We start from the raw sequence: 288358 nt of genomic DNA, 5'->3' as shown, positions 1-288358 counted from the left end.
CACTGGGAATCATCAATCTACAGAGGCTTCAAAGGGCCGTCGAGGTGGTTGCTGCGCCACGAGTGCAGGTGGTGGCGTCTACAAGGGTCCTTCCCCCCCCCCCCTCCTGCTGTTTACGGGGTGAAACGGCCCTCCGCTGTCTGAGAACGGCTTTGGTGAACCTGTCTTTTGTTCTCAACGCCGGACCCACCCGGGACATGTTTCTCCCGGAGGGGACGACGGGGGAGCCGGCGAGCGGCGGGACTGCAAATGAGCCGTGGCAAATGCGGCCGGGTTTGACTAAGCCAACGTCGCCGGAATCCTCGTGCTTCGAAAACAACTTCATCTTAGACTGTGCTTTTCCTTATACGTGGAACCTTCTGCAAACTGCAGTGGCAACATTTCGGTCCCACGCTCCACGTGAAAGCTTCTGCAAACTGCGGTGGAAACCTTTCGTTCCCACGCTACCGCTGTGAAGTGCAGGTGACTGACCTTCGACGCTGCCATGGGACCCCCTTCGGGCTATTCATCACTGAAGCCTGGACAGCGCGGACCATAATCTGCCAGAAGTGGCAAGAGTGTGTGGCTGGGGGCGTCCTGGAAGGCGGACCCGGAAGACTGGACATGTGATCTACATCACAGTGATTCGACGCATTTTTAAAGAACTAGATTCCCCAACTAGGGACCTGGGGACAGCGGACCCTATTTAAGCACCGATCTGGCGTGTGATCAACCAGCTCCCGATTCACTCTTTCGAACTTTGTAAAAATGTAAATAAACCCTTTCAGTCTCTTCTTCACCTCGAAGCCCCTCTCATCTCTTCGTCACCCCCACAACAGCAGTCTCCCGATCCGGAACCCGGGGGCATCGACCTTGGCGAGAGACGGCACAGGCGAACCAGGGGCCCGGATCTAACAAGGGCTACTTGAACTGTCCTCCCCCCCGCCTCCTTAGAGCGTTAACATTCATAATTGGATGCCTCCTCTTCTTTGAATACGTTTACGACACGTGCATGGGCGAACCAGACACTGATTGCCTCCGAAGACTCAGGCATGTGTAGAGAGAGGATTAGTTCTAGGTGTATTATTGATGAGTTTCAGTACTTTACATGTGAGCGCAAATGTCAAGGCTGCAAAAATTAGATGTTCATCGCGCATAGGACAGTTTTCTTCCCGACTTATTCTAATGGGTTTTCACAGGAAATGGCACATTCTTGGATTCTTTTATCCGTCTTCCCTCCCTCTTCCCCCCCCCCCCCCATCCTTTTTTTATACTTGGCATACACCAACTCGCATACATAGAGCCAGTGTCCAGGCGGACGCACCACTCACATCAAAGTAAAAATTAAAGGAATAATCCTGACATACTGATACATTCACAATCTCTTTCCCATAAACGATTCGCGAATACAACCGGGTAGCGGCCAGCATTGTGGAGTGCCCAACTACAAGTACATTTACTAAAGCTCTTAAGCTGTGTAACCTTGGTTGTAATCACTTGTAATCGTGGATTATTGAAGCGCTGCAATGTACAGTTCATTTGCTGATAGATATAAATTTTTCGCAGCTGTATAGTTACCCGTCAGTGCATTATCATCAGTTGCTCAAGTCGATTTGTGAAAGCACGCACTTGTGACTTGATTATATTTTGTGCATGTAATAACTGTTTTTCATAGCTCCTCTACTATGCTTACAGCCTCATATGAAGATATAAATAAATAAATAAATAAAAAAAATAAATAAATAAAAAAAATTAAATAAATAATAAATAAACGAAATCACGGATAAAACATTTGTCAGTTTACTGCATTGCGGAACAACCATCAAAATATGCACGCAGATTCCATCGTATTCCTCCGATAAAAAAACATTTATTTTTATGCAATGATCTTTGCCAGCTACCTAATAATAATAATAATAATAATAATAATAATAATAATAATAATAATAATAATAATAATAATAATAATAATAATAATAATAATAATAATAATAATAATATTAATAATAATAATAATAATAATGTTTATTTCAACTATTTTATTGAAATCCGCTCTTGCCGAAGCCACGGAAGGCTTGAGTGGCAGCGCCTTCAAGCGCCCTCAAAGAAGAAAAACTAAAGAAAAAAGAGAGAGAAAAGAAAGCATGGCACTAACGAGTTATTAGTAATTAACAACACAATTTGTCCAGAAACGATTTAAGTGCTTTACTAGTGTTAAACGAAAAGATTTCTTTAGATATTTGGTTAAGGACTTGCGGCAAATAGTACTTCCGAAGGTGTTTGCCAAATCTGGTCCATGCTTTAGGTAGTACAAAGTGACCCGGACTACGAAGATCGCGAACAAGAACATAAGGTATATAAAACTTTTTCGTCCAGATATAATTAGACAAAACTGTTTCAAGAAACAGATGGTTTTAGTCGCTTCAGTAAAACTTAAAAGCCCTGCAATATTAATATCGTGTCATTCAACACTTTACAGACGTAAGTGCAGATTTTAGTATGCAGTTCACCTTCTTTCCCCAAAAGGCTGAGCAAAATTGGAAGCAGCATACCTGTATGCCGTAACGCAGCACACTGTAGGCCAAGGCGTACATACTTTGCTTACGAATATAGAAAGGACAAAGGGTTTTAATATAATACAACAAGCAAGCGATATTCTGGGGTTCAGAACACAGAAAAGTCATGTGGCTATTCCAGGATACATCTGAGTACATTTACAATGTACACAGACCTGCCAGTGAAGAAAAATTGCTAACTTGTGAGAACTTGGCTTTAAATGAATATGAAAGCGTAAAAATTGCGTCTTTTGATTGTTCGCTGTGACTAAATTATTGCTGAACCACTCCTTGACTTTGCCGCAGTCGTGTTGAACGCATATTAATGCAATCGGATGGTCCTTGTGTGTAGCAACTAGAAGTGTGTTGTCGCCATACTGGAGTACGCGGCAATGTTTATGGGCATTGCTTAAGTCGTGGACATACAAGTTAAGCAATATAGGCGCTAAAATAGATCATTGCGGAACACCAGATCTTGGTTGTCGTAAGTCACTTTTATATCTTCCTAGTGCAACGAATTGTGAGCGGATTCGAATGGCGGTCTGCGAATGGACTCTGCGAATGGCTTCTTTCTTGAGAGTTAGTGTTAGCAGAAAATATATTTAATACGGTGTTTACGTTTGGGGTAAGTGCAGCCACATGTTTTCCAGTTATTGTGAAGTGCGGTCTTTACACGAAAGTGCAAGTTTTAACTCAGACATTATTTCTTAGTAATTACAATTTCTCAGTTGTAGTCCAAGGAAAGTATTTTATTTTGTCATGGAGTGCGACACTATATCTGGTGCGCCGTTCTCACTACACTTAAGATTACTCATCGCTACCGCCACTGCTCGGGCTCGCCTACTCGCCACACTCTGAAATGACGTCATTTCTGTTGCATCTACTGCAACTGTTATTACTGCAACTTCTTTATAACAACGTGTGGAAAGAACCCATGTAACGAATTCAAAATCCACTAACATGGGAGTGTTCCGATGCCCTACAAGCCGTCCTGTCTGCGTTATTTCGTGGTCCAGACCACCGTTGTGATCCGCACCCAGTGCAGAGCACGCGTCTGAATACCGCTCAAATGACACACAGCTGCACAGCGCGACATGCGTGAAGATTGTAAAAACGGCAACACCAGGCAGTTGCTGGAATGTCGCAGCCAGCCGAGGAACGCGCAGCGCAAAGGTATTTAAACACACGCGAAATGCTGTTCATGTTGCCTGATTTTTTTTTTTTCAAAATTTTTCAATCCCAAGTTCACAGGGACGGCCCTTCAACCAGTGGATACAAAATGGTGTCTCTAGATGATTCCTACAGTACACTCGAAGACACTGCAATATAATTACTTCAATTATTTTCAACTCCCAAAACATCCATTGTATTAGGGGCCGGCAACCACCTTGGTTTGTGCTGCTGCATGGCACATAATATGAAAGCATATATCTTCATACCACACAGGTAAAAATGTAACCGATAGAAAAAAGGCGCCCCTGTATACATGTATGAGTGAGGGTCGTTGTATTGAGAAGCGCAAAATGTATGTATGAAAATGCATGAAGAATATATCACACAAAAGCAGGCCCACGCTTTGGCTGCAGCTCGACATCTGTTGTGCGTGTGAGTATTCTAGAAGGCGCGGATCAGAAACCGTAAAATCAGAACAGTCTTCTGAAGCCATCAGTGAAAAAGCAAAGCCCTAACACGTGCTAGTTTGAGAGTCTCTTTGCTCTGGCAGATTAAACCTAGATTAAGTGCTTCCGAATTGCTTTTCGAGTTGATGCGTACTCCGGCCAGGATAACTCGTGACACGCTCCAGGGCGTGGAATTCAGAGATGATTTTCGCTTTTACTTACATACCTCGTCCATGGAACCTTGCGCAATGGGAACATCCACCCAACGCAGTGAAACTTCCTTCAACCCACGTGCGTCTCTGTAGCGTTTGAGCTATAATCATATGACATCCGCTCACAACCTTCGGTTGTAACGCAGCCATATTAAATTCCATCTAATATGAATCATTTCAGTGCTAAAGAATGCTAATGTTTTCTCCCTGGGGAAGGGCAATGGCGGCTGGCAGCAATTAACCACCAGCAGAGGCTCTCTTTGGTCATCGCTAACTGTCACAAGGCACGTGGCTGCCTTCAGGCTATTCCAAAGAGAATAAATCAGGTCGAGCGCTCGCGCTGCGCTTCTCTTTGCATCTGAACTCACATAAGCGCAGAAAACGTGCTCCGATTAGGGAAGGACGATCGTCTCTTCAAGCACCTTTTACAGCGACTTGCGAGAACACCTTATGCACCGATGGCATAGTCTGTTGGATGTCAATATCCGTATTGCAAATCTCAGCCATTTTGCTGTTGGCAAACGGAACTTTTCTGTCCCCCGCATGGACCACTTCTTCCAAGAGAGATCTATTTTTCCCCTTCTAGAAAACCTATCCTAATTATGATACGCGGCATTCCTTTCTGCAGAGACACTGTGTCTGGGCATACGTAACGGGAGTGCTGAAATTCAATTCCGCCGAGAGTAAAGTGTAACCGGTACAGCTGGCTTCTGCCAACAGTATAATCCACCATACCTACAAACCCGGTTGCAAAACTGCCAGACGCTTCGAGCACCTCGCGGCGTCCTTTCTTTCGAACCGTGTTAAATTAGCTTTCCTTTAGCAAGATCACTTTTGAACCTCAAGTCTATCTGCAGTTCCGGGCAGCAACTATTTAACTTTCAGCTTTCAGGACAAGCTTCCTCGGTAGCACAAGGCAGCACCCCTTCATCGTCACCTGTTCTCCCTCACGCTTTTCGTGGTGATAAAGGCTTGCTAGCTTTTTTCGCAGCACATGGAGCCTTTCTATACTCCGGCTTGAGACGGGTCTGGCCTGCTTTAGCTTAGGTGTTCCCTCGGCGCTCATGTGGGCAAAACTTTCCAATGCGTTCGTGACTTTGGGAAGGGAAGCAAGCGATTTCCTCCAAATCTCTCATGTCGTGCCTGAACCTTTGTGGCGGTCTCAAGTTTCCACCAGTTTCCAACGAATGGGCATTCGTTAGTCCGCGCTTCATCCTTGCGTTCCACCTTCTGCGCTAGCAACTGTTCTAAGCGGTTCAAAAGAGCAACGTTGGGGTTTGTCTCGGCTCTTTCGATGACGCAGACTCTCTCTGTGTTCACCCTTAACGCCTCATTTTGCACCTCACCCAATGCGGCCTCTACAGCTCGGTTATAATCGATCGGCTTGCGCGAGAGCACGAACCGGCTCACGGGGTCTCGCAAACCGGCAGCAAACAAGGCGGTCAGTTCCACTTTCAGTAGATCGTCCGCGCATTTCTTTTTTAACGGCTCTCCTTCCTCCTCCCTCCTTAGCGTGTCGTGTGTTAGGCGCTTAAGTCACGACGCGAACGTTCACAAGTCCTCCCCCGCCGTCTGTCCGTCCTCGTGGAACTTCTGCAAACACACATCACGCGATTCAGTATCGAAGTACTCAAACCTAAGCTTTTTCAATTTCGAAAATAATTTTGTGGAATTGTCTTTTCCTATTGCCATGCAAGAACATGAGCAGCTCGTGCCATCTTGCACCTTGCCTTTCGCAGAAGCTGCGCTTCGGACCATCCTCTCATTTTCCCAATTTTTTTAGCATGGAAAAGAAATCGCTTATGGCAACCCCCATCTTGTCACCCAACAATGCGATAATGAAAGATTACTCAGATTCAGGCATTCTGCCCGTTCAAGCCTTTCAGTGTCCCGAGCTTATGAAAAGGAGGTTAAAGTCGCACAATCCGTCCTATGACGCTCCTTGGATAAAAAATTTGAAGTAATGACTAAGCAACACTCTGAGGACGTTTGTTTTTGAGACCCATCTTCTGACGCCACCTGTGACGACGCTACATGCGGCTTGGGTCCGCACGAGACAGAGAGGCAAAGAGACAACTTTAGACGCAGATGGAAGAAAACGAATACATTCAAGAACTACATGTTAACGAGTACATGACGCAGCGGCTGTGGTTCCCAAGCTTACATGCCGCTCTGTTGGCGCCGGAGTCTGACAGAAGAAACGGAGGGACTCCGGAGTTGGCTTTGTTCATTCGCTGCCTCTGAAGTCTTCAGCGCTTCCGGCTCCGCAGGAGCGACACCCAGCGGTACCGTTTAGGGACCTACTCGCCATCCCTCTAACTGGTTTTTTCTGCTTTCTTTTCTCATAAATTCGGGCGATCCTTCTTTCTGGCTCGCCACACTCTCAACGCAGGCGACTGCGGGTGGTACACGGCGGCAGTGATCCACGAGTCCAAAACGGTGAACGGGCTCACCTTCAAAGCCCGAAGCGTCACTCAAGCAGAGGAAGTCGCCATCGCATTAGCGGCAACACACTCCGATTCCAAGACAATCATAACCGACTCGCGAGGGGCGTGTCGGAACGTCCAACAGGGCTGGGTCCCGTACCTGGCCTACCGGCTACTGCAAAACAGCTCGTACGTAGGAGGTCCATCGCACCGCTTCATAGTCTGGGCTCCGGCCCACTCGGGGCTAGGAGGAAACGAGGCAGCAGATGCAGCCGCCCGCGCGCTCTCTAACCGGCCAACCTCGTCCCCCGCCTCCTCTGAAGAAGTAGCGGAAGCCACGCCGACCTACACTTACAAGGAAATAACGCAATTATACAAAGATAGACATAAACTGTACCCCCACCCGTGTAAAGGATTAACGAGAGCGGAGGAACGCCTGTTCCTCCGCCTTGTCACGAACACCATGATGTGCCCGGCCTCGCTAAAGCACTTTGACCCTGCCTTCTCCGGGGAGTGCCCGCACTGTGGGGAGAGGTCCTCGGACCTCTACCACATGGTGTGGGCGTACCCCTCCAACCCTGCTTTTACTCCAATCCCAAACCCCACCCGGGAGGACTGGGAGGCGACCCTACTCGCCTGTTGCGACCTGAAAGCCCAAAAGGCGATGGTCGAACGAGCTATGGCGGCAGCGGAAGGCACTGGGGTCCCGTACTAGGGACTCCACCTAGTGATTGTGAGGGGAAGGGCACTAAGCCTGACTCCAGAGCACCCTCCATGTAACTCCCTCTTTTCAGAGGAAATAAACGTTTTACCACCACCTCACGCCGGCGCCACTGTCACTCTTGAGTGGGTGTGCTTGACCAGTTGAAATGAAGATTACGTCCAGGCTGTCACCCTTCAGACCCACAATGAGCCTTGACCCCCGAAACGCGACAATTCCTGGCGCCAGACAGGCGGCTCAAGCCCCTCCGGGTTCCACAATGTGAAGACGTCGAAGGAGATAGCACGTCTCCAGAGACACGCTGCGCACGGTCACAGTACTTCGAGCTATGTAGTGGTAATGAGAGAGAGAGAGATGTGCACTGCGTGAGTTCGTAGAAACACGGCATTGGAGCAAAAGGCTTTGAGAACAATGTCGCTGAAGCGCGGGAATTGATCGATGACTGGCCAGCGTTCTTTCGGTAAACTTGGCTTTTCCGATGCCAAGGTTGAACACAGAATTGATTTAGCGATGACAAGTAACATGGATGAGGTCTTAAAATGAGCGTGACAAGCCCGAGGCAACTCAACCTGCTGGCGGTAGTGTCCAGACGGAGAAACCTGGTGTTGCAAAATATTTAGTGATTAGCAGTGCTAAACCACAATGAGTTTTTTTCTGTGGCTGTATGTATGTTGGTATACATTTGTAGGGCATGCCATAAAAATGTCCCTAACAAAATTAAGCGTTGAGTTTCTCGTGTCATGTTCAGTCATTCCTTGAGACACACTGTAGATTCACCACGAAGTCAGGTGTTCATGTCTTTCAACAGAAGGTAGGTGAGTCCGATAGAAGGGAGGACTCCCCGCTGCACTAATGTACCGTGGGTACAAAACGTATGGTGGGGCAGCCAGAAAAAGAATGTAAACCAATAGGCCCCTGCCTGTTCCACTAAGTATAACAGGCTTAACCCAATCGTAATATAAATGAAAAGGCCCCGGAGGCAATGTTGTGCTTTTGCCACACGTAGGTGGGAAAATAAACAAAATGAGGGGGTAATGCTACTAAGCGACCCACAGCTGTGGGAGCGGGCCCGGGGAGACTCCCCTGATCTCCCCTGGGACGTAGCGGAGGGGGTGGGAAGTAGGTTGTGGGAATAGGACTGAGGGAAGGGTTATGGGTAATGGGATGGGACTGGGGACAGCGAGACATTGACCCTCATTTTATCATTGCTCGACTCCTGTCTGGCCAGGACAGGGAGGGCGTCGACGTTGACCAATGGTGCGGCTCCACTCACGGGATGCCCGACCATCCAACGACGCAATAGCTCCGACTCGGAGACAGGAAATCCTAACCCGGGGCAGCTGCCTCGGGCTCCTCCACGACATTAGGGGTCCGGTTCGGACTTGCGAATCGCTGCCCAGCTACTAACCGTCAAGTGCTTTTCGCGGTTTTTCAGACTCCGGAAGTATGTGTGGTGGATCCAACCAATAGAATTAGCCTCCCGGGGGCCCACCTGTGCTTCCAACCAACCAGCCTTGCACTTATTTCCTCCCCTAGCTTGCTCCACACCTACTGAGGAGGGAGTGTTCAGGGCCGGGCTGACCGGGCCACAAGCCAAGAACCTGGCCGAGGGCGAGATAACACAGGCCTACTCCACCGCTAATCCACAACATCGAAGGTTTTCGCATCGGTCGTACTAAGGTACCCCGCACCTCGGCGTCCCGCGCTCTGACCTCACGGCCCCGCGGTCAGCCATCCCTGGCTGCTTTCCCGAGGACATCGCTCCCGAGAAGCCCTTCTGCTGAAAACCCCCGCGCGGACCTGGCCTCTCCGTGACCAGAAACCGATGCGCCAGCCGGTAGCCACGCACGCCCCCGCGTGCAGCGGCCTTTTGATTTTCGAGCGCTGTTCGAGCCAAATTCCGTGAGTCCAACCTGATTATGAAGCCAGGCCTGCCTCCGCAAAGGCATCGGACCTCACGTGCGCGACTGGCCCACACAGTCGCTTGGGAGTCGCTGCCATTCCCATGGGGTTTTGCATCCCCAGAGGACGGGCCCGGCAAAACCCATCCCCACCGCTGGCGTTGCACCGGAACAAAGCCTAGTAGCCGAAACTACACCGGCCCGTATCCGGTGGCAGGAGGGGCCACGAGCAGGCCGCACAGTTCGATCCCCCCCCCCCCCCCCCACCGCTTGTACAGTAAAAACTAAGCACAGACTCTTTTGCAGTGATAGGAACGGTTTACTTAAGTCATTTGTGATCAGCCATTCAATTGACTTTTCTCGCTGATAACCACCATGCAGAAATGTACCACAAAAGTTTCAGATGCGACCTTACAGGAATTTCTCTCATGACATTACACATCAAGAACTCTTATGTTATTTTCACAGATTACTTTGTGTGTACCACAAAGGAATGCATGAAATAAACGGAGCGAGCACTGACTCCATTGAAGGGTGGGGGGGGGGGGGGGGAGGGGAGGCTATATCCTAAGAGAGAAGGGGCATTAGCCAGTGAACGGTTTCTTGAAAACAAAAAGTTTTGTTTGTGAACAACATTTTAGTACATTAAGGGAAACTTCGACTCTGTTATTTATTTTTGAGATGAGCGGTTATTACCTCTGATGGTTATCCGGTGCGGCGAAGGTAGCGCGCAGTGGCGTATAAGTGACTAAAAACGTGCTACCAGCAAGAGTCAAAGTAAGAACTCGGGTTTTTGTCTTTAAAGAGCAAAATAAAGGCTCGAAGACACTAAAGAAACAGCAATGAACAACGAAATATGAAAGTCTTTCTTAATAGCCGGCTCTATATAGAGCATCAAGCTGCGAGTGTAAGCGCGTGCTGTCTGGTGGTGGGGGTAGTGGTTTTATTAGAAATAATAGTAAAAAGGAAGGAAAAGATTTTTGCTAGCCCCGGCATCTGCCATCGGTATTGAAGCACCTGAGCCGGGGCAGCGGAAATAAAGGACAGCAGGCAGAATGGAGAAATGAAATGAGAGGTGAGGGGACAGGAATAGAGGATAGGGGGAGAAGTAATATGTACAAACTATTTACACAATAAGAAATGTGTCCAGGTTGTGCGCGTGATTAGTTCATTTTAGAGGAATTAAATCACACACGCGCACAGCACTGTGTTGGTTACAACTGGAGTGGGACGTCCAGTTATTAATCGTTCAAGGTAGAACTCGCGGAGCGTTCGGTCACTGCGTGTAAATACCTGACGGAGAACAGACGGGACGTCAAGCCCGTGTGTTCAAGGAATGCACAGAGGCTCACCAAAGTTCGCTCACGAGTACGCGCACTGCCCTGCGGCCACAAAAGCGTCTTGATGGAGTCTGGTAGTATGCCCTGCGCCCTATAGGCCGCGAGCATATCGCGACGAGCATCGGCGAACGCGGAACAGCGAAGGAGCAGGTGTTCTAGTGTTTCCATTGCACCGCATCCGTCACACACATCACTCGTCGCGATTCCGTGACGCGCCCGTCGTTCCCCGGGCTACACGCAGCCAATGCGCGCGCGGAGGATCATTGCACGTTGTGACCGTGTAAGTGCGCGACAGCCGGTGACACTGTCGATGCGCTCACCTCCCGCGATGCGTGGGTCGGGGTGCTGCTTTCGGAGATGGTCGTGGATGGCCGCACGCACGTCCTCCAGCGCAAGGGGCAGATCGCTGGCAGGTAGTTGGTGTGCAGCGGTCGCGAGGTCGTCAGCTTCTTCGTTGCCGGCGATGCCGCAGTGACCGGGCACCCACTGTGCACGCACGGTACAACCTCTCTGCGCGAGGCGCTCGATGCGCGAGCGAATTTCCCGCACTAGTGGGGTACCGCAGCCGTTAGATTGCAGGGGGCTGAGGGCGGCGCGGGAGTCGCACAAAAGAGCACTCCTGAGCGGCGGAGGGCCGAGGGTGAGCAGCAGGTCCAGCCCGAACCGGATCCCCATCAACTCCGCCGTGGTGGAGGAGCCCAGGAAGGCTGCGTGTTGCTGGCTGTGCAGTCGCGGGGCGGGGATGGTGGCCGCCGCAGCAAGCGAGCAGCTGTCGCGGGCCACTGAGCCGTCGGTGTACACGAGGAGATGGTCCTGGAGCTCCTCGTGTATGACGGCTCTGGCCAGCTGCTGCACAGCACAGAGGGGTGTGCTCCGCTTTCCCGCAATGCCGACGATCTCTCGCTATACCTCCGAGGCAGCAGGCCAGGGCGCGCGGGAGTCGTAGGGGGGTGGGCCTTGGGTCAATTGCTCATACTCGAGCAGCGCCGCGCCCATTCGTGAGCGCGGGTGCGAGCGCATACGCTGCAGCAGCGAGCCGCCGTCCGGTGCGCGATGAAGCCGGTCGATGTGATTCAATGCCCTGCGCGCTGCTGTCTCTTTTCAAGCACTTTCTGTAACTCTGAACAAGAGTGAAAAAAGGAACACAAAAAGAAACGGAAGTGACAAACATGCGGTGTACCAATGTGCAAGACAAAAAAGGAAAGAAGACATCGCCTATTCATAATTACTTATCGTTTTTCTTTCAATTCGCAGTCTCTCTATTTTCGGTCACCTGATAGGTGGGTTAACATTTTTTGAATGTTTAGCTGTATGCGAAAGAAGTGTATCGCTGCCGTACTCGCAGGTTGTGAAGATATCTAGCGCATTATTCCAGTAATTTATGCCCTAGACCGCAGGCTGCACCGCGGTGTAAGAGTAAGCCGTGGTGTGTACCAGGGATTAGGATCGCTAAGAAAGTAAAACGGACAGCCAGTGTTCTGAGACTTGAAATTTTCAAAGAGCTTTGATACTGCCGATGCGCAGCACGTCAAAACTCGAAATTTGTTTGCATACCCAACAAGGATTAAAGGGCTTTCTGAAAAACGTTGTTTGGCCGTGTGAACATGCAGCTGCTGCTGCAACATTTACATGCAGTGGAATGAACAGAAAATAACTGAAGTCATACATACTACTCTGAAAATTTGACAAGCTAGGAACTGGTGACGAGGTTTTTTTTTCGAAAGCATGAATCGTTCCCGCCGTTTTAGCTGTGTTTAACAGGAGATTAAGTCCTGATTAACATATTCTGTTTGCGCCAACTTGTCATACGATTGACAGGCCTTTTTGGGGTTTACTTAAAGCAGTCGCAGACACATTCCATTTCCCCACTGCACGGTCTCATGTTGAATTCCGATACAGCATATCCAGAAGACAGATTACAAAAGTTATGATTGAGACGTAGTTCCCTATATAGATGTATTGGCAGCTTTACCTCTCCTATCTTGATAACAGGATACTAAAGCGGGTGCAACGGATGTGTGTGAGATCGGCGGCAAAGGCTTCTGTTTTTTTTAAATTCACATGTACACTTTACATGTCAAAACGTGGCTTAGTGAAAAAAGAACTTTTGTGCCATGGTCAGTGAACTGTCGGTAGTGTCAGCAGCCAGAAACTATTGATCATTACCCTGATGAATGTCGTTATGTCGTGATTTTTTCAACATTTTTCAATGAAGACTCAAAAAGGACACTGAGGTTAAGCCCTACACTATAAGGTTTTTGTCTACAATAGAAGATTATAAGGTTACATGCGATGTTTCAGTTCTCATCGGCCTGTTTAGCCTGTGGAAGAGGCGCGTGACAGATCGCCACGCAGTGCCACCACGCTCGTCGAAGTCTCCGTTCAGACAGCAGCATGCTCTAGTGCGGAGGGTATAGGCTTCGCAGGATACTCCTCGTGCCTGGCTGCTTCTACTCGGTCGATGTGTGTGCTTTCCGGAATTTTTATGTGTGAGCAAAGTAAGAGCACGATGCTGGAGTGATTGTGTATGGCGGGTTGCGTGATGCGACCTGGTTAAGACGGCCTTGAAGCCTGTGAGGGTGGCTATACTTCCAAGGAATAATGAAAAAAAAAAGTGGCGGCCTGGTGTAGTGTTTGCAAATATGAGCGGTGTAGTTGTGAGCGCCGTGAGATGGGGATTTGAAGCTGGGCGGTTAGAATCCATAAGTATGGCCACATTTTTTTATTTTTGGATTTTATTCATTTAGAATTTGCTTTACCTTTTTCCTTTGCCTGTCAGTTTGTGCACTGATCCCAATCATTGGAACCAAACATTACAAAAGCATTAATTAAGAACACACTAGAACCGCACAAACCAATTCATTTTAGAAAGCCATTAGGAACTCATCGAGAAAAGGAACCACCAGAAAGTCATGACTAAAGCATAAGATGCTCGAGTTAGCAGCACTAGAGTTTCTAAAAAGAGTCATTAGATGTTATCTTAAGGACATGAGGGTATGCTTGTCTGGTGAATTGTTATCCGGGGAGAGCAAAGGGCGGTACAGTGTTTTTAATTATAATGTACTTTTATTATGATTATATTTAACTCAGTTGTGGAGCATGCCTACGGTGTCGCTGGAATCAGCCACACGTGCAGACGGTAAGAATCCAATAGAATAAGACGAAAAGAAATGCAACATGGAGACATTTCATTGATCAGACCCCGCAAGGGCGTCTGCGACATGCAGATGTTTATCAGTGAGATAGCCGAGCACCAGCGCTTGACGCTTACACAAAGCGGCACTTCGTATTGAGGACGACGCCGGCGTAATGCAAGCAACCTGGCACACGAGCTAAGTGGTTGTTTGGCTAGTCGAACGTTTTACCAAAAATGACAGCGTCATCAAGTTAGCATAGAGAAATGTCCCATTTCATGTCGCTCAATACCGTGTCCATAAACCTCTAAATGTCGCGGGTGCATTGCAAAGCCCAAACGGCCTCACATTAAATTCAGAGAGGCGTTCCAGCATTACAAACGCTGTTTTTTCTTTGTGTGCCGGATGTAGTGGAATCTGCCAGTAACCTGATCGCACATCTACGCAGGAAAAGTAAGAAGTGCCAGAGAGGCAGTATATGTCGCTACCAATGCGAGGTAAATGATGAACACCCTTTTTGGTGACGGTATTTAAATGGCGGTGGTCCACACAAAATCGCCACGAGCCGTCTTTCTAGCGGACAATAATTACGGGAGCAGCCCAAGGGCTCGACGACTTCTGAATGACCTCATTCTCAAGCATCTCTCTGACTTGGTCATGAATTACTTTGCGCTCCGACGTCGACACACAATAAGGCTTTTGCCGGATCGAGTGAGACGAACTGGTGTCGATATTGTGACGGATGCGACACGTGGTAATTGAGGAAGGCCCACTGCGCTGGGAGTAGTCGAAGACAGCCCAGTAGTGCAACACAACGTCTACTAGCAAGCGGCGTTGAGTCGTGCTAAGCGTGTCGTTGACCTTCGCAAGAATTGCGTGTTTAGCACTCGGCTCTTGGACAGGGCAGGGGCAGGGGCAGCTGCGGCCGACGTCATAGCTGGAGGCGCATTGGGTTCACACAAAACGTGTTTTAAGCCACTCATCAAAACGACGGCCTGAGAAAAATTAATTTTCCACAATCACGCGCTGCCATTAACAACGGATATAAGACAGTGCGGTAATATATGATTGCATTTTAAGCAGGTCGAATGTACTGCTTCTACTAGAGCTTTAAAGATTTCACAGTTCTCAAGTGCAGCGTACAGCGGGACGCACACTGCAGTCCGCGATGGCACGACGGTATCTTGAGACACACAAAACACCGTTGCTGAGTCACATAAAATGCACAATCATGGGCTCCAAATAAACCTCGCCACTTCCACAGTCTACTGTTGCTCGCCACAGCTTCAGAAAGTCCATTTCTAAATTGATGCAATGGGTAGAGGTAGGAATAATGAAGAACTCCGCTTAAAAAACGGCTACACCTAATTCAAGATTAAAACATAGAAACAGTTGCGTCTGTATCAACGACACCTAATGTAGACACGTCATTACCGGCTACACATTGTTCTTAAGCATTGAAACAAGAGGAGCGATTTCAGAACAGAGCGGACGTCCAGCGGCCTCACATCCATGGCTCGCGCCGGTTAGCTTCCACGACGAGATGACGGAGACCACCGCGTGCGGACCGCGAGAGGAGGTGTCACACTCTGATCCGACGCCGTAGAAGTCGTGGTAGGTGCATTCTGGTAGGCCGGTCGCGCTGTGAAGGTTGATGGCCCGTATCGAGGTCGACGGCGGTGGTAAAACCTTGAATTGTATGCAGAATTCCCGCAGCGAGAACATACCGTAGGCGGGCATTCAAAGGTTCGCACCTGGCAGTATTCATCGGTGACGGGATCCATTGAGAAGGCATCACACCGCGCGTTCTCGTCATGGATGGCCGGTGGCCGCTTGCAGTATATGTTTGCCCTGGTGCGACTTCGGAACGTTGCACGGTCGAAAATACTGAGGCGCTGGGTGTGAGCCAACTACTTTGCGTTGACTGAAAAAGGCTCCGCCTGCCGCTGCAGAGAAGTGAACGTATGCTCACAAGGGGTTGCCTAGCAGCGAACTGTTTTGCGGATAGTGGAGGCGAGATCACTCGCAAAAGCAGTGTAAATTGCAGCGGCTGTTGTCACTGCGTCCAAGAGACCAAACTTCAGTGTTATTCGCCGCATCTTAAGTTCTCAAATGTTCGGCACTGCGAATTCAGGCTGTCCTCGCTAATAAGAAATGTACAGATGTCTTCCGCGAAGCGCTTAAGCAAATGGCCCACTTAGTCCTCATCGGACATACGAGGCGAGGTTACTTTACCGAGCTTGAGTACTGCCTCAGTATTGTTACCAGCAATTCGAAGGAGAACCTCCGGAGAAGACACGTAAAACTGCGGCGGTCCCTAAGTGTCCCGAGCGCGCGAGCGAGAGAGAACCATATTCTTTTTCTACCAGCGCAGGCGCTTCTACTTCTTCTACAGTGGAATGTATCACTGCCCCCCCCCCCCCCAACCCTTCTGCAGCATCGCCACGATGCGGCCAGGAGGGAAATGTCCACGAAAATACAGCTGCAGTGAACCGCTGTTCAGTCAAGTAGTCTGTCGTGGTAAGGCTTCATGAGAACAATGTGCACGACTTCAGTACGGTGCGACCGGCGCGATGAGCAAGCCGCTTGGACGGGTGTAACTGCATACGTCACATCACAGATGCGGCGCACTACTTCATACCAGATACCGCTGCCATTTGGGAAGGTCTATGTGGGCCAAACAGGGCGGTGCATCAATGAAATGGCAGGTGAGCACGCGCGCTCACTGAAAGACCTAAGTGTTGCACATCTTCCTCAGCACTGCGCTGAGTGTTTTGAGTGCCCTCGAGTGGCAGAACATTTGCCGCAGGCTAGATGCCAGTCCTGCAAAAAGTGTCAACGACGGTTTCATGAGATAAAGATTTTAGGTAAAAGCAAAGATACTAGTGCAAGGCAACTACTGGAGGCCTTTCATATAAAGAAGGGAGGTGTATATTGTGTTAGCGACACGTCTTTGAATCAATACAAATCGGATTTGGCATATCATGAACGGTACTGTCGATAGTGGTGGGTGTGAACTGGTATCTGTACGTGCTCTGCTTTTTCTTATATTCGCTGCGCTGCCAGTGATTAAAGTTAGCGATAGTCATGTGTGTCTCTTTCTTGTGTTCGTCTTGGTTGTGCTACAGTTCTTTTGTTACAGCATGCACCATTATGCCCCACAAAAATGTTGTTCTAAAAATACTTCGTAAGGGCCGAAATATCTGCGCAGCAACTTTTCAGAAAGGCCGCGGTGACGAACACGTGTTCAAACCCACACCAAGTCGCCAGGCGCGTAACTGACGAAGCGGCGTCCGAGGTTGTACCTAGTGGCGTCAGTCTCCTGTTGACGGTTAATTCGCAGGCGTGCCAATTTCCGCGCTTCCTCAGCACGCTAAACGAAGCTGGGTGTCTGCGTCGAGGTCAGCGTCAGAGTCGCAGGACGGGGTCAACGGGCAACATAGCATCCAACGAAGTGGTCCCTTGCCGACCGAAGACAAGCTCAAAAGGGAGTCAGTCGGGTTGTCTCCTGCAGGGCGATGTTGCACGCAAACGTTACGTACAGTAGAATGGTGTTCGAAGTTCGATGCTCGACGTCAACATACGTAGAAAGCATGTCGGCTAGTGTGCGGTTGAGTCGCTCTACCAACCCGTTTGTCTGTGGGTGATAGGCCGTGGCACGTCGATGGCTGGTGTGCGTCAGATTCATCACGGACTCCGTTAAGCGGGGACTGAAAGCAGTTCCCCGGTCAGTAACAATAACGGCGGGGGCTCCATGACGCAGGACAATGTTGTGGGCGAAGAACTGTGCTACTTCGGCAGCAGTGCCTTTGACAAGAGACGTGGTCTCAGCGTACCGTGTCAGGTAGTCTGTGGCAAGGCCAATCCAACGCTTTCCAGGCGAAGACTTCGGAAAAAGGCTAAGGGGGTTCATGCCCACTTTGTGAAAAAAGGTCTTCGGTGGATCGACGGTGCGAAGAAATTCGGCTGGTTTCAACGGAGGAGACTTCCGACGTTGGCGGTCACGGCATGTTTTTATGTAGGTCCGCGCCGATGGGAGTAACCTGGGCCAATAATTTGACCTTTGTTTAATCCGCGCGAGTGTACGACTTACTTCGAGATGGCCGGCGAAGGGTGCATCATGACGGGAACTTAAAATCTCTGGCCGCAACTGCGATGGTACGACAAGCAGGAACGCTCTTTTGTTGCTGGCAAAATTGCGCTTGTAGAGTACACCAGATAGTAAAGTGAAGGTGTGGAGCCCACGATAAAAAAAAAAACGCGGGATGTGAGCGTCGACGCCTTCGAGATAATTGATGAGCGGCGCGAGTTCACCCGCTGAAGCTGCACTATTTGGGTGGTACTAACAGCGCACAGGAAAGGAAAGTCATCGGCGGATTCTTCGGGACCGATTGTGATAGGCGCGCGCGACAAACAGTCCGCAACCTGATGCTTACGGCTGGACTTGTAGACGACTTTTAAGTCGCATTCTTGTCAGCGTAAGCTCCATCAAGCCAAGCGTCCTGAGGGGTCTTTGAGGCTCGCCAGTCAGCATAAGGAGTGGTGGTCGCTTACCACACGGAAGGGTCGCCCGTAGAAGTACGGTTGGAACTTGCTGATGGCCCTTATCAGAGCAAGGCACTCTTTCTCTGTCGTAGAAGAATTGGTCTCGGAGCGCGTAAGTGTTCGGCTGGCATAACTAATGACTCGTTCGGCACCGTCTTGCCACTGGATCAGTACAGCACCAAGGCCAACATTGCTGGCATCAGCGTGGATGTCCGTGGCAGCGTGTTCATTAAAATGGGCGAGTATCGGAGTACGTTGTAGACGGTTGCGAAGCTCGTCAAATGCAGCCTCTTGGTCGCTTCCCATCACGAAAGGCGTGTCGTCGCGAATCAGTGAGTTTAACGGTTCGACGATTCGCGAGAAATTTTCAACAAAGCGCCGATAATACGAGCACAGACCCAACAAGCGGCGAACGGCCTTCTTTTCAGTTGGGAGTGGAAAACCTGAGACGGCAATGGTCTTGTCAGGGTCCGGGCAAACACATTGTGTGCTGACTACGTGACCAAGAAAGCGATGTTCCTTAAAGTCAAAATTGCATTTCTCGGCTTTGATTGAGAGTTGTGCGGATTTGAGTGCTTATAGCAGAATGCGCAACCGCTCCAACTGCTAGTCAAACGTGGTCGAAAATATAACGACATCGTCCAGGTACACCAGGCAGGTCTGCCACTTCAAGCCGGAGAGAACGGTGTCAGTTATGCGTTGGAACGTGGCTGGTGCTGCGCACAGACAAAATGGGAGCACCTTAAACTCATAGAGGCCATCGAGCGTCACGAAAGCCGCCCTCTCCCGGTCTATCTCGTCCACTTCGGTTTTCAAGTACCCGTTTTTAAGATCTAATGACAAGAAGTATCGGGCGTCCCGCAATCGGTCGAGCGGGTCGTCTATACCGGGCAGTGGGTAAACGTCCTTTTAGGTGACGTTATAAAGTTTTCTATAGTCAACACAGAAACGCAGAGTATTGTCCTCTGTTTTGGCAAAAACCACAGGCGATGCCCATGGGCTAGTGGACGGCTCAATGACATCGTCCGCAAGCATGTCGGCAACCTGATTCTGAATGGCTTCTCGCTCCGTCGGGGAAACACGGTAGGGGCGCTGCCAGACGGGTCGCGTAGACTCATCAGTAATGATACGGTTCTTGGCGAGTGGAGTGCGGCCGATCTTTGAGCACGTAGTGATACAGTCCGCAAAGTCTGCCAAGATGTCCGACAGAAGATCCTTCTGAACCGATGGCAGTGCCGGATTTATTTTGATTGAGTGAAGAACATGGTGTTGGCCAGCATTGTCTGCAGTGGGTCCTCCCACGGTGCACAATCCTGGGACCTCAGCAACGTCTTGGAGGAAGGCAATAGCCGTGCCTGTGTCGAGATGCTGATATTCGTTGGAAAAGTTGGTCAGGAGGACGTGTGTACGGCCGTCACGTAGTCGGACGAAGCCTGTGGCAACGACAAGGCCCCCATAAGCATCAATGGAGTATGGCGGTCCACCAGGCCTTCGTAGTCGTAAAATGGGTAGTTCCGCATGAGCACCAGGACACTGCACCGCGACGGCACCGTGACGTCATTCTCGACAATCCGCAGAGAATTGCTGCAAGGATCTCGGGAACCAAAGCGGGCCACGGCCTGTTTGGTCGTAAGCGTGACACGTGCGTCCTTAAATTCAATCACAGTGCCGTTCGCCTGCAGGAAGTCGATCCCCAGAATCAAGTCTCTGGAACACTCGGAGAGCACGACAAATTCCCCAACGTACGTGAAATCACGAATTCTAACTCTAGCCGCGCACTTGCCAACAAGGGAAATTCGGTGGCCATTAGCGGTGCGCATGTAGATCCCCGTCCACGGTGTCAGAACCTTTTTAAGGTCTCCAGCAAAAGTACGGCTCATAACAGAATAATCAGCACCTGTATCGAGCAGCGCGGTAATCTCTGTGCCATCAATTGTCACCCGCAAATCGGTTGCAGCGTATAAGGTACTGTCGCTGCCGCTCTCTGTACAGGTATCGTCCGCTCGATGGATTCGCGATGCAGGTTCTTGACACGTCTCGACGTCAGCAGCCTTGCCTGCAGAGGTCGCTGGTGTTAGTTTTCTCGACGCGGACTGGGCGACCGACGGCTAGGAGAGCTACTCTGGCGGCCTAGGCTGGAAGCACGATAGCGGAGAGGCGAAGGTGAACGGGACTCGCGCCTTCCAGAGTAAACACGGTTCTTGAGCGCCCAGAGATGCTCCGCAATCTCTTGCGGTCGTTCACCGTTCTGAGGACAAGGTGCGTCGGGACGGAAACCGCGAACACCCAATTGACGGTACGGACAGGCTCGGTAGAAATGACGGGGCTACACACAGTGGTAGCACAGAGGCCTACGGTCCGGTGTACGCCACAATTCCGACTTCCGAGGACGTGGTTCAGCTGTAGCAGGTGCAGTTGCATAATATGGGGCGGTGACACTGACGGGAGACGTCTAGGTGATACCGTAGCCAGGTGCGGTTGCGTGACAAGTGCCGATGCTGCTCATGGCAGGCGTCGGAGTAGCGGGACCGTAGCTAGCCGTGCGACGTACAACGGATGCGTATGTGGGTCTGGCATCCAACTGGGGCGGCGCTTCGGCAACAGGAGGTTCCTGCGCAACCTGTCGCACTTCGTCCCTGACGACGTCTGTCCGCGCTGCCAGCGGCGCAGGCGCAACTTGGGGCAGACGCAACCTTTGGAGCTCCTCTCTTACAACTGACCGAATAAGTTCGCGCGAGGTGCCTGCACTGCCACCGAGGCACGACGAAAAGGTTTCGGGCACAATGCTGTTGATGTCCATATTGTACTGGCGGGCCCGTTGTTGGAGCGTCGTCTTCATGGTGGTCGCCTCGGTGAGAAATTTCGTTACAGTGTTGGAAGGGTTGCGTACGAGGCTCCGAGGAGCTCCTGCTTAACCCTTCGCATGAGATGGCGAAGCTTCTTCTCGGTAGTGTTGGGTTCGGCACGCTTGAATAGACAAGCCATGTCCTCGATGTACATGCGCACACTTTCGTTCGTGCGCTGATATTGGAAGTGCAGCGCAGCTTCATCTTTCTCTCGGTGGTCGGCGTTGGGGAATGTAGCCAGGAGACTCCGGCAAAAAAGTCTCCCAGGTGGGAAGGGTAGTCTCGTGGTTTTCAAATCACGTCCGGGGAGATTCTTCCAGAGAAAAATATACATTGTGGAGCTTGCGCTCGTCGCTACAGTCGTTGTAACGGGCGACCCGCTCGAAGGTCTCCAGCCAATCCTCATCGTCTTCGAACACGTCACCGTGAAAAGATGGCGGTGTTCGCGGTGGGTGGCAAAGGTTCGGCGCCAGGGGCCGGGTGTCAGTGGCCATGATAGTTGGACTCAACGGGAAGGCTGGGTCGGAGTCCGGGGACCTGGTGTCAGCGGCCATGTCGGCTGGAATAGGTGGCCGTAGCTGCGTCGTTCTGGTGGGTGGGAAAAGGGGCCGAAATTCAGGCGACTCTCCGCGGATATGGCGGCTGGGTCGCCGGTGGACAGATGTGAGGTCCGTGGTGATGCTGTGCGGAGTGCGATGATCTGGAAGCGTTCCCTGCACCTCCACCAAATGTTACGAGCAATTCGTATGAGAACCTCCGGAGAAGACACGTAAAAGTGGGGCGGTCCCCCAGTGGCCGGAGCGCGCCAGTGAGAGAGAAACACCTTTTTTCTACCAATGCAGGCTCTTCTACTTCTTCTACAGTGGCACGTATCAATATACAATCTGCATTTCTAACCGGGAAGCTGGGCACGATGAGCCAGTGTCTGCTTATTCCTCCTCTTCTTTGCGGTGGAGTCAGCAAATCACTTAGTAAGTTCATCCACGGAGCGTGATCAGGACCGTCAAGGTGTCTTAATTGTTTTCTTTCCATGTAACGGCAGCGTCAGTGAGCGAGCAGACGGTGCTCGTTAACTCGTCGTTTGTTTCCCGCTTCTTTCAGCAGCTGACTCGTTGGTAATGCGTGAGTCACTCGTCCACGTCATCACCAACTGCGCTCGCGAAGGTGTGCGGTTCACATAACGTGGCCAGGAGCTGCTAAGTGCTGGCCTGGATGTCTGGGGGTGGCTTCTTCATCTAACGATATTTTGGGCACGAGAGGGGGTATAGGCCGGCAAGACGTCGACTCCGGCGAAGCTCAGGCGGATGCTCGGTTGCTGGTTAAGGCGTGCCCAGCAAGCTTTCCCTAAGTTGCTGGGGCCTCAAACCTTTTTTTTAAGGTCAGTTCACATCATGCGTACCTGGCGTACCAAGTAAGCTACTAATAAGGGAGTAATTACTCATTGGCATCCACCCAAGCGCAGTCATACTGCTACACATGAATGATGTACAGCTTCGCAGAAGCCTTGCAGTTAAAAAAAATTCTTCCTGGTCCGGGGTTCGAAACCAGGACCACCGCTTCACCGGAGCAGACGTCGCTCTACCAACTCAGCTAACCGGGACGGCAGGCTAATGGTAGGCCGAGAGGGAATTGATCAGTAGCTCGAAGTGGGAACAGTGGGAAGTGGGGACAGTCGTATGGCTGCACTTGGGTGAATGTCAATGAGTAATTACTCCCCTATTACAAAGTTACTGGAGCTTTGGGGCCTCCCCTAAACATTTGACCAAGACAGCTCCTATTAGCGTTGTTGTTGCCTCTGAAGCGATAGCACATACCCATGGTAGAGAGTTGCCGAGCGTATGGTGCAGATTCAAACAGGAGAAAAAACTTCCAGCCGACCCTCCGTCCTACCATGCTGCGCTCGTCTGTTCCATTATATTTACGGCAGAAAAAGTCCCTAAGGCTCGTTAGGAATACTCTAGGGAAAACCGACGTGGTGAACGAACACTCTACTTCAAGTTTATGCCTGGGATCAGCCTTCGTCTTAAGGGCCGATGCGGTAGGCAGTCTATTAAATTTATCTGCTTATGTGTTCACTATCTGCGCCAATGAAGATGAATATGTAAGATCAAGTATACACGAGCGATTATGTAAGTACATGAAACAAACAACATTCTTCACTATAATGCGTTACCTCCGATATGGACGGATTCAATAAAATGATTGATAAGAACCGGAGAGGCAATCATTCACAGTGGCATGCAATCACAATACAGATGTCATGACTATCCTACGCATAACGCATTGTATAAACGGATTAAAAGATATCAGCCTAGTGGCGTTGTTGTCAAGAAGTTGGTCACAAAAAATGGGACGATTAAGATAAGCAAACTAACTTACGCACGTTTTGACTTACACCCGACGATACGGCTTTAAACTTGTGAATTAAAATTGATTCTCTGATTTCTAGGTCCTAGTGTGATCGTAACGCAGATTCCAGCGTGGTGGACACAGCTTTTCAAATGCCTGACCCGAAGGATTTAAATGCTTTGATGAGAGCAGGCTGGCTAGAGTTCTTTGTGAGCCTCATGGCTGTTGAATCGCAACCATAAAGACGGCGCAGGTTCCCCTACATATTGCAACTGAAGGCGTTCTTTTCTACTTGGTAAATTACATTTTCACAGTCCCAGTTGAATTTTCGTTAAAACCTTACCTTGTAGGGGGAACCAGCCGAAAAAGAGAGCACCCAAGCTCCTCTTTCATGGACGGCAGATTTCCGCAACGCACCGGAAAAATAAAAGCTGTGGTGCATGTCTTGAGGCGTGCACGTCTTCACCAAATGCAAGCCTGTGCGTCCGGCCACCTCCTTCGTAGTGTTGTAAACGAACGTTGCAGAGCATTCTGTGCCAGTCTCCCGTACAAATGTAATAAAGTCGCCTTCCAAGAGCTTCAAGCAAAACCCATCGAAAAAAACAATAATTCATCTTGGCAATAGGGCTTCGGTTGTGACTGCTACGAGCACTTTATTACGTTAAGCGGCTTTGAAGAGGACTTTATACACATTTTTTTGTTAGGCAGCATTCGCTCTCAAACAATTGTTTTATTGATATGGTACCGGAACAGGCAGTCCGACCTTCAAACACATTCCACAGCCCAAGATGTTCCATGGGATCTGGCAATAACAGCCTATTGGACAGCCGATTCCAAGTCCAGGGTAGCACTGTTTGGAAGAAAAGAAGAAATGCAAGCTTATTTGTACTTTTTTCACTTATGGCAGCAGCCGTACTAAGAGGGAATGGTATTGAACAGGAAAATTTGTTTCGCCGCACAACCAGAAAATTAAGGAGAAAATTACATGATTGCACTTGTCTGCTTAAGAGCGGAAATGCGGAAGCCTTCCCCTTTTCTCTCTTTCTTCCTGGATTTTTAATTTTTTGTTACTTATTATTCGAAATTATTATTTTTTATTTTTTTTTAAATATTTAAATTTACTTATTACTTTTCTATTTTTTTGTGATTTTCATTAATTTTTTTACATATTAAGCTTTCTCGCGCATTTACATCGTGTTTTAGAGAACTATATCAGAGAAAACTTTTTGAAACACAACATTTATTTTCATCAACCAGTCTCTTCCCATTTCAAAATCTAATCACGCACTACCTCACAGAATCAAACTTTTGCACATTTATCGCCGCAGAACAACATAATCGCGGGGAAAAATATGCGGACTCTTTATTGCAGACGCGACATAACCATATATTGCTTTCCCATTATTAAAAAAATACGAACGCACCTAACAGAAAGCAGCGCACGCATTTTATTTTGTGCCTATGAAGAAAAGAACGATTAAATCAACGTCCATGCTAGATGAGTTTTTGGGTACTGCTATTTAGCAGGCTTTGAATTTCACCCTATGGCTGAAAGCACAATTCACGCCCGGACAAGAGTTCTATTTTAAATGCCCAGGTGGGCTGTCCTGAGAGAATGTTATTACTAAAGTTAGTTGCGTTCACAGCAAGACAAAAACTTCTGCCCGTTATCTTAAATTAAGCGGCCCGGTGCATCTGTCAGCCATATTCCTCAGACGTTATGCCTAATCTTCGATACGAACCCTGTGCCGTCGGGCCGCCGCGGTGGCTGAGTGGTTATGGCGCTCGGCTGCTGGCCCGAAAGACACGGGCTCGATCCCGGCCGTGGCGGTCGAATTTCGATGAAGGCGAAATTCTTAGAGGCCCCTGTACTGTGTGATGTCAGTGCACGTTAAAGAACCCCAGGTGGTCGAAATTTCCGGAGCCCTTCACTAGAGCGTCCCTCATAGCCTGAGTCGCTTTGGGACGTTAAACCCTCATAAACTAACCCTGTGCCGTCTGCAGCTACGTTTGTCTGCTCTCTGAATACACTTTGCCACACTGACGGACCATCATCAACCGCGATTTTTCGCCATACCTAATCTGCCCCGTTGGCGCAGTGGATTTAAGCGCTCAAATGGCCACGCCGGAGTACCAGGATAAAATTGAGGCCGCGGTGGCGAAGCCTCGATAGAGACAGTCACAAAATAGGTCATGTGGAGTACAATCCCAACGGGCGTAGCAGATCAGAAGTCGTGGAAATTCGCTGGCCACTGCACGAGAGCGTCATGCTATCGCCGACGCCGATCGCGCCTCGAGTTAAACTGCCACAGTCTTGCGCTGTGCATTGCAAGCCGTCGTCTTCATCAACTTACATCTGTGCGCTATTTCATTGAGTGTCAGGGCATGAAGGATTAACCGGAAGCGAGGAGGAAAATAGGCTAGCTTGAGCTTACACCAACAGTGCGACAGCTACGTTACCCTCAACACCGGAAGTGTTATCTTACGCTGATCGCCTAAAACATTATCGTGCCTTTAGGTGCTGCTGTGCTCTTCCACACAAGAAGCTAAATGAAAAGCAATCCCATGTAGGACGAAAAATACAAATAGGGGTTTATCCAAACCTCCTATTAAATAGCCGCATGTATCCGACTAAGCATATGGAAGATTGTCCCTGGGGTCAAGACACGCATCCCTCGCTAGACTAGATTACGCGCGAGTGTTACGGCGAGTCAGATCTAAGATAACACATATGGACTTTTCGAGAGCATTTGGAGTCCCTTATGGCCAGTTCTGATCTCAACGAATAGCTTATCTGAAGGACGCGCTCGAGAAGGTTGCAATTAACAGTAGAGTCCTGGACTAAGAACCCAATTTTGATGTCCCATGAATATTTTTTGTGATTTCTGAACAATGTTTTTCAATCAACTTCAGTTCTGTGCGCAAAAGTCAAGAAAAGAAAACAAGCGAGCATAACTAGCTCCCTGGGTCAATTGACAGCCCAATATTGTTTTGAGATACGCGGTGGTGGTGACAAAGAGATGTGCGCTGCTTGCGTTTGCGTTGGAAACGTTCTGGCAGAAACAGTTCACCGCAACGATAGGCTTCCGGCGTTCATCAGTTTCATTGGCGTTGGCGTTGACAAAGTTGTAGACTCCGTTCATTTTAAGGGAATGAAAGACGCACAACTTGCTGTATCGGTTAGTGGACACTCAATCACGCTTGCAGGCACGTGGCAGTGGTGTCGACCTGCACAAACGTGCTTTCCAAGAACATCTCTTGCTTAGAATGCTAAACCGCCGTCAATATTTTTGATTTCTAGCAGCTGATAAGGTTTTGGCGGTAAAGACTTCCAGTTCGTGCTTTGGCTAAACACTGATGTTACATATTTAGAGTATCGTGAAAAGAAGACAAGCCGCATGTTGTTTGTCGTGTCATGTTCGCGTCTTCAAGCGCTGGGAATAGTGTCTACGTGTTGACACCAAATGTAAAAGTGAAAATATCAACCGGTCATTGTTGTTCGTGGAAGCTGAAATGAATTGACGTGTGTGCATAGAAAAGGCCGCCTAAGGTACTAGGTATTCAAAACCAAACTTTCAGATTTTTAACTTTAGGGCGGACGTTTGGAGCAAAAGCTGTGCGCGTTGTCACACTAATTAATGATTGGTCGAGAAGGTTGTGACATCACATGTTGAGCTGTGAAATGAAAACTATAGAAACACGAGGTAATTTGTGTCTATGAGGTCGTAGCTTGAAAATGTCATTATGACTTATAAGGATGCAAGCTTTTACGCTGAAAAGAAAACTCTGTTAAGTCGTAGCAAATCGAACTCATAAGCCCTGCGTTGCTAGTCAGACACGCTATTACGACGACACTGAAGCAGGTTTGTTCGGTGAGGTTAAAAAGAGACTGTGTCTTGGGGTGTAACACGTTGCCTTGTATGACTACTAATGTGCGGCATCAGTGGTGTTTACTTTGAATGATGTGGCAAGTAAGAAAGAAAATAGCCATTAAAAGTTTCATGCCATTCTCTTACTGTGGAGCTTTTGTGTCCCCCAAGATTTTAACCCCACGATGAGCAGTAGAAGAATGGCCTTTGCTCATGCAGGTTCTCATGCAGAGTGAAAGAATAAGTTTCGTCGTCTTACTCCTGATTAAAGAAACTGGTAACAACCAGACTATCTGCCGCAGCTGGCGTGCATGTTTGTTTAAAAAAAAATATCTTGATCTCATTCCTGGACTACGCTATTTGTAAAATTCTGACAGACTCTTCTTCTGAGAAGTTTGTCTTCATAGTTTCAACGCTGTCTGCATGAATGCTGATTACCGGCCAGTGATGATTAGGTCACAACTAATACAGGTGTGACGAAGTTGTTCGAAAGGCGCTTCGGCTGTCAGCTGATAAAGCCGCATGTCAGGCTGATGAATGTTTACTCGTGACTTTCGGGTTTTGAAAAAAAAAATCTACGCAAGAGCTCCGTCACGTTATGAGTTTTAAAGCGGCAGCCTTACAGTCTACGTCTTGAAGGTCGCGTTGTGCGGTACAGAAAAACAGAGCGCGCTGGGAGATGGAAACAGCAGCGCCGGAGGAAGGTTCCGAGAAAGGGCGACGGAGCGCAGTCAGAGAGTTGAGGGAAATGTCAGCGCTGCAGCCCTGGCACTGGAGGGCGCTGAGGGAAAGGACAACAGCAGCGCTGAGAAAACGGGAGGAAATATCAGTCAGCGCCCGAAACAAGGTTCTGGAAACGCCGGCTGCGCTGTCGCAGCGCGTTTACCAGCCTTGTATATGTTGCCGAGTTGGCTCGGAGCTTCATTGCACATCGGTAAGGCTGCCGACGCACCAAGCCGTAGTCTCCGGCGAGGAAGTCCGAAAAAGTACGCCGCGGGAAGAAGAGGCTAGAGTAGCTCGAAATGCACGTCACTCGTCGTAACATCCGTCGAGAGGAAGCGGCTATGGATGAACCTGCAGCTGCTACCCGACGAGAGCAACATACGGTCATAATTCGGCGTAGGCGTTCTGGGAATTTAGGGTTGGTGGATAGAGATGCCACACAGCACATCAGCAGTAAGCAACACACAAAGTTCAGCTGCAAATAAACAGAACGCATACAGCTAAGCTTTGGTCTTCACATTCATAGAAAGTTGTCAGCTTCCCCCATAATTTTTCTGCGCCTAATGGTACCGCCACGGATAAATAATTACGCGTATTGAGCAAAGAAAAACATTGGAGGCGAATATCTAGGATTACACATCTGTTACATCCCTAGGTAAATATTCGTGTTTGAATGCGACCACTTCAAATTTATCGATAGAAGCACGGATGTTCGCACCAGTGGCTGAAACCGTTAATAACTGACTTCGGTTATTAAGGATATTTAAGATGAGAAATATTAAGTATCACTTTGTGTCCGGTTGATCGCACAACTCACAATAGCTTATCTGCATTGCTCATCAACATTTTGCGCAGCTCGTATAGTTTGATTTTGGACCATTTGGGAAATTTGATCATGAATGTTTCTTTACAGCACAAATTATTTTCTGATGCACAATGCCGGATGAAAGTCCCTTTTAGCACGCAATATAGCCCAAGGAGGGAGCGCCAGACGAGAGGAATGGCTGACTCTACTGGAAACAGCTTGGCACTCGGCGACACGGGGAAGGAGCACAACACCTCCCCACACGAAGCGGAAGCTCAAAAGCCACTTGGCCATTACCGCGCTCCCCCTGTAAAACTTGAGAGAGGGTGAATAGTTACGCTTTCTGAAGAACTCAGGAGGTGCACTGCAAATCACGATCATTGAGTCAGACAGGCAGAGCAGAATGGTGTCTCTAAAATTAACATGCAGAAAACCAAAGTAATGTTCAACAGCCTAGCAAGGAAACAGCAGTTGACAATTGGTAGCGAGGTGCTGGAAATGGTAAAGAACTTAGGACAGGCAGTAACAGCTGATCCGGATCATGAGAGAGATATAATTAAAAGGATATGAATGATGTGAAGCGCATACGGTTGGTTCTCTCATATTATGAATGCCAGTTTGCCAATATACCTCAAGAGAAAAGTGTACAACAGCTGCATCTTACCGGTACTCAAATTCGGGGCAGAAACGTGGAGGCTAACGAAAAGGGTTCAGCTTAAGTTAAGGACAACGCAGCGAGCCATGGAAAGAAAAAATGATAGGTGTAACGTTAAGAGACTGGAAGCGAGTAGAGTAGATGAGGGAACAAACACATGTTAATAACATCCTAGTCGAAATCAAGAGAAAGAAATGGGCTTGGGCAAGGCATGTACTGCGAAGGCAAGATAATCGCTGGTGCTTAAAGGGAAACATAGTTGATTCCAAGAGAAGGCAAGCGTAGCAGGGGGCGGCAGCACGTTGGGTAAGCGGATGAGATTAAGAAGTTTGCAGGCATAGGGTGGGCGTAGCTGGCAAAGGACAGGGTTAATTGTAGAGGCATGAAAGAGGCCTTCGTCCTGCAGTGGGCGTAGTCAGGTTTATGATGATGATGATGATGAATAGTCACGACAGCTGTATATCGGACTGATATTTCCTGACTGGAGGAAATACCCTGTCCGGAGCATGTCACCGCAGTAGACCTCCACCCAATTCACAGAATGAGGAGGGGCCAGTGAGTGATCTTTCCTGCATTGCGTCTGGAATGAAAGAGCAACACCAAGAATTGTTTGTTTCCTTCATCAAATGGTACGGCGCCGTAGTGCAGATTGCAGCTGTTCCTTGGGTGACCGCATCAGGATAAATCATGTCAGAAAAGTCAGGCATGCGGGGAAGGCGTTTGACGAGTCGTTTCATCATGTGACCGCCGCATTCTTTGTTCTCACCTTCACTCTCTTTTCAATAGACTGGGTGCAAGAAATAAGTAGCGGTCAAACACTTATTAATTCGACAACTGAATAAATAGAGCTGAACGATTTGAAACTATACCTTTTTGTAAACCTAATTCAAGCTCCTTCGATTGCCAGGTTATAATCATTTAATTCCATCGGAGTTATACGCTACTACTGCATCCATCCATGACACTCGCTTTAAGCAATGAGGACGAATCGGCAAATTTAGTTTCTCCGTTTTCGTGCCCTTCAGAAATTTTCGGGAAAATTAGTACTGCCTAATAAGAATCATTTTGGCGGAAAAAAGGTATTGCAAGGGACAGCGAATTTAAATGTGTGTTGGCAATGCGATAGCATTAGAAAAAGTTCACACCTTTACCAGAAGTTACGTCACCCTACCGGAAGTTACTTTGCTTTCATGCAGTCGATTAAAAATATTAAAAATATTATCGTCTCTCATAGCCGGAGTCGCTTTGGGACTTTAAACCCCATAAACCAAACCAAAAATATTATGACAGATGATATATTTGTTTCCCAATTAGGTTTTTTTTATGCTAACGCAGTTATACTGACAACGTTCACTCTTGCTGCTTTAAGCACGAAACGGCTGTGGCTGTAAGGCTGCCCCCGCTAGTGCAGTTTATGTTGTACGAGACGTTAACTACAACACACATGGCGCCTTTCCGCCTCTCCTTCTGCTTGCATATCCGCCGCGGTGGCTGCTTGGTTATGGCGCTCGGCTGCTGACCCCAAAGACGCGGGCTCGATCATGGCAGTGGCGCTCGAATTTCGATAAAGGCGTAATTCTAGAGGCCTGGTACTGTGCGATGGCACTGCATGTCAAAGTTCCCCAGGTGGAGAAATTTCCAGAGCCCGTCACTGCGGCGTCCCACACAGCCTGAGTCGCTTTGGGACGTTAAACCCCATACACCTTCTGCTTGCACTGTACTGCCATCTTGTGCAGCTTTTCCACAATATCTCTATGCCTCGTAGGCCCTCTGCACACAGACCAACCCCAGCGATCTCGATGGAAATGGAGAGGAAGAGCGGCCAGCGATTCGGCCTGTATTATGTCGTCTCACGTAAGAGAATGTACGCGTACGTCACGCCATCACGCTATTTACCCATTTTTCGTTCAGGAGTTATGAGGGTTATACTTGAGCAGCGCAAGCCTGCCGGTATTGGAAGGAGAAAATTACGTCTTTGCGGCTTAGCCTATCTCGTTTCTCGGCCAGCTACGTCGCACAAACGCGACATTAGCGCGCCCGTTATGGCGATCGTTCGCCATATAACGCTTCCGGTTTTCATCTGTGCGGACAATGGACAAGTTTTCCGTCGAACGTGGGACTTACAACTAACAGCTATCAACGGAAGAAAACAGTTCGTCTACATTTCTTGACACTGCCTCGGAATGCCTGACAGCAGGAATGAATGCTTCCGGCGCCTATAGTTTTAACACGAGAGCTGTAAGGAGCCCGTGTCGTAGAAAATCTGGCGTCGCCGTCAGCGGTGTTGACCGTGAACAAAAAATCCACGAAAAATCCCCAGAGAAGCAACCCAGCAGGCAGGTGGGCACATACGTCACGTAATCTTCTGGAGTCATCAAAACCTGCCCACTGGACTGTGAGCAAACTGCGCACCATGACAGGTTGCATCTAAAATAACTTTTAGGAGCTAGAGGTTGCTCCCCGAGAGCACTCTGGGTTGCGCAAGCTTCACTGGTGGCAGCAACTGCCATGACAGGGCAGTGGCGCATCGCTTATCCTGCTGCACCACGGCGCCAGATGTATTAGCACTCAGATGAATCTATAAATTTTGAGTAGACAACGACGAATTCTGCATTTAGGGGCATTAACCCGTTAAGCTTTGGCGTCATACCCTTAAGCTGGAGTAATTGTGTCCCCTCCTATTTTTGGTTGTATGGAAGCACACGGAGCATTTCCACTGAAAATTTCATTGACTCGTTTCATAGCGTCTTTCAGTGCGTCACCCATGAGAGCGGCGAAGTGATCAACGTCCACGTCAAGCAAAAACCTCGTCCACTGGTCGGCTTCCTCCACGGCGGAGGGTTGCATGACGCCGTGAAGGCTCAGCTGGATTAAGTGCTTGTTGCACACCACTGTGTGACCTGTTCGTTGCTTCTCGTTTCTCTGCTCAAGGCAAGTGCTTGCCACGGCGCTCTTATCCAGGTTACGTGACCTTGTGGCGTCAGGAGAACCTGCCCGCTGGATTGTGAGCAAACTGACTGCCGTGGCAACTGGTGGTTAAATAAATGATTAATGCCCATAGCTGACAGCACCTCCCATCGCAGTGCAGTGAACATCGCATAACCGTTGCACCACTGCGCCAGGAGTGGAATGAGAACTCCCAGGGATCTATGATAGTAAAGTCGAGAATAACCAATTCAGCATATGTGGGTATTAACCCGTTAACTCTATCGCGTCATAGGCTCAAGACGGAGCATGTTCTCCCCTTTAGTTATTCAAACTTGTGTGGACGGATAGCGGTTATGACCAAAATATGTGGGCTTGAAGCATTATAACATGTAAGTATACTATATTGCGTGAAGAATAAGCAGCTGTTCAGATCTTCATAAACATTTCATTGCTGATGAATGCCCCCAATACAAGAGGAAACAGCTCAGGCTCGGGGCCCCTTGCAATAAATATTGTTTTCCAGGCAGAGCTGAAAAGGATATTGAGCAGCTTTGAAATACACTAATATTAGCTTATAGACTGCTTGTAGCAATGATGAAGTTGTTTATTGTAGTTTACTATACCACAGCAGTTTCAGAAGGCCCTTTAAGACGCGTACTTTCAAACATTCTCATGTGGTACGCAATCATTATACTCACCCTTTGAAGGCAGTTGATGTGCTCTCTCGGAAACCTCCATCCACGGCCGGCACTGTGCAAAGACGTCAATTTATTTTCGTTATTGCGCAAGGAGATAATTGCGCTCATTAAAAAAGATTTGGTGCAACGATCTAGTGGTTTTATGTTCTCATATATTTTTCATGGAATAGAATTTTGTGGGAGTGTGCTTTTTTTGCACACAAAAAGAACTTTTCTGTCGGTTCTGCATTGCTAAGCGCGAAATATTGTGTGAAAGCAGTTTTTCTCGGGTGGAAACAACCACCACATTCCTGAAAGCGAGATTCAGGTTTTCAATCACCCAGGGAGCCACTTACGTTTGTCTTCAACGTTTTCATCGTCAATGCCAATTTACCTAATGCACGGCGGCGGCCTGTGCACCAGTTATAAATGAAGTGGGTGCAGAACTTGCACGAGGACTGAGAAGAAACATACGACGACTGAGAAGCGTTCGTCAGTAGCGCTTCTCAGTCGTCGTATGTGTTTCTTCTCGGCCCTTTTCCAAGTTTTGCGCCCACTTCATTTATACCATGCAAAGCCAACTTGCCCGCTAACACGTTCTTCTGAGCACCAGTGTTGCGTTTCGGCAGCTGTGCTGTCCACGGTAACGCTTATTACTCTAGTGCCGTGTTTCTATCACAACGTTGTTCACGCCAACTCAGCGTACACCTCTTTATCCCTACCGCCACATAGATCAAAGCGCGAATATTAGCTCTATAGCAGTATTAGTGAAGGAATAACACAATGTCCAATGCACAGCGCAAGAGTGTGCTGGAGATTAACACGAGGCTTTTTCGTCGGCGCCGTGCGTTAGTGCTGTCGCACAGCGGCCAGCGATGCTGAGCTGCTCGCGTCGCCGCGGATCTGTCTCCCAGTCGTAGATATATTTAATTTATTTTTCTTTATTACTTTCAATTCGAAAAAAACAAAAACACTGCAAGCATACAAATATTAAAAGATCTTGCGCGCGATTGACCCGTTTGGATACTGCTTCCGCGCCAGTAAATTGAGTCTTCTGCTGGCAGCAGCCGTGGAGCCTTGAGCGTACCAGTGCGGGTCCACATGTTCAGTAGGCAGCCACTTGTGCGCTGCCGTATGTTCGATGGCACAACCACGACACCGTGGTCCATGGCCATGAGTGGAGAGCGTTAGAATCCCATCGTACAGCGGTCGCTAGGAGACACCGTGAGCACGCGATGCTGACGACGCAGGGGAATCGGAATCAGTATGTGGCAAGAGCAGGATTTGAGTGATGTATCTCAATTGAGCGCATTTAAAACAAATGTTGAATATAATAGCAGCTTCGACGCACCTTTTCGCGCTTCACTCAGCCATCTCATCAGGCTACTGGCAATGTGTCTTCCTGTGATGAGAAAATTGCGGGTTTGTGTCAGTATTTCTCATCGTAGCTTAGCTCATGCTGCGGACGGCCGAGCGACGTCTATGCACCTTATCACGCCGTACTTTCAGGAAAGACACGGTCACGTGAACGGATGTCAGTAAAATGACTGCGGACAGCTAGGACGGCATTCACAATCATGAACACATAATCTCAGCAGTTACTTGAACTGAAGCTTAGAGCGTATAAATCAAAACCAGAAAGCAAAACCTCATGCTGTGGCGTCTCACAAACCTACCCATGAGATTCGCAGCATTTATCTGGTACGCGTGCGCGCGCGCGTGCGGCTTTTCTGCAAAGGTTTCCTCTACGAAGATTCGGGGACAAATGTCCCTAGGGCACGCCAACGGCAATCTTAGAGCACAGCTTTCGTATCGGCCGGCGGTTTCAGACCGTACTTGTGGGCGTGAAAGTTGTACTTCAGGTACTTCATGTGTGCTAGAGCAATCAGGCGACAGTTGCTGCACATCGTTCTTGTAGTACAAAATTTCCACACCATTGTCCTAACGATGTTTCTCTCTGGCTTTACAACAGTGTGCGCCGTTCGCCGTTCATAAAATATGCAGATCTCTTGAGTTCGCACCATTGATGTGCATGCTGCCAGTCCTGTAAAAGCCTAGCCACCATCGTCGGCGACACACTGTAGGAAGTGCACCTCCGAATTCTGTGACGACTAGAAGGACACGGGAAACGCAGGACGCACAAAATCGACGGCACCGTGCGACCGTTTAGCACATTCTGCACAGGCCCACACGGTCGCCCTCACTTCACTCGCATCGGCCCATAAGCTGCGTCCAAATAAAGGCAACAAATTTTTTTCTAGGAGGTTTTTGTTTTGGGTCAAAAAAATGCCAGTAATGGCTTCTGAGGAAAGACTCATGTAGAATTATTGCCCGTTGCCGATACGATGGCAACAAAAAGCCGACACAGACAATTCTGATTTCTGAACGTAAAGATATTAGAAGCCGTAATTCCTAAGGATTTTTTGTTAAGGGTTGTACGGTTTCATTTCGCCGAGCCGGAAGTTTGGACGAAAGCAATAGGAAGTGCTGTAGGCAACGGCCAATAACAGACATGACCGGTTGTGACAAAATTCGGCGCACATTCACAAGACTGGCGCGGTGCGAGACTAATATCGCCGGTGCTCGCCATACTGAATTCCAGAACAGCGAAGAAAAGAGCCCTGGAGAACGCCGAAAATTTTGTGTGTTGCTGCCCTCTCCACTTTGCTCGACGGCGCGATACGAACGGACACGAGCGCGCGCAGTCGAACAACATAAAAGTTTAGAGCAAATGCTTCTCATTGACGACAGAGAGGGCCTTGCCTTGACAGTGCAAAGTGACGCCCTCTCGACATCACTCACGCCCCGGCGGCGCCGGGTCAAAAGAAATAACTCGAATTTTCTGGAAAAGCGGCCTCCACGCCTGACCAATGGGGACGCGCACCCGGCGCGAGATTGAGAGTGAAAATGTAAAGTTAATTATCTGTGTATGTGGCTGCCTGCTTTGGCGAGAACAGACGCGGCGCACGCCTATATATGAAGGAAATTGAGAGTTGTCAGTCAGCCCGTGTTGCCGTTTAAGCTGCGGAGAAGCACGCCCCTACGACTCCCGTGTTAACTCTACTCAGCCAGCCAAGCGACAGCGAGGCAGCCAGCTCCAGCCTTCGGGAGCGAGACGTAGTGTTCCTCCGGTCGTCGGACTGTCGCAGTGCCTCGTAAACAGATCGTGTTTTTTTTTTGTTTCTCTCTCCGGTATTGGTGCAGTTTTATCTTGTGTTGCAGTCTCTCTTGTGTTACATTGCATGTGTTGCATTGCGTTGTAAATCTATTTGTATGTGCTCGTACGAGTGATTGAAAATTCCCCGGCATCGTTCCTTTGCTGTATAAACTTAGTTTTTTTGCGAACCTTAGGCACCGGCCTATTCTGTGGCTTGCGACTGAGATCCATTCTGAACTTGAGAGCATACGAGAGGCTATGGGTTTCATAAATGAAAGTTTTGAAGCGTTTAAGAAGGATGTCGACGAGTTCAGGCGTGAGGTGGCGGAAGTGAAGTTCCAGAATACTGAACGCCAGTAGGAAATACAGCAGATGCAGAAAGAGCTCGTGGAGGCTAGGAGGGAGATTATTGAGCTAAAACAATACGACAGGAGTCAGAACATCGAGATTAAAGGCATTCCAGTAGTTGAAGAAGATTTGTGCGCAGCCCTTGGGAAAATAGCTGCCTCTGTGGGAGTCGATGTCTCAGACAATGCCATAGACCTTGTACAGCGTGTCCGTTCGAAGGACAATCATGCGCGAAATGTTGTGGTGCGATTTTCCTCTCGTGCTGTGCGGGATAAGTTCTCTGCGGCCAAAAGGACAAGGCTTGACACTGCTATTCTTGGCTTTGAAAAGGGCGAGCCGCTTTACATCAATGAGCATCCCTGCGTCGAGAAGATATTGCTGAGCAAAGCGCGCAAACTGCGTCTGGAGAAAGAATGGAAATTTGTCTAGGTGTCGCAGAGAAAGATTCTGATGAGAAAGACAGAAACCTCTACAGTGTTAAGAATCGAGAGCGAGAATGACCTGGCTGGTGTCGAGTAGTGTTAGTCATTGTTCATTCTTTCTTTTTGTGCTTGTGTTTCTTCATGGTTTTCAGGCTGAACGAAATAGATCAGTTAGCGAAACAACAACATGTGTTATCGGTATTCCACTGCAATGTGCGCAGTATCACATAAAATCTAAACTTGATGATTGCTTATCTCTCCCGGCACACTTTTTGATAATACATTATCGAAATTAGTAAAACGTGGCTTAAGGAGAAAGAATTACCTTTTGTACCTGGCTACAAACTTTCCTCTCTACCGCGGGTTTCACGTGCACGTGGGGGTGGTGTTGCCTTCTTTGTAAAAGATAATATATCTTTCGAAGCCCTGCCCCTTCTTACTATCAGAGGCGATACAATTAAAACGATGTTTATAAAAATTGAGTGTGGTATAATTGTTGGATTGGTCTACCGCCCTCCTGGTTCTGCTATTTCAGTTTTTCTTGAAAAACTTGAATCGGTTCTAGAAATTTTGACCTCTAAGAAAAGTAACCGCATTGTAATTGCGAGGGACTTTAAACATAGATATTTCGGGAGACTCATCAACTACACCTCACTTTTAAGAGCACATAACATGTCCAATCTTATAACAGAACCCACACTTGTAACTGGCAATTCTAGTACGATAATAGATAATGCACATACCAATATTACTAATGACAAATGGGCCGGAACTTATATCTATGCAATAGCTGACCACATACCAACATTTATTACAGTTAATATCCAAGAAAACATTAATCCTAAAATGACTGGTGGTGGGCCACAAAAAAAGGTTGACTATCGATTATTTCGTGAGATCCTGCAGCAAACGAACTTCTCCTCTGGCTATGTTAGTGACATAAATAAGGAATGTAGAAATTTGTATGCAACTGTTCAGGCTGCCATTTCACAGAGTTCTACAATAATTAAAACGGATAAATATAATGCCCCTATATACCCCTCGATGACTAACGACATCCTAGACATACCGAAAAAGAAAAAAAAATGGCATCACAAATGGAAACAAGCTAAAACTAATCATTATTTTTTAAGCAAGTTTAAGAGCTTTCGGAACCTCTCAGTATCTACGCTACGCAAAAAAAAACGTGAATATTACTCATATCGCATTTTAAATGCTAATGACAACATGAAGAAATCTGGAACATTGTAACAGGTGCAATAGGGCTTCGTTCAGACCAGCGTATATTACCTGATTTAATTGATCAAGAAACTGCTGATGAGTTTATTGACTATTTTATAAATATTGGACCACACCTAGAAACTCAGCTACGTCCAGTTACTGATCCTGTGCCCTCAATCAAACCAGTTGTGAATAGTTTTGTAATATATGATGTAAAGATAGAGGAAATAATAACGGTAGTTAAAGAGTTGAGAACAAAGAAGGCAGCAGGCTTTATCAATTTTTTATTAAAATAATTAAGGATAATATTGATATATTAGGCGATCGTCTTCTTTGTCAATTTAATTACTCCCTTGAAAGTGAAATATATCCTGCTGAATTAAAAATAGCAAAGGTTGTTCCAGTATTTAACGACGGAGATCGCTCTCATCCATCAAGCTATAGACCAATATCAATTACCAGCGTTATCAATACAGTTTTCGAAAAGATACTCAGTACACGTATAAACAAATTTATATCCGAATACAATGTGTTTAGCCCGCACCAGCACGGTTTCAGACCTCATAAATCTACTTCATCTGCGGTTCTCAACCTAACAAAAATGCTATATACATCTCTCAATGAGAATAGAATGGCTATCGTTGCATATATTGATATAAAAAAGGCCGCTGGCACAATCAACCACAAGATTTTACTCAACAAAGTTAGCAATTATGGATTCAGGGGTAAGTTCCTGAACTTACTCAAAAGCTATCTTAGCGACCGCAAGCAGCATACAGTAATTGAAAAATATACATCTACTTCACAAACCGATTAACTGGCGTGCCACAAGGATTGGTTCTTGGGCTCATGCTATTCTCACTATACATAAATGATCTTCCTGCTATCCTTAAGTATTTCCAACCTTTAATGTATGCTGACGATACCGCTCTTGTATTTATGGGAGAGAATTTGGATGAAATACAGGAAAAAATAAATACAGAGCTAGACAATGTTTTCATGTGGTTCAGGTCCAATAAATTAACCCTTAATCTCAGAAAGACTAAGTATACAGTTTTTCATTCCAGAAAAAAGGAAAAAAATACCGAGAAAAAGGAAATAAATACACATATCATTGCGCGGCCAAAAAATAGATCAGGTTGGCTTGTACAAATATTTAGGTATTTTATTTGAATCACACATGCTCTTGAAATCACATATTAAACACCTTTGTTCGAAGCACGCTTGCGCTTGCTATGTTTTACTTAAAGATCGTGAATGTTTTGCATACCCGATTATACGCATTCTTTACTTTTCTTTCTTTCATAGTCATCTCTCTTACTGCATTGAGTCTTGTTGTGCCACTTTCACAACTTACCTCGAACCTGTAATCCGTCTGCAAAAACGTGCATTACGAATTATTACATTTTCAAGTCGTGGTCAATCCAGTAGATCTTTGTATAATTTTGTCCATGTGCTGCTATTCATTGCATTTTACGAATTAAAAATTGCACAAACTATACATACAATCTTAGAGACTAATGATCCTATCACCATAACTTTGTTTAAACTCCCATTACGAAATACAAGAGCTGCAACTAATCATAACTTTAACCTGCCCCATCTAATAATGTGCACGGGAAAAAGCTCATAGAATTTAACGGGGCCTTGATCTGGAATTCTTTGCCAGTACACATCAAGCAAGCCGATAACTTCAGAACTGTTCTAAATAAATAGCTTTCTGAAACCTATTGTAATGTTTAAATCAAATTGTGACTCAATATTATTGCATTTTCTATGATGTGTGGGTCAAGAATATATTTTGTATTTGTTATTTAAATTACTCCTCTGCTGTGTTAGTATTTGTATCGTATTACATCACTGGACCCTTTTACTAGCCAGTGGCTATGGGTCCAGCAACTGTCTTGTATTTTGAAAGAAACATAAATAAAATCCTTGAATTACCACTACCAGTACCGCAGACAGCTGTCTGGGAGTGCAGGGACAAGTGCGCAAATGTGACGCCGCTCTAGACGTGGCGCCAATGTTATCTATTCTCCAGCCGCATCTGTTCCAGCTTGGACCCACAAATCATGCAACACAAACTTCTCGTAAAAACCTGCGCCCAGTTTCCTGGCCTAGGCAGGATTAGCAGCAACAACCCTCGTCTGCTTGCAAAATGAGTCGCCATTGCCCGTCATTTATCGTTTCCGGGGCCGTCCCTAAACGCAGCGCTCAGGCCGGTACGCGCTTATGCAAATGGCGTCACGGATATAGTTCTGCGATGACCAACCTAACGTCTTCAACCGAGGCCTACGTTATATCGAGGAGTGACAAATTGTAGGGAGCTGAATTATTTCAAAATGAAGCGATATTGACAAACTACGGCCTCGGGTGTCACAGTTAAGGCTGGTTTCTGTCAGAATAACTGCTTGGAGCCTTTTAAACAGCTCTCCTCAGAGACTTCAATAGATCCAGCTTATTTAGAAGCGCAGTGAGATACAGTATGGTATTGAGTCCATCTGCTTATATTATATGTTACCTTCGCAACATAATTAGAAGCACGAAATTAATGCTGTCGATGCGACGTTCTGCAACACATCCTAAATAATAAATATTCCTTGTGCCTTCACGACCTACACTTGAACAGGATGTCCTGCTTTGGTCAACATAGTATGTAAAAGCGGTAAGGTGAGATGTAAAAGAGACGGCAGAAATAGTCGGGTACGAAGCTATTGAGAGTTAGAAACCACCGCTGGCTGCAGAAATTCTGAAACAACCTTACGATGAATTCCAGTGGCGGATCCGGATCAAGTTTTTCACTACTGTTTGGAAGAATCGTATTCCAATGACAAAATGGGAGCGCGAGTTGTATGTTCCATCAGGAGATCGCTTCCAGGTGGCGATCCTGGATCACTGCATCGAGAAGCGATATTAGCCGCGCTGAAATCTGCAGAGTTGACCGAAACTCTACATCTGCTTCCTGTCACAGCAGGCTGCGGCTGCTTCCTTCCTGTCGTTTCCACACCCCTTGTGTTCAACCGCGCAACAGACAAGGAATGTTTTTAACTTTTTTCTTGGATTGTTAGCCACGTGCAGCGCAATCTCAGCCAAAACGCTCAATGGTAACGCTCCCAAATGCAGTTATTAGTCGTTTCATTCGCGTTCGCTTAAATAAAAACTTACTGCATAATAAAAACTGTGTTAACAGACTGTGCAATTTATTGTCACCGCTTTTTAGATCAAAATCTTTAACCTGTTTGAACCTCCCATGCTTTCTGGTGCCAGACGACGCTTACGCCCTAAGCCAATCAGCTCTGTAAGTACGGAAGTAATCTAGAACTTTGGCGCGTTTTAGCGCTAAAATTTTTGGTTGCAGCCACCATCTGACAATTCGAAAGCTTCGTGTGCCTTTCGTAAGCCCTGAATGGGAGGAACAGTGCGACGACAAGGACGAATCTCCAGTGAAGCGAGAGGTGGTGCTTCGACGGGCACCGCCATGCTGGCCCAACGGACACCTTTTCTTGCACCATATGCCTCCGGGAGAGCGCACGCATTCCATTATCAGAATTGCAGGAGGCGATCTCCGCCGGAACTACGCGCTACGTTTGTGATCCGGTGGAGCGCTCGCGATCTTCCATTGAAAATCAACATTAATAAAATGCCTCAACGGCCGCATTGCTTGATCTGAATTGAATGATACGGCACCGACGCCTTCTTGAGGCCTAAAATCTTTCGAATAGAGAGGGCAACACTTATTCTCCATTAAGAGGAATTCCTCCAGGGATGCCATAGTTTCTCTCCAGGACAACTGGAAAAGAAACCATTGGCATTAACATTATCGACCAAGACTGCTGAGTTCTCCACGCTTTTGCACACAGTGCGCAAAATACCTCCAGGCAGCACACAGGCGTCATCTACGAGAGACCTGGGGCTCGATACAACACCCTGCTATCCGAGTACTTCCTCTGGAGTGTGGCTCACACTTACTACCTCGAGATACTGGAGATCTTTAAAGCAACTGTCAACGTCGTTCACGCGCTTAGAGTGCGCCGTGCGAGCATTTTCGGCATATATATAGGAGGGCTTCAACTAGTGCCACACTTAGGATAATTATTTTTCAATAGCAGAGACACGCGGGAGTCGTGATTAATTGTTGCGCTCTAGCGTTACGGCGTTCTTGTAAAGAAAAACTTGTGGATGTTTCGATTCCTTTCAGCGACGGATCCATGTCCAGCATTCATTGGCACAAAGTTTTAAAATTGTAAAATAATAAGGTATTGTTACAGGAATAATAAAGGTAATGGTCTATTATTCTTATATGTAGCAAAATCTTTCTTTTCAAGTGGTTACACCGATCGAATCGAACAGTTAAGGCTGGCATAGAAAACCAATTAGGAATGCTTTTGACGATGGCAAAAACGTGAATAGAAAAACAACATATAAGACTGCCTTGGGAGATCTGCGGATATATTGAATGTTATAGTGAAATCTTACTTTATATGAAAATACTGCGCTCAAGAACGTTTCCCGCTCAAAAATGCTTTTGTCCAAAATTTTTGGGAGTGACGTGAAGGAAAAATGTTGGCACTTTCGTGAGCGGGGACTTCTGTACAGCCTAAACAGGTACATTGTCGCAAATATTCACTATCACCCACAGCAAAGCCTTTATTGTAGTAGTGCTACATTGTCACGTTAGATAACCGGTGTTAGTAACATCTTCAACACACACCACAGAAGAAAACACATGGTAGTATACTAGAGGTTTCAGGAAAGCCCGCCATAAAATTTGAAAGGAGTGTGATTCAGGTAAAGAGAAGTTTTTTTCGGCGTACTAATTGTTGGCCATCTTGAATAACAGGCAGGCTAACCATGTTACCGAGTAAGGTGATGAAATTCTAAAAGTTTCCTTTTAACTGTTACCGATGAATAGCCAACAATTCTGGGCAAAACCATTTTTAAACGGTCGCCATGTTTTTCCTATAGAATAAGATTTCACTGACCCAATCTATATATCCACCGATCTCCCGTCTGCAGGCTCGGACATTTTTTTCTGTTAATGTTTTTGCTATTGTCAAAAGCGTTCCCTATTGGCTTTCCATGGCTGTCTTAACTACTTGATGCGAGCGATGCAAACACTATAAAGCAAAGGTTTTGCTGAAAATCGGAAGAAGTGTTCATTACCATCAATATTTCTATACCAATGCCTTACCTTTTCCCAATATTCAAAATTTTTGTCCTAGGAGGTCGCACATGACGCGCCAGGTTCGAATTAGAAAGACTTAGCAGGCCGCTATTAATATCATCATTTTAGCACTTTAAAAACGTGATTTCAGTAGCCGCTCTAGCTCAACTTATTTGAGGCAATTCAAAATCCCTTCGAAAACAGCGCGCCTGCGGCAGGACGCTATAGGCGACGTCAATCAAGTCGCGTCACAGATTGACGGGATTTGAATGACGTCACATGACTCAAGAATTCCCAGAAACTGTCCCGCTCACCCTGGTCGCTGCCGCCGCCGCTGGTCCGACCATTTATCTTCACACTATGACCAAGCGCGATTCGAGCGGTTAGCTGGCGTGGCCGCCTTTGTGGGTTACTTCAACTCCTCGCCTCCCCGATGCAGAGCTCTCACACAATAGGTGGAAAGCCCGAGCTCACGCTACGACAAACATTGTCTTGTTCGTCGTTATAACTGTGAATGCCACTATGGGGGGTCTGTCATTGGTGGCAGTGCAATTGCCAACAATGGCCGCCTCTCTCCACAGGGAATTCGTTGTAAAGATAGGCTAACAGCTCTAACTCGGTTTGATAGATATCCAGGACTATCTATAGGATACACGAACGCGACGATCATGGAAAAGAAGAGTAGAAAAGAGCTACTTTCGCAACACACAAAGAACTCGAATCGGGAATGCATACCAGACTATCCGGGCCCGCTTGTAAACGAGCTCTGCGCAATCAGCGATGCTATGAGAGCCATAACAGCATACGATCTCTAACTGAAGCCGAAGTTTACAAAGCCCTCTTAGCAACCATAAGACCACTGAAAATAGCGACATACACATTATGTGTAACTCAGGAGGCACATAATCTCAAAAAACAAAATAAGGAACGCATCAATGTAAATTGACACCAGATGATGCTCAGAATGCTTACCAGAAGAAAGGAGAAGCCCTCGAACACCAAGTAACGGTCTTCTGCAATCTTCACTTGTTTAAGCAAAATTACCTGTGCGCTCATTCCCACACGAACTTTCCTTCTCCTTCATATTTAACGAGATTGTACGAGGTGTTCCTTAGAAGCGTTTGACTAGAGCCTGCCCTTACGTCGTCGGTGATGTGGCGATGGGAAAAAGAGAAGACGCCAGACTCAACGCATGCCAGAAGTGGCCGCTGCGGTAAATGCTCGAAACCTGCGGCGGGCTTGTCCAAGGAAAAAATATTCACGAATACGATGTGGGATACACAGGTATCCCCTCCTCGTCCCCCGCGCCAGCGGCGACCGTGACCTACACGGGCGCGCTGGCCACCAGGAATGTGGAGAGAAGGCACCCCCGCGACTCTGCTCATTTCCGCCCCAGCACTGACGTGACGTCACGGCAGCGCGTCGCCTTCTGCGGAGAGGGTAGCACGCCTAAGCTTGACGGTAACGATTTGCTGCGAGGGAGGCAATGACCGAGGGGATAAAAGGCGTGATCGCGCGGCGGGAAGGTCTCTCTCGCCGCCGGACCTGACCTAACTACCCCACGGACCCCTTCCGCTGCCCGCCGGCCCCCGAACACCAACGCCGGTCGACGTCAACGACTTGGTGAGCTACTGAACATATATTTTACGGATAGAACATTCTTCCGCAGTGTGCTTTACCTCGCGTTAGGATAATAAACTATTTCCTAGCGTGCCCTGCCGTTGCCTATTTCGTCCGGACCTGCCGTGGCTGCGACTCTGCGCCACGGGTTGGGGAAACGTGTTGCGTGCTTAAATAACGCCTGCGTGTAGCTTGCACGGAAGCTCGCCTTCCCGGCCGGCTGGACGCAGAGTGACCCCATATCTTGGCGCCCGAACGTGGGGCGAACTAGGCAATCGAGCAGTGACCTTTGTTGGAGCGAACGACTACCGTCGCCCTAACAAAGGATGGCAGCCGACAGGAGTGACTTGCAGTCTTTGTTTATGCTGTCAGAGCCAGCGGCACATAACCAGGGCTCCCTACTTGACGCGCCGTTGGAAGGGTTTGAATTTGTTAATATTGGGCGTTCCACGCGGAATAGCCGAGTAACATCCCCTGACGCGTTGGTAGGACTTAGGCCTGGCATGGGGGGCTCCACATCGGGCGCCTCGCCGCTCCGCGGCGCGAACAATGAGGCGGCTAGGCCTCATCATTCGACGCCATCAGCGGCTGCGCCCAACTCCGGGGGTGTTAGTCCGCAATCATCCGAGGTGCTCTTGCAGAACGCAATGCAGGTTATGCAGAGTCTAGCGGGTATTTTGCAAAACAATTTGCAAGCCCCGGCCCAGTCACCACGTGTTAGGATAGACTTGCCTACCTACACGGGGTACCACGACATTGCGGGAGCAAATGAGTACCTCGACCGTCTGCTGCATTATCAGCAAGTGACAGGAATCGCAGACGCCGAAATGCTCGCGCGTGTTGTGCCTGTTTCTTTGACGGAGCAAGCGGCCCGCTGGTACCGACTAGCCGGCAACCGAGCGAGGACAATGGAGGAGTTTTGCGCAAGCTTCCGCGACGAATTCCTTCCCGCAAACTATGAGTGGCGTTTGAGGAGAGAGCTGGAGCTCCGAACCCAGCACCCCGACGAGTCTCTGTTAGAGTACGTCCGAGCGATGGACGAACTTTATCGCCTCGCTGACCCTCGCGCCACGAACACGGAGAAAGTTGAGCGTGTCACGAGACAAGCGCACCCGACTTTCACGGCTTACCTGAGAGGAGTCAGGTTCAGAGATTTGGATGAGCTGGCAGCTGAGGCGAAGCGCATTCAGGGAGACATCCTCTCTGCGCGAGCGTATCGGCCGCCCCCACCCGCATCGCTGTCACTTGAGCCGCGCTGCGCGTGGAATGGCAGCTCAGCGCGCAGTCCATCTAGAACTGAAGCGTCAGCACAGTTTGCTGACGAGCGTGTCCCAAGGGGTTGGGAGTTGACCGACCGCGCTTTGGACCCATTCAGCTTCGCGTTGCGAACAGCACACGCTGCCGCAGAGCGGAATGAACCGAGGCGAGATCGCGAGGCCGACACGCGGCCCCCACCATCCGCGCCGCGAGTTCGAGATGACCGACCGGAACGGGGCGACCAGCGCCTAGCCCGTCGGGGCCCGGGCAACCGTTGCTACCGGTGCGACCAGCCGGGACACTTCGCCCGCGAGTGTGGCCGCCCTCCCGCCCGTGACCAAACACGGTCGGGAAACGGCCAAAGCCGCCGGTGATCGACCTTCGATTCCGCGCGGCGTGCACAGAAAACCCCGGTTTGCTAGCGCCTTTGGCATGTCGCGTAGGAAATTCTGTTGACCTGTCAGCGCCGTTCATTGAGCTAACAATAGCTCGAAAGAAATTCACCGCGTTACTAGATACAGGAGCAAGCGCTTCTTTGTTCGGTGACGAGGTGTTAAACCATCTCCGCGAGAACAAAATCCGGCTGAGAGAGTGCGATACCACTTTTCGCCTCGCGAGCGGCACAGCGCAATCAAGCGGTGCAGCTAGGATAGTGGTTCGCTGGGAAAGACGCGTGCGGCGACAACGCCTCGTTCATCTTCCCTGTTTATCCGTTCCTGTAATTCTTGGACGAGACTTCCTAGCCAAGACAGGTATTGTGATAGACATCAGCAGCGGAGGCTACAGGGAGCGCACATCAGGCGCCTTGAAGCCTTTCGCGAAAGCGCCCGCGGTGTCGCAGACCATTCAGACTCCGAACGCGGCGCGAGCGGGGGGAGACCGTGACAAATCCACCGCGCCAGCCCGAGATCCAGGAGGCGAGCGGACCATCGCCGCTGAGGGAGAGGGCAGAGAGAAGGTTGCCGCGGTAGAAATCTGCTCTGCCGCGCAGGGAAGGTCAGCGCACCCCTTGTTGTCGGAAGTGAACAGCGTGACGGAGAGGGAGAAGGCACGTTTGTCATCGCTCCTCTACGAGTACAACGCGACATTCACTGACCGCCCGGGCCTCACTACCCTAGTCAGGCACCGAATAGACACGGGTGACGCACTGCCTTGGAAGTGCAATCCTAGACCAATTAGCTTGGCCAAGAGAAAAGCACTGGACAGCGCCTTAGACGAACTTATCGACACTGGCGTTGTTGAGAGGTCTAACAGCCCTTGGGGCTTCCCGGTAGTCTTGGTTCCAAAGAAAGACGATATATATCGACTTTGCGTGGACTACCGCCAGCTGAATGAGGTTACGAGGAAAGACGCCTACCCTCTACCCACCATTTCTTCCCTAGTGTCCAACCTAGGTGGGGCGAAGTACTTCACAACGCTCGATGCTAGCCGCGGATACTTTCAGGTTGAAATGAATGAGCGGGACAAGGAGAAAACTGCTTTCACTTGTCACAGAGGCCTTTTCCAGTTCAAGAGAATGTCTTTTGGTTTGGTAGGAGCACCCGCTACTTATCAGCGCCTAATGGACCGTGTTCTGGGAGATGCGAAGTGGCAACATGCGCTCGCGTACCTGGACGACATCGTGGTGTACTCGAAAACGTTCGAGGAACACCTGCGCCACTTGAGGGACGTCCTAGAGAGGCTGAGGTCCGCGGGAATCACTTTGAACCCGAAGAAGGCACAGATCGCCGCGACCCGAATAACACTGTTGGGGTTCACGATCGACAGAGGCCGCATTCTGCCGTGCGACGATAAGCTTGAGGCTTTGCTTAAGTTTCCGTCGCCCACAGATATAGCCGGACTCAGGCGCTTCCTGGGAATGGCGAACTTTTATCGCCAGTTCATCCCAGAGTGCGCAGCGCTGCAGGCGCCTTTGACAAAGCTTTTGAAGAAAGGCGAGCGCTGGAGTTGGGGTCACGAGCAAGAGGATGCACTGCGCAACCTCACCAAAGTGCTCGCTGACACGGCTGAGTTGCAGCTACCCGACCTAAACAGGGAGTTTGTGATTCAAACCGACGCAAGCGACCTGGGCTTAGGAGCAGTGTTGCTTCAGGAGCATGAAGGCGTTCTCCGTCCGGTAGCTTTCGCGAGCCGTTCGTTGACGCCGGCAGAGAGAAACTACTCGGTGACAGAGAAGGAATGTCTCGCGATAGTTTTCGCTCTGCGTAAGTTCGACTACTACGTCGATGGGGTGACATTTGTGATCGAGACGGATCACATGGCGCTCACCTGGCTGAGACGACTCAGCGAGCCGAGCGGCCGCCTAGCGCGTTGGTCCCTGTTGCTGCAGCGTTACGACTTCACCGTGCGCTACCGCAAAGGGAAAAACAACGCTGTGGCTGACGCACTCTCGCGAGCGCCTGTCCAGTGCGAGGAAGGTCACGCGACCGACCGCCCGACAGCCGGGGAGAGCGAGGGACTGACCCGAGCCGTAGCCCATGTAAGGAACGCGGACCAACCGTTGATCCAGGGCGAGAGCGTGAACCACGTGGACTACGCGAGTTCCGTGGGGGTCGTGTTCAGCAGAAAGGAGCTGCTCGAAGCTCAGCAGAAGGATCCGTTTTGTCGAAAGGTGTTCGACGGGCTCCGGGAGCCGGGCGGCAGGGCCGCCGCGCACAAGGAGACAGCTGGTTTTGCTGTCGGTGCGGAGCGCTGGGAAACAGCTGGTAGTGCTGTGAGCGCGATGGATTCGTATCTGCTGGATTCCGACGGCGTCCTGCTGAGGTATATCACCTCCGAGAACGACACAAACGAGTCGTTCAAGGTGGTGATACCGCGAGTATTGAGAGCAGCACTGTTACGCTACTTTCACGACTCGTGCATCGCTGGGCATGCAAGCGGCCCCAAGACTTACACTAAGTTGTGTCGCTTTGCTACCTGGCTTGGCATGAAAAGGGACGTAATACGCTACGCCCGCTCGTGCCACGTGTGCCAAAGTGTGAAGCCCCGAGGCGGACGACCACCCGGCCTCATGCACCCGATTAGCAGCCAGACTCCCTGGCAAATCGCGGCGTGCGACATCATGGGACCGTATCCTATGACACCGAGTAGGAACAAGTTCTTGCTGGTGGCCACGGATCACTTCAGCAAGTGGGTTGAACTTTTCCCCCTTAGAAAGCTGACGGCACGAGTGATCATGGAGAAGCTGATGGACGTATTCACCAGGTTCGGTTTCCCAGAGCAGCTGATAACGGACAACGCGTCCTACTTCACTGCGAAGGTGTTCGTTTATTCGTGCGCTGCACTCGGCATTAAGCACAAGAAAACGACCACCTATCATGCTCAGTCGAACCCCACGGAACGAGTCAATCGCAACGTTAAGCACTTGCTTGTCGCGTACTCTGAGAGGCACAAAGATTGGGACTCCTATCTGCCGGAGATCGCGTTTGCTTTGCGTTCGACCGTTAACCGCTCGACTGGGTATGCGCCGTGTTCTCTCAATCTGGGTAGAGAGCTGCTAAATCCGATGGACCGGATTCTATCGGACAGCAGGAAGACGCCAGTCGCTTCGTCAGCACGAGCTGAGTACGCGACGCAGCTGCGCGCTAAGATGACGGAGGCCTTACGCAAGGCTCGACGCAACCTGAGCACCGCTAGGGCGCAGCAGAAAGCACAGTACGACCGCTCGCACCGGGATGTTCACTACGAAGTGGGCGATCTGGTGCTTCGACGCCAGCACGTTCTCAGCGACGCTAGCAAACAGTTTGCGGCCTCGTTGGCGCCGAAATGGATCGGGCCGTTCCGCGTGCGAGAGAAACTTTCCTCGCTCGTTTACAGGCTCGAGGACTTGCGGTCGAAACCGACAGGCGGACCGGTGCACGTATGCGACCTGAAACGTTACGTGCAGCGAGATGAGTGGGTAGAGGACACAGCCCGACCCGCGCCGCAGTCGGATAACGAGATCTGCGATCAGCCGGCGAACCCCGCGTCCCGCTATAACTTGCGCCCTAGGCAGAAACAGAATCTGCCTGCGCAGCCTAGAGCGAGGGCGCGAGCCGGCAGGCAGTCTCGTTAGATGCATGAACGTACGGGCCGCTCATGCCGATCAGTGTCACGCAAGACTGACTTGCATTAACCCTCATGACTCTCGTGAGGGTCGAACAGCCACGCAGCACGCGCTGCGGGAGCTGGCTACATCTGTGTTGACCTTTTACAGCGCAGATGGAAAAGAAGCAGGGCACATTGGAACGACACCGTTCCACTACCAGCCACCATCCAGCTTCGGCAACGCGCCGCGCCCAAGGCTCGACGCTACTCCCCGCCCGCGACCTGCAGTTGCCACCCTGGCCACCCCGGCTACCTGCCACAACGCATCGGAGCTGCCCACCCGTCGACTGTGCGCCACCGCCTGCGGGGCCCCATTACCACCGCAACCCTGGGTCCTCGCCTGCTGACCAGGTATGCCAGGGCAGCCCAACCGCGGCCTCAACCATAAAGCGCCGCAGCCCTGGCCCCTGAAGCCACCTGACCCAGTACCTCAGGGGCGCAGCCATGGACCTGGCCTCCAAGCCATCCCAGCCGGCGCCAAGGAGGCGGTCGACCGAATTCGCCGGAACGGCGCAGCCGCGCGCACTCGGAAGACCGTGAGAGGGAGCAAGAATCCAAGCGTCATCGTGCGGGAGGCCAAGCCCTCGGAGCGAAGCAGCTGATCGGCGGGGGCGTGGCGCGGCCGTCAACCGATGCACCGGCGGGAGCTGAAGAACTTCGATCCCAGGATGGCGGAGATCAAGTAATGTTGCCCCTGTTTCTGTGTTCGGGAGGCTTCTTAAGGAGGGGAGGATGTGGGATACACAGGTATCCCCTCCTCGTCCCCCGCGCCAGCGGCGACCGTGACCTACACGGGCGCGCTGGCCACCAGGAATGTGGAGAGAAGGCACCCCCGCGACTCTGCTCATTTCCGCCCCAGCACTGACGTGACGTCACGGCAGCGCGTCGCCTTCTGCGGAGAGGGTAGCACGCCTAAGCTTGACGGTAACGATTTGCTGCGAGGGAGGCAATGACCGAGGGGATAAAAGGCGTGATCGCGCGGCGGGAAGGTCTCTCGCCGCCGGACCTGACCTAACTACCCCACGGACCCCTTCCGCTGCCCGCCGGCCCCCGAACACCAACGCCGGTCGACGTCAACGACTTGGTGAGCTACTGAACATCTATTTTACGGATAGAACATTCTTCCGCAGTGTGCTTTACCTCGCGTTAGGATAATAAACTATTTCCTAGCGTGCCCTGCCGTTGCCTATTTCGTCCGGACCTGCCGTGGCTGCGACTCTGCGCCACGGGTTGGGGAAACGTGTTGCGTGCTTAAATAACGCCTGCGTGTAGCTTGCACGGAAGCTCGCCTTCCCGGCCGGCTGGACGCAGAGTGACCCCATAACGAATACAAGTGTCACTCACGACAATATGAGCGGGTACTCCTTCAAGTGGCTTTCAGACACTCTTAAGAAGATGAGCCTGGTCAGGTTCCTTCATGAAAATGGCCAACATGACTTTATGTGATATACTGCCACTCTTAATCGTAAAGCGACAGCGCTAAGTCCACCGTTCAGCGGAGAACCCTGTATCGTAGTTATTGTCGCCGTGACGAGAACGTTTGCATTGGTCGGGAGGGTCGCGAAGTCACACATGGTGCGGCGGAATTTAAAAGTAATTAAAACGTTAATAAATCGTTATTATAAGGTGGCTAAATGACTGCAACGTTATTATGATGCCAAAACTAAAATCTAATCCCACTGTCACTGAAAACAAGCTTTGAGTAATTTAATGAGAATCGAATCTGTGACCCTTTGGTACCGAGTTAGGCACGCAACGCCTAGGCCATAGACGCATTTTTTTTTCTTTGTTGCCTACTTAGCACGTCATTCAAAAACCAAGCCACGCGAAGAACACAACACAGATGCTAAAACCACATCACCCGCACATGCGGTTACTTGAACACATTAAAATTCGCGCACGTATAACCAAGCTTTCATCCTCGGAAGCAACTCGGGCACTGGGTCTTGTATCTTGTGGCCTTCAATAACTCCTCCAACCGATTCCCGAAAATACTCTTATAGGTCTCGCGTCAATGTCTGCAAGTCTGACTGCCATCGTGGATCGGAAAATACTGTGCATGCCCAATATCATCATGTCGAAAAATAACCCGACATCATTGTCAACCGGCAAAAATCTGATTACGAAAGCATCCACCGGTAAGTCTTCTTTAATCGTGCGTTGTGGAATGTCCCGAAACAAAATGCTTCCCAACAATACAAAAAAAACGTGTTCAATAGTTTCTGACTTTCGGCATAAAAAACGATGATTTCCCCAAGGTTAAAAAAAACCCCTTCTCTTCTAGATAGGTCTTGACTTCAGATAGTGTTCGTGTTCGTATGGAGCTTAAAAAAGAAACTTTTAACTCCTTGAGTAGATGAAGCGCACACAAACACAGCACACAGGAAAGCATGCGCCTGTCACGTGTCTTCCTTTCCTGTGTGCTGTGTTTGTGTGCGCTTCATCTACTCAAGCTATGAACCAACTTGCCCAAGAACGTGTTCTACTGAAATACCACCTGGTACAGCCATGTTTTTCACTCGTTTTAGAACTTTCTGCCACGAACCTTCACAGTACAATGACCTGCACAATGAGATGGAAGGAAAGACATCACACAGGTCCTTATAAAGTTTCTTTCGCGACAGAGCTGACAAATATTCCGTCGAAAATTGAGCTTGCAAGACGCGACATGCCATTTAAACCTCCCTAAAGAAGCCGCAAATGCCCCCTTGCATAGTCGTCGAACTAACATCTAAATTTGGCAAGACCATACCCAACGTAACCTGACACACAGTTCGCCGAAATGGCTCATTCACGTCCCGAAAGAACAAAAATCGATTCACCAACTAGCGCAAATACAAATGCGCCAAACCTACTCCTCCAGAGCGGACACGACGAAACAGATTGCTTCGCGGTGTCCGCTCCCAAGTGCTTCCCCATACAAAACCCAGTGCATCTTCTGCACATTAAGTCGAGAACAATGAATTGCTTGCTTAATATACCAAAGCTTGGTTACAGAAAATATGCTACATATTGTGGCATTCGCGAAAATAGACAAACTGAAGCCTTTTAGCCTATCGGCCATCTCACGCACTTCAGCAACTTCGCGTTTTCAATACGGCACATTGTCGCGATAATTCTCCAGCGGCTCGCCATAATATTTTACTAGGGTTACTGTCCAAGTCATGCTCGCGAAAAGTTTTGGGGACGTGGGCCAGTCGCCGTGCCAGTACCCCAAACATTTAGCTCAGTCACTGCACTCCCTCTCACATAACAAAAGTCTTTCAAAGTTTCAAACAGGACACGAATGCTTTCGTATTCAGCACAAAATAAGGCAATGTCATCTGCATACGCGAGAATGCTGATCTCCGCCGCATGCAGACGAAAACATTGAACCCTGCTGCTTCAAATTATGCTCGAACAAAAGGGTTCAATATAAAAACAAAATATCAATGGTGACAGGGGGCAAACTTGACGCTCAGAGTGTTGCGCTCGTATGCGCGCACCCACCCCCTTAATTCACTATCAACCGCGACGTGCATCCCCTGTACACCATGGTTACGCCCTGGTAAATAGCTGACTCGACATTCATGTGCTCTAACAGAGAGAACAAGAGGTCATGTGGCACCCACTCAAAGGCTTCCTCTAGATAAAGCTGGAGCATTGCAATGCTTTCATGCATGGTGTCGCAACACTCGAGCAGACACCGGGCTGTGTTGATGTTGGTATATATGGTGCGGCCTTTAATACCACAGGCCTGATGTGGGCCTACTAATTCTTCAATCACAGATTTTCATGATCTTATAACCTACATTCATTAGTGATATTAGTCCGCAAGCGGTAACATGTCGCAGTCTAGTTTCATCGTCACTTTTCGGTATTAAAATTATGTTGGCTGTTAGAATTGACAGGGAAACATATCCTTGTTATAAGCCTCTTTAACAGCGTAGCCAAAACTTGCGCAAAACCATTCTCGAATGCCTTACAGAACGATTCTACTAGCCTGTCTGGTCCTGGAGACTTTCCAGCGTTGAGGTCTTTTATGGCTTTACGCACTTCTTTGGCTGAAATAGGCACTTCTAACCGTTCTTTCCTTTCATCACTAAGGTTTGGCATCGAAGTCAGGAAATGGGTTCTAAAGTATTCGGTTCCTACTTTCGCGTAACCAAAAATCTCGCTACAGTATTCATAAAAGACCCTCCCTATACTTGCTTTATTCGAGAAAATTTCACATTTCCACTATATTTTCAGCATTTTATTCTTGTACGCGTGCCTCTTTTCCAAGCCGAGAGCACGTTTTGTGGGCATTTCACAAGCTATCAGGCTCTGTGCCCTCGCCCTCACGATCGCTCCTTGATACCGCTCCGTATCTATTGCCTCTAGTAGACAGTTACAGCAAAGCGTATTTGCGCTTCCGCTCCGCTCAGCCCGCAAGCGGGAGCGCTACAGCGCATGCGCCGAACGCTCAGACGTGAGCGCGCGAGCGGACCGGCACTCCCGTTCCGCTCGTACGCTGCGCCAGCGGAGCACGGAACGGTGCGACGAGCGCGGCTCACGCAAAGCCTTCTAGTCCCGTGCTCACTTGCTCGTTCAACACAGTGGCCGATTCAGCAGATGCTGGCGCATTTGCCGCAACCTCCGCAGAACCCGCAGGCGTCTCTAACCGCAAACATCGAAAGAGCTTTCGCGTAGATGAAGATTTGTCCCATTTGGGCGAGGTGGTTAAGGCAAACCCCTTCAAAACCTCCGCGTTTTGGAGGAAGTGTGCAGAAAAGTGGCTTACCCTGTTCAAAAACAACGTATGCGTTTCGCTTCACGTCTTACAAAATGTTTACGCGGAAAAATATTTCTTCGCAGTGCGCCGGAAAAATACAGCTGCGTTTTTTTATTGTATGGTTGCACTTTTTGTCACCAGGGAGCTATTCATGCAGTTCGCCTGTCCGCCTCCGCTTAGCTCAAAAGCAATTATGTAGCCAACGCTCCGGTAAGACTGAGCGCCTACTGTGAGCGGAGCGGAGGCACAAATACGCTCTGCTGAAACTAATTTCCGCTCAACGAAGCGAATTTCCAGGATGCACGCTCTTGGCTTGGCTGCTTGACCCTTTGCGCTGTCAAAGACGTCAAGTCGTCTCCAAGCAGATTTTCCTTCACTCTTTATTTTTCTTTATATCGCACGATCGTTCAATTGCTGTCATTTCCACTGCCTGCTTAAATCTTGCCCTCTTCACTCCAAGAAGCTGATTGTCCTCGATTTGCAGTTCGCGTATCGCCGACGCTACACGTTTCGTAAAGATTTCATCTTTCGGAAGCTTTTCATTCAGTTTCCTGTTTTTCCACATGAATTTGCTTTTCGTTCCTTTTCTTTTCCCTACATGGAAGGCAACAAAACAACGGTCAATAAACGGCACTGGTTGTACGAGGCATTCGCCGCTGAATGGTATCAGTTCAACGGATACGTACGCCCGATCCAAACGCGCGTGACTCGTTCCCTGTAAATGGGTAAAATGAACGCCAGAAGCACATCCGAGACAATCACCCACATCCTTGAGATGGCAGCGATCAGATACGTCACGTAAACAGGCAATACTCGCATCTCTATAGGGAGTCCAACTGGTCTCGTCGCGTGCCATGCTTACATGCTTACGCACTTGAAATCGCCAAGTAAGACCACCAGACGGTCTGTGTCAGAATATTCCAACTGTCTCAAAAAGTTTTAGCCTTTCTTCCACGTTTGTGTTCGCGTGAATACAGATGATGCGGCATTCCAAACCCGCAAATATCATGCCAGAAGAATCAATCTTCTGAAAATGAAAATCTGAACTCTTCCCACAATAGCTCCCAGAGGCTGACGCATCAAAAGCATGCACCCTGCCGAAGTACCCACCGCATCAGAGACGCAAACATAGTATCGGCTGCTGAGTGGACCCACCATACTGCCGGTATGGTCTTGATTATCTATTTTGGTCTCTTGTACTGCTACAATATCCAATTCCTGCTCAGTCACGAGTACTAACAGGTGACTTTGCCTCCTCCTGGATGAAATACCTATGACATTGAGCGTGGCTACGACGAGCTGTCTTTCAAAAACCGCCATCGCTTAGCAAGACCAGGCCGTCAGGACGGCGCTTACGTTTGTACGCACAATGTCATGCCGTGTAATGCCGTCCCGCCAATATTAGGACTTTGAGTTGTCGTCGCGAGGTAGCGACGACGATCGTTGCCCGCTGGTGACACGCTGCTTTTTCACCTCACCGGCGTCCCGTTGGCTTTGTAGAAGACGTTGCCTTTGCTCCGAGCTCATTGCAGAGACGTCGTCGCAGCGCCGGTTAGGAGCAGCAGGGTCGAACTCCATGGCTTTCCCGTTTCCTCTTTATCCACGCCTAAGTTATAACCGCGCTGCTATCGCTAGTAGGTACAATCATTGTCAAAAGTATACAGCCTGAGGGGTCTGCTTCTGAGCCCTGCAGCGCGGCTCCTCTTGCACACTCAGGGACTCTAATCTCTCGAAGGCGGGAGGAACTTAAGTCCCAAACCCTCCGAAGCATAGGAGGGTAAAATGCACTTTAGAGCCCCGCTACACGGCTTGTGAGCAAGCCACTTGGGATGTATATTTTTTCACAAAGACTGTACATTTGTGAGCACGGCTCAGGAGCAGAAATTCGTGCTATATTGCTGAAATGTCCTCTATTCTATCAGTGCACACAAAACCGAGGATTCCTTGCAACAGCGCGACGTCGGTGAGAAAAGCCTCTTCATGTGGGTCATGTGGTGAATTACCATTAGACATTTTCAAAATTAGCCTTGTGGTTTCCAGGTTTTATGGATTAAGGTCTGGCGAGGTGTGTTTTTGTGTTGATATAGCTGCTCATGCATGGTGGCTAATACATATGCTTCGAGCTACGTTTCTGGAATTTTCTTTAACTCGTGGAGAAACCCACCAACGATAGAGTGTTGCCCTTATGATGCAGCCTGTTTGGACGCTATCAAAAGTTAACTTTCGCAGTTATTCAGAATGCGCATGATCGTGTTAGCTAGCGGCCTCGCTTTTTTCTTCTTTTTTTTTGCTTTCCGTAATTCGACCAATGTCACGAATCATTTGAGCGTGTGTACTCAGTCTGATGCGGTGAACTAGTGCATGTTCCAGTGTACAACTCAGGGATTTGCATCCCTGTGCATTAAATTTTGTAGCGAAAGCTGCACTAGCCACGAACTTGGCGGTGCTCGGAGGAGGCACAGAGACAGACATTGAGCAGTTGCCTAGTAACCGCCGCGGCTGGGTGGACGCCGCGAGCTCGCCGCACCATCTCGCATGACGTCACATCGCGCTCCACACCGCGGAGCCGCCCTTACCCTACCCTTACCCGCCCTTACGCGCTTAACCGCTAACCAACGTATTCCGTGGCGGCATCTACGGGAGCCACTGAATCCCCCCCACACTCACTGAATAAAAAAAAAAGCTTGTGTTGATGAATGGAATCGAACCACAGCCCTTGGCGTTTCGGGCGGAGACGCTTCCACTCCGGCACAACGGCTTCTTTTGTCTTTATTGCCTGTGTCGCCAGATTACAACAGATCACAAGCATGTTCTCCGCTACATTCTCAAATATCAAGAGCGGACATGTATTTCACTCACGTGAGAAAATTAAAACTGTTTCAAAGAACACAACTCTCCCATCAACTCGATAACTTCATCCCCAAAACATGGCTCCTTGTACTACGCTTCACGCAGCCTAAATATGTTTTCTTTGAAGTAATCTCGGACCGACCGCGCATCCTCATCGCAGTGTCGTACAGTCATGCTCCTTCTCCAAATGCTGTGCAGACCAAGGAGGAAACTTACCTCGTATTTATAAAGAGCCGGCTCAACGTCCAGGAATCGTATCAAAAACAGCGTCAAGGGTAATTATTTCTTTTTTGTACGCTGGAGCACGTCGCAAAAGAGCAGCGCATCTCAGCAATCAATAAAGACGTGTTCTATTGGCTCTGGTTTGTGACATAACAGGCAGTCAGCACCCTACGGTAAAAACAATCGCTTCTCCTCCATCCATTTTCTAACCGGCAGCGTACCAGGGTGCAACTTGAAGGAAAAACGTCTTCACACCCGGTGGCGCCACCTTTCCTCTTACTCTTTTTAAAACATTTCCTCGGCCTCCACTACACAGAGAGCGATGCATTGGCTCAAGGAAGACTAAGTCAAGCAAATCTTTTAACAATTTCTTACGTGTGACATTTGAAAGGTATTCCAAACAAAACCGACCACGTAGAAACCGGAAAGCAAAGACGACTTCTTTCAACAATATACTTGCACTGTATCGCATCCCGTCTACAGTGGAAATAACATAGTTTGGCAAAGCCGAAGAAAGCCTCACTTGAATGAAAGTCCGCAGGAAGGGTCGCGTTGATCTCGAAGAAACATAAATCTTGACACCACCTGCCTCAGGTACAGTGTGGCAAAGAAGGACCCCCTTTTCTCAAACGCAGAAATAAACTATCACGTTTAGTTCTCTCCCATGAGGACTGGCAAACAAAAACGGCGAAGAGACGATGAAACTTTTGAATGCTAAGTCGAGAGCACGAAAAGACCTGCAACAAATAGCACAGTTTTGAAACCAGGTACACACTACATTTGTTTGCCCGCGCGAACATAGACAGCACCTTTCACGACCATTTCTGTGTACGCGTTGGCAGTCCTTGACTCTTCTCCTTCCATAAGTCATCGTTATCTCGACACTTGTCAAGAGGAACACCTAGGTACTTGGAAGGGACATGTGACCATTTTACACTTGCATGAAACGAAGGCACTGATGTCCTGTTCCCATGCCAAAGGCCCGCACATTTGTCCAGATTAACAACGCTATTGGTTACATCACAAAACCTGCGAGCAACCGACATCGCATGTTCTACCCTTAGAGAAAACTTATATGTTTGGAATATACTTCGAGATATTTATAATAATATTTTAAAAATATTTTGTCTTCTTAAATGCACTAAAAGTATGCCGGAAATACGTTCCTGATATTTTATGTTAGGTATTCAAAATATAATCCTACAATTTTCCAAAGAGACGTCACTTAAAGCATGCTTCGAGCAGATTTAAAGTGCGTGAAAAAATAGGACTGCGGTTTTAGCATCTTGTCAATATATTAAAAGTGTACTTTCGTAAATATGAAATTAATGCATTCGAAGTATTACACAATTATCACATGTTTCGATCACGTTACAAATACGTGAAAAAATATGAATGCGGTTTTAGCATCTTTACTGTATATTAACAGTGTACTTCTGTAAATATTAAATAATGCATTCGAAGTTTAAACCAATTAAAGCATGTTTCGGTCACGTTTCAAATACGTGAAAAAATATGAATGCGGTTTTAGCATCTTTAAAATACATTAAATGTGTACTTCCGTAAATATGAAATTAATGCATTCGAGGTATACACGACTTAAACATGTTTCGAGCACGCTTCAAATACGTGAAAAAACATGCGGTTTCAGCATCTTGCCAATATATTAAAAGCGTAGTTTCGTAAATATGAAATTAATGCATTCGAGGCATACACCACTGAAAGCATGTTTCGAGCGTGTTTCAAATCCCTGAAAAAAATATAAATGCAGTTTTGCCATCTTTACATTATTCTAAAAGTCTACTTCCGCAATTATGAAATTAATGCATTCGGAGTATACGTCAATTAAAGCGTGTTTCGAGCGCGTATAAAATTCGTGAAAAAATATGAATGTCGTTTTAGCATCTTGGCAATATATTAACAGTGTGTTTTTGTAAATATGAAATTAATGCATTTGAACTATACGCCAGTCAAAACATGTTTCGAGCGCATTTCAAACACGTGAAAAAACAAGTATGCGGTTTTAGCATCATGTCAGTATATTAAAAGAGTACTTACGGAAATATGAAATTAATTGGTCTCAACTATATTTCAATTGTAACAAACGGGCAATCCTTTTAAACTTATTTGAAGCACGCTTTTAGCGCAGTAGAACGATCTAGTCGCGTTTCGGAAAATGGTCTTTGCATGCTTGCAATGCATTGAAAGTGTGCTTTCGCAAATACGACATTAATTCGTACAAAGCATACTTCAATTTTAACGAATGAGCTGTCCGCGTAAACGTATTTGCAGAACACTTGAAGCTGCCGTTGGGCAGTTAGTGCTCGAAATCGCGTTTCGGGAAATGACATGCTGGCAATGCATTTAAAGCGTACTTTCGTAAATACGAAATTAATTCGTGCGGAGTGTATTTAAACTCTAACAAGTGGACAGTCCGCGTAGGCATATTTGGAAAACACTTCAAGCCGCCGTGGAACAACCTAGTGCTGGAAATCACGTTTCCGGGAACAGTGAAAACTCTCCCCTTTCGTCAATTCGTTTATGTTAACTTCTAGCAGAAAAGCAAAAACCACTCATTAAAATTTGGAAATTTAGTGTGGACAGCGTGATAGTATTATACCGGCAGGGGCGCCATGCGCACCTCCTGGCCCGAGGATGTCTGCGAGAAGAACCCCGACTGCAAGGGCCGACCGGCTCCAATAGACACTCATGTATTTGTTGGTTCACAGTTCGACTCCTGACCAACGCTTGACGCAAGTTACGACTAGCACTTCGGTTCTAGATAGACCAGATTCCAACGCGACCACTCCAACGGTTGTGCGACAGTTTGGGGGACCACAGTCTTAGCGCAAAAAGCGCCTCACCTGGCAAGATAACGCGTCCCCTCTCAAGAGGTATATATAAGCCAAGCCAAGAATTAGGCTTGTCGGAGGAGTTCTGTTTGCTGATGTCACTTTCAGTTGGCGTTTCCTGCGTGGCGATATCTTACACGTTCATGTCCCGGCACGTGGCCTTGCATTTGCATAGACTTCCTGATGACAACGCGTTTTATCTGGATTTGTCTCGTTATGCTTATAACAAGCCATTACTTCTGCTGTTGACAACATTGATCAGTATTATCCGGTGAATCCGACTAACCTACCTTTTTTAAGCAGAGCCGAAGGGAATATATTTAGAATGCATTAATTGTGCATTTTTTTAATGCAGTTTAATGTGTTTAATGTATATTTTTTGTATACTTTTAATGTATTAGTTGTATATTTTTAATATATTTTAATCTATTTAATGTGCATTTTTAGTATATATTGAATGCATTTGATGTGTATTTTAAGTGTATTTTAAATATACAATAAATATATTAAGCGGGCAGAACTTGCATTTTTGATGCATTTGTAAGAATGTTCAGAATAGTACTTCTAGCATACTTAGAAAGCATTCGTGTTGCAATTTAAGCATAGGGACAAAAAATGCAAAATTAATATGAAACTAATAAATGTGTTCGAAATGCATATTTAGTACAGCCTTTTTTCGCTAAGGGTATGCTGCTATGATCGATACAAAAAAGTGCCACATCATCGGCATAAGCCAAGACTTTAATTTCACATGCTTGTAGTTCAAAACAATGAACAGAGCTATTATTTATAACATTCCAGCAAGGTGGTTCTAGGTATCGAGTGATAAGTAGCAGTGACAATGGGCAGCCTTGCCGCACGGATGCCCTCACGGCAATTATTTGTGTGAGCTCTCGGTTAACAACCTGATTCGTCGTACAGTTACTATAAGCTATTTTAACACCTTTTAAAATTACTTCCCCCGCACATACATGCTCGAGGATTTTAAAACGAATGTCATGACATACACGGTCAAAGGCCTTCTGTAAATCAACCTGCAACATTGCGACTCGCCTAAAGTCGGTGTCACAGCATTCCAGTATACTTCGAGTCACATGAACATTTGTGGAGATGGTCCGCCCTTGAATTCCACACGTCTAGGGGGGGGGGGGGGGGGGGGGGGGAGGTCAACCAAGATGTCCATAACTGACTGAAAACGTTTGGCTAATACTTTCATAAAAATTTTATAATCAACATTACTAAGCGTTACCGGCCGATAACCAGTAACTTGCTTAATCTTAGCAGGATTGTCAGTTTTCGGTATAAGTACTGTATGCGCACGAGAAAACGACGGTGGTAAAAAACCCATTCTAAATGACTCTTCATAACCGCGTTGTAAAGTGAGAGCAGTTTCGCGTTTGAACACCTTATAAAATTCCGCTGTTATCCCATCAGGACCTAACGATTTCCCCAAGTGAACCTCATAAATAGCGTATTTCAATTCCGCTGTTGATAATTCGGCAGACAGGATGTCAGTGTAATAGTTTTAAAAATTCAGCCTGAAAGGCCTGTACATCCACCGATTTGCAAGCGAACAAATCACAGTAATGCTGACTTAAAGCCTCCCTTATCACCTTCGGATCGTCCGTCAGGGTACCTTTGTTTTCAATTTCTGCGATATCTTGCCTTCTAGCGTATCTTTTCTGTCGTCAAATTCGGCCTACTGGGCATATCATCTGCAAGCAAGGGATCCGTTCGTGCCCGGATTGCAGCTCCCTGAAATCTGGTCACATCAATAGCCTCACGCTTGGCTTTAACTTCGCTGATAAGATGAGTGTATAGTCCCAGAGCTCTGTTTTCTTCTAAAATTAATTCCTTCAGCTTGTGTTTTAGGTTTGTTTGTTCAACTTTTTCACCATGTTTGATTTCTACAGACCTTTCGATAGCCCTGTATCACATGTGGCGTGTAAGAGACTATAGAACATGTTTTAGTTGTGTGTCCAGCATATACACGTGAAAGACTTATGCTGGCATCTGTTTTGAGGTCTATGGACACAAGGCCCCTCTCGGAGGATTTGATCCTCTGCGCTTGGCCAGATAGTTTGAGAACTGTACAGGCAACGCGACCGCTCTCACGCTTTTTAAGCGACACGGAGCTTGCCTCGCGTTTATGATGTTAGAAAGTGTGCCTTTTTTATTTTTATGTATTTTCTCATCTGCCTCCTCCCATCATCATCACCCTCCATCGTGACCCTCTTTTTACTCCTCTTCCCGTTCTCCAGTGCAGAGTAGCAGGCCAGAGATTTTTCAGGCCAACCTCACCGCCTTTCAAGTCAATAAACCCCCCTCTCTCTCTCTATCTATAGCCCTCATTTTGACATCACCTTTAAATTCCTCCCACTTTTTGCCCAAATTTCTCCTAATTCAACGAAACTTTTTCTTACACGCTCTTTGTTTATAAAAGAAACGTATCGTCCTTCAATAATTTTTCATTGAATTTCAACAAGTCCCAGTTGAATTTCGGTTGAGGTGGCAGGTTCTTTCCCATGGTGAATATGACACAACAGTGATCGCTAAATGTAACCGGTTCGACGATGTAGTTATCGCCTATCGCGGCTATCTCAAGTGAAACGTAAGCTCTATCTGGCCTAGAATGACTACGCCCTTGGAAATCTGTATAATGACGTCTCATTCCTCCCTTTGCAAACTGGGCTACGTCTTGAAGTGAATACTTTTCAATGTTTTCTTTCAAGCAAACAGCACTTTCGCTTTCGGTAACCGCTGAGCCTTATCGGCCATCTACACTAAGAAAACAATTGAAAATCCCCCAAAAGAATGACAAGTATATTTCATTCGATGAACGCACACAGTTCCTGGAAAAACAAAAGACCTTTACGCGGTTCTGTAGGAGCATACACACCGATAAATCTCAAATTTTCCTCCCTGTACAACAGATCAAAGAGCACGAACCTTCCCTTCGTGGAACGCACCACTGCTTGTTCCTCGATTCCAAGACAGTTCTTAATTAACAGAACACAGCCCGCTGATGTCCCCACTGCATGACTAGTACGCACGTTATAACGCGACATGAACTCCGCAACCATAGCGTCTGTCGCGCTTTCACTCTCTATCTTTCTTGTACTGCAAGAATGTCAAGGTCTTTCTCATACAACAGACGCCTTAGCGGTCATTGGCTCCTCCACGACGGCTGGAGGTCTAATCATGAATAAAGGCGCATCAAGTGAATGCACGGGTCTCATATATTAACTCTTGCGATCCAGAAGTCGCCGCACTTTCGCTGTTCGCTACCTATATCCTGGCCTAACAGAGCTAGGCCATCAGCAATTTTTTTCCGCTTTGAGTCCATGCTAACCAATCATCTTTACACAATGCCGTTTTTATAACAATTGCCGCTTAAACCTATGCATGTCTCCAAAGTCTTAAAGATGCACTAACGTGGAAGTCACCATGATTTGCAGTGACTAACGCATATCTATTTCCAGCAGTGGTTATAAAGACGAAAGCCTTTAATGGATCATGCTCGCGTCCGTCCGTCCGTCCGTCCGTCCTTCCCTCCGTCCGTTACACTCTTCAACTCGATAAGATAGAAAATCTTTGTGTACGATGGGTCCCGAACCACCATTCTCCAGTTCCGCAGCCTTGCATGCTAAAGACTGCGCCACTTCCTGCCAACGCATATGTAGTTCTCCTTGTCTTGGACGCTGGAGAGTGTTAGCGGGAAGGCGTCGAATCAGACGGATGCCTCCCAAACGCCCTCCAGGGTCTCCAGCATTTAAGATTCACAAACAATTGTGTACTTTATCAACATCTTAACCACATATCGGTGACACAAGCAGCAACACCGCGCTAAGGCTTTCGCCTCAGCGCACTTTAGGTGAACAAAGTGCCCCCCTGAATTTTTTTCGCATCCTTTCACCTACAGATAAATTTTTCTGTTCCTAGAAAGCCGGTGGATCACACGGCCGAAAGTGACGCAGCATACAAGCTGGCCTGGCGTGAATCTAGACAGGTATATGAAACGTCAAAATATCTTTTCTTCAGCACTGTCATTACTCAGACCTATGCCCGTAGGACGGACCTGGAACTGCGCAGGCGATTTATCGAAACGCGAAAAGGGTATTTACTGCCATCAAAGGAGCGAAATAAAAAGTATTGTTTCTTTCAAGGATTAACCAACAATAAATTTTCTTTTCTGCTGTGCCGCCGCCGTGGTGGCTCAGTGGTTATGGTGCTCGGCTGCTGACCCGAATCGCGCGGGTTCGACCTCGGCCGCGGCGTTCGAATTTCGATTGAGCGATTACTTCAGCTCGGGATCCATAGCACTAGTGAGGAACAAATAAAGACCCACCATGTCAAGCAAATTGTCAGGCTCTCATCATCTATGCCTGGCAGAAAAATATTACAGAAGCTTAGAATCCGTCCACCGCGGCAACTCGCCGACAAGATCGACATGCCAGTGCGGATGAGATCACACATCACGACTCACCCCATACCAAAGCGCTTGGATGAGGAACACAACAGAGGACGCAGAGTAGCGAGAGCTAGACACCTCTCTGAGCGCTGGGATGGAAGCAAGGACACGATCTACGCGATGCGGCTGGACCCGTTAACGGGGTCGCTGCAAGTGCCGTAGTTCTACCCCGGGTGGATATAATCGCAAGCAGCGTTATCCAAGTGGTGGATATCACATCGGCTGAAGAAGCGGCTATCGCCCTAGCGATATCAAAGAACAGCGAGGAAATGGTCATGTCCGAATCACAAGCAGCGGTACGCAATTACTTCAGAGGTAGCGTTGGTGCTCCGTGTTGGGAAATATTGAAGCGTCTAATATCTTTCGAACGTCCAGATCTTCTAGACGCCAGGGCACCTCTAAACGACGGGCAATGAGGCGGCCAACACAGCTGCTCGAGTTCTCCTCCTCCTAGCATCTGGCACGCAGCCTCTCTCTGACGCAGTTAACAACCCCCCACCCTTACTAAGCTACGCAGAAATTACAGAGTACCATAAGATCATTAGAAGGAAATATCTTCTTCCTCACAAAACCCTTAGCAAATTTGAAGTGCACATAATCAGGCGACTACAAACTAATACTCTGGCCAATCCCTATTTAGTGAGTAAATCGTATCTAGACACCTACGATTCGTCCTGCCCCTTCATCGAAATGTGCTAATTTTAATCTGTAACTTTAGCTTTGTTATCATACTGATCACCGCATTGAACGCTGCATTGTTTAATCGCGAATATAGCTTACATTGTGTTGAATGCCGGTCTTTTAGAGTGGATTTGGGCCATAATCATTACAGTATAATGGACGCAATGTCCCCAGGTATGATACAAAGAACAAATATTTATTCATATCGGTAAATGAGTTTTTAGAAAGCCCTGAATAATACTTCCTTATTTTGTATCTGCTGAGCCGCACGTACTCTCTCGTGCCAGGAGCTGTTGTGCATCTAAATAAACAAAGTTTTCTGCAGCTGGTCGCCTCTTGAAGCCAAAACAAAAAAACGGTAATGCTAGGGCAGTGTCCCCATTGGCTCGGCGGCTACAGTGCCACCAAGGAAACTCTGCTTTCCGCCCCGACACATGCCGGGGAATGTTGGAAACGCTGGGTGCCACAAACAGTAAAAGAAGAAGGGTACAATAAATCATTCAAATTTTCGCACCTGCAAATAAGAATGAACTTTACTGTTTAACCTGCGAATAGCCCAAAACTGACAGCAAGGACGAGATTTACAGTAGTACCTAAAAATAATTCATAGTTGACGGCATAGTTGACGGTAAAAAGCATATGGTATAAACGGGCTATTAAAAATGACGACATACCGATTTTGAAAAAGGCGCCTCTAGGAGCGGTTACCAGGGTTAGAGTGTAGTGCGAGCATGGGTGAGTGCAAGCCAGCTTTACGCTGCACTTTGTTTTCATGGATATCTAGATAATGAACGAAGAAGTAATGTTTAAAAGGAGCTGTGGGAAAATTATAGAGAAAATTTTTAGTTCAACGATAACAATGTCAATTTTATTGGGAGTTTTTTTCTAGTCTTGGCAGGCAATCTTTGCAAGACGAATTTTTAACTTTTGTTTGATGCCGCGTAGCGCCGCAGGTAGCGGCTGCCGACCTCTAAACTAACTGCCGATCATACCTGGTCACTTATGACTCACCGGTAAGAGAAATGGCCTCTCCAGACTCACACACGCGTCAAACACCCACACACAACATATGCACACGAACGCACCCATTAGCACCCACACGCACACACACAACCTATTTTGAAAAAGAGTACTCTGTTTTTCACAATAACTTGAAAGAGGGGTTGGTTATACTATTTTTCAAGCGAGCAGCTCTCAACGTAAGCGTACATCGCTGAGCGAAAGGGAGTGCTGTAATAGGGAGCTGTGGCTCAGCTCATTTGAGGTGACCTAGCTTAACGCCTATGCATTGTCAACTTCTATCATCACAGTGATTGAGCGTAGCTGCCATGCTGCTTAGCAAAAAAAAAATTGGGACAGACTCATACCCTAAGGGTATGAGAGTATGGCGTCAAACCATTAAGGGTATGATGTCACAGCATAGTGGGGTAATTACTATAAATGCAGTGGGTCATTCTCTACTTGGCAATAACAGATACCTGAGAGTCCTTATACCCCTCTTGACGCAGTGCTGCAGCGGTTAAGCAATGCGCCACTGCCCTGCAATGGCATGTGCTCGAAGCGGTGGGCCTTGAGTAGCCCAGGTTGCTCGTGACGAGCGACCAATCATTAATATTCTGCCACCTGCCACGTTGGGAGTTTTCTCACTATCCGATGGGCAGGTTGTGATGACAGCGCAAGGCCACGTGACTTAGGTGGCCAGAGCCACTTGCCAGAGGTAAATCGTGATTTTTACTGCACAACATCGACGCCAAAACACCGACGCCGTATTTTCTGCGTGATGGGGACTTTAACGCTGTCGCATTAAAATGTCTGCGCTGTAGCATTTGCAATACTGCCTAATCAACCGCCTTCTCCAAGCGCCCTGCCACTGGATGCATCCAAACCCCACTCAGCCACCTTACTACCTAATGCGCAATATGTAACATCGCCAACCTCACACATTAGTCTCTTTGCCCGAGTGACATGAACGCAGCTCAGTCTTAGCGCTGTAGTCGCAACCCTGCACGTTTTGGGTAGGCATAAGCCAAAAACATGCGGAACGTCAAACTGCGGAAGAACAGTCTAGGAACGCGGACCGGAAAGACGTTGCTGACATGCTTCTAGTACGTAGTAAAAATATACGCCGTCGTGTTACCTCTCAACGGAAACAGAATTTAACATATTTAGGCTTGGCAGGATCATTAAAAGCTACTTAAACAATTTCAAAAATTTCGCGTGAACAAACTGGGGTTAATTAGCCTCTTGTAATAAGTGTAATGTTCCTTTTTTAATTGCCATATAACACCTAAGTACGTTGCCAAGAAAATAATACAAACGCTGACTGCTCGAGGACGCTTTGACTTACTCTGTATACACGGTCGCGGACACCAAAAACACCACAAAAAGAAATGTGATTTTCATGTTGATTAACGCCAGCTGCGAACTCTGATGCTCTTCTACCGCCGGATGATGTGGCTGTTATCTGGCTATCCCAGGATTTATACCATTCCATAAAATGTTTCACATTGAAATGTGCGCAGATGTGACACTAAAAAAATAGATGTAGAAATAAATTATTCACGAAGGATGCCCGAAGTCATGTGTTTAGGTCATGAATATTTAAACAGGTGATATCGGGAAGAGAACTGCGGATTATGCTGAAGGTTTTTATGGTTGGGCAAGGTGATTGAGTGGCTGTATGCCCGTGTCACATTGAAAACATTCGTTTCTGATCAGCGTGCCACTTTGGAGCGCGCTAGTAAGTGTTACGTTTGTTCTATCCTCCATTGCGATAAGGACGGTCACTTCAGGGCTTGCTGGCGAATTATCAACCTTCCAAAAATTGCAATAATTGTGGCGTGAATATAACTTACCATGAGTTAAAAGGTTAATGTTGGAGCCAAAAAAGTGCCTTTCTTGGGGGTTACTTCATTACAAAGCTTCAAGAATTCGTATGCAGAGTGAAGAAATCCAAAAACATAAGCTTTATTTTACTGTTCACCGCCAATACTAGTGCTAATTATAACATTTTAGAGCACAAATAAGACACACTTAAATTTTTTAATGAAATGGCGGTCACAGTTAACAGGAGACGTTGCACGTTACAGCGTACATTACCAACTAAAACAAAGATCACAATATATAATGCTTTATTTGATTCTTATATTAACTGCACTGATTAGGTGTGGGGAACCACAACGTCTACTTGCAAAAATAAACTTGTGATATTGCTGAAAGCTGCGATGAGGGCCGTAGTGATTGTATCTTTTATGTCACACGCTAGCTTCCATTTTTCAACATACCACATCATAGAAATAAAAAAAAAATATATGAATTTCGCACGCTTAGGTTCTATGGAGTTCAGGCTAAACACAACGATATGTTATTTAGCCACATCGTTATATTACATAAAAATCCCACAAAGTACACAACACGATGCCCCGAACACTGGCATGTTCCTCATCCGCGCACAAAGTATGGCTTTCAAACACTTAATTATGCTTTGCCATACACATTAAATAAATTTAAAGTTACACAACAAAATACTACCAGCTCTTCTTGATATTGATTGCAAGAGAACATTGATTGCAACAGTACCATTTTATAGTGAACGTAAATAATGTATTGTATTAAAGTATTTGCACAATTTTTGCTGTACTGTACTGCTTGTAGCTGATTTTTGTTATCTGTTATCTTTTTAGTGTAATCTGTGTTTACTGTCCAGCACAGCCGGGCATAGAACGGGCATGGGAGCTTTTTAAAACTGCTCTTGAGCGGCTTTTACTCCCATACACCTCTAACATGTATGTAAACATGCTTGTTTGAAATAAATTCTAACTGAAATTCAAACTCAGAATCCAGGAAGTTTCTTTCGTGCCAATATGATTTTGAATCAGGAGTTGGAATTTGAGCTTCACTGAGAGTGGAAAACGTCATAATAGCGGGCGAACAACACACGTAGGTGCACCCTCAAGCACATGTTATTAGGCGACCAGCGCGTTACACCCTATCAAGAAAAATTAGAAGGAGGCTTGAGATTCGCCTTTAGAGTAGACGCGACCGCGCCTCCTCCTTCTGTTTCGCGTTCTTATTCTTTTTATTTCTCATTTCTTGCCAATTGCCAATCCCCAAACATATTTTTCAATTTCCACTCACCAATCGCGGTGAACGATTTCCTTTCACAAATTCTATCCAGGTTACACTTTATCTATATGTTAGCCTGCACAACATACTATGCCATCATATGTTCATACACACACACAACTTCCGTACAGTGAACCATCATAACACAGCACCCAATTTCTGACGTCTCATTAGCATATTTATTTTTGCTTTTGCTTAGTTAATATAAGAGCACGCACTCCAAACACACGTTACAAAGTCATACACATCACTACGCGTTCACTAGGTGCCCTTCTAACACACTCGAACCAACGTCCCTTTTGGCCTGTGCGTTGCGTGTCCGGCCACCACAGAGAGGGCCTGGGCTGGAAACTCAAACCCGGGTATTTTCCTTTTCTGTATTCTCATTTCAGGAACTCGTGAATTTCTTCCGACTGACTCCGGGCTACAGACGGTGCTCGGGTTTCTGCAGAACAAGCTTGTTACGCTATCGCGTAAATTGGCGGCTGCATTTCCGCGGCTTAAGTGACTTCCTTACAGTACAAAGAAGTGACGTTGTAATAATTGCCTGGAATAATTATGTTTTCGCACTCAAAAGCCACATTTACATTTTTTTCTCGCTCTAAAGTTCTTCCTTGCTTATAGATGGCCTAAGTGAAATTGTTTCGTAGAGCAGTAACTAGCCTTCAAAAAATGCCCTGTTGCCTGATTCGTAGGGGGAATTACGGATAGGCACACTTTTTTTCCTCATAACTACTCCATTTATAGTATTACAAACACCACATGAATCGTAAATTTTAGGAGAAGTGTAAAATATTTGTGCATGAGTGTATTCTGTATTACAGAGACGTGCATTATTTGTTTGCGTTCAACGTAATAAATACCAGCCAATAGATCATGTGATGTGGACATGACTGTATGATAAAATGCATGACACACGTTTAATTTTTTGAGCTGCCAGGGATTCCTCGTGAACTCTGTATTGACTATTAGGAGTTCGCACAAAGTTGTTACTGCTCATTTTTATTATGAGTAGTACTATCATACCCAGCGAATCTGGAGAAAAACATTTTTGAGTGAAAAATCGTTTGTGAACGCAATTTTTTCATATAGTGCGATATTTCGCTATAACATTCAATATATCTCAGATCACCCGACGACTACCTTTTGTTTTTTTCCATTCACCTTTTTGCTATCGTCAAAAGTGTTCCCCATTGGTTTTTATGCCAGTATTAACTTTTCGATGCGATCGCTGCGAGACACTTTAAAAGAAAGATTTTCCTACATATCAGAATTCAATTCAATATTCCATGATATAATTCGATATTTCTATAGCGGTGTCTTCCGATTTTTCAATTTTTAAAATTTTTGCCCGAAAAATCTTGGACTTGCGTGTGTTCAGACATGCGCAAATTATGCCGCAACTTGTCCGAATCCTAAAGTAAGCGGAAAATTGAAGCCTCACAGCGCGCTCATCTTCCTTATTTCAATCTTCACGCCAAACTGATTGTGAGGGTTCATACTCAGAGGGTTGAGGGACCTTTTTTCCTGATAGAGAACATTTTAGTAGCTCCGACTAATCGGCATCAGAGTGCGTATGGCATTTGCATGAATAAATGCAAGCATTCCCAGAATGTGGGTGAAACAGTATGGAATCGTCACGCCACACACTTAATATCGGCCCTGAGGGTGATATTCTCTGCACGTCTTGACCATCTATATAACGGTATAGCTACCTTCTGTGCGGTCACTGACCACCTTTAGATACCAAGGACGGAACGTGGCGAGGAGCCTCTTGATAAAGTAAAAAAAGAAACTTGCAATAATTTATTTCACGTCGCTATAATTCTTAGAGATGGTACAAAAGATAGCAAGGGACAACGGAATTGTAAGCATATTGATGTAGTGGATGTAGAGCTATTCACACTGCTACAGGATGCAATACGCCCGTCGAGGACAGGAAGCTGAAGAGCTACTTCAAAGATATTGAAATGATGGCTGCGATTCGCTACTTATAACTTTATACGCCCAACGAAAGCTTGAGTTCATATTTGTTCACAACAATTGCCTATCATCACATTAACATAAAGCGTTCGTAATGCTCAACTATGTAAACAAAAATGCACTTCTAAATTTATCAGCTATGGCAGGCGTTTTTGTCAACAGTGAATTGAACACCATACCATCGGCCGAAAATAATACGTTGTTATTGCTATAGAGCTTAGAGGCTGCTGTGGACACAATGCAACATTTTAACTGTATGAAAATCATTTGGAGGGGCCATCGCTGATATCGGACTGTTCGCCTAAGCTGGATGGAAAGTTTAATTATGTAATTCTAACTTCTCCCGCATCAGCCCTGCCTCCATGATCATAGTCAATCTTACTTTGTCCACTAATATATGTGGAGGATAAGATGCCAGGGCAAAGCTACGAAGTAGCAGAGGCGATCCCGCCAAGAGCACAGCACAGCACGGCTACCACCTATAAATGTCAGCGAGTCTAGTCACCAAGGTTGTTTTTAAACTGCAAGATTGTGTGAAAAAGTTCCTGCCTGGGAGGCGTCGAAACCTTGAAAGTAGCCTGAAGGTAAAGCATGATGCAATATTTTCTTTGTGACACGCAGTACAACTTCAAAAAAAAATTGCCATATTTCCTATACATGTCGTATAACAGGTGTATGCGAGCTTTTATTGGGTGACAGTACTCGGCGAAACATCTCTGTATATTAGAGAAGAAAAGTGCGCTCTACGTTTTAAACGTCTAATCTCTAGGGTAAGCATCATTATATATTAGTGAGAAATAAATCTTCGACATCGAAGCATTTGGCAAAAATGATTATAGAGACGGCATTCTTTGAATATAAAAGTGGTCCAAGTTATATTGGAATATATACAACATAAGCTACACTAAGAATATTCGGACGATAATTCGTTAAATTCAGAAGTAGGAACAATTACGGAACGGATATAAATAGTTACGAAATTACAATTCATAACATCCGAAAATTACCTGTTTTATTGCCTAATTATTGCCTGATTATAATGCAGAGGTGTTCCTAGTTGCATGCGTTTCATAAACACGGAATGATGCACTTTCTATGCCCAGTTTTAATGGCTTATTTTCGTGGTGTATGAAATTTTGCTCTATTTGTTTCTTGAATATATCCGCTACATAGTATTCTTTTTTCGCCACAAGTTAACACTCTTACAATGTGTAGACATTGCGAGGATGTGCGTTTGCATTGTAGTGGGACTTTCATTTTAGTACGATACATTTTTGTTGTGTTAAAATCCTAGCTTCCACTTCGCATGTTTTCCTTTCTTTTTCTTTTAGGCAAACCGTTCTTGCGTTGACTGTCATTCACTTCAGTGGTGCCTAGAAAGCCGCGAAGTAGCCTTCTGTACCGCCTTTTCCTTTATACAAAAACACTTGCGAGATTTTGAATACACAGGTAAATAAGTGAAAATTCTTTGTAAGCAGTAAACACGAAGTAAAAACATTGGAATTCAGAGTAAAGCGAAAATGGCAGCTGTGCTTTCAAAAGAGCTTAATATGATATGACAACAAATTATATTGAGGTTTATGAAGAAATGAAGAGAAATGTCATTTGAAAACTGATCTGGTAGGTGATAAAGAGCAGCAGCACATCCAGCTATTTAAAAAGGATCACACAGGTTTAAAAGATACACGTTACGGCTGTTTAAGAAATCAATGGCAACACTAGGGCAACATCGCTCGAAGAGAGTTTTGTTTTTGAGCGACATCTACCTTAGAGGAACAATGAAAGGCAGCTAATCAGGCAGTCAGCTGGTGAATCCATGTCAAGTAACCTTTACACCTTTATAACCCCAGAGAACGCAGGAGCGCAGCAAAAAAGCCGACAGAAGGCTTGACGAAGGGTCTACGCCCCTGTACAAAACTTGGCGACCCTTGAGCAAAAAAGCAAAAAAAAAAAACAATTCACTAACACATCAACAACCAAAGACGACATTTTCACATAAACTAGATATCAACAGCAAAAAAAGCACACTAGCGGTATAGAACTAACAAACATACATGAAGTGTAAAACAACTGCTTTTACAGAGATACGCTCATTTGGGCAGAGCACCATAGAAAATGCACTTTAAATGCTATTAATGCACTGGTGTGTTCAAAAATACTAGTAAATTCTAGTCAACGGGAGACTCCAGCTCTGTTGTTTGCGAAATGTGCGCGCGTTTCTTATTTAGGGGACTTGCGCCTCCAGCCTGAGTATTTCCATGAAAAACATGGCTGCGTTACCAACGGTTTCCCTGTGGAAGAGGATGAGGAAGAGGAAAGGCAGGGAGGTTATCTGGATGAAAAACTGATTTGCTACCTTGCACGGGAGGACAGGGCGGATGGGATAGAAAGATGAGAACAGAGAGTAGCAGGAAAATGTTGTCATTATACTGTTAAGTCTTAATCAACTTTTGGCGAAAATAACATGCTTATAATATACGGCGCGGTATTTATATTGTATTGTAAACATATTTTGTACTCATCAATGTTCTAAAAATAAGCAGGAAATAAGTTGATAAAATTTTATTCTGGGTATTCAAATTATATTCTTAAGCTTTGTAAAAAAATACCTATTCTAAAGCATGCTTCGAGCACTTTTCAAATGGACGAAAATTTGTGTATGCTGTTTAAGCATTTTGTCAGTGAATTAAAAGTGTATTTTCATAAATATGGAATTTATTCCTTCAAAGCGTACTTTAAAAGCGGGCTGTCCCCTAAACATTTTTAAAGCACACTTGTAACTGCCGTAGAACACTCTAGTGTTTGCAACCGCGTTTCGGGGAATCGCAACTGTAGTGTGCTTTCGTAAATTAGAATTTTATTCGTCCAAAGTATACTTGTGTCTAAATGATTGGCGCGTTTCGTGAACACATTGGCAGCACACTTCAAGATGCCGTTCAACAATCTAGTGTTAGAAATCAGATTTAGGAAGTCGCATTTACATATTGAAATTGTAATAAAAGTGTGCTTTCTTAAACATGAAACTAATTCACACATAGTATAGAAATGGGTAACCCTCTAAAGATATTTTCAGCGTACTTCAGGCTGCCGTGGAACAACCTATTGCTCGAAATAACGTTTCGGGGAACAGTCAAAACTTTTCATTTCCTGTCATCCTCTCGTTTCTTGTATGTTCTAACAGAAAACTAACCTCTGCTAACTTCATTACATGTGAACAACCTGATCGTAATAGACCGGCAAGAATGTCTTGGACACTTCCGAACATTAACATGACTACGAAAAGGACCTTGACTTGCAAGGCCGACCGGTTTCATAGACTCCTATGCATTTGTTGGTTGACATTCCGACTCCTGACCGATGCCTGGCGCAAGTTACGACTAGTAGTTCTGTTCTAGATCGCCCCCAGATTCGAACGCGACCAGTCCCGGACAGGTGCGACAATTTGGGGACCACAGTGTTCGCGCTAGAAGCCACTGTGTCCGTACCTTTACAGTTTGCTGTCGTCTCTTTCTGACCGCACTGGCAATGTCGCGACATCTTTCCAGTCGAAGTAGGGTCACGTGACCTTCACGACATGGAGCCCTTCATTGATGGCAACGCCATGTTTTCTCAGGGATGGGGTTCCTCTTGCTTACGCATTAAAAGGGCCATCGACCAAATGGTTCGGTCAGCGGATCACTCATCAATTCTATGTTAGCTGCTTTAATCAGTCTCGCCCGGTAAATCTGACTAGTCGTCCTTTCTTAAGCCTAACTTCGTCTATTTCGATTGTGACGTAATGTATTTATTGCACATTTTTGACGCATTTTTAATGTAAAATATATATACTAAGCGGGAGAAAATTGGATTTTTCACGCAATTGCAAGAATGTTCAAAATATTCCGCCAAGTATACTTAGAAAGCATTCATTGCAGTATTTAAGTAGAGGACAAAAAATACAATACCGATAAGAAATAATACACGACATTGGCAATAAAATTTTATCGCAGCATGTCTTCGCTTCTAGTACCCAGAAGAAAAGCTGTGAAATTTTTCACACGGGTCTAACACTGAAGTCTCACTTGCGTTAACTCTATTGAAGAAGTTAAAAAAGCAGGGGACCTAGAGTGTGCCATGGTGAATGTCAAGGTCTCTCTCCCATTCGCTAAGGCTGGCGCGATGCTACCCGGAATTTACCTGAACTTTCTCCCATTAGCTGCAGATAACTCGATTCTCCTCCGACCTAATCCCACCTTACCCGAGTTACTAGGAGGATTCCCTCTAGATCTTTGGTCGGAGGCGTGTTAAGTAGTGAATTCGCTCTAAAACGCTACATTGAAATAGCTTGACTTACGCACATAGGAGAACTTGGCAGAGGAGTTACCAACTCCGAGGTAGAATTCACATTTTCAGCCTGACGCTAGGCAAGCGCAACACAAAACCTTGTCTTCCCAGCATTCCCGCGGTGCATTATGTGTTCTTTGAGAAACTCCCATTAGGGGTGGCACCAGCTTTCCCTCTAGGTAATATTTAGGAACTATCTCTAACAAAAATTTCTTCAGACAGTCTATAGACTGTTCATAGACTTCTTTCTATAATGTCTATATACTCCTTATAGATGAAACCTAGAGAACAGTCCAGAGGCAATACAAATCCCAAGGACAGTCTATTAACAATCTATAGATTTATGGCCATACACTTTTAGTAGACTATTGTCTATAGACAGTCTATAGACTATGTATAGACAAAATGGGATATCTATAGTAAGACTATAGTGTCTATAAAAAGTATATAGGCAGTCTATAGACCATTTTTATACGGGATATGACAACAAACGCATTACACCGTGCGCTTTCCAGTAGCGCGCGCGTTTTTAATTTTCGCTTCTCTAGCGCAATGAACATTCCATAGAACACATTGGGCGCTAATTGCGCTTACCAAGTGCCACAGTTGGTGCAGTCATGGTTAAAAGAGTTTTCGTCTGTTGCAGATAATAATACATGGCGTGTACCTAGTTCTGCATAAGCAGGGTTAGGTGCAACATTTTCGCATCTATGTATAACCCCGATGCGCCTTTAAGCACCGATTGGCTCCTAGAGGTCCGGGTGTTTTTATTTTTTCTTTCTTCGTGTATTTATGACAATGTGCAAGTGATCTGACTTTGGATCATGCCATGCTTCAGTTGCTCGTGCATGGAATTGCAACATATATCCGCCTCTGATGCGTTTTGGTTCATAAAATATCACTTAAGCAGTGACGATGGTGACATGGCGGAATGGTCAAGCATGAAGAAATAGAAATCATGAACAAATAGAAAAAAACTGCGGGAGTTCGGAGAAACAGAACGTGGCCTTTAGATTCTCCACATTGTGTGCTGAATTAGACATTACACATACAGCTGCACCAAATAACCACTTGCGGTACTGTGCGGTACACGACGCTGTGTGGGAAAACCAGATCACGCGGGAAGATGAACTGACTACAGTAGAAGCAGAGGCAATCTTATAATGCAGCAAAGCGAAAGGACAAAAGATATTAAAAAGCTAGAGAACAGTTATTGTGGGGAATACGTCGAGTGATCGTATGGTCTTCCATTCGGCATTCTTTCTTGCAACTCTAAAGATGCTAACTTGTTTGCGTATGAAGGCTGACTGAAGGCATGCTCTCATTTTTTAGATAAAGTTAGGGATTTCTGCTGACAGGCAGAGGATTGTAGTCAAGATGCACTGCAGCTCGTTTGCATCCTTTTTATGGATTTCCGGTTATGTTCTGAACCACAACGGGTAGTGCAAATATCTTCAAACGTGCTAAAAATGCGCTTTTCAGTATGAAGGCTATGTATCCTGCTGCCTGTGAGCTTGCCTCGCATGCCATGAGCCAACTACATGAAAATGTTTTTGGTATCGTCAGAATGAACCCTGTGGCTGACACGAACAATTGACCTCGCAGTAAACATTTAAGAAATGTAAACACACATATTAAGTCGTGAACGATGGACCGCTGGGTGCTGTAAGTGCAGGGAGAATTGTTTTAAATAAACATGATATAAAGCTAAACATCCACTTGTATAAAAAAAACACTGCATTATTTTTCATCGCTAGGATTACGTTTTATGTTGCGTTTTCACAGTAGTTAGAATATGGGAGGCGAACAAGAATGTCATGCTTTTCCTGCCTGCTTCAAACACTAAAAATGTATATAAAGCACACCATATTTTGCCGCACATCACTTCAGTTCTTGATAGACTATTTTATAATTTGGAGAGTAAAGCCCCGTTTCTCGTTCACGCTAAGTAGTGACTGCCTGGGCTATATGCTCGGAAATCAATTTACATGAGAGACACCCCTATTCTGACCCGCCGTCGACGACATTGAACTCAAATTTGCACCCCTCAGAGCTCTACAGAACATATATATATATATATATATGAAGCAGCTTCTAAGGTATAGAGTGATGGTTCAATAATTATGGTTCTTTCTTTAACACAAATTTATTTTGAACTTTTATTAGCTGATCCTTTCTGCACTTCTGGTATTTACCCAAGATAACACTGGGACAAGAGCGCCAGCAGTTTAGTAATGTTTTCCAGTTATACCGACGACTTTCCCCGTTTGCAAAACCAAGCGTGGCCCAGCATGGCCCAGGATAAAGACACTGCACTAAGCACTAACACGATCCCAATGAACACCAGTTTGCTCTCTAAAAGCAAGCATGAAGCGCACAGTTCTTTTGTGCTCGAAAAAGGGGAGAAGATTCATGTTTCCGCAATACATGATGCGTCGTAGAAAGCATGGTTAACACTGACTACATTGCACTACAGCTACTGTCTACGCACAGCAGCTTCAGTGCAGCACGTGCCGTTGCATATGCAAAGGCGTGAGAAAGCATGCACGATGTGTCGAAGCGAAAATATGAACGCTCAATCCATCCCTTCGGACCCAGTCCTGTATTGCGACGCGCTATAAAAACAATCAACCGTTCTTTATATTATACGATGGAGGGGAATTACTTCTTCGATTCCGCCGTGTTCTCGCTCTTGACCTCCAGCCTGCAAACTGACGCCGCACTGGTGCAAGAAAGAGTATTGAGGACGTTAGACATGTTGCCAGCAACTAAGCTTAAAATAGGATCTGGTCACAGGGGTCTACAAACATCTATTCATTAATAACGCGGTCTTCATTCTTTTGAAGCGCTGCTTAACATGAAACAAACAGTGCTGTTCACAGTCATTGTCGTAAAGAATCGGCAACGAACTGATACCTTCGTTTTGTATGTAACGCCTATACCGATGCACACGAATCTAAAAGTGGCGCATTACGCTTACAGACAGAAGTACAGCGGACGCCTTCGACTGAGGGGCAGAGTTCGATTGAAATGTTTCTATCAGGCGATCTCAGCGGGCCTTATACCAGAAGCCAATGAGGGAAGTGGCCAGGTGTGTGTATGCAGAGCTTGCAAAATCCCTCCCATAGCATCGTTGGGGTTCTCGGTGGACTCTCCTACGTCCTAGAATACAAGCATAGTGAAATTGACAGCGCGAGAGATTTTTCACCCCTGCTACGAGCAAACATTTGGATTCTTGCGATAAAAGATCCTTCTGTCTACATATGTTAACTAAAAAAATATTAAGAAAATAATGTTTTATTCTATATTTTAAGATACCTTTGACCTCAAGTAACTAAATCGGGTAGGGCGGAAGAAATATCGGTTTAAAGTTGCCCATTCACTTACTCTGTGAAAATAGGTGAGGCTGCCTAAAACATAAAGAGGAATGTAAGTGCCATTCAGAGAAATACTCATTATAGACACACTTTTTCTCTGGGGCACAATGATGCAGTGGATATTCATGCACTCGAGATTGTAACCTAGCTGAGGAAGTATTTGACATTTAAAATAATCGCACAAAATATAAATTGAAAAATTTGAAATGATGATGTCGATACAAAACCATCTATCAGTAAGAAATTATTCGCTTGTCAAAACCATGAGCCAATTAGATTGATTCCCAGAAGTGCGGAAAAAAATGTATACTTCAGAGGGCAGTATATTTTATGACATACGCGATATGTGAACTGTCCATTGGCCCACTTGCTTAAATAAAAGATCGTCGAGTTCAAATCTAAGTACTTTTCTTTCTTTTTAAAACGTATTTCCTGACCTTTTCAGGCTAATTTGAAGTCTGGAGGAAAACGGAGAAATAAGGCAATAATTTTAGTTGCTCTCGATAAACACGCCAGAACCCAATACTGACATTGACTGCGTGATCACCGATGTAAGCGAATGTCAGTGCCGTATAGCTTCAAATATGCGCAAAAAAGTCACGCCAGTTTCCTTGAGGAAATAGCCAAGAGTTGCCGTGCATGCAATTCATTTTTTCTGGGTTATTTTTGTACGCTATAAATTTTTTTTTCCAGGTGAAAACAGAGTGTATTTCAAGACATGGAACCCTATCCATGCAGGCCAGTTAAAATTGTTTCTCATAATTCCTTTTATTATACAGACTACACAGAAGCACTTTCACAACACACAAGCATGTGCCACTGCAGAGAACCTTGCCCAGAAGTGCAGACACTTGTCAGGATTCGTTCATATGCTAATAAATTCATAGAAAGAAATACAGCTGATTGTTTGCTTACTGTTATTATATTTTCTGTAAAGAGTAGATACGGGAAACACAATAACCATTTTGTTTAAAACTTTTCATTTCTTTGTTTACCTAATTCTAGACCTCCGGATATTCGCCTGGTCTCGAGACAAAAAATATAGCCAAATGTGCGGGAGAAATTTAGAAGATGCCATTTTTCTTATTTTCGGCCGCTGATAATTCTCAGCGAATAGCCTTTGCGATGCTCGTAGCGTACTGCGGGTTCAGCGGCTTTCCGACGACGGAACACCGTCACATTAGCGTGACAATGAAAATCAGAGATCAAAGTGTTAGTTCCTATGCCGCGTCTGCTTGTTCAAAAAAGAAATCACAGGAGGCGATATAAGTAAACTGAAGTATTAATTAATACCCATTTTCACTGCTCTCACTATTTCTGGGAGTGCTATCACTCAGCCATTCGTTATTCTGTGGCATGTGAAAGTTGGATGATAAGGTTTGTTACAAATGAGTCATGAGACGTTAAAGAGTGCGACGAAAATACCGATTTTTGTGCATGCCTACAATAGCTTTTGAAAGTTATTTCTGTAACAAAATTTCTTTGTGTAAGCACTAATGCCATAGGCACCAGCCCCATGCAAAATCATCAGTTCTTAGTTCCGTTGATTCCGGTTTTAGTTCCGTTGACAGATGGCCTAACGCGAGCATTTCGCGCCGCGGTACTTCCCGCTCATCGTCTCTTATACGTAGCTGAAATCTGTTTTCGCACTGATTCATTTGTTGCAAACATTATCCGTAGTTTATTCATGTAAATATGGGTACTTGAGACTCAACTTTATTTCCCTGAGTACTGGGAATGTCAAGAAAAGAAGTAATCTTATTTCACCGAAAAGGGCTGACATAAAAAAAAAACTTCGGCCCTTCTTATTACTCCCCTTACACCTCGTGGACGACTGTCGGAAGCTATTATATTTGCTCAGCAACCTAAACAGTTACCCGAAAATGAAATAAAGAGTGGAAATTTTCATCAACGGCTAGAAATATGTACGAAATTAGGTTGCACTTTCTGCATAAATACCGACAGTAGCTATAATTGTGCGGTCTCTCAACACATTTGCGTTTCACGGAACAGTGAATAATTCGAACCTTACGCTATGTACGCGCCTGTTGTACAGCGCATTACATCGGTTACTTTATAACGAAATAAAAACAAGACATAAAAACACATCTGTAAACAAATGACTGAGAACAGTTCAGCTACAATAAATCAGCGGTCTTAAAAATTCAACGCTCTCGCCGTCAAGCAGACTCTCCGGATACTGAGAAGAAAGGCGCACCAAATACTTGCTTCACTTGACATAGAGCGATTTTCTGCTATTAAAATGTAACCTTGCATAAAAAACGTCTGCCAATGCGTACTGCGTTATAAGGCTACGCTCTGAAGTCCTATTTCTACGATATATTCGTTTAAAATTTCCTTTTTGCGTACATTTATAGATTATAGATATTTCCTTTGTAAGTGATCAAGGAACGTAATCATCGCTCAGAAAATGCGGTCGGTGAAGTAAGCATTTGTTAGTATAAAACCCCGAAGAAGATGCGATGTCGCTGGGATATGAACGCTTTTCTTGAAATTTTGCGTTCGGCGCAAAGTACGGTGCTTTCCTGTGATATTCTGAAAAGAAGGATCTTTCTTTGCGGCACAGAAAAATTCTTAATCACAGGGAGCACTTTCTCTTTGTTTGGAATGTAAGTTTCACCAAGTTCAGCTTTAAAACAAGAATTATGATCGATATATTCTTATATATTTAAAACTCCAATGAAAAAATTCATGCAATGAGCAATCGAGACTCGTAGTCTCGACACAAAACAAAGACTTCCGTCTGTTAGCTAAAAAGCGAATTATAAAAAAATTGGCGGTGGTTTTGCTCTGGTTAAACCTGGAGTGACGCGATATCCACAGCTGGCCGAGTGGAACTTGCTCAGTTGAATTGCAAAGTCAGTCTTTCGACGCTCTGTTTCGCTGGGCGTTCCTTCTTTTTTTGATAGCGTTGTTTATTGCCTCCGGGCATAACGGGAGTTCGGAAGAAAAGAAAAAGGAAAGAAAAGAGTGTGTGAGTGTTAAATAAAGCAGGAAAGGTGGGCCGATCTAATGAAGGCGAGGAGGGAGTCGTGATGTGGCCCCTGCGTCCAATCAATATATGAGGACGGGTTGTCTTGGTGGAGACCCGCTGCTGCCAGGTGGCGAATTCTAGTTGGCTTCAGTGCCGGAGAAACTCACAACGAGTGGTGAAAGTCACCCTCAGTGTCTTGCGAGTTGCAGATTGGATATCCTAGGCGGGGATATAAGTGCCGAAATTGAAGTCACGTCCGAGTTACGGCAGGAGTGAGGGCAACCCCGACCCGGATCCTGCGGAGCACAACCTCCTCGGCACGGGTAAGACTGCGGGGGAGGGCTATTGCACACGGATGGACGAGAGCACGTGTGCGGCGCCGGATATGTTCCTTTTTTGTGAAAAAGAGAGTAGCATCATCCATACTGTGGAATTAAGGCATTGATGTGGGTAGGGTTGGCAGGCGGGTTGCAGAATCTGCAGGTTTTTGTGAATTGAAAAGGTCACACGGGCCCACTCAATTCGAATGGCTTGCGGGATGCGAGTCGCCAGGCGATGCACATTCTGGCGCATTTCTGGTCTGCGGCTGACGCGCCGGAGTAGACGAGTTGCTTGAAGGTCATCAGTATGGTTGATAATGTGGGCCGTAGGGAGCAAGGTAACTGCGACTACAGGGCGTAGCGCATCTTGTATAGCAAGCAGCTCAACACAGAAGGAAGTAGGAGTTCCGCGAATGGAAACCTGGCCGTCTTGTCAAGTGCAGGCTGGTAGGGACAGTAAAATGTAGTCGTCGTTACACAGCCCTGGACACTGGCATCAACATATATAATAATTGAGCCACGAGGCAGGTGACTATCTTGTTCCGCGATTCGCTCGCGAAGGGACGATGCCGCATAAGGTGAGGTTGGGCGACGTATATCGGTAGGTTTGTTGTCGCTCAGCTGCACAAAGTCCCATGAAGGAAGAACAGATGGTGGCGGAGACCGTATAGTTTGTGATGAAGCAAAGGTCCAGAGTGCTCGCAGTGAATGCAAAAGGGTGGCCTTAACGCTACGAGCATCACGGCGCTGCTGCACAAGCTCGTCAAGGGTATTTAACTGAGCATTTTCTTTAAGTTCGACGATCGGTGTGATGCGTGAAAGGCAAGAGATACTAGCTCTCAATGCCTCTCGATTGACGGCTTCCAGACGATATCACTAGGCTCTGGTTAAGTGTTGGAACTGTGCTTGGTAAATGAGGCATGGTCGCAAAACCGTTTTCACCAAATATCATGCGACATGGGAGTGAGCGCCGCCGGTTTTGGGAGCAATACGTCTGATTAGGCCCAAAGTCTGCAACGCCTGCTTTTTTAGCCTGAGAAAGCCAGGCAGTACCTGTTCCGGACTGATGTATCGACAAACCCAGAATGTTCAATGTCGAAGATTCTTGAACTGGGGTTCCGGATAGTTGGAGACGGGTTGGCGTGGCAGCGAGTTTAAGGCGTCCCCAGCGGTTGGCCACGGACGTCAACGTAGTTTTGCTCACGGAAAGCTGTAGGCAGACAGACATAGCGTAATTGGCAGTAATATCTAAGGCTGATTGTAGGCCCGGCGCTTGAGTCAGCAGGTCATGGTGAGTTCTCCATACCGTGATATCATCGGCGTACAGTAAGAAGTTAATGTCAGAGACATAATTTAAGCGCCATTCAAGAGGAATGAAGGCAATATTGAACGGTGTTGGTGACAGTACCGAGTCTTGGGGTACACCGCGAACAGATTCAAAAGATCATATGAAGTCACCACTCAGGTGTATGGCAAATCGTCTGCCTTCAAGGTAGGATTTTATAAAATTGCATACTAGAAGAGGGAAATACAGCATGTCGATAGAATTCAAAATGGCGGCATGAATTATATTATCGTAAGCCTTTCCGATATCCATGGCGAGAACGGTACGTACACTCTGGCGGCGAGTTGACAGTACTTGCGACGCCAAGACAGTCAAACCATCTGCAGTGCCGATGAATGGACTTAAGCCGATTTGGGCGGGGTGGTAGAAACCGTGGTGGTCCAGCCTCCACAACAGTCGTGTGGCTAACATTTTCTCTGTCAGCTTGCACAGTGTTGATGTTAGAGACATAGGCCTGAAGTTGCGAAGATCCGTCGGTGGCATCCCTGCTTTTGGAATTGGGATCACAGTGGCCAATTTCCAAGTCTCAGGCACAGAGCCGTTTAGCCATACTGTCTTAATGGTGTAGAGAAGTTGAGGGAGGACCGCACAACTAATGTTCTTGTACACCTCATATGGAATGGCATCCGGACCGGGAGATGTCTTTCGTTTAGCCTCATCTATTGCTGCAAGCAACTCAGGCATGGTAAAAGGAGACGCAAAACCGTCGGCATCTGGTGCTGACGGCAGTTTACGTCAGCTGAAATGCCTGCCAAGATGGGCAGGGTAGCTGAGGATGGCAACTCATCATATTTTGGAAAGACTTTCCGTGCAGCTTCTCTGGCGAAATCATCCAGAGACAAGTTAGCTGCGAATCATGCGGTGCTAGCTACGTCGGGGCGACGGTGACTGTGTTTTATTGCACAGAAAGTTCGCAAGAGAGATGGATTCGACGACTTCGCAAAAACCTGCTCGCACCACGCATGCCACTGCCTCCGTAATAGATCGTGTTCGTATTTGCGAGCCTTAGCACATTCTATGCGGTCAACAAGCGATGGCGACTCTGCAGCGAGATCGTGGAGAATAGTACGGAAATATTCCCAGTTTACCACGTGCACTTGCGGCGTAACCGGAGAGCACGTGATGGATGGACACCGATGATGTTAGGGTGATGGCAACTCCCCCAACCGTCAGGCTCAAGGTGCCGCGAGGGCGTGCCGAGGCCTGACCACCACGTCAGATCAGGAGCATAGGTGGTACTGTTACTGTGACGCATAGCCCGCGTTGCTGAACTGAGGTGATTTAGAAGAATAAACAACGCATCCGCGAAGGCATCCCTCACACGCCTGCCGCGGGGGCTCGAAGTAGGGTACCCCCAGTCTGGGTGTGGGGCGTTGAAGTCACCTCCGACTAAAATCGGACACCCGGGGTATTTCCTTCGCACTGTGAATAACCAGCCCAGGTTAATGCAGGAAGGAGCGCCACCCGCTGGTCTTACGTAGAAGGATACCACCACAACAGTTGCCTTCGGTTTTTTTTACAGCAACTGCAACTACCTCCTGATACGAGGTGCACCAAGTTTCCAGAGAGAGGCATACGTGAGGGAAACGTGTGTTAACGTACACCGCCAACTTTCCCGGTGGGGAGCAGAGTGCACACGATGGTCGTTCGTCGAACGCGACGCGGAACCACTAAAACCCGGAATTGCTGGCAAGGCATTGGTCTCCTGCAGTAACATGGCCCACACCTGGAGCTTGTGCAAGCCAAGACGGGTTTTGAGCTCTCCCACTTAAGTGGAAAGGCCTATAGAGTTCTACAGGAGCACACCGGAAAAGCCGGAACGCGCCATCTTCGTTTAGTAGTCCAAGCGCTGCAAAAGAACAGATGTAAAGTTGGATAACTGGGTAACTATGAAGCGGAGCAGGGATGTTGTAGTGTTATCTGGCAATGTAGCAGGTACTCTGGGAGGAGCGGTGAAAGAAGCTGGTTGGCGGGACATGCTCGGTGCTAATCCATCATTTCTAGTGGCGGTGCCAGATCCCGCTGCATGTCTACGGCGGGCAAGCAGTTCACGGTGTTGTCCGAGCCTTGAGACCTCTGCCAAAAGGCGTGAAATTTGATCATCAACTGCTACCATTTCATCGTTGAGAGGTTCCGGGATGCTACGCTCTTTTGTAGCCTGCTGATGTCGGCAGTCCATACGCACTTTTTCGCTATAAGTTTGCTGGGTAGCAGTGTCATGCGTGTGCAGCATGGGAAGTTCGGGTCACTCGTCTTCGTCCCACTTGATACGGCGCATGCGCACAGCTGTTGCAGCTCTGTTTCGCTGGCGCGCCGCGCCGCGCCGCCGGCAGCAGCAGCTGCTCCGCAGCACCTTACCAGTCACGTTGCTGGTCACGTGACCAACCGCGTGAGGAACCACTTGACTAGACACGGCGCCGCGCTGCCGGCAGCTGCTCCGCACCACGTGTCCAACCACGTGACCATCCACATGACTGTCGCCGCGCGGCCAAGCTGAAGGCTCCAAATGCTACCTAAATGTAGCTATCGCTACAAAAAAAACTTTATCAATAATGGCTTTGAGGCACTGCCTGGAGCCAGAAATTGCACACGTTATATTGCAGGAAATTATTATGCACTACGCACATTGTTTTACCACGAGTATGCCTGCTGTAACGTTCCCCATTTCAGGTCACGCAGCATCTGCTGCGCAGACAGTACACCAAACCCACCCATCCAGCCAAACTCACCAGTTTGTATTGATTATTGTGTTGTTTTCGACATTCAATTGAGGCAATATGTGAAAGACCTCCTGAAAGGACAAATCTAGGAGACACCGTCACTCCGAAGGAGGTCTATGGAGGCGAAACGCTACAGCCCCCGTGTGCTGGGCGATGTCAGTGCACGTTAAAGATTGGTTGGTTGGTTTTTGGGGAAATGAAATGGCGCAGTATGTCTCACATATCGGCGGACACCTGAACCGCGCAGTATGGGAAGGGATAAAGGATGGTCTGAGAGAAGAAAGGAGGATAGGGATGCCGTATTGGAGGGCACCGGTATAGCTTAGACCACCTGTGGATCTTTAACGTGCACTTACATTGCACAGCACACACGTGCCTTTGCGTTTCGCCTACATCGAAGCGCGGAAATTGGTTTTTGAGGAAAGGAAATGACGCAGTAACCTCGCAGATATCTAGGAGGACACCCGAACCGCGCCGTAAGGGAAGGGGTAAAGCAGGGAGTGAAAGAAGAAAAGAAGGAAGGGGTGCATTAAAGGAGGTCTGTGGAATTATTTAGACCACCTGGAGATGTTTAACGCGCACTTAAATCGCACAGCGCACCGGCGTCTTCGTTTTGCCTGCATCGAAATGCGGCCGCCGCGGTCGGGTTCAAAGTCGCGTACTACATCTCAGTAGGCGAAACGCCATAAATGGGTTGGGACATCAAACCTTGAGGCTATAATAAGCTTGTTATGGCCTTCCTCTGTATGCAAGGTCACCGACGGCGAAGTATTCGAATTGACAAGCTCTTAAAATATATAATAATTGAGCTCCAAAGAGTCCCTAAGTGCTCTTTCTCACGATGAAGGCCCATCGCAAGCGCTATAGGTGGTGACATAGACCCCTGGAAACGATATCAGTGAATAGCAGTGACATCACAGCAAAGTAACGATGTACAATGAACGGCGACGCAGGACATCGGCGAGGCGCTGCTTTGGCGACTCAGCGGTCCGTGTGTTGATCGGCGTATATGCCATTGCTGACTTACCAGCCGACACCTTATATCGGCGGCCGAGTGAACTCTTCACGTCTATGAGACGATGACTCTCCTGTTTGCACCTTGTCCTTAATACGAGTAAGCGAAACGAGCGACTACATTTCATATGTTCATCCTTCGGCTTACCTGCAATACGAATATGCCTAGCGAGTCCGTCGGGTTCGAATGTGCTATGTCGGCGATTGTGGAGAGCGAGTTCACAAGTTTTAGCGGATACATATGGTCATCGAGTGTAGTTTTGACAACAGTGACCTTAAATCGAGGATTGTGTACATCTCAGGACGCAAATACATCAAGCGGAAAGCGCCGCTGCTAGGTGGTGTAACCCAATCTGTCGACCTATGCTGTAGGCGCCCGCGGCGGCAGCTAACAATCGTCGGCGTCGCTTCAGGGCAACAAATTAAGCCATTTTATTCATCGCAAATGGGCGCCGAACATAACTCTAGAAAATTCAATTTAAATTAAAGTATTGCACTCATCATAAAAAGCAAGAAAGCAGTTACAAAGAGTCAGAAACACCGGTCATACGCATTCCCCAGGCTGGCGCTCGCACTCTTCGGCGATTCTTGCAAAGTTATCGCACTGCGCAAACAAGTAAACCCGCAACCGGTGCAAAAAAGATGAGCTTGTTTAGCCTAAGTAGATCGCAGCTTGCAATTCGTGCCGAACTAACGCTCAATTGCTGCCTGCATACAGATGCAGATATGTAAAGAAAAGTAGCGCCGAGATGCAGTCGTCGTCCTGGGCGCATTCCTGGGGGAGTCACGTACCGGTGCGGTAAACGCTGAATCCAGCACAATTGTCTGGAAGCATTCATTTAGAGAATACATGGACTGCCTGCTAAACAAGCAGAAGGTATCGTGATCAGCAGCCACGGGACCCTGAGCAGTTTCGCAGCGCGGCTGCGCGGGCGGCGCGAAGCGAAGTCAGAGACGGGTATTGGTCGGTAGGAAAAGTGAGGCATCATGTCGTTGTAATGAGGCCAGGTTCAGCTACAGGCCACCGACACAGACGTCCGCCGAGCATCGGCGTCGACGTGGCAAAGCGAAATAGAACGCCGAAACCGCGTTGGCATACGCGGTATGGCGATTGAGATCGGCCGAAGCGAGCCGCTTGGTTTCAGGACTCAGTGTCGCTCCTCGCTCGCTTGGCTTTTCTCAGCACATCATCGCAGTACCGACCAAGTTTGCCGGCACATGACTTCGAAAGGCCCTGCTATGCACAGCATGTATACGAGAGCAGACGACGCAGCAATACGCGCGTCACAACTTTGGGGCCCATGTGACCAGGGTTGCTGCTCTTCCCTGATCGCGACGTCGCAGCACACCCCGACGCTCCGAAACCGAAACAGAAATCGCTCAGTATAAATAATGCAAGAACAAATTATTTACTGCACTCATATGAATTGTGCAGCGTGTATCACGCGTGCGTGGGCAATACGCAACTTTTGAAACAAAGAAGACGCCAAGCAAAAGTTTGGTGTCTCCACCCGTTTAACCACTGAGCCACTGAGGCGGTTCCACTGTCGCTTTACCTTCCAGTGCTGCGTGGGCGTCTGACGGGTGGGGCTATTGGACGATGAGGGATGGTGGCCGTTGACCAGCCCATTACCCACAGAATTTATGGCACACCACTGATGAATAACACAAGATTTTCATGTAAGAATCGATCGGAGCAGTACATTATCGCAGATGGATAAGCGTTTTCTTGCCCCAAAGCCATTGCGTTTTTTAAGAGAGTGCGCTAAAAATGGCTGGCGTATTAGCCTTGCTAGGAACGAAGCATTGTGAGAAATAATTTTTGGCAGATCGATACAACCACCACGTACATGAAAGCACGACAAAGAGGTCCAATGAGCAAGAGGGCCAGTTATGCGCATTTCGTTTCCTCAAAAATTACAGGATTGCATTTAATTCTGCTTAAGAGCGGACTTGGTCGGAAGAGACGCAGGGTCGTTACGGGTGCGGATCCATGATAAATCGGCTCTGAAAAACCGAGCCACTACGCAGCTAATACGTACAGTGACAGGTAAAGCTCACAGACTAAGCGAAGCGGATACTCTGCGAGTGGTACAAGACAATACTATGAGTAGAGTACTGTATTGTACCCCTCACCTCAAACTCAGTGTAATCCAAACCCAAATAATAAGCTCACTAATGAGACAAGCCACTAAGGCAGCGCTCTGACTGCCCAAAACCACCAACAACGAACGCCTGGCAGAGTTAGGTGTACATAACAGCATACAAGAACTAACCGAAGCGCATTTACAAGCCCGAAATCTGCGCCTAGCCAGCACCCCTGCCTGTAGACATATACTCTCTAAACTCCTGATTCGCAACCCCGCTGAACATAATTCCCTGACAGTTCTCCAAAAAGAAATTCGTCAAAGGCTACGCGTTCGACCACTCCCTCGTACCATGCACCCCAACAGAGATCGCGAGAGACCCATCTCCTCCTGGTTTGTCCGGCTTCGCCTCCACCCTGTGGGCCACTCCAAGCATGGGAGGACTGGGAGACTCCAATACGCTCCATGGATGCGGCAAGACAGAAGATCTTCGCCAGCGGATCTGCCAGCATCAGGGACCTTTTAGGCATAAATGTTTGAGTGTGGTGGAGACATGAGGAGACCCAGGGGCCTTGGAGCCCCGCTTTCCTCTGTAGAATGAAATTTTTTCTCTCTCCTAAGAATGGAAATGCAAAAGCCTGTCACTTTGCTCTCTTTGTCCCTTCATATTTCATTTTTTACTTGTAATTTTTATATTTAGATTTTGGTTGTTTTTACGTTCATTTATTTTCATCTATTTTATTTTTTATTCGTGTTCTTTTTCTATGACTTTTAGTTTTTCGTTTTCTTTTCTTTTATTTTTATACTGAGTAAGCCATCTTTCGCATTTACACAGTATTTCTTTCAATTAGTCACAGAGAACCTGCTCTAAACTCAGCTTTTATTTTCAATATTTCAATTTATTTAATATCTACAATTTATCAACAAAACTTTTCCGTTTTCAAGATGCACTCACGCACTACCTGACACAATCAAATTTTTGCGCATTTATCTACACAGAACTTCTTAGTCGCGAGGACAAAATTTACGTACACATTTTTGCTGACGCGACATAAACATGTAATGCTTTCGCATTAATAATGGCGGACATTCACCCCTCGGCACCAGGCGCGGTCCAGCCACCTCCTGCTCGCGGCACCACGGCTGCCGTATCACTAAAAAAGACCTGACTTAAACATGTACAAGAGCACACTGTGGCATGGTGGACCGCCCTGGCATGAGACTCGCTCTTTGGCAATGGTCTGGCCCTTGCCTACTCCGTGTACCTCCGTGGGAAGCATTGCGGATAACCGAAAACCTCTTTGCTTTGTTACATTACTTCCGTTCTGTTGTTGTTGTTGCTGGTTTTTGCTGGAGTGGCACATACTTACAGAGAGGGATTCGTCAGGGTGCTTTGTAGTCAAACAATTGAGAAGCATTGAATCATTTAAGGTATTCGAGGTTGAATTTGGTGCTAAAAATTGTACATCATATAACTAACAAAGGACTCTTCCTGTTGCAATGATGACATTATGCACATAATGCAAACTGGTTTTAGGACATATCCCCTGGCACTTGCCCCGAAAAAGCGAAAAACCGGAATAGAAAGAGGAAGGCTTAATCAAGCGAGGGGAATCTGCAGATAAGTTTTTCGCAGAGAAGCAAGTCGCCGACAGGAGTGGAGAAATTGATCATGTCTTTCTATTTCACCACATGTTACACAAAAATTCGTCAGAGAGGACTCCGATCGGAGCCAAATATGGATTCATTCGGGGAATTCTTCACTGGAAGAGGATCAGAGACACCTTGCATTGCCATGGATTACTTAAGTGCACACTTTAAAGGAAAGCCAAATGTTGACAATCCAATGCAGCAACTAGAGGCTCATGAGTCAAGGATTGCAGTTGCAGGAAACCATATTTTAATCTAACTGTTGTCATTTGCACAGTGATTAGAGTAAATGGTACCACAGGTCCGCAAAGCGCAGACTTTGCTAAAAAATGAGCCATCACGTTAGCGTTAATCCCGCACTGTGCGGGTATCCAGTGAAAGAGCACTTCTTTAACATATGGTGGAGTGAAAAAATCCTAGGGAACGGCCCAGAACAGCGTCCCTACCGCCTTCGACTGCATTCAGGACAGAAAGATTGTCGGCAAGTGCAATGACCGAAGTAATGTTGCAAGGGACATTATGTAAGGCCAACTAAATCGCTTGAAATTCAGTAGCAAATATAGGCGTATAATCAGGGGCCCGAAAAGAATAACTCCAATGAAGAGCCCAGCAATAAACGCCAATACAGCCTTTTTCTTTGGCTGAGAAGCATCTGTGAAAATTGCAATATATGTTGGAAAACTGCCACGGTACTCTTATACAAGCCATTTAAACATTTGCTGGCAAATCCTTTCCATTTCTTGGAAGGGCGTTGCCAAAGTGACAACGAGCATCGGTCCGCAGGTTGTGAACCTTTTACTACAGAACTAATTGTGATTAAAAATTTTCATGCTTCAGAATTATTAGCACAGTCTGAGGGAGTTTGTACCTAGGCCAATTAATACCGGAGAACATATTCGGCGATGTTGTAAATATGGAGCTAGCCAATTCTGGAATAGGCTCTAAAGCTCTAAGGAAAGTTCCCACAGTGAGAAGCTGAAACTGTGAATTTAAACCAAGTAATCGCGCCGCCAAAAGCAGCACAGCATTGGCAGCAAATTTTGGTAGTCCATGTCAAAGATGGAGTGCACATCTCTCCAAAAGAATCAGAGGTTGAAGCTTGTACGTTGGCCAACCTCATAAAACCCCTGACCAAGGAGCATTTGAGGACTAAATAAATAAATAAATAAATAAATAAATAAATAGACCAGAAAAATAACGCAGCCAAATTCAAGTAGTGGCCTTACATAAGATTTATGAAGAGCAAAGCGTACGACGGCATATGCCTTATTTTTCGTTGCTGATTCTCACCAACCTACCATGGGAGCGCTCACCTTTAAGCACATATCTGAATTTGTTGCCAGCAGCCTAACTGTGGAGCGTAGGTAATAGCAAAATATTTGGCATCAACTTCTGGGATTGGGGTAATGAGATGCAGGAAGGAGATGTAAAGAGGGTATGCCGGCGGAAAAACAAGGAGGGCACTGTTAACTCTTAAAACTAACATTGGCTGTCCAGCCAGGCTTCCAGAACATTGAGGTACGCATCATTCTAAACAGCGCGAACAGGTCCCGGACGAAGAAGGAAACGTACAACACAAGCGCTGCTTCCTCGTTCCTGTGCTCTTGCGGTGTTTTAGAATGAGTACCTACAAACTTCTACCAGGCTTCTACTTTGGCCTTCTTTCCCCTCCTTACCTTGCCCGCAGAATATACCTTGGCGACATGGACTATGTTTTTCTTTTTTTTCTTCCCTGCGTTTTCCTTCAAGTTGTTTTTTTTTAGCGTTTAGCTTCTTTACATTTAACCTGCAGTGGCTTAAAGCCTGGCAAAAAGTTGCTGGTCTGGTCACCCTCTATTTGTTTTATTGCTAAAGCACTACTTCACGAGTTCAGTGAGGGTCAGTGAGTCTGTGTGAAGCTTTAAGTTGAGGGTGACCTTGGCGAAACCATAAATAAATTTATAAACTAAATAATGCCGCGACTAGAATTCGAACCCGAGGTCCCGCCAACAGATAGGTTTTGCTGGCCACTGCACGAAAGCGCTATGCTATCAGCGCATTTTTTCTTTACATTATGTCAATAGAGCCGGAAAGAAAAATTTAAGCATGCTTACGCCACAAAACACCAGATCAGCATATCCCTGGACGACCTCACCTTCCAAAATATCAAAAGTTTGAGAGGCTCACACATGCATCGAGATATGGAGCCAGCCAGGCGGCTTTTCAAGGGCAGCATATACTCCCCGCACCAAAGTGTATTGCAAGCGAAACAAAAGATTTCGACGACCGTGGTGATTCGGCGTGGCGATACATCATGAGGCTGTTCAGAGACAACATAGTCTCACCAACATAAATAGATCAAATGGCACTACACAGTTTTCTAGCGATAGCTACTATACGGTAGCATTTCGAGCCTTCAGCGTGGCCGAGCAGCCACTGTCACGTGGCTGGTCACCTGGTTGGACTCGGAGTGCGGAGCAGCTGCCGGCGGCGTGGCGCCGTGCCTGGTCACATGGTTCGTCACGCGGTTGATCACGTGAGCAGCCACGTGGTTGGTCGCGTGGTGCGGAGCAGCTGCTGCTGCCAGCGGCACGGCGCGCCAGCGAAACTGAGCTGCAACAGCTGTGCGCATGCGCTGTGTCAAATGGGACGAAGATGCGGCGAAAGACTGATTTTGCGATTCAACTGACCAAGTGCCACTCGGCCAGCTGTAGCAATCGCGTCACTCCAGGTTTGACCAGAGATATATCACCGCCAATTTCTTCTACACAGGCAACTAAACGGATACTGTAGGGTGTGATGTCAACGTCCTTCTTAATTGTTCGTTGTAATATGTCCCAGAAGAAAATAGCATCAATGCACAAAATAAAACAATGGTCAATTGTCCCTGGAGTACTGCACAGGCGCCAATTCGCCGTCCATGGCGCAAGCATCTCCTTAGCATGAAGCCATGCCTTCACAGACAGCGTGGATGTGTGGAGTTTAAAGAAGAATGGTTTTGCAGCAGATGATATGCGCTCGGCTACTGATCCGGAGTTCACAGGATCGAACCCGACCGCGGCGGCTGCGTTTTCATGGATGCAAAACGCTTAGCGTTTTTCCTCCGACCGCGGAGGCTGCGTCTTTACGGAGGAAAAACGCTAAGGCGCCCGTGTGCTGTGCGATGTCAGTGCACGTTAGAGAACCCCAGGTGGTCGACATTATTCCGGAGCCCTCCACTGCGGCACCTCTTTCTTCAATTCTTCTTTCACTCCCTCCTTTATCCCTTCCCTTACGGCGCGGTTCAGGTGTCCTACGATATATGAGACGGATACTGCGCCATTTCCTTCCTACCCAAAAAAAACAATTATTGTTATTAGATGAAATGCACAATCGTTTAGCACGTTTTAGAACACCAGTCACAAGGAAGTAAAGAAAAATTAATGTGGATTAGCTCAGCTAATCCAAGATATACAAAGCAAAAGATGTCGGCGTTCACTGTTTTTATTGGCGTTGGTGTTAAGAATGTTCTAGACGGCAATGGGTTTGAGGAAAGAAAGAGCGCATAACTCTCTCCCTGGATATGTGGATGCGTCATTCGTGGTTTGATACATGTGGCGGTGGTGAGAGAGAGATGTGAACTGAATGCATGAGCGCTGACAGCGCTGCTGCTGACATGCGGCACTGCAGCAATAGCTAGGCCGCAGCGTTCATTTGGTGATCAATCGCTCGCTATAAACCATTAACTGCGCTTGTTCTGTGTACGAGTGGTCTATGGCAGGAGAAAACGACAGTGTGATCTCACCAATAACAGTGCATTTATTCGAGATCATGTCCTATGTGTCAAGTGGTAAGCCTAGAGGCAAAACATTTACTGTGTTTCGTTCACCACAAATAACGCACTACTTTTTGGTCGCGGATGCAGGCAGCGCAAACATAAGCGCCAGCTTTGAAAGCGTTGCACATGATGTTTGAAACGGAGTATAATACCACTGGCATGAATAAGGTTACCATGAGCCGAAGCCGACGATGACGAAGCTCTTGAGGCGGCCGGCTGACGCTTGTGCTGGGTAACTGCTCCTTGTCATCGTGCTCTCGCCCCGCTGCTTTATCGATTACTTGCGGAAGAGTCTTTGTCACCGGCGCTTCCCACGTCATAGTGAACCACCCTTCACTATTATCGAAGAAATATCGTCCGCATACGCGCCGACTATCCAGAAAAGCAAAAGCATTAGCCAATCAGTCTAAACACATGCTTTTGCACGTTTACTCACTTTAACTGTGTTGATACCCTACCACATTTTGTAGCGATAGCTACACTGCGCTAGCACTTCGAGCCTCCAGCGTGGCACCCCTTGAGCTCCGTGGCGGCGCCGTTGCTGGTCACGTGGTTTGTCACGTGGTGCGTAGCAGCTGCCGGCGGCGCAGCGCGCCGGCGAAACCGAGTGAGGCGGGGCGGGTTGTAAAGAGGGCGAGAGGGGGGAGAGGGAGTGAATCCACTTCGAGGGACGAAGATGAAGGAACGCCCAGCGAAACGGAGCCGCGACAGACTAAATTTGCAATTGAACTGAGCGAGTTCCACTCGGATAGATGTAGCTATCGCGTCACTCCAGGTATAACCAGATTTAAACCACGGCCATTTTTTTTAAATATATTTGTGAGAAGACGAAAAGGCAGTTCTGTTGCGAAGCAACTGGGATACCACGGGCAAGGACACAGACAAAATTGTCAGATGTTAAATCGACAAAATGCCACATATTTTACAAGGTAGGCCCAGTGAACCACGAAGCATTGTAATCTAATTGGTGATCACTCGATTTTAAAGCAGCGAACCCGAAGCAATGAAACATCCCCCATTTACTGTGCGTGCCTTCCTAGCTGCCAGAGTCCGAACAAGGGCCTTCCCTTCGTAATTTTCGTGATTTTCGTTCGAAGCCTGCTGCTTGATGCAATTGAACAATGTGTTTATAAGTGAGAACCGCTTCTGATACTTGAGGCGGCCCAGCGAAAAAGGGAACCAAAAGCGAGGAGCTTTGGCTCCCTCACTTATAAACAACACTGTACTATGCCCGGCAGTGCTGCAATATCGTAATCCACCTTTTAATGGGGAGTCCCCACACTGCGTACGTTCTCGGACGTGCACGACATTGTGTGGGCATTCCCCTCTAACGCCGCTTAACCCCTTCCCCTCACCTACCCGAGAGAGCTGGGAGGCAGCCCCGCTCGACTGCTCAACATTAGAGAGCCAACGAGCTCTCGTGGCTAGGGCCCGAGCTGCCGTGGAAGCCACATCAGTCCTCGATTAGGGACGCCTCCTAGAATTTGTAAGGGGCTGGCCCGTAAGGCTAGTCCGCATCTTCTTGCGAATAGCCTGGAATAAACGAAGTTCTCGTTTAATTACAGCAAAAAACTATTGCCTTAAGAAAGCCAGCCGAAAATGTTGAACAAGAGGGCATGGCAACCTCCCTGATGGTTGGACGCGTTGAGGAGTTGCCGCGCGCTTTCCGCTTTCTCTGGATGCGGTAGCCAGGCATTCGAGAATGAACAGTAGGCTCCGTTTTGCCGCCGGTTGTAGAGGAGGCAAGCACCACAGTGCGGTTTCCTTGGCCGCGGTGTAGGGCGGATCCCAGGTGGACAAAGGAAGACGCCAGAAATCCGGGCAGTGCTTCCTCGATTCGAGCTTGTGGCGAGGATTTTGTGGCGGAATCTCGACAGTCACCAAGAGCCAGCCCGATGCACTGAGAAAAGCACAGGCGTCCGAATCTCCTTCCGCTAGCTTGAGTCCCCTTTGACGTCCGCCTCCTGGACAGGTACCAGCCGGGCGGCGTCGATGCAGGCCCGCCGCAGTCGAGTCTCCGCCGGCGGCCAACGACTCCGAGCCGTGTGACAGCACGGCCTCGGTGCGTGTTGGCAGTCCTACGTATTGTTCATTGGAGCGGAGAGGACCATCTTGGGCGGTCGCAGCCGGGTTCCGGCGCAAGGGAAGCTTGATGTATTCGACGAAACCTCGAACCTTTCCACGGAACTGACAAGAATCTAATCGGGTGAGGCCGCGTCTTCACCGACCAGCTTCTGAGCTTCCTTCTGAGGTGTCCGTGCTCGGCAGTTCGTGAAAGCTCGAGGAGCGCGGACACGAAAGAGGCAGTACCATCTTCTTCCTCCTCCTGCTTCTTACTCGTGAACAAAATTTGTTGTTGGGGAAAGAAATTGGCACAGTATTTCACATCTAGGTGGGCACCCGAACCACGCTGTAAGAGAAGGCGGATGTGATGGAGGAAAGAGAGAAAGAAGTGCCGTAGTGGAGGGCTCTGGAATAATTTCGACCACCTGTTGTCATTAGCGTGCACTAACATCGCACAGCACGTGGGCGCCTTTTGCGTTTGAAAATGAATGAAAATTGGTTTAGCAGAGAGGATGTTTTTCATGGATGTTTTTCATCCATGATGTTGCGGAAGGTATAGATAGGGGTGTTCAAATAGACGCAGTTTTTCTTGATTTCCGCAAGGCTTTTGACGTGGTTTCGCATTCTCTACTCTTAACAAAGTTATCGTATTTAGGTATACCTTCTAGACTTCTTGGATGGATTCAAGATTATTTGTATGCACGGCGACAACGGGTACTTATTAACGGTGTCACTTCGCAGTCTGTTCAGGTTTTATCGGGTGTGCCGCAAGGCTCAGTACTTGGGCCTTTGTTGTTTCTTGTTTTTGTAAATGATTTGCCGAGTGAACTGTGCTCCCGTGTTAGGCTGTACGCTGATGACTGTGTTCTTTACCGTTCTGTCACGTGCGCAAATGATACCATTCTGTTGCAGTCTGACCTTGACAAGGTATGTGCGTGGTGTGACAAATGGAAGATGACTCTCAACACCAGTAAATGTTACCTCATGCAGTTCACAAACAAAAAAAGAAGATATGGGGCAACTATAATCTAAATCAATCTGTTCTACAGACAAAGGACAGAGTAAAGTATCTCGGTATCACATTTACAGCGAAGTTGGATTGGACCGCACACGTCGACGCGATAACTGCCAGGGCTTCCTGCGTTCTCAACCTTTTTAAAAGAAACTTTAAACATACGACTCCACGCCTAAAAGAAACATTGTACTTTACGAATGTCAGGCCAATTCTCGAATATGGATGCGTATGTTGGGACCCGTTCACAAATATTTTAAAGGACAAGCTAGAACGAGTTCAGAAGCGGGCAGCAAGGTTCGTAACTGGGAATTACAACTTTAAGGTTAGAGGTTCTGAACTTCGGGAAGCTCTTGGTTGGAAGTTATTATCCCACCGAAGAAAAGTTTTTAGAATAAAGTTTTTGTACGACATTTACAATAATAAAACAGGAATTAATAAAAGCCTCTATTTAAGGCAACCTCACTACGTTTCGAGTAGAAGGGACAATACCATGAAAATTAGAGGGTATAACTGCCGGATCAATACATTTAAATATTCATTTTTTCCCAACACAATAAGTGACTGGAATCTGCTGCCTAATGAAGTGTTTGAGAGCGAGAATTTCCAGGCAGCAATTGACCTTGCAATATTCTGATTATGCTGCTGTCAGTGTTGGTTCTGTGTCTCGGGTGCAATCAGAATGCTTTTATCTTTTTGGAAGTTCTTATCATTTTTCTGTAACTTTTATTTCTGTTTTGTTCTCTTGTGCTGTATTGAATTTTACTTTTAATGTACTTACCCCCCCCCCTACAATAATGCCTCTCAAGGCGCTGTAGGTACCTTGAATAAATAAATAAATAAATTAGCTGTCTGACATATATCAGTGGTTAAGCCGCTTGTCGACTGAGCCGGAGTACCCGGGTTTGATCTCGACCGCGGCAGCCGCGTTTCGATGGAGCGAAACTCAAGAAGGCGACCGTTTGTTGTGAGATGTCAGTGCACGCTAAAGATCCCCATGTGAAATGAGCATAAAAATTGTTTTTTTGTGTGCAATGGAAATGGCGCAGTATCTGCCTCACATATCAGCTGACACCAGAACCGCTCCGTAAGGGAAGAGACAAAGGAGGGAGTGAAAGAGGAAAGGAAGAAAGGTGCCGCAATGGAGAGCTCCAGAATAATTTCGACCACCTGGGGTGCTTAAACGTGCACTGACATCACACAGCACACGAGCGCCTTAGCGGTTCTCCTCCATCGAAATGCAGCCGCCGCTGCCGGGTTCGAACCCGGGAACTCCGGATCAGTAGCCGAGCGCCCTAACCTCTGAGCCACCGCGGTAGGTTCCCCATGTGGTCAAAAAGTTGGCCAAAAATATTTTGGAGCCCTCCACTATCCCTCTCAGTTCTTTCACTCTTTCTTCCTTCACTCCTGCCTTCCTCCCTTTCCTTATAGCACGGTTCGGGTGTCAACCGAGGTGTGAGACAATTACTTCGCTGTTTCCTTTCCTCACAAAGCACTGTATACAAGTTGCCGTGCACCATGACAGACGCTACGCATCGTGGGACACACACTATATCAAGAGCATGTCATCACCTGGGTCCAAATTCTCCCGGGGTGGGAAATATATCGATAGTACAGAAGCCTGGCAGACCCTGCTAAGAAGCCCAGACCGTAACCTCCAGCGCACCACCTGGCGGAAGAGGCCGCTACCAGTCAAGGACTGCCAGCCAGCCTCTAACCGCGGACGCGCAACTCCCAGTCTTCCAGGCCTGCGAGACGCGGGCGTGGAGAACCGCACTTTTAGATAGAAGTAAAAGTTGTTTAATAAATCAATCAAACCTGGCCACGAGTGCCTTGATATAAACGTCAGGGCGGACACCTTCGGTCGAGAATATACTCATCGAGCGACGGGGACATCCCCTTTTGCCCTATACCCCCTATCGTACCACTTCGCCACCCGGCTCGAAGCTCAACGCCATAATAGGCGCCTCTAGCCTCTCCCAATCTCTCCCTCTTCTCTGAAGGCTCCTGCTTCCTAGAATGTCTTCAAACAAAAACCTATCCCAACCTGCACTATTTGCATCGTCTACACCCAACACTTTATGAAGACAAACGTGCACGGTGTGGCGACACCACAACAGTAACACATATCACATGGACACGTCCCCAAAACCTCCACCACGTAAATCCGCTTAATGAGACCCTAGAGCTCTGGCAGGTGATGCAGACCAGCGCACGGCTCAACGAGAACAGAGCGCTCCTTCTCTTTGCCAGAAGTTGACAGAAGCCTCCGGGGAGCTGGTTTGAGGGCCCACGCACATGCGCTGCAGCCACCATCCTCTTCAATAAACGTTTGCTCACTCCCTAACTCAATCACTTCGTCATGAATATTTATTTTAATTTTGCATGTTTCCGAGTGGTATCAAGGGCCAAAAGTCGAGGCTTCAGAGGCCCATTAGCTTATTCAGGATTGCTAGGGAATTAGTGTTTCGAAGCTCAGGACATTTCAATGTCACTGCAGCGTACGTGTGTTTGATATGAAGAGAAGGGCAGGCGAATGTGTACTTTTAAGACACATTGACTGGATACAACGGAAAAAAAAACTCCATTTCATGGAGTTGCACGCGACATAGTCACAACTGTAAAGTTTGGAAGGAATTTAACCGTTTTATTTATTCATTTCTTTATTGTATAATAAACCCGAATCCTACTGGTATGATCTAGTTTGGTATGTGACCACCGACAAAATCGGCTGCAGCTGCAGTATGCGACCACTGAGAACAATCCTGGCTGAGAGCATCACTACCAGATCAAAATCCCAACCTTCATACGTAACACGACCGATGAAACCTCGGCTGTAGCCCGGAACGACGCGGCTTGACTCCATCCGCGGCGGCAGCATTTGATGGTTGCGAAATGTTAGTGGTACATGTACTGTGCGATGTCAGTGCACATGAAAGAACCTTCGGTGGTCGAAATTTCCGGAGCCCTACACTACGGCGTCCCTCAGAACCTTAGCCCCTTTGGGACGTTATACCCCCTTAAAACTAAACCAAACAGCAAATGAAAGAACTCGGCTTAGAAAATGGAGAAGTTACTGCGCAATATGCCGAGTGTTTCAGGGCGGCCCTGTGATACTGGCTTTTGTGGCATAGAAATATCATCAGAAAATGGTCATCAAATCAAAGCAAACAGGAATGCTTGTTTTTTTTTAAAATAATTTCTGAGTTTCAATAAAAAAGAAATATTGCCTGGCCGTGGCATGCAGTTTTTTCTCTGCTTCGCAGCACGCAGAGTGGGCTCGGCAGCACGCCAGCGATGGCCCGTGCTAACGTTCTACGCTTCTTGGTGCAGTTCCTCGGACTCTCGAGTTCGCAGCTGCTGGAGTGTTCGAGCCCCCGGGTCCCGTACCTAGCATCCGTCGTCAACTCCAGTCCAGACGCAACACTCCTGCTTTCCGGACTTCACACGGTTGAGCCTTTCTCGGCTACGAATGGCCAGCCCATCGACAACGCATCCCGGTCCGCGCAATTTCTACACGGCCACGGACCATATCTTCAAGCATCATGGCTTTCCCTGAGCCGCCTGAACGCCGGAACCGCCCATGTACATCCTGCGCATGCGTGGACTTGTGCTAAAAAGGCAGCTCGGAGCGGCGCGCCCTTCAGTGGGCTCGGCAGCACGCCAGCGATGGCCCGTGCTAACGTTCTACGCTTCTTGGTGCAGGTAATGAAACCTTATTGCCTTTACGCTAAGCCAAGTAGCTACCGTGCACTCTTGGTGCTGCCGAGCCCACGGCGTTTCCGGTCCATCATGTATGACTGTGCGCATATGTTGTTAAAACTTCTTATGGTAGCTGGTGATATAGAATCTAACCCCGGCCCTAACAAAGAGATTCTTGATGTTTTGAAGGAAATTCAAACTGGGTAGACAGCAATGCTAGCGGAGCTAAAGTCGATTGAAATGAAACTAGTTGATCATGATAAAACGTTTTGCGAGATTAAGGCGTGACTAGATAAAATTGAGACAGCATGTGTTGGTATTGATGACATGCAGACTGAATTGAAAGAACTGCATGGAATCAGCACTGAGAACACGGCGCAGATAAATGCTCTGTCTGCCCGGGTAAATGATGCATAAAATCGGTCCAGACGAAACAACCTTGTTTTCTACAGCCTTGAAGATAAAGATAAAGAAACATGGTCAGATTCTGAAAATATCATCATTGCACACATTAATCAGTATTTAGACATCCAGTTAGAGCCACGCGACATTGAGCGTGCACATCGCCTTGGGACTTTCCAAACTGGTAGGTGCAGACCTATAATTGTGAGATTTGCTCACTTTAAAGACAAAGAGCAAGTCCTGTCTTCCGCTCGGAAATTCAAAGACACAGGATATGCGGTTGCTCAAGATCTTTCTCCCAGCACGCGCCTTGCCCAGAAACACCTCATCGAATTTGGAAAGGCTCGAAAACTGAAATACAAGTTGCGAAATGAAAAGCTTGTCACAAGTGAAAAAACGTACCATTTCGACCATGTTTCTAACCATGTCGTTGAGGACAGCTTATAGCCACCATTAAAACCAAATTGTGAACCCCGTTCGCCGAATCGTCACCCTTTATCATTTCTGCTTGCTAACATTCGAAGTGTTGTTCCCAAGCGCGATTCATTGTGCAGTTTAATAGGTTCATCTTCATGCGATATCTTACTACTAACTGAAACATGGCTGAACGCATCAGTTCACGATTCTGAGATTCTTCCATTTCTCCCAGATTTTGAGGTATTCCGGAAGGATAGACCCGATAATTCGCGCGGTGGGGGTGTATTTCTCGCCACTAAACGGGATCTGCATTGTTCATTGGTAACCTCCCTTCACAACTGGAAATTATTTGGCTTCAATGCACTACTACACATCCGCCCATCCTCATTGGTATTTGTTACCGCCCTCCTAGTGCTGACAGTTCTTTCACCCCCTTATTTCATGATGCCTTAAATGTGTTAACTAAAACATATCCACTTAGCCCTATCCTTCTCTTCGGTGATTTTAATTATCCCACAATAGATTGGTCTAATCCCGCCCCTTTTGGCTTAACTCAACTCGTCACTGATCCCACACGCGTTACTGACCACTCGTCCAACGTTCTAGATCTCGTATTAACAACGCATCCTGATAATTTTACTCCTATCACCTTGTTGCGCGGTCTCAGCGATCATTTGACGATACATACTTCTTTTTATTGCAACGTACTAAAGAAACAAAAAAAATAAAAAAACACTTACGCTTTATGATAAAGGAGACTATGCCAGCATGAACCGTGAATTATCAGATTACTTCGACACCTTCGCTGCTAACTTTCCACTACATTGTCTCGAGTCAAACTGGTTACTTTTCAAAACAGAGATGCATCGGCTTATAAGTCTTTACATTCCAACCATTACTATAGCAGAAAGAATAACATCACCATGGTTTAATATATCACTCAAACGACTCAATAATAAGAAAAAACGCCTGTTCCGGTCGGCCAAGCTGTCTAACTCTTCTTCCACATGGCAGAAGTACCATGCTGTCGCAAAAGAATACAAGTTAACCGCTCAAACTAAACGGAAGTTTTTTTCTACTACTTTACAATCTATGCTTCAGACTAACCCAAAACGATTTTGGAAAACCATTAGCCCTAATCAATGTAATGAGATTTCACTTAACAGTAGCTCTGGATCTCGTATTCCCGACACTGAGGTTGCAGATGTTCTTAACACAGTATTCAGTTCGGTCTTTACTAATGAACCCCTTGACAATCTTCCAGATCCACCATATTTTACGCACCCGCTCATGCAAAATATCACATTTCATCCCGTCGGCATAGTCAAGGTAATTGAGTCACTGAAGAACTCGTCATCTACTGGAGTGGACGGTGTCAACACCAAAGTGCTAAAAAATACTAAACATACGTGTAGCCTGTTCTTATCGCTCATATTCCAGGAATCCCTGAACACCGGTTCGATTCCACGTGACTGGCAGGTGGGCAAGGTCATCCCAGTCTTCAAGAAAGGAAGCCGATCACCACCGAGTAACTACCGCCCGATTTCCATAACAAGCGTTTCTTGTAAAATAATAGAGCATGTTTTATACTTGCATATTGCTACCTTCCTATCGTCCGTTCATTTTTTTTTTCACTCAAGCCAGCATGGTTTTCGCAAGAATCATTCCTGTGACACCCAACTGGCACTCTTCCTGCACGACTTACATTTAAACCTTGATCGTAATATCCTGACTGATGCAGTGTTTTTAGAGTTCGAAAAAGCGTTCGATAAGGTTCCCCATGGTCGTCTCTTACTAAAGTTATCGCGCTTTAATATTCATCCATGTGTTCTGAACTGGATTCGAGGGTTTTTATCTAACCGTCAGCAGTTCGTATATGCCAATTCACACTCTTCATCCTTAACACCTGTGCTCTCAGGGGTACCTCAAGGAACGGTACTCGGGCCCCTCCTTTTCTTGATATATATTAATGACCTACCGTGTAACATTTCTTCTCATATCCGACTCTTTGCCGATGACTGTGTCGTTTACCGAAGCATTACTAACTCCACCGCCCATCTCGCATTACAAACTGACCTTATTCGCATACAGGACTGGTGTAAAACATGGCTCATGTCATTGAATATTTCTAAAACCGTGTTAATGTCCATTCACCGTCGTCGTAATTACGTAGCGCCTAATTATAATATTAATAACCTGCAGATTGGAACATCCGAATCATTCAAATATCTCGGTGCGCATATCTCGCGTGACCTAACTTGGACCTGTCATATTAATCACGTAATAAATTCTGCTAATTGTGCTCTAGGTTATTTACGCCGTAACCTTTCACTCGCTCCTCCCCCTATTAAACAGCTTGCCTTTCAAACCTTTGTGCGTCCCAAGCTTGAGTATGCTAACGCTATTTTTGATCCGCACCACGTTAATCTTACTAACGTCCTCGAATTGGTTCAGAACCGCGCAACACGATTCATTCTATCAAATTATTCCTACCACTCAAGCATCTCAGCACTAAAAGCTCGAATCAACTTGCCCCCCCCCCCCCCCCCCCCTAGCCTCGCGCCGTAAGATAGCACGTCCTAACCTTTTTCATAAATTTTTCCATTCTTTGCCTCTTGATAACCCCTACATAAAAAGAGCCCACCGCATCGCCCGGTTCAGCCACAGTAACGCAGTGTATCCCCTACAAGCCCATACTGTGACATTTCAGCAGTCATTTTTTCAGCGTACTGCACGAGACCGGAATGACCTGCCCACCGAAGTTGCCATTATCATCAACCCACTAGAATTTAAGCGGAGCGTCGCCAACCTTTCATCTTAACATTTTTTACCATTGTTTACCAGATACCGTCCACTCCCTCATGTAATGTCTCAACCGAGACCTTTGAGTAAATAAATAAATAAATAAATAAATAAATAAATAAATAAATAAATTGCCTTTCAGCAATAATATATTTGGACTGTTCAGTTTTCGTGGATTAAAATGCCATAAATTATATTGCCATACAGAGGCTTAGGTATACACGATCCAATCTTCCTGGAGGTTTCATCAGTTGCTTTCTAGCAGATGTTTTATCTTTTCTTTGGAAAGAAAAGTTGATGTAACGCATCTGGCGCAGCGGGGTCTGGCGTCTGCGGCACATGTGACGCCGCCGAAATCTGTATCAGGCATGTAACGTGGTGGTGGGAGAACATGCACTCTCCCCCCTTAACTGTGTATATATATATATATATATATATATATATATATATATATATATATATATATATATATATATATATATATATATATATATATATATATATATATATATATATATATATATATATATATATATATATATATTGAACCTCCGGAGACGACACGTAAAACTGTGGCGGTCCCTAAGAAGTCCGAATGCGCGAGCGGGAGAGCAACATCTTTCTCCACGGATGCAGGCGCTTTTTCTTCTTCTTCCACAGTGGCACGTATCACTGCCCCTCTTCTGCAGCTTCGCCACGATGCTGCTAGGAAGGAAATATCAGAAAATTACCGCTGCAGTGAACCGCTGTTCAGTCAGGGAGTCTGTCGTGGTAAGGCTTCATGAGAACAATGTGCACGACTTCAGTACGGTGCGACCGGCGCGATGAGCAAGCCGCTTGGACGGGAGTAACTGCATACATCACATCACTAATGCGGCGCACTACGTTGTAAGGACCGAAGTATCTGCGCAGCAACTTTTCAGAAAGGCCGCGGCGACGAACAAGTGTCCGCACCCGCACCAAGTCGCCAGGCGCGTAACTGACGAAGCGGCGTCTGAAGTTGTTCAGAGCGGCGTCAGTCTCCTGCTGGTGGTTAATTCGCAGGCGTGCCAATTGCCGCGCTTCCTCAGCACACTGAACGAAGGTGTCTGCGTCGAGGTCACGTCAGAGTCGCGGTAGGGGTAAACGGGCAACATAGCATCCAACGGAGTGGTCACTTGCTGACCGAACACAAGCTGAAAGGGGGTCAGTCGAGTTGTCTCCTGCAGGGCGGTGTTGTAGGCAAACGTTACATACCGAAGAATGGTACCCCAAGTTCGATACTCGGCGTCAACATACATGGAAGGCATGCCGGCTAGAGTGCGGTTGAGTCGCTCTACCAATTCGTTTGTCTGTGGGTTATAGGCCGTAGCACGTCGATGGCTGGTGTGCGTCAGAGACATCACGGACTCGGTTAAGCGGGCAGTGAAAGCAGTTCCCCGGTCAGTGATAACAGTGGCGGCGGCTCCATGACGCAGGACAATGTTGTGTACGAAGAACTGCGCCACTTCAGCAGCAGTGCCTTTGACAAGAGACGTGGTCTCAGCGTACCGTGTCAGGTAGTCGGTGGCAACGACGATACAACGCTTTCCAGATGAAGACTTCGGAAAAGGGCCAAGGAGGTCCATGCCCACTTAGTGAAAAGGATTCTTCGGTGGTTCGACGGGGTGAAGAAATCCGGCTGGTTTCAACGGAGGAGACTTTAGACGTTGGCAGTCACGGCATGTTTTTACGTAGGCCGGGAGTAACCTGAGCCAATAATACTTCTGCTTAATGCGCGCGAGTGTACGACTTACTCCCAGATGGCCGGCGAAAGGTGCATCATGACAGGCACTCAATCTCTGGCCGCAGCTCTAATGGTACGACAAGCAGGAATGCTTCTCTGTTGCTGGAAAAGTTGCGCTTGTAGAAAACACCAGATTGTAGAGTGAAGGTGTGGAGCCCGCGACGAAAAACATGCGGGATGCGAGCGTCGACGCCTTCGAGGTAATCGATGAGCGCTGCGAACTCCGAGTCCGTCCGCTGAAGCTGTGCCATTTGGGTTTTACTAATAGCGCCCAGGAAAGAAAATCATCGGCGGGTACCTCGGGACCGATTGTGATAGGCGCACGCGACAAACAATCCGCATCCTAATGCTTACGACCCGATTTTTAGACGACTGTTAAGTCGTATTCTTGCAAGCGTAAGCTCCATCTAGCGAAGCGTCCTGAGGAGTCTTTGAGGCTCGCCAGCCAGCATAAGGAGTGGTGGTCGCTTACCGCATAGAAGGGTCGCCCGTAGAGGTACGGCCGGAACTTGCTCATCGTCCTTATCACTGGAAGGCACTCTTTCTCCGTCGTAGAATAATTGGTCTCGGCACGCGTAAGCGTTCGGCTGGCATAACTGATGACCCGTTCTGCACCGTCTTGCCACTGGATCAGTACCGCACCAAGGCCGACATTGCTGGCATCAGTGTGGATGTCCGTGGCAGCGTGTTATCGAAATGGGCGAGTATCGGAGTACGTTGTATACAGTTGCGAAGTTCGACAAATGCAGCCTCTTGGTCGCTTCCCCACACGAAGGGAATGTCGTCTCGAGTCAGTGAGTGTAACAATTCGGCGATTCGCGAGAAATCTTGAACAAAGCGCCGAAAATATGAGCACATACCCAAAAACCGGCGAACGGCCTTCTTGTCACTTGGGCGTGGAAAACCTGAGACGGCAGCGGTCTTGTCAGGGACCGGGCGAACACCTTGTGCGCTGACAACGTGACCAAGAAAGCGAAGTTCTTCAAAGCCAAAATTGCATTTCTCGGCTTTGATGGTGAGTTGTGCGGATTTGAGTGCTTGTAGCAGGCAGGACTGCCACTTCAAACCGGAGAGAACGGTGTCCTCATGCATTGGAACGTGGCCGGTGCTGACCACAGACAAAATGGGAGCGCCTTAAACTCATAGAGGCCGTCGGGCGTCACGAAAGCTGTCTTCTCTCGGTCTCTTTCGTCCACTTCGATCTGCCAGTACCCACTTTTACGATCTAAGTACGAGAAGTATCGGACGTCCCGCAATCGGTCGAGCGCGTCGTCTATCCTGGGCATTGGGTAAACGTCCTTTTTGGTCACGTTATTAAGTTTTCGATAGTCAACACAGAAACGCAGTGTTGTCCATTTTTGACAAGAACCAAAGGCGATGCCCATGGGCTGGTGGACAGCTGAATGACATCGTCCGCAAGCATTCCGTCAACTTGGTTTTGAATGGCTTCTCACTCCATCGGCGAAACGCGGTAGGGGCGCCGGCAGACGGGTCACGCAGTCGCATCAGTGATGATACGGTGCTTCGCGAGTGGAGTGCGGCCGACCTCCGAACACATAGCGAAACAGTCCGCAGAGTATGCCAAGAGGTCCGACAGAAGATCCTTCTGAACAATGGCAAGACCGGATTTATTTGACTGACTGAAGAGCGTGGTGTGGGACAGCATTCCCTGGAGTGGTCTTCCCACGGTGAACAAACATGGGACCTCAGCAACGTCGTGAATGAAGGCAATAGCCATGCCTCTGACGAGGTGCTGATATTCGTTGGAAAAGTTGGTCAGGAGGCGTTTGGTACGGTTGTAACGTAGTTGGACGAGACCTCGGGAAACAACAAGGCCCCGCTCAAGCAGCAGTTAAGTATGGCCATCTGCCAGGCCCTCGTGGTCGTGAAATAGGTCGTTCCGCACGAGCACCAGCACAGTGCACCACGGCGGCACCGTGACGTCATTCTGGACAATGCGCAGAGCGTTGCTGCAAGGATCTCGGGAGTCAAAGCGGGCCACGGCCTGTTTGGTCGAGAACGTGAGACGTACGTCGGTAAAGTCAATCACAGCACCGTTGGCCTGCAGAAAGTCAATCCCCAGAATCAAGTCTCTGGAACACTCAGAGAGCACGACAAATTCACCAACGTACGTGTAACCACAAATTCCAACCATAGCCCTGCACATGCCAACAGGGGAAATTAAGTGGCTACCAGCGGTGCGCATGGGGGTCCCCGTCCACGGTGTCAGAACATTTTTAAGGTCTCCAGGAAAGGCACGGCTCATAACGGATTAATCAGCACCGGTATCGAGCAGCGCGGTAAATTCAGTGCCATCAATTGTCACCCGCAAATCGGATGCAGCGTATCGGGTACTGTCGCTGCCTCTCTCTGTCCAGGTATCGTCGGCTCGATGGTTCCGCGATGCAGGAACTTGACGCATCTCGACGTCAGCGGCCTTGCCTGCAGAGTTCGCTGGTGTTAGTTTTCCCGACGAGGACTGGGCGAGCGACGGCCAGCAGAACTACTCTGGCGGCCGGGGCTGGACGCACGATAGCGGAGAGGCGAAGGCGAACGGGACTCACGCCTTCCAGAGTACACATGGTTCTGGCGCGCCCAGAGATGCTCAGCAATCTCAGGCGGTCGTTCACCATTCTGTGGACAAGGTGCGTCAGGACGGAAACCGCGAAGACACACTTGGCGGTACGGACAGGCTCGGTAGAGATGACCGGGCTCCCCACAGCGGTAGCACAGAGGCCTAGGGTCCGGTGTACGACACAAATCGGACTTCCGAGGACGTGGCTCAGCTGTAGCAGGTGTAGTTGCATAATATGGGGTGGTGCTACTGACAGCAGACGTCGAAGGAACAGCGAAGCCAGGTGCGGTTGCGTGACATGTGCCAATGCTGCTCATGGCAGGTGTCGAAGTAGCGGGACCGTAGCCAGCCGAGCGACGTACAATGGATGCATATGTGGGTCGGGCATCGAACTGGGGCGGCGCTTCGGGAACAAGAGGCGCCTGCGCAACCTGCCGCAGTTCGTCCCTGACGACTTCTGTCAGCGCTGCCAGGGGCCCAGGCGCAACCTGGGGCAGACGGAACAGTTGGAGTTCCTCCCGGACAACTGACCGAATCAGTTCGCGCAATGTGTCTGTACTGCCGCCTAGGCACGACGAAAAGGTTTCGGGCACAATGCTGTTGATGTCCCGATTGTACTGGCGGGCCCGTTGTTAAGCGTCGTCTCCATGGTGGTCGCCTCGGGGAGAAATTCTGGTACAGTGCGGAGTGGGATGCGTACGAGGCCTGCGAAGAGCTCCTGCTTAACCCCTCGCATGGGATGGCGAACCTTCTTCTCTTCGGTCATGTTGGGATCGGGACGCTTTAATATACGGGCCATGTCCTCGATGTATATGCGCACACGTTCATCCGTGCACTGGTTTCGTGAGTGCAGAGCAGCTTCAGCCTTCTCCCGGCGGTCGGCGTTGGGGAATGTAGCCTGGAGACTCTGGCAAAACGTCTCCCAAGTGGGAAGGGTAGTCTCGCGGTTTTCAAACCACGTCCGGGCAGACTCTTCCAGAGCAAAATATACGTTGTGGAGCTTGCACTCGCCGCTCCAGCCGTTTTAGCGGGCGACCCGCTCGAAGGTCTCCAGCCAATGCTCAGTGTCTTCGAACACGTCACCGTGAAAAGATGGCGGTGTTCGCGCTGGGTGGCAAAGGATCGGCGCAAGGAGACGGGGGTCAGTGGCCATGGCAGTTGGACTCACCGGGCTAGGCTGGGTCGGCGCCGGGGACCCGGTGTCAGTGGCCATGTCACCTAGACTCGGTGGCCGAGGCTGCGTCGTTTTTTTAGGCGGTGGAAGGGGCCCAAATTCAGACGACTCTCCGCGGATACGGCGGCTGACTCGCTGGTGGACAGGTGTGAGGTCCGTGGTGATGCTGTGCGGAGTGCGGTCGACGGGAAGCGTCACCGAGCACCTCCACCAAATGTTACGAACAATTCGAAGGAGAACCTCCGGATACAACACGTAAAACTGTGGCGGTCCCTAAGAGATCCGAACGCGCGAGCGGGAGAGCAACATCTTCTTTCTCCACGGATGCAGGCGTTTTTTTTTTTTCTTCTTCCACAGTGGCACGTATCAATATATATATATACATATATGTACAAGGCTATCCAGTAATCCCGTTGGTCTTCTGCTCCTTATGATCGGATGCTCCGGTCATGTTTCTTCTCCAACACACAACGAAACTTGGAGCAACTGTGACTTTGAGGCTTTCTGCCCTAGCCAGAACTAAATAGCCTTTTTCGGCGGCACGTTGCCCCGGATCGTTTTAAAGACGGGTGTACATCAATACGGAAACTGCGGAAGAGCAAACTAGGCAGTACTAGTCGCTCGAAATGTTTGCTGCTGCAGTGATTTAAAAACAAGCAGAACAGACCATTGTCTGATCCCCATATCAACTGTCAGCGCAGGAGTGTCGCCAAAGAGAGCATTTACAAAATCTGCTCACTCGTATGCTTACAAAGACTCTGTCAGTAGGAGAATTAGAGCTGCACCTCGGAAAACTTCACTAGTGCTTACAGTTGCATTTTCCCTCTAAAAATCTACATGCAGCGGCGCCGAAGAGAGCAGTTTGCCATGAAACGACGAGACGTTTGAAAGGATGTGCGCCGATCGGACACGAGGCAGAACGAAAGTTTTGCACACAAGGAACCCAACAAACCAATGAGCTACGCATCTTTCAGGCCCATAGCTCTACGAAGCAGAACATCTAAACTAATGGATGCGAGGTCTACAAAAGACGAAATTAGTACCTTGAAAGTCGAAATGCGCGTCCCGAAGAAATGCGTTAGTCTTGGAAAAAAGTTCGGCAGTTGAAGTCATTGCCCTTGTCTAGTGACTTGTAAAGCTTCAATGAAAACACAGCGGGTTTTCTTCAACATCTAATCCGCGTTCAGTTCTGTTTTTTATCACGCAGTACTTGGAGCTTTGAAGAAAGCTGCACTCGATGGAAAACGTACCACACAGCTTGCGAAGTGTGTAAAGGATCAGCAAATTTTTATGAATACTCTAAATGACGCAACATCGTGTTATATTTTAGGACAAGCGCAGCACAGAGGCAGGACTCCCATACTAAGAATATTGATACGAAGGACGACGAAGTGTCCTCAGACTGCGGAAATATGGCGGGGGACAAAGCCCTCAGCACCGCCCACACTCCCACTCCGCGGATGCAGCGTTCCCGCTCGCTAACTGCGGAGGGGTTCGTGCTCGAGGGACAAAGGAAGGGACGACAAAGCGTTAACACTCATATGCTATTTATTACACTTGCAATTAATACACAGAGCGGGCTAGCTAGCTACAAAACATCAACGAGGCATTCATCGGAAATAGAAGGTTACGTAAGAAGGACTTCCGACTTAGCGGCTGGGGCAGGGAGCGACTTCGGAGGTATCGGCGGCCAACGTTTATATGCGCCGGTAATGGCGGCCGGGTTTTCCCGTGCGCGCCGCATTCTTGAGGCAAAGCCATTCCCTACCATTTGCTGTTGAAGGCGACCAGAGCGCGCGTTTGCTGCACTCGCTTCGCTGCCTGGAACCAGAAGTCCAGCGGCAAGGCACAACGGATACCCGTGCGCCTGCCACGGAAGGTGACGCGAGCGTGCCGCTGCAAGCGGTCACGGCGCTGGCCGGCTCCCGAAGAGACTCTCTCCGGTCCAACAGAATTCCGTGTAAGCTACGAGGTGGCGCTCCCGTCGCCGTTCCCTTTCCTCCATGAGGGAGACTTCCCTCCTCGCCCAGCCGGTGCTGTGTGACCGCCGACGAAGATGGGCCGCGTCGAAATGGAGGGGGAAAACAGGTTTCCACATACCTCCCTCCTTAAATGTTGGTCCCCGGTTGAACTCATCCATGGAGGCCAACGACGAAGGGGCCGCGAGCGTGGCGGTGATGACTGCAAGGCAACTCGTACAGGTGGGGTGCCGGGGTCACCCGATGAACAGCAAGGTTACCGGGCACCCGTCCTTGTCCCACGGCAGGCATCCAAAATTAGCGAGTCGGGAGGGTGTTCGCGCCGACGCGCCTTTGTTGGAAGGTAGGGGGGTTGGCCCCCCGCTATCATAGCCGCTGCAAACTGCTCGTCGGAGACTCCGCAGCTTGATGACTCACGGCCGCAAGGCAGTAGGCAGGGACCCATACAATGGACAGCAGGCCGGGGCAGCTTCTCTTAAACTCATTTGGTAAAATGCGGAGCAATGCAAGTGCGCAAGTGCCAAACAATCCTATCTGGCACCGCCCAATCGCTCGGTTCATTTGAACGTCATGCGCCGACAATGGCGGCCGGGTTTTCCCGTGCGCGCCGCATTCTTGAGGCAAAGCCATTCCCTACCATTTGCTGGGGAAGGCGACCAGAGCGCGCGTTTGCTGCACTCGCTTCGCTGCCTGGAAACAAAGTCTAGCGGCAAGGCACAACGGATCCCCGTGCGCCTGCCGCGGAAGGTGACGCGAGCGTGCCGCTGCAAGCGGTCACGGCGCTGGCCGGCTCCCGAAGAGACTCTCTCCGGTCCCGCAGAATTCCGCATAACCTGCGAGGTGGCGCTCCCGTCGCCGTTCCCTTTCCTCCAAGAGGGAGACTTCCCTCCTCGCCCAGCCGGTGTTGTGTGACGGCCGACGAAGATGGGCCATGTCGAAATGAAAGGGGAAAACAAGTTTCCACAAGTCTTAATCGCACATATCAAAGCGCGGGATTGGCACTAGATGTCTCTTTTTCCTTCGCACACTTTATATACAGCCGCTGCTAAAAGTCGTTAAACCCTGTCATTTACTCTCGTGTACTTGTGTAATATGAATAAAAATTGCTGTACTTCCATCTCTCAGATTTTTATAAACGTAAATTTCTTTTACTTTGATGCTGTTCAAGCGGAAAAACATTTGCCCTCAATAATGTTTTTGCTCTTACTGCAAGAATGCATGACCAGCCTTTGGGAAGGATCGAGACAGTTATGCCCATATATTCTACAAAACAATTGCATATTAAGCATTTAAAAATATATATAGTGAGGTTTAAACTGTGTTTAGCCCCATACGTAATAGCATCAGGCTAATTAGCATAAAATAAAATTGTGGCAAGCAAACATAAATCTATACGGGCGCCACAACTATAGCTGCAGCTCGTCCCATTCATTCTATACTACTTAATATCGTTTTCAGACAGCATTATGTAGCTACAGAAACCACGGCGTGCGCGTCATTTTTCCTTGATACGCCTTATCGTTAAAATCCACATTTTGTTCAAGTAGCTCTTATGTGTTCCTCATATGTGTCCAGCACAGTGTGCATGCGGTAAGTAAAGCGCATAAATTCAGAAATAAACAGCTGTACTTGTGTAATCATTGTTTTTTTTTTGCTCATGCTTGCATCCGTAGTCTTTGGAAGCGAAAGGCTGAAGTAAAGCGCCGCTTATTTGAAAACAATGCCCTCAATCATCAGCACAAAACATTTTGCAGCTCGAAGAGCTGGCAAGCTTTCTTGAGAGAAATTTCTCAGTAAAATTACGACCTCAGCTGTGGTATTAAGCGTCTTACGGAGTTTTACGGCCAGAATACTTGGGAAAACCAGAGTGTACAAACTAAGGACGAAAGAGCAGCGGACGCAAAAAGAGCTCCAAGCCGTGGGCTGCGTTTTGTAGGTGAGCAGATATGCCATGCTTAACTGAACAATCAATGGTTCCTAACGAACAACCATTGTCTTTGGTGTGTCATTTGTATTTTTTGTGCCACACAATTTACAGCCTATAATTCTCCACTTCTACGTGTTATGGGTAGCCTACGTGCAAAATGGGTGTGAAAATACGAGCATGAAAGATATATGCGGCGCACAAAAAGAGTGGCGTGGACGGGGTGCAGCAAACAGAATATTAGTGTCACACTTCCATAAACATATCATTTTATTACGCGTCAGGCGTCCTCCGGAAAGTGTGAGCGAACGAGCGCTATAAAATGCCATGACATCTGATAGCACTGATGCAAACACAGAACAAGTATGGCGCGGGTGACGACTGAAGGTTGGAATCCTTTTTGGCGTCAAGGCGATGCTCCGGTGGGAAATTAGCTGAAGGATTCAGATAAATCGAAGTAATGCATGATCTGCTAAGTGCAGATATTGTTGGTCTAGATGATGTATTTAAGGCATTTAAACGGTATAAAACAAGATTGCATAAGCGTCGGCTTCTTCGAAAATATAAACTTTTCGGGCTAATCTTAGTGTCTGGGAGCCATTTCTGACACACTTATTTGTAATGAATAACACTTTCGAACACGCTGCTTCTATTTCCCGAGCTTTAGGACCAGGTGCTGGTGTGCCAACTGAAGTCACAAGAAAGCTATTTACCAAAAGTAACTCCCGAACTTGAAAGCAAAACGAACAAACATTCACACTTGTTTTCTTTTGAGCATAAATACTGTTTTCAGCCTAGCATGAATGAAAAGTTATTGGAGAAAGGAAATTGACTAAGGCGGCCATAGTGAATGTCAGCGCAATGAGCAATATTTGCCAGGGTGTCATCCAATGGCATCCGATATATGAAGGTGATAGTACCCAGAAATTCTGGACAAAAAGCATTTATAACGGGACATGAATTATGAAATACATTTTTATGCACCGTGTGATTTAACTACCACGTTCAATAAATCCCCAAATCTCCCGTCGGCAGACTTGAATTAACAATAACATTAACAATTTAATATTAACATCAACATTTTTGCTATCGTCGGAAATGTTTCGCATTGATTTTTTTACGACAGACTTATTTACTCCATGCGAGCGACCGAAAACTTCCATGCAATATTTTACTAGGAATCTGGAGAATTTACATAACCTTATTATTCTCGTAACACCTGAAAATATCCAGTATTCAAAATTTTTCTCCACGAATACTGGATTTGTCAAGCATATTCAGAGTAATTATTATGACGCCACTATCCTCGGCTGAGTGCCGTACATTTGGTCGGCATGGCATAGCAGTGGCCACATTGCTTTTTTACCCATGGGGGCCAAGAGGTCCAAGCAAGCATCTTGCAGCGCGTCACGCAGTCACTCAAGCGCACATGAAAAATGTCGAAATCGAAGATCCAGCTCAAGGTTCGTAATGACGAGCTTCATTTGAGAGCGAATAACTATTGTTGCGAAAGAAACAACGAGGAGCCCGCACACGATGTTTGAACGAAACAAAATTGCGAGCTTGGTGCTTTCATCCCTACGACGCCCGCTGTCGCGGAGAGCGAAGAAATGGCGCTTTTCGTGACGTGGCTAAGCAAACGGAATGTACTTCATGACAGCACTTTATGAGACATCCGGATTGGGCCCCAAACATTACAACGTGTGATTTTTATTTCTACTCCCTCGAAGCAAATGAGCCATCCGTAGCTTGTATGCAAGGTCAAATAGGAAACAGTGAAACTTACTGTAAAACTTGTAGGAACAAGTGGAAATCACTTTAAGAGTTCATTTCAGAAAAAAAGGCAGCTCAAATGCTTAGAGATGAAAGCCGTGAAAAAATTTAATTGCGATTTGTTAAATTTTAAGCCGTCAGGTGAAACAGTCTATCATGTTCTGTAGCAGCAGTTGACTCCCTATCATACGCAGTGAGAACTTAAGCATCACGACTCCAGTTTCAGCTAGTTCGTGAATAGACATCGTAAAAGGAATGCAATGGCGCAAGAAAACGGGTACAGGAAAACGCAATACACAAGACAGGCGCCAACTACCAAGTAACTTAATTAAGCGGTTTTCTAGATAATAAAATCAGTTGGTAGTTGACGGCTCTCCTGTGTTTTGCGTGTTGCCGTCCCCGTCTTCTTGCGCCGCTGAACTCTAGTATATTTTGCCAGGAAATGATTACTTTAACCAATGCAATAATTGTCGGTAGCTACTCGCGCTTGAACTCTCCGCAAAGCATGTGTGATACGGCGATCTGGATGGCTTTGAACCCCATCCATTGCATGAACGCATCACGAGCCGTCGGTCTCCGTTCAAAGGTGGCAAATTTGCGCACATGGTGCCGAGTCACTACAAAATACCACTAGTTCGAACGATGGGAATCCATATCTATCAGCACTATACAGCAGTAAATGAGAAAATGAAAGCCAATAGATGTGCGAATACCGCAACTGAATGGGCGCGCCGAACTCCGTCGGCAAATGAGTTTAATGCTGTGTCTGGTGAAAATAAATGCTCCTCACGGCTTATTTGGTCACTTGTTAGAGATTTTCGCTTTGCGATGTTCCATGTAGGTCATTTTATCAAGAGCACGGCCATCTCGAAAAGGTGGTGCCATCTACTATCTAGGCCAGTCTCTAATACCGTGCTGGTCAGCGTGATCGCCAGTGATATATATATATATATATTGACACGAGGATTGGAAGTAGAAGAAGAAAGAGATCGCAGCCTCTGGAAGTAGACGACGCTGAAGTGTAGGTCCGTTTCTCTGGTGCCCTCGTTCAGCCGCTGCAGTTCCTTTTTCAGTGTAACAACTGTTACACATGTGGTGGAGGTGCTGCGTACGCTTCCCGACCTGCGTACGCCTACGAGGTAAAGACGGCACACACACCGGTCCATCAGCGCCCAAGCCGCCGCCTCCGCGGTGAGACACCTGAGTTCGGGCCTCTTGACAACCCGACGAGGAAGACGCAGCCTCGACCGACGGTCCCACCGGAAATGGCCACAGACAGTAGGTTCCCGGCGCCCATCCTCTACCACACGCCGCGAACACCGCCATCTTTTCACGGCGACGTGTACGAAGATGCTGAAGACTGGCTGGACACCTTCGAGCGGGTCGCCCGCTACAACGGTTGGAGCGACGACCGTAAGCTCCATAATGTGCATTTTGCGCTCGAGGACTCCGCTAGGACATGGTACAAGAACCACGAGAGCAACCTGTCCACCTGGGAGACATTTCGCTAAAATCTCATAGCTACATTCCCCAACGCAGACCGCCGGGAGAAAGCTGAAGCTACGCTTCGCTCCCGTAATCAGCGGACTAACGAAAGCGTCCGCATGTATGTAGAGGACATGACGCGCCTCTTCAAGCGTGCTGACCAATCAATGGCGGAGGAGACGAAGCTTCGCCACCTCATGCGCGGGGTCAAGCAGGAACTTTTCGCCGGTCGTGTGCGCAGTCCACCGCGTACTGTTGCCGAATTCCTCACGGAAGCGACTACCATGGAGACGACGCTCCTGCAACGAGCCCGGCAATACAATCGGGATGTAAGCACGCTTGGGCCCGCTGTTTCTTCGATGCCGCTAGGGAGTGATGCGGCCGTTTTACGGGACCTAATCAGGTCGATCGTCAGGGAGGAATTACAAGCCCTCCAGCTGCCTCCCAGCGCGCCGTCTGTTACATCGCTGTCTGAAGTCGTCCGGGACGAGGTGCGCTTAGCAGCACAGCAGCAACAACTGCCTCAGATCCCAAGACAGACTGAGGGCAGACCAACCTATGCATCTGTCCTCTGCCGGGCCCCAACGCCAGGCTACGACGTGAATACCGCGACTCACGCAGCGCAGCAGTCTGGTCTTTTCCGTGTGCCTGCTCGACCAGCTTATCAGCGGCCACGGAAGTGTGAAGTGTGGCGTGCACCGGACCGGCGGCCCCTTTGCTACCACTGTGGTGAGGCGGGACATCTTTACAGGGCCTGCCCGTACCGCCGAGTGGGTCTGCGAGGTTTCGCGCCCGACGACCCTTGCCCCCGGAATGGCGAACGACCATTCGAAATTGAAGCTCATCTGTCGGCCCGTCAGAGGCCTGGGACATACGGTCGCTACGATCCTAGGTCGTCATCTGCGCTGCGTTACCGTTCCCCAAGCCCTCGCCGAGACGCCGGCTACCCTGAGCGGCGTTCTCCCAGTACACGCCGGGAAACCTAATTCCAGCGGACTCCGGAGGCGAGGCCGCTGCTGTCGGGAAAACTAAAGATCCTCCGCCGCCGATATACCGATACGCTGATTCCTCACCGGGGCAGGGTAGCGACAGCATCCGACGCGCTACTTCTGATTTGCGTGTGACGATTGACGAAACTGACACCATCGCTTTACTTGATACTGGGGCTGACTATTCCGTGATGAGCCACACCTTCGCGCAGGAATTGAGCAAAGTTTTGACACCATGGTTGGGCCCTAGCATTCGCACGGCTGGAGGTCACCTCATTAGCCCGGCCGGAAGGTGCTCAGCCCGAGTCGGCATCCGCGGTTTCGTCTACTTGGGTGAATTCGTCGTGTTGAGCGAGTGTTCGAGAGATTTGATTCTGGGCCTCGACTTTCTACAGGCAAACGGTGCTGTGATCGACCTACACGAGGCGCGAGTCACATTTTCGACGAAGCAAGCCGTGGCGCACAGTAACACAGAAGGCTCAGGAGTCAACGCTCTGCGTATAGTCGAAGACGACGTAATGCTGCCACCACGATCCAGTGTGCTGGTATTAGGAAAGACTCGTTTCACGACTACGAAGGTATTGCGGACAGTCACCCTTCGCTGTTGCTCGAGAAGGGTGTGGCTATCGCGCGCGGTCTTGTGGAACTGAATGACGGCTGTGCGACAGTTTTTCTGACGAATTTCACGAACGAAATTCAGCACCTCGCCAAGGGAACGGCCGTCGCCTTCCTCGACGACGTGGATAGGTTGCCGAATCTGTGCCCCGTACAGGTGAATCTTCACGACGATGCCGCACCAAGTAACGCCCTTCAGAAGGTTAAAATCAACCCGGAGTTGTCACTTCATCAGAAGAACCTTCTGTCGTCGCTGCTACTTGATTTTAAAGATTGCTTCGCGGCGAGCTCCAAGGTCGGACGTACGCAGGTAGCCAAGCATCGCATTGTCACCGATTCGGCCACGCCACCAGTTTGTCAGCGTCCATACCGCGTTTCGCCTGAAGAGGGCGAAGCTATTAGAACGCAAGTTGATGAAATGCTTGCAGACGACGTTATACAGCCGTCAACACGTCCGTGGGCGTCGCCGGTGGTCCTGGTGAAAAATAAAGACAACAAGTTGCGATTCTGTGTTGATTACAGGAAACTGAATAATGTTACCAAAAAGGACGTATACCCACTCCCGAGGATCGATGATGCCCTTGACCGACTCCGGGACGCCAGGTTCTTCTCTTCCTTAGATCTGAAAAGCCGATATTGGCAGATCGAGGTGAACGAGCGAGACCGCGAGAAAACGGCTTTCGTGACACCCGACGGTCTGTACGAATTTAAGGTGCTCCCGTTTGGACTTTGCTCCGCTTCGGCCACATTTCAACGCATGATGGACACTGTTTTAGCTGGTTTGAAGTGGCAGACATGCCTTGTGTACCTGGACGACGTGGTCATCTTTTCGTCTAGCTTAGAACAACACTTGCAGCGATTGCACATTGTCCTTCAAGCTCTTCAGTCTGCACAACTAACGATCAAGCCAGAGAATTGCCATTTCGCCTTCGAGGAGCTCCGTTTCTTAGGACATGTTGTCAGCGCACAAGGTGTTCTTCCAGACCCCGACAAGACTTCCGCCGTCTCCAGTTTCCCACGCCCAACCGACAAGAAGGCCCTCCGACGTTTTTTGGGCCTCTGCTCGTATTACCGCGGCTTTGTTAGATTTTTCTCGCCTAGCTGAGCCATTGACTGCCTTGACTCGAGATGACACACCCTTCGTATGGGGAAGTGCCCCAGACGCAGCCTTCGAGGAACTCCGCTGCCGCCTTCAAAGTCCACCAATACTAGCTCATTTTGACGAGAATGCAGAGACTGATGTCCACACTGACGCCAGCAATGTCGGCCTCGGAGCGATCCTCGTACAGTGGCAGGACGGCGCAGAGCGAGTAATCGCCTACGCGAGCCGCACACTTTCTAGATCAGAACGGAACTATTCGACGACCGAAAAAGAGTGCCTTGCCGTAATCTGGGCTCTGAGTAAGTTTCGACCTTACATCTACGGCCGACCGTTTCGTGTTCTCAGCGATCATCACTCGCTATGCTGGCTGGCCAGCATTCAAGACCCTTCTGGCCGGTTGGCCAGATGGAGCCTCCGTTTACAGGAGTACGACGTTACGGTCGTCTATAAATAGGGTCGGCAGCACCAGGACGCGGACTGTTTATCACGAGTGCCCGTGGAACCGGCTACGCAAGACATCCCCGAAGATTGCCGTGTTCTTTGGGCCATTAGCATCTCCCGTATGGCGCAGCTTCAACGAGCAGGTTCTAAGTTGGCGCCACTCGTTAAGTATCTGGAGGGTTTGAATTCTCATGTACCTCGTGTGTTTAGCCGTGGACTACAGACCTTCATTCTGCGGCGTGGAGTCCTCTACAAGCGCAACTTTGAGAGCAACAAAGAGACGTTTCTGATTGTTGTGCCATCCCAGTTACGCTCCGAAATCTTAAGCGCTTCTCATGATGAACCATCCGCCGGCCACTTGGGGGTTAGTCGCACACTGGCAAAGATTCGGCTTAAGTATTACTGGCCCAATTTACTCCCATCCGTGCGTAAATACGTAACAACATGCCGGTATTGCCTACGGCGCAAATCTCCTCCTCTGAAGCCAGCCGGTTTTCTGCAGCCCATAGCACCACCAAAGACCCCTTTTCAGCAAATTGGCATAGACCTCCTCGGCCCTTTTCCGAAGTCGACCAGAGGAAACCGCTGGATTGCGGTCGCGACAGATATTTTGACCCGATACGCTGAGACCACGTCACTTGCAAACGGTACTACTGCTGAAGTCGCCGACTTCTTCGTCCACAACATCGTCCTGCGTCATGGCGCTCCTGCAGCTATCATTACTCACCGTGGAGCTGCATTTACGGCCCGCTTCACTCAGGCTGTACTCAAGCTCACGCACACCAGCCATAGACGTACAACAGCCTACCACCCGCAGACAAATGGCTTGGTAGAACACCTCAACAGGACCTTGACCGACATGCTTTCCATGTATATTGATATCGAGCACAAGACATGGGACGAAATTCTCCCATACGCAACATTCGCGTATAATACCGCGCAGCAACAGACGACGCAGTTCACTCCGTTCGAATTAGTCTTTGGTCGATGCTATGCTACCCGTGGACCCCCCTGACAGTGAGAGTGAACTTGTTGTCGACGTCGCCACCTATGCTCAGCGCGCGGAAGAAGCACGGCAACTGGCCAGACACCGCATTCACCGTCAGCAGCAGAACGATGCTGACCGCTACAACCTTGGACGCCGCTACGTTACCTACCACCCAGGCGACTATGTGTGGGTTTTGACGCCCGTTCGTCGTCGCGGGCTGTCCGAAAAGTTACTGCGCCGCTACTTCGGCCCTTACCTTGTTGTCCGCCGCCTCAGCGACGTAACGTACGAAGTTGCACCAGCCTCGCCAGCTCGTTCATCGCACAACGGCAAGCGCAGCGACGTTGTGCATGTGGTGCGAATGAAGCCGTACTACGAGCGACCCCCCGAGTGACTTTCCGGCTGCATGTAGTCATATTCCGTGATGTCAGACTCGTGGTGTACCTCTTGAACACTTTTCTCCCCGCTATTCGGTCTGATGGTAACACCGCATCGGGGCGATGCTCCTGAAGAGGGGGCTGTGACACGAGGATTGGAAGTAGAAGAAGAAAGAGATCGCAGCCTCTAGAAGTAGACGACGTTGAAGTGTAGGTCCGTTTCTCTGGTGCCCTCGTTCAGCCGCTGCAGTTCCTTTTTCTGTGTAACAACTGTTACAATATATATATATATATATATATATATATATATATATATATATAGCGAGCCCTTGGTGAAAGGAAAGATTAGTAGAAGTCCTCGCTATACCAGCTGCATGAGAGAAAAAATGTGCTGGAAGTGCTCTGCTCTCGCAAGGACTACCAGGAGTCTTTGGCCGGTAGCGCAGAATATAACGTGTGTGTGTGACGTTGGGCGTAGATGTGTCGTCTGCTTCGTCCTCTGCTGCGCATGCGCAAACGCGCTGAGACGGCGGCCAATCTCATGAAATGGACATAAGGGCTTCCCACAATTCTTTTCTTCCAGCATGACCCAACATGATATATTCAAGTGGCACAAATCGGCACTTCGGAGCTCCTGCACTCATTCTGTTGTGTTCTAAAATCTCTTACTGACGGGAAAAAGCCTTTCAAGCAACAGCGACGTCATTTTTCCAAGCATTGGCCGGGGTTTCCGCGGATGATAGGGCTGCGTAGTGGCTTCCACCGTCGGGCCGACAATTAACGTATGTTAGTAAAATTGACAGCGTGCAATGCGTTGACAGTATACCTCTGGCCGCGACGGCGGTCAACGTAGCGATGCAGGGTATCTTTCGAGGTAGTTTTCTTAATAGACTAATGTAACGAGTTAGGACTGTTCGAAACTAGGCATGTCTTTATTTTTTTAAGTACTACGCAAGTATCACGTCATTTATCGGAATGGCGCAGCGCGCGTGCTCCCTGTCTAGTGTTCTAATAGTTACGTAGGAGAGTTCTTTTCCTGAATGCGACGCGATTATGTGACAAGCGAAGTTTCGCACCTGGCATCACTCTTCAAACGAATATTATGGCGCACTCGAAACAAACTGTCACGCCATATGACGGAAATTCTTCTACAAGACGCAAACAAAAACGCTCTGCAGCGTGTGCGTTGCCAGCGTCCCAGTTATGCTACGGTGAGGAGATGCATGTGGCGCATTTGTTTTCGCAGTTTAATCGGCCAGAGGAACGTGTGCAGTACTTAAATAAACTTCCTTGCTTTTGTCGGCACGAAGTCATTTATCACACTTTGTCTCCTGCCAATTTTGATCTGAGCGAAAATTTCCTTCATGGAGGCACGATCATTAATGTGTTAGTAGGCTTTGTGCAAACGCAAGTGGTTAGCGTTGCATGTCTGAAGCCAGTGACAGGCCGCCCATAAGCCGCGGTGGGCGGGTGAGAGCCTAGGTGGCACAAATAAGGCTACGAACAAACTTGGTATACCACTTATACGAACTTTCGAACCAATGATTTAACGAACTTTCGTGTCGAAACCTCTTATATAACGAACTTACGTGTCCGTACCTCGGATGTAACGAAGTTAGTGTCTTGATCTCAGAGATAATGAGCATAAATGTACCACCTTAGATATAACAAAACTTTATTGTGCTAACCCCAGCTACAAAATGATTTGGCTGCTAACGTTTTCAAACAATCCACGAAGCGTCGTCTAACACTCTTTTTCCTAGCGCATTTGAACAATGTGGTTAAATTCTTGTGTGCAAAAGAATGGCACTGTTTCCATACCTACATTCGCACTTAGCTGCGTCGGAAGAAAATGTTTACGGAATGGGACTTCCCCGCAAAGAAATTATATCGCTGGGTCGAGAACTAGTCGCCTGATATTGTTACCGGCGGTAGGAGCGTGCATTCCTCTCTTACTGTGATAAACACAAATGGCTGGCTCACCTGACTGACTGCCCCGAAATAATTTTTTTTCTGTACATACTAGCCCGTCGGAAAACACCTCTACACTTGCCCCACATGTTTTGTGGCCATGGCATCCTCCATCCACCCACACATCTTCTATATGTAGCCGTGTTTCAATCGCATTGGCGATACTGCCATCTAGTAATGGGAAACGGCACCTTGAAGACAATGTATGACCTTTTAATATTACAAAAATGTTCTACAAGTACTTTCAAAACAACCTCGTGATGCCCACACATCTCCATTTTTCACTAAACTCAACATCGTGAAATTACAGAAGTTGTATGACTTTAAGCCACTTACTTCCTACACTTAAATCTGAAATACGTAAATGCACACATATTTTGACAGCATTGGCAAATCTAAAAAAAACACATGTTTACTCTAAATGAGGCGCACAGAACTCTGGCATGTTCCATGATCTCGCACAAATGACAGATTTCAGATGGTTCAGTCTTGCATTCCACAGGTTTTATGTAAATACAGCTTCACGATAGAGAAATTGCGCGCGCTTTCTTAACTTGACTTGCATTGGCTTTTTTGTACAATGCTTTCTAATATTTCGCTGTTCATTCCGGTTTGCGATGTAATGGGACTGTTTGCATTTTATGTCTGTTGTTTACAAACTAGCATCGCAGTCGTGATATTTGTTTTTTGGATCCGTGCTACTCACCTCTTTCAAAGCGTACGCTCTCAGTAATTGCGAGGTATGGCTAGTCAGTGTAGCTACTTATATGTGGCTTTTTGCCCACGCTCCCTACCACATCTCATGTATCATTTTGCTTTGTGGTATAAACTTCAAACTTCAAATATCTCAAGCATCGCTATTGGTTGTATGACCCTTCGTTTTATCCAAGAAAGTGCTCATAGCGCACACCAGACGCAGCCGGCAGATTGGACAAAACGTTTTCATTTGATGCTTGCAATCCAAGGACGATCGAAAGCGATGAAAAGGAAACCGCTAGAAACCACACACATGTCACTGATGTGAATCCGGTTCGCCAATCCCTGCAACAATTTTTTCCCACTTCCAGTAGTAGTTACTTCAGCCGACAGCAACGCAGTAATCGGCTGACGGCCTTAATTGGCTCTGGATACATGGCGACGTTCAAACGCAAAACGCTTGGTAGCTATTTCATCGCGCAAAAGACTGCGTAGCACAAGCCAGTTCTGGGGCCGAATCCAGGAAAAGTTCGCTTTGGAACGCGTTCGCTTTCTCTCTCGCCACCTGGCCCCATTGGCCTTGTGTCGTCACCGCTGGCGGTGACATCACTTCACGGAGGCGGGACCACGGATTTTGTTTACGTCACGATACATGTCAATCAAGTGAAAGCGAACGCGTTCGGTCGCTGTGTGCGGAACTCTTATAAAGTGGCGTTCGCTTCGGCGCGAGAAGAAACATGCCGGTACCTCCCGTCGCCCCGCTGTTGTTAGCGGTGCTCAGCGGCTGTCATTGGCGGCATCGGCGGTCGCGCGGGCATGACAATCCTTTCGACATGCGTGACGATGCCTTCCGAAGGCATTTCAGGCTGTCGAAGGGACTTGTACGCAGGCTATGCGAAGCGCTAAAACCCCCACCTTGGACCAACGAGAAAAAGTGCGCTCACAACAGAGCGCAAAATACTCTGCGCGTTACGGTTGCTCGCTACCGGGGACTTCCAGGCGACAGTCGGCAGCGAGGCAACTGTACGGCTCCCGCAGTTGTCTGTGAGCCGGACGATTTTGCCCGTTGCTCAGGCAATCGTGCGTGTCGGCACGAGAGGTTAAAAACGCGCCGAAGTTAGCATATAGTCCCTTAAACATGCAAGCAGCCGAGATGGTACCGCCCAACAAAGCCAGTTGGTTGTTGCCTGCCCCCTCGTCCTTCCACAGTGTTCGTCCCATCCTTCTCCCCACGATGCCTACGTCAAATTGACGTCACGGCAAAGCGAACGCGTTCCAAAGCGAACCCTTTTGTGGATTCGGCCCCTGCGTACCATGGCCTTGGCGCCACCGCCGAATCCGCATACCCGAGTGGAAGAGCAGACTGCGTGACGAGTTCGAGGCTATTACCTCGCCGCAAAAACGATGTAAACTGCAAAAACCACGCGAAGTTTGAACAGACACGCAGTTTACGACACCACATGCCAGTAAGCGTAGTTTTGCCTTCGGCAGCGCAGGTACGTAACAGTGTCGAGTTCACTGCTTTTTGTTGTTTTCGCTCTCGCTTGAACTGTAATTGTTTTAATTCTTTCATTTAGTCCCGACGTACTTTCCGCGTGGCAATACCGCCACTGAAAACAACACCTGTCGAAGAATGCACGTCTTCACAGTTTCCGCCATGTGGGTAATTGGGTTCTATGTAAATTTTTTTCTGCCCTACCTCCATAGACGCTGCGGTGAGTTTTCGTACTTTTCTTACCAATGGCATCTCTAAAGCACTTATTCACCAAGCCAGGTTTCATTATTGCCTTGAAGAATTTGACGTAAATTGCATGCGACAGATTCATGTGGGGCTCTCGATCTTTCTCGACGAACAGTAATGACAACTGCATCGATTTATCGTTTCCAGTGAATTTCATTTTCTGGCCCTTTCCTCGTATCTCAACATTTGTCCGGCAGCAAACTACGCAATATTGGCTGTGAAAATTGAATTTATATTTATTCCCACCTGCAAATCAAACTCTGACGCGTACACCCCGTGAGAGTGCTTTCGGTCTTGTAGCGCAGCCTCTGGGGTGTGCGCATTTGACTTGTCGCACCACTGTTTCAGTAATACGGCGACCGCTGGTCAAGGCCTATTTGCTGAGTTAAGCGCCGTCGACTTACTACTAGCAGTAGCAGAAATAGTAGTGGTGGTGGTTGTCGCAGTAGTAGTAGCTGTTGTAGTAGTGGTGCAGTAATAATGTTTCGTGTAACCGGAGGGCGACTACCACGGGAACCCCCTGACGAGGAAGGAGCAGGAGAAGGGTTACCGTGGAATGAGGAGGATATTGCGAGAACAGAGAAAGACGCAACCAGAGGTTAATTACCGTAGAATAAGGCGGGAAAGCGCGCCCATAGGCAAGGAATGTGGCAGTTTCCGTCTCTAGCTGCGGATGCTTTGAAAAGCGCCGCCCGAAGAGAGGCTCAGCTGTGGTCGTGCCGAGAGCCTGGAGCGAAGCACAGGAGGCAACTTTAAGGAAACAATCCCCTTAAATTGGTCAGCGAATTATGGTATCACCCGGCAAATACCACAACACCACAAGCAGCACCACAACACCACAAGCAGGCAACACCACAAGCAGCAGAAACAGCAACGTTTAATACGGGGTAACAAAACAATAGTATAATTGATGACAAATATATGCTCCTGGACCTCATCCCTAGCAGAATACATGACTAGCTCAATCGCACGACGTTGTCAACATGAAGGCTGACTCCGCGACGCCGCAATGGAGGAACCATCGCGGCAGTTTGGCAGTACAGTTCAACGCCAACAAACTCGTGCTACAATGGCAATAATTACGTGGTGGTTCTGCCAAGGTAACAGCGGTAGCCCACATAGACAAAACAACGGCGCCGTACGGTGCCAGGGACCACGCTAAGGTCTCCGCAGCCATTGAGGCTTGATACTGTGACCACGCCCGTCTTTTTTCGTTTTCTTTTGCGAAACTATCGCCCATCGTCAGTATCCCCTCCAGTATTTGAGCCAAAGCCACATCCGGAAAACCAGCGCCCCTTAGCCTCTGAACTTACTCCTGGAAGCTGGTCTGCACACAATGGGAGCACAATTTCCGCAATGAAGCCTTGAGACATGAAGTCACAATTCCTGCCTTGACTAACTTAGAGTGCTCTGAATTGTAACTGAGGACCGACTTGGCTGTTATTGGGGAATATTCCCCCACACGTTCCTGTCTCATGACAAATGACTTTCAAGTCAATGAACTGAATAGAACACGATTCTGGTAATTCAAACGTGAAACCCACACCCTGGCACCTTTCATTTAAAATCTAAATGTCATCGGTAACACTCCTGGGGGACCCTTGGTTTAGAAAAACTAAAGAAATCATCAAAATGGTGAAACATTTTCTAAGCTAAGTCCTTAATGTCGTAATCCAAACCCATATCCATCGCCATAAAATACGAGACCGTTTGAATTAAACTTTTTCACCCCATCCAACGAAGGTCGAACGTAAGTAAGAAAACAGAATTTCAAGAAAGCGCTCCATGAAAATGCCACAAGTTGCTATGAAACCAAGTTCATTGTTATCCTTAACAATTGTTATCTTTATCATAGTTATCCTTGATATTGACGTCTAGTGATATCTAGGGATAAAGTTTGGTTAAAAATGGTGTGGACGTAGGCATGTGCAATTAAACTTGTAGGATTTCACCATCTTTTTTGCCTTCCTGGTCGCAGTGGTTTTGGGAGCTGCGGTACAGAAAGTTCGGCCATTATACACAAGTGTTTTGCCCTCTGTGCCTCTGTTGCATATGCCTAGCGTCCGCTAAAGACTGCAATAATGATTGTGACACTGATCGTCGCTCAGTTCGGGTTCCCATAGAATACATGACTCGGGGGACATCGACCAGTGGAACTTTCAGTTTCCTCAGGTTTCCCAGGAGTGTCTCGCGTTAGGCACAAAAACGTGGTCACGCCAAGGAAATGAGTTTCTTAACCCGCAACATCACAGTATACGAACATAGATGAAGATGGTGCGCTGAACGCTGTGCAACCGTACTTACGCACGAAATCAGCTAAACGCAGGTCCGCCCAGCGCTGATCTAGCTTCAGACGCCGTTACCATTATTGCGTTGTTGAAGCAAAAAATCTCAGTACTCCTTTGCGAAAAAATCACGCGACTTCCAGAACCATTTCTGCAGCGCAGCACGGACAGCTTCCCGACTGTCGCCTGTTTTCTTCCTTCCTTCATGTCTTCCTTTCAATCGCCCAAAGATCCCCCGTTTTCCTTGATTTGGTGGCACCACGCGCGTCATGAAGTTATGCAAAATCACCCGTGTTTCGGGGAATTCTAAATGAACGTGGAACACTGGGATTAACTTCGCGACATTTTTTGATACGTGGTAATTTTTTTTAGTGTGCATTTCGTGTGCATGGAAAATGGACTCAGCAGGTTAACTGGCCCGTCACGGTGGGCCAGTGGTTATTGCGCTCGGCTAATGATCCGGAGTTCCCGCGTTCAAACCCGACCGCGGCCGCTGCGTTTTTATGGAGGCAAAACGCTATGGCGCCCGTGTGCTGTGCGATGCCAGTGCACGTAAAGATCCCCAGGTCATCGAAATTATTCCGGAGCCCTCCACTACGGCACCTCTTTCTTCCTTTGTTTCACTCCCTCCTTTATCCCTTCCATTACTGCGCGGTTCAGGTGTCCAACGATATACGAAACAGATACTGTGCCATTTTCTTTCCACAAAAACCAATTAATATTATTATTATGGTCATGTTTTCATGCAAGCAGAAACACTGGTCGCATTTCTTTGTGATAAGCCGCGCGTATCGTGTAGATGCTTTCGACCTTCTAATGGGCAAATTGCCCTGTTTTGGACCAGTGAGAGGTTATATTTGGGCGCCATGGCTAGCTTCGCAGCTGCTATTATCAAATCAACTACTATAGTAAACTGCGCTTATCACCCTATACCAACATGAAAGTGTCGGAGTATACTTATTTCACCGGGCTCACAAGATATAATCCGTGCAAGTTTTGTTCAGCGCTGAGAGTCCAAACAAGGCCTAAGCCTCAGAATTCTCTATCCTAAAATCAGGAATGCTTTTTTAGAACGGACTAGATGCGTGTTTAATCCAGACATGACCTGTAGAGATATAGTTGGTCATGAGCACGACACCAGCGCTTAATTTGCTTTAGAGAGGACCGCCGCGGTGGCTGAGTGGTTACGGCGCTCGGCTGCTGGCCCGAAAGACGCGGGTTCGATTCCGGCCGCGAGAGTCGAATTTCGATTTAGGCGAAATTCTAGAGGCCCGTGTAATGCGCCATCTCAGTGCACGTTAAAGAACCCCAGGTGGTCGAAATTTCCGGAGCCCTTCACTACGGCGTGTCTCATAACCTGAGTCGCTTTGGGACGTTAAACCCCCATAAACCATGCACCAATTATTTGCTATAGAGAAATTTCCGAACAACAGGTGTCGAGTTCGCTGTGGTGCATGTCAGATTTTAACATTTGCCACCCTGTTTGTCTCCTCAGACGTTTCCCTTAGTAACACCGCTGTTATTCTCTGCAACATTTTTTACCTGCCAATATGAAGCCTACGGCTGTGGAAACCTGTACCAACACGTGAGTCTGCATGAACATGTTGTCTATTTCATGCATATTATCTGTGGCGTGCTCCGGGAAATTCCTTTATTTCTTATAAATTCTTAAGGAATAAAACACTTCTTTCGAAGCGAGCCTGAGGCCCTGTAGCGACGAAGTCCTTGCCAAAGCCTAGACGCTTTACTTGTTACCAGCCGAGAGAGGAACATTAGCTATCGCACGCATCGCGATGGTCTCCTGGCCAAGGCGCGCCGCTCCGTAGCACGGGGTCGCGCGTGCGATCCTGGCGGTGCCTTCCGCTTTTCCGATTGCTGCGACATGCGAAAGCTCTTGCAACGGCATTTCAGTGCATTTTTAAATGTTCAGGAGGGCAGAATCAGTGCGCACTCCTTGCCAACTGATTGTATTTTACTTTGCCTTTATGCTGCCGCAGAAATATCTGCTGGGCAAATCGGTGAAAATCGCTCATTCTCAAAGTTTGAGCGAAAGTACGAGGACAGAAAGACGAGAAAGGTCGAACTCAAAGCTCAGTTCATGGATGGCTGCTTACTGTACGCATGAGCCAGCCCACGCCGTCATCGGCAGCACTGTCCTGTTTCGGTGCTCCTTTGCCAATTCTAGAGCGACTGGAGAGTGGCTTAAAACGACAATCTGGCGCCCTTTTCCGGGACGCTCTTTTTGCACACTGAGTGTGTCCTTTCTTGTCTCTCTTTCCTGGTATTTGAGGCTGCTTTTGAACATTCTCTGTGTGGTTCGACTCAGACAATTTAGAGCTAGAACGCCCGAATTCTTAAGGAATCGAAGTAAAACATAACCCACATAATATGCTAGCTAATATACCCACATTTAAAAGGCAGTGAAACCTTTGTAAGCGTTCCTAGAATTGGAGACATCGACAAACTGTCAATTAAAAACAATTATCATTTTATTCATTTTATGGAGCTCTTGAGACCTCTGTGAAAGCACACACAGAAGGCCAACTCGAAGGCCCAGGGAGAGTAAATCTTTTTTTATGTGGAAATGTCCGTAATCTTTGCACAAAAAATTACTGATTGCACTTAAGACTACTTACGTGCTTTGAAAGCGAAAGTATCATTTTCATTCATTAATTTGTTTTATTTTTTTATAATTTTCTTTTATTTTTATTTTTTCTCCTCGTTTTGAATGCCACAACTAATCATTAGCACACAGTCGTAACGCAATTCAAATACTAGGTACACCTTTGTTTGCCCAGAAGCTGCAGCATTTTGTGGCGTATCGTTAGGTGTTGGCCTCGCAACCTGATATTCCTGGGTTCAGTTCCCCGCGCCTTCGGAAGAAATTTTTCTCTCCTTTGATAGTACGGCAACGTTACATTGGATTTTGTGTGACCACTTTTCAACGGCGCCGGGTTTCGTGACCAATGAGCCGAATAATGCTTTCGAATTAATATGCCACAAAATAAGATACATGGTAAGAAGGATGCTGGTTAGAAGACCACAGTCACGCTTCCTTTTCCATATCGCAATTTGCTAAGATTGACGACACACACTTTCATTGTAATGCGCTGGCTGCTGAGAACATGTTAACATCAAAATCTGTATCAAGTCTCAATTTTCTAATCAGTTCATGGCTTGCAAAAGGTATGTCGGAAATTAACGACTCGAAGATACCTGTTATGTACCGCCACGGTGGCTCAGTGTATATGGCGCTCGGCTGCTGGCCCGAAAGATGCTGGTTTGATCCTCCGGCTGTGGCGGACGAATTTCGATGAAGGCGAAATTCTAGAGGTCCCTGTACTGAGCGATGTCAGTGCACGTTAAAGAACCCAAGGTGGTATAAATTTCCGGAGCCCTTCACTACGGCATCCCTCATAGCCTGAGTCGCTTTGCGACGTTAAACACTCACAAACCTAAACCTGTCTATTTATCCATCTCCATTTTCCTCCACAGTGGCCTCGTGCCTCCCTTTCAAAATAAGGAACTTTCAATCAATCAATATCTCCTAACACTCGATATAATATTATTACTGATCCTCGGTAATATTACTGATACGGCCTGGTTTAAATAATCAAATCAAAGTAACCGTGGCAGACAAGAAGAAGGAACGAGGAGCTCCTTCGGGGATAAAGGACAGATTATGTTTTTTTTTCTTGTCTGTACATCGGTTAGCGGCATTCGGCTCGCCTCGGCGTTTCTGCATGGTTTTCTGTGTAGATTTTAAAATTTGCGACAAAAATAATATCAGCTGTACACAGTGAGTAAGAGGGTCTAAAAACAGGCAGAGCCGTGTAGTACCAGTTGCAGGAGCACCAACCAGTACAATAAGGATCTACGTCATACACCGTTTGATTCCGACTCCGAAGCTGCAGGCCCTGAAACCCTTATTTGCTGTTGCTGTCTGCCTACCGCCATTTTGGGAGAGCAACCGAGCGCTACGGTTTCACTAGGTGGAGCCACCTTACACTTAGCCGCCATCATCACTCAGGCCACAATTTATTTACATGTTTTGACCTCCCTGCGTACAACTTTTCGCGTGCACTGCTGCGTCGGAGCGAACGCGTATTCAACAACTTCTCACCGCCGAGGAGCTAGGAGTCCGTCGCCGCGGTCAAATTCTCCTCACATCCCATGCAGAACAAAGTGGTCTGTAAAGTGAAGCTCCCGGTTAGTCCAATGTGGGTAGCGCATGTGAGCCCCAGTGAAACCAATGTCTGTTCCGCACCGCGAGCCTTCCTCGGCTCCCAGTGGGGTGCCCCCAAACGCCGCAGTCGGTATAATTTTTTCCAATTGAGCCCACAGTTTATATGGGGCTGCCGACATTCGAACTGCGTTGTCAGACTTCTTGCAGCCATAAGTAGAACTCCCAGTAATCGTTGTCTTCTTTAAACATAAATTCCTGAGCATGTCCAGAACAGGTGGCGAAGATCCACATCAGCGGCCAGCGCGTAACATTGGGACATGTGCTGAAGACTGCACGTTCTTGAGAGTCCGTTGGGGGTATTTCTACGGGGTAAGCGCTGCCTCAGCCCTTATTAAAAGTGACACCGCCTCCAGTCTCACTAAGTCGGCGTTTATTATCTCTTAAACATTATAAAGAACTGCGACCATGCAGTCGTATGCTCCTGGCTATACTATGGGTCGCATTTGGAAAGTTTTGGTTGTGCAGTGAAGGTACTAGAAGACAGCGCCGGCGGCACGATCAAGCACTGTCAGCGCTACTGAGCTTGCGTATATGTGTATACTCGCTATAATTCTAAAACAGCGTTGACCCATTAAGAAAAGCCAAACGTTGGGCGAGTGGGATGAAGTTCATTACGAAATATTAAAATTAAAACTTTTTTGTGCGAGGTGGTTCATCTCTGGCAAAGTACGTACTTGCACTAAAAAAAAATACAGAAATGAGGAAACGCACACTACATATACGGTGCACAACATTCAACTGGTTTTATTTCAAGAAGGCAGCTACGTGTACACCAGTGAGGGCAATCTCAAAGATGAAAAAATTCAAACACGTGCGCACTTCGTGTCATTAATCCGGCACCAAGAGTGGTCTTAGTCCGTGTCCTGTCCGAACACTTCTAGAATGAGTACCTACGAACTCGCCCGGGCTACTGCTTTGGCTGTAATGCTTCAAACATTCCTGCACCACGGAAAGAATGTTGAAATGAGTGATAGCTAATTGTGTGTAAATTATACATTGTGAATATGTTTCAGTGAAGACCTCAATAACATTTCATAGCAATAAAGTGATTATTCTTCTTGTACCTACCACGAAAGCGGTGGTTCTGATGCTGTGCTCCAATAATCTATGTAAAGAGCGTGATAATCTCGAGATGAGATGTGCAACCTAATGTCTGTGAGCTGCGCACGGGTTATGAAATACACTGTAGTAAAGAGCTGCGGAAGCATTTTCTCCGCCTGGGGTAATTTAATGGCTTTTCATGTCGCACAGCACACTAGCGTTCTGCCTCTCCCCTGCGTCCAAATACGGCTGCAGCGGCACAGGTCCTCTCCCCGTGGCCTCGTGTACAGCATCCGAATTTTAGAGGCACCAAGTCAACATGGCGAGTGCTTGCAATAATTTGTTTCAAGTTGTATGTTTATTACTGTTTGCAGTGGTACATGATTGGCTAAGTATAGGTACAATAGGTGGCTAGCACATTTGATGAATATCTTTGTGCAATTAAAAAAAATTCAGTCCGAAGCAAAACATCAATTAAAGACCCCTGGAATGCAGTGGACTGTTTTTTTCCCTGTATTTAACTGCACTCTTGCTTAAACGACTTGAGTGATTTTCCTTTTTTGATATGGCGTGTACAAAGAGAACGTATTCATTGAGCACCGGAGATGCTAGCCCAGCTAAGAGTTTCCCTTGCTATTTCAGTATGATGTTGATGACGCGAAAGCACGAGATTTTTTGTGAAGTGTTTAGGGAGAATTATCAATGCAAGTCTCTCGAGAGCGTTTAAGGTGTTCAGTTGCGTGCGATACTTCAAATGATACACGCTCTAGAAATTGATTAGAAGTACGATTTACAGAAATACTGCGCGTTCTAAACATACCAAAATGCTAAACTCTGCACTTAGCGGAATGTCTGGAGATGCTGAATATACTGTAGTGTGCTTCTAGAGTTGGTGATTTTTTTTTTGTCACCATCTATTTTATGGTCATACTAAGGCCGAGATTTTGTCGACATCGTGCAGCCAACTGATTTTGTAACTCTTTAGTGACACTCACTGGCGTTTTGATGATTCCCCCCTGCCAAAAAACATGCACCCGGAGTATAACAAACACAGGAGGCAAAAACGAGCTGAGGCATTATAAATTAGATTCGTCAAAATTTCGGAACATGAGGTGGCCTATGTAGAAACGGCGGGAGGTGGGGGTGGTTTTACGGTGGCAACAGTTGTCAGTGGTCGGCGCATTCCCGTGACAGCTGCCACTTTGCTTGGACGGAGCATAGGAATTGCCGAGGAGATTGCGATCGCGCTAGCTTGCGTTGGAACGGAAGCGAAGTTTGTCATCAGTGACAGCAAAAGTGCCATACAAAATTTTATCAAGGGAAGGATCTCGCCCTTAGCGGCCAGAATCGTAGGCTAGAGAAAGTTGGATAGGAAAATTGAAATAATCTTGACTCCGGCGCACGACACCGTCCCCGGCAACGAGGCGGCCCACGAGCTGGCTCGAGATCTCTACCGCCGAGCCGCGACAGGACCCCTCGTTGATCGAGGAAGCGGAGAGCGCATGATAAAATATTGGGAGATCACGCAGCATTATAGATTGGAGCGTAGACTGGTACCCTCACCAGATCCGAAGTTAGACAACAGACAAGCAGTCGCGTGGCGGCGGCTGTAAACTTACACGTATCCGACTCCCGCTTATGCCGATCAACATGTTCTCCGAAGCCAAGAGCGATAAATGTAACCTTCGTGGCGCAAAAGGGACCCTCAACCACATAATATGGGAATGCCCGTAATCTCCCAGGGCATGCAAAATATAGACAGTAGAGACACCTAGGAGACCCTGCTGCGCAGCTCGGACCCTGAGTTCCAGCTCGTGCTCGTCCAACTGGCTGAAGAGGCTGCTGGAACCCAAGACTTCCCAGCCTGCATCTGAGGCGGCGGCACCCGCCCCCTGACCTGCGTGTCGGGGGGTGGGTAGAGCACCTTATTCGTTGGATATCAAAGTTTATTCCATCCGTCTATCTGTAGGAGCAGCGCAAACAACGTTCAGCGCTGGCAGCACGTGCGGCAACCAAACTCAGGAGAGAGGCATGGCGTTGTACGTAAAAGCTTGATCCGCCTGACCGTAAAGGTAAAATAAGTCACAGACGATCAATCTCATTCAAGCGGAAGAGTATCCATCAGCATCAGTGTACGCCTCACCACCTAGCCGCTTTCCCCGCACCCCTCGACTATATGTGGTGGTTTTCCTCTCTGTCTCCTCCCACCAACTCACCCTCTCTCTTTTCACTTCCCTTTCATTCCCTCTCCCTCTCACCCTTTACTTCTCTCCACTTCTCGTTCGCTCTCCGAGCCTTCAAACTATGCCTGTAACACCGGACACTATTTGCATTAATGATGCTACAAATGCGAACGCATGAAAACTAGTGCGTGACATCCGGAGCCGCCACAAAGGCAGATGGCATAAAAAATAGCGCCGACCAGAAAAGAAAACACTAGCAAAGTGTTTCGATAGTCGGCGTTTTCCGGGAAAGGGTTCCGGGAGCCAGTCGTCGCTCAGGGAAGCGCCTATTAGGAAAGCGTGCGAACAGAAGTACGGGTGCTAGCCTGGAGGCGGGGAATTTCAAGGAATGTCGCTGCTTCTAAAACGAAAGGATGAATTATCAGAGGATTCTAGAGCTCTGCCTGAATGCATCACTGCGTGGATAATCGATCAAAGAGGAGTCTGCGCTGCAACTATTTAAACGCGGATAACTTTACGGCAGCGATCTGCACCGCGTTCTGGGCACGACACTCCAAACATGAATTACACTATATTAAAGAAAAAGAGACTAGGCTCTCCTCTTGTGCACTAATCTAGGCCACTCTGCCAAAGCTCTGGAGTGGATTTCCATCGCCAAGAATACGGAATACCTAACGTTTGCACCAAAACCAACTTCCCTCCTAAAGACATTCCAAGTTCTAGAAGTTACGAATATTTCACCGTACTTTCAATCTCCTCCATTTTGTAACCTGAGGACCTCCGATAGCGCTTCAGAACGTTTCTCCCTCTTGCTGACTCAATAAAGATCTTATGCTTTGCAATGGGAATATCTCCGTTGCTAAGAGTAAGCATTCCGCATATTTAGTAATCGAAAACTACCCCCGGACCTGGACACCTACCATAGCCTGCCCCTGAAAGGGAGCGTGCTGGAGGACATCGCAATCCATTTTTGTTTCCACGTAGGCAAATTCTTGTTTAGGTGTTTAGAGTGTATAACAAACCCCGTGCGGCTATGCATCCTGTGTGACGAAATGTGGGCGCCCACCGGAGCGGGCTAAGTGGCCGACGAAAGTGGCGTACTCACTGCTTCAATTGTTTAAAAGTGAATGATCTGTCAGGCATTAATAATAGAGGATGTGGTGCATGAGTTGAGTCATTTTTTTTGCAAGCGAATAAACCCTTCGTGGTATTAGCTTACTCTTTTGTTCCTATCTGCCAGGAAAAAAAATGAAAAAAATGGTTTTTGTGGCAAGGAAACCAATTATTATTGGGGCAAGGAAATGGCGCAGTAACTGTCTCGCATCTCGGCGAACACCTGAACCGCACCATAGGGGAAAAAAGATGATGAGAGTGAAAGAGGAAAGAGAGAAAGAGGGGCCGTAGTGGAGGTCTCCTCAACAATTTCGAACGCCTGAGGATCTTTAACCTCCACTGAAATCGCACAGCACATGAGCGCATTTTGCGTTTCGCCTCCATGGAAACGGGGCCGCCGAGGTCGTGTTCGAGCCCGGGTACTCCGGATCAGTAGACGAGCGCCTTAACCAATGAGCCACCACGGCGGGTGCTCTACCTTTCGGCCCCGATCCCTTTCCGGGGTGGAACAGAAAAGCCTCTTAGTGGAACCCACTTGCGACAAGGCTGCTTCCTTTCAGCTTGCGTCTGTGGGCATTCAAAATAGGGAACGTCGCATAACGCAGACTGAGACTATTATAAAGGCTGCATAAGAAAACCTGCTGGAAATTAACGCGCAAACTTTTCTTCAGAGTGTACAAGTGAATGCGTCAAGTTATTTTTGCTTGCTTTCCTTTCAGTGTGGAAGCTCTATGGACTGCTGCTTGCCGTATTCCTGCCTTCATGGCGTGTGTGCTTTCATGTAGCGCGCATACTTTAGTAAGTGCGGCCGCAGGTACTGAGTGAATGATGATAATAAATTTCTTCGGAACCTTTTTTTGCCTGATTAACGGCAAGTGCAGCCCCTGTGCCTTTTAATGTACCACCAGAAGTATGCTGAGTCTTTAATAAACAGAAATCTAAAGTGTACGTGTATACATTCGCTACACTTTAGCACAAATTAGGCACATAGGAGTTCAAAGGAAATAGTTTGTCGACGAGCGCACTCTCTTTCAGGTGGTGGTAGTGATGAAAACTTTTTATTCAGTGAAGAGAGCTCGCAGGCCAAAATGGTCTTTTGCATGAGCGGAGTCCTTAGACCGGGACCACACTGGACGAGGCCGCTACACGCGCCCGTTGGACTAAAGCATTTTGAAGCTCCAGGCCTAGGCAGTTGAGCAGGGCTCCCTCCCATACCTCTCGGGAAGGGGAAGGGTTTGGAGGATGGGAAGGATTCTTCTGGCATGCCCAAACCATGTGGAAGTTATCGGACACTTCCTCACAGTGAGGGCAGCGCCCATTATATGAGGTCTAAAATGTTTTGCTATTACAGGACGCAACAGTGTTGGTCTTCAGGCCCCTGAGAGTTTGCTCATCCGCTTTACGGGCAGAGTATGCTGCCCAAGCCATGGAGTAGGCTTAAATAACTTATAATGCGCAATACTTACGGGTGGCGCCGAAAACAAATTCCCTCTTCAAAAAACATGCAAAGCTCTAGCACAACTGTTACGAAGATTTTGACCGAAGTTTTATTCTCCTCTATTCCCTGAGAGCGACGCCTCCAGTGCACGTGGTTAAAAAAATTACTTGCGGTTTAACTGCACCTGAACCTGGTTAGAGAGCGAAAGCTGTCGAGTATAGGGCAACTAGATGCGGCTTGGCGTCTGTAACGCTCTGTGCGTTCCACACACAAGATAGGTAGCGCGCCCAACCTGCCACCCTGGCAGGTGGAAATTTAATGGTTGACCGCGAGAGGTTATTCGCCCAAAGAAAGCTGCGTCCTATAGCTGAAGTCCCGTGTGCGCGCCACAACGTTGCCAGCGCAAATCGATGCTGCCCTCATCGCTTTCTCACCACTGCCACGCACCTGAAAAGGTGATTGAGGCCTCCGCTGATCCAGGGAGCCAGTTATGTGCCCTTCCTTTCGCCAAAATCATCGGAGCCTAGAACGTTGTTAACGACAACGCCATTGAGCGCCATGAACGCGGACGGCCTATGGCAACAGAGGCGAGAGTTCTGTTAAGGGTGCGGCTGAGTTACGTGATAGCTGTCACGTGGTTCAAGGTCCACTCAAGGTGAAACGCGCGCACACGGTGAAGAAACTACGTAAGGGAGTAGTAAAGCTTTCGCTTTAAAAACTAGAAAGGTGAAACGGACATAGGGGCTACGCTTGCAGTTATTTTGGAACAACGGTGACCACAGTTTTTGCTTGGCTTGTGGAGTTAAACGTCCCAAAGCGACTCAAGGTCAGAGGGTCGCCGTAGTGAATGACTCCGGAAATTTCGATCCCCTGGGGTTCTTTAACGTGCATTAACATCGCGCAGTGCACGGGTGTCCAAAATTCCGCCTGCATCAAAATTTAGCCGCCTCGGCAGGCATCGAACCGCCGTATTTCGAGTCAGCAGCCGAACGCCATTGTCAATGATCCACTGCGGCGGGTCGGTGATCACATTTTTATGGGGTTTTAATCTTGCGCGTAACCAAATTAAGCAAGCGAAAAAATGTAGAACCTCATTAATCATCAAATCCTTGAAACAACGATAAGGAACTGAAAACAACCAGCTTGAAGCAAGCTAACTATCCTGAAGGCAAGAGAAGAAGCAACTGAATGACGCCATAGGTGGTATCAAAGGAAATTGGACTACGAAGGCGAAAGTTGAATGGCATACAAAACATAACGCTGTAATACAGACCTTAAAATAAACAGAAACAAAGTCGAATGACATATAGCCGACATGGACTGCTAGGAATAAACGCAACAAAAATGGGTACAAAGGGGACGGAAGACTATAGAATACAGCATGTTTAAGATGGCTGAAGATGAGCACTACAATATAAAAGCCACAAACGTGCGCTATAACTTATAATGAAATGAGGATGAAGGGTATGTTTAAATCCAATAACGAACTTGGGACCAGAGTACTAGCAGTGTGAGGTAAAAATATAGGGCGCAAAATTTCGTAAAAGATTAGACTTAAAAAAAACTGAATTGCCGTGCCATTTTCAACAGAAACTTAAGAATAATTTTAAAAATTAAAACGGAACAAAAAGTTAGGACACAGGTGAGACAGAGCTGATTCAACAAGAATAAGAATGAAACAATCTCAAGTATGTGCGCGCAAGTGAGCCCAATAAACCGTTTTCTTTGAGAAGATCTTTTGTCCGTCTTCATCGCTCCTTCGACTGCCGTCACCACTACGTGACAATATAGCACAAAGAATAAATTATGTTAGCATATTAAACTACCGTGTAATCGATGTCTTTTACCCAATATTCTCATTTACCACATGGACACGCACTTGATATCTGTTCTTGGTAAATATTTCATAGTCCGAACATCGCTTTAGGCAGTGAATGTATTGTTGAATTGCAAGCTCTCTCTCTCTCTCTCTCTCTCTATATATATATATATATATATATATATATATATATATATATATATATATATATATATATATATATATATATATATATATATATATATATATGTAAACGTCCTCAAAGATTTTGCTAAAGCAAGATCATTGCATTCTTTCACTATTTTCACGTTCTCCTCTTGCATACTTCTCTTTAGAGAAATCTCTACTTAGCCGCCACAGGTCGGAACTTTTTAAACTGTATTTCAGGCGACGGGACTGTTTCAAATGTTCAAAGCAGATTGTCTAGTCGTAACGTAAAAAATAAAACTGGGACCGAAAATAAACACGTGTAAGTTACAGTATCTTTGTGCAGCACAAGCTGCATTAGATTTAAGGGGAGACTCTTCACGGCAGAACATAAGTAAATATAAATTTTTGATGGTCACCTGATGCCCACTTAAAGCCGGATATTTCTGAGGAAAGACGGCAGATATAGTCACAGAAAACCAAATTCGTAGATGATTGAAGAGTCCACTTTTAAAAAAGCGAAAGGCAGGACGCCAATATACTGCAATTAGGCCAAATTCATTCAGACGTGGTGGTGTAATCCGACTTTGGAGTTCCTTAAGCGTGGGCTACCAGCCAAGTAATGGAGTCCTCTTGGATAGTATATCACTTTTATCCCGATGCCGCTGTTGAAGAGAAGTCTTTATAAACGACTATAGCCCGTATTGCTGGGTTGTGCTTGCCGCTGTCCATTCATGAGGTCAAACTGGCTCACAGAGTTGTGCGAAGCTTGAGCTTGGCGAAACCATAAATAAGTAAATACTGCCGCGACTGGGATTAAATCACGCGGTGGAGCGAACAGATCACCTCTGTTGGTCACTGCACGACAGCACTGTGGTATTGTAGCAGATGATCAGGCGTTGTGTTGAACTGCAACGCACTGTCGCGTTGGGCATTGTTCATCTTCGTCTTCAACTGATGCTTTTATGGAACTAATATACACACACTGGCGTTTTACACTCCTCATCACCGTCAACAACTAACACTACTAGAATGATGAAGATAATCATGCGCCGGTGAGGAAGCTCTTGGGGCGGCCGGCTGACGGTCGTGCTAGAAGACTGCTACCTGTCACACCGCCTCTCGCCCGGAGCCTCATTATTACTTGAGCAAGCGTTTTCGTCGCTGGCGCTTAACACCCTTCACTTCTATCGAACTAGTATCGTCGCCAGACGCGGCAACGACCCTGAAAAGCAAACCAATGAGCCAAACAGGCTAAACTTTTACTTTCGCGCGCCTGCTCGGTTTAACTATGTTAAAACCAGACCGTTTTTTAAGGAAAGATTGGCTAAACACACTAGTTAACAGGTATCAACCATTCCAAGACAAGTTCTTTACAATAATCCTGGCTTATTACCTTTTATGCTTCCATATCCTTCGGCTTCTCTTGAGAGTTTAACCATACAAAGGGTTCTTATGTCCGCCAATAACAACTACTGATACTTGAAGATTGCAGTGATCGAAGCGCCCAAACGCAAGCATTGTCAATAGATTTTATTGGCCGTGTTATATGTGGTGGCAGTCATTAAAAATGGTACCACCGGTGACCTTCCTACAGCGTTTGCTGATGGAACGCTTTTGCGGCCGGTAAGCGATCATGCAGCGTTGGTGGCCCGGACCTGCAACCGAATCCGGGCCTCGACCCATGACGCAGCTTAGTGCGCAGTGCATGACGAAGAAGAGCTGCTTGCTAGAAAGGTCTACTTCCGGCAGGCTTCCTTTGAAGCCGGTCGAGGTAGTGTTCTGTAGGTTAGCCCTCAGGAATGCTAAGTAGGCTATCTTAGAGCCCAGGACGTCAGCACGGCGGGCCTTGTCGGCGAGCTTAGCCTCGTCGAGCTTCTTTTGTCGCCAGCTGTCGTGCTGCGCAGCGTAGGGAGACGAGACAAAGACAAAAACAATTAAAAAAACCATCGAACATGCAATTATGGCTGAGGCTGACCTTCAAAACGGCAAAATTATCAGTGAAGCTCTGCTGGCGTGCAACAAAACTGTTCCGCCGAATGACGCGGTCACGAACAAAACTCGTATCTGCTATATTTCAGCTGCGTTGAACTGTAAATCAATTTGTAGGCGCTCGTACGAATGATCAGAAAATTCCTTTATCGTCACTTTCCTGTGTAAACTTTGTTTTGCATGTGAACCTTTAGCTCCCACCCATTATCTTGCTTGAGACCGGCGAAGGCATGGCACCAAACAAACCAGCCCCCGTGTCAGTTTGTAGCTGGTCTCCGGCTCAGCTTGCCAGGCTGAATCGGGGACATCTCCTCTGAGACCCAGACCGCTACCCTCACACGCTCTAAGGCTGTCTGGGAGTGCACAGACAAGTGCGCGAAGGTGACACTCATTTTTATCAGGCATGGACAAAAAACAGTGCCGACTTTCAATTAATTCCCAACAAATCATGCAAGTGAATGACCTAAACATGTATAAAACAATCTTTTCCGCCAAATTCCACCTCTGTGGGAAAGTTTAGGGAGAACAAGCGAGCGGATTTTCCGCGAAAAGTTTTTTCGGTAGTCTCTAAGCGACGCAGCAGTCGGTATGGCGCCAATTAAATATTGATAATTCAGGCTCCGCGCGTAAATATCTCAGTTAAGAAGGAAAGCCTACCTTAGCAATGCCGGCGTGCAAGCAATAGACGGCGTTGCCGTCGACGGTGTCTGCTCGTTCCCAGAATTCCCGCCAGTGGGTGGCGATGGCCGGATCGTTGTGCTGCCGCTGCGCCAGCTCGTGCGCCATAGCTTTGCTGATGACCTGTTTCGGACAAGGGTTATATACTAATTAGAATAACAATAGTGCGACTGTTTCTGTGCTGATGTGAGTGAAAAGAGGGAAAGAGAGATAGCGGTTGGGTGGCTTTTAATGTCCTCAGTCATTTAATGGTAAGGCGGAGGCCGACGCTTCGAGGATTCAACAGCATGACCTTGGGGTGAGCTGCGAAATGCCACAGCCACTTATTCAAACGGCCAATAAACCATCTTCTTCGGCAAGCGATACCATGCCGCTAACACGCGCTAATAGTAGGCAGAGGGTCTGTACGTTGGGCGGAGCAAACAACGCAGTGGAAGTCAGCGACCTGAAAGGATCGAACCGTCAAGAAAGAAGCATAACTCTCATCTCAGTTAGCGGCGTTAGAAATAATGGAAATAATGCTCAGAAGGAGAACCTGTTGTGATGCATGTAGAGATAGGGGTGCCGCCGTTTATTACGTTCTGACCACTGGTAATCCAACAGAGAGAGTTTGCAGGCAACTGGGCTCTCTCTAACAGCTGTTCATTCCTCCCATAAAACCTACAGCGTGAAACTCTTCCTCAGCAAACGCTTTAACTACCAGGGCTCTCTCCCTGCAGCCATTAGGAGTTGCAGGATGTTTGTTTTCTTTGACTGTGGAATGCGGTGGACATGTTTGTCGCCTCTGACTCACATTTCATGTAAACTGCATCGATTGCTAATTCCTGTCAAGATAAAAAAAGAGAGCAGCTTTTCAGCACCAAGAAAAAACTGGTATGCCTTATCAGAAGTCCTCAACAAGCACCACGCAGCGAAGACATGTTTTCTTTACATGAATTTGGGGAGAGACTTTCTCGTAATTATCGCAATTTCTTATGAACAATTATAGCTTTATTCCTAACAGAGAAAATTTCACGGCCTTCTGGAATGCCATTCGCTATTTCGTATAGCTTTTTACAGGCAGCTACTTCCCGAAGAAAAATGCTTCGTAGAAACGAACGACACTTCGGTTGAAAGAAAAAAATATGCTGCCATCGTCTGGAATGTGTTGAAGTAATGACTGTTAGCTGTTTGGTAGCGCCATCCATCGTCCTTGCGAAGTATTGCGACGTGTTTAGGCTACTTTTCTATACCTCACGGCAAGCAGGTGCCTACCGCCTTGAGCGCGCATATTTTTGAACAATTTGGGACGAAAAAGTTTTCCGACTTTTTGGAGGGCCATTTCTCCTTACCTCACGGCGGTAGGTGCCCGGTTGTCATGAGGCATGAAATTGTGAGCTGCTGAGTGCTAACCACGGTGGTGTTGCCGTCACGGCCACCATGTTAAGCCCAAACATAACTAAATATTAAACTAAGTAAGCGATATTGGTATCTAACATGTTCTACTCATAGAGCTCGTTAATAATATGCCATTAGATAGATCCTGAGGTTATCGGTTAATTATAGGCAATTAAACATAAACCTAAATATAAATTAATAACGTATAATAACCAATAATTTATAAGCCGAACCAGTTAATTCTGGTGTATAACGTGTTCTACTCATTTAGAGGATTCCAACTACCTAATTAGTTTTATGACGAACTAAGTATTTGCTGAGGTATATGCGATTAAATACAGTCACAGGACTAATTATGACGTAACAAAACCGGTAACGTCACAAATCAATCAACAATTCGATATACTAAATACGTCACCAATCAATCACCAGTTGAGTTGCAATATTGAATTACTATGGGTGCTGCCATCTTGAATTCCTCGGACAGGAAATCTCACGACGAAGACAGGTAGCAGCAGACTCCAAGAAATCGTGAAACGTGATATTAGTTTTGTCAAATTCCCGTAAACCTTCGCGCTTCGTAGCGGAACATCAGCATATCCACTCATCCAGGCTGGGTGCGCTGCACTCTGGCTAGGAGGACACGGCCTGTCTGGACAAATAAATGAATATGGCACAAACGTATACTCCAGTCAGAAGGCATTCCCAGCACTCCTTCATTTCTAAGAGTGAAGAGCGCTCAAGATGGCCTTCAACGGCCAGTGTCTGCACAGGTCGTTTTTTATGCGCCGAACAACTAGTTATTTAGTCTTCGCACTAATCTTTCCGAAAATAACACTGATAATTGGTTTAAAGCGGCTGTCCGTGGAAAAGCTTGTTTTAAATCCACATCTTTACAAGTTGTCCTTTCAACATGCCCATTGTTCGCCTGATGTTTCAGGAGTTCCGAAGTAAGCATTTATTGCGAATATTTCGCAAGAACAACTTCGACAACACAGTCTTTGATGCAACGGAAAGTGCATTGAAAACTCTGCTTAGCCTATAGAGAAGCAAAAAGGAGTAAACTTTCTCTATAGCGAAAGTGTATTGAAAACGCTGTTTAGCCTATATAGGAGCAAAATGAGTAAACTTTCCTTATAGCTCACACCGGACAGGCCGCCATTGGAATCTGAACCTGGCAACGTTTAACGCTAGAACATTAGCTAGTGAGGCTAGCCTAGCAGTGCTGTTCGAGGAACTAGTGGGAATTAAATGGGATGTGATAGGGCTTAGCGAAGTTAGGAGGACAGGTGAGGCGTATACAGTACTAAAGGACGGACATATACTGTGCTATCGCGGGTTAGAGGGTAGACGAGAACTAGGTGTGGGTTTCCTCATTAATAAGGATATAGCTGGCAATGTAGAGGAGTTCTACAGTATTAACGAGAGGGTAGCAGCTATAGTAATTAGGCTGAATAGGAGGTACAAGCTGAAAGTGGTCCAGGCCTACGCACCCACATCCAGCCATGATGACCAGACCGTTGAAAGCTTCTATGAGGACGTAGAATCAGCAATGAATAGAGTAAAATCGCAGTACACTGTACTGATGGGCGACTTCAATGCGAAGGTGGGCAAGAAGCAGGCTGACGACCACGCGGTAGGTGACTATGGGATAGGCTCTAGAAATAGCAGGGGAGAGTTATTAGTCGAATTCGCGGATAGAAATAATTTACGGATCATGAATACCTTCTTCCGCAAACGAGAAAACAGGAAGTAGACCTGGAAGAGCCCCAATAGTGAGATTAAAAATGAAATAGACTTCATACTATGCGCTAAACCTGGCATCATTCAGGATGTGGCCGTCCTCGGAAGGGTGCGTTGCAGCGACCATAGAATGGTAAGGTCTAGAATTAGCCTAGACTTGAAGAGGGAACGGAAGAAGCTAGCGGAAAAGAAGACCATTAACGAGTTAGCCGTAAGAGGGAAAGCACAGGAGTTTAGGATAGCGCTGCAAAACAGATACTCGGCTTTAACTGAGGAAGATGATCTTGATGTTCATTCAATGCACGATAACCTGACATCAATAATTACGGAGTGCGCAGTAGAAGTAGGCGGTAGGACAGTTCGAAAAGATACCGGGAAGCTATCTCAGGTGACGAAAGATCTGATTAAGAAGCGCCAAAACATGAAGGAATCTAACACTACCGATAGAATAGAACTAACGGAGCTATCAAAGTTAATAAATAAGCGCAAGGTAGCCGACATAAGGAAGTTTAATATGGAGAGAATCGAGCATGCTCTAAAGAATGGAGGTAGCCTAAAAACAGTGAAGAGGAAACTAGGCATAGGTAAAAACCAGATGTATGCATTAAGAGACAAGCAGGGCAATGTCATTAGCAATATGGATAAGATAGTTAACGTAGCCGAAGAGTTCTACACAGACCTGTACAGTAGCCAATGTAATCAGAACGCTAATGAGAAAGACAGCAGTGCACAGCAATGCGTCATCCCGCCAGTAACGAAAGATGAAGTAAAGAAAGCCTTAGAAGCAATGAAAAGGTTAAAAACAGCTGGGGAGGATCAGGTAACAGCAGATCTGTTGAAGGATGGAGGGGACATCGTGCTAGAAAAACTAGCCACCCTGTATACGCAATGCCTTATGACCTCGACTGTACCAGAAGCTTGGAAGAATGCAAACATTATCTTAATTCATAAGAAGGGAGACGCCAAGGACTTGAAAAATTACAGGCCGATCAGCTTACTATCCGTTGCCTACAAAGTATTCACTAAGGTAATCGCTAATAGAGTCAGGGCAACGTTAGACTTTAATCAACCAAATGATCAGGCAGGCTTTCGTAAAGGATATTCTACAATAGATCATATTCACACCATCAATCAGGTGATAGAGAAATGCGCAGAATATAACCAACCTCTATATATAGCTTTCATTGATTACGAGAAAGCATTCGACTCAGTGGAAACCTCAGCAGTCATACAGGCATTGCGTAATCAGGGGGTAGAAGAGCCTTATGTCAAAATACTGGAAGATATATATAGCAACTGCACAGCTACTAAAGTCCTCCATAAAGTCAGCAATAAAATTCCAATAAGGAAGGGCGTCAGGCAAGGAGACACGATCTCGCCAATGCTGTTCACCGCATGTTTGCAGGAGGTATTTCGAGGCCTGAATTGGGAACAGTTGGGAATAAGAATAAATGGAGAATACCTAAATAATCTGAGATTTGCTGATGACATTGCCTTGCTGAGTCACTCAGGAGGTGAACTGCAAATCATGATCAACGAGTTAGACAGGCAGAGCAGATCGATGGGTCTAAAAATTAACATGTAGAAAACCAAGGTAATGTTCAACAGCCTAGCAAGGGAACAACAGTTCACAATTGGCAGCGAGAGCCTAGAAATTGTGCCGGAATACGTCTACTTAGGGCAGGTAGTGACAGCTGATCCGGATCATGAGAGGGAGATAACTAGAAGGATAAGAATGGGGTGGAGTGCATATGGCAAATTCTCGCAGATCATGAGTGGCAGTTTACCAATTTCCCTCAAGAGGAAAGTGTACAACAGCATAATCTTACCGGTACTCACCTATGGGGCAGAAACGTGGAGGCTAACGAAAAGAGTTCAGCTTAAGTTAAGGATAACGCAGCGAGCCATGGAAAGAAAAATGATAGGTGTAACGTTAAGAGATCGGAAGCGGGCAGAGTGGGTGAGAGAACAAACACGGGTTAATGACATCCTAGTCGAAATCAAGAGAAAGAAATGGGCTTGGGCAGGGCATGTAATGCGAAGGCAAGATAACCGCTGGTCTTTAAGGGTAACGGAGTGGGTTCCAAGAGAAAGTAAGCGTAGCAGGGGGCGGCAGAAGGTTAGATGGGCGGATGAGATTAAGAAGTTTGCAGGCAAAGGGTGGATGCAGCTGGCAAAGGATAGGGTTAATTGGAGAGACATGGGAGAGGCCTCTTTGCCCTGCAGTGGGTGTAGTAGGGCTGATGATGATGATGATGATGATGATGATGATAGCTCACACCGTTTTAGGGTTCGGGTATGTTGCTCCTCTACCAGGGCCGATTTAGATTCCTAAATATACGCAATGCTTACTGCAAGCAAGTATAGGCATATTCTCACCGAGAAGCTTAGTAACTTGATGCAGTTATCAATGGGAGGAGTCGTTTAAACGCCGCCACGGATGCCTTGAGGTTAGTAATTTTTCTTAATTGAAACCTTGGTTCATATCCTTGTAACTTGTAAAACTTAGCATGTTTTGAAGAGAGAAATTGTTTCCGCTGGCAATCTTGACTATTACGTACATTTATTGATTAAAATCTACCCCAGGATTTGGGCAGAATACCCCACCCCTCTAAGGAAGTGCGCTAGAAGGCTGCTTAACGCCTTTTTACTTCTATATGGGCTAAATCGTGTTTAGAGTATACTACATCAGCATACATTGCATAAGAAATACTGGCCAGCTCTCGGCATGCATGCCGGGACTTCAGGTTCGGCGCTAGGTGAAGTGAAATAATAAATTTAGTGGAGACTTCGAAAATACAATCCTGTTAGGTAACGGAACCTTCAAGTCGTGGCTTCGTAGCAAGGACCTCTTATACTCGCACCTGGCCCAATGTGGCGAACTTGTACTCGGATGGAGCCGTGGCGTCGTAGAAAGGAGGCCGGAAGAATGCGCCGGGCTTCTCCACGTGGGCCACGGAAGCCATTCGCGGAAGCAGTGCTTGCACTAGCGGTGGCAAGGCGTTCCAGGCGCGAAGGTGCCGAAGCCAGCGGAAGGCAAAGCTGCGCTTCGAGACCTCTGGGTCTTCCCAGATGCTCTGCGTGTAACGGCCGTGATAGATCATTCATTGTAAGGTCCCTGCAATGTGATTATATTGAGCGCGGAAACTAAGTTCACCGTTCATAGTCTCGCACTGCACAAATTACCAGAAAGAACGAGGTATTCAATGGTGTCAGTTTTTCCAACCCCGCGTTTGCAACTAAAGAACGTTAATTGCATAAACGCCCTCCGCTCTACCACATAATCTCTGAATCCCCGATTTCCCCGGGAGAATCGCCTGTCTTCCCTTCCACCCCCGAGTCAAGGGAAGCCGGGCTGCCTGACTACACGCTGAACGGGCAGCAGAAGCTTTTTGTTGAGGTCTCGCAATGGAACGTGCCGCTAGTGCCCTGGACGAAGGACTCGCTGAAGCCATCGATGCCTAACCAAATGGACTTTCAATAAAGTCTCTTATTCTTTCCTTCCTGCAGCTTATCTGCTTCTAACTTCTCCCCATCCTTCCCGAACGCGTGCGAAACTTGCGGCTAATTGTCAACTTTAACATAAAAGAACTTGAAGATATCGCCATTCTTTACTGCTTCTTTTCAATTCTCTTAGTGTGCTTTAGGGATAGACATAAATTTCGATGCTTTTAATTGACCTTAGCCCTTTAGAAATTAAGAGCAGGAAAAAAAGCAATCCCATGCAAGCCGCCCATGAACATTGGAAAGCGCTGCTTATGAGGCCCAGTTTTAGGTGGCAGCAATAACCATAGGCTTCTAGCAGCCAATATATAATCGCTTTGCTGCTTTTGGAGAAGAATATTTACCATGTTTTTTGTAGCCTAATAATTGTAACTCCGGATCGCATACATGCCTTCTCTTAAAGGCAATGCTGTGTGGTGCCAACGAAAAACAAAGAAAAAAGAAGGGAGAAAGAAAATAGAATACACCACCTCATTTCCGCCATCCAAAGCCGCGAACACACTGACGGAGTTGGCGTCGCGTCCAGCAGTGCTGGGGAACAGTGCCACTTGAGACACGCTGGAGACTGCTCCTCCGGGAGCCACGGCATTGTCACGCTTAGAGAGGTCGATCTTTTCTCCCACAAGGCTTCTGAACACGAAGGCTATGGCGTCCTGGAAATCTCCCATGAACCGTGTGACGTCCACGATGGCCGCGGTGGGCACAGCGTCACTACCTGGGCGTTCATGCATGCTTTACGAAAATCGCGCACGTCCGGTGACCCCTACCACCCGCTGCCATCTTCGTAACAAGCAAATTTTTGTGCCCCTCGGAAGGTTACTTGTCTGTCTGCCTCTCAAAACGAACTAAAAGGGCGTTGGCGTCATTTGTCTATGGCTACACTTTCCGGACTTCCGTGTGGTTAGTATACATTGATAAATAGATGAAGATGCCGAGTAGACTGCTAGAAAGAGCACACTGCTCTGCAGCAGTGCTCACATAAAGTAACTTGAGTGCAACCTGCTGTGCGCATCTACCTTTCCTAGTCATAACAGAAACATTTCCCTATATAGAGCCAATGCCTAGTTTGTAGGATTGAAAGAGGTAACCTTATAGACCGCATTGATGAACATGGGCTTCGACGAATCGGCTTATCATTAAGCGTCCTTAACTGCCAGGCACAAATTTGGTGGCTACCTCCCTCAAGTCTGGTACAGACATTTTGGAGTACAAGTGCTTCGCACTTACGTCACAAAAGATGCTATAGTTCTTAGTTCTACCCTCTGCGTACAGAGTTACATAAGCATCTATGATTAGGCAAATGCCCCAGGGCACATGAAATAGCTACCGCGATAGAAATTTTCAAGAACATTTGTTCTCAGATAAAAAACATTTACTGTAGCCCTGCCTGACTACTCAATTGGTCGTGCGCGATTGTTATAAACTGATGAAATATGCACATCCCCTCGTACCTTGACATTTATGGAGATTTAATGTCGTCACTACTTCGCAGAAAAAATTTTTCCTGTATACTCGCGTTCTATGAACTTCTCGTCATAGGGCTATGCGGATCAATATTATAAAGTATTTGAGCCGCAACATAATGACGCGCTTTCAGTTGGCGTCAATAGCCTATTGGGCGCGGTAAACTTGTAAAACTAAAAAGGTGCTGCACCATTTATTCACATGTCTAGTGTGCGACCTGTCAAAGCCTGACCGTTGCTCCAGCTAATTTTTAACTGGCATGTAAGCAACGATGGCCCTTGATATTTTACGTGGCATCCAGCCGAAGAATAAGGCACGATGAAAGATGGACAAGAGATGATGTAATGGCTGCTGTCCTAGCGCAAGCGCTTGCGCCTCGCGCCACTGCCAGCTTCCTCTTCTTCGTCACACTACCCGGAGCCACCGAGCTATCGTCCCGTCGCGAATGACACTGACGAAGATGCGCGCGAAAGGAGCTTCACAGGACCATGGACTAGAGATGGCAAGGTGGTGCAGTGCTGGCTGCCATGATGAAAGAGATGAGAAAATGAGTCCTGACTCATGTAGCTTAATTCTGAGCCGCTGGTCGCCAGCAGCCGGTGGCCTAGGCACCTTGGGGCACCGAACGGCATGATCAGGGGTACAGTGTCTTCATATGTGAGCGGCGTCTTGCGTCGGTGGTGTCGGTAGGTCCGCTCATAGCATCGGTTCCCGTTCGTCGTGTCGGGTGGTCGGGGCGGAGGAGCAACAGCGAGGTTGGTTCAGGTCTGGCAGGCTGGGGCACAGCCGGACGAAACAGCCTGAACCCGCAGCCGACGGAAGGGCGGAGACAGAGGGCTCCGAAGAGCAATGACCACGAGGATGAGAGCTGGGAGGTACACCGCAAGCTCCACCAAATGCTACGTGACGGCCAGCCGAAGAATGAAGCACGATGAACGATGGACAAGAGGACTTAATGACCGCTGGCCTAGCGCGACGTAGAAGAAAGCATAGTTTACGCATTACCTTTTAGAGCAGATCGGAGAGAGCTCTACGACATCAGGGAACTGCGCCCACCACAACAAAGCATGTACTTCCGTTCGCCATCACACTCGACACTAAAAAAATGCATTGAATTCAGAAAAATATGTACACATGTCAACAATAAACTTGGAACAGGAATTACAAAATGTCAAAAAGAGCGGAGTTCTATATTTTGAGAGACCTCTTCGTGCAGATAATTCTTGAAACCAGCTGCTTTAGTAGTAAGACTGCGAAGGTTCAGAAGCCGCCATAAAAACATTGCCCGTGGCGTAGCGTACGTGCACTGTATTGTCAGTTTATCTTCGTCCTACAGGTATCCATAATCACAACCATTATAACTGGCGCTTGTGGTAACCTGCTCCAAACTGATATCATAAAGCGGTTGTAGCCTTCCTGTAAACAAAATGAACAGTGAAGAGAACTGTGGCCAAAAATCGCCAATGTTTAACGTACCTTTCCACATTGACAGAGCCGCATAGTGTACACCATTCAGTCTGGCCAGCATGGCGGCGCACTTTGTCTTTGGATGTCTGGGCTGGAAAGGAGTCAGTGAACGCTACATTACCGTAGGTGTCCAAATCAACCTGCTCTTGTCCCATGTCAAACACCCGTGCAAGGAGTCTCAAGAGAATAAACCGAATTATTGCGTCCGAAGTTTACCAGCTTATAAGTGTATTATAAATACACGAAGTGTCGTTCTAACGGCTGCTGCAGCTCTAGCGCATGGGTATCCCGACATATTGCATTCATTTTATACGGCACATGCCTACTTTTTGTGTTCACGGGTTCCAGCCAGAAGCCACTCCCACGGCAAGGTATGATGGCCTGTAAACACTCGGGCCGGAGGTCGTAAAAAAATGGTTTTTAAAATAGGAACTATCTCGCAAATACCACCTTGGCGGTGCGTAACAATATTCACGTAATAGTTGTCTCTAAAAAATGTTTACATAGCGAGGTGTTAAGCGAGAGGGAGAGAGAGTACTCTATTTAAGCCCAATATTAACGTCAAGGATGTCATGAGCTAGGGTCAGCACAGGCGACCCGTCCTTCAACTCGTCCGAAACTAGCAAAGCCAGCCAAGTAGGGGGAGAAGGGCATAGAACATGATGGCACTGAATGAAAAAACAGGCCTTTGCCCTACAGTGGGCTTAGTCAGGATGATATGGTGATGATGATGGACAACGGCAATGGGGCAGGAGAAAAGGAAGTGTTAAGAATTAGCATAGAGTTCCAAATAACTGGGGCATGCGGGGGAGTGTTGGATAATAAAGAGAAAAGAACGGGCAGGAGTAAGAAGTGTGTGCGTGCGCCGAAGACTGCGTGGCAGCGTAGAGAGATTGTATTGAACCTCTATTTTATTGAGCCTGTATTGAATCGGTGCATATGGCATATTCTGAGGTGTTGTGCGTGCTATGGAGAGGTCCTGAATACAGATGGCTATCGAAAAGGTCTCTAGGGTCTCTCTAGGCGACGCTCAGTGTAAGGATCAAGGGCTTTTCTATACCTGACTGTCACTTGCAACTGAATAAGCAAGCGCTCAGACATGACTTCGTGGTGCCTCTGTGAAGACCCTAGTCGAGCCAACAGGATGAACGTGATTGATAACGCGAGCAGAACGTCTGCCTAAGTTGTTGTCGGCTGCAATTTTTGTAGCGATAGCTACATTACGGTAGCATTTCGAGCCTTCAGCTTGGCGGCGCCGTGGCCGTGGCGGCGCCGCCACCCTGTGGCTGCACCGCCACGCTGTCACGTGGCTGGTCACGTGGTGCGGAGCAGCCGCTGGCGGCGCGGCGCGGTGGCTGATCATGTGGTTCGTCTCGTGGTTGGCCATATGACCAAGTTCCACTCGGCCAGCTGCCTACCCATCGTGGCAGGCGGGAAAAAACTAACAACTGTAAGGAAGACGACCAGCATACGGCTAGCCGCATGGTCATCGCCTGGTGCACGCTCCTGGCTAGACTAGTTGACCTCGGACTGCTGTTGGCCCTGCTTCCGCTAAGAAGCTTCTCCGAATAAACCCCATCTTATACAACGAGTAGGGGGAGGTAGCATGACCTGGTGACGTCATCACTACCCACCCACAGAAGAAAAGAAAATAGAGGCAAGAAACAATGCGCGAAAAATTCCTTCAGAACCATTTCTTGGCTTCGGCTAGCGAAGAACTCCCATCTTTTTTCCTCTTGCGAACAATCCTTGACTTTTCCACAACTTTCTGTCAGAGAAAAGCTAAGCTACTAATATGAATTAATATATGTAAGCCAAGATTAACGTTTGAAAAACTTGATGGGAAAATTTGGTTATAACCAGTTCTTGGCTTCGGATAGCAAAGAATGCCGTTTGCCTGACTGAGCATGTTCGGTCTCAGAAACATCAAAGCAGCAACAATGTGGAGCTCTAATTCTATTGCATTCCACTTCTAAAGTTCGTGAAGAGTCCCTAGTTTTCTTTTTTTTTCAAAAGAGACGGAGGTGGGAGAAAGAAAAGGGTGATGTGCTTTTGTGGAACGCATCACATTGCAAAGGTGTAGGTGCAATAAACGTGAGCGTACATCTTCATCATCTTCATTACTGTAATCATGTGCGCTGCTGGACAAACGCCTCTCCCATATTTTTTAAACTGAACTTGTCCAGAGTTATCGACACCACCTTATCCACGCAAACGTCTTAATCGCATCGGCCCAACTAACTTTCTGCCTTTCTTTGCTACGCTTGCCTTCTCTTGGTATCCATTCTTTTACCCTTAACAACCATCGGCTGTCTTCCCTTCGCCTCACATGCCCTGCACAAGCCCATTTCTTCTTGGTTTAGAGTAGGAGGCCATGAATCCTTTTTTGTTCTCTGACCAACTCTGTCCTCTTCCTGTTTATTATTATTACACCTATCATTTTGCTTTCCCTGGCTCGCTACATTGTGCTCAATTTAAATTCAACCCTTTAGGCTAGCTTCTATGGTTTTCACATAGGTGAGTACCGACAAGATACAACCGTTATATACTTTTCTCATGAGGATATTGGTAAACTGCCATTCATGATTTCAGAGTACCAGGCAGAAGCGCTCCACCTTATCCTTATTCTTCTAGCTATTTCGCTGCCATGGTCAGGATCTGCGGTAAATTACCTGCCCAAGTAGACGTATTTCCTTACCACTGCCAGCACCTCGCTACGAATCCTAAACTGCTGCTCACTTCCGATAGTGCTGAGCATATCCTTGGTTTCCTGCACATTAATATTGATGCTATCGTTCTGCTTTGCACTCCATCCCCTGAGTGTCTTAGCAAGTCAAGGTCATCGGCGAGTCGCAGGTTACTAAGGTTTTCTCTATTAATTGCTATCTCCAACTGTTCCCAATCGAGGTGTCTGAGTCTTCCCATAAATAAGCGTTGAGTAGCATTTGAGGGTCATGTCTTCCTGCCATACGCACTTCCCGAGGATTGCTTCAGACTAGGCTAGTAGAACAGGTTCATATGCAATACGTGTGCTGCTTAGGCTGAGAAATTTTTTAGTCGTGTTGTCGTTTCTAAATCTGTCTTTGTCAATCTAAGCAGCGCACGTTTGCATAGGACACCTTCCTAATTAAGAATTTTGGGACGGCCCTAATGGAAGGCTATGGTGGCTGGGCATGTGTTAGAAATAACTTCCATTAATTTTTTAATGTCAGGCTCTTATATAGTTTGAGTTCTTGATGTAAACAAGATGTTTGATATTTTCACAGAGTCAATTGCTTTCTCGTTATCTATGAACGCTAAACATAAGATCTGCTTATATACTGAGCGTTCTCTGTAGTCTACAGCATGCATGCATTTACCAAAAAATTTGCGCGGTGCATAATACAAGGCCTTCGTGTCCCGAAAGGTGCAGATAAAGCCGTATTGCTTCTTTTTTCTAGCCATCATTATCGGGTAATTAGAAGTGTCTACTACTGCACTTCTGTAAGTCAGTGTGATAAATCTTCCCTCTTTATTTAGTGTGAGATTTTAAGCCACACGTCTCCCCTGATTGATTTTAACGTTCACTTGCATCGCACAGTTCACGGGCCTCTAGAATTTTGTTTCTTTTGAAATTCGACCGCCACAATCGTCTTCATGTTCCGCATGACATTACGCCGACATAAAGGAAAGTCATACAAACAGTGTAAATTTCAGCGCTTTGCTGTGTTTTTTCGGCGCCGTACAGCTGAACTCACACTGTCTGACTGCAGTTAGTGTCTGAGGTGTTCATGGACCGTATAACTCGTTTTGATGTTTATCCCTGAGCGGCATTATTATAAGCCGTTTACTTTAACCAACGCGAATATCATAAGAACCACCCTGCTGGCGGGACCGCCGATCATAGCACATGTGTTAAGTCCTTTCAGTGGGTCGCGGTTATCGTCCAGCCTGGAGAAGTATCATGTCCATCTGGGTGTCCCCTATTTGCATGCTCTGTGCAGGGGCTTGCGAAATCCACTGCTAAAATCTATCGGGGAGAGCGAAACTCAGTGACCTCATTTTTGACAAATAGAGAAGCACAAAAGTGATTTCACGGTGATGTCAGGTTAAAGATGCAGAGTGTATTTTATTTTAGGAGGAGAGGGGTGCAACTGGCCTTGTTATTTAACCGCTCTCTTCCACTCTGAAATAAATTGTTCTGGAGCAAGGTGGCAAGACCTCACGCTGGACTAGACACGCAGGATGTCCGCGAAAGAGCGGATGAGTTTACTGCAATAAAAGGCGTCCTGAATTTAGGTTGGCAGACTGAACGCTTGTGTACCAGCCGAGAGTGTCCTCGGGGCGGGGAGCGAGCTCGGTGCGAGATGGTGCCTATATGTTGTAGTTTTTTCCTGTGCATAAATCTTTTGCCAGCTGATTTTCTGTCTAGCCTCTGTGAAGCCGGAAGTCGGAAGAGATGGCACGAACAGCGACCGAAAGGGAAGAACCCATTACTAACACTGTCATTGTTCGCATGACAAAATAAACAACTGATATATGTCCATCACCTAATCGTCTTCACAGTTGACGCTGAACACGAACGCGATCCGCGAATGCCAAATGTTTTTTTTGCGTGGTGCGCGTAAAACATAAGTCAGGTTAAGCAATTCATAAGACTGCGCTCATTAGGTGTGTTCTGGCTACACGAAAGCTAGCCCTCTTGCAGCACTTGCCTGAAATACGCTGTAGCTACTGACACGCTGCACATCTGACGCCCGGTTGGCTGCCATCAGGACGTCCGCACTGGGTGCGGCCATGTACCGCAGCACATGCCAAGCCAGCAGGCGCCTCATTGCCAATCTCTTCAGGGGCCGCGACAAGTACGCCACGAATGTCAGCGCCTGCTCGCTCGCGATCACTTCCTTGTACACGGCTGCACTGGAACGGCTGACCGAGGCCAGCAGCTGTTTCCACTGACCTGCGCCACGAGGTCACCGTGTGTATGGACGTTAGCGGTAAAGCACGTCTTGCGTTGTGATAAGAATATTTACAGCCTTTGAAGGCACGTCTCGCCATCCAGGACGTTCGCAAATGGTTCAAAGTTAAATATCGCACTACAGTGATCAAGAATAAATCACCAGGGACATTGAGAAGACGAAGAACAATCGGAAGCAGCGCGGTATTCATCCTCGCTTACCAGATGGTACAAACTATTAAGACCATAAACGACAGAAGTCTCTGGAAGCTGTAAAAATTAGCAGTCTTTTTGGTGACAAAAACACACTAAGGGAAGAAAGCACAAATATTGTCTCTTTTCTCTGTAACTAGAATGTTCAGATCATGGTAATCTCAGGTTGTGCGATTATTAGGAAATGCGTGCACACGTTCCGTCTTCTTGTCGTTACCAGCATGTTGGACGTAAAAAAAGCACAAATTAAGACCCCATTGGTCGTTACCAAAGGGTTAGACATTCAAACGCACAAATTAAGAGGCCATTAGTTCAAACATTCTCTGTCATCATGTGTTCTTTTAAAACAGTAGAGTTGAAGGCGCCTTTTTCCAGATAATCTGGCGTAGGTGTTGTTGGCGTTGTAAGAGGAAAATAGGGCGGCGTAGGGTGGCCCAGGTGTCCACCGGCCGTAGAAGCAACCTAGGTGGCCACCTAGGTCACGCGACCTTGTTGTCTCAACACAATCCACCCACCGGAGCGAGAGCACCGTTGCACGCGGCTGTTAAATTAATCATTGATCGCGATAGGTTTCTCGGTGAGAGAATCTTGGGTCGCACAAGCCCCACTAGGGCCAACGTCTGGCATTTAATGGCAGTGGCGGGTCCCTTAACCGCTGCACCATTGCGGAAGGAGTGCTGTGGGGACTCCCAATGACCGATGCATGTAAACTTGAGAATGACCAATTCCGCATATATGGGCATTAACATCTCTATCGCGTATTACCCTTAATTCTGGGCTAAAGTGTCCCCACCGATTTTTAATACAAGGCACAGCCTTTTGTTCTTTGTCATCTTCAACAAACTGGTAAATCAAGGGCACTTGACCGCTTCGCGAATTGGTGGATAGCGGAATTTAAAACCTTGCAACATGCTGATGGCGACGTACACGTAAAGGTTTGAACAGATTGAGCTTTAAGGCATATTTCTTTACGTCTACCACTGTGGAAACATGAGCATCAAAAGCACGACAGCCTACCTACAACGAACTAAAAATTCAAACTGTTTTTGCAGTTCAGATTAGCTGCTTCTAGCTCACCTTCTGCAACTCCTGTTGCCTCGGCTAGTTTTGAGATGGTAGTTCTCGACGACTGACTCGAGGCTGCTGTCTGGTTCAGGAAGTCTGAAACTAAGTGCCAGTAGAAAACGGTTATGTACGCAGCATAACGCGTGCAGATGTTTCGCGTGTACCGTTAAAATGACCGAAGAACGGCCTGAGGGGCGAGTTGGTGCGTGATGAAATGAACGGCGGCGCAACAAAGATAATAACAAGTATCCTTGTTGAGCCGCCATTCATTTCTTCGTTAAAATGACCACTATCATTATAAACATCATAAAACCTATTTGGTGCACTGCAGGACGAATTCCCCTCTCCCAGATATCCAATTATTGATGTTCTACAAGAAGCGACAGTGCTGAATCCCAGCGGCTATCTCAAAATCTCAGCTTATCACCTAGGACTCAGTAGCCTCCTACTATGCTTTCCCCCTTTCGGAAGCCACCTCTACAGAATTGCTTTATTAGGGAAATCCCTCAAAGCTTTGTTCACAGAAGTTTAGCTCAAAATTGTTGCCAACGGAAAAGGTGAACATTTGTTTTTGAGAATTACATGAATCGGCCGGAAAAGCAGCAAATTCCGTCGCCACCTCAGCCAACCATTACCTATGTGTTTTCATGATGTTCGTCTTCAATTTGTTTTTCCTTTCTTTTATTGCGTGAACGCTAGGCTGCTGCAAGGAACTAATGGGCTTTCAAATGGCGATTCGTGAGGCTCAGTTAGGACAAGCACTTAAAGATTGCCAATAACCAAAGTCAAACAACTTCGCCAAAATTATTGACAGCGGAATTTTTAAAGAACATTCCGAATTCACACCTTGCCTCACCTTGTAAAACAATAGTATGCCGAGAATGCTCCAGTGCATTGCCCTAAAGACGTGAACTGGTTCAGGGTGTTCGTAAAAACACACCTGCTACTGTTTAACTAGGCTAAATGAGTATAACAGCAGTAAATATCGATGTCTATAGATGCGTAGACTCACGTTCGTCGTCGGCATTGACAAGCTGCTCAGCTATCAAATTGTCGTTCAGAAGAGCAAGGACCTTGAGGCAGTTCTGGTAAAATGTTAGGATATCTTCTTCTTCCAATGACCGAAATCCGTTGAAGAAGTAGTTTACTTCTGGATGCAGAGTGATCTAGGAAATATGAGCCAAAATCACTTGTAGCAGTTGTATAGCACAGCCTAATAGCTGCATAAAACGTTTCATTACGCACGCTTTCAACACAGCCAGAACTGATGAGATCCATTTAAGCCTACAGAATCCGCTGCACCCACAAATAAAAGTCCATTAATTCGACAGCAGGAAAAAGTCGGACCAATACCAACGCGAATATTGCACAGATTCTATAAACGTAGGTCAGATCACAATGGTTATCGGCCCTACCGCACGTGCTTATGCGCTCTGGTAAATGCGTGATCCTGTTAGTGATATGGTTTGAGGTGAACACACATTTTCGACCTGGCACCTAACTGAGCAATCTTAGGCTTCTTTTAAGGTGCTTTCGTCTGACAGCGTCTAGAATAGGAAGGGCTGATTGATATTTGCGGATGATATATTTTAATTTCAATACTCTATGGCCCAAATGACAGTCTTTCACAGACGTGGGGCCTCAACAAATCACGCGGAAGGTGTAGTTCAGGTAGCCGAGCTGTGGCAGCGGTCCTTGTCTTTGCTAATGCATGCTTTTTCATAGGAAGTCTGCAAAACTAATTTAAGCTTATACGGCTGCCACGGCGTTTCTCGTGGTGCTGATCATCCTAAAATCCGGGGGAAATTGAAATATTGGTAGGTCCCATTGATTGAGTTTGGAAAACAGCTTGAAACAAGAGTAAGTCATCACTAATGACATCATATCGTGTCAGTTTTATTTTGTATAAATCAGAAACGAAAATATCCTACTTCAGTTAGGCGGTGCTCGCTTTTTGCGACCGGCAAATGGCACAGGTTGGTGATGTCTAGCAAATCTGGGTATGTACCACGTCTCACAAAGTATATAAAAAATAATTACACAAGGCTATCAAGCAGAAGTTAATCACCATGCATTCCAGGAATAGGCGAACACCGTTTTACTGAAAGCCAAATCGGACGCTGTTCAAGCACATAAATTTCCAAGATCAAAGAAATTGAGTGCATGTACATGTTCACACAAAATGGAGAAAGGACTAGGAAACGGAATAGCAAATTGTTCTAAAAAGCATGCCACGTGAACAAGATAAAAACCATGCAGCAGATTTGATTTACACAAATTACTTAATAAAGTTTCGTTCTTTACTTTATTGTAGTGCAAACGCGAGAGCGCAGGCGACATTCTCTTACAGAGGTCTTAAACTTCGCCGAAACTAAATAGACTCCTGTTTTATAGTCAGCAGTCCTCCTTTTATTTTTCTCTTTCACCTGTATTTGCCTCATGTTTACATGAAAGTCACGATGGAACCCTAAAATGCACCATCATGAAGACGATAGTTATTTCATATAATGCCATAAGGACCACTTCGCTAAAGAGCGCCATGTTTAATGTCTTATCTGCATGAGGAAATCATAAGCAGCTGGTTTTTATACAAATGCGGTTCACACGTGCAGCTTTAAACAGCAAAGAATCAAAAATAAAAATATTATATGAAGAGACCACGTATATAAAACTGCTCACATAGAAACCCGGTTGTGCCCCCTTTAAGAAAGCAATCTAATCAAGCACATACTCATCATCATCAGCCGAACTACGTCCAGTGCAGGAGAAAGGCGTATTCCAAATTTCTCCAATTCACCCTGTCCTGTGCCAGGCGCGGCAACCTTATCGCAGCAAATATTCCAATCGCATCTGGCCACCTATCTCTTCTGCCGCCTCTGCTACACTTGCCTTTTCTTGGTGCCCAGTGCGTTACCACTAACGACCACCGCTTATCTTCGCATTACATGCCCCGACGAAAACCATTTTTGCACCTCATTAACCCGTGTTCCCTAATCCACTTTGCCTTCTGCCTGTTTCTTAGCGTTACACCTATCATTTTCCTTTTCATAATTTCCTGGGTTTCCCTCAACTCATGTTAAGCGCTTTTCGTTAGCCTAAGGTTTCTGGGCCATTGGTGAGTACAGTGAGTACCGGAAAGACGCAGCTCTTATATACTTTTCATATTGAGAAATATTGGTAAGTTGCCATTATTGATCTCAAATCATGCCAAATGCGCTCCACCCCATTGTTATTCTATTTATTTTGCTCTTGTGATTGCGATCTGCGGTCACCATCTGCCCTAAGTACTGAATCTTTTACTGCTTATTATAAACTATTAATTGCTGTTCTGTACAGTCTGTTGAACATTATTTTCCAGCACAATTTTTAAACCCACTGTTTTATATTTCCTGTCTAAGTCATTGATGAAGCTCTGTGGTTCATCCGCAGATTAACTTAGCAAGGCAATATCATCAGCGAATTGCAGATTACTGAGATATTCTCCACTTTTCTTCATTTCAACTGTTTTCCAATGCCAGTCTCTGATTACCTCCGGTAAATAGGTGGTGTAGCATTAGTGAGACCTTATCTCCGTGCCTGTCACCCTTCCATATTGCAACTTTATTGCTGACTTTATACCGCAGGATAATGGTGGCTGCGTGGCGGTCATAGATATCTTCCAGTATTTTTACATAAGACTTATGTGCAGGCTGATTCTGTATTGCCTGCTTGACTGTTGAGGTTTTGATTGAGTGAAATGCGTTGAAGGCTATATATAGGTGTTCATTATATTCTGCGCTTTCGCTGTTACCTGATTGACAGTTTGAATATGGTCTATTGTCGAGTAACATTTACGAAAGCTTCTTTCCTGATCATTTGGTTGATTATAGTCTCAGGTTTTCTCGAATCTGATAGCCATTACTTTTGTAAATACCTTCCGGGCAAATGACAGTAAGCTAATCGGTTTAGAAATTTGTATGTCCTTGACTTCCCATTTTTTATGGATTAAGATTAAGTTAGCGTTCTTCCAAGACTTCGGTACGCTGGAGGTCATAAAGAAATTTCTACACGGAGTGGCTAGCTTTTCTAGAACAATTTCTGCGCCGTCCTTCAACAGATAAGCTTTTATATGATCCAAGCGAGCTCTTTTTCCCTGTGTATTGAGCCAGAGTACTTTTTACTTCTTTTGTTAGTGGTGGGATGTCCTATTGAAGTGCATTACCCCGTCTACAATTTACGTCCTGGCTACATTGGCTACTGTGTAGTTTTCTGTAGATCTTTTCGTCTGCTTTAACTATCTTATCCAAAATTCTACCGCGCACTCCGTATCGATAGCTGTGAGATTATCGTTCATTGCTAGAACGTTAAGGACGTCGTCCCCAATAAGATACGATTCTCTGTTTCTGCAGCGACATGCTGAATTCCACTAATTGCCCTCTCGCCGCCAACTCGTTGCTTAGCCTCTTCTTCACTAGTTTCCTCCGTTGCCTTCACTCTAGGCTAATTTAACATCTTAGCATTCTGTGTGCTCTACCACTCACAGTTCCAAAGGCCTCCACATCCTGCGCGATTCCAGGTTCAGCGCACAGCATGAAGTCGACTTTATATTCAACCTCATAATCGAGGCTCTTCTAAGTCCACTTCCCATTCTCCCATTTGCAGAAGGTATTTCTTGGTGTATAAATCAGTTCTATGTGCAATCTCTACAAAACCTCCCCCTCTGCTATTCCTAGATCTTATGCCGTAGTCGCCCACTGTCTGGTGTCTAGCCTTCTTACCTGCGTTTTGCATTGAAGTCGTCCATCAGTAGAGTGCGCTGTATATCAACTTTGCGCATAGCTGATTTCACGGCTTCATAAAATCTTTCCACAATCTCGTCATCATGGCAAGATGGAAGCGCATAGTCATGTATAAGCTTTAGTTTGCGTCTCTTATTAAGATAAACTACGATAACTACAACCGCCTCGTTGAAACCATAGTGTTCCTCTATGTTGCCATCTATACCATGATTCATCAAGAATCCCACACCTAGTTCTCGTTTCCCTGCTAATCCACGATAGCATAGCATGGGTCAGCCTTTTTTGGCACTGTATCCGCCTCACTTGTCCTCCTAATTTTACTAAGCCATTATGCATGCGATTTAACGCCCGCTAGTTTCTCGAACAGCACCGCTGGCCTGCCTTCACTGAATATGGTTCTAGCCTTAACATTGCCTGATTCATTTTTCAGTGGGAGGCTGTCTGGAGTCAGAGATTCTTAGCACCCTCCGCTGTGCCACAGGTATAGCCGTGCCTTGTCCTGTTGCTCCGCTGCCGCTGGGGACTAAATGCTGGGGGTTAATTGGCGTATTAATATAAGAGGTAGTCGCCTAATACTACACCAGGGTGGCGAAATCGTGTTCTGATGTGGCAGTGTGTTGTTGGTTTCGTCACCAAGGTCCAGCAGCACTCCATGCCTGCATGGTTATACAATTCCGTATCAACACGCATATTTTTCCTTATCTGGTGGGAAAAATTCAGTATCAACACGCAGATATTGTACACCAGTGGAAAATTTCGCTGCACCGAGATTGAAATCTTGGTCTTCTTACAACCGAGACGCATAATCTAACTCTACGATTTCGTTTTATGCTTGAAACCTTTTATGTTGGAGGAAAATGATTCATTCTATGTACGTGTGTCTTTACACATTTCATAAGAGACTGCTTCCACTCAACAAACCAGTTAAGTATCGCGAAGGTCAGAACGTCTCGCGATGAAGCCGTGGTGGCCTCAAAAACAGATCGTAGAGTGCCCGAGGCCTAAAGCCATTCAGTACGAATTCCCACCGTACAAAAATATAATTCTCCTTCACAGAATGGAGCCCACCTTGACTACGTATGGCGCCGAGGCCTTTGCAGTGACGTCGTACTGACGGAAGAAAGACACAGGAGCTTCCACACCGTAGTCGAGAGACAGCTCCATCATGCGGGCGAGCGGATCCTCTGCCGGATTGTCCACCATGCGGCGCAGGTCGAGGTTCAGATGCGACAAGAACAGTAGGACGTCATCGACACTGGCGTTCGGCCAGCGAGAATACTCAAGGCATGATTCGAGGAGATCCGCGCTCTGTCTTTGGTTAGAGCCGTCATGCTCTCTCATGGCTTTGCCCTTGGTTCTGCCTGCCCTAGAAGTTGCCGTGCCCTGCGCCTGCGATGAAACAAAATGTTTTTTGTGTGCAATGCGAAAGCACTGGCGGATTCAAAACATAAGTAATGGTCACCTTGTAAAAATGTGGCAGTGACCACAGCAAACGCCTAACTGAAGCTTGCGCTCCACAACTCTCTCGCTAGCGCAAACATGGTCAAGGATTTCATACAAGTCTAATTTTAATGCGAATTATTTTATATGTGAAGAGGATTATGGGCAGCGGCGGCAGCGGCGGCAGCCAGGTTGAAGAGAGGTCGCTAAACGCCGTCAAGAAGTTACAGCTGAAGTGCCACCTCCTCACGCACAGTCTTTCATCTGGTCAAGCAGCAAGTTGTTAGAGGTGGGCGCAGCGAGGCTAGAAAGCAAGTCAGGCTGCACAGAAGGTGATGGAAACAAAGTGCGCTGCTTGCGGAGCTCATCTTAGCTCTGACATAGAGCGAATACGTCAGCAACGATGGTGGGGACCCGGACGGTAAGCATCTGAAATGCTACAGCTTCGATTCCTCTTAGGACGCGATTTGTCCGGTTCACATCAGGTACGGACGAGTCCACCCTTGTACAGATATTGAAGACACCCTCGATGTAGCTGGTGAAGTATTCACCCTGAAGTTGGCCTCTTACTCGCAGGCTTTGCTCGGCGCGCAGCTTGCGTATGGCAGGGCACGTAAACATACCAGAAAAGGCCGACCAAGTGGTGAAATCGGCTTCGTGGTTTCTGTACCATAGGCTGGCCACTCCGGCAGGTAAAACACCACGTTGTTTGGCTTCATGCCGTCGTCCCGGCTGTGGCAGCTTACCCGCTCGTAAGAGGCAACGCAATCCTCCACTTCACTTTCATGGGACCCGCTAAAGATGGCTGGGCCCCGCTGTCGGAGAGCGCCAGAGCAAACGTTTGGAGTAGGCGAAGGGACAGATGACTGGCTTGCGTCGGTGGATATAGTTGACTTGATGGTTCTGCTGCGAAGCTCAAGAACGTAGGCCAAAGGCTGTACCCAGCACAACTCCGCCAAATTTTAACACGATTTACAGGGAAAACAGCCTAAGAGCAGCTATCCAAAACGGCGGTCAGAGCTCCGATCATCAACGCAACGACCTCGTGCCGTGCGCTGGCAGTGCCCTGCCGCCGCTGCCCGTTTTCCTCTTTACATGATAATCACTTTTTCCATCGCATAAGTTCGCGCCAAAAAAATATCCCTACATCCGCCCCCGAAACTCTTCTAGACTTTCGTAATTATTCCAAATACAACCCAGAGTGGCTTCATACCACTTTAAGCACTCGGTGCTGGCGCTGAACACAACTTTAAAGGAAGATTTTGTTGCGCATAGGAAGATTTCACTGTTGCCACAGTGTGTTGATAACAGTACCTTACAATATTTAACAGTTGCCTCACAATAAAACGTCATACCTAAGCAAAGTGGGACTTGAGTACAAGACAGAGAAGAGGCGTGGGTGGACGAGGCAGAAAATTATGTAAAAGAACGATCTTATGCAGCATTCATGAGTAAAAGTGACAAATATTGAGGAGCGGAAGGAACTAGCTGTACAAAGAGAGCTCCATGGTGCCTGGCAATGCGTCTCTGAATAAAGCGGGCCCTTTTCGCCCCAAAGGTCCGAAGGTGGCGCCGTGCTATATCTTATTCCAGCGAGCCATGGAACGAAACTGCTTGGTGTAACGTTATGAGGCCTGAAGCGGGAAGAGTGGGTGAGGGAAGAAAAGCGGGCTAATGATATCCGAGTGAAAATCAAGAGGAAGAACAGGACTTGGGCAGGGCATTCAATGCGAAGGCAAGATAGCTGCTGGTCCTTAAGGGTAACGCACTGAATTCCAAGATAGGCAAGCATTGCAGGGGGCGAGACAAAGTTAGGTGGGTGTAAGAGATTAGGAAGTTTCCAGGCATAGGGTGGGTGCTGCTGCCAAAGTAAAGAGCTAATTGGACAGACATGAGAGAGGCCTTTGCGCTGCAGTGCGTGTAGGCAAGCTGGTGATGATCATGATCATGATATCTTATCCTGTAGAGTACGCAGGAATGAACTTTCGCAATTTGAGGTCATTTTGAACAGGCCCATTGAGAGAGCACCAGCGTGCGCCAGTTTGTGTTGAACCACTCCATGTCATCACCACTTCTTTGTGACTGACGATAAAGAGTCTGAAAGACTTCTTTTCCGAGACGGAGTCGCATCAATCGCACTTATGTGACAGAGTATGCGTTAGCATCAGTTTTCTTGCCGCAGAGTGCAGCCCCTGCTAGGTTCAGACCGAGCTAGCGGCTGAGAATGTCCAGTTCTACAATAACCATGTTACGCGTCGTAACCCCGCTCCATTCTCCCACGCCCGCCACTCTGCCCCTCCCAATCCGTATACGCACTTTCTCTTTCTTCCCCTCTCCTGTGAAAGTGGAAAGGAAATTTGTCTCTTCCACTTTACCACCTGCTGCCAGTCAGAGAGACGGAAATATTTTCCCAATATCAGGGTTTCAATGCCACCGCATTGAAAGATAGCTCTGTTGCTATATAAACAGCACTGAGCGCCTGTTTATCACTTACCTTGGCCAGTGACGACTTGAATCCAGGGAATGACACTGTCGGGTCGCACACGAACGTGTTGTGTTCTTTACAGGGGTTCGCCTGCCTTCCGACCGTCTTCTGGAACCACTTCTCGAGGCTTCGGCACAAAGGAGTGCTACACTTCCTCCCCTTGTAGCCTCTCGGCCCCAAGCGTGGGGCCCGAAGTTTCTCGCCTTCATATTCTGTTTCCTCGGTATCCTCCCTCTCTTCGCCTGGCTGCGCCTCTGGTTTGCCGTTTGGTTCGAAGGTTTCTGCGCCTGCTTCGACAGTGGACATTTCAGCGTCCTCCGCAGTCTGCGACGCCGGTTTGTGGCAGAAATCATTCATATAAGCCTACCTTCCGAGTGAGTTTAATATGTCATCGTCATCAGCAGGGGCGACACCAGTCGCCAGTCTACACATATAGCAATGATGGCACTGGTGTTCCCTTTTGTATTGAGTTACATTTGTCTTGCACCAACCGCGGTTACACCATTCCATAAAATTCTCAAATTTCAGCCCGACTCTCTTCCACCTTATCATGTTTATTCATCCAATTTCATTGTTTTACCTGAATTGCACCTTTTGTATCCCACACAATCTATACTCCTACCGAGGAACTCCCCTCGTGTCGCTTTCAGTCTGATAATAAATGCTAACATACATGATAGCAATAGTGATTACACAGTTAGGCACGGCAATTTTTCTTTTCCTTTTTTTCCAAGACACCGGTGTGGTTTAAAAACATTACTAATTCTAACGAAACTTGTACTCTATATTGTCGTCGTGCCTATAATGATTCTTGCAAATTTCTCAACACACCAATGGATCGAGATTATGCAAATCCATCATCCATCCGCCATACTCGTAGGCCATGCTAAAGAAGTATTTTGCTATGTCATGGGCATTACCGGCCTTCACATCCCGGTCCGGATTGCTGATGAATAAAAAAGAACATTAGTCTTTCTTTCAATCACTGCATCTCTAATCAACTGCATATTCAATAAGTCGGTAGTTAGCCGCAAAACATGCGCAGGCAAGTGTTACCGTTTACATACGTCATACAAGGCAACATAGTGAGCAGTCAGAGTAGTTCTCAATTTTTTTTGTTATTCTTTTATTAAATTGAGAGACATTTTTTAGTAAAAAAACGCCGTTTATTTTCACAAAAAATAGGAGCTTGAAGAAACTAAACGCAGCTTTCAGATCAAGATGTCCAACACACTACCTACTGTTACTCATGAATCTTCATTTAAGATCATAAATCTTCCAAATACAGAAAAGCGAAAGCAGATTTTGAGAGAAACTGGGAACCATTGCTTAAAAAGCCTCCTGGAAAGCCTTACGCGTTACCCACGTTTTTAAAAGGAAGATGGTGAGCGTCTTAACTGTGTGAAGGTGCCGCACTATACGTTACTGATGACCGCCAGCGACTTCCCCTGTAGAACAAGGCACAAGTGGTTACCAAGATCACAATATTTTGAGCTATTAGAAGTGCTTCCAATCGACTTTAAGGTTAGCCTCTTATAGCTTGCACACAACACCCAGCCATTCTACTTCCTGTTTAATTAGACGCACTGCAAAAGATGTTTCTTATGACAGCGATAATTCCTTCAGCCTTACATTTACCTTTCCAATGATCTGAAATAAGAATCCCTTGTCATTACACGTCTGCGGTGTGGAGTTCGCTGACCTTTCCGCGAACTCGTTGATCTTGTGTTCACAAGAAAAGCCGCTCCAGTAGGGTCGGAAGTCCCCAACAAAGGAGCTCGTCCCGTCCCTGCTTCCCCTTTGTGCGGCCGACGTCCTCGTTTACGCCGCGCCGTCACTGGCATAGCCCGTCTTAAGAGGCCTGAAGCCGACGAGGTTTCGGGGGCGCACGAGATATTAGCCGAGTGACCGGAAGCCCACTATTCCTGTAACGACTGTCTACTTCCTTTAACGACTGTGTTCTCTTTGTTGCTGTCAACAACCTGAGTCATCGCCTCGTCGGCACATGTTTCTAGCGTCCGTGGTGCCGTGGGTGGCGTGGGAACGGAAGTCGCATTTGTGTTGTTTGTGTAGTTATTTGAAACCTCCTTCCCAAATGTTTATACAGTACTTTTTCCCCAATCTCTGATCAGTGGGCGGACCTTGTTTTCCTTTCCCTAACCACTGATTGGCGAGTTGGGTCGTTTGTTATCTTATTGGTTGCTGTCCCCGCTAAGGGCGGAGACAGAGGGTTTAAAACCAAGCGCTCTGGGTTGAGCGGGGGCTGAATTCGTCTGATCCACGATTTAGTCATGTAAATAGTTTTCTCCTTGCTTCGTTTCTTCTCGTTTCTTTACCTATGTTGTAAATAAATAGTTAACCTTCTCCTTTCCTTGAGTAATGTGAATGTTTGCGAGTAGAACCACCGGGTCATCAAGAAACCCCGATTTCATCTTCAAGTAGTTTCCTCTCATCGCCACCTTGAAGGCGGAAATTCAACTGGCGCAGTCGAAACAGGATCTCAATTGGCGTAGTCGCCACAGGAAGGGGGAAACTCAACTTGCGGTAAGAATAATCAGTATTCTACATGATCGGCGTATACACTGCGTGGAGACCGTAAGAGCGTAATATCGTTACTCACACGCAAACGAAACTCCGACCCCACGCAGGTACAGCCGCTCGCTTCAGCTCAGCTCCCGTTCGCTGCAACTTCAACGCCCGTCCACTCTACCCTTACCTGGCTCTCATTCGGAAAATTAATCAATGTAGCTCCCTGAGGTGACGCTGCATTAAAGGCCCGGCCCGAAAATCCTCTCCTGACTCCTGCTCCTCGCCGCCCTCTTCAAGATATCTGCGTGGTCTGTGCACCAGTTAAGGCTCTGATTGACATTGGCGCTCAACTTTCTGTCCTGAGCTCCTCCTTTCGCCGTCGTCTGAAGAAGGTTGTGACACCCGCCGTTTTCTCAGCCATTCGTTTCGCCGACGCCAGTGCTGCTGCCGTCACTGCTCGTGTTGGCATTGCCGGTCGTGCTACAGCCGTCCTGTTCACTGTGCTCGACCACTGCCCCCATGATGTGATCCTCGGCATCGACTTTTTAACAACCCACGCAGCGCTAATTGATTTCTCCACTGGCCTTCTTCGTTTGGACCTGCCGCTCTGCTCTGAAAGCGCCGATTCCAAGCCGTCTCGCTTACGTGCCGCTGAATTTACTCGCCTTCCGCGCGATGCTGCAGTCTATGTTCCAATGTCGCTGGTTCCCCCCTTTTCTGATGGAGCCTACGTCGCTTACCCAATCAAGGAAGTTGTCCTTCAGCGAAACGCCATCCTTCCACACACCGCCCTAACCGTCATCGGTAACCGCACCTACCTTCCGGTTCTAGAATTCAGGGTCTCTACTCAAGTTTTACCCTGTGGAATCGCACTCGCTGAACTATTTCCTTTGGCCGAATGCGCAGTTTCTGCTCTCGCAGCTGAGCCTCAGTCTGGTCTCCCAAGTGCCCGCTAGGCCGCTTCAGGTCTGGAACTAATCTCTGCATTTATCGCGGCGGATTTGCCACCTGAACACGCAAGCGCGCTCTCCACTGTGTTAGTTTCTACAGGGACGTCTTCGATTTTGGGAATCGTCCTCTCGCCCAAAGTACTGTCGTGACCCATCACATAAATACGGGCGATGCAAGCGCCATACACAGAAGGCCCTATCATGTCTCCCTTTCTGAGCGCCATGTCATCCTGACGGATGTGGACAAGATGCTGGCGAACAACATTATTGAGCCTTCTAGCAGTCCGTGGGCGTCCCCTGTGGTGTTGCTCAAAAAGAAATATGGCAGTTGGCGCATGTGTGTCGACTATCGCCATCTTAATCACATGACAAAGAAAGACGTCTATCCTGTTCCGAGAATTGATGACGCCCTCGACTGCCTACATGTCAGCTATTTTTCTTCTATTGATCTCGGTTGAGGCCACTGGCAAATTGCTGCTGATGAACGGAATCGTGAGAAGACAACATTTGTCACCCGCGATGGCCTGTACTAATTCAAAGTGACGCCTTCCGGCCTCTGCAACGCTTCTCCGTGGCTTCGAATGGACGACGTGCTTGTGCTACCCAGATGACGTTGTCATTTTCTCCCCAACTTTCGAAAGCCACCTACACAGTCTTTCTGCTATCTTTGCCGTCTTCCCCCGCGCCGGCCTCCAACTCAACTCAATGAAGGGGAGCTTCGGCCAACGCCAAATTCAGGTCCTCGTACACTTGGTAGATGCTTTTGGTGTCAAGCCCGACCCTGACAAAGTTCGCGTTGTTTGCGAGTTCTCCACCCCGCGTTGCTCAAGCGATGTGCGCAGTTTCCTAGGGCTCTGCTCGTATTTCCGCTGGTTTATTCCAAACTTCGCCGACACGGCCCTTCCCCTTACTTCCCTCCTGAAGAAAGATCTGCCTTTTTCCTGGGGCCTTGACCAAGCTCGCGCCATGACCGCACTTAATGCGGCCCTCACTTCTCCACCTGTGCTGGCCCATTTCAACCCATCAGCGCATACGGAACTTCGCACCGACGCCAGTGGCCATGGTATTGGGGCCATCCTTGCGCAGCGCCAGCACGACCACTATCGTTTCATTTCCTACGCCAGCCGCCTGCTATCTCTCTCTGAACGTAACTATTCCATCACTGCGCGGGAGTGCCTTGCCCTTGTTTGGGCGTTCACAAAATTCCGCCCTTGTTTATCTGGGCTGCCCTTCTGCGTAGTTACGGGCCACCGTGCTTTGTGTTGGCTCTCCTGTCTTAAAGACCACACAGGTCGACTGGGTCACTGGGTCTTGCGCTTGCAGGAATACACAAATACTGTTGTCGACAAGTCCAGCAAGTTGCACCAAAAAGATAACTGTTTGTCGCGCCATCCTGTCGATCCTCCTGATTCCCACAACCATGATACCGACGATTGTGTTTTGTCCATCTCAGACTTCCTACACATGGGCGACGAGCCGCACCGTGGTTCATTTCTGCGCCGTATAATCGACCGCCTCCGTGCGTACCTTCAGATCCTGCTCTGAGCCTGTTTCTGCAGCATCACGATATTCTGTACCGTCGCAATATGCACCCTGATGGCGCCGACCTCTTGCTCGTTGTCCCGACGCATCTCCGCTGCACAGTCCTTGCCCAGCTTCATGGCGCTCCTACTGCATGGCACCTCGGCGTGCCCCGCACGTACGACAGCATGCGCTGGCGGTTCTTCTGGCATGGCCTTTACCGCTCTGTCCGTGGTTACGTTGCTCGCTACGATCAATGTCAGCGCCGGAAAACTCACCCGCTCCCGCCGAGTGGCCCGCTTCAGCCCACCGACATTTCCGACTGATCAATTTTTCCGTGTTGGTCTCGATCTGCTCGGGCCTGTTCCCATATCAACTTCTGGAACAGGTGGATTGCCTTTGCGACCGATTACACCACCCGGTACGTTATCACGCGCGCTATTCCGACCAGCTCTGCCTACGATGTCGCCGACTTTCTCCTCCATGACGTCGTCCTGCTTCATGGCGCTCCTCGTCCTCTCCTTACAGATCGAGGCCCCTGCTTTCTTTCTAGAGGGGTCCACGACCTCCTTCTCCGCTCCTGCTCCACCCGTCGCAAGTTCACGACGGCCTACCGTCCCCAAACAAACGGCCTTACTGAGCGCCTTAACCGCAGCCTGACGGACATGCTGTCCATGTATGTCTCCGACCACCATCGTGACTGGGACGTCAGTTTACCCTTCGTAACGTTCACCTACAATTCCTCACGCCATGAAACCACCGGATACTCACCCTTCTGCCTGCTCTTTGGCCGCGACTTGTTGCTACCTTTTGAGAGATTACTGCCTTCTGACCCTTCAAATAGCAGTTATGCTTGTGACGCCTTTGCCCGTGCTGACGGCGCCCACCAAATCACTAGGTATCGTCTCCACGCTTCTCAGACCACTAAAAAACGTCGTTACTACCTTCATCATCGTGACGTCCACTACCCTACCGGCTCCCTGGTACTCCCCTGGCTCCCTGCACGCCGTGTGGGACTATGTGAGAATCTCCTCCCTCGTTACGTTAATCCTTGCCGCGTCTGAAGCAACTGGGCGATGTGACCGACGAACTCATGCCGCTGCATCCCCACTCTACTTCCGTGGTCCCCTGCACACAGCTTGTGCACGTCGCCCGTCTTAAAGCCTACCACTCGCACCCACCCCCATAGGCCGCCCCGGGACTTTGCCTTCTCCCCGAAGGGGGGGGGGGGGTAGTGTTACGGTACACAGGCGCGAAGAGAAGAGGACGTTGTTCTGTCGCTGGGCAGTCGACAACAATAAGGATGCTGCAGCTAGTGCTTGAGTGACCTGGTGTTCTGGTGTGTCTTCTGTGTACGGCCTATCGTTCCTGCTGCTGAGCTAACCCCGTAGTAATGTTTCCAGAATAACTTAAAATCTACCATCCGATGCGTGCTAAAAAGGCCCGCAAGTAATATGCCTCTCCATTCTACAATTGCACTAGTTCACATTATATCAATAAACCGCACCTCATTTGGGACGGAGTTGGCGGGGAAAAACTAACTTCTGTGCGATCTGACTTCCTGAGCGAGTGACTCTCAATGTACTTCGTTTACAAGCAGACCTTGCATGCAGAATTTTGTCACCAACAAAGTTCAAAGTTGATCTCCTGACTATAATAGATATGGCGATGATCTAATGTTCGCAGCCGTATCGAATGTCCAATGTCAGGTAAGGCTTCCGAGCTGACATTCCGATTCCGAGCTGTCTGACAAAAGAGACAGCTCGGAATCGGGTTTTTGCATGTTTCACGAGCTATGAACAAATACTCACCTCAACCCCATTTTCAACGCGCTCAATCGTCGTTGTCTCAGGAAGTCCGAATGGGCTTCTTTGTCGGCTGCCTTTGTACGGTTTTCCTCCGGAGGTCTAGACGAAAAAAAAACGTCATTTTTGCAGAATAAGCTCGAAGCACACTTGGAGAATACTAATTTTCAAACTCCAACCGGTCACAATTGATAATACAATAACACAGGTTGCCACCTGCATAAATTATGTAAAATGCCAGCATGAGTGCGAGTGGAGGTATCGTTCTTGTCAAGTCAACAACATTAGTGGACTTGCAAAAGAAAAAAATAATAATTCTTTGTGAGAATTCGCCTTCTAGTCTAAAAGAAAAAGTATTATTGCCAGCCCTCTTGCCCTAAAGAAGAGCCCGTATGTCCACTTGTCATAATCGTGTACATGTTTCATCAGCGCGCATTTCATGCAGCCTGCCCCCTGCCCACCTCCCTCTAAAAAAGTAGAAGCTTCGTTAAACCTGGTGTCAATTCGTGCGGAATTTTGGCAGGAACACTACAGAAGTTAAAACCACGTTGCGTTTTAAAGAGGCTGCTAGAGAGTGTCTCTCCGCAGGCATGCCGGAAATCAATAGGACTGCCGTGCGGGCACCAGTTTGCCGTACCAGCTTCAAGTGGAATCCAATGATGAAAACGATCACCGTGACGAAACTGGTAATGAGGACGAAAGACGCGAAGATCTCTTTCCAGTGACGCCGAGTTCTCCTGTTGTAGTTGAGCTGAACCCGTTGCCCAGAGATTTTACTCAGAGTGCTGTATGGGAGAAACAACCAGCGCGGAGCACTATCGTTAGCCTACTACAGCATCGCGGGGTCGATAAGATAGGTAGAAGCACGTACGCTTTATAATTTCCCCCTAAGATGAGAAAGTTAAAGTATAGTCCTCCTAAAGGGGATAACTTGGGTCGTATTCTATGAGCTGTCCATTTCGCGTCCATTCGATTTTATGCCAGTGGTCAGCCAGATGTACCCGCGGCTTTCAAGCGTATGTAGCAAGCGACCCCGCCATTAAGTGGTTGGCTACCGGACATCACCATAGGCTGAAATTAGATGCATTATGCACCCAATGGAGAGGTTAGATTACCGACCAGCCAATGATCCTGTTACATGCGGCAGACGCTTGAAAGCCGCGGGTACATCTGAGTGACCACAGACAGTGGGTCGAATAGACGCAAACTGGACCGCTTATACCAGGCGTTTCAGGAAAGACTTCAAGTAATTCTCAAAAATAAATTTTTAGTTAAAAATGTGGCTTTTTCAGCATAGTGCTTTTCAGCAGAAAAGCAGTGTATCTTATTAGCTGGGAAGCTGGTTAACTACTCTTTAATAATTAACTTCTTAACAATTTGAGTTAAGCACCCAGTGGCAATTAGAGATTTGTAGCCAGTTGTTAGTGATAGCCTTGACAATTTTCAGAAAGGAGAAAAGGCGGTTAACATTGGCGCTGTGGCTCGACAAAATTTTGTTTTCGTGTGGTTACGTGAATTGGAAAGGTTGATTTGCCTGCATAACATTCGAAATTGCAACTATTTTGGCACCATGTAGCCAAATTTTGTGGAGCCACAGCGCAGAGAATAATCGCGTTTTAGGAATTCTACAAAGTGGTTTGGCTATTATTAAGTACCGGCTAAAAACCTCTAATTGCAACCGGTTGCATTGCTGTGATAGTTAAAAAGCTATTTTCCACAAAGTACTTCACTACCTTACTAATTTAGAGAACTCAACGCTTTTCCGGTGTCCGCAAACGCTGGAAAGAATACGCCGCAAATGCCATATTTTACCCTAAAAAGCCTATTTTTGAAAATTACTCACCCTTCCGTGAAACAGCTTAAAAGCCTATTTTTGAAAATTACAAAGTGTTTCCTGAAACACCTGGTAGAATACGGTTCATGGAAGGTCTGGTACATATTCACTTGTGAAAAGCAACAAAGGGACAAAGCTGCCACAAGCGTTTGCAAAGTTACTGCAATGCCTCTGCAAGTAAAAGCTCTATGTGCGCATGCCACTTTTAAGAGAGGCAACTGTGTGTGGCAATCTGGGGAGCAACATCATGAAGACATACCTTATCAATAATGCTTCTGACACGTAAAACTCCACCTCTGCTGCTGCAATGCGAGCAACTTGCTTTCATGGAGTACAAGTGACTTGTGTGTCTTTTATTTGCATGTGGTGTGGTATATTTTCAATTGCATTCATTCATTAAAAGTTAAGGTACGAGAAGGCGCCCATTTCCAGTCCCTGCCTCCCTCGCTTTAATTCCGTTTAGCATTTTTAACTCATAACTTCGTGACGGCCTCATGCGTTTCGGGCGCTCAGAATGTCAGCGGCTGATATTCCGCTTGTTGGATGAATTAAGATTATTCGAAATTAGGGATAAAACGTGTGTATTGGCGCACTCCGCATGTGCTGCATGTGTGCTAACTATTCCAAAACCCAGTGTGAAACCAAGCCCATCGTAATACGCCGCTCTAGGCCATGCATAAAATTCCGTGGAAGCGTTGACTCAAACCTGTTTTCAAGGTCCTCTTCATTACGGTCCTATTTAAAGTTTTAAAAAATCTACGGAGTGACTAGAACAGACTCAGCATAGCAGTGTTGAAAAAAATTATCATTTTATGCCTTCTAAAACAACAGTTCGCACACAGTTATTTCTTCCATGTGGCTATCCTCTGACCTTACCGTACACTGTATATATGCAGACATAGAAATGCGGGATAGCTGCGCTAGATTACAAAGTGGACCTTCAACTACGAAATGCTGGAGTACAACAGGTCGATATTTCTTCCTCCAGTCTGGGCCTGAAAGAGCTGAGAGCTACTGTATACTGTATTGCTGCCAGTTCATTTCACGACAAGGGGACAGGCGTCCATGTACAGCTGCAAACTGCCTTTGCGCACGGAACCTTGTTCTTATTTTCCGTAATGGTAGGCACCAGCTGTAAACTAATCAAACAAAGCACCCTCAATCCATGTATATAACGTGAAGACTTCCTCTTTCAATTCATGCCGCAAATCACAAAGGCGCATAAATAACAGGGCTAATAAGGAAAAAGCACTCAGCCCATCAAATAAAACCCCATCAGCTAAATAACACTACTTCCAAGTAAGCGCTACGAATCCGCACCTTGGCAAGTTTGCGGCTTACGACACAAAGAGACATATAGTACTAGCATAAAATGATAACGGACATTAGCGTAGCAAACATCACGATCAGAGGACTTAGATTCCTGGTGCCTACTCTTGCTTCTGCTCTAGTCTCTTCGCGCCTGCACTTGGTTTCCTTGAGTCAAAATGGGCGAGCGCGTCTAAAAATGATATGAAGCTGAACTTGTTGATTTGTCGGTCTAGCGAATTCTGACTTTACAAGGTCGGTTAGAGCAGCAGTTCGATCTTTTAATGTAAATAATTTTTATGATCCTTCTGCGGATGCGGCACACAGGTGGCTGGTTCTTCGATTCACCATGCTGCTACAAGACATGACGCCTTTTAAGAACTGCGCCAGTCGTCCGACGATGGCGGTACGACAGGTCGGCCGCTAACTCCTTTCGAAATACCGTCCGTTCCCTTACCTGAGCGTTGACGGGGAGCATGAACGAGAGAGCCAGAAAAAACGAGGCATGCTTCCGGTGGCATATGCTCTTGAACACGCACAAATAAAACGGAAGCCAAGACGTCGTTCAGAGATGGCAGCCTTTGAACGCAGTCTGAGAGATTCAGAGCGGTTTCCCTTGGCGCGCGCTGTTGTTCCGATTTTCTTCTTCGCTTGTTCAGGATAGCAGATTTATAAGCCTTAAAATTTCTTATTTTTTAGAACGTTTTATCGATAAAAAAGAGACCACTAGCAACGAATGCATGAACATAACTGTCCATTATATCTCCAATGATGCCATAACGTCCAGGCCACAAGCGGAAATTCTGCAGTGATTCCAGCATTAAGAACAAGTGTTTGTGATACGAGTATGTGTTTGGATACGTGTGAATCTGAAGTTGACGCCATGCCGCAGCTTCGGCATGGGCCAGTGTTGGCCTACCGACCTACATTCTACCTTTCCGTTTGTGCCTGCACAGCACCACCCAGCGGCGTCCTCCCCACCTGTTCCTCTAACCCATCCTCCCCACCTGTTCGTCTTGGGAAGATGTCCTGTTAAGCGCGGAGCCAATCCACCAGCGCACGCTCATCGAGCGTGCCGAGAAGGGAGCGGTGGCTAACGGGGTCATCGGCTGAGAGCCCTTTTCTTCGGGACTGACTTGGTCGACACGAAGCTGCAAGACCAGCGACAGCTGATCAGGCGGGCCTGCAGCATGGCGAAGGCTCATGGAGCCCTGGACTGAGGACTCCACTCAAGAAGACAAGCGAAGCAGAGTTTTATAATAACATTTTTCCTCCTCCGACTCCCACTTTACTAGCCTCTTTGAATTCGCATTTCATTTCTTAGTTCTATACTTTGGTGTCGTCTTTTTCTAATCAGTTGCGGTTAGAGTATTTAGATTCCCGCCCTAATTCCTAATAATAGCGATCCCTAATTTTAAGTGTTGAGCATCCTAACAATCTCTATTTCTTCATGGTCATGAAATGCGAGGAAGACGACGAAAAAAAAAGCACCGTCGTGTAGTGAACTTCTTCCTCGTTATCTTTTGGCACTTCTTTACACTGTATATATATCGTGCATACGGACCAAATTTGCAAATTTTGCAAACTATGCATTCCTTTATTCATTCGCTCCTGGTGCAGCAACCAATCCAGTACGCCTTAAACTGCTCTTCTTATACATATTCATGAAACCTATGTTAACACCTAATCGAAAACTCTGAAGTATAGTAGAAAACTACCTTTTACGGGATCGAGAAAGATGGCCTGACTCACACAAAAAGCAAACACAACTCTGTCTTTTAGTTTGACGAAATTGGCTGTGTTGCTCATTTCCGAAAAATTCAACTGGTGCAGAGTTCTCCGGATACTTATAATGCTTAAAGGCGTCCAATAATTCGGCGCTGCTATGCTAAGGTAGCGTTTCCTGCACTTACCCGGCTTATTGGAACGCTAGTCCTCTAGGCGCATCCTTGGTCCGCAGTCACTGCTGACAATCTTTCTTGCAATAATTAAGAGTTCCTTGGCTTAGTGCCACATATTTTTTTAAATACTAGCTAACTGGAATGAGCAGTATGCTCTTCCGTGCCTAAAACTCAAAGCGTAAGTTTGTTGCACACTGATAAAAAAATATATTTCCTAGGCGCTCCGATCGCTAAGTGTCTACACTTAGCTTTCAGGAAGGAAATCGGAAGGAAGCAACACGTCAACCATGCTTATGTCCTCAGTAGGAACCTTTACGACCGCCACATATATTGTTAGCCGCTTGTCATTCTGACATCCGTGTTTAAGGATTTCATCTCATGGCTAAATAAGAGGCAGTTCTGCTAAACGCCCGCGTAAATGTATATGCGACGCTACATGACATCGATAGGCGATATTCCGCCGCAAGTGTTTTCATTTCCAGTTCATTTATTTTATTTCTTTACCTCAAAGGCACCTTTCGTGGTATTACATAAGGGGTGGGGTAATCAAAAGCTTTGTTACATTTAGCCACGGTGATACAAGAATTTCGATGTTGGCGTTGAAGGATGATGGGCAGGTGATAGAAGCAACGTAGTGGGAGAGACAGTTACAGTCTGACGCGGCTTGTTGAAAGAAGCAGGTGAAAAAGGTTACAGTACGGGCGCGTGGGCGAGTAACTTGAAGAGGGTGACCACTGCGATGGGATATGGGCGGCGGAGCTGCGCAAGTGTATGGTTGCCACTTTGGTATCAAGAGGAAGTCTGTTGTCGAAGCTGAAGACCGAGCTTAAAATTTCGTGCAATTACGTGAAATACTTGTGTCTCCTAAACGATGAGGACGGCCGTCTGCGATTTCCACTAGGACGCAGGCGCCCTAAGAACTATGATTAACGCAGCCTGGGAGGATGCTTGAGCGCGTTTGTGCAGGTTTCACCCGAATAGTTTTTTTGTCGAGCCCTGTATTGAGAAAAATCATACCAGAAAATTGTCTTTTCTGAAATAAGGCATCTCCTTAGCAATGAAGGCTCTGTCAAGCGTGGCGCACTCCTGCAGTATTTTAAATTATTAGTGGACCTTATTTGCAAGAACATACAAAACTTCATGTTGAGAGTAACTGCTTTTCATTCGTTAATTGGCAAGAAAATTTCCGCCCCCGTGCTTAACACACGCGATGAGAACTACAGCCTTGTGACCACTTTTCTTCCACATAAAGTAAAATTGTTGATCAGGAGCGAGCGTAATAAAAGATGACAGAACTCTCCAACACTGATATCAGCAGTTTGAAAAACTACATACGTTACCACGTATACGAAAGCAAAGGCATCCAAGACAAGCATGGTGAACACAAAGCGCACAGAGTCGTATAGGCGAGTGGGTAACCAGAAGCTGCTTTTTATTTCGATATGCTTGTTATCCGGGATTAAGTAACACACAGCATCTGTTCGGTCCGTCAAGTCAGAGCGAACCTCAGTCACACTATGGAGGTTGTGGTGCCAGGAGTGCTGAAGGTTTGATTTGTCTGCACCAAAATAACTGCGTACATTATCACTGTTGCAGCAATCTGAAAGGATAAAAGAGTTCCAGATAGATTGCCCATCGGTAATGAAATTGCAATAACCAGACTAGGTTAAATGCAACGTGTGTAAAACCAGGTGCTGGTGGCGAATAGAATTCAAAGAAAAATTACTTTCCAACCAACCTTTCCGCGCCAGACTTTTTTTATTCTCTCACTGCCCTTTACGCAGTTGCGAGTCCTCTCATAAAGGAAATAAGAAACCGAGTCAGGTCCAAGTCCATGAACGTTCTCTTAGAGCGGAAGGTGGGTTACCAAACCATACAGATAGTTCTTTTAGCTATAATAACCGTAGCTGTCACACACTGTAGGGTGCAATAGCTAAGTTAAATTATTTTCAAGTACTCTTGCGAACTCTTTAAGTACTATAGTGATGGGCCGCTTGTCGTCTAACCAACAAACCAGCTTGCATTCTTTGAACTGCAGCCGCTGTCTCTTGCATAGTTGAAGTTAATATTAGGTCAAATAAAGAGGGATTGAAGATAATACGTTCACAACTAATAAGATGTAGATCCGTTGAGAACAGGTAATCAGAGGCTGATATCAGAAAATATATATGTAATTTGCCACCGAAGAAAATGGACACTCAAAAAATTACGCGAGGTGTTAGATCGACAAATTTGAGCGCTCACCCTTGGCACGACAACTAAATCTAAAGTTCCTTAATCAGAGGGACACACTGACGTTCTCATTTAGACCAACTCCTCAAAAACACTCGTACGAAGCATGAAAGCGGGTACGTGAGACACTTCTAGTGTTATGCATGAATCTGTGAAAATGTTTTGTAGCATTTATTCAGCCCTCGCCTTTGGTTGTACTGCTAAGTTGTTCTTGCTGGTGCGTGCTTTTATGTTTGCGTGCTCAATATTGAGAATAAAACCTTAATGTCACTGCTATAAAATGAGGCAGTGCTGAGTGTATCATATCAGGTTTTATCAACAGCCCGTCGAGTGCAACGTGCTCCCTTCCTCTCTCCCTTGTTATCTTCTACCTTCTCTCCCCACGGCTCTATAAATGTACGGACAGCAAAAGACCAGATTTGTTTCCTGAATTCTTGCCGTTAGTCGTCTCGATACATGGTGTCAGAAGTAGATTGGGCACTCTTGTCCGTGATCCGCAGGGCGGTCGCAAATTCAACGCTAGAATGGACAGCATCAGGCCACCGGAGCAACTGCGCATCAACGGAGACGTAGGTTAGAGCTGGAGCATCTTCAAAAAAAAGTTCGAAATTTTTTGACAAGAAACTTTGTGCCCCGAAGATCCAATATCCAGCGCAGCGAAAACAGCACAGCTTCTCAGCTTGCGGGTGAAGACACCTTAGAAGTCTTCAATAATTTCACTTTTTCTGCCGTAGAAAGCAAAGAAGACTAGGACACGGTGGTTGCCAAGTTCGAGTCGTACTACGTCGACCAGCAAAACGACGTGCATGAAAGATACATCTTCCGCACTCGCCTTCAAGCAGAACGGTAATCCTTCGAGCAGTTTCTCGGGACCTGAAGAAACAAGCCAGGTACTGCAACTTCAACAACGTGGTCGACGACATGGTGCCTGACCAAATCGTTTTTGGCACGAATTCCCGCTAGCTTCGGGAGAAGCAGCTAAGGGACAAAAGGCTGACGCAGGAAAAAGCTGTCACGCTATGCAAAACTGCAGAGACTGCAGCCCGTCAAAGCGAAGTTTGAAACACACTAAAGGATGAGACTGAAATGGATGCGATTAGTTCGAGCAGGCAAACGCCGAAAGTGCCGAAGCGTCCTCAACGGGATAACATATGTACTCGGGCTGCCAGGCTTGGGTCGGTGCTAAAAGAAGCATTAGTGGTGCGGCGGACTGACTGTAAGCGTACGTTCTGCAGATTCCACATTTCTGGTTCCATGCTGCTATGCCAGAATTTATCTCCGGCCAGTAAACGAGTTGCCTAGCTCTTAGCAATACCAAGATGTCCTGCATGAATCCGCTTTAATGTCTCAGCACGCATGCTTGTGGCAATTATCAGTTTAGTGCCTTTCATGAGTATGCCGTTTACCACTGACAGCTCCGATGCAACAGACTTTAGGCATCCTTCTATGGGCGTTCCTGTCGAAATGCGTTCTATAACACCCTGCAGATAAGGATCCGCCGAAGTCTCCCGCAGAAGGCGCGTCATTGTCCTTTAACTCAGGGTCGCCGACAGTATCTTGATGGTGTGCACTTCAACGTCATCCGTGTCCACCGTGGAGGCGTCCTGAGGGATCGGCGACCTTGACAGCATATCGGCGAGGTCCATCTGTTTGCCAAGAACATGTGATAGTGTGTAGTTGTACTTTAGTAGTCGAAAAAAGAAACACTGAGCTCTGAGCGGCATATCCCCAATTTCTTTTTTCGCGATACCCATTAGCGGCCGGTGGTCACTTTCCAAGAAAACCGGACAGCCGTACACGAAGTGGTGAAATTTCTCGCATCCATAGACAAGAGCTAGTGCTTCTTTCTCGATTTGCGAATATCGCTGTTCGGTTTCTGTCCTCAACGGGATACCAGATGTACTCGCTGCGGCCGAGTACACGCCCCACGCCGTTGCCCAGCTTATGAAAAAACATGCAACACATATCAGGCGCTCAACCACTTCGCAACTTGTTGCAGATCAAGAGGCGTAAACGAGATTCAGCATGAAGACAACTTCAAAGTGCTAAACGTCGCGGTTGGAACCATCGACAACAACCGCGACTGGCGGGTCAAGGCGATTATTGGCGGCCGAGAAGTTGTGTTCAAAGTAAACACCGGCTCACAAGCAAACATCACACCCTTTTCAGTGTACCGCAAGCTGCGTATTGCTGCACTGACGCCGACTGGCGTTTCACTCCGATTGTATAACGGTGGGCTCATCAAACACTGCGGCCTGGTTGCAACAAAAGTGCTAGTGGGAGACTGTGATGTAAAGGTTGATTTTTTCGTGGTAAAAAATAACCACCAAGAGATACTGGGACTCGAGATAAGCGAGCGATTGGGCCTGATCCAACAAGCGGTAGAGGCAGTCCACGCGACCCACAAGGTCATCCATGCGGTTAGCCTACAACATGAACTTTCAACAAATTAACAATGGCCAATAACGAATATTAAAAGGGGGAGGGATGCATCAAATGAGGTGTTATCAATAGCCCGTCGAGTGCAACGTGCTCTCTTCCCCTCTTCCTTGTTATCTCCTACCTTCTCTCCCAACGGCCCTATAAATGTACGGACTGCAATAAACCAGACTTGTTTCCTGAATTCGTACCGTTCGTCGTCTCGATACACTGAGGAGAGCATGTCCTCCAGATTCGTCCTGTAACGTAACTTACGTACTTACTGGTCTCAATAAATTACCCTGAAAATTTTCTTCTTACCGAACACAATAGAGACATATTCAGGTCAAACAAGTCACCTCCTTTTAATAGCATATCTTCCGGATCGGTCCAAGATGGAGGAGTTCTATTTGTTAAGAGCACAAAACATTGCTTGAGGTCATGGCTATTCCAGAGCTTTTCTTCCAGCGTAAAGTTTATATGAAGCAAAATTATTCCGTACAAAAACACATGGATACTACAAAAGCAGGGGCCAGGTCGGCATCAAAGGTGTCTCTTTGTAACCGATAGCCAGTGCGCCAAACGCGATTAATCACTGCACTCGCTCAAATTCGGCTTGCGACGTTGGGCCGGGAGCAAGCTTGCTAATTCTAGAACTGCTCAGGAGCTACGGCTCTTTTCTCCTAATATTATTTGGCATGTCATTAAACATGTCCCGTTTCAATAGCGAGACAATGCTTGGGGGTATGACACAGAACAAATACTTCCGTTTTTGTCCGCTATAACCTCACTTCGTGCACACGTATACTTTTCCACTAATGCATTCCATTTCACGATAGCCGCTGCAGATGATAATTTGGTCGCTCATCGCTTGGAGCGGTTCTGCTCACCTGGTGTCGATAAGAGGCGTCCTGAATGCCTTGGGTTACTTTGCAAGCCTCTCTTATCTTCTTGACCTGAAAATAACGCTAAACATTTGCATTTATGTGTGCACGACTTCATGTTTACAGACGAGTTCTTTAAACCTTCAAAGTTTTCCACCATCTTTTCCAGCTACCAAGAACTCTAAACATTATCCGGTTACCATTTTTTCGGGACTACGCTTTTGTTCATTCTACCTTTTTCAGGTTTAGACACACAGCAATACATTTTGAAGCCAGAAAAATTAGGAAAAGTCTGACTAAAAAGTGATCTCTGTAACCTATTCGGCACAAACGCGAGCCCTGTTTCCAGTCACCCGCCATTGCCTTAGTTATCTATGCAAGAGAACAAGAGATCTTTGAGTAGTTTAAATTAATGCGATTTTATTTAGGTTGTCGTCGCGCACAAAATTTCCGGCTTCTCTCTAACAAAATTTTCCAATTGGTCGAGAGAGGTCATGTGATCTTGGGACATCATCACCCACCAACCGTTGCAAATGGCAACCAGCCCTCAAGATCGTGAGGAAACTGCCACCTGTTGCTATATTCAAAGTAGCTTCCACTTGCCCACCATGGCTCTTCGCATGATATTTAAGGTACGTCAGGGAGAGCAGCCTGTGTCTCACAAGCCCCACTGATGGCTACGTTTCAGACAGCCACCTTACGGCGCAGTGGCGCAATCTTTTAATGGCTGCACCACAGCGCCGGTATTAGTATCAGGAATCCCGGCGATCTGTGAATGCGATTGCAAGTGTGGTGACGTCAACAACATCACATAACTACAAATGTACCAATCAGAGGGCATCAGCAAATTTGAAAATTTTGGATTCCCGAAGTTTCGGAAGTAGACATACAGCAGAAAGTGAATTTTGGCTGGTTACTGGGGAATTTAAGGTGAAATATTTATATTTAGAAGGTCGAATTATTATAATCTCTATTTTTACAAGTTGATTATCCATGCATTTTATCTAAGGTCAATAAAACCTGTTCTAGGAGGTGTTCTGGCTGGTACATCGCAAGGGGAGCGTCAGAAACTGATTGTAGACACCATAGCAGGCAACCTATGGTTAAGAAGGCCCCCCAGTTAGCGGGAAGCCACAAAAAAATGAGGGCAGTGGTTAGTGGTTGTTGTGTAACGCATGCTCTCGCGCCGGAGCAGTTACACGCATGTTATCGTAGTGTCTGGCAGATATGATACCTTGGTAGGATGTTCAGTTTGACTTGCATTATAGCACACTGTGTTGACTCGTAATCGTGTTATCGTGAGCTCGGGCATCTAAGTAGTGCTTTGAGTTCCAACGAGGTCGGTGGAAGTAGTGCGTTATGCTGTGGCGTGGAAACGCCTCAACAAAAAACATTTCAAGAATGTAGCTAGCACTATACTGCAGAGCAATTCATGCTTACATCTATTCTCGACGACGAAGGAGACTAATTTGTTTATCCTGTCCCTAAGATGTACCGATACGTTGAAAGCTTTGCTATTATACATACGTAGCATTGTGCGTTTTTTAGCCGCCTGCGACGCTCAAGCTAGAGGTCTAGTTTCTAGATTATGTACAACTTTTTTTCTTTCATATGAATATCACTCGAAATAAATGCGTTCACCGTGGTGACGACAGAGTTCCGGTAATAAACAGCAACAATCGAAAGACACTCCCGGCTTTACAAAGATCGTAGTTGGTAGGTGAGCGTCTCTTGTGATAATCCGAGACAAATGCTGCATACTCCAATTAGAAGCATCTTAAGACCTGTAGCAAAGCAATTTTAAGGAGTTAGAAAAAAGTTAAAAACCGCCACTTATATGGCCTCCTATGCAATTGGCATCACTAGTTACATAATCTGCATGCGCCTTCCAAAAGTGCATAAAGAATATCAATACATCTAAGTAATAATGAGATGACACATATTCAAGGTTACACATATTAAGATATTGGCGGAGTGCCGTAACACCTCAAGGGTAACTCAAGCATTTTCGTTCGTTAATGTTTTGTTTTATTTCCCCAAATTTCCTTCAGTAAAGAACGTGACTAATAATATTCTGAAATATAGCGACATCAATGCCAGTGTTATTTTCAAGGCATATCAAGCAGTCAAATTGTAAATTATTAAGCCATCAAAATAATCTATCTCTTAACCAGCTAAGATTGAGCAGACAAAACAGGGATCCATCAATGTGTCTTACGAGGAGTTATGTCTGGTTCAAAGCACGCCTGGTGATACGAGTACAAAACGATTAGCAAAAAATAAAATCAGACAAACTCAGGAGCCTTGCTCGATCAGTATAATTGCGAACAATTTCGCGCTGTTTTCCAGTGCTTCGTTAACACTCACTGCGTTCAGCACAGACTGGCTTGAAGAAGACAGTGTCCAAAATTCGTACGCTAAGCAACCTGCCAAGATGGACAAGCTTAGCGTCTCTTTCCACTCGGCCGCTTAGGTACAGACCTGGTATAAGTAGATGCAGAGAAGCAGCAGTACGAAAATGCTCGATAGGAGAAGGGGCCACTGCCAAACAGCGTTTAAGTCATCTTTCAGTTCACATATGATAGACAGATTGAGTCGCACGCTTTCGACGCTTCGGGACACGTCGAAGGTGTCGGCAGATGTGGAACTTCTGACATCCATGCAGTGTTTTAAAACGCTCAGCTGGCTTTCAACGTATGCTTTCAACACTTGAGACGATATATTTAGGGCGACGAAGTAGATGCTATCGTAGACGAAGCTCTCTAACACGACGAGTAACTTCTTGGACCAGAAGTACATCTGCAGCGATTGTTTCCTCCCGTCGTGAGCTGCTGGCTTGTGCGCGTCATACATCGGTGACGACGCTACCATAGCAGCGCTGTAGACAACGCAAAAGCTGACTCGCAATAGGTCTGACTGAAGAAATCGCTTGGGGGCGCAGCACTCGCAAGACGGCAGGCCTACACACCTCTCGAACGCCGCCGATCGGTTGTAGAAATCAATGATCTTGGAGGAGCCCATTGATATGCAGAAGCTCAGCAGTGATATGCAATATGATATATGTAAAGAAAACTACAGCTGTGTTTTATTTTCGACAAGGCATTGGTTTTTTCTCAACATACAAAGGCTGGTATAGACAACACATCATACTCATCTTAATTCTATATATTGTTACGTTTCGCCTACGACGCGTGGTATAGCCGGCGCGGATGAAACGGACGCCGGGGCTTCGTTCAAAGTGGCGGTCATTTTGGGCCCGTTCAGTGCTGCCGTAACGCCTCCCGCCAAGCGCGTCCAGGCAGGTTTCAATGGCACGTGTCGTCGTGTGTGCGTGTGTGTGTGTGCATGTTGGTGCCCAGGCTTGTCAAAGCGCGGCAGCCGGGGAGAGGAGCTCCCCAACTGGGAGGAGAGGAGGTCTGACCGGCGCCAGCCCGGCGGACGCGCACGTCACGTCTGAACATGTCCGAGCGTCGCCGTATCGGGCGCCTCATCCCGTGCCGTTCTTTCTTGCCCTCGAATCCGAGGGTATAAAAGGCAGCTGCCCCGGACGCCAAAGAGAGACTTCGATTTCTTCCGTCGAGTAACGTGGTCGCCCTGACCGGCTGCTCTTTTGCGAAGCCAGAATAAACAAGTTGTTCTGTTGCCAGTCGACTCATCCTTTGCCGGGACCTTCGGATGTTTCCAGCTGTGCCACAGGCCGCCAGGCCAACGCTACCCTTGGGGCTTGCAACCCATTTGCAACAACTGGTTGCCAGCGGTGAGATCCCGACAACGGAGGCCAGCAGCGAAGATATGGGGTCAACTGTATGCTGAGCAGCACAACGACCATCCGGGAGCAGTGCAACGAGCCCTGTGTGATGACTGGTTGCCTGCAGCGGAAGGACTGCGCTGAATTCTTGGCTGCGAGGTTTGGTGAGTGCGGGACTTTCTTCTTCTGAGTTTTGCCAGGATTTTGTTAGTGTCAGAAACAGAGCTGGTAATTGTGGTTGTCGTTGCTGCTGGGTTAGTTTGCGGCAAGACAATAGTAGGCAGTAGAGAAAGCAGCATTCGGAGCAACCATGGATTTGAAGTCGTTGCGCAAACCGAAATTGCTGGAGCTTGCAAGAGAGCTGGGTCTGGATGTCTCAGACAAACTCAGAAAACCAGAACTGCTAAGGGCTATTCTTGAGTTGGAGGCTGAGGATGACGAGCTGTCGGAATGCCTTGAGACCATTGAGGAGAGGGAGCAAAAAGAGGAGCGCGAACGTAAAGAGCAAAAAGAGAAAGACGAGCGCGAACGTAAAGAACAAAAAGATAAAGAGAAAGAAGAGCGCGCTTTGGAAATGAAGCGTCTCGAGGTAGAGATGGAACGCGCTCGTAATGGAAGTCAGGCACACGGTGCAGGAGAACGAGTATCGTTCAAAATGACTGACCTGATGCGGCCGTTTAAGCTTGGAGAGGACATTGGTTTTTTCCTGGTTAACTTTGAGCGAACGTGTGAGAAGCAGGGGTTCTCTCAGGAAACGTGGCCACAGCGCTTGCTCACTTTGTTACCCGGCGAGGCGGCCGACGTAGTCGCTCGCTTAAAAAGAGAGGAGGCAGAGGATTTCGACCAAGTGAAATCGAGTCTGCTAAAAAAGTACAGGCTGTCAGCGGAGGCGTTCCGTCGGAAGTTTCGGGAAAATGAAAAAGGCAGAAGTGAGTCATATACAGAGTTTGCCTACAGGCTTATGTCAAACATGCAGGAGTGGCTAAAAGATGAGAAAGCGTTTGGTGACCACGAGAAAATTCTGCAGTGTTTCGGGCTGGAACAGTTTTATAGTCGGTTACCTGAGAACGTGCGGTACTGGGTCCTGGATAGGCCAGACGTTAGTACAGTGGCTAAAGCCGCCGAGCTAGCCGAGGAGTTTGTGACGCGTCGGGCTCGCGGAGCTAAGGACGGTCAAAAGGGTGAATTTGGCTCCAAGTCTGCGAGGCCCAAGTTCACACCCATGAGAGCAACGGGGGACACACGTAGTGCGGATGCGAGTGAAAGCAGTCCGACCGAACGTAAGGAGACGGCGGCAGCCGAAGCCGAACGCAGAAAGCGGTTCGAGACGAGGCAAGCGCGCGTGTGTTATACGTGCCAGAAGCCGGGTCACTTTTCGCCGCAGTGTCCAGAAACAAAAAGAAAAGTCGTGTGTTTGTCATTATGTAGCACTGACGAGAACATGAAGCTTCTCGAGCCTTACATGCGAGACTTCCTCGTGAACGGGAAAGAGTGCCGAGTGCTTCGTGATTCCGCAGCTACAATAGATGTAGTTCACCCCTCTTACGCAGAACCCGATATGTTCACGGGCGAGTGCGCATGGATCAAGCAAGCCGTGGAAGCTCATAGCGTGTGTCTGCCCGTAGCAAAAGTGCTTATTGAAGGACCTTTCGGAGCACTTGAGACGGAGGCAGTAGTGTCATCTATGCTGCCCCCCCCCCCCCCCCCCCCAGTACCCGTACCTATTTTCGAACAGGTCCGATCACCTCCTGCGCGAGAAGGGGCTTTTGTTTGGTGAGGCTAGCGTTCAGGCCTTAACCAGATCGAGAGTTCGGGAGCTCGCTGCAAAGGCGGTAGTTGCGGGGCCGACGTTGTCGAACAATGAGAAAGGGTCGGAGGCGCAGCAAGCTGATATTCAGAGCACGTCCGAACTGAATAAAATTGAGCCTGTAGCGTTGAAGGCACCAGGTACTGGAGAGGAAATGCCCGACACAGGAAAGTTAGAAGAGCTTCCGGTCGAGCTTCCGGGACTAAATTTAGTGACGAACAGGGAAGACACCGATCAGGTCATTAGTGACTTACTCAGTAAAGCACCGCTGTCGCCTGAGCAGAAAACCGAACTACACCAACTCTTACAAGAGTTTCAAGGTCAGTTCTCTGAGAGGCCTGGTAGGACTTCTGTCCTTACTCATGAAATCGAACTTACCTCCCCAGAGCCAGTACGATCCAAGGCGTACCGGGTGTCACCCCGTCAGCGCGATATTATGGAGGCTGAGGTAAAGAAAATGCTACAGCTCGGTGTTATTGAGGCGGGTGAGAGTGATTATACCTCCCCTTTGATTTTAGTTGAGGTACCGGGCAAGGAACCTCGTCCTTGCGTCGACTACCGCAGGCTTAATTCCATCACTAAGGATCAAATTTATCCGATCCCTAACATCGAGGAGCGCCTTGAGAAAGTTAGTAGAGCTCAGTTTATTTCCACCCTAGATCTTGTCAGGGGCTATTGGCAGGTTCCACTTACAGAAGAGGCTAGTAGGTATGTGGCGTTCATTTCACCAATGGGAACATTCCGTCCTAAAGTTTTGAGTTTTGGTTTGAAGATCGCGCCACGCTGCTTTTCAAGCCTCATGGACAAAGTGTTGTGGGGACAGGAAGAATTCGCTTTACCGTATTTAGACGACGTAGCGATAGTCTCCGCATCCTGGTCTGAGCATATGGCACACTTGCGGGCAGTGCTAACCCGCCTGCGCGAAGCGGGCTTGACAGTCAAGGCTCCCAAGTGCCAGTTAGCACAGGCCGAGGTTGTCTACCTCGGTCACGTGATTGGACAGGGTCGTCGCCGCCCCTCTGAAATAAAAGTGGCCGCTGTGCGAGACTTCCCGCAACCGCGCACGAAGACCGATATTCGGTCGTTCTTAGGTGTCGCCGGCTACTATCAGAGGTACATCCCCAGGTACTCCGATATCGCGGCTCCCCTGACGGATGCTCTAAGAAAAGCAGAGCCCCAAACAGTCGTCTGGAGCGAGACAAAGGAAAGAGCTTTTAGCGCCCTAAAGAGCGCCCTAACAAGCCAGCCTGTGCTACGATCGCCAGACTACACAAAAGGGTTCGTTGTTCAGTGCGATGCTAGTGAGCGAGGCATGGGCGTTGTACTGTGCCAACGGGAAAATGGAGAAGTGGAACACCCCGTCCTTTATGCTAGTCGTAAGCTGACCTGTCGTGAGCAGGCGTACAGCGCCACCGAGAAAGAGTGCGCGTGTCTCGTGTGGGCCGTTCAGAAATTGTCATGCTACCTAGCCGGCTCGAGGTTTAACATTGAGACGGATCACTGCCCTCTCCAATGGCTGCAGACCATCTCTCCCAAAATTGGCCGCCTCCTGCGCTGGCGCCTCGCTTTGCAACAATATTCCTTTGAGGTGCGTTACAAAATGGGGAGTCTCAACGGTAACGCCGATGGCTTAAGTCGAAGCCCCTAACTTAGGAATCCGCCTCAAAGTTGTTTGTTACTGATGTTTTCTTCCTGAGGCAGGATTTTTAACATATTGCTTTTGTTAGTGTTTCAAAGTGATGATGTGCTTTCTAGTGCAATTTTCCAATTTGTGGACGCGTTGTGAGTGCTGCTTGACTACTGTAAGGAACTAGACAGTAGTATAAAAAGGGAAAGAGCCTGGCAGAGCTTAGTGAGGGTTGTCTCGTGCTTGCTGACTGAGCGGTTGCGTTTCGGCGTAGTTCTAACGCTTGCTGGGAACGAGCACAAAAATGGCAACTCTCCCGAAGTCACTTTGCAGTGTCCTGTGTGATCCTGAACCTGAGAACGAGGCCTTCTCTGTGCGCTGCGCTCAAGAAACGTCGAGGGACGACCGGTTTCGATTACGAGCATCATCGAGCGACATCCCTCCGGACAGCGGATGCAGTCCCCTGACCATCGGGATCTCCTTCTCCCGGCGGGGCGGTCTGTTACGTTTCGCCTACGATGCGCGGTATAGCCGGCGCGGATGCAACGGACGCCGGGGCTTCGTTCAAAGTGGCGGTCATTTTGGGCCCGTTCAGCGCTGCCGTAACGCCTCCCGCCAAGCGCGTCCAGGCAGGTTTCAATGCCACGTGTCGTCGTGTGTGCGTGTGCGTGTGTGTGCATGTTGGTGCCCACGCTTGTCAAAGCGCGGCAGCCGGGGAGAGGAGCTCCCCAACTGGGAGGCGAGGAGGTCTGACCGGCGCCGGCCCGGCGGACGCGCACGTCACGTCTGAACATGTCCGAGCGTCGCCGTATCGGGCGCCTCATCCCGTGCCGTTCCTTCTTGCCCTCGACTCCAGGGGTATAAAAGGCAGCTGCCCCGGACGCCAAAGAGAGACTTCGATTTCTTCCGTCGAGTAACGTGGTCGCCCTGACCGGCTGCTCTTTTGCGATGCCAGAATAAACAAGTTGTTCTGTTGCCAGTCGACTCATCCTTTGCCGGGACCTTCGGACGTTTCCAGCTGTGCCCCAGGCCGCCAGGCCAATGCTACCCTTGGGGCTTGCAACCCATTTGCAACAATATATATATATATATATATATATATATATATATATATATATATATATATATATATATATATATATATATATATATATATATATATATATATATATATATATATATAATCCAGATGAATCTAATCAAGGTAAAAGTAGCATCAGTCAAATTTTTTTTGGTACTGAAGATGTACTCTTGATATACAGTTAGGGCACACCTCATCCACCATCCCAGGAGCGTCTCCTTACTACCGAGATACCCGGCGCGTTTACACACCGCCGGCTCCCTCCCTAACCTTAACCCAGGCCTCCCAGTGGCTCCGACTCCAGACCCGAACTGCTCCCTACCCTATTCTCCTTCATGCCCGCTACCCCGATCAATTCCTTTCTTGTAAGCTCTGCAGGAAACCGGGAGACTTCCTTCACGTCCTCATCACATGTCCTACCTTTCCACACCCTCAATCCTCAACAACGGCGGAGTCATACTGGGAGACTATCCTAGGCAGCTCCGCTGCTGCTGACCTGCGCCGGATAATTACCGACGCCCTGAAGCGGATGGCTCTCCAAGAGCTGTCCTTTGCCTTGTAAGGGCAGCCCCCTAAGGGTTGTCTCGTGCCATGTTAGGGGGTTTGCCCCCATCTGTATTTGGCTATAAATATTTCCACCACCACAACAGACAGTGGGTAGCACCTTTACCAGAGAAGACTAGGTTGAATTTTATTTCACTGAAGCAGCTAGATTCTGTCTTCAAGTAAGCCTGCAGTGATCGGAAAACTGTCCTGTTCCAGAGGGAACAGTATGTGCTCATAAGAGACAGCTGGTCAGCACGCTATCAGCAGCGCTACTGTGGAACCTCGCCTATTCTTTATATTCCCTTTTTTCTTCTCGTTCTATCATACGAGTTTTAGCGCCCGTACAATAATTACCACAAATTATGTTCGCAGGTTATATTTATTTTGCATTCGAAAAAAAGAAACCGTGTTCCACTCTCTGGTCGTTACGGTACGATAAGTTAATTTTGCGCGTTTTCTTTTCCGATATATATAACGAATAGTGCTAGAAAATTCGCCACGATTGAATGGAAAAGCAGTAGATAAGGTGCAGTGAATCTAAAAGAAGCTTTCCCATTGGGACCGCATCACAAGTAAGGCATTATAAAATTTTGAGTACTTGATTACGCCTTCGGTTCTTTTTACGTAACTTTTTATATACACGATCTCTTTCCTTGTAAAAAAACAGGCATAAAAGCTACTATGCGTGTCTACTGACTATTTTATTCCCCTATATCTTTATATGAAACACACGTATTAAACCTTAAATGGGCCCCGAAACACATTTTCAGTGTATAGTTTTGCCTGTTGGTTGCATAAAATGAGTTATAGTGATGCTATTAGCATTGGTCTTACCGCGTATACTGCGGTTTTTATATTTTAATTAGCTCGCAAATACAAATTCGTGGCGCTGATGATGTCACCATACAGTGGCGGTTTTTGCAGCGGATATGACCTCACTTAGTGGGAGCTTGATGATTGGACAAAGAGTAAATATACTGCAAATTGTGTTAATAACTAGCGATACGTTTTGTCAAGTTTTTGTGTTTTTTATTACATTAACAAACCCACACCTTGTTTGCCTGAGATAAATGCACCGTAAAGCAAGTAAAACAGAAATACACCGCCAGAGGCTCTGGCTACTTTGTGCATCGAAGAACTTTGCGCCTCTCTGTAAACATCCTACGACCTAGCACTCAACACTTAAGGCTACTCTTTATATATCTGAGAGCGGCTTTGCGGAATCGATTCGATCGAGCCATTGCGCTCTATAAGCGTTCGTTTCGGTTTCAAGGAAAGATGCGTTCGTTTCACATTTAGCAGGCAGTGCGCATCGTGAGCTTGTGGAAGATCACTGAGCGGCGGCGCCAGATGGCGCCACGTTCTCGTCAACAGCGCGCGCTCCTTGCTCGCCGTGACCAACCAGCGCGCTAGGAGCGACGGGTGCTGTTAGGCGGTAAGCAGTAGCGGTACGCGCTATGCTAAATGTGTCTGATATCTCGCGCAGGCTGTCACACCTTCGCGGTATCTCGTGCTCGAGTTCGGATCCATAAGTAAGGGAACGCCACTGATCAGTGTTCCCTTCTGCGCCGGCGACGTGACGATGAAGCATCGCTGGGTCAGCTGGGCGTTCACATGGTTGTTGTAACGATGCAAACGGCGCTGCCAACCTTGGCATGAACGAGTTAGAGAACAGGCAACCATGGAGTACAAACTTCCGCCACGTGCTCAGATAGGCTCTTTTGATTGGTCGCTCTAAGAATCGTCATTGCGAGAGTGAAATGGGAATGGGAGACTGCGCGAAAATCGAGTTGAGGGCAGCATTTTGTTTGCTTGTATTTTCAAATTTCTTCATTGAATAACTCCCGTTCCAATGCATCGATTCCCGTAATTTTCTTTGAGTCAGTATCTGTGTGATATAGCGAATCCATTTGAAGTGTAACCGACATCCGTTCAAGCAGTGTTTCGCAGCACCGTTAAGATGTGCGAATCCCTCGCCGGATTTTAGGCACCCAACTTTTCTCCAAACACCCCTCAGAAAGATGTCAGCCGTTGAGTTGAATTAATAAGAAATATAGATGTGTAAATGCATTTCAAAACAAGTGCGACGTAACCTGGCTTAAATCTGCAATATTAACAATGATAATAAATCTTTCTTTTTGATGCTCAGGAACAACTATAATGACCTGTGATGGCACACTATACATACAAAAAGTCCGTTCATTTCCCCAAAGAAGAAATTAATAAACTTAAATAACGCAGAAGTCAAAGCGGGGGAAAAAAATATGTATGAACTAGGCTTCTGCTTCGCGACAGCAAAGAGAAAGCATAAAAAAGAAGCGAGAACGTGACAACAGTGAGAATAGCGCGAAATGTAAAAAGGTAAAACAGGCAAGAGACATAAATAAGAATAAAACACAGGCAATGAAAAGAAAGAACGACCTTTGACTATAAAGGCCTTATACATAGAGCAAAATACAATAAAGAACAAACCAATGCAAATATTCACGAATATGAAGTCCTAACATAAAAGATAGAAATTACTCAGCGTCACCTCCGGGAGCTGAGTAATTTAGTTTCGAAATGGGAGCGGCTGTTGGTCACGAAGGGATCAGAAGGAGTGGTTCGTGACTCGCCGGGTGGAGCCATGATGGTAGCAGGCCCGACCTGACCACCGCTTCGGACCTGTGTGGTGAGGAGATCGTCTACCCCGTACCTACACCAAAGATGTTACGTGGCCCGAAGTCTAGGCAGGCACAAGGACGACCGGAGCACAGGGCACAGGGCACAAGGAACACCGAGCGGAGAGCGCACACACACCGGACACTTCGTCCACGTTGTCTTTACGGAGATTATCAGTTGCAATAATAATGAAAACTAGTAGGTGTGACGAAAGAATTAATGAAAAAAACAAAAATTAAACAGGCGCGAACGCACCGTTGAAGTAAGAGCAATATGCTTGAAAGGGGACGTTATATATGAAAACAGGACTGCTGAAAATGGTATGCTACAGACATGAAATTTAAGCGAGAACATAGAGGTTTCGAATACATCAAGGTGAGGACAAAGAGAATTAAGCAACTTTTGCATTTTGTGCAGAGGAAAGAAAGAGTAGAACGGAGAAACTTGCAACGGTCTGAATTCCTTAAAGCTGTTTCTCGATACATGCAAAAGGAAACGTGCTAGGAACTGAGGGCATAGGATGCGACCATGAAGAAATTTATACAACAAAATTATATCTGCCGTCACACGACGGCAGAAAATAGAATGGAGCTGCGGAGAGCTACTGAGTCTGGAATGAGAGCTGGAAGTAGTGCAAGAAAACGGAGATTGAAATATCCGCAAGAGCTTTAGCTAAGCTTTGTCGATCTTGTGAGAAATCGACTTGCAAAGTGCCATTTCAAACAACAGACGCATACGCCAAAAGTGGCAAGCATGCGGACAAGTGCCGCTTTAGGAAAGAAAGTGAGGACCGAAACTCTCTCATAATCCTGCAGATGGAAGAGGTTATGCGCGTAGGCCGTAGAGCAATGCGCTTAGTATGAGTGCAGAAACTTAGGCTACAGTAGAAAAGTACACCGAGGTCATGAATTTCATCAACACCGGACAATGGCACACAATTCACAGCATATCAGTAGAGTAGGCCGTGCGTTTTGTGTGTAAAAGAGGCAACCTTGGATTTGGAAGAATTGAGACTAATCCCATTCTTAGTTCACCAATAAAGAAGGCAGATTTGTAATAGTACTACAGATAATAATAATATTATTAATAACGATGATGATTTAAGTGAGCGTTCACACCTCTTCATGCTATCAGCCACATAATACACACCTCAGGAGCAACACCACATAGGCGAAGGCCCAGAGACCACCATCGAAGTAGTTGTGCCTGAGATCGCCTCGAGCGGCTCGGTCGACAGCCTCTTGAAGGTGCATCCACAGCAGGAAAGCGAGGCAGCAGCAGCTTTAGAGCGTGTACGGGATCTTCCATACAACTCTCGCTGGTAGCATAGTGTTGCTGCCATAGAGACCACGGATGAAAAAAACATCCACACAGGAGACAAAGTCGGGAATGCAACCTGAAACTTCGCGCCATAAGGGAGCCACACTTTGAGGACCTGTGTTGATAAACACGGAAGTTGTGGTTCCCAGTCTTGCGATTCCGCAGTCATGAAAACATTTTATTCATCTTTCCAATCCTCGATTCCTTGTTCTTCTTCTGACGTGCTTCTGGGGACTTTCACTAGGGAAAATTGCGCGCACGGACAATTAGAGGTGCAGTTCATTCCAGTCTTAATGGCTATGCTAGCTTTATATCTTGGTTCTCCCGAGTTTTCTACAACAACGGCAGCTGGTGTACGATGCGCACTGGTGCAGCTTCAAGTTAACGCAGCTTGTATACATTGCTGATTTTAAATTAGTCCTCTATATAAGGGAGAATTTCCTCGGCTATAACCAACGAGCAAGTACCCTATCGGCTCGATACCATACATAGTTCTCGCAGACTTTCGGAAAGCTGTGAAAATAACCCAGTACAAACCGTCTCAGAGTGTCTTGATGCCGCGGTCAAATAGAGTGCACTGAGGTTTCTTCCACAAACTGCACGATTCGAAAATCGATCATGTATTCGCACTTACCGTGGTACGTGTAAAAGAACCTCAGCCTGCAAACGTCTGGCACATGGAATTGTGGTGGACGTGACAGTTTCCATTTTGGGTATTACCGCGGGTGTTAACGAGGCAAGGAGTGGTTTGAAGAAAGGCACGGACGACCTAAGAGGCAAAATCATTTTTTAAAGTCGTGTGAGAAGGCAACGTAACCACGCCCTTTGTACCCAGCATTTTATGCACCCAAGGGCCGCAGTGCAGACACAAATGCCGCCCAATGCCGCAGACCGTCGCATATTGAAAAATCAATACACTTTGCTAACCACTGGTTCCAAGGAAGCCTTCAGAGTTTTAATATTAGAGCTTGTTTCGAGGGTACCTTCAGTCTTTTTTTAGGTTATAAACCTACCCGAATAAGTTGAGTAGTGACTACGTTCATAGGTTCAGCGAGCGTGTATGCCAACCATGTTTTACAAACCACCAAGCAAAGTTTTGTGCCCTTAGGCGCTTCCAGGCAAGCAGGTAAACTACCCAAAGCCTTAACCGAAATACGACGCCCTCTTAGTGTGGTAACGTAGCTGTAGGACTTTCCAAGACAGGTGAATATTTCATTGTTTCGTTTCGTTTTTGTGTGGCTCATTGTTACCAGACAGCTACGGTTGCGTGTCCTTCAGAAGTCCTCTCGAATCGACGAGACGTGTGTCGTGACTTGGGTTGTCTATGAAGTTGAGAGAACCGATGGAAGTGGCTGACGCTACCAATTTCAGTGGCTGTTTAAAAGCAGAGTGCACACTGCGGACTTCTTGTGTTCAGTGCCCAGTGCCTAGACAATATCGACATCACGGGAAAACTCCAGAATCGCTGTGGAAGCCATCGCATCAAAGAAATAGGCCTGCAGGTGCTGAAGCTCTTTTCGCTGCCGAGTCTCAGAACTCTTTTCAGCTGATGGCCATTTGTCATGTTAAGGCTTCAATGGACGTCTTTAATGAACGCTTGTGGGATCTTTTCGGACTCTTTTTGTTACGCAGAAAACTAATGCCTTTCAATGCTACGTTGATGAGACTTCTTTAGCCAGCACTTATACTGACTATGGTAACAGGGTAATGGTGTTCCGCAAGACAAAACTAGAGCTTTCTAAAGTTCTCAGATAAAATACGGTGCTTGAAATCTACCGATGCAATAAAAAGTAAAACATGCCATTACGTGACTGTTCACTGCGAATAAAACCTAAATTTAAAGGAAACGCACAACGGGAAAGCAACGTATACATGACCTAAGCTTTTCGCACTGCTTTCAACAGCCGTTATGTAGTATTTGATCATGTCACACTGCACGTGCTGTGTTCACAATAATTTGACTTTAAGGGCAACAGTCTTTAATATTCTTTATATTCGTTGGTCAATTGGTATTCTCTGTAGTAGTACCACAGGCCCAACTGAGGATGCAGTTGATGATCGGGAACGGCGCGAGTGGGGAGGCGGAACGGCGCTTTTTACTTTTAAGATAACACCTGGCGCAAGCAATTGACGCGTCTGGAAAGAGGCTGTCAGACAAGAATTGTGTCTGCCAGGAGAAGCGAGCACTGAAGACCTTACTTATGTAACGAAAGATAAAGTTTTAATTCCCCGCGGAACAGTCAAGTCGCGCAACTGCGTTTGTGCCAGTATACAAGCAGGCGAAATACCATTGCGCCAATGTGCGCGCGGGATAAAACTAAAGGGAACAAGCTAGCATATGACGCCTACTTTAAAAAGCAGGACGGCAGTACACACTGGTATTTATTTGTTTGCCGCGAATGGTGCTTATTCAAATTTGGAGGCGCTACTGTCCCAGTTCTTAGATATCTTGTTAGTGTTAAAGGCACAGCCCACCCCACTGCTCCACGGTACGTCTTTTCATTACAGCAAACAGCGCAAAAAACACAACTACGAAGCGAAGGACACACGACGTGCGCTTACTCTAAACTAACTTTATTCGCGATCGAAAACAGTTATTATGCGCATGACCGGCTGAAATAACATAAAAAACGAAGACAAATGCTTTAGAAACGTGCAAAAAAACTCACTGTGCACAGTAAAAACAACTTTTCTGGAGGGATGCAACTTCAATATGTGTCAGAAATATGGCAGGTTTCCTGGTGCATGCTGTCCGGTTACGTTAGCACTATGCTGTCACTTCCAATTTCCATCTGCGGTGTGAACAAATCAGAACAACTAAACCTCGATCAGAGCCTAACCTAAGTCTAATATCGTCGCCAGAAATGCTCACGACCTACCAAAGCAAAACCATGAGCCAGCCAGGCTAAATACATGATTTCGACCGTCTACTCGGCGTTAAAGCCTTGCCATTTCTTTTCCTCCTGTCTCTTTCATATGCACCTACGCGAAATATGCACACCAGATAAAGATTTTTACAAGCGCAGATGATGTAATTTACTTTCGCTGTCGACTTTCCAAGCACCGTTGGATACGCCGTTTTCTGTAGCCGCAGATGGCTCGAGCATGTACAGTCGTCCACAGACCTGTCTACAGCGCTCGAAGTCCATGGCGTCAGCGCTCCGCAGCGCGCAGAGTTACGTCTAGAGGCAGCGTCTGGCTCGAGGTTGCGCATCTTTGAATCTCGTCTCAGCATTGGACATGCGATCGCGAAGCAGGCACTGCCGCTAGACGTCGCTCTGCGCGCTGTGGAGCGCAGACGGCATGGAGTTCGAGCGCTCTATACAGGTCTGTGAGCGACTGTACGTTGAAATTTTAAACTATTCGTCACTGCTTGAGTAATTCCCCAAGTCGAGTTCTCAATCCAATTGAATCAGCGCGCAACGCAGCTACACCGTCGGTGCCGGCTGGAGATCCCGCGGAAGAAGCCACGGCGGTTCCAGCCACTCACCAGGAACCCCGGCGTTCACTCGGTGGCCTGAGGCGCTTGTGCACGCTTTCTTGCGATATACAGCCATTTGCACTTGTTTCCGCACTTTTAACTCGAAAGCGTTAAGAAGCTCGTGTCGCAGAAAAGCCGGCGTAGCGTTGCTCGCCGTTGGCGTAGTAGCACGCGAATCTCGAAACAAAAATTTGATGGAAATAGGGGAACTGAGCCCAGGCCCTTAGATTGCGAGGCGAGCACGCGCACAATAGGCTACGAAGGCTTGTTGGTTCGAATTGAATAAAAAGTCGCTCTACTGAATGCGATGTGATCTTTTGACTTTGTGAAATGTCTTTGTGTACTGATGTGTAAATAGCGTAATTATCAGTATGCGAATTTGGAAGGGGGGCACGACAAAAATGGCGTTCCAGTCTATACAGCATTTGAAGTTACTGCCATGAGTTGTGGCAAAGCCGCGCTATCTATATATTAGAGATGAAAGTAAATCCAATTAGCGTGCGTTGATGTACGATAGATAGCGTTATGACCATGTTAGGTTTGAGTTTGGGTTTATGGAGCTCTACGTTCCCAAGCAACTCAGGCTATGAGGGACGCCGTAGTGGAGGGCTTCGGTTATTTTGGCGGTATATCGCACAGGGGTTCTAGAGTTGAATTCGGAGGAGGAGCAGACGGAAGCTTTGAAAACGTCAACCGGACGGAATGGGGAGCTTGATAATAACTAGAGGTTTCGCCCCTGCCGACGGCAGCGTGGTGGAACCCTTCTTGACCTCTACGGGCTTCAGACAGGCAGACAGCTGTGACCGTGCCTGTGTGCGTCATGTTTTGTGCGGGTGTCAATCATTGCGATGTCATGGAACCCGCACCACCAAAGCACCTCTGATGTACGCGCCAGTGTGCTGTTGTGGTCAACGAATTCGACGCCAGCGGAGACGCAGACCTCCATTACGGCCTCTCTATGTTTTCTCTTTCACTTCAAACTTCTTCCCTTCCCTCACGGCGGGGTTGTGGTGCTGTCCAGCGATATGTGACCCAGTTACTGCACCCTTCCTTTCCTCTAAAATCGCAGTCACAACGGAGGTGCACAACGGCCATCTTCAGCGAGTAGCTTCACTGCTGCCCGTTCGTGTTCTCTTCGGGCCGCAAATTGGCTGTTTTGAACGGCGTCCTAGAGACTCCGAGCTATTTGTCCAACGCGCAATGCATCGCGCCGAACGGGCGATGGTGTTCCGTGGGCTCCCTGGCAGCGCTGCAACACGCTGCCCCGTTCCACTCTTAAAGGTGAAGCTTAAGCCTCCACTAATTTTTTTAAAAACTAAAAGTTACAAAATGCCGCAGAGAAGTCAGTTCTTTCAAAATACTTTTTTCTACTTTCCTTTAAGTCTTCTTTTAAGTGAGGGTTCAGCGTCTCTTTGTATTTATGAGTGGACCCTGTCAGGACATCACCTGCCTCAGTCATGAACTCTCTATGTTGGGTTTCTTCTAATGGCATTCTTCCAATGCTGTGAAAGCTGTATTAAGAAGTGCAAGGGTTAACACTCTGCCTTGCGGCACTCCAATGCTGTTGGTGTACTGATTGATTTCTCGATTGAGCCGGTTAGAGAATATATTGTTCTTAAACAGGTTCTGTTTCTGCAATGAAATGTACAGATCTTCCATGTTCTCACGAATGTTCTCGCGTGACATGTTATGATATGCTTTTGCCACGTCCCTAGCTACCACTATGCGTACAAGGTGGCTATGAGACGGCATATGTATCGCGCTTCAGCGAGTGTGGCCGATCCCGTTTGCGTGCCGAGATTTTACCTTAACCGATTTCATTATGGGTGATATGTTTGCTTATTTTCATGCTGCCATATTATGCGCGTAGCAAAAATATTGTCATAAATTTTGCGAATTAATGAGCAGGCTTTCTCCGTTATCGCGAACGCGCGGAAATAGGCTTAGCAGCAAAGATAAGTGCTGTGGAAAACACTTAAACGAATACCAAGATAAGAAAGGCTAAGAAAAATGTTTAAAAGCTCCTGTGGTGTGTTTGTACTAATCATATTCTTCGTTTCGTTTTTTTTTCTGCCAATCACGGGTTGCAATCCAATGATTTATGTTGTCTTCACGCATTCTCGAAGAGCTTCTGTTGCATTTTTAACAGTAGGCTTGAAAAGGCCGGAACTGCGACAACAAACAGCTATATGTGTTTCTTTCACTGTATTCTGCGAAGATAACGACGTTTTGAGGTACCGCCGGTGACACGTCTCTCTGAACCGCCACGGGAGCTAGAGAAGGAGAGGAGGAAAACTTTTATTTTATTTTCTAAAGTTGATAATGGCCGACGCATAGGAGAAGCGTGTAATTCATGGCGACTGCAGGGGCTGCCGCCAAAAAAAGAAAAAAACTAACCTCCAGTATATCTTTCGCATTTGGTTATGAATATTCAATAAACAAAACCGAAAACTGTGCTTTTTGGATCAAAACAACATTTCAACCCATCATAGCTCTTCAGAAAACAATGCGCTCTGTCGGTCGCCACCGGTTTCTTTTTCGTTTTGCTAACTGAAGTTTTCTTTTCTCTCTCCCATCTTTCAATTAATGCGTGCTGTGACTAAGTCGAAAACAAGGTTAAAGTAGATCACACTGCAGCCCTCTAACTTTCGGTCAGAAAAAGAATTCTCCGGCCTCAATAGTGTCGTCTCTTCACGAGACTAAGCAAAACCTGGAACGTATCGCTCAGGTGGTAGGTTTACGCTAGCAGACGCAGAGAACGGAACGTTTATTCACACTCATCCCCAGCTCGGACTACGCTGCGGTCGACATGTCAGAGCTGCTGTCAATTATTTCCTTAATGCAGTCTGCTGCTCCAGCATATGATGGAGTCACAGTTGGCATCCTAAAGATTTTAGCGCAAGACTTCAGAAATCGCCTTCAACGTAATGTAAATGCTTCGTTAGAAACAACATGGGTTCCACATGACTCGAAGAGCGTGAAAATAATATTGCTTTATGACAGTGCAGAGAATGAATTACAAGTGGACAATTTAGGGCCAAGTAATTTAACCTTAAATTTAGTGAAGTTGATAGAAAGAGTCGTCCACAGCCGCCTCACACAGCTTGGCTTGTACATGAGATTAATGGCCTCAGCTCCGCACAGGTTGGCTTTAGTCGAGGTTTTTCCATATGGTCCACGCATGTCAAGCTAGAGAACCGAATCCGACTCTCAACGCGCAAGAGGGAAGTTTCTGCCTTGGTGACACTTGATTTTGCTATGACCTAAGACAGCCTTGAGCAAACTGTCTTTCTTAACAAGCTTGCTGAGCTACACCCACCCCACTGCATTTATGCCTAGATTTCAAATTTTTTTTAATGAGCGATTTTTATTCTGCACAAGCAGAACCCTATGTTCTAATACATATGCTCAATTATGTGGTTCGCCGGGATCCCTTCTCTGAGCGCTGTGTTTGAACATATTAGTTCAGCACACACCCTCATCCTGACATTACTGTCTTTTTATACGCGGACGATATACCTTTTTTTCGCCTCAGAACGGGATATTCATGCTGTTCACAAGTATTTGCACGCATATTTGAATGTCCTCGAAAACTGGTTGGACTAGATTCATTTATCCCTTAATAAAAGCAAATGTGGCGTGCCTGTATTTTCGCCGGAGACCCTAACTGTACATCTCGCTAGATGACTGTGCCGACCCAATAACACCGATGAAGGCGGTAAGATCGCTAAGCGATACTTATACGAGGTGGCTGATTTATTGGCAAGGCCGGTTATCACTGTTTCTTTAATATATCTTGTCCCTTACTTAAATCTGTTGGAGATTTTTTGTTTCTAGCGCTTAGAAGTGATTTCAGCCAGCCTCCGTGAACACTTGCTCAATACCGCTCATCTTCAGCAGTTAAATGTCCGGTCATATAAATCAATGCAGTGTGAGGTGTCAGTGACGCTTTTGCTATGCAGACGCCTCCCCCTAAACTTGTGACACATTCAGGCAAGTTGAGTCAATAGGATATTTCTCCTGTCGTGCCGGTTGTTCCCACTTCAGAGAAAGACTTATCTGGAGGACCTACTTTCGAGGTTAGGGCTCCAAGTGCACGCCTAGTTCTTCTCTCGTTCTTTGTGAGCGCGAAGAGATTCGCGTAAAGAAGAATTTACGGATACCTTCACGGTTACAGTATTTCGACCGGGAGGTTACCTTCCAATAGTATTCAAAATCTTCCGCATGCCTAAAATTATGTATTTTCTTCTATACCTGCCGCTTCAAAGTTGGTATATATATTTTTATCTTTCTAGCTTAAGTCAATTTATTTTCTAGCTTCTCGCCTCATGCCTAATTTTCCCTTACCATCACCTATGTGATTTTCCTTGGCATTCATCACGAACTCTTGGCCTACCGCCCCGCGTGGGAATGTTCGACGTTTACGGGGGATAACAACAGTAACGCCTGTTAGGTACTTTGCTGTTTAATTAACCGTGGCCTACTTGCTCAACACCGATGAGGCCGCTCTACGAGAGGGGATAGGCCAAGTCTTAGAATAATTCTGTACAAAATCTCTGTGGCTCTCGTACCAATCGGTAAGGGTGTGATAAAAATGAAAAGCCCAAAAGCAGTTCAGCAGGTATTAAGGACTTTGCCATCGCACAATGTCTAGATCCTTGCAGTGCGTCTGTTCAGCTGTACAGGTATTGTCTGCAGGTCCTCTGACATTGCATATGTGACATACTTGCTTTAGTGCAAAAGTCCCACAACACCGCCGCTAGAAGACTTCATCCCAGAGAAGCTGTTATGCACCAAATGTAGTGCACGTGATGTAGGCCCTGCATCTGCCCCACAGGAAATATCGGAAGAATTTCAGGGTGCAGGTAGTGGGAGTGTTGCAGTCTATGGATTCAGTAAAGAGTTCAATGATTTGCGTGTCGAGGTTGAGTAAGACACATTTGCCGGCTCCTCTTGTCGGGCCGAACTAATACCTTGGCCGACCCTGTACCGTGTAGTCCAGGCCAATTTGAGGCGTAACCATCCTGTATTCGCTAGAACGCACCTTTCCGAAGACCTGTTCATCCTGCGCGATGAAGTCTAATTTTTAGTGTCACTATTAGGGCTATTCCACGTCCACTTCCTGTTCTTCCGTTTCCTAAGCAAGGTGTTCATGATCCGTAAATCTAAGCTTAACTAATACCTCCCCCTGATTTTTCTTGAGCCCATGTCATTTTAGCCCACTGCCTGGTTCCCAGAATGCCCTTGCCTGCGTTTGCATTGAAATCACCCATCAGTGCAGTGTAGTGTATTTTTACTTTGCTTATTGCTCATTCGTTGTCTCTACAGAAGCTTTCGGCGATCTGGTCGTCATGTATTAATGTAGATGCGTAGTTCTGTAATACCGTCAGCTTGCACCTCTAGTTAATCTTAATTGCGGTAAATGCAACACTTGTTAATACCATACAATTCATGTTTGCTGCTAGCTTTATCCTTACTGATCAGGAATCCCACACTTATTGCTCGTCTGTTCGCTAATCCGCGATGGAACAATACTTGCCCGCCCTTTATCACTGTATATGCGTCATCTGTCCTGGCGTCACTAAGCCGTATGATATCCCATTTAATACCCAATAGTTCCGTGAATAGCACTACTAAATTAGCCTCAGTGGATCAAGCTATAGCGTTAAACGTTTTCAGGTTCAGTTTGCGCTGGCGACCTGTCCGGAGCCAGATGTTCTTAGTACCCTTCGCTGCGCGACAGGGGTGACCGCCGCCTTTGTCAGTTACTCCTCAGCCGCTGGGGACTATGGGCCAAGAGCTAAACGGGGTATTCATACAGGAGGGTGGCCGTATGCTTTTCTTTTGAGGGAGTGCGTTGTTAATTAGCAATGGCGGGCTATGCCACTGCAAGATGGCGGCTGTGGACCAGTCTGCCATGCTCCCCGGAAGGGCTGTTTTAACTCTATAGCGTTATAGCGTTAAAGAGACAGCTTAAGTTTCTCCAATTTTTTTCAGTGAGTGCATGTTTTTTAAAGGACTTTCAAGTAAATATGGCCGCACGCTATCAACACATCAATGCTTACCGGAACGTTAGAGCACGTCCCTCTCGTGCCTGTAACCACCATAACACGCTTTGTAAATCACACTTGCTTGGTGTATTTCTCTGAGTAATTGCTGCATAAATTAGTTACTGATATTTTTATTGCACTGTTTAAAGATTTATATTAATAATAAGTGATGCTGCTATGCTCAGTGGCACTACATATGTCTACGCGGTTTAGTACGTAGTGGTAGAGGCACGTTGCGGCAAGTTTCACCCTCGCGTGTGTGTCAACGGATGAAACCGACTACAATACTACATCATACGATTGGCGGATTCATTCTTTAGATTGGTACGCGATGATCGTGACTAAGCATAGAACATTTGCTAAGAAACAAGCTAGAGAGTGAATGGTGAATTCCATTCGAATGCTTTAGGCTTGAGCTGCCTCCTTCCGCATTCTTCCGCTCTTTTTGCTCTTTCAGCCTTGGGCCAGAAGCCGAGAGACTTCTGCACAGTGACTGGTACCGCGGCGTCCTTGTCACCTTGCCAACGGCGGCCCACCGTCAACAAACGTTGAGGGAAAAACAGGGGCGGCGCAAGGCGTCAACTGAATGACGTCTGCAGCACAAGAACTTATAACACGAAGCTAATTTGGGCACTTCGTTTGTGACCTGTTCTTGGCGCCCCTTCAGACGTCTTGTGCTTCGCAGGCCACGTTGATATTGAGAGGGCTCAAGTTGTTATTCTTCTTTTGTTCCGGCAGCAACAAGATGTCGTGTGAGTCGCAACGTGTGACTGCTGATTACGTCGGCCGAGTACATTGGCAGGATGCGGTTTTTGCGCTGAAGCATAAAAAACCTAACAACGCGCAGGATGCCACATAAACGTGTCGCTCTGTTGTTGCTTCGTACTCCTGCATTGTGCTACCCCAACTATGTAGTGTGACCGATGGCCCCCGAAAAAGAAATAGTTAAAGGAATTGAACTTCATGCGATTTGCACCTGAAAATGTTTCTTCTGGTCTTTAAACAGAACTTTTTACTACAAAAAAAAAACACTATTTAAATAGTGGAAGTCCAAATGTTGTAGTCTAGAAATTGCGTGCCCTAGTGGGTTCACTGGTCTTCTACACGACAAACTGGAATAGCTAAATCACCTTTCATAGCAGTAACTCTCCCTTTTTCTGGAATGGGCGCTAGAATATGAAATAGAACAAAACTGATTACCGCTAAAGATATATAATAATTCTCGTCGAAAATGCAGCGCTCCTGAGCAATGCATTTGATGATAATTACCAGCATGACAGGTATCTGTGGAAGCATTCCTTTTCCCAGCAAATCTTTCCGCCTATACTGCTTGCGACTGCATTGTTGCGAATTTCTTATTGTGATTTTGGTGTCGCATCTAGCAACAATATGCCACCCCAATCAAACCGAGACTGCCGGCCCACTTTTTGTGAGAACTGCACAGGTCCACAGCAATTAATGAGGTTACATGTGACCGATAGGCTCCGCATACCCCAAAAAGCGAATTCTTCAGGTCAAAGTACGGTTCTATGCCAAATCAATCAGAATTTTCAGGATTGCGCAAGGTCACTTTATTTGTCGCGACGTCAAAGGTTGCGATAGTAAAGAGGAGAGTTTACTTTCATGGGAACGTTGAGAACTCACTAGAAAGTGTAACCTCATGTAAGAATCTTGTGTTGTCATACCAGAGCTTACCTGAGTGACCAGACGAGTAACTCGGGGAAGACCGGGTAAGACAAGAGAAGGTCTTTGGTGGTAGTGAATTTTTATGGCGCAAGGGTATCTGCGGGCAAAAAGCACTATGGCACATGGTATTTTCGTTCACTCAAGGTAGGGTCAAATACCCATTGCCCAAGCTTTTCACCTGGTTGAGCCGAGCACAAGACCAGATAAAAGCTTTTAGCTGTTGTTCACTGGCGGGTACCCGGCGGCACTGGGGATCGAACCCCGCGCTTCCCGCCTGCGAGGCGGACGATCACAAGAGAGTTCACAACATAAGATTCTCGCTCGATGTTCGTAAGTATGTTCGCACTAAAACCTTATTCGTTATTCAAATAATGGAAACCACGAACTGCACCATGATCCGTAGTCCTCATAGAGAAGGATATGGTTACGAAACAGCCCATCACAAAAGGTCAAAAAAGAGAGCAGAAGAGAAACGAGGAACGCGAACGATGCAAAGCTCTGAACTGGTCTTGCGTCAAGTGTTTTGCGAAGTAGGTATCTGGCCGGGCAGCAGACGGTAATCATAGAGCACCAAAATGTCTAACTTTACGCACATAATTTCTTCATGGGCGCCATTTTCTCAGGCGGCTTCCCACATCAGTTGCAGGCCCGTTGCTTCTTGACCTTCGCTGCGCGTTACCCACGGTAGACTCCCCGCGTCTGTTGTAAGCGCTGTTGCTTCGTACCGACCTGGTTCGCTGCTTATCGGCAGCCCTCAGAGGCAGCACGTCGACGTTTCTCACAAGGCGCCCATTTCAATGAGTGTGAGAGGCCGCCGTCCGATGTGCTTGCCTTTCTACCACCTTCTGCTGTGTTGCCTTCTCTTGGAACTTAGTATGTTATGTTTAACGACCATCGGTTATCTTGCATCAGCAGTAAATGCACTCTCAAGGCCATTTCGTCCCGATTTCCACTAAAATGTCATTGATACGCGTTCGTTTCCTGATATAGTGTACTCGCTTCTTGTTTCATAAGCTTACATCATTAATTTTCCAGTAGAAAGCTCGCTACACTTACTTAAATTTGAGTTTACCTCTTTTCGTTAACCTCCACCTTTAAGCCCCGTAGTTAAGTACCCGTAATATGCAGATGTTATATACTTTTTCCTTGAGATATACTGGTAAGCAGGCAGTTAACCAGTGTTTAGAATGGCACCTTGGTGGAACCATTTCAGCTGCCTGTTTTTCTAGAAGATACAAAAATTAGTATTTTGTGCTTCATTTTTGAATCCAAAACTTAAATTACTAGCTAGTCTTTTGCAAATAACTGACGTTGGAGAACCAATACATACTACTCACTAGGCTGCGCGACTATCGACTGCACTCTTCTGGTTTCGCTTGTTTATGAAACTCCCTACTTTTTAATATCTTTAGTGCTTTCGGCTGGAACACATTGTTTATATACAGCCTCGCCCCTCGTGCCCAACCCCAGACGAGTTAAAAAGCTCCAACCGGAGGCCGCAATTCAGGCCATGATGCGCAAAAGTCATTCCCAACGACAAGAATTCACACAACCATTCACGGTGTACGGTGGCAATCGTGTTTGTTGAGTTGCAAATTAATAGCAGTTGCATAGAAGTTCAATGGAAGCGGCTGTCGTGCATGAAATGATCAATGAACTCATCAGTTCCTTAACTAGACATCGCTGATCACTCGTCGTACAATTATTGTCCGCAGCCAAAGTTTTCTCTTCCGAAAACTTACGATGTAACAAAAATCTTCGCGAAACAAAAATTGATATGCGTATCTGGACTAAAACTCCCGAGCTTTGCCTGTGACGTGCTTCTTGGCATTCAACGCCTTTGTACAGATGCAATAACAATCAGGCAATCACCTTTTTATAGCCGTAGCGCTATACTTTTCTGGAATATAAGATGTACTAACAGCCAGCCAAGATAGAGAGCTTGCGAGCTATGCAACTAATTATTAATCCCAACTGGTATTTCAACAAAAACCTGCTTATTCGAGCAACGTCTTTTCTGCTAATTTACTCAAATTACTGCTTCGCCGTTGTGCTTTTCAGACCAAGATTTCTGTGCAGCGCATAGGTGATATATGTTGCCATACAAGTGCATATACCCCTAGCAAGGTATCTTTGGGAATCGTGGAAAAATATTACAACTATTCTGTCACATGTAGCCAAAATGCAGAGCACAGAGAGAGCCAATTTTTCCAACCTGCAAAAGCACGATAAATGTTATAGCTTTTTTTCGTTCACGTGACCTGTGCCTTATTTTCGCGATTTTGCTGGGTGCGAAGGTACTGAGGGGAGCTGAACTGTGCAAAATGTCTAAAACTCAGCGTGAAATCTCTGCAATTGCTGGCAACAAAATAACCAACGCCACAAGAGCTCCCATTTAATAGTTGTTCGCCAGTTGTGAAAAATCTTGCTTGACCGGGTGGTCGCTGTGCTGCGGACCGTAGATCATTTATATCCTGTAGCCTTCTGCTTACCTAACAAGAAGATAATTTGATATGTAGCTCCATGTTTTTATCCCCCGACCCCTCTCCCCCAGTGCAGGGTAGCAAACCGGTTATTGTTCCCGTTAACCACTCTGCCTTTCCTCCTCCTCTGCCTTTCCTCCTTCTCCTCCTCCTCCACTAGAGTATGGTCTGTAAGGGTGATCCATCGAACCTCATCATGCATGAGCTTTAAGGAGCAGAATTAGGCAATGCAATCGTTTTTAAATTACTTCATACCTTTGGCGCTCTTCTAAGCAGCCAATTCTTTCCAACTATAATTAGCTTCGTTTTTAAATTTAATACTTCAGAATAAAAACGGTCAAGCTGTGGAAACCGCCCGGCGTTCTGTGATGTCTCGAGACCCTCCTGCCATGGCTGGCTGGTAGTAAAGCAGAGAACAGAAAACCGCCTCACCACTTACTCGAGTAGCCATTCAGAGAGCTACCCCTGGGTGGCTACCCTGTGGTAACGGTGGGCGGAATAGGCTCTGAAAACGGCGGAAGTATGCTCAACCCTTAAGTTATTGCTGTGCAAACTGTTATGTGGGTGGCTACCGTGGAAGGTGGAGGGAGAAGGGAAACTGAGTGAGAAGAAGAGATGAGATATCAGTAGCACGCTTGCGCGGTATGCCATTATTGCACTCCAGTGGTTGTGCGCGAGCTTCGCCTGACTGCTGAATTGCGCTATGCTGTACTTGTGAGTAGGTCTCATGGAAGTAGGACGTTTAGCCAGCAGCCTACAAAGCGTCAAAGATGAGCGGCACCCGCAGCAAGATAAACAGCAGTGTGGCCGGAGTGAAGATTCACATCTGCCGCCACTATACACGGTAGCGGGCCATGATTTTCCGTCCAATACCCTTTATAAATATACGGCGCCTGATGTGCAAGAAAGGTCAGCATGGCAACAATGAGACTGTGGGTGTCATTGCAGCTGACATATTATTAATTCTGAATGACCTGCAAAAAGGCGGAGAAAGAGCGGTCTATTCGCGTGAAAACAAGCGCCGACTGGTAGCCAAGGAACTGAATGTCTCTGGAATAGTTGACGCAAAGAAATCCGTCTATGTCACTGCTGTGCCGCCACCGTCTACTTAGAAGCCTAATGACTTTGTATGGTTCGATTAAGGTTAAGAGCATCGAACTCGCAGCTAAAAAATACGGAGCCTTTCTGTGATAGCATTTGAAACCGTGACGTAGTCCCCGATAAATCCGCGTTGGGGTTCAGTTTTGTCTGCAGTGCACAGATCGGGACAGGGGCGCTAAGATGACGTCGCTATACGGCGGCAGTACGTTCACAGAGAAGCAACAGTTCCTTGAACGAACGATATCAACGGAACTGAAGGTAGAGCCCACGTAGCGTTGTTTGGCGGCGTCGGACAAGGTAGGCATTATTTCGGATAAAGCAGCGCGAATTTGAAATCTCAGCCTCAATGACAGCATCACCAGCTTCTTCGCATTTTTCCGAGGCAATGAAGAGAAGCCTTAGCAACGTCATGTTTTTGGGCGCCGTTTACGTTATTGTATTAAATGCTAGTGCAAACCTACTTGGCACGCCTCGACTAGAGTCTTCATAAAATCGAATCGTTGAATGAAATCCAATTTTCGAAAAACAATTTCAACTTCTCTTTAAGTACAGCGGGCAGCTACGAAAGCCATCAGGCACTGAGACGCGCTATCTTTTGCTATTAAAGAAATATCCTGCTGTACACTCGTGATGCTATTCGCAGCCTGCTGCGCAGAAAAGACGGTGACGGCACCTGAACAAATAACGTCGCGCTGGTCATTCAGCTCGTGCAGATCCCATCGAACCCACTGCCTACGGTACAATACAGATCCTGATTAGGTGGAAACACCCATTGTGTTCAACTCGCTGACACTCTCAGAGTCTAGTTTCAGAAGTACCGTGGCACATCGCTTAAATCACCAGGCGCTCTGATCCTTCAACTTTGCTATCAGAAGAATTTACTGCTGCAGACTTGCGAGTCAATTCTCGGTTCGGATAGGCATAAAAAATAAGAGCTGCACGACCAAGGTCGGGTTGGTTGTTGAGATCATTTCGGAAGAAATAACGAACGCGAAACCACGATGGAAATACCTATTAGAAGAAAATACACTTGGTTTCAAAGTAGCTTCCCCTGATGACTTCACTGCCACTGTCCATTTTATGAATAGCGGCGCAGTAAAAAAGGTCACCTTGGGCTCAGACGCCTCAGCTTTGCCCAGGACGCATTCTCCTGCTGTAATATTGCGACGCCATGCTACGTTCGGGTCGGTTTGTAACAGAGTAGCACCATCTAGACAAAGAACGAGGTCGGGTTGGTCACTGAGCTTGTTGCGGTACCGTCGAGTCCACTGGAAGCTCGATGGAATGCCAGATTCAATAAAACTACACTTGGTGTTGAAGTAGTTGATCCCGATACTTCGATGTACAAGGATAATTTCTGAAGTACAGCGGCGCAGCGATAAAAGCCATCAGGCGGTCAGATGCACCATGCCACTCACGAAAAATATGTTTTGCTATCTGCTTGTCATACTATTCTTCCGGCCATGAGCGGAGAAGTGTAGCAGCGCCCTGACAAACAAAATAGTCGGCTGGCAGGCAGCTCGTGCTCTTGCCGTCGACTTCATTGTCAGCTAGGGGCAAATTCAGGATACATGAAAATAGTTATTGCGTGGAAGTCTTTGACCGTGTTGTTTTTGGTGGCAAAATTGTACAATTTCAGATTTACAGCGGCGCAGCGATGAACGTCACCAGGCGATTAGAGGCACCAGCTTTGCTAACGAAAAAAATGTCTTGCGCTGCGGTTGCGTTGACATTCTCGGTCCAGCCATGCGACGAAAACAGTAGCAGCACCTCGAAAAAGCATAAGATCAAGTTGCTCGTCGCAGATCAGCGGTTTCGAAGTGGTTTGAGCATCAGCCTCACAGCGGGAGGAACGCGGTTCTGCCCGAGGGCCGCTGGGCACCTAACGGTGATGCAATTGGCACAAGCTTTCCCGTGGTCTGATGCTCCGCTTCTCCAGGGAAAATGCTTGTACACTGGGTCTTCAACGGCACATTGTGTAAAAAAGGCCTACAGTAGGCTTTGCCGTACAAGGCTGATTTCGATGCTTCGCGGTCTGATTTTTTGTCGAAAGAGGAATGAGGTTGGCAGTAGGCCCGTTTCAGCGCACAGTAGCGGAGAAATGCCAAGAGAAATCTTGTCACGAGAAATCTTGTCGGGAGGAATCTTGTGCCCATTATAAAAGTGATGGGCAACCGGCGGTCACAGAACCCAGTCCCTCTCTAATGTAGATGGTATGTGTACCAAAAACAAACCGCACCAGTAGTTGAAAAGAGCCACAAGTGGGCTTTACCTCACAAGAAAGATTTAAGATGTCTGACAAAGCAGTCAACCACTGCCCCGTCAACGCAGCGATATGGTCGATACGTGGTTCCCAATCATTTCACTCCAGAAGAGCCGAGCACCAGACAGAGGGAAAGCTTCAATCGATTAGAAAACTGGAGGGCTCATGGCTGCTTTTGGGAACAAACCCAATGCCTCCGCAATGCGCGGCGGATTCATCGAAGGGGTTGCTTGTGGCAAAGCATGTGCCTCGCGTTCGGGGACTCTTGACATCGATCAGAAGCTCCACCGTACACTAAGCGGTTTTTAATGCGCACAAAATTTCCGGCCTGGTGCGCGCCTCTTTTGCAATGAAATTATTGGAAACGGGATCCTGGTCGAGCTCACCTCTCCCTAGGTACAATATCTAACCGTGAGGGACCCAAATTCATCTTGTGCAGTAAGGCCTAATTAGCATTTTTTCTTTCTGCAAGGTGGGGTAAAAGACCGCTTTTTACGATCAATTCACACCAGTGAAGCAGAACACCATGGAAAAGTTTGCACCCGTTGTAACACCGGAGGGTCGCCGGTGGTGCAGGGCATCGAACCCCGCTCAACCGAAATGCTGTCGCTTGCCCTAACCTTCCTCCGCAATTTTAAAATTGTTCTCCGCTTAACCTCGCCGCCTTTCCTCCTCCTCCTAAAATTGTTCTCTTTCACGCTAAGATACCTTGCAGTGCTATGCAACTCGACCTCTCACCTTCAAATTTAACGGAGAGCACGTGCATGGATCCAGGGTGACATTCCGGCTGCATAGGCTCGGCCAAAAAGGAAACGTCGTGTTTTGTAGCGATAGCTACATTACGGTAGCATTTCGAGCCTTCAGCGTAGCAGCGAGCCACCCTGTGGCTGCACCGCCATGCTGTCACGTGGTTGGTCACGTGGAGCGGAGCAGCTGCCGGCGGCGCGGCGCCGTGGCTGATCATGTGGGTCGTCACGTGGTTGGTCACGTGACCAACTTCCACTCGGCCAGCAGTAGCTATCGCGTCACTCCAGGTTTAACCGCAGCTAAACCATCGCCAATTTTTTTCCTCCAGCTTTTTCGATGGCAGTTCAGAAATCAAATCACAGAAAAGAAATAGGTGTGTTCAGCGTTGTTTCGAGTAGTGTATTGGTGCTGGAGAATAGCTTCAACGCCATTGACACTAATTGTGGCGAAGAATTTCGTATGCATTAGACGGCAATGTTACTGCCACAAGCGGAGGTCCGAGAAGCCGAATGCCCTCCTATAAGTTGTGAATGTTTTCTTGATGTTTGCGTTAGATTTTTGCACATAATTTTTGTTCCGTCCTGGCAATTTACCTTGCAGTGCCCATTTTCTAAATTAGCCTGATTTGAGCATCAAAAATTCCTGCCTCTCCTTCTTTTGTGCATCATTCAAAGAGCCTCTGTCCGTTGTTGAAGCTGGAAGAGTTTCTTGATATTTCTCACCTTCAGCGGCTATAATTGTCTTACTCACGACCTTCTGCTGGATTCTTTTTGCGGCTCGATTTCATTCTGCCCTGAAATTTTAAGCGCATTTCTATTTAGGTCTATGAGCCTTACCCGGATCCGCAAAAAAGGAAGTATACTAATTTTGAGCTCTCGTACTGTAGGCTCTGTGTGGCTGATGCATGAACCCTTATTATGCATCCACTTTAATCACCACAACGCTGCACCGCATTCCTGTTTAAAAGTATTCCGGAGATTTGAGGCTATGTTCAAGCGCAAGCATTGCTATGCCTCTGTTCGTAGCATTATTTCTTTTGCCCTGACATGTGGCTTGGAATGTCATGCTGAAATCAATTCAAGCGGGCCAACCTTACTCAGCTTGAAACACATTCCGCATACATACACCATTTTTCTTACCTTTGAATTTTAGAGATGCAGTGAGCAAACGGATGTGCCAACCTAATAAAATGTTGGCATGGAAGAAGGTGTTCGTAGTTGTTTGCAAACATTTCATTGCATCGCCTGTACGCTCTTTTATCTCCCTGTGAAGCGTGCGTGCGCTGAAAGATCAATAATCTATTAAAATATTTTTGGTTGTGCTAGTTACAGTTGTTACCCTATCAGGTGGTGTGGCTACACGACCAAAAGTTTTGAGAACTTGTATTTCACAGCAAATTGGCCTTGCAGAGTGTCTTTGCGCAGAATGTTTTCCTTTCTGATGAGTTCTCTTGCATTTGAGCACGCGTTCAATGCCTTCCTCGCAAGAGGTCTCCGCGCTCGGATGTGTTCGTGCATACACCGTGAGACCTCAACTGGAGCTCGTCACTCTAAAAATGTAAATCACCTTTTAAAAAGTATTTCCGCAGAACAGGCAACAACAGGCGAGCAGTCAGAGCAGACATGTCGTAAACGCTAAGTCATCGCTGCCGTCACGTGGATTCTCACAAGGGACGTAACGAAAAGAGTGCATAAAGGTTTATTGAGTGACTTTTTTCGTTGTTTTTTCGCTGGGAAAGGATGACCCCCAACGTTGAGCATGCAGTTATTCCTGCAGTGGACTAAGGGTACCGCGGAGTAGACCACAAATTTTTTGAGATCACGAGCAGGAGTTTTATAGTTGCCTTATGATTGTTGTTTAACACTGCAGTTAAATCCATAAACATTGTACAGATAAAATATTACTGCGCAAGGAGTTAAATCTCAGCAAACACTAAAGGAATTTAACATGCGTTAGAGAGGCAAGCGTCACCGCAAAACTTCCTGCGTATACTTAAAGCCCATAAGGATGACTGTCGCCCAACTATGCCAAAGCCGTTATTTCAGTCTTTTGTGAGGCGTAAACTGCCAGACTAAATACTCGGGGTCAAATTCTTGCAGTCGACAGATGTCTCCGTGAGCCTTCTTAACGTTTTCTGCAGCGGGACAAAGACCAATGAATTAATTCATTGTTTTCCCGGAATAGGTGGTAAAGGGCCATACTAACCAGCTCTTCTTTTGGGGAAATGTTTGGCAGTGACGACAGGCCTAGAAGCTGCCAAGAAAGCGAGAGCTAGTTTAGAGTGCTAATGTGCACAAACAATACTTGGTGGAACTTTTTCCGACAACGAAAGAAGTCAAGCCTATGATGGCAACAGCAGCACACGTAGTTCGCAGCCGACTGACGCAGAATGACTTGAGGAGGAAGCTACCATGTATTTTATGCTACCTGAAAAGAAGCCGGAGCAAATAACCGAAACAATACACACCGTCCATTGAATCTTGTGCGCCATTCTCGTTTCTCCTTCACGTTTATTATTCTACACTGGACGCTTACCCGCATGCACAACGATGTCATCCTCGCCCAAGTTGAGCGTCCCTTACAGCATTTCGAATATGTTTTACATACAGGATAAAAATTTGACTTTCAAATTAAACTTTGCAGAGGGCGTCAAAGCTTGTGAAGCTTTCAGCACCCTTTGAGTCGATGAGTCGAGTCTTCGGTGAAGTCTTGAGTGGTAGCCACGGGCCGCCGTATCCTAGCCGAGGCACCGTGCTGCGAGCGAGCGCATGAAGAGCAAACGTTGTAGTCTATCTCGTCGTCGAGAGTAGATGTAAGCATAAACTGCACTTCAAGTCAGCCATAGCGCTTTGCAGGAAGGCTCATACATGCTAGATTCCGCACTCAAATGTTCATCACGTCCTTTTTTGCTGAGCCTGTCGCGCACTCCTCCTTGTTGTGTCTTCAGTGTCACTACGTCCTTTCAAAAATGAGGATGCAGTTCCAAGTTTCATTCTGTTCTAGGATGTATGTTTTCTTTTTACCTTACGATGTTTCGTGTATTAGAAACGCAGCACCTGTGTCTTGGCCTTTATCATCATTCGAAACCGTTCAATGATGTTTGTGCCTAATCTGCTTACTGCCTTTGCCGTCGGCAGTTTAGCATGTTAACCGTCTGACTCAGAAGAAGAGCGCTCCCTTTGTACCAACTTGTAACCTACCGCCTCCCTGGTCGGTAGAATAAAGCTATAGCAACGTTTTTTACTGCAGAGGTGAGACGAAACTTTTATCAAGGATCAATAAAAGTCAGCTTATCACTCTGTTCGACGACATGAATACTTTCCAAGCAGGATACCATGAAAGACAAACAGTCTGAAACACTCACATGACTTCATCGAAAGGCGTTTCCTTTATTTAGTTCGAGCTAAATTTAGGTTCTGTTGTGGGAGCAACATATGCTTCTTCCGAATTTACTATGCTGATGTTTCCTCCGCTCAATTTTAGGCCTATTCCCCCCTCCTAATAAAAGCCTCTGAATATATTTTGCAAACAAAGTAGTTAGGAACGGGGTCTTTGTGTCACCTTACCTGAAACCCTTACAGGTTAACACTCATCCGCTCCTGTTGCTGACAATTATCGCTGCGGAGTTCGAAAAATTGTTTGTAGTATATATTGCCGCGAATTTTTGCAGTGTTTGTTCATTCTTCAAATCTGCCGCCACGTCGCTTTATAGCTTTGTTTGCGACGCAAGACGCGACAAGATTTAACTCAATTGATCGCAGCCAGACAAAGCTGATTCTACATCGTTCCAGAATGTTCTAGTAACTTTACGCTCTTTATCTCGAAAGTTCGCTATCAGCTTTAAATTGAGCACGGCCGGCACCGGCCGGCATTCTGTTCGACGACCGCCGAGCACGCTTGTCGCTTCGCCGCCACCGAGTGATTCAGTCCATTTTGGGTGCAAGTCAGCCCAATAAGCAGTTCTTTTAGAAGACCCTTTCGTCCGTCTTCATCGCTGCTTCGACTGCCGTCACCACTACGTGACATCTGGTGGAGGTGCGGGGTAGCCTTCCATGTTCCGGACGCCCCCTTCAAGTCGTGAAGCCAGCCCTGAGCGCCTCGCACCCGAGGACGAGCCAGCAGCTCAGCGAGCCAGCCGACGTCTCCAGGGAGAGGAGCCTGAGTTCGGGAAACTGCCGGACCGCACCAGACAACGAAAAGACGCTGCTGCGAGTACCGCAACCTCGCCGAAGATGTCGACACCGATCATACTTCAGCAGCCGCGGGTGCCGCCAACTTTCAATGGATCCCTAGGCGAAGACCCTGAAGAATGGTTGGACCAATTTGAACGCGTGGCGTCATTCAACAAGTGGGATGATGCGGCAAAGATTGGACACGTGTTTTTCTCATTGGATGGCTCCGCACGCACGTGGTACGAAAACTACGAGTCGTCGCTTACGACATGGGAGCTATTCAAGAGAGAACTATTGAAGGTATTCACCGGTGTCGTGAGAAAAGAAAGAGCCGAACGACTACTCGAGTCCAGGATCCAGCTTCCGAATGAGCCCGTCCGCGGTTACGTCGAGGAGATGAAGCGCCTATTTCGCCGCGCCGACACTGATATGACCGAGGAAAATAAAGTTAACTTTGTAATGCGCGGCGTAAACGAACAATTTTTTGGTAGCCTCGTCTGCCAGCCGCCAAAAACAGTCGAGGAATTCATGCAAGAAGTCTGCTCGATTGAGAATACCCTCGACGTCCGAGCTCGGCAGTACAATCGCCCTTCCTCTGCCTGTGCAATCCGTTCGGACACGACGGCCACCACCAAGGACAACTTGCGGGAAGCTATCCGCCAAATCGTGCGAGAAGAGTTACGCCGATTACTGTCATCCTCCCCACAGCCACAAGCAGCGACTCTAATGGACGTGGGGCGGGAAGAAGTGCAACAGGCACTTGGCACCCCGACGGCCACAGAACCCCAGGACATGACCGGCGCCGCTGCAGTCAGAACTCCTCAGCCCCAACGACAACCCTCTACGTCCTCCCCGAGATGAGCCACTTGTTCCACAACGCCGCCTCACAGGCCCCGCCCGCCACCCTATGACCGACGCTCAAGTCCAAGGAAATGCGGCGCCTGGAGGACTTCCGACAACCGACCGTTGTACCGTCAATGCGGTGAGGCCTGGCATATTCATCGTCAGTGCCCGTACCGACGTATCGGTCTTGGTGGATTTGCCGTTGACGCCCTACGACCACGCTTCGGCCAACGTCCGCAGGAAATCAACGAGTACCTGCGTCAAGAGGATTACACGCCGAAACCGCCTAAAGCGCTCACCATCACCGACTACCTCGCGCTTTGCTTCGCCACGCCACAGCTACGCAGCCGCGGTGCGAGCAAGGTCTCCCAGCCCCCGTAGGGGAAACTAAACACAGCACCTCTGGAGATGAGGTTGCTCACTAGAGATACGCCGAAGATCCTCCACCGACCACGCCCCATGAAGACGCTGCAGCCGCGACGCCGCATAAAGAACCTACACTCGCTGCACCGATGCCGCACAAAATCACAAGCTCGACCACGACGCAAACTGCCTTCAAAACTACGCCGCCACCCAAAAATCGTCGACCACACGCCCCATCCGCGACACGCGTACGCGACGAAGCCGTGACCCCACGCGGAGGGCGACATTCAATACAAGAGCAAGGACATCCGACTTAGATGTGAGTACCGACGGCCGGAAAGTTACCGCTCTGGTCGACACAGGAGCCGATTACTCTGTGATGAATGGAACATTTGTTGCGCATTCGAGAAAAGTTACAACGGCCTGGGACGGCCCACAAATTTGCACCCCAGGACGAGGACAACCCTTCGATGAAATCTCTGGAAAAACACTCTTCGCTGAGTGTTCTGGAGGAAGAAGTGAGCGCCCACCCCGTTCAAGCGTCATCGTGACCGTAGGCGCCACGAAAGCCATTAACGCTAAAGCAATCATTCAGAGGAACATGCATTTGCTTCTAGACTAAGGAATCAGCATCGCAAGATGCATCGCACATTTCCGCAATGGACAGGTCGAAGTACTGCTGACGAACTTCAGCGAATACCGACACATTAACAGAGGAACGACGATTGCTTTCTTCGACGAAATATTCGATGTACGAGACTCCTTCGCCCTCTCCAACCTATCCGCAGATGATTCGCCTGACCTAGACAGCTCGCACAATTTCGACATCAACCTGCAGCCCTGCCGTGGAACAGACAAGACCAGATCCGCAATCTGCTTCGAAGCTACAGCGAGCGCTTTTCGTCATCGCCGAAGGTCCGACAAACGCCTATTGCCAAGCATCGCATTATAACCGACCAGTACGCCCGATCTCTTCATCAAAGCCCCTACCGTGCGTCGCCGCGAGAACGACAAGCCAACCGGGATCAAGTGGAAGAAATGCTTCGCGACGACGTCATCCAGCCTTCAAACAGACCATGAGCGGCACCGATTGTTCTAGTCGGAAAAATAGACGGGGCACTTCGAATCTGCGTTGATTACCGCCGCTTGAGCAACCTAACAAAGAAGGACGTCTACCCCCTCCCCCGCATCGACGACACGCTGGACCGGCTCTGCAACGCAAAGTATTTCTCATCGATGGACCTGAAGAGCGGCTACTGGCAAATCGACAAAAGAGATGGCGAGAAGACAGCATTCATCACTACGGTTGAGCTCTTTGAGTTCCAGGTGATGCCATTTGGTCTCTGTTCCGCACCAGCGAAGTTTCTGCGAGTAATGGATACAATGCTGGGAGGCCTGAAGTGGCAAATTTGATATATTTAGATGACGTCGTTGTCTTCGCCTCGAAGTTTGAGGAGCATCTCAAACGACTTCGAACAGTACTAGATACCATCAAGTCGTCAGGCCTAACCATGAAAGCAGAGAAGTGCCACTTTGCCTACGAAGAGCTGCTGTTTCTAGGCCACATCGTTAGCAACGACGCAGTACGCACATACCCGCAGAAAGCAGCTGCTATTGAACAGTTTCCACCGCCGGCCGGTAGGAAAGCAGTGCGCAGATTCCTCGGACTGTGCGCATATTACCGACGATTCGTGAGAAACTTTTCGCGCATCTCCGAGCTCCTGACCCAACTGACAAAGCAGGCGTGCCATTTAAATGGGAAGCGCCTCAAGCAGAAGCCTTCAAAGAATTACAGCGTCGTTTACAGTCGCCACCGATCCTCGCGCTTTTTGATGAAAACGCCGATACTGAATTTCATACCGACGCAAGCAGCGTGGGCCTAGGCGCCGTCCTCGTTCAAAAAAGCGACGGGCTGGAGAAAGTCATCGCAAAGGGCAGCCGTTCTTTTTCCAAGGCCGAGGCTAACTATTCGACAACGGAGAAGGAGTGCCTCGCCATCATCTGGGAAACGTCGAAATTCCGCCCCTACCTGAACGGACGACCGTTCAAGGTGGTCGGCGATCACCACGCGCTGTGTTTGCTTGCCAATTTGAAGGACCCCTCTGGCCGCCTCGCTTGATGTATTCTGCATCTCCAGGAGTTTGACGTCACCGTCGCTTAAAAGTGAGGACGCAAGCACTCCGAAGCCGATTGCCTCTCACGAGGCGCTGTACGTACATGGCCGCCGGATGACGATGAGGACGCCTTCCTGGAACCCATCAGCCCCACCTGTTTTGCTCAACAGCAGCAATGCTCGGACCGTGACCTAAAACGCCTCGAGTACCTGGAAGGCAAGGTTTCCTGACCCCCCCCCCCCCCCCCCCGCTTCTTTCAAGAGAGAACTGTCTTTCTTCTGTGTGCAGAATAATGCGCTTATGAAGAAGAACTTCGCAGCGAGCAAAACAGCCTACTTCCTTGTTGTGCCTGCTTTTCTCCGGGAAGAAATTCTACGCGTTTCACACGACGAGCCGCCAGCTGGTTATCTCGGGTTTACTCGCACCCTACGCCGCATTCAAGACAAGTATTGCTGACCCCGACTGTCTGCCGTGGTCGCACATTGTGTGAAAACCTGCCGAGATTGTCCGCGAAGAAAGACCCCTCCCACACGACCAGCGGGATTTCTGAACTCCATTGAACCTCCCTCAAAGCCCTTTAAGCAGATCGGCATGGTTTTGCTTGGCCCTATTTCAATGTCAATGTCTGGAAATAGGTGGATAATCATAGCGACCGATTACCTGACTCGCTACGCCGAGGCTAAAGCCCTACCGAACAGAACAGCAGCAGAAGTCACCAAATTTTTCGTGGAATGCATTCTTCTGCTACACGGCGCCCCCGATGTGCTCATCACGGACAGAGGAACAGCATTCACGGCGGAACTAACGCAAGCCATCCTGAGTTACAGTAAAAAAAGCCACTGGAGGACAACTGCATACCATCCGCAGAACAACGGACTGAGCGAGCGCCTGAACAAAACCAACGCCTATATGCTCGTCATGTATTTCGATGCCGAACACAAAACCTGAGATGTCTCTCTGCCTTACGACCACCCAGATGACGCCTTTTAGGTTCGTCCAAGGCAAGGAGGACACGACCACGCTAGACGCCATGCTGCCCAACGTTACAGAAGAAGAGAACGCCGTCGTCGCCGCCTACCTTCAACGCGCACAAGAACATCGAAGGCTTCCCGATTACGGATCAAAGATCAGCAGCTGACCGACGCCACACGCTACAACCTACGAAGATGCAACGCGGAATACAAGCCAGGAGACAAAGTCTGGGTTAGGACGCCCATTCGCCGCCGTGGATTGAGTGAAAAGCTTTTGCGCCGCTATTTCGCCCCGTACAAGGTTCTTCGTCGGCTAGGAGAACCAGATTGTGATTTCATCCCTGACGCAATGACTGCATCCCAGCGACGCCGCGTACGACCAGAAGTTGTCTATGCCGTCCGTCTGAAGCCCTATTATGCGCGCTAAAGGACGACGCACTTCAACACTCTTATTTTCGCAAAATCCGTTTTTTTTTGTTGCTAGTCGCATTATTTGTTTTAATGCATCGGGTCGATGCTTCTTTGAGAGGGGATTAATGCCACAAATCTTTGCAGTGTTTGTTCATTCTTCAAATCTGCCGCCACGCCACTTTATCTCTTTGTTTGCGACGCAACGCGCGACTGGGTTTATCCCGAATGATCGCAGCCACGCAGAGCTGATTCTACTTTGTTCCGGAATGTTCGAGTGACTTTGCACGCTTTATCTGAAAGTTCTCTATCAGCTTTAAATTGAGCACGCCCGACAGCGGCGGGCATTCTGTTCGACGACCGCCGAGCACGCTTGTTGCTACGCCGCCACTGAGTGATTCAGTCCATTTTGGGCGCAAGTCAGCCCAAATAAAGGGTTTTGTTTAGACACCATTTTCGCAGCCTTTCTGCTCTCTAGAGTGCATTTGCCACTTCGTGACAATATTTATGGTTTTTTGCGAGATTTCTTGTTTACGAAATATTTTGGTGAATGCTGATGTTTCAGTGCTGGTTATACTAATGTATCAAATTTTCTAGTCTTCTTGAAGCTTCCTATTTTGCGTCGCTTTTTTATTTCTCTTTATTGATGTTATCATATACCTGATATTTTTATTCGTTGTTGTAACTTCATTTCCGGTCATTTTTGAAGGCTAGGGTGATTCTGGATGTCGCCATACAAAGGTTGCTACACACCACTGACCTAACACATCTACGCCCTCTACGATTCCAGGGTGGCAGTGAGCTGTGACGCGTAGTGCGTAGTTAATCACCCCTTTCGATCTCTTCCGTGCCCGTTTATTCCTTTCGAGTTTTCGTAAGGAAGCATTTATTTTATTGCATTGTATAAATTCTGCTGATAGTTATTCTCCCCTTCTGATTCACCAATATGAGCCATTTTTCCTTATTGTCCGTTTGTGGGCGTCGCACTAGCATACATTGGAATAGAATTCCCTAACATATCCCCACGATTCCAGGACATCGTGCGCTCAAGCCACCTGGTGACAGTCAGGACTCTCGTTAAGCAGGCCACTTCCAGCATCATTTCAGCAATGCCGCGACTCTCGCTTATATCAACAATATAGGTGGGTGCCTACTTATTTTACGCGAATTCGCCGTTTAACATAAATTAAAGGAAAAGGTACATGCTATCTTCGCAAATGAAGGCCAAAAGGGCTCAATTCTGGGGCCCGTGTCACCATAGTACTTTTTTCGAAACCAAATCAAATACAAATATATTGTCTGGTGTTGCTGCCGAATCGAACGCGAATAGTTTGATCATAACAAAATGGAATAAGAAACGTATATTAACCCTTTACTGCACCTTGCTGCATATGTGCAACATAGCCATATTTGGCTACACAAACAAAAGGAATTTGGATTTGGAGCTTCCAGTGCTCGCTGTTGTATTCCTGCAACATACATTTCAAACGCACGCCGTCCTGTGCTGTCATCTCTACTTCTTCAGCGGAATAATTGCCAAACAAACATGGTGAAAGCTTCGGGAGATTATGTGCAATAACACCGGTAAGTTTTTGCAATTATATTGAGTTTCTGAAATGGATAAAGTGCATGAAAATTTTTCGGCTTTGATACTTAACAGCCTTAATATGAGAACCCACGAAACTTTCTTATTTTGGAGAGGTTAGTGTGATTCCTTTACGGCGATTCCTTTCGCTTTTTTATGATGACACAAAAAAAAAGGTGGTGCCGTAAGGGTTAACAGGACCGAATTGATTAGGAATCAAAATTGGTATGATTATTTGCTGCTTTCGCAAATATTCGAACAAAAAGAACATTCGTATAAAACGAGAAAGAGGGACGAACAGGCTGCAGCGCGTTAAATCATTGGAACTGAAGCATTACCTGTCGAAAGACACAACACAGTAATCAGCTATGAGGCACCAAACATGAAGTCGGTACTCTAACTCTGTAAGAGTCCGTCAGGTCATTCGCATGGGAAAATTAACATTTCCTACGCGGAACAAAACTTGCACGATGTCTCCGTTGGTGAGGGGGTGAGGGGACGAGAGTTATTAGCCATCTTTGACATCAGGCATGAAGGCAGACTTTTCTGGACTTGGCTGAACTCCACCACTCCGCTGAATAATGAAGGCAATATGTTTGGGAATCATGAACGCCTCCACACGGATGAAAAGCATCGCGGCGCTGACCATGCAGAGCAATCGCGTGTGCAGGCTGTGCGAAGACAAAGTGGCCCATTTTTTAAACAGCCGTCGAAGAAATCTACGGCGTCCCCGATACGAATTCTGATTGTTATTGGAAGACTATTAGTTTACTTGAGATCGCATTCAATTCGCTTCACATATTTTTGCGCATCCACTATTGGCTTCCTTCAGCGAATCGAATAGGAGGATAATCTATTAGATATTATAAAATGTCCGATTCCTTCACACCCCTACAAACAATAGAAAAGTTTCATTTGTATGTGGTTCGGCGAAACCCAGCCCATGAACAAAAAGGCGTTATTTTTGTTTAGCGTACTAGGAAAAAGCTCCTCGCCAATCCGAAAAGGCGGAGCACCGACTCATCGCCAGTTTATATCGCTATTATCTACCCTTCGTGCCTTTCAAAGGAATCTCCAGCCACCCTCTTCATCTTTCTGGGCAGCCTGGACTGTTTTCATAATAATATAAACTGAAGCGCTTTTCAAAAACTGCCCTCCTTTTGCAATATTTTTAGCTTTCACTCTTTTGAAACCTAAACACCAACATTTCAGTTTTTGCCTTTGCATCAGCTAGGATAAAGCCATTTCCACGCTATGCGAAAAGGGAACTTAGGGCTACAACTGAAAGAGAGCTTATCGAAGCGCAGCCGGATAGAGTGCCTGCAAATAAAACTGTGTCAACTCCAAACCCGTTGATCTAATTGAATGGGGTGGGATAACGGGCTGACCGCAGGAGAGGGGCACTTTTTTAATTTTTTGCTTGTAGGAGTTTTGCTTCATGTAACCACATATCTCGCTATGACATCTGCGTTTGAGTATGAAAACTAGCTCCCTCCAAAGCAATAAAAATAGCCGTGAGTACGCGCTTCGTTTGCCTTATCGCTCGCTCGTGTGCGTTTTCGTGTCGTGGTAACCAGTCCATATCGGTTCTTTGCACAATGAACAAGCATTTAGGCCCTGTTCTTTCCTCTACCTGGCTGAGCTACGATGCGTATGTTACCGAATCTACAAATTGTTCCAGGAGACTTTTTTGTCCATGATGACTAGGAAATATTGTCACGGACTAGTGACACGCCCCGGGTGGTGTCACGGACTGGAAGGCGAGAAAGTGGGCAGTGGCGCGGCACGGTTCTCGTGCTGGGCCCACCGGAATTAAGTCATTCCATCACCATATGTCATGCAGTTCTCTGTTCATCGGCTTGCCGTTACGTAACATTTCGTGTGAGGTGCTGGGTACCTTCATCAGCTCAGTCCCGGATGTCAGGAGCCTGCTGTTCATCGAGGTCTTTTGTGGAGTGTTCGTAGCTTCGCACCTGCCGGCGCTTCCTTGCCCCGGCGCCTTGCCCCACGCCCAGACCAGAAGACACGACGACCCCCGCCGCTGACCTGAGACCCCACTGACCGCCCACACATGAGAACCGACGACCTGAACCGAGACCGCCGCTACTGACCAGAGACACCACTGACCACCCTCCCACACTTGAGAACACAGTCTTCCTGCCTTGATGTTGGGTGCGTCTACGCGCCTCGGCGTTGACTTCCTGGGACTGGTGGCCCCTCAGTATTCGTGCACCTGGCTTCACCCACTCATCTGCTCATCACTTTCGTCGTGACGGCAAGCTCTTCATCTTCAGTTCTCTGTTCATACCTTCTACCACGCCCATCGCCAAGTTTTACGTTTCATCTTTACTGCACTCTCCTAGTTCGCATGATCGGGACGATCACCCAGCAGCCCCGGGTTGTGTCTCGGACTAGAAGTCGACAAAGTGGGCAGTGACGAGGCACGGAGCGCTCGTTCTAAGTCCACCGCCGTTAAATCATTCCATCGCCAGCTGTCATGCAGTCCTCTCTTCGTCGACTTTCCGTCAAGTAACAATATTGTTCATTATGTCTAAACGTCTGCCTTAGTATATTCAAGCTGCATTACGTGGCCAGTTGTCGTGCACTTTCTTATAAACCCACACTGATGTAAGGGAATGTTAAAACACTGCCGAAAGACGTTGAGATTCTTTATACAGATGGATCTAATGAAATTCCGCCGCCGTGGTGGCTGAGTGGTTATGGCGCTCGGCTGCTGGTCCGGAAGGCGCGGGTTCGATCCCGGCTGCGGCGGTCGAATTTCGATGGAGGCGAAATTCTAGAGGCCCGTGTACTGTGCGATGTCAGTGCACGTTAAAGAACCCCGGGTGGTCAAAATTTCTGGAGCCCTTCTCTACGGCGTCCCTCATAGCCTGAGTCGCTTTGGGACGTCAAACACCCATAAATCAAAATCAATGAAATTCCCTAGACCTCCGCTCGGGACGTTACGTACTCTTTATCAGACAGCGTTTGAGAGCAGCTCATATTAATCACCTCAACTTGATCTGCTATGTTGCATCGCTGCACTGAAGAATGGATTAAGTTGTTTTTTACTGCTAAATAAAACTGGGTTTTGACAATGCGTTACCTGACTAGAGAACACAATATGCTCTCTCATATTTTGTTGATACTGAGCGAGTGCAATTATGAGTTTCGAGGAAAACAATTTTAGATAAGGCCGGCAGTTTAATCATGATGCCGTGCTGAGAAACCAACCGAACGCTGGCGCAAAATGCCGATGTCCCAGATTCCTGGCCATTAGTAGAGCTCGCTGCGTTTTCAATTCATTGATCTGTAATTCTACATATATGTAGAGCCGCTCGCCGCCTCATTATCGCCACAGGATATTGGTACACATGCGGGCAGAATCTAGAATAAGCATAATTTGAAAGCTGGAATACAAAGATTTCTACCGTGTACCGCTATCATTTCATATACAAAGAACTCGAAAATATCTTCTCTCCCTCGTACCAGGTCTCAGTAACAGAATGCACACCCGTAACGTACGATTCAATAAATGACTGGCGTAGGATTGAGTTTAATAAGTAAACTTTCCTTACTTAAAAGTAGAATTGAAAAGAAAAGTCTTAATTGGACTATCAAGTGGTCATGAACGCTGAACTACATGACCAGTAAGCCATTCTCAGCATTGGCTCTTAAACTGTTTACCCGCTGCTTTATGAGCCAGCGGACTACATCGATACCAGTCGTTGCCATATAGCTTTACAGCGAATTTACCTGCCCTGGCGAAGGACCCCGGCGATGAAACATTTCGATTTTCCTGCCAGCTATGTCGACACCCGCCTTAAAAAGTTGACAACTGGCGTCATTATTTTCCCTCGACCCAACGAGCTTCGTTTAAGGACAAGTATTATTGAGAACGTGTTTTCCTGAGAACACATACTTTCTTAAGGCTGCAGAAAAAGCCATTAGGCAGCTTTTGATATATCATGCTTCACACGTGCTGATAAAAACTTTACATTTTTAATCGACAAGAAAACCGGAGTGATTCCGTAGTCTTTTCTACACTAGGAAGCTGCTCCAATTAACTCAATCCGCCATGCCTCGAACATTGCGAGAATTCAGCATATGCTTACACTGTAGGAAGATTTAAAAGAGCGCGCAGGCGATCCCGGCCATGTAAATTATGTAGTTGTATTTAGCCGCCTCGATACCCGAGTCGTTTTTCCAAGGTGTTTACTACTACGCTCTTTTCGGATCATAGTCTATATGCACCATGAAAATATACTCCAGCAAAGCAGCAATTCCTCGTCTTGAGGCACAATTAAGTGTGTTATATATAGGTGCATTTCATTAAAACCTCCAAAAAAGCAGAAATATTAAGCTTTCTTTTAATTTCAAGGGTACACGCTAGCTCTGCAGAAGGTAGCGTCTCGCGATAAAACAATGGCCCCGTACGAACTTCTTGCGCGGAGTCTGGCATCGAAGCACCCTAGTGCTTAACGAAGGAGCAAATTCATTGGCGCTGGTGTCGGGCTCTCATCAGCCGTTGCACTCCCGCTCCGACCGCCTACGCACCCTTTGGAGGCGAACTGGGCCACCTGTCCGACCCCTAGCGGCGGGCGGAAAGAGACGCCGCTGTACGCCGCCGCCTCGTAGTGGTAGTGGAAGCCCTCAGGCGCCGCCTGCGCCACGCGCAGCGTCGGGCACACCGTCATCATCATCGCCAGGTGGCGCCCGATCTCTTCCACGGCGGAAATCCGCAGCTTCTGGCGCACGATGGCCTTTGCGTAGCTTGGGATGTTGAACAGGTCAATCACGTAGTCCAGCACCGCCTCCTTATTTGTCGCGTTGCCCTTTCTCTGGGCGGAGAGCAGAGGCAATGTCTATGCTGTCGTAGTTTCGCGCCAAACACAATAGGACTTAGCAGCAAGATAGTGATAACTGTGAAGTGTACTAGAAATGAAAGCAAAAAAAATTTGGACAAACGTTGAGAGCACACGTGAATTGCATACGGATCCTCTGTCGTTCCGCCCGAGTCCGGTATGATTTCAATTATAGAGTCAGTACAGGACGCACACGCAGCGCTCCTTGACTCGCGATATAGTTGGTGCAGGGAGGCAGCAGAGATTACGCGATGTCGCTTGTTCACTCATTTGAAGCAACAGGCATAGCACAAACACGTAGGTGCTGACTAAGCTGTTACAGGGTAAAGTTGTTTTTGTTACCGGGAAACGCTATTGTAGGCAGCTCGACCGCAGTGGGCTTCAGTAAGCTCTAACAACGGCGCGCTACACCGCATGCGCGTGATTCGCACTGCCTTCGTCGTCTGCGGCTGCGATTTGCACGCGACTGAAGCTAGCTTAAAGTTCTTCGGGTGTGGAGCTTGTTCATTCGTGATCGCGTGACCCCTCCCTAAATTACCCCTGTAGCCGAAGATGCAGTGTATCCGTCGTCCTTATTTATCGCCGATACAACTCATGCGGACTGATACAGCATTTATTCCAAGTGTTTCGTCCTAGACGAATCCTAATTCCGCGAAAGCCTGGGTGCGCGGATTGAAGCTCACCTTGGAAGGCCTATGTTTCGTACAGGTAGCAAACGCCTTCTTTCCACGCCCCTTACCCCCTCCCCCAAGCCCTCGTAGGGGTGCCTGGTCGCGCGTATTGCTACGTCTCCGAAATGTTCAGCGCTGTCAGCATGGCTTCCCGCTCGCAGGTGTATCATGCAGCCCGCTTCGAAAGCCAAGGCGCTTGATGTCGAACCCCGTTTCCTCCTGCCGAGACGCTTGTCATTAAAATGGTCGTGACCTCCCTGAGCGCTTCAATGCAAGAAGTGCCGAGGTTGTTGCATGCTTTCGTTCCGTCTTGTTTGCCGTTTCTTTTTCTTTATTTACCATCAAAGCCTGTCTGCTACATTGGCGAGCAGTTTCTTCATACCTGTTTCCTTGCAACACAGGCGCAGTGGCAGAGAAAATGTGCTGGCCAGTCTGTGTCGTGTTCGCGCGGAAACTTTCTCACTACAAACACTGCTACGTGTTAATTGCAAACCATCACCCTAACGCCCTCAGACGTATCTAAGACGAAGCGCTGTAAAAATTCAAACACATTATGCTTAATACCGTGCCTGTGCTAGTGCAGTTGAAACAGGTCGCTGATACTAGTTTTAAGAACTTCCATTGTAAGTTATTAAGCACTGAAGGGGATTTAAGGTAGGGTTGGCATGCTTCTCTTCACCTACAGTCCAGAAGCGCATAGGCAAAAGAATATCAGAGACACCTCCACCTCAGAGAAGCAGTATTGAGAGCTCCCACTGATGCCAAGCCTTGCACTGAATGCGCTCTGTCATCGAGCCGTTGCGTGCGTTGGTATTGCAGGTAAACATAAATCCTACGAGTTCTGCCGTAAGAAGCGCCCCCTGCGCGGCATACGGCTAAACGGAGCCGACAAAATCCCGTGTTCCTCTCCACCGTACACGAGTGCCCCGTAGTGTGCCTTTTCTTCCCTGTGCACGCCTATGATAATTGTTAGTGGAGCTTTCGCCCTCCGCGTCGCCACCTTCGCGGTGCGCATCTGCAGAACAATAAGATGAGGGGCCGTTAGGATGTGCATGCCATAAAGGCGCATAAATATGTGTAAACAAAGAAAGCACACACGAATGCACCCTTTCATTAAGGCTGCATCCATTAGGGCACAGAATTAGTTGCGCAATGAATTAAATTTCCAGTACTGCATCTTTATCAACAAGAGCTCTTATGATATATTACCCTGTTCTTTGTTTGGATTCAGAGACTTTGCTTCGCGTGCATCATCAAGTGTACGGCACGACAAGAGACACGGAAGCGTAAGGTTAAAAGACTGAGATCCCAGTGGTCCTCGGCTTTCACTGTGTTGCGTGTTGCCCAGTACGCTTCATGATGCTTTCGAAGCCCACTAGCGCATCATAATCTCTTAACAATTGGTTTATTTATTATTCTTTTCTTGTAGAAGTGAGCCTGAGGCGCACCTTTGCCAGAGGCAGGATAACGTCGCTGAATAATGTCACCGCATCCGCCTCGTCCGATCCTGCGAGCACGGTGTGTGGCCAGGTGGCTGCCGATTTCTGAAGCATGCCCAGGTCCAATCGAGGCACGAAGCGCAGGGGCAATCGCGAAGCCCGCGACGCCACCAGCAGCTGTTGAAGGGGCGCGGCGCGGAAGCAGGCAAGCCATGCGCTCTTTTCCGTTGAGCTGCAGGCCAGCTCTTTGGCCAGGCTACGGAAGGGCTCTGTGGGGTCTGCCTGCTCGCAGGGAAGGACATATCGCGCCAAAATGACAGCGTTCGAAAAACGCATTTTAAAAATAAATTACTCCCGGCGTCCTTTTCATTATTATTTTCAAAGCGGCGTGACTACGTGTTAATATGGCATTCGGATTGCGGTATCCTCGTAACAAACAAGGGCATTCCGCGGAGATGTCTCGGTATAAAGGGCTCAATACCTTGCAACCGACAAACTATGTCATTTTAAACGCAATAAAGCGCTTTTCTAGCCTAAATCTTCAGTGAGTGAGAACGAATATCGATCATTTTTTTCCATTTTATTTCGAGCCTTCAATGCAACTTTGATGCATTACCGTTCACTGGAACATGGGCCACCCACGTGACCGTCTATGTGAACAGGCCCTAATGTTAAGCTCTGTGGTACTTAAATCGGAGTTGAATGGGCGGTAGATTGCGGTTTTTATGATGCTGTGTTTATGAAAGTCCAACCAAAGCTCAACAATTCACTCAATTTTATTCCAGGAAGATGGCTTTCAAATTCTTTCATTCAAATTTGACGACAATATTGTCCCGGCTGTAGGCTTGGACAAAGAAGATGACGAAGTATAGTGCTTCGGTGTGGTTGACGAGGAGGACGAAGTGTATTCAGGCGCAGGCCCTTATTGTACGGCTCCTTGGCTGTCTCTTGATGTATATATCTGCAGTCCGCCATTCTAAATGTGTGCATTTCTACCCGTTACATAATTATTTTATTTATTCATAGACCGCCGCCTGGTACTCATGACGCATCTTTCCCTTTTTATAAATTTCTAGAATTCTAATAAGAATGAAATGACTTTAGTATTATGGAATCCTGTCAAGTTTTAATGTGAGGAACTTGGTGAAAGTTCTTTTTTTTAAACACATCACGTTTACTGTGTGAGGAAGCCTAACCTTTTTATTTGCAATATTGGTTCTTTCTTACACCAAACGAGAGCAATTCCTTGTCATATCAATAGCCATTGCATCAGATTTGTTTCTCCTATTCAAACACCTGTGAAAAATTATGATCTTGCGACCATTTCTTTCCTCTATTTTCATTCAAACACCCTAACATTGTCGACATTGTATTTTCTATGGACTGAACTCACGTTTCTAATCCTTCATACTCACAAACATTTTACGAATTGTTTCCGACATATACAAAGAAGAGTATGTTCGGTTTGGTTTATAGGGGCTTAACGTCCCAAAGCGACACTGGCTATGAGAGACGCAAACAGTATGTTTGGTAAGCGAAAGTATAAAAAAACACTTAAGATTGTTCAAGTGAAAATAACGAATCGTTAAAAGAAGCTGCTTTATGTGCTGAAATGATACCCTCTTGATTTAGCGTTAGGACAGATGAAACGAGTTTAGTTGATTAGGAATAACCTAACATGCAAGAAATCAATACCTAACAAAGATAAAATCATCCCAGGCAGGAAATGGAAAAGACTGAATAATGCTTCCATGAACAAAAATAATAGGAACCGAGAAGCTGTAGTTCTTTACGGTGTACCTATGTCTGTCCCTTTCCTGGTAACAATTGCTACCAGAATAAAGCTAGAAGTGGCTGTGCCATTCACCAGAAATTTTTGTTGAGTTAATTTTTCATCGTAATCAAGAGAGATGGTTGTTTTCAGGTTTGTTAAAGTGACGTAACTTCAGTGGCAGCAGTGGGATGAAAGGCCAATGCGGCGTTCGTTGCAATTGTTATAACCTATGATGTGAGTTCACTGCTTCTCAGGGGCCTAAAATGAGTGCGAAAAAGATCAGAACCTTTAATTTGGTCTTTCATCCCACTGCTGCCACTGAAGTTACGTCACTATAAAAAACCTGAAAACAACCAGCTCTCTTGATTACGATGACAAATTAACTCAACAAAAATTTCTGGCGAATGGCACGGCCGCTTCTAGCTTTATTTGCAATTTCTCTCTTTCACATGTTAAGTTTTTCAGGTGGAAGGAGAGCTCCATTTTCATACTATGGTCGAAATTAAGTTCTTCCGTTTTTTTACAAAGTCCTTGAAGCCTTGATGAAGTAGTACTAAAAATAACCGTTGTTTTTTTTAATCATCAAGATGTGTAATAATCTCTTTCGTTTTTCAAAAGTGGTATTATTGAGCCTATTCTACTTTGATAATTTATATTAAGAAAAAAACCCAGTAATAATATGTAGCGCTTTGAACATTTCTTTGTTTCAGCGTGGGATGCGATCTTCAGAAATTAATAAGTTGCTTTTTAAATTAGTATGTTTAGATGACAGGGCTTCGATGCTGGATATGGTAAAATGCAATGTTCCCCAAAGCAGCCTTCTCTCGTAGTTTCTTTTCAATGCCTATGTTGATGATATACAAAATAGCAAATCACGCCCAACGTACTTTAGACGCCGACGACACAAGTGTGTCGCAGCAGCACCGGTCTCACGCAGGACGGGCGGCACCGGCTGCCGATGACAATGACACCGAGGGGCATCGTGGTTGGGTTCTCTCCTGGCGTTTTTGCCTCGCGCTATTCTGTTCTGGCTGGCTGTTCTACGCACTGTGTTCTTCGCACTGCCGCCAATAAATAATCCACTTATTATCTTGGTTCGGCCTCAGACTTGTTGTGACAAGAGTTGTCTTCGCTTTGGCTGCTGCCCTCATCACATTAAATAGAGACAACATAGCCCTAAATGTCCCTCTAGCGTGATCCCGGCCCAGTGTTTTTCCTCTTAAAATAAAGTCTGTTTCCCATACATTGTGCGAGAATCGAACGCAGTACATCTCCTTAGTGGCATGTTTAACGCGAGGCGAAAATGCCGGCGTGTGTATTTGCGTGGCCAACAACTGACGCCTCCGGCGCCTGCAGCGAACTGCGCGCGAGAACCGCCCCCTGACGATAGGCGAGAGAGAAAATCTGCAACGGGGGAGCTAGAGAGGAGGGCGCAGCGACGTCTCCAATTGAGCCGCGAGGGCGCACAGACGGAAAGCGTCGCCGAAAGCGAGGTGAGTCATCGCACGATAAAACGCGGCGCGCCAGCTTAGGCGAAACTTGCGTATAGAAAAACTAATAAACCATAATAAAATCATTAGAGAACAATTAAAGCCGGCAAAATTCAGTAAACTATCTGCAACTTTGAGACAATGGAAGCAACAAAAAGGAAAAGCATCATCGTAGAAGAGCATTCTGCTAAGCTGTTCATCGCATCAGATTTGAGCGTCCGCCAATATTTCTGTAGTATCCACATGATTTCTATACAATCAGCACGATGCCATGCGCAGTCTAAAATTTTCTAAATGTGCAGTATGTATGGTCCTTATTGTGTGTGTAGACAACAGACGTTCCATCTGGTTTTCATATGAGCTGTACAAAAACACAAAATTAAGGCCCTTAGAATGTAGACCATGCCGCCAGGTTATTATGTTATAGTTTGCACGAGGAAATCACGGAGCACTTCCAGCTTTCTGACTAAAGACAACAGTTCACCATATGTCCGCAAAAAAATATAAAGCCTTCCGATTTTCTCAGTATTTTTACAGCAGGGTTCTGCTACCACTGTGCCGCACTGTCGCGGTGGTTTTTCGTCGCTCTTCTGCTCTCTCACCGCAGTGTATTTGCCATGGTGTTGCCTTACTCCATTGCTGTATTCTTGCTACGTGGCTGCGTGCCTGTGGCATTTCCTGCAGGCTGTATCTTCTTGTTCTGTTTTGCAGCGTTACTCCTGAAAAATTTTTGCAGTGTCCACATCATGATTTATCAACCAGAAGGAAAACCGGACAGGACGACAAAAACGAAAAAAGGGTACCTGGTTTACGCTACTTTTCATCGTGAACGCTCGAATTGTTGCGGCTTCGTGCTACTTACGGTGACAGATCTTGCTTTCCTCAAGGACATACAGTATTCTGCTTATGCGTTTTTGAAACGATGTTTTTTTTTAATTAATTCGTTCATTGATGATTCCCCCCCCCCCCCCCCAACCATTCTAAAAGCTGACAGAAATTTTCAAATCTGAAGACCGGAAAGTTTTAGACATCTCTCGGTGTCGCTTCTTCCGCATTCAGAGCTCGATAAGCGTCAGAGAGTCTTTTCTTTTTCGTGATTGGGACACAAGCGGCTGTGAGAAGAGCAGCCAAGAAGGAAAGATGGGGACGGCATGTCGTTACTAATATGAATATGAGAGATTAACAATAACTCCTTGTGAGGCCTAAATGAGAGGCCGTGCTTCTTGTGTGAGTAAGGCCAGTAAAGTCCGCGACATGGGCGAACGCATTCGGCGCAAAGAAGAACCATCGCCGCAGACCGGGAGCGTGGGCACCGAAGCGCTCATCTGTCGCCGGTAGCTGAGGGCGAGGCCGATTCGCCACGCAGTTGCAGCATTTCAATCGTCCCAAGAGAGTACGCGAGGGCCACCCACCGGTTCCAGGGGCAGCAAGGAGCCAAAGACGAGCCCATGGTAGAGTGCACGGCGCGCCGTGTCGTTGGGCATGAGTCGGAGGGCTACCGAGAGTAGGTAGGCGCCCGAGCCGCGACCAACCACCACAAGCTGGTCCGGGTCGGCGTGGAAGGCGGCGGCGTTGGCGCGGGCCCATCGCAGCGCGCTCATCACATCGTCCACGGCCACGTCCTTAGCCCCACTGTGTGGCGGGTGCAGAAAGCCCAGCACGCCCAACCGGTAGTTGGGCACCATTACCACCAGGTCACCTGTGGGGAACGCTTAAACTGGAGTTGCGTTGCGTTTTTCGCAGTTCAGGAGGAAGTAAACAGCTTGCATTTAAAGAGGCGCTGAAGAGCCATACAATGTCGAGGTTTGTAGAAACTCTAGTGTCCCAGTAATGAAACTACGCGATTTGTATCGAGGGTACGACTTAAGTGTCAGAAAACTGCGTAAAAGGAAAAGACTTTAGATACCCACCTGAAAAATTATGGTAACTCAGGCTTCTAAAGTGAGACATTTGCCGGCCCTGATTGCCCGTCACTTCCGGCAACAATTACGACTCAAAAGAAATAAGAAGGACCGTCAAAGCAGGTAACCGGCACGCATAGTGCGCCTGAAGTACGCGAGGGTGAACATTCGGTGATTTTGCACGCCTCCCAGTCGGCCGGTACCAAGCCATCGTGCGCAGTAAATCAGAAGCGGAAGCGTTCAGGTCGTGCACACTGCTTTGAGAACCGTATAAGATCGCCAATGCGAAGACAAGCTGGAATCAGTTAATGACGGCAGCGTATTTTTAACAGTATGGCGACACCTTTAGGTCCACTCAGCGACGCGCTTTGAGGCCAAAGGATTCGGGCTACCTATTTACTGAACAAAAAAGTTCAAAATTTTTGTTAAATTCGACTTCCATGCTTGGCAGGGGAACCGGGTGGTGTCATTCCCAAAGGAGCGAAAATGCTGCTTTCCTGAGAGATTGTTGGGTTTTGGTAATAAAGCCCGGGCGCCAACTTCGCGCCATAGCCAGAGCCCTGGATCGCTTATAGTATTATGGCCTCACGTGTGAATAAATATAGTAACAAAGCAAGATGGTGATGAGCGGAAAAATCGGTTTTAATTTCAGTGGATTTACGTGGCCAGCCGGGGTGTCCGGCGTTTAGTTTGAATCGCTTGAGTGATGCCACCGAAAAAATAATGCTACTGCACTGGCACTTCTCGGGGTATATAAACAGGGCAAGAAATGTGGGAACATATTGAGAAGATTTTCACCGCAACGCGCCGAATTTTCCGCTTAACTTAAAACAGTGATAGGGTCGTGTCGAAAGTCTTTAAGAGGCCTTAAAAGCACCTCTGCTTAATAAGCAATTTTAAGTGCGCAGTACAGTGAACACACAGCAGAGCACTTCAGCAAATTTCGTCACAGAGGATGCCCAGAAGGGGATCGCTTTTGATTAGAGCAAGCAATTATTCATTACTATCCTTATGAGCCGAACAAGTTCATTTTGATCTTGCGTTTTTTTCAGCTTTTTTAGGAGAATAATGCACAGCCACTGGAGTTGCAAAATGCGAAAATTGTTGGAAGACGTCTGTACACTCATGCACACGTCACTTTTCATGAGTTTCATGAACTGGTACCGTTATTCGAACTAGCACCTAGCTAGCGCGTGGCACATTTTCGTAGAGCCATTGCTGCCGAAACCAGGCGTAGATATACGTACAGTACCTGCAAATTTTAGTGCTTCAGATGGTGCGACGAACAGCGGTGTTTCATTTCTGAATAATGACATTATAGTGCTCGAAACTGCTGAGGGCTAATCAGGGTGTTTTTTAACGCCGATACATTTCAGCGATCCTTTTAGCGTATTGTTTCCTCAATTGTCTGAATTAAGGTAAATTCCAAAGCCAGAAGGCATGTTCAGTCTTTGGCTTTATCAAAATGGTTTCTCCGTCAGCGTTGCGTTTGGAGCACTAAGAGCTACGCGCCGTGTGATATTCGCTCTACGTCCGCAGATAAAAAAAAATCTGCTTGTTTTTGGTGACATTATACAGAAAGTGATCGGAGGCATTGCTTAAAGCAGCCTGTTTAGCCATTTCACGTGCACGTAAGGGCTTTGACGTTTATCTGTATGTCATTTGGTGGTGACGTAATGTGTTGGTGTAAACATAGTTCAAGTTAGCCGTTTATTGGTGGGTAATAAATATTTTTTTATTCATCAAAAATTTTTTAAATCATAAAAATCATGAGATAGAGGTCAATGTAATATAATCAGATGCTCAACTCTGGAGGTAACATATTCTCCAGCCTGCTTTCGGCGCTGTCTCCGGAGGCATCTACCGCAGTCGACCATGAAGAGACATGAAAAAGTAGATAGAGTCTACATCTTTTACATCGCCTAATGCACACGTGCGGTTAACTCAAGCCGGCCCCATTCTTCATGTCATCCTTCGATCGATAGAATCGCTGAACCGGGAGACTGCACAGAACAGAAGTGATGAATATAATAATATCATTCCGTAGAATACTGGATTTCCTCTGCTATAACAGTCACGCTGCTAAGAATACAACATGCATTATCACCCACAAACCTTTTACTTTGTCTTTATTTTCGTACATCACATTTTGTTGCAAACGAATAAATCTCACTGTCTGTCTCGAAGTGAACAGCTGGTTGCCTGAGACTCCCCTCGAGTACATGCTGGAGCCTTATGGGCTGAGACAGCCTGTGCTGAATTGATTAAATACAGCGCTCTTTTTATCGGCCTGGACTGAACCTGAGTCCCGGTCTGAGTCCCTTATAGGGCACGCACACCCGAAACGATCCATTAGCAATCGCAGATACCGTGTTGCAAATGACACCACTGCTCACCGTTACCGCATTCTCATTGCAGGCACGCCCAAGTCCAGGACATTAACCTCCCTCTTCAGCTTAAGTTATGGTCCTAGTGACAGTACCGCAGAAAAGGACCAAGGATGCAGGGGTAGACAAGTACGAAGGGTGTTATATGTCTTTTTTCTAAGGAGAGTACTTTATTACAGCGACAGCTGTTAAGCGCCCCTTCCTGTGCGTCGCATCCGTCTGGTAGCAGTAGTAGTGGGACAATCGGTGTTACCAGTGAATGCGGTGGATGCAGGTTACAACCGATAAGGTGGCAACCCTGCAAGGAGCGGGGCATCACGAAAGCGAAGGAATGCGCAACTAGCGGGTGGTCACCACCGGAACCATTCGTAAAAAAAGGAAAGTAGGAAGATGTCCCGAGAGTGCACGAATATCCAACCTGAGGAGGGTTACCGTGCAAACAGAAGGGTTATCGTCGAAGGAGCAGGGTGTGTGGAGGGCGTATGAATGCGTAGGTGGTCTGGAGTTGCTACAGAAACCACCACGGCAGCCACGCTGCCGTGGAAAGAGCACGGTATAAGGGAACGATAAGGCGGCGCGACAGGAAGATGGTTGCCTCGGGAACAACCCGGAGGTACGTTGCTCTGGAATGAGAGAGGTGTTACTGAGGAAAAAGGAGAATATCGCGAGCACGTAGGAAGTTTTGAACGGAAGGTGGTTAGCACGTGAACCAGCCAGAAGGAGCTTGCCGTGAAAGGAGAACGGCATGGCGAGAACGTAAGATTTGACAACAGTAGGGAAGTTGCCATGAGGACCATCCGAAAAGCGAGTACAGCGGATGGAGAAGGGAGTGTATAGAGAGAGCGGAGGAATGTAACATGGTCCGACGGCAGCGTTTGGTGCGACATACGGCGCCGAGTAGAGGCTCAGCGTTGGTGGCACCGCGAGCCCAGAGCGGTAGACTGGAGAGGAGCACCAGTCGAAGTACGAATCATACTCTCTACCTCAATATATAGCGAAATGAGAATACCTTGACAGCTATCGCCGAATATCGCGTTCCACACTGGTAACCGCCCTCTGATCTCTTTTTAGTGGTCCATAAAAATATTGTGACGAAGACGACGAAGCTGGCAGTGCCGGAGTACGTAGCGCTCGCGCTAGGCCAGGGCCTATTATATCATTTCTGCCATCGTTCATCGCGCCTCATTCTTCAGCTGGTCGCCACGTAACAATATATAAAACTTTTAAGCTAAACTTATCAGCTTAGCACGTTATTCAGTGAAAGCTGTTATAACTTTGATTAGCCATGTAGCCATGCATTTTACCTTCGAATCTACATTATCAAATGTAAAAAACTTCTGCCGTTTTCATGTGAATCCGAGAAACTTATCTGGCCACCCATCGCATCCCACACACTCTCTCTTCCTTTTTGCTTTTGCCCTTTCCCTCGTCTATCCTGAGCATGAGCAGGGGGATTTTCTTCTCTTCACTCTATTACCTTCCGATCATGGCAGGTGGCCGTTACCGGTCTTGGTTGGATGGTGGAAACAACAAGGAACTTAATTTTAATAAAACAAATTATCTCAATTTCTTTCAACTAAATAAGATGGGTAAATTTATTTATTGCGCCGAGTAAAACTAAGCCCTTGCAGTTGACGGTGTAGTTCGGAAGGTAGAATGCAGGGCCAGCGCAGGTAACCATGAGAGGCCATGGCCGCCATTTCATGGCACAGCGCGGAGTTTTAGCACTGCAAACCGCGCAGGTGGGGACAAGCCGATTTGATATGCTTGCATCCTGTTGCCGTGTTACATAGACTGCAAACTGACCGGCACATGTGGTCGGCGAAACTCTGTATAAGATTAAACCAAACCTGTAATAGCTTTCGGTGCAATAGACCACCCGAATATGTTTCTGCATATTTCTTGCAGAAACATGCGCGAAAAGGCCGGCGTGGTATCAGAAAGACCCGTAGATGCAAAATGAGATAATGGGAGAGGAATATTGATTCACAAAATTTCTGTTTTAATTATTATTGTTTGCTCTGACTTTTAACCACGCGCCAAAGAACCCATTCCACCCTTCCCCACCGGCCACTCCTAGCTCGTGAAACGAATCATTGCCATGTGTTTTAGAAGCAGTTTTGGAAAAATTTCTCAGATCGTATCTTCAGGGATTTCAGCGAAGAGGCTGCAGGAGGGCTCAGCACCGGATACCTCCGACACCTTCTCATCTCTTTTCTAGATTACCTTTTTAGAAAGATATGTTTGTAAGCTGAAGCTTGTGGCGCTACCGCACAGAGAAGTGAAAACATAATTGTGGCCTTCTCAAGTTGTGCCAGACTTCGAAAAGCTGGCGCAGCGATTTAAAAAAATGTGTTTCCTCAAACCCACCACCAAACAAAGCTTTTCAAATTCAGCGACTCCGAGAAAACTGCAGCTAGAAACCCAAGAGTGCTTTTGTCGATCGCGTAGAAGGAGTAATTTCCGAAACACCCCATAAGATGGGGAAAACGAACTTCTTCGGGGCTCTTAAGTTCCACCTCAAGTACATGCCGTGGTAGCATTAATGGCTCCCTTCACCGGCTTGGGGTCCTCTTTGCATATGACTTCGCAGACACGGACACTGTCGGAGAAAATACACAAGGCAATCCTTTAACTATAGCGAACGAATGTGTCTCGGTGCCATCAATAACAAAAATAAAATTAGCAGCCGTTTAGCTTTGGTTAAACCTGGTGAGAAGCGAAAGAAAGCTCCGACTCTGCGGCGCTGGTAAGACGTAGCGCCTGAAGTACTTTCTGCTGTTCCTTCACAGTAGCACTCTACCGTCCTTCGTCTGTCTCTTCGGCACGGCGTTTCTTCCTAGCATCATTGAAACGTTGAAGCTTTGCTTTCCGGCGCGCTATCACGGCAGGATGTTCTTCCTCCTCCATCGTAAAACCGGTTTCCACCCTCACCGGCTCGCTGTTCGTATATATACCCCGTTCTGAAATGACGTCACAGACGGTGGCTTCGCCCCCGTTGTCAAGCAGATTTATCTCGATAATTGATGTGCTTGTTTACTCAAATTCCTTTTTTGTATGACATCACCGTCATACAGAATCGCAAGTTGTACCACCTCTTCAACCTTTGACCTTGACCTTCGAGAGATTTTGATGGTGGCCCACACTCTTGGTTTGGCACATATGCGCCCCCATGGCCTACGTTACTTTGCTGCAAGGTTTGACCTCTAAAGCTTTTAACTGCACTACCCTCTTGAAAACCTGGCGTAGTAAAGCTATCGCTATAAGACTGCCTCGGTAGAATAGCGGTCACGTGTCTGACTCTGGATCCAAGGGACACGGGTTCGATTGTCATCTCGTCCTGTTTATGTCTCCAGTTCTTTTTTAGTTTACATTCTTTAATCCGGTAATGACACCTGAGTGATGCTGCGACCTTATAATAACACTTCTTGTGATGTTTTATTCACTTTTTAAACGAAACGCTCTAATTGTGAATATCTATCTATCCAAGCAATCCCCATTTTCTCGAACGGGCGGCGCGGGTGTCGAAGGGTTCTCCTGTGATCGGGAGCCTAAACGCCTTCGCATTAAAATTTCCGAAAAGCGGAAGACTCGCTAAATCATGCTAGCAATGTGAAGAAAATAACTTATGTGAATGGAAACCCAAATATCGTTTTCTTGCCTCGCACTTTACGGCTTCTTCTTGTTCACGAATATAATTGTACGGCAAAGTTTGAAATTTCTCCGCTTATTAAGAAAAGCAAGACCCTAGTAGTGTGGACTGATAGAATCGATATTGATCACCGCACACGCGCTCAGGACTGCTCGAGCCAGTTTTCTGTGAGACTGAGGTAGCGAGAGATTTTTCGCGCCAACGACGTTAGTATGCTTGACTCAGGCGTCATATACGTATATGTCAGTGAGCGGCTCAAAAAAATTTACTGCCGCAGGATTAGGACTGTGCTTGTCTTCTGTACATCACTCTGCACAATTTTTGTAACAGAGACAGCTGTTATAGCTCTCGTTCAATCAGGTAGCACTGCATTCTACCGTGTTGAAGCTATAGCGTCCGCTCTACCACGTTAATTACTTAGTGACCTATTAGACTTGCCTTCATTGTTTAATTAAACGTTATGTAATACCTCCTAAATGAATTCAGTTCGAATTAATGGCCGTCATTTTCAAGCGTTCATCAAATTCCGCGTTCTTAATAGTCTCCGTCCTACCGCCCCCCCCCCCCCCCCCCCACTGGTTTTATGTAATGCTGAGTGGCATCGATATCATCTGCAATGACATCGATGCCCGTTTCGTGCATTATGCTGAAAAGCAGAATAGCACACACTTTCTGAGGTGAAAGCATATCCTGACACACATTCTCAGGTGAAAGTATATTCTGATGCGTTTCTTGCGACACCCCGTGATTTTATTGCGAAAGCAAAAGTAACGTTCCCCCTCCCCCCCACTTCCCTCAAAGAAATTTTACGTCTCTTCAAGTAGCCTCCATGCTGAGTCAGAAGACTTCACCTTTCATTTCCACACGCCAAAAGCACCATCCACCAGACAACTCCCTAACGGTACACCCTAGCTAAGAGGGCACCCTCCAGCCGACAGCTACATTGAATCCACCATACCACCTTTCCCCCGCATATCATCAGCCTCCAGAGGCGTCATCCGTCCCTAATCCACCCAACTCAATGAGAAGCGCCATTCACAACTAATCCGTGTAGCTTGTACAATATCTCATGCCTACTCCAGGTAGAATTCTACGAAGCAGCACAGCAAAAAAGTGACGGCCAATTCGATTTCAAAGGCGCAGTGGGAAAGCCAGCGGCCCTTCAGGAGATACGATCGCGTTAACAGGAGTGCTGCTTTATCTGAACGTTGTAAACTATACAACGATATCTAGACTGGATAGGGGGATATATGGTGTAGTGGCAATTATGCTGAAAATTAAAATAGCATTTCGTTGTGCTTGATCACAACGTAGGAACTGTGTAAATAAAATGAGCATGAAATATTCAGCTTAGTTTACTGTTGCTGTTGGCAGAACTGCAAGCTCCCAGTAGACGTGATCTTGAAAATCAGAAGTTTTATGTATAAGACTTGCCTTCTTTCACATACTGCTTTTTAGCGATGTAACTTTGCAAAGATTAGGTTGGAATACCATCTCACTTAGTAGAAAGATAGTCCCAAGCTCCAAGAAATGAACAGCTGTAGTGTTTTGTTGCAAACTGAATTTTGTCTTCATTGTTTACACCAATATATCTGCCACAAATCGATCAGTCTTCGACCTAATCTTTCCATTTTTGTAACTACTAACATTTTTCTTCGCGTGTGAACTCGCGCTGAGTGCTTTTATGATCACAAAATAGTGCTAACAGCTTTATGCATGATGCCAAAAGAAAGGCCTCTTAGTTTTATCAGTTAATTGCGAGTGGTCGCGTAAGTTCGCCGCAAGATATTGACAAAGCAAAGCCCACACTTCGGATTCGAAGATGAATGCAGACCGATGGGAGCTTATGTATTATTGAACGGCTGGCAGTTGTTAGCTTGTATTATTGTGCGTTCAGTGAACATTCCTCTCTAACTGGAAAATAATGTTTCATATACTTGCTTTTTTCTAAACTTCGCAATCAAACGCACGTCATGTATGAAGTTCTGTTTTCGAAACACGAATGTTCTGAACGAGCGTGCGATTTGAGGGACGCATCTTCGAAATATCCGATAATTGAGTTCCGAATATGTACAGGTATCTTCGTGTCAAGGGCAAGCACATAGGCGGCAAGGTGGTCGGCCTGAAAGAGAGCGTAGGACAAGAACCTTCGAAAATTAAAAGCTTTTTAGGGGAGAGGGAATAGCACGGTAATTGCCTCACTACTCCGTGAACACACGAACCGTGCAGTGAGGGCAGGGGTGAAGAAGGGAGTGAAACAATAACGAGAGTAAGAGGCACAGAGGTTGAGGTGTGCATAATCATTTCAACCACGTGGGTGATTTTAACGTGCACTCTAATCGCATAGCACAAGGGCACCTTTTGCGCTTCGCCTCTATCGAACAGTGCCTCCCGCGGCCGTGGATTAAATCCGCGTCCATGAGCTCGGCATCGAGATCCGCTAATCACTGAGCCACTCTTTAGTTATAACCCTCAGCGCAGCGGGCAGTCTCACCTCTGGCGGCCAGCTGCGGCCAATCCGGGTGGTCGTTAGAGCCGCCCTCAAACCAGACGCCGTCCAGCCCCACCACCAAAGTCCGGGAGCCTTCAGAAGGCGGCGGCGTGTCGGGAGCCCACACGTTTGCGTGTAGGCAGTCCTCGGAGCCCACCAAGCTGTCGTTGGGGCCCAGTTGGGCGCACGGCTCCCGTGGTTCGAGGCAGTCGCGCCGCCGGCACGAGCTGCTCGTGCTCAGCGGCACAGGAAGAGCGAAGCGCCGCTCGCCTTCTGTGCTCTCGGCGAACGGCACGCCGAAGAAGCGCGATAGCCTCGTACCGTCCACAGTCATCATGCGCCCGATGAGCCGGCCGACATCGGTGGCCACCTGGGCAAGGAAGCGGTCCGCAGCCACTCCGGCTCACTTCATCGGATCATCCGACGCGTTGTAGTTCGGAAGAGGCTTACCGCTGAATTCATTAACACGTCTCGACAAGAACTTCTACACCGAGCGGCCCTCAGTGCCAGTTCGGTGTTTCTGGAACCAACCTCCACGCGCGTAGCTCGACGTTGGTTGTGAACTTTGTTCAGAAGGCTGCACTCGACAAACTGTCGCTGTTTCATGTAGCGGCATGCAGTTTTGAGGACAATTTTGTGGCTTTATATTTTCCCGATAAGCCGTTCACGCTTTCTGTACAAATTCTTGGTGGAGGCAGGTTTCTCAAGAAGCGCCTCATCGGAGGAAATGCCGAGGGGCGGTTTTGGATCCCAACCGACCCTCAGGTGGAGGAACGGCTGTTTACCCCACTCGAAGATGTGGAGGTTAAGCGTCCAGTCGAGGCTAGCTTGTTAATGCGAGTGTTCTTATTATCCCACATTTCTGAAGGGGCTCACAAATCCCATCGTTTCAAAGTTAGAGTGGAATAGCCATCCACATAACGTCATCGCATCCAGTTGCCCATTTAATCCATTGAATTCTATAACATCCGTATACAAACATAAGCATAAGAGTACTTGATTTATGTGTCCTCTCTCGCTCTCTCCCAAGCGTTATATAATGTTCCTAAAATTGCAGCGGAATTACCTGCTCATTCGGTCTAGGCTAAAATATGATTCTTCTATCTTGCATCCGCATCAAACTTATCAAGCTAACGCCCTTGAAGCTTTGCAAAATCGCGCTGCAAGATTAATCCACTCTGACTACTCTTGTAGCCTATTCTCCCTACTCTGACTCTTCAGATGACTCTTATTGGCAACAAATGTAGTTGTTCGTGAGGGCGCGAAAGCCGGAATGCCAGGCCTCCCTGCATCAGTGCCGTCGTTCTCTATCAGGTTTCTGAGCTCGTAGCTTGACTCTTATTTGCCTTTTCGTAAACCTTTTAATTTGCAAGCATGATTTTAAAAAAGTGACACGAGTGATGACGGAATGAGATAGCTCGCAACGTCTACTGGTAAGGAGTGATATACATGCGGTGTAAGTTTAGCGGTGTCCCGTTCCTACCGCGGTGCAGCTTCCCTGCCTACTCGTGCACACGCCTACTCGATACAAGCGGGGTCGAGAAAACGAAGTGTTCGGCTCTACGGGCATTTGCGGAAACACAGGGAACTACACGCCATGTCTACGCTACTGTTTTTCAGTAGCGTGTTTCAGTACTGTGTTTCGGTCCAACACAAGCACTTTACTTCAGACCCTTTCAGACACCTTTGAAGGTTCAACCGCAGTAAACTGCATATTCACAGGGCGCCGCGCACTCGGGACAGTCTGCGTCACTCTCGCGTATTGCGCCGCAGCAGTACGTACAAGGAAAATATATGCTATAAAATGACACAGAACACTATTTTCGGGTAAAGTGCTTTTGAACACCGAGCATCTTGGTGGATACGGCTTTATTTAAAACAAGGATTCCACATAGGACCTAGCAAGTGCGGCGAGATGTATTCTGCGCGCGGCTGCTATTCACCCAAGCTCAAGCAGGGCAGGTATTGACCTAATATAGGAAAAGGATGGCTTCACATGGGGCCTTTTTAGGACCAGTCTATGCCAATATATTTCTAATACTTGGCCGATTACATATGCGGCTTTGGAGGCTGCTCCAGTGATGTGCACTGATACGACGCGGACAGTAAACGCTTTGTACTATGTGAAAAAGTAACAATAAAAAAACTGTTATCTCCTCGGACATGCTGCATGAATAGCTATGTAGCACGAGGCTTCAAAATCTCTGGAAAGTGTAAAATCTCAAGTCCGCATCCTTCTGACATTAGGACTTCAGCAGAAGCTACAGCAGCCCTTCAACGCTGCTTACTAGCAAATCCCTTCGGCTCTTTACTTTACCAAACGGTGTATACTAAGTGCACACTATAGATGAGAGACCCAGCGCACGGCACTGCTCTCGCCATGCAACTGAGATGCCTCACCATGACGGTGCCATCCTCGAGCGGGTCGTCCAGGGGAGGACATCCCCCGTCGGGCCCCGGAATCAGCAGTCCCATGGTGATGCCTGCCACCACGAGTGCAAAGCCCGTCGCCATGACGACGCAGGCCGCAATGGACACGAGCATAACGCTGGGGATCAGAGGACAACAGGCAACATCAGTCACTGCCCTGAGAATGCCTTGGGTTCGAAGCACATAACTGCCCGTAAAGCAGAAGTAACACGTTACTTTCATGCTCTCCTCCTTCTGTAAGAAGTACAAAATTACAACTTGGACGCACATTTCAATAGACTTGCCGTAATAACCCTGCGCTATTGTAGTGCCAGGAGCCTCAGTTACGTATAAGGTTGTCTATACAAGCCTTGTGGATGTCACATTATATTGATAGTTGCATCACTGTTTTCGGTGTTCTCTCTTGGCATGAGCGGTCGGCACAGTAGCAGCAAGACTGTGTTTGGCATAGCAAAAACAGTCACGTAGCTCCTACTCGATTACGAGATCAGCTCTTCCCAAATGCGATTGTCCATATGTACGGTTGGCTGCAAAGCTATGAGGGAGGACACGGGTCTCAAACCATGCTACGTGAGGGCATGGAACGCGCTCTAGCTTTTACATCGTACCTTCCACACGTCAGCAGAGATCTGTAACCAGGCATTTTGCATGCATCAAGGCTAATGGAGTACTTGTTTGTAAGTTTTCCGGACTTCAGTTGCAAAAGTAAACTTCATTTACATTATTGGTGATCGAGTGATTTATACATGGTGAAATGTTTTTGGTAAAGAAAGCGCAGCAAAAATGCTATTGATAAAGCAGACGAAGGTAAATTAAACGAACGCGGCTATCAACTTTTACCTCAGATTTCACCTCAGTGCCCAGATTTCACAGTTATATACTTCACAATCATCCCATTTTAGAAGTTGAAAGCTATAAGTACCTCGGAGTAACCCTCACGAACAAACTTACTTGGTCCACTCATATCGCTGACATCTGCTCATCAGCAGTAAAGAAATTATGGTTTATTAAAAGAAAACTCAGAAACTCTCCCGTGAGCACCAGAATCACTGCATACAAGGCTTGTGTTAGGTCCCGACTTGAATATGCGGCAGCAGTGTGGGACCCGCATAACAAGAAAGACATTGCTCAACTGGAACGTGTTCAGCGAAAAGCAGTTCGTTTTATTTATGGGAAATATAGAAGGATAGACTCTCCAACTGCATTAATTCGAAAGAGTAATTTACAGTTCTTGGCAATAAGAAGAAAAGCTACCCGTCTAGTACTGCTTCATAATTACATGTCTGGAAATCTGCAGGCAGATCTTCCTGATTGTGTGAAGCTGGCGAGCACTAGGAGAACACGTCATGTACATGAGCAGTCATTAGCACCAATTTTCGCGCGAACTAGTGGGTTTAAGAACAGTTTTTTTCCGAACACTGTCGCGGAGTGGAATGGCCTTCCTTCGGGTCTATGTAAGTCTAGGAATTTTGAGAAGGAGCTCAAGAACTTATTGTATGGCTCCCAGTATCTTGTTTGATGACTCTGGTTTTGTGTCCTGTTTACTGACTCGCGGTTTTGTAGCTGGTGCTCTTTTAGAAATTTTTTTAGTTGTATGCCCCTCCTGCTTGGGCCAACTCTGGCTTGCAGTATACTGAAATAAATAAATAAATAAATGTCGTGTATTCATCATACACCACAATTTCTTTTGCATTGCTGCTTTTTGACCGCTTTCACTCTTGCCGCATAAATTTTGATTTCACTAATTCAAACTTCATTCAGTAAACCTTGCCGGTTGGCGTATGATAGCTTTCCCTCCGGAAAGTTTCAGTCAGGGCGTATTCAGAGGATCAAGACTTTCCAAGGAGGCCTGAGAAGTAACGAAGGTATTTTTAAATTCCAATATGAGCGTCATCCTAAGTCTTACGTAGGGCGGCTTAATTGCTTGCTTTCGTAAAATTCAATGTTGGAAAGTGACTGATCCTATGAGGGACGCCGTCGTGGAGGGCTCTGGATTATTTCGGCCCTCTGTGGTTCTTTAATATGCACTAACAATGCACAGTACGCGGGCCTGCAGCATTTCGTCTCCATCGAAATGCAACCGACGCGTCCCGGATAAAAACCGGGTAATTTATTGCTTGTTTCGGAAGTATCAGCTTTCCACACCTCTTAAGTTGAAAACTGAGCTTTATAACGTAATACGAATGTCCAGAATTTGAACGAAAAGCTGAAACACAAGCTCCCTGAGGTCAGGGTTTTTTAATTAAGCTTGGTTGCAGTAATTCTTTGTCATCACGCCACTTTATTCTGTAAGTGTATAGTATGTTGCCTTTCATGACGGGTGCCTGTTGTTCAGCTGCAATGTAAGCCACTGCAACAGAAGGGTGTACCTAAGAAGTAACGGTTATAGCACGCCTCCACATAGGAAGGATGTGAGCAGAAGACACAGGGACAGCCTCAGTTTACTATCGATCATTGCTCTTCCCCGCAGGAAATGAAAACTGCCATATAAGTCGGACGAGTTCTGTGTCCGCATCGATAGGTAAGCTATAAAATACTAGCGATACCACAGTGCATCGGGAGAACATATAACAAAGGATAGTTTTCACACGCTTCTTGACTGAAAGGATAACATTCCTCCCGACGGGAAGGTGCAACGATGCACGTAAAACTGGGCGGACGTGTGCTACATGGCGTCAGTGCATTTATTCTCTAAAAGCACACAAATCAAACCTCTTTCATGATTGGTGTGCCTCAGTATCGTCAAACAGGCCTCTATGGGCGCTTTGTTCTTCACCTACGTTTTATTATTGCTGGTGACACACTGCTTGTCATTTTTTTGTCTGCTTCAGGTGTCCACATTTCTCTGGAGGGATTTTATGCTCGTTAAACTGCTTCTACAATATCCGAAATGAGGGGGGGGGGGGGCTGTTTTCTAGCAATTGTATCGAAAGTTATTCCTAATCTTTAAATTAAGCATAGCCTAGAGCATCCTTGAGCATGTTCTTCGGCGACCACGCAGCGCACTGGCTGGTGTAAGCGCCACTCAGTTGATGTTTTAGAGTATTTCACAAGCATTTGCCTTTGAGAGCGCACAGCTACGTTCCTCCCAACGCCTCTTTAGCAACCCAACAGTCTCTAATAGCCACATTCTAACGATTCCCACCAGCGAATAAGAGCCGTTTGTGGAGTGTTCTGCGCTGACGTTACCGCGTCCACCATACTTGAGCGAAGTTCACCCGCTCACCACGCTGGTGAATGCAGCCGTGAGCCCCAGCGTACACTCTACAGCTAATCGCAGTGCTGTAGTGCGATTTCTTGTGGGACGTCGCGTTGAGTTAGGCACTCTGCACGTTACGTTGCTCAGTTTGGTGAATCATATGAACACATTTTTCAATCAAATACTTTTCGATTCCCATGGTCTAACCAGGGACACAAAATAAACCTTACTGCGCACTTTTTGTGCCTTACCTGTAGAAACGTTCGCACTACCGCCTGGTTTAAGGCAAGATGCGAACCGTTTATTGCGGCGTGTATGACGGTTTCATCACCACTTCCCAAAATATAGTCAAGCTATTTCTATATACAAGCGCTAGCACAACCGAGCTTGCTCTCTTGCGGGTGTAATATGGCAATAAAGTCCTACCGAATGCACAGAAAGGCTTACATCATCTACATCATATCGCAGGTAGGCGCTATTTTCTGCGCCAGCATATAATTATCCGAATAAAAAAGAATGCTGTCGGCAGCCTCTACGCAGACTATGTACTTACACGATTGTAAGTCGACGTTTTTTTTTAATTTGAAAATCCGAAGTGGGCGGGTGGACTTGCAATCGAAACGAATCCATCGCACTATAAGTAAAGGTGAGACAAAAGAGATATCAGGCAAGCTACAGCTTGGTTTCCTTTATGCTGTGTGGCTCTGCCTCATCGCTCTTGGTGCTGGCCTTGAGCAGCTGCTATGTCAAAGCACAGAATTGGCGTACCCTCTCCGAGCCCGCGGGGGGCGGCCGATGGCGGCTACCGATAAACAGCAAACTGGCACCCCACACTCCCCACATGTGGCTGATGCGGTTGCTGATAAGCGGCAGCGGCCCGATAACGCAATCTCGTTCTATGGGAAGCTCAAGCGTGCAACAAGTTTTCTTTTTACTTTCAAATGAGGTTTCGGCGCTCGGGGGAGAGTTGATAGTTGATGGAAAACCCACTGTTCCAACCGAAGCGGCGCCCCCACTCGCAACGGCAGCGGTGCAGGTGAGTGTCGGTAGCCGACTGAAGAGCCGACGCCATTCTCGCGTAGTTTCTCCTTGGCTCTGACGCATTTGACTACTGTCTGCCGCATTTCACAAGTTTTTAATGTAGTGCTTCACCCGTCATCATTTGCGCTCTAGGTCCGGCAAGCGACCGGCGGTCGTTCACGGCTACATTGAAGATGGCTGCCATTTTTTACTCCGAGGAAACGAACAGCCGCGCGCCGGACGGCAAGTTCGACGTTCGCAACGGGTGCTACAGGTGTAGCAGCTGCAGCGAGGAACATTTTCAGCTTTTCCACGCGACGTCGTGATGTGGCTGTTTGCGAAGTGCGGGATTTCACTGGACAACGACGTTAGAACGACGTGCTCTGGGACCGCAGCAGCGATCACGACGGCAGCCCTAGTGAGGACGATGGCGCAAGTGTGGAGGAGTAATTTAGTAACTAATACGTTCTCATTTCGGAATCTGCCCACGGGCACGCCCACGCGCGGAAGCCGACAGCGGCTGGTGATAAACGGCGGCCGCTCGATAATGCTATCGCGTTCAACTATTCAAGGCCAAGCTTAAACTACCTCGACAGTTTTTTTTTTCGGAAATGTGATGTGCGGGGCCGACTTACATTCGAGTCGACTTACAATGTGTAAATACGGCCTAATTTCAGCAATCATTATATTTCAATAGCAGCAATTGAAAAAAAAATACGTACCGCCGCAGGAGTGAGTACTTATGAAACGCCTCTCATACTTCGAGAGGTTTAACCGTCAGAAACTGAGTGTACCACGATACAACGTTACAGGGAATAAAAAAGTTTGCAAGTCGATCGCTAAGCATACAACTTGCAGGCCTTAGAAGAAACAGCACAATAGCGATGCCCTTACAAAATCGGCATGTCTTCATTTTTTTCGTTTCTGATAGCTAATAATGAGTTTTGCTATATTGTGAGTCTGTGACCCACGAAGGAAATTAGTTCTTTGCTAAGGCAATTGGTTGTGCAAAGCTAGAAAACCTTAGACGGCGAGAGACAAGCCAAAGAAAAAGGCGTAAGGGCGTTGTGGAAGATGCTATTTTCTCTTTCTTCATCTCCCCGAAGCGCAAAGGTTTTCAACTGCTCGCGTTTCATCAAGAATATAATTCGCATTTGTTCTTTCTTCAAGTGTCGAGCAATGTATGGAAGCTTGCAGTCACTTTTAACCGGCGTGTGGTTCCGTGAGCCATTCGCTCTACAGACGTACGGGATGATTTCTGCCTTTGACTCATGGTATTCTGATTCACGCAAATTGCTCTTCACGGCTAGGAGATGCCAGTGCGCCTATAGACGCCACCAGGATACCTGTATCTCATGAAAGAGGGCCACTCACTCGTCAGGCTTCCTATCCTCAGTGGGTGGAACGGCGCCCTCTTTTCCGGCCGGCGGCGGTTGCGCTGGTGCCGCGACAGGTGGCTGCGGGAAAATAAGAAATGTCACTCAACGTTAATTCTTCTGACAGTGCACATTTAGGTGACAGTTAGGGCAAACCAAATTGTTGATGCCTGTCAACGAGTTTTGAAATTCTTGGCAAGAGTCGGGGATGTGTCTTGCGTTCATTCCACTATACTAGCACTGGGGCGAAAGATGAGCTCCAGCGAATGCCTTGTGACATCACGACTTACATCGTCTTGTTTGCATCAATCTGGTGAACTCTCGTGACTCATTGTCCTGACGTCTGTGTGACGACTCTTCAACACTTAACCTGCGTAACTTCCACACGTATTCGCAATCATGCCAAGTGCATAGTTGAATTGTAAAGAGGAACTCTATATGATTTATTAAACGACAAATGACATGTGTCATTAGAGCAGCGGTTAGGGCATTCCGCTCCTATTTTCAAGGTGGAGGGAACAGATCCATAATACGGAGGCAACATTTAAATGTGAATGGAGCTGAGAAGACGCCCGTGTGCTGCGCGTTCTTAGTGCGAGTTAAAGAATACGAGATCGGTAGAAACAATAGGCCGCCCTCCCCTGTGGCGCTCTTTAACAGTCATGTGGCGCTGCAAAACAATAAATTACATATACATCGTTCCCAACCCCACGTGGTTTGAAAAGGCCGTTTAAATAACCATGTTTTCTGCGTCCTGTCTTCACTAAACTTAGGAGTGCTGCAGCAAAACAGTGTGCCAAATATTTAGTGTCTCTCCTCAACAAACCACACCTACATCCATAGACCTAAAGGGACTGGCGCAGTGTCGCTGTTAGCATTTCAATGGCGAACAAGGAGAACCCTTACGTTACCAGATATGATAAAATTGACACTTATGATTACTGTGTAATGGACGAAACTAAGCGATAGCACTGCGTAGCATGCGTGGATGGTGTAAAATTTTAGAAATTTATTATTCTCCGCAATACGTCGTTATCCTTGATTCGGCTGCTGAGCACGGGGAAGCAGTCACTGTAACCAAGTCTTCGACATAGCATCGACGTCGTTCCCTAGCGTCCACCTCTAGTAAAAATCGTAGCTGAGTGTCTGCCTGGCGTCGACGACTATACTAAGTTCCTGAAAGGCACGCTCACTCTCCCGCCCCCTAGAACACTCGAAAACTTCAGTTATTCAAGGGCTCGGAGCTTCCGCTCTCGACCTCCAGCGCGAGGTTGAGTAGCCAGCGGCATTGTGGGTCGTCAGCGGTTTCTTAAATGCCGACCCACTATGCGCGTTGTCCGCGTTTTCCACGCAACAGTCAACCCTACCAGCCAGTTATTACACGCTCGATGATACGGGTGCACCGCTGCTGACCCCAACGTTCACCGTTCTTACTGCATACAACCTGATTTTAATGCGCCTCAGTGCGCCCGCATCAGGAAAAGACCTCTCTCACATCTCTCCAATTAACCGGGCCTGTGTCAGTTGCGGCCACTCTCTCCCCGAAAACTTCTTTATCTCACCAGCCCACCTAACTTTCTCCCACGCCCTGCTATACGCTTGCCTTCATTTTAATTCCAGTCCCTGACCATTAAGGAGCATCTGTTATCTTGCTTTGACGAAACACGAAAAAGAGAAGAAAGTAGGACAAGCGTTGGTTCTGTGTGCTGTAGTTCTTCGTGTTTTGATCTCCTATGCTCTTTTGAAGTGCGCACTTGCATCAACATTCTCACATTGCAACTGTTATCTAGCTAGAAATCAGACCGCAAAAGGATGTTCGAAACCGCGACATCATGCTCAGTTGCAGTATCTCTTGTCCTTTCCGTGAGCATAGTGGGCGCTCAAAGAAGGACAAGGGCAATGGTAAGGCGGAGATTTCAGAACCTTTTTCGGAAGGCATTTTCGACATTTAAGAAAATACACGTATAGCTGAGTGTGAGGGCTCGCAGTACGTATGATTAACAGGCGCACATTGAGGCCAACACGATCATCTGCGAAATTCGATTGCATGCTTCTTGCTGGTTGTATTCATGCTTCAATACTGTAAAAAAACCAATTTATGAGAGAGTATTTGATTTTAAGAAGAACCATTTCTTTCAGACCACTCGAGCCAAGCTCGTTAAGAAAAGACTAAAAACGACTTCATTATCACTCTTTAAAAATAATGATGGCGTGGTCCAGGTTGTCAAGGTCCCATGCAAATGATTACCTTGATGCACCGGAGTTTGCTCGCGCAAATGTCTGGTGGCGGGGAACAAGTATGTTTTATTCCATACTTTTTTTCTTCTAGCTTATAAAGGCCAGTTTCAAAGACAGCAGCCTTCTCATTAGAACCCTGGTCTCCCTGGATAAATGCAGAATTTGTCTCTAGCGCCCCTATGAAGATGCCTTGACATATGAATATACGCTCGCGACCCACCTCCTCGGGTGGAGCCACTACAGGCGCGGGCGGTGGCGCCTCCTGGATGGCAGGCGGCGCCATTTCCGGAGCAGGTTTAGGGTCAGCCTGGCCGCCATCCTCAGTGCTTTTCCGCGACCGTCGCTTGCGGGTCTTGGTCGTGCTCTCTGTGCGGCTATTTTCCAGGCTCCTGGAGGTCGTCAAGCACGCGAGCAACGTCAGTGGCACTCATGAACCGCAAGCACAGCGGAATAGCGGACGTTTCCGAGCTAAGTGAGGCTAGTGATCGCTACAGGACTGCCTCTTATTAACAAAGACAATGGCTGGCCGAAGTTCTTAGCATAACCATCGTAGGAACCCTTTTTCGATGTCCAGCAAAAAGAAAGGAGCTTACAGAGCGCTGTGGGGCGTGGGTATTAAATTGTAACGGTGCGTGAGACCACGTGTCATGGCTCATTCGATCAGTAGCCCTTTCCAGACGGTAAGCATTAGCAGCTCTCCTGTGCGCGGATGGGGCGAGGGTTCGGACAAACGCCAAGAGAACTTTTCCACGAGACTAGCCAGCTCTGACCTAAGAAAGCAACTTTCTTTTTTGTCCTCTGTATTGCTCCGAGGCAGACATGGCAGTAAATAATTTACTGTAATCACACTACCGTAACCTGAATAAAGCCGCCACGGTGGCTCGGCGCTTACAGCGCTTGGTTGCTGACGTGAAAGACGCTGGTTCGATCCCAGCCGCGGCGGTTGCAATTTCGATGGAGCCGAAATTCTAGAGGCCCGTGTATTGTGCGACATTAGTGAAGGTTAACGAACCGTAGGGGCCACAATATCCGGAGCCCTTCACTACGGTATTCCTAATAACATGAGTCGCTTTGGGACGTTAAACCCCTATAGTCCATAAAGCGTAAGCTGAATATGTCTAGCGGCCATTAGCGATGCAGTGAACTCTTCTGCTCGGCCACTGATTCATTCATCTATCGAGTTACTGCAGTGCGGAATTTCGCAGCGAAATTATCTTCCAAATTCATATCATTAAAAATCACGACTGCTGTTTCTGCCGCCAAAGCTAGGCTAAATTCTTGACGCCGTGTTTGAGCTCAGTTGCCCATGTGGTAAGTATATACAAATTTGAAATGCTTATCTTTGCAATTATGAGTGAAGGTTTTAAATAACTTCAGTATTTGATTTGTTTTGGGGAAGAAATTGTCATCTATAATCACTAATTTGATAAGCAATAACTTTTATTCATTTCAAATTAAACTTAATTTTTTTTAAAATTATAATAAGAAACGCTGCCTAATTACTCATGGAAGGTAATGCCTCGTTATATGTACTAAGGCTGACCAAAAAAAAACAAGAGGGCACTTAAGCTTCGCCTTCAAGAGTAGAACGCGTTAGCGCTATAGGACCGGCGCCGCTAACTGCAGCCGCCCGGGGGGGGGGGGGGGGGGGGAGGGGGGGGGGAAGCTGGCTTCGCTGATGAGCACTATCACAGCGCCCCTTTGCGGACTCCGCGATGGATGGTAACTCTCCGCCGGAGAGACGAGACCTAATGTCAAAGCAGTATCACATCATCACATGGCGGCACACTGGACGTCCCAGCGGCGCTTTCATACCTCCCCCTCTCTTTCCCTGAATTGTGATGCCCGAATCACATATTGCACTTAGTTACATCACACATACGCAGGAATCAAACAGACAAATGTAATGAATAATTCTAGATATCGAATTAATCTGGTTGAATTACCTAATCGATAATTAGCATAGTCATAATGAAGAACGCAGGCAGCATCAGTATGTGTCATCAAGGCACCACACCAAGTCAAAGCCCACTACGCATTCTTCAGGTCCACTTCTATCCCGATTAAACTTCAGATCGATTATGTAGTGTGTTGTAGTAATATTTTCCTTATGTGTAAAGTTCCTCTGGATGACTGTTTTTCCAGGACAGCTGACCTGCTTATCTTGTGTTTCGCATGTTGTGCTTCTCGGCGCTGCCACGTGTACATTGTGTCGAGGGCATCTCAAGCTGCACTGTAGCAGCGTTTATCTCGGCCTCCTTTGTTATGTGAAATGAAAAACAATAAAAATAATAGACAGAAAGGAATAAGGAACAAAGAAAGAAAGAGACAGAAAGGAAGGAAGAAAGAGAGAACTAAGAAAGGAAGAATGAAAGAAAAAAATAATGAAAGGAAGAACGAGAGAGAGAAAGAATGAGAAAGAAAGAACGAAAAAGGAAGAAAGAAAGGAAGAAAAAAGAAAGATAGAAAGAAATGAAGAAAGAAAGAAAGAGAGAGAGAAAGAAAGAAAGGAAGGAAGGAAGAAAAACCGACGAACTTTTGCTGCCAATTTGTAGTGTGCCCGTCACACACTACCTGTGTGCCGCCGCTACGGCCATGCATTAGGGAGGTGCGGGGTTCAATCCCCAGTGCCTCTGGGTACCCACCGATGATAAAATTGGTACTGGCTTTCCCCTGTCTGGTGCTCGGTTTATTTAGGGCGAAGTGCGTGTGAAATGAGTCTTTCACCCCGCGTTGAGCAAAAGAAAAAAATTTGTGCCAGTGTGCTCTTTGGCCGAAGATGCCCTTGTGCCATAAATAATCATCATCATCATCATCACTACCGGTGCCAATAATGCCCCCAACCCATGGCAGTTCTCCCCACCCCCACCACCCAACCAATCCTTCTCCTCATATGAGGCCGCTCTGCGGGCTGCTCAACCAATTGGCCAGAAATGGCAAGTGGATAGAGCTCTCCGTGAGGCCCAGGTCCGTGGGCTCTTGGAAAAGTAGGAGCGCACCCTTGAGGTCTTCTTTTAATAATAAACTGCTGAAAAGTGTTCCTCCTCCTCTCCCCATCCAAGGGTCGTAGGTTCGAGTCCCTCCTATTCAACCCCATGTATTCTTCATCGCAGTTACTATGCTTTGCATATTGTCACGCAGCAGTTGGTGTTGGTAACTACTCGCGCATAGACGGAAAAGAAACGTCTACACCGGGAAGCTTTAAGAAGCAGCAACAGCACAGAGAGGCGGCCGGATTTGAACGTCGGATTCTGCTCAAAAGCCAGCAGAGTGGCGAATGAGCTGCGTGCCGAGCAGCCGCCGAGCGGCTATTGTTGTAGACGCGGCATCACCCTCCCTCTCGGACACAACATCGACCCGATGCTTTAAGAAGAAAGTAGGGAGAAGGAAAAGAAAACAAAACTGAGCAACACGCGGCGCTTAGCAACTTGATCACACGAAAAGTAGGATTCATCCACACGACATGGACGATCTCAGGTCTGCTGACGGCGGGTAGCCCGAGAATCCCATCCGAAAGAACGTCGTAGGTGACGTTGCTTAGCTGACGGAGAACTCTGTAGGGGCCGAAGTACTGCTTCAGCAATCTTGCGGAAAGAGCGTGGCCACGAATGGGGATCCATATCCACACTCTGTCGTCCGGGGCGAACGTCACCAGTCAGTCGGTACGGTTGTAACTCCGGACATCACGGCTTTTTTAGTCATGATGCACACTCTTGCAAGTTCCCGAACTTCTCCACGAAAAGTAAATTCCTCGACGCGAGCGTTGGAGTCGTGGCCATCATGGGGCAGCAATGCCCCAACATTTTCGACACTTCGCGGCCGCAGAGCAGACAGAAGGGCAACCTCCGCGTGGTTTCTTGTTGGGCCGTGTTATACGTGAAAGAAATATATGGCAGGATATCGTCGCGAGATCAATGATCAACGTCAACGTACATGGCCAGCATGTCGACAAGAGCTTAAAACGATCATTTGTCTGGGGATCGTAGGCGGTTGTTTTCCTATGAGTACTGCCACTCAGTCGCATGATGATAGGATAGGATAGACTTTAATGCTGTAATAAGGTCTTTCGGTCAGACAGATGTCTTCATCTTCAAGCAGATGTTTCCCTCCGTCTTGCAGAGGTCGGCGCCCCTATTCCAGCGCCACGCTGAGTTTGGCCGCTCGCTGGGCATGGATGACCAATTCTCTTTGGAGGATTGGGTTGCCGCTGGGGAGCACACTCTCCCGCTGCTCCGCACTCGGATTTCCTGAGCCATGGAATGGTTTATTTATTTCTTTCACATTCCCAAGTAATATGCTATAGGGCGGGTGTTGCACCGCACCATGGGTAGATGTCTCAGTATTGTTTTGGGATCATTTTGCTAAAGATGAGTAAATTGGGGAAGGTTCCGGTTAGCAGCTTCCTCCAGTAAACTGCTTCTTGTTGATTTAATTTGCTGTGGGGAGGAGGATACTTTAGTCTCGTCCCTCTGTAATAATTTAGAATTTCGGAGAACGTCGGGATCACCCTCAAGAAGTACTCCGAGTCTTCGTTCAAGACTGCTCGGTAAGTGTACTCGCGAGCGACTCTCTAGACCCTTAATTTGCCTTCTATCTCGGTGTGTCCCGGTATCCAGAAAACGGTGTGTCTAAAGGGATCTTTGAGTAGGCCTGCACAGAGGAGGATTTGGAGCGCTTTATGACCTATTCTGCCGTTTATGTAGTTACGGCATGCCTCTTTCGAATCTGTGAGGATTGTTAAGGAGTTATTCGCGCGATAACCGTGCGCGGACGCTAGAGCAACAGCCATTTCCTCTCTCTCGGTTACCGTGCAGTCCCGTGCCGACGCGCAAGTGATCTCCTTGTAGTCTGAGCTGCTTACTGTCGCGACGAGTTTTTGCTCCGTTGTTCCCCGTCTCCGGGGGTACATCGCGGCGTCCGTGTAGGCCGTGTTCGCCTTGACTGCCAAGTATTTTTCTACATATTTCGCTCGGGCCTTTCGCTCATAGCTGCGAGTAAATATAGATCCATATTTTTGGGGAGCGAGCCTATTTCGATGGTGCTGCGGATATTATCGGACAGACTCGCTGTTCTCTGCTCTGCTCTTAGCGTTGCTTGATGCCTCAGTATTATGAGGAGCGCTCTGCCATTGGTCGTCTGCTGGAGCCTGTCTCGTTGTGACTCTAGTTGCGCTCCTTTGCGTTCCTCGAACGAGTTGTGAAGTCCCAGGGCCAGCAGCTTCTCCGTTGATGTGGTGGCTGGTAGGTGGAGGGCTGTCTTGTAAGCTTTCCTCACGATGGCGTCGGCTTGGTCCCTTTCGCCCTTGTTGGTGTTGTAGTACGGGAGGAAGTACGTGACTCGGCTGATCACGAGGCTTCTGACCAGGTTTATCGTGTCCCCCTTCCTCATACCGCTTCTTTGCTATACTCGGTTGATCATTCGGGTGACTTGCGTTGTTGCTTGTTTGATGAGGCCGATTGCGTATGTGCATCGCTGGTTTCTTCGCACCCACATTCCCAACACCCTATTTAGTTCTTTCTCCGGTATTTTTGCCCTTCGAGGATGACGTTGAGACCTTCCTCCGATCGCCTGCCTCGCCTGACTCTCAGGAGCTCAGACTTCTCTGTTGAATAGGCGATGCCTCTTGTCTTGACGTATTCTTCTACGCACGGTGCTACTGTTTGTAGGCGTTCTTCTTTTTGACTGAGCGAGCCTTGGTTGGTCCAGACCGTGATATCGCCGGCATACATGGTGTGTTGTATGCCTTCGATGTTTCCCAGTTTACGGACCGGTCCTATCATTGCGATGTTAAACAAAATCGGTGAAATGACGGAACCCTGCGGGGTTCCTTTGTTGGGAGTGTGGAACTTGTCACTTCGCAGGTCTCCTAATCCCACCGTCGCCGTGCGATTTGAGAGGAATGCCTTCACATACCTGTGTATTTTCTTGCCGCTGTTTAGACCGTCCAGCCCTTCCAGGATGGATGCGTGGCTAACATTGTCGATTGCGCCCTTGACATCCACGGCCATTATCACGTTCTCTCAGTTGTATGGAATGTTGCTGAGGATTTCTTCCTTGATCTGTAGGAGGAGGTCTTGCATATATAATTTGGTGCGGAATCCCAACATGCTGTGGGGGTAAAGATCTTCGTCTTTCATGTGTTGCTGCAGTCTTCTTGTTACCACCCGCTCGTGAAGCTTGCCAAGGCATGTTGTAAGTGATATCGGTCGGAGTTTTCTACTTGTATCTGCTTCCCAGGCTTGGGTATCATTACTACTTCCACATGTCTCTATTGTTCCGGCAAGGTTCCCGCAACCCAGTGCGCATTGACGAAATCCGTCAGCTGCGTGACTGCCTCATCGCTCAGATTGCGGATCAGTGCGTTCCTAATCTTGTCTGCGCCCGGTGCTGTGTTCCGGGTTGATGCCTTGATGGCCGCCAAGACCTCTTCCCTGGTTATCGGCCTGTCCAGGTTTGAGTTCTCCCGGCCGCGATATTCACCCGTGTACGCTTCGGGTCGCTCCGCTCTGTTGCACTGACGCGGAATTTTTCCAAAAGTTCTTCGTTTGTTCCTCCATATTGATGGACTAGTCTTTTAATGGCTTTGTTGCTCTCCGATTTGGTTTTTGTGGCGTTCATTAAGGCTTTGAGAATATGCCACGTTCTTGCTGTGCTTAGGGTGCCGTTTAGCGAGTTGCTAAACTGTTTGCAGTTCAGTTTTGCAAGTTGCGTTGCGTACTCCTCTGCCTTTTTGGGGATTTCTGCAATCTTCTTTAGCTTCCTGTTCAGTCTGCTTTTTCCACCTTTCGGTGAGTCCGCGTCTTGCCACCCATAGCTTGGGGAGCCGTGAATCCATCTCCGGTGCTTGTTCTGTTCTCTCCACTTCTTGAGTGTATCTCTGCTTTGTCTTTCAGCTGCCTGCACCAATCTTCTATGAAGGTTATCCCCCCTTCCATTTGCTTGCAGTCGTTTCGGAAGGCGTTCCACTCTATTATTCGGGTTGTTCCAATCTTGCGCTTGACGTTTTCTGCTGGCACTTGCGTTCTTATTATATAATGGTCGCTTCCCAGGTTTTCCAGTAGATTTTCCCACGTGGCCTGCCTTGCTCCTCTGCCGTACGCCAGATCTGAGCATGTGTCAGGGCTAACGCTGTTCCCCAGACGCGTTGGATGATTTTCATCCCTTAGGAGGGTGCAATTTGTGGTTTCAGCTGCCTCGATGACCTGCGCCCCCTTTTTGTTGTCTTTTTGGTATCCCGGGCCAGCTCTGCCCGCGGGCGTTGAAATCTCCCACTATTAGCAGTGTATTAGATTTTCCCAATTTTCTTGCCCCGGCGAATAGTTTCTGGAAGTCTCCGTCTCTCTGCCGCGGTGGACTATACAGATTTGTAACGAATGTGCTTTTCTCTTCCCTCTTTTTGTTGGCTACTACTTCCGTCACGATATGTTCTATCCGCGTGTCCGGGATCTCATCGTGCGCTATGGAGACTAGCTTTTTGCTTACAAGCGTAGCCGTGCGACCCTTTTCCTGGGACGTGTATCCCTTGAGCGTCGGCACGGTGTCCGTCTCCTGCAGTGCTATTATGTCGGGGGAATTTTGTAGCGAATTTATGAATCGTTGCAGTAGGCCTTGTTTGTTGCGGTAGCTCTGCAGTTCCACTGACAGGTCTCTAATGTGTCCTGTATAGCCATGGTGAATTATCATTGGTTTGGGCTGTGCTTTGATTTTTAGTACCCAATCTTCTCTCTTGGTAAAGCCTGTCTCTGCCTTCGCAAGTTATTCTCTGCGTGTTTTGATTTTTTATGTAGTTTCAAAAACTTTGGTGCTGCATCGTCATTTTCTAGATTTGCAATGCCATTTCCAGTTTCATTTGGTTTACCTGCTCTTGGATTTTCTGCATGAACATTTTCATCTGATTTTCGAAGCTCATATCTGGCTGCTGTGGCTGCTGTGGCGCCTGCAGTTCCCTTATCAGATCGTCTATGCGTTTTTGAGCTGTCTATTTTCTTCTCGGCATAGTTCTAGCTCCTCTTTCAGGGTTTTCATGCCTTCCGTTTCGTTATTATTATTGCTGTTATTCTGATACGAGTGCGAAAACAACGATTTGGGAGGGCCCACTCCCCCAGCTTGCCATTACTCCGCCCTTCACCTGTTCCTGTTGCAGCTGCTGCTTCTGGCCCTTGACGTTCGATGGTGCCCCCAGCGGTGTAAACGAGCTGTCCCTGGACTGGCTCCGGCCCTGGCCATGGTTTCGTGATTGGCTGCGGCCCCGGCACCGCGAGCGGCTTCGTTCCCCTTCCAAGCTCAGCCACCTGAGACGTCACCTGCGGTTTCTGCTCCGTCCCCGGTTTTGCTGCTTTCGTTGCGGCTGCCTCCTGGCACAGCGCCCCCCCCCCCCCCCCCCCCAAGCTCCTCGATGTCCTTGAGGCGCATGCCGCAGTCCTTGGTGCCGACCATGTGGTCGCCTCCGCATACGAGACATTGCGTGCTGCATTGGTGTCCCTCCACTGGGCTCTTCACTCCGCATGCTCTGCAGGTCTTCGCCTCTGGCGTCGGGCAGACGTCCGAGTGGTGTTCTTGCGTTCCGAATACGTAGCAAAATTGTCTGGTTTGCCTGTAGGGCTACGTTTTCTACTCACCCGATCTATAGACGACCCATTTGGAAAGGATGGGGCTGTCAAAGGTAATGAGCGCTGTTTCTGACTTGCCCAGCATCCTTGCCGTCAGGATCTCCACTCCTTGGGTGCGTAGTCTCAGTCTGGATTCCAATACTTCGGATGATAGCCGCACCAGTATTCCGTGCATTACGGCGCGTTTCAGATCCCCAGGCATGGCTGGGTAGGCATTTGCTTCGTAGCTCCTCTCGCCGAAAGAGATCTGTTAATCTTCTTGTTTTCGTCCGCTACTTTCAGCTTGGGAGTGCTCGCAATGATGATGTTGGACCCCGGTCTGATCCTGACTAGAAAAGAAAATCTTCCTGTACTCTTCCCCCGCACGCCTCCGCGATGGCTTGCGTTGCTTGATTCAGTTTGATTTCGGTGACTTTGAGCCCGCCTCTGGGAAGGATGATGACCTTCACGTCGCCACTTGGTAGCGGCGGCATCCTCTGCCTCGGCTGTCGCTGCGCTCCCGCCTTTCGTTGTTGCGGCGGCGCTCCCGTCGCGCCTGCCTGCGTCATGCCTCCGCCAGCTGCGGCTGCAGGTGCCATGTTGTCATTGTTCTTCATGGCTTGGTGTCTCTTCGCATTCAATACGTCATGCCCTGCGTGGCGACCTTGGATCCTTTTTTCGGGCGCTTGGAGTAGCGTACTACTTGCCAATGCTTCTCTTCGTCTTCCTGCTGCTGCTTCATCTAGCTCATGACGTCCTGCTGCATCATTGCTTCTTCTACTACTCCGGTATCCGCCTCCTCCGTGTTGGGGCACGTGGCGGCTGAGCTTCCTTCATGTCTTGAATTCCCGCCGGTCTTTGGCCTGGCCCGGCCGTAAAACTATTTGCTACAGGGTTGTTGACGCCCCGGGACTCCATTTAGGCCGTTGCTGTGCCACTCCGGCTTGATAGGTGCCCGCCAGGGTGTCGGGTATGGCTAAGCCTACCGTTAGGCTTAGCTCCCCGGCCCCGTGGGACCTTCGAGGTCCGGTAAAAAGTCGAAAAAAGGGCCTACCGGCTCGAGGGTGGTGAGTTCGTGGTCCTGATGCTTATCTTCGTCGAGTCAGCCAAAAAGTTTGGTGGCCCGATGGGTTTGCCCGTCCGAAAACTTCGAAAATTCGCGGAGCCCATGCAACGTGCGTCAGACACCAAGCATGCGCGCGCTCCTCGCCTCGCATGAGGTATTCCAAGAGTTTGGCAGTGAAAGTGGTACCTGTATTCGTGATAAGTGCCGGGGCGTCATGCCTTAGCATGATGTGTTCGACGAAAAATTTCGCAGCCTCGGCGGCTGCGCCCAGCTGGATTGCCTTGTTTTCAGGTTTGATTTTGTTTGAAAGGGTTTAACGTCCCAAAGCGACCCAGGCTATGAGAGACGCCGTAGTTAAGGGCTCCGGAAATTACGACCACCTCGGGTTCTTTAACGTGCACTGACATCGCACAGTACACGGGCCGCTATAATTTCACCTCCATCGAAATTCGACCGCCGCGGCCGGGATTGACCCCGCGTCTTTCGGGCCAGCAGCCGAAAGCCATAACCACTCAGCCACAGCTAGCGCGTTAGGTTATCTGTGGCGATGATGGTTCACCGGTTTCCCGAAGATGAGGTTGAGAAAGGACAAAGAAGGTTCATGCCGACTTCCTCAAACGGCATGTGTCTTCCGCGGTTGTTCTTTCCATTGGCGCTTCTTTGCTTGGACGAAGCGACAGGAGTGTGCGCTCTGCTGTTGAAAATTTTCTTCATGAAACGCAGCGACTCCCATTCTAATTTCTTTTTCCCGCTCTCAGTCAATACGACATTGAAACATTTTTATTTTTATTTATTTATTTAAAAATACTGTCAACCTTCAGTTGAGGGTCATTACAGGGAGGGATGTTACATATACGTTCATGCAAAAAAAAACTGCCAGATACAAAAAGAAATATGCACATGCACTACAGCGCCCTAAGGATATAACACAAGATACGATATACAGACTGTATTCAAATGTTCACCCAGCTGCCGCACGCGCACAAACAGAAAAAAAAAGAAAAAATAGAGAAAATAGAAAAGAAAAAGCACTTTACAGTATCCACACGGTACAGTTTTAGTGAAGAACGTTGATTGCATTCGTAAACAATGCGCTATCAGAACTGCGAACAATTTCTGTAGGCAGCTTGTTCCACAGCTCTATTGACTCTGGAAAGAACGAACAACGAAAGGCATTGGTTCGGGACAAGTATGGTCGAATAGCTTCACTATGATTTAAGCGGGAGCTCAGTCTGCCTGGAGGTTTTAAATACAAGTCTTTATTAATTTTTAGTTCGCCGTTAATTATTTTAAATAACGTTTTTACTCTCTGTCTCTTGCACCGATCTTCCAATAATTCAAGACCGCAAGACTTTAACATCGCAGAAACTGAGTCTGTCCTTCTATATTTCGAGCAAATAAAGTGCGCCGCCCGGCGCTGCACCTTCTCTATTTTGGCCCACATTACCTTTTGATGGGGCTTCCATGCTACTAATGCATATTCTAGAGATGGTCGAATAATACAGGCATTGTATACTATTATGCACATTAAGCCATTGTCCCGTCTTCGATCTCCATGTTAACAGGACCCCTGTCCTTCCCTCTTCCAATATATCAGACCACATACTGTCACCACTCCTTTTCCCGTCAAAACTTTCCTGTATCCAGTAATTACCCACCTCTGTCTCGGACACTCCCCCGTAGTGGGTATGTGCCAGAAACGTCTGAGGCCTTCCTTCCTTCCTTCCTCAAATGGCACTCTGGTTACTTGTACTGGGTGTAAAAGTCAGCTGGCTTGACAGGAATTATTTGCCGTTGTTGAGAGTTGCGACTCCTGCACACGTAGTGTCGCACTGTCGCCGCAGGCTTAGGCCAGTAATAGCTCTGTTCGATCTGAGACAGAGTGCGGGCGTTACCGAGGTGACTGGCTGTGGGCTCGTCATGACAGGCCTGCGAGATTTCTTTACGGAGAGGCGCTGGGACGACGAAGAGGTAGTCGCTTCCGGTTGGAGAAAAATTGCCTTTGTACATCACGTTGTTACGCGTGCACAATGAGGACTGCGTTCTTGCTAAGGGCTGGGGAATCTCCGTTCGACGTGCTTCCAGGAAGTCGATTAAAGGTTTCAGCGTCGGGTCCTCACTTTGCTGATCCCAAGTAATTGCGGCGTCTACGGCTGCGATGGGAGGAAAGTTCGGTTCGTCGTCTTCGCTCGGAGCCTTGACTGGAGACCTGGTCAAGTAGCCGGCTTCATTAGGCTGTCGCACTGATTTGTACAGGATGGTCATGTCGAACGTCTGAAGAAGTAAGCTCGAAAATGCAAGGCAGCCAGAGGGATCTCGTAAGTTCGTCAACCAGCAGAAAGTGAGTGGCGGTCGCTTAAGACTTGAAAGTGATGGCCGTACAGAAAAGGTCGAAATTTCATTACTGCCCATACAACGGTCATACCTTATATTTCGGTAGCGGAATAATAGGATTCATCACCAGACAGAGCGCGGCTGGCGTATCCGGTTACGCGCTCGTCGCCGTCCTGCCACTGGACGAGTACATCACTGAGGCCCACGTATCTGGCATCTGCCTGGACCAGATTCTCGGCAGGATGATCGAAATTACCAAGGAGAGGCGTGCTTTGCAAGCGACGCCATAGTGCATCAAATGCCTGCTGCTGCTGTTTTGTCAACGCGAACGGGACGCCCTCTCCCCTCTAATTTAAGATGCGTCAACGGTGCAACAAGTCGAGAAAAGTCTAAAATGAACCGTCGGTAATTTAAAAAGCCCCCAAACCACCGGGCCTATTTCTTTTCCGAAGGAGTCGGAAAGTTGCGACGACAGTGGTTTTATAAGGATCCAGCTGGACCCCACGATGGCTGACGACGCGGCTTAGGAACAGGAGCTCGTCATAACCAAAGTAGCATTTTTCGCGCTTTAGCGTCAGACCGGCTGATCTTATATACTGTAGCACGGTCAAGAGGCGCTGTAGGTGTTCTTCGAACGCTGGCGAAAATACAACGTCGTCCAGGTACACCAAACATGCCTACTATTTCAGGCAGATAAAACAGCATCCATCAAACTTTGAAATGTTGCCGGAGCCGAACACAGAGGAGAAGAACCTTGGACTCATAAAGACCATCCGGCGTCAAGAACGCTGTGTTCTCGCAATACCGTTCATAAACTTCGATCTGCCAATAGCCACTCTTTAAGTCCAGCGAAGGAAAGCAGCACGCATGCCGCAGCGGGTCAAGACAGTCGTCAGTTCATGGTAACGGGTACAGGGCTTTTTTTTTGTGACCTGGTTAAGTTTCCGGTAGTCAACGCAAAATCACAGACTGCCATGTTTCTTTTGAACCAAAGCCACAGGCGAAGTCCAGGGACTCCTTGATGGCTGGATAACACCACCCGGCAGCATTTCTTAGACTTGCTAAGCTATGGCTTCGCACTCCCGCAATGCGACACGGTATGGGTTTTGTCGAACCGGTCGGGTACTGTCGTCTGTTATTATGCGCTGCTTAACAAGAGGCGTCCGTTTGACTGCCTACGTATACGAGAAACAGTCTTGGAACTGATTTAGAAGGTCGAGTAGTCTTTCCCTCTCTGCTGAATGTAAGCCTGGGTTCACAGCAAGGATCAGCTGGGGTTTTCGACAGGCGGCTGTTTCGCTCTGGAGGGAAAGAAAGTCGTGAGTTTCGCTGATTTCGTCGATGTATGGTAAAGTACGTGCCCTTGGCGATGTGTTGCCGTTCAGTTCCGAAATTGTTAAAAACGACATCTGCCAGGCCGTTGGTCAGAGTTACATAACTCTCGCGACGCCGGCCCCATGAGCGGGCACAAGCACAGTGTTCTGTTTCGCAACGCCGTCAGCACTACACTGGTCGTCACAAGTAACAGTAACGAGAGCGCAGGATAGCAGATCCATAGCCTCATCCGCGTCGATGAAGCGCAGGGCCGGTCTTCGTGGTTCGGTGGCGGCTGAAACTGTCCCAGGGATCGAAAATGTTACGAGACGGCCAGGGAATTCGTGACGGGACCAAGCTCGCGCAATACGTCCATTCCGACGATCAGGTCCTTGAAGCAACGGGGCAGAACAACGAAAGTGGCACCAAAAGCAGAGTTGGCAATGCTGGCTCGAAATGTGCACCTTCCGGCAGGCGTCATGAGGTGACCGCCAGCAGTACGGATTAGCGGTCCATCCCATTCTAAATTTCACCTTGATGAGGCGATCCGCGAGGTTCTTGCTTATTATCAAAAGGTCCACGACTATATCGACTAAAACCGTCAGCGGGTGCCCGTCAACGTGAATGCGGAAGTCGGCGCTAACTGCATCGGTGTCAGAGAAATTCGACATCGCAGAATCAGGCGGCGGCGGCATCGCGATCCCTGCATCACGCTGTGGCGGTATTGGGTGGTCTTTGGAATATCTGCTGTCAGCAACCTTCCCCTAAGGTCGCTGTCGTTGCAGACGCGGCAATATATACACGTCCTTAAGACGTTTGCGACCAATCCAAGCACACAAGCATATGCAATTCACCTTGCCGGTTCCACGCAGTGAAAGAGCAGCATATACATTCAAGAAGAAATAGTGTGATCGCACTGCGTGTTTGAATTACCCGCGTGATATCACATGACTGGAACGCCACGGCTATGTCGATTAGGACTTTTACGGCAAGCCACCGGTCAATTCTGCGACGCAGGTCCTTTAAAGTTAAATCATTAAAATTTCTTCCTTGGCGGCTCCAACGCCAACCAACTGTTCGCCGCATCAGCGAAGCAAATTACGAAGTCCTAGCGCTCGCCGCCACGCGGCTGCTTCTTAGCCAACCACACTACGACCGCACGTATGCATGTGGCTCGAGCCATACAAGCCACGACCCTTTGACAAGCCACACTTTCGCGTTTACGTCGTCTTATTTTCTTAGTCAAATTTGACATTGTGCCCTTTTCTATGTGCACGTAATTTTCCAGCAGACGTAAGAGGTCATTTCCTTGACTTCCTGCTCTTTAAAAAGCCTGACCTTGTACCCTCTCTTATTTTGTTACCGGGTCTCAGTGATAGCAACGGTGTTGAAGCAGACGTATTAAGGAATACTGCATTAGCATCAACACTGAAAAATCCTCAGAGAAAAGTGGATGCTTAGATTAGTGGCTATTGTCGTCCGTTAACCTTGGCGCATGACTCGTATTTCGAGACCTTCGACACAATGGATGACCAATTTAACACTGACAATTTCAATTAAGAATTGAGATAAGACAAAGCCGCTGGAACTTTTAGATGTATGGTAGCTACGTTTTACCCTCAGTTGCTAAGTTACGTTCAATGTTCCTCATCAACGCTACCTGTATAGTAGGCTTAATGTGAACCGTTGAAGCACCCAATAAGCTTATCTCGAGATTCTTAAGAGTGATGTTGAATCTAAGGTTGAATAGGCAAAAAGGCAGAAATATACCGGGTGTTTCAGCGAACACTCAACGATTCTTAAAAATTAGCTATTCGAGAAGGAAACCAAAACGCATCAAAAGGAAACTGCTGGTTGCGGTGGACGTCATTAAGTGCGATAGGCATGGTTATTAGTTAGTGGTTAATTAAATTTTAATAATTAACTTTTTATCTGAATTGGCGGTTTTTGTCAATGCCAAGAATGCAGCCGCGGAGACGACGACGCCGTATTAGTTCTTAAAGACAAGAAAAAGTTTTCTAAACACTTGAAGCGCGAGAAAGCCTGGTGTTTTTTCTTCCCCGCACCAAACCGAAACTCAGCTCATGAGTAGCGCCGGAAGACCTGTGCAAGCGCATCATCCGCGGCTGAGGTTTTGTAATGACGGCAGGTGCCAATGCGAAATGTATATGTACGGGCTCTTTTTTCTGGCTAGGAAGCTTTCACGCTCAGCTTAGGAAGCGGCGGCGATTTTCTGCTTTGTCGCTGGCCGCAAGAACGAGTAATCGCCAACTACGCGGTCGTTAATCTTCAGAACGCTGATGGGCACTATCCTGGCGCTGTTACCTTCAGAAGCAGTTTTTTTATTCTTGCCTTTTTTATCAGGTTAACTGCGTTGAAAGAATAAAGGCACGCTTCTGCGACAGTGTTAGATCGAAGACCTTTCCACACGCTGCACAACTGTCGCTTTTTATACTGCGCCCAACAACTCGAACGATATTCTAATATCGAAATCAGCAATGCACAATGAGAGAAGAGGTTGGTGACCCGCCGCGGTGGCTCAGTGGTTAGGGCGCTCGAGCACTGATCCGGAGTTCCCGGGTTCGAACCCCACCGCGGCGGCTGCGGTTTTATGGAGGAAAAACGCTAAAGCGCCCGTGTGCTGTGCGATGTCAGCGCACGTTAAAGATCCCCAGGTGGTCGAAATTTTTCCGGAGCCCTCCACTACGGCACCTCTTCTTCCTTTCTTCTTTCATTCCCTCCTTTATCCCATCTCTTACGGCGCGGTTCAGGTGTCCAACGATATATGAGACAGATACTGCGCCATTTTCTTTCCCCAAAAACCAATTATTTAAAGAAGAGGGCCCACACCGGTCATCCCCGTCAGCGACATCTAATAGGCCAAGCCTTTAGAGCCGCCTGCGACTTTGGTTTCTCAGATTTGGGCGAACTACCCGACTAAATTTTAAGGAACAATTAAAAGTTTTTCCCTGTCTTTGTGGGAGCGCAGAGTTCTATTCAGCGGTGCCTGTATCATGATATGCAACTCTCAAGATGCCTTTTTTAACGGAGGATTGGCTTGGCGACTAAAATATACGAGGATTGCGTAAATGAAAAGTTTTTGGCACAATAGCGCGACGTTGGTTTGTACAACCCGCCGTCCAATTTGTTGTCAGAAAAGGTACGCTATGGTTAAGAAAACTAGACCTAATATCTTTAGCAGTTTTGAGTCATTTAACCAAAGTCAGCGAACAAAAATGACATCTTTCAATATTTTAGTTGGTTGCAGCCCTATTCGGGCACTCCTTGAAATCAGTAGCATTTCGGACGAGAACACACAATTTCTGCATCATGCGTTCATATTGCTTTCGGTTCATTGCGATGCATAGACGAAGGTGCTATTTCATGATGTTCATAGCAGATAAGAGCATCTGTCTGGAATTGTTTTCGAGAGATATCCTTAGAGGTTACTTCATATCAGCAAGGTTGGCTGATGCCTTATTGAAAACATAATTCCGGAAGTAGTTGTCCAAGGGTGACAAATCAGGTGACCTAGGAGGCCAGGCTGCAATTCAACAACGCCCAGTCGATTGGTTGGTAAAGAATTCGTCTATGAATTGCCGAGCCAGTGGAGCCACATACTGACAACACTTTTTTTTTCAGCACAGGCCGCGGCAATTCTGAACCAAACTAGGATACGACGCCCTTTAAAATGCACTCTGTGTACTTCTTTAGAGTAAGGTTGCCATCCTTGAGGTAAAGACCAACAATTCTGACGTCCGTTCTGAATGCCACACCAAATGCTGGCTGACCACGTTACTTGGTGCTCATGCACTCGAGGCAAATGGTGGTTCTGATGCCCCTCTAATAAGCGTTGTGCAAACTGACACTCGACGGAACAAAGCACTTTGTTAAAAAATTCAGGATGTTTGTCGCATTGAATGAGACAGAAGTTGCGAAAATGGAGCCGTTTTTGAAAGTAGTTTGGTCTCAACTCTTGGTGCAGGTACACATGATATGGGCGGTAGCTCTGTTTTGAAAGTGACCTCAAAACTGATGCAGGGCTCGTTCCATATGCGCTTGTATTTTCCCCGACGTTTGTGTCTAGCCTGACAGCAGCGTACTCCAGCACATCGATGTCAAAATCACCGGTTGCACTCGCTGGTCGCTTCCTTTTCTGAGCATGAACTGATGCTGTGGTCCTTAGTCGATTAAATATGGATATGAATGTGGGGCCAGTTGGCGTACGACGGCCAGGATGTTGGTCAGCATACAGTGTTGGTGCAAGCTCCGCGTCTATTTGCGCCCTCACATAAGCGAGCACAATGTCCACTTTCTCGGAAACGCAGTATTGGAGTTTCGCTGGCGCGGCCGTTTCCACAGTGTTCACGCTGCGGCGTTGCAATCTTCTCACATGGATGAGCTGGCACCCGTAGTGTTGCAATAGCTACGTCGGACGCGCAGCTCTGGAACAAGCACCTCACAGGCAAATGTTAACGCGTTTGCAAAATTGGCTACACTAATCGCATGAACAGCGGTCTACTTGTTGTAAGCAGAAACAGCCACTGCCGCGAAAGCCTTGCGTGCTCCGCGGAAGAACCATCATTTGTCTGATGCGCTTCATAACGCGCAGCGATTGTAAACAAACAGCAGCTGAACCTAACGAATAAATGAATGGACGGTGACACCTGACACCTGACACGTCTGGTAGCCACGTCAGAAGTTGTGGAGATAAAAAAAAAACGAAACGGCCGGCAGCGCCTATCAAGCCTCTCAAGATGCGCGGGCGCATGTTTGACGATGACAAGCCTCTTTCTTGCGCCCAACGCTGAAGATAAAGAAAACGCCGGCCGTGGTCAAAGTTGAGCGCTGTGGCCTCATTAGTGAGAAAAATAATTAATTGATTGATTAATTAATTAATGAACTTTATTCCTGTAAGCATGGGGCCTCACGGTCTGGGAGCAGCAGTTAGGAGGGGGTGCCTCCTAGCCGGCTCTCCGTACCGGAGACCGCGGAGACAATCTTGTAGTAAGCTCTCTCCGCCTGACGGATGATGAACTTTCTCCGATCCGGGGCGTGCCCCGGATCAGCTCTTCCCAGGTGGCAAGTTCTGGGATGCTTTGCTTTGTGATTTAGCCCAAGGAGAATACTGACACTCTCAAACTACGTGATTTTGCAGAGTCATTCTGTTGCAGCTACTGCAGAGCTCAGGCTCCCCAGTGTCTTCATCGTGTAGTATAGAGTACAGAAAGAACCTGTCGACCTGAAGCCTCCTCCAGACCCTGCACTCCTTTGGAGTGAGTGAACTATCCGGAAGTGAGAGTGGTCTCCTGTTCAGTCTAGGAGCTTCAGTTATCTTCTTATACGTTATGAGCAATGGAAAGGGGAAAAGCAGCTGGGGAGGATCAGGTAACAGCAGATCTGTTGAAAGATGGAGAGGCATCGTTCTAGAAAAACTAGCCACCCTGTATACGCAATGCCTAATGACCTTGACTGTACCAGAAGCTTGAAAGAATGCAAACATTATCTTAATTCATAAAAGACGCGCCAAGGACTTGAAAAATTACAGACCGATCAGCTTAGTATCCGTTACCTACAAAGTATTTACTAAGGTAATCGCTAATAGAGTCAGGGCAACCTTAGACTTTAATCAACCAAATGATCAGGCAGGCTTTCGTAAAGGATGTTCCACAATAGATGATATTCACACTATTAATCAGGTTATAGAGAAATGCACTGAATATAACCAACCTCTATATATAGCCTTCATTGATTACGAGAAAGCGTTCGACTCAGTGGAAACCTCAGCAGTCATACAGGCATTTCGTAATCAGGGTGTAGAAGATCCTTATGTCAAAATACTGGAAGTTATATATAGCAACTGCACAGCTACTATAGTCCTCCATAAAGTCAGCAATAAGATTTCAAAAAGGAAAATTTAACTTGGAGAAAAACAAAGTAAAGTTCAACAGTCTAGCAAGGGAACAGCAGTTCACAATTGGCAGCGAGAGCCTGAAAGTCGCAAAGGAATAGGGCAGGTAGTGACAGCAGATCCGGATCATGAGAAGGAGATAACTAGAAGGATAAGAATGGGGTGGAGCGCATATGGCAGGTTCTTTCAGATCATGAGTGGCAGTTTACCAATTTCCCCCAAGAGAAATGAGTACAACAGCTTTATCTCACCTACGGGGAGGAAACGGGGAGGCCAACGAAAAGAGTTCAGCTTAAGTTAAAGACAACACAGCGAGCCACGGAAATAAAAATGACAGGTGTGTGATAAAGATGAAGTGTGGCAAGTGCGCTGCACGCACTCGCGCGCATGGGGGAGAAGACGACGAAGTAGGAGAATACAGATCGGCTCGACCGTATGCTACGTGTACTGTTTCATTGCTAATTTTCATTACTACGATACAACATATTTTGGCGACGAGGATGCTGTTTTGATTCGGGACTTTCACGTGGCCTGCTCACCATCCGTCATGAGCTTTTCTGGGCTTCAGCCACCACCACCCTTCCTGCCGACTCCTGGTCGTTCTGCCCTTCCATGGGAGCAATGGGAGCTGGCGTTCCGGAATTACATGCTGGCCTCTGGTGCCTCTACTCTGGGCGCGGACAGGCGGAAGGCCATCCTGCTGAATTGCCTCGGACTGGAAGGTCAGCGCATTTTTTATACATTGGCGCCGCCGTCGTCCACTCCAGCGCCTACAGCTGCGGCTTCGCACTCCGGTGACGATGCGCCCCGCCTTGACGAATTTGATGCGGCGATATCCATCCTGTCGGAGCATTACAAATCGTCCGTGAATGTAATCGCCGCACGTCATCGCTTTCGCCGTCGAGTTCAGGATCCAGGAGAGACAACCGATGAGTACGTCGCTGTCCTTCGCAGCCTTGTCGGCGACTGCGGGTTTGGGACCATGGCGGACGATATGATCAGGGATCAGCTGGCGAAGAAGACCTCGAGTTGCCATCTGCGTGAGCGCCTACTCATGGAAGGCTCCTCCTTGACTCGGTCGCGCGCCATGCTCCTTGCTCGACAGTGTGAGAAAGCTTCCCGGGAAGCCAGGGAATTGGCTGAGGAGGACGCTCCAGTACATCGTGTGAGATGCGAGCGCGGATCGAGACAAACACCACCTCAGGCCCATTGTTGCAAGTGCCAAAGTCAACCATCACAACCTGCTGCTGCAATACCAGAGCGCATGTGCTACCGCTGCGGTTCTACAACTCACCTAGCGAACAACCCTGCATGCCGAGCCCGCAACCGCAAGTGTCGTCGGTGCGGCAAGGTGGGCCATTTCGACTCTCTCTGCAAGTCGTCCGACCGTCCTGTTCAAGTTCAGCAAGTTGCAGATACTGCTGACACATCGTCGATGCCGGATGGCTCCAGCAGTGCGTCTATTCAAATGTTGAAAGTCAAAAAACGGAATTTTCGGCTCAGTCCTGATTGAAGGCAAGTTCATCCGCTTCCTGATTGACACCGGCTCATCTGTGTCAATTATTTCTGAAGATATATACCACCGATTCTTCGCTAAATGTTTCCCGCTTAAATCAACTGCAGTTCAACTATTGGACTATTCTAAGTCTCGGATTATAGTCCAAGGGTGTTTTGTTGCCACAGCAAAGTTCCACGACCGTACCGCCTGCATCCTGTTGTACGTTGTCTCGGGAGGCCCAACGCTGCTGGGCCTGGATTCCATTGCCGCCCTACAAATGAAGATCAAAGGTGCATCGTTGGAATGTCTTTCCATGACACCTGATACGCCTCTGTTACCTCCTGAGCTACGTCCACACTTCGAACATCTCTTCTCCAAGGAACTCGGAGTTGCTCGTGGCTACGTGCACAAAGTCAGAGTGCAGGATTCCGTTTCTCCTGTTGCTTGCAAGCTCCGACGGCTGCCGTTTGCCATTCGTCAGCAGGTGTCCGAGGAACTCCAGAAGCTTGAAGCTCAAGACATCATTGAACAGGTCGACGCTTCCAAGTGGATTTCACCCATAGTCGTGGCTCGGAAAAAAGATGGCTCCATCCGAATGTGCGTCGATTTGCGTGAGCCGTACAAGGCTATTGTGGTCAACAGTTTTCCTTTGCCTCAAACGGAAGAACTTCTACATAGCTTGGCCGGGTCACAGCGTTTTTCGAAGTTGGACCTTGACTCGGCTTACCATCAAGTACCACTTAGCCCTGAGAGTCGGGAATTGACCACATTGATTACCCATGATTGCCTCTTCCGCTTCAAACGAGTGTGTTTCGGCCTTGCTTCGGCGCCTTCGGCTTTTCAGAAGATGATGCACTTAATTTTAAAAGGGTGCAAAGGTGTCCTCTTCTACATCGACGACATCATAGTCCATGGCACCTCCCGACAGGAGCACCTGACCAACCTTCGTGCTGTTCTCGAGCGCCTGTCCCAAGCCGGACTCAAGCTCAACCACAAATGTGTCTTCGATGTTCCGAAGCTCACTTTCTTGGGGCATGTTGTCAGCGGTGAAGGACTGTTTCCGCTTTCTTCTGCCATCGAGGCGATTACGAAGGCTCCGACTCCATCTAACATCAGCGAGCTTCGCTCCCTCCTTGGACTTGCGGGTTTCTACTCCAAGTTTATCCCGCATTACTCCGACGTCGTTGAGCCTATGCGCGCCTTACTTCGAGGCAGCGACTCCGCCTTCACTTGGACTGCTGCTGCGGATTCAGGCTTCAAACTACTGAAATTCATGTTGACGTCATGTGACGTGTTGCATTTTTTTGATCCTGCCCTTCCCGTGGTCGTAACGACTGAAGCTTCCGGATATGGCCTTGGGGCAGTGCTTCAGCAAGACAACGGCCATTCCCTGCACACTGTTGCGTTTGCCTCCCGTACCTTGACACCCCAAGAAAGAAAGTACTCTGTTGGTGAACGTGAGGCCCTAGCTTGCGTTTGGGCGTGCGAACGGTGGCACGCGTATTTGTGGGGCCGGCTTTTTGTTCTACGCACAGACCACAGTGCACTTGTCAGTTTGCTGTCGACGAAAGGAACGGGCCAGCGGCCGTTGCGAATTTCACGTTGGTCGGCTCGCCTGTTGTGCTACAACTACACTGTAGAGTACCGCAAAGGCAATGACAACTCTGTTGCGGATGCTCTGTCTCGCCTTCTCTTACCGACCACATCGTGCAGTGAGCCCAGTGAGTTCGACGCCAGTGACGACGACTTCGTCTGCCTGCTATCGCCAGCCGTGACTCTACAAGAGCTTCAAGAGGCAACCATCAGCGACGCGGCAGTTGCTCAAGCCATTCAGCTTACATCGGCGACATGGCCGGACAAGAAATCCCTACCGGAGAACCTTAGGCCATACTATCTCCTGCGCTCGGAGCTGTCCGTCGTGCAAGGCGTCTTGTACCGAGGTGACAGGCTCGTCGTTCCCGAAAGTTTGCGACGACGCCTCATGGACATCGCGCACGAGTCACACCCCGGGATCAGCCGCACGAAAAGTCGACTGCGAGAGCTCTACTGGTGGCCGCGAATGGACGAGCACGTCGAAGAAATGGTACGGACATGCGTCGTGTGCCAGTCCTGTGACAAATCGGCTCGTCTGGTGGCAGCTCCTCTGCAACCTGTCGCCTTCCCAGAGAAACCTTGGGATAAGGTTGCCATTGATATCGTGGGGCCTGTCGACCAAGCTCCCAGTGGCTGCCGCTTCGCGATTACTCTCATGGATTATTACAGTAAGTGGCCAGAAGTTGTCTTCGCTGATGCCATCACAACTCAAACCGTTCAAGAATTCCTGCTTGGCCTCTTCGCTCGTGAGGGTTACCCTCAAGAGATTGTCTCTGACCACGGACCTCAATTTTCATCGATGGCCATGCAAACTTACCTCCGCGAACGGGGGATACGCCATTGCTACTCTTCAGTGTACCATCCCCAAGCTAATGGACTCGTTGAACGATTCAATCGAGTGCTTAAGTCCTACATTCAGCTAGCTCTGTGCGAGCGACGCGACCTACGTACAGCGATTGTGGACTACCTCGGTGTCTACCGCTGTACGCCCCATGCCACGACAGGAATTGCACCAGCTGTCCTACTTCATGGCCGGTTGCCCCGCACAAGACTTAACGTCGTAGGACTGCCGGATCAGTCCTTCTCAATGGATCCGACAAAAGCGCTCAAGCTTTTGCGGCAGAGGCTTGACGAGAAACAAGCGCAATACAAGCTTTATGCGGACCAGCGGAGTGGCGCCCAGTGTCGTGACTTTCAGATTGGCCAGTACGTGCGTGTCCGCAAACCAAATGTGCGAGGCAAACTGTCAGCTCGGTTTTCGGAGCCTCGGAAGGTTGTGGAGCAGCGTGGACCTGCATCTTATCTGCTGGATGAAGGGCGAGTGTGGCACTCGTCCAAGTTTTCTGCGGTTCGCCCAGAAGTAGTTCAGCAGCAACTGTCCTCCTCAGCTCCAGCGGCCCTTTTCGCTGATATTTCGCCGCCTATCGACGGCAACCGAATGCCGCCGCCCAGTCCACAGTCCGGAAACGTGGTCCAGGGTCCTTCTTCGGACGCGCCTTCAATCCATATGATGCCAGCCGTTCCGCCCGCTCCGGAATCGGCAGCCGCTCCTCTACCCTCGTGTAGTAAATCCACAGCGGCAACTGCGGCTTCACCTCCTGCGCCTGCTCGCCGAAGCACTCGCAAAAAGAAGCGGCCCGCATGGTTCAAAAATGTGATAAAGATGAAGTGTGGCAAGTGCGCTGCACGCACTCGCGCGCATGTGGGGAGAAGACGACGAAGTAGGAGAATACAGATCGGCTCGACCGTATGCTACGTGTACTGTTTCATTGCTAATTATCATTATTACGATACAACAAGGTGTAGGGTTAAGAGACCGGAAGCGGGCAGAGTGTGTGAGGGAACAAAAGCAAGTTAATGACATCCTAGTCGAAATCAAGAGCAAAAAATGGGCTTGGGCAGGGCATGTAATGCGAAGGCAAGATAACCGCTCGTCCACAAGGCTAACGGAGTGGATTCCAAGAGAAAGCAAGCGTAGCAGGGCGCGGCAGAAGGTTAGGTGGAGGATGAGATTAAGAAGTTTGCAGGCAAAGGGTGGATGTAGCTGGCAAAGGGCAGGGTTAATTGGAGACACATGGGAGAGGCCTTTGCCCTGCAGTGGGTGTAAGAAGGCTGATGATGATGATGACGTTATGAGAGCGTCTTTATTCCCACTAAGGGGCACTAAGGAAATTACCACAGGCAGTTGGAATTGGGTGCCGCAGTCATTGCAATACGTCATCAGCGGACGTTCTGCTTGCTCTAGGTTTCTGGTGCACCCAGTGCGCTGAGTTTCTATTTCATACGAAAAAGAACATCAGATTTTTTCGTGCTACAGGGCTATAGAGAATGAGTTTTTCATTGCTTTAAAAACTAACATTAATTTGTGGTCTCCGCGGCTAGAAACTTGCTTTGAGAAAAACCGGCAAACATTGCTAAATTATTAAATTTTATTTATTCGGTTACTAATTAGCAGGACTTTCACACTCAGAGGCGCCCCCCGAAAAAAAAAGTTTCCTTCTTCACAGCTTTCCTTTTTTCTCTCAAATGGCCGCTTTTTAGGAATTTTCGAAAGTCACCAATATTTTCCTATTTTTCTCTTTTTTTACTTGGCTTTATGGGGGAAAGGAAATGGTGCAGTATCTATCCCATATATCGTTTGGCACCTGAACCACGCCGTAAGGGAACGGATAAAGAAGGGAGTGAAAGAAGAAAGGACGAAAGAGGTGTCGTAGTGGTGGGCTCCGGAATAATTTCGACCATATTGGGTTCTTTAACGTGCACTGACATCGCACAGCACACGGGCGCCTTGTCGTTTTTCCTCCATAAAAACGCAGCCGCCGCGGTCGAATAGCCTAGCCGATTTTGAAGAATTTTTGAAATTCTTTGCTGAACCACCAGGTATATATGACTTCATCCAAAATGTCATGAGAGATTGCAACGGAATATCAAAGATAACCATTCCTTTCCTGCTGTAAGAAGTATTGGTGTGTGATTACAAAGAAAAATCACGAATACTTACACAATACGTTTTTTTTTCATATATACTAGCTCGGGCTGGCGTTATTCTCTCCACTTCTGAAAACTTATCGCACGTAAATTTAATTTGAGTGGCTGTTCTTCGTTATGCCGACGGCTTCTACTTTTCCAGGAGTTCATAAATAGCGTATTGCCAATCTAAACGTAATAGGCCCGGCGGTATTCCAGCAGTAACTGTTAATTTTACCAACATCCGGTTTATGCACATTCAAAAGGTATCTCAAAGACACTTAATGAAAGAACATTAACTGAATATTGGAAGTGAGGAAGTGTCTTCCCAACATACAAAAGTCGCCCGCGATATTCCCTTTAAAATTATGGGCCGAACGGTCACCAAACCTATCTTAAAACATTGTTCAGCATGAAGATTACCGTTGTATAATAGCACGAGAAAAAATAAAAAAATAATAATAGTATTCTGGGCCGACGTGGTGTTAGTAACAATTTTTCTTGCACCACGCATTTTGTCGAGTGTATCCTTTATAAATGCATATAGCAGGCGCAATTGACCGGTAACTGATGGCTGGTTAATAATAATAATAATAATAATTGGTTTCGGGGGAAAGAAAATGGCGCAGTATCTGTCTCATATATCGTTGGACCCCTGAACCGCGCCGTAAGGAAAGGGGTAAAGGAGGGAGTGAAAGAAGAAAGGAAGGAGTGGTGCCGTGGTGGAGGGCTCCGGAATAATTTCGACCACCTGGGGATCTTTAACGTGCACTGACATCGCACAGCACACGGGCGCCTTAGCGTTTTTCCTCCATAAAAACGCAGCCTCCGTGGTCGGGTTCGAACCCGGGAACTCCAGATCAGAAGTCGAGCGCCCTAACCACTGAGCCACCGCGGCGGGTAATGCATATTTCCAGTTTTTGCTGCTTGCAAAAATTTCGAGCCAATAACATTTGCTGCTGCATAATGCAACTCCAAAAAAATGACGGGTCTAATTGTTTTCTAATGTAAGGCCCTTCTCTCCTACACGATTCAAACACAGAAACCCCAGTTTCTTTAGAATTCAATAACAGGCATGGTGTGGCCAATTTGAAGAATCAGAAAGCAAGAGGTGGTTAGAGGATTTTCTGGGACGGAGATAAATGCAGTTAACAAAATAGAGATAAGAGATTAGCTTAGCGCTTCTCAAGAAGTCACGTTAGAGGTTATATATTAAGGACTTGTAGCACACGTTAAAAATTTGCCAAAATTCTCCCCGGCCCCATGTGAAGAAGACGCTCTAATTATGTGCGGTATATAATGACTGCGTGAAAGCGCAGGTGGCAACCCCTACCTGGAATACGAGAAAAGGAAGGGAATGAATTATCATCACTGGGCATAGTTTAATCACGTACGGACTTCCTAAAGCGTTCGCGTCCTCCTAGCGGCTGTAGTGCTGCAGCCTGTTAAGAGGTTGGATGATTTAAGCACGTCCAGGACGTGCAACGACAATCCTGCGCAGCCTTTTATGCTGGCATCTCTTTTCATTGAAAAAAAAGATAACGAATGTTTTGACGCTTTGAGAAAAGACCAGCACCAGACTAAGTTTGTCGACATTTCGCCGCATATTCGTTCTATAATGCCTGCCCTGAAAAAGCACAGAGGCTTCTTCTGCCTCCGCGCCGTAGTAAAACAGGCTCGATTCCAGCAAACACTGTTCGTAAAGTTGTTACGGCTACAGCTTCTGCATTTGGTTTTGACGTCGTGTTGGGTGTTTTTACCACGAAATTAAGGCCTTGCTTAACTGAGGTAACTCCAGATGGAAGCTAACTGCATTTCACAATCGGTAGCCAGCAAAGGGACACCCAAAAATTAACTTCACACGACGGACCGCATGGTCCGCTCTCCTTTCAATGAGCCTTCTCCGCGCGATGATTTGTCCAGCTTACTGATACTAAAATATCTTATAATATTCATCTGTTCCACAGAAGAGCATGTACCATTCATGTCACAAGGACTGCAGTTTAGTAAGGCTGGAGCCGCCTGCGTGATAAGTGAAGGCTCACTTTGCTGCGCGTTCGCTGCCATCGCTGGTCCGGCGCTCACGCTTGGTGTCTCGCGACTTGCGGCCCCTGCTCCGCTTCGAGGTTGTTGTTGACTCCGCGGCGAGAGTGGTGGAAGGCTCTGCGGCAGCAGCGGTGGAAGGCTCCGGAGCGGCAGGGCCACTCTTGTCGGCGTTTTCCATCTCGGCGGCTAGTCTTCTTCTTCTTCCTCTTAAAATATGGCACATACCAATATGGGGGGATTGGGCAAGGAGATTATGATGATGATGTCATCAGGCTGAATGGCACGTACCCATGGCGGGGGATTGGCCAGGGTGCATTCCTGATACAAACGCACACATGGGTAAGGAGTGGAGTAAACTGATAATTTGTGACGAAGACTCCACTTCGGATTAAAAAACGTGATTAAAAACGGAAATGAAAACGCTGTGAACTCACATTCTAGCATAAGAATCTACCTGATGCAATTATATATCCATCCCTGAATAAAATCGCACACTGGTTCCAAGGCATATCCCTTGGTGCTTGCCCCAAAGGAGAGGAGGATCGGAATAGATAAGGGTAGCCCCAGTCGAGTGAGGGGGATCTCCAAGCATATTCTACGGAGAGAAGCGAACCGCCGGCAAAATAGGCAAAAGGGATCAATTGACTCAATTTCGCCACAAGACTTACACGGATTGGACAGCGATTACCCTGATCGACATAAATAGAGATTTAGTCGCGGTATTCTGCGGCGCAGGAGGGTCATGGACACCTCATATTGGCTTGAACTGCCATCCGCACACTCGAAGGAAATGCCAGGTGTTGAAAATCCGCTACAGCAAGAAGGTGCTCATGGCTCAAATAGGGGAGGCCAAGGTGTAGTGGTATAAACAAGGAAATCATCAAAACCTCTTCTTCCTCGCAGTTGTTCACAGGTGGAAAATTCCACCTGCCTGGCTGCTCAGATAATGGCTACCCTCTCACGGCTCTCACAATGAAACTGTCTAGCCAAGTTTACCCTCGTGAGATTTATTTATGAAATATTGGAGCCTTATAAAAACTCAAATTTATGCGCTAACATTCGGAATACAATAATCAATAATTCGGACTTCGCAAGCGTACATCAAGGGATCTTTTTCTTTTGTGAGGGAATGAGAAAGTGAGAAAACCTTTAATGTCAAACAGAACAGGCGTTCCGCTCGCCAGCCCACCCCCCCTCCCGCGCCCTCTTCCCGGCGCTAAGGCCAAGGGGACGGGTGGCGGCGCCTAGAAGTAGGCCGGGAGGTCTTGTTCCCTGGTGGCGCCTTCGGCCAGTTGGACGAGGAGACGCAGCTGCTGAGGGTCCGGGTATCGCAGCAATGTCTCCCAGATTTCTTTATTATCTATACAATATGCCTTGCCGAGAGATTGGAGGCATTCTCAAATTATGTGGTCGAGGGAACCTCTCAACCCGCAGCTTAAACTCCTACCTGATATAATGCCCGGTAAAATATGGTTTACCAGTACCGAGTTTGAGAATGTATAAGTTTGGAGTCGTCTCCACGCAACCGCCTGCGTAATATTTAATGAGGGATCCAGCGGGGATGCCACTCTCCTCTGCAATCTATAATCTACTGTAATCTCTTCATATTTTCTTTTGTCAACGGCACAGTACATAACATCACAGGTTCGCCTCCTGATGTCAAAGCTTTTTTGTAGGCTACAATTTAAGTCCGGTAGCATCTCTACATCTAGCCTAGAGTTTACATACACTAAGCATCCGCGATAAATATTGTGTGGTATGTACAGTATTTGTCCTATTAAAAGGCGATATAAACTTATTTTAATGAAGAGGATTGGAACTGCAGTCTTACGCGTATAAGTACGCAGGACTATCTAGTAAGCTGAGGCACAGATTATGTGAAAAAGGGCTCTTAGTTGCATTATAATTCGTTCTCATAAAATTTGTCCGTTTACTGGCTGCTGCATTAGACTGCTTCAACAGTAGCTTAACTGGAACTAGAAAGCTAGATTACTGGGAGCGTGAAAGCAGAATAATAAAATGCCATCAATCGTCTCAGATATCGAAATAATATAGGTTGGAACATAAGAATCATATAGCTCAGATTAGTCAAAAAATTGGAGGGGACACTTAGTCTCCGCCTTAGAGGTATGACGTGA

At 47.4% G+C, this 288358-nt stretch overlaps 3 protein-coding genes and 2 long non-coding RNA genes across 7 annotated transcripts; 1 reads left to right on the top strand and 4 right to left on the bottom strand.

The window, feature by feature from the left end:
- The first annotated feature begins 115842 nt into the window (after window positions 1-115842).
- Window positions 115843-227437, top strand: LOC144097302 (uncharacterized). 3 transcript variants are annotated; one of them, XR_013306972.1, is made up of 4 exons: window positions 115843-115951; window positions 127954-128091; window positions 131898-131987; window positions 227420-227437. It is a non-coding gene; the product is annotated as an uncharacterized LOC144097302 (long non-coding RNA). The 3 variants fall into 3 exon arrangements; XR_013306971.1 differs by lacking the exon at window positions 227420-227437 and adding an exon at window positions 139705-139841; XR_013306973.1 differs by lacking the exon at window positions 227420-227437 and adding an exon at window positions 135900-135917.
- LOC144097300 (uncharacterized) lies at window positions 143934-154705 on the bottom strand. The gene is made up of 5 exons (XM_077630045.1): window positions 154624-154705; window positions 152154-152398; window positions 151044-151256; window positions 145039-145182; window positions 143934-144288 (listed from the first exon to the last, which is right to left on the bottom strand). The coding sequence occupies exons 1-5, from the start codon at window positions 154673-154675 to the stop codon at window positions 143935-143937; spliced, it is 1008 nt and encodes a 335-aa protein (XP_077486171.1). The 5' UTR covers window positions 154676-154705; the 3' UTR covers window position 143934.
- Window positions 156940-169888, bottom strand: LOC144096824 (uncharacterized). Its single transcript, XM_077629690.1, has 6 exons — window positions 169541-169888; window positions 166675-166995; window positions 161841-161994; window positions 160841-160930; window positions 159309-159553; window positions 156940-156948 (listed from the first exon to the last, which is right to left on the bottom strand). The coding sequence occupies exons 1-6, from the start codon at window positions 169886-169888 to the stop codon at window positions 156940-156942; spliced, it is 1167 nt and encodes a 388-aa protein (XP_077485816.1).
- Window positions 176349-180056, bottom strand: LOC144097299 (uncharacterized). Its single transcript, XR_013306970.1, has 3 exons — window positions 179936-180056; window positions 176974-177121; window positions 176349-176438 (listed from the first exon to the last, which is right to left on the bottom strand). It is a non-coding gene; the product is annotated as an uncharacterized LOC144097299 (long non-coding RNA).
- Window positions 227438-229877: 2440 nt separating the features above from the next.
- On the bottom strand, window positions 229878-256707 carry LOC144097889 (cholinesterase-like). Its single transcript, XM_077630495.1, has 7 exons — window positions 256664-256707; window positions 251041-251188; window positions 248644-249010; window positions 239622-239908; window positions 234955-235227; window positions 232528-232811; window positions 229878-230016 (listed from the first exon to the last, which is right to left on the bottom strand). Exons 2-7 carry the CDS (start codon window positions 251182-251184, stop codon window positions 229878-229880), a joined length of 1494 nt encoding a protein of 497 aa, XP_077486621.1. The 5' UTR covers window positions 251185-251188; window positions 256664-256707.
- Between the last annotated feature and the right edge of the window lie 31651 nt (window positions 256708-288358).

The sequence above is a fragment of the Amblyomma americanum genome, chromosome 7 (assembly GCF_052857255.1).
Source record: "Amblyomma americanum isolate KBUSLIRL-KWMA chromosome 7, ASM5285725v1, whole genome shotgun sequence".
NCBI lineage: Eukaryota > Metazoa > Arthropoda > Arachnida > Ixodida > Ixodidae > Amblyomma > Amblyomma americanum.
This window is presented reverse-complemented; position numbering and strand designations above follow the sequence as displayed.

What these genes read in the sequence shown, in the direction of transcription:
- LOC144097300 (XM_077630045.1), bottom strand. Translation starts at nt 154,675, where the DNA reads ATGCTGGCCAGACTGAATGGTGTACACTATGCGGCTCTGTCAATGTGG. An exon ending in AGTTCGCCACATTGGGCCAG is followed by an intron (nt 145,183 to 151,043) that starts GTGCGAGTATAA and finishes TGTCCGAAACAG; the next exon opens with GTCATCAGCAAAGCTATGGC. An exon ending in TGCACGCCGGCATTGCTAAG is followed by an intron (nt 144,289 to 145,038) that starts GTAGGCTTTCCT and finishes TACGCTGCGCAG; the next exon opens with CACGACAGCTGGCGACAAAA.
- LOC144097889 (XM_077630495.1), bottom strand. Translation starts at nt 251,184, where the DNA reads ATGCTCGTGTCCATTGCGGCCTGCGTCGTCATGGCGACGGGCTTTGCA. An exon ending in TCGAGGATGGCACCGTCATG is followed by an intron (nt 249,011 to 251,040) that starts GTGAGGCATCTC and finishes TTCCTTGCCCAG; the next exon opens with GTGGCCACCGATGTCGGCCG. An exon ending in TTATCCTGCCTCTGGCAAAG is followed by an intron (nt 232,812 to 234,954) that starts GTGCGCCTCAGG and finishes CTCTCCGCCCAG; the next exon opens with AGAAAGGGCAACGCGACAAA.
- LOC144096824 (XM_077629690.1), bottom strand. Translation starts at nt 169,888, where the DNA reads ATGAATGATTTCTGCCACAAACCGGCGTCGCAGACTGCGGAGGACGCT. An exon ending in TCAAGTCGTCACTGGCCAAG is followed by an intron (nt 166,996 to 169,540) that starts GTAAGTGATAAA and finishes GTTTCATCGCAG; the next exon opens with GCGCAGGGCACGGCAACTTC. An exon ending in GGCAACAGGAGTTGCAGAAG is followed by an intron (nt 159,554 to 160,840) that starts GTGAGCTAGAAG and finishes CTCGTGGCGCAG; the next exon opens with GTCAGTGGAAACAGCTGCTG.